The sequence below is a fragment of the Nyctibius grandis genome, chromosome 2, assembly GCF_013368605.1.
Source record: "Nyctibius grandis isolate bNycGra1 chromosome 2, bNycGra1.pri, whole genome shotgun sequence".
NCBI classification, from domain to species: domain Eukaryota; kingdom Metazoa; phylum Chordata; class Aves; order Nyctibiiformes; family Nyctibiidae; genus Nyctibius; species Nyctibius grandis.
Genome location: NC_090659.1, coordinates 123,080,033 through 123,311,925, shown reverse-complemented (window position 1 = coordinate 123,311,925; position 231,893 = coordinate 123,080,033). Strand labels below are relative to the sequence as shown.

At 47.2% G+C, this 231,893-nt stretch overlaps 4 protein-coding genes across 5 annotated transcripts; 1 reads left to right on the top strand and 3 right to left on the bottom strand.

Annotated features, from left to right (window-relative positions):
* Positions 1 to 5,569: 5,569 nt before the first annotated feature.
* Positions 5,570 to 6,352, bottom strand: KCTD21 (potassium channel tetramerization domain containing 21). The gene has a single exon (XM_068395506.1). The coding sequence runs from the start codon at positions 6,350 to 6,352 to the stop codon at positions 5,570 to 5,572; it is 783 nt and encodes a 260-aa protein (XP_068251607.1).
* A 21,314-nt stretch (positions 6,353 to 27,666) lies between these two features.
* USP35 (ubiquitin specific peptidase 35) lies at positions 27,667 to 42,651 on the top strand. The gene is made up of 10 exons (XM_068395157.1): positions 27,667 to 28,348; positions 29,409 to 29,544; positions 33,803 to 33,932; positions 35,349 to 35,450; positions 37,511 to 37,669; positions 38,103 to 38,296; positions 38,418 to 38,511; positions 40,060 to 40,166; positions 40,711 to 41,926; positions 42,481 to 42,651. Exons 1-10 carry the CDS (start codon positions 27,667 to 27,669, stop codon positions 42,649 to 42,651), a joined length of 2,991 nt encoding a protein of 996 aa, XP_068251258.1.
* Positions 42,652 to 47,716: 5,065 nt separating this feature from the next.
* Positions 47,717 to 154,728, bottom strand: GAB2 (GRB2 associated binding protein 2). Its single transcript, XM_068420912.1, has 10 exons — positions 154,608 to 154,728; positions 97,032 to 97,332; positions 67,750 to 67,990; positions 63,647 to 64,233; positions 62,494 to 62,588; positions 61,470 to 61,752; positions 59,950 to 60,040; positions 58,002 to 58,104; positions 57,011 to 57,136; positions 47,717 to 55,172 (listed from the first exon to the last, which is right to left on the bottom strand). Exons 1-10 carry the CDS (start codon positions 154,677 to 154,679, stop codon positions 55,029 to 55,031), a joined length of 2,043 nt encoding a protein of 680 aa, XP_068277013.1. The 5' UTR covers positions 154,680 to 154,728; the 3' UTR covers positions 47,717 to 55,028.
* A 14,782-nt stretch (positions 154,729 to 169,510) lies between these two features.
* NARS2 (asparaginyl-tRNA synthetase 2, mitochondrial) lies at positions 169,511 to 226,995 on the bottom strand. 2 transcript variants are annotated; one of them, XM_068421273.1, is made up of 14 exons: positions 226,795 to 226,995; positions 223,088 to 223,197; positions 222,088 to 222,208; positions 221,259 to 221,399; positions 217,619 to 217,699; positions 208,387 to 208,487; positions 193,202 to 193,334; positions 185,827 to 185,925; positions 184,544 to 184,581; positions 182,671 to 182,737; positions 181,055 to 181,192; positions 179,802 to 179,899; positions 177,039 to 177,065; positions 169,511 to 170,316 (listed from the first exon to the last, which is right to left on the bottom strand). In XM_068421273.1, exons 1-14 carry the CDS (start codon positions 226,927 to 226,929, stop codon positions 170,172 to 170,174), a joined length of 1,434 nt encoding a protein of 477 aa, XP_068277374.1. In that variant the 5' UTR covers positions 226,930 to 226,995; the 3' UTR covers positions 169,511 to 170,171. The 2 variants fall into 2 exon arrangements, with proteins under 2 accessions (XP_068277374.1, XP_068277373.1); XM_068421272.1 differs by having other exon boundaries at positions 184,544 to 184,588; positions 185,828 to 185,925.
* Between the last annotated feature and the right edge of the window lie 4,898 nt (positions 226,996 to 231,893).

The following is a 231,893-nucleotide window of genomic DNA, read 5'->3' as shown; positions in this document are numbered from 1 at the left end:
AACAGGAAGAGGAGGAAAAGAAAAGGCATTATTCCATACAGCCCTCCCCTATAGCTCCTTTTTTTCTGAATTCATAGGGAAACCTGCCCTCATGTTATTCCCAAGTGAATCTGAGAGCATGATCTGCGTATTGATGCTCAATCTATCCCTTCTCACACAGAATATCTACATGACTCCTGTACTAATTCACATGTGAGACTTTTACAGGGAGGGCCACATGTTAGCACTGGTTGTACCCTGCAAGTTTGTGTCCATCAGTGTGCAGATGCGGGAGTCATTACAGAGCGGCAGTTAAATATTTCAAAATACATTGAAATTCTGAGCAGTGACACAATTCAAAGGGATGAGGTGAAAATAAAACTCCCCAAAGGAGTCTTCTTCATAACTTCTCCTTTTATCTGTGAAGTATCAGAAGATCCTAGATTTATTTGACACAGTCTATGGCATGGGCTGAAGGCAATATTTATCACTCCCGTCAACCTTATATACGGACCCCACAAGCCTTTCCTAGAGTAGGAATAAATCTGATTGATTGCAGGTATTTACTGCCATTGAACTCATGCAGCAATTTATATTCAGCAATCCAGTTAAAATATGAGTAACTACTGCACTGCATATGTTCGGTGATTTAAAGCACATGCAAATTGAAGCAAAGCTGTCTGCTCCTGACAAATTACTAGCATAACTCTTGGCATGACCAATATTTAAGTTGCATAATAGGAGATTAAAACTGGAAAGGACCAGTGAGTCTTTCTAATTGCAGCCTCCTTCCGCAGCAAAATCTTTGTCTCCATTGTTATCTTGCTGTTTTTTTTCCTGAACATATCAAGATTTTTTATTCTCAAGATTTTTTGTTCTCACCCTTCTCAATCCTGGATTTCTTGTTAACATGTGAATTCTTCAGGTCTAGTTTTTTATACCTATTTCTTTTATTTCCCTACCATTGCCTGCAGCAACAAACACTCTTCCCACTGACTCCTACCGACCCGTAACAGCTGCATGAACCAAAGATGTCTTAGTATTTATGTGTAGTTTCAGTCCCTTCATTAGAACTGGCCATTGTTAGATATTTAAGAGCTGCCAAGCCTAAAAACAGAGAGAAATCAATCCATGAGTGATTCTTTCTGGACTCCACTAAGATGCTTCATAATAATCTTTTTGTCATATAAGAAATCCCACTGCTATGCACATGCTTATGCCATTAGACTACAGCTAATCAGTTATTTATCATCTGCCCTAACTGGTATTTTTCTGCTCTAACACTATTGATTGCTTTATTCAGTGGCGCTCTCAGAATTCAGGCCATTTAAAAAAAGAAGTGCAGGACTTTTAGCATCATTTTGTAGTGGGAGGTGTTGAAGGAGACAGGCATGTGGCAGAATAAGAATCAGGAGTTAAGCACCAAGATGTGGAAGAAAGCGCCCTTCAAACTTTAAGAGGAAAAAACCTCACTGGATCCTTTCCTTGTTCTCAGGCCCTTACAGGAAAAAAAGTTTGTTCTGAGAGTGAATATCACAGAATCACAGAATCAACCAGGTTGGAAGAGCCCTCTGGGATCATCGAGTCCAACCGTTGCCCTGACACCACCATGTCAACTAGACCATGGCACTAAGTGCCATGTCCAGGCTTTTCTTAAACACATCCAGAGATGGTGACTCCACCACCTCCCTGGGCAGCCCCTTCCAATGTTTAATGACCCTTTCTGAGAAGAAATTCTTCCTAATGTCCAACCTGAACCTCCCCTGGCAAAGCTTGAGGCTGTGTCCTCTTGTCCTATCGCTAGTTGTCTGGGAGAAGAGGCCAACTCCCACTTCACTACAACCTCCCTTCAGGTAGTTGTAGGCTGCAGTAAGGTCACCTCTGAGCCTCCTCTTCTCCAGGCTAAACAACCCCAGCTCCCTCAGCCGTTCCTTGTAGGTCAGACCCTCCAGACCCTTCACCAGCTTGGTCGCCCTCCTCTGGACTCGCTCCAACACCTCAACATCTTTCTTGAAGTCCGGGGCCCAGAACTGGACACAGGATTCAAGGTGCGGCCTCACCAGTGCCGAGTACAGAGGGACGGTCACTTCCCTAGGCAACAGTTCCACGCAACAGTGAAATAATTTTTAGATGTTAACGCTAATAAGTGCCAAGTGCTTTTCATGACTAGCAATGGGGCTGCTCTGTACTTCATATGGCTTTGTTTATGTTCACTTTTCTTTAATTCAGGAAAATGCTTGAGAAGAAGAATCATCAGTGCTGTCGAGTGGTAAAAAAAACCAAGTTACACCTCTGGGGCTCAGAAAAAGAAGGTACACAAAAGCCAGCTACCTAGATAAAAAGGGAACAAATGTTTTGGAGAGAGAACATTCCTATAAACAGTCATTATAATGTAACTCACAGACTGCAAAATTAAGGAGCAGCTATAAATTTAGCTTAATGTGTAGTTTGAAATAGCAACTGCCTTTGTATAACATATGTTTGCAATCGCAAGTGATTCACTTACCACTATTTCACATACTCGATTAGCATGCAGAACTATTGTGGCACTATAAATAGTATCTCATGTTTAAAGATGTTTATTCTGCTTAGCAATTTAGAGGTATCTCCACTTTTTCTATTCCTCCCAAAGCCTGTCTTCACTCATGCCTTTATACTTCTTAGAAATTTTGCATCTCTCTGCATATTAATAAATGACAGAGATTTGTGGCCAGCTGAACCTTTGACTGATTTAGTTACCTGAGCACAGATAAATGTGTATTCAAGTCATCCATCTTCTGCATAATAGACTGATGGGTTAAGGCGCTCCAGGAGAAGACCTGGGTTCACTTCTCTCCTCAGTCTGTGGGGACTGAAACCTGTATTTCCATGTCAGCAGAATTACCCCAGTTACTGTCCAGGCCAGGCTGGGGCACTCTTAATTTTTTGTTTAAACTTTTAAGAAACTGTATAACTGCTTTTAGTGTGGGTGCTGCTACAGTCCAAAGAAAAGAAAAGGGGATGGAGGCAAAGGAGAAGAGTAAATGCTCTAGATTAAGCTACACATAGTGCTTCTGGGGACTCCTCTTAACGTGCCTTTCACCACAAAATGCAGTAATGATTCAACTCTCCCAGGGAATATTTTTATTTCGCTGAAACAGAACAGAGCAGTACTGATCCAGCGCTCTAAAGGGTGTAGATCAGACTTCTTCCCCCTTCCAAATGAGATTTAAGCCCACTGCTCTTACCTTTGGATCAACTCAGCTGACAGGAAACGAATTACTACAGATAAGTATTATTTTAGTCCTGACATACAAGAACTCCTGTTACAGATCATTTAAAATCTAATCTCAAGGGTGTGAGTTAAAAAGAAATACTGTCAACAGTCCCCAAAAGCTCTGTTAGCATAAATTCAGCACAGGCATATCCGTTTCAAGCCATAGATTTGATCAAAGAGGGTTTATGAATGGTATTTTACAGATCATAATCATATTACCTGCATAGATCATCACTGTGTATGTCCAACTGACTGGCAAACTCATGTCAGAAATAAGATTCACAGAGAAGTTGCTTTGCTTTGCCAGTGGCACGCAGCAACCCCTGAACAGATTACTCCTGCTTTGTAATTCAGGACGGGGATGGGGAAAAGACAGACTTCTTCCTAATACAACTAAAACTAGAAGAATATGGTGATTCAAGCTGGAATTTGGCCGCAAAATCCTGTTTACAAGCCTCGAAATTTACAAAACTTGCCAGATTCAAAGGTTCTGAGGGCTTCAAGCCCAGTCAGTGCTTCCTAACAACATGGTCCCACATATATCATGCTGGTTTAGCATGAAGTCGGACAGGGGCAGTGGTTTGTAACGGCTGCAAATAGCTGCATAATGTGCATTTTTACCACGAGCATGCTGATTTGTGTTGTTCATGCAGTTACAGCTTGGGACAGTAGAAATACATTTATCTCACTGTATTTTACAACAGTAACAAAATGCTTCTTTATGCTTGCTCACGCGTCAGCTTAATGTAACGACAGACTGGTTACTTTGGGAAACGAGTAATACTGAGCTTTGCAGCCCCGTGCTAAGAACTTTCGGAAGCACTAAAATTCTAAATGCAAAACTTGGTTATTGCATTTTCCCTTCTATCTCATTAGAGATAATGGGAAACGTTCCAGAGGGTCTCTCATGCACACGTAGCGTTCTGGTTAGGGAAAGACATCTAAGATACTTTTAATCATAACTAGCTGAGAATGAACCACCTGGAATGTGGCACAAATGATGTTTAGAGCCAACATGCAGCTCATGGATTATGATCTTCATTATAGCACAGACCGGGTGTGTAGGAAAGAGCTTGACCATTGTCATCACCTCTGGTTTCCCGCTGCCTTACCTCCGACAATCTGACACTGAAGCCAAGCAAGTGGGTAAAATGCTACCTTAGTGACCTGACCATTTCATAATGATGTAAAAAAAAAATGCCTTGACGTACTGGGATAGGAAAAATGAGCCTCTGTTTTTGTAATGAAAAATACTAGGCGTAACCTGATGGGAATGTTGTCTTTTCAGACGGAATCCATCCTACCCAGAGAGCATCCCATGCACTCCAGGCACTGCTGAAGGGAGACATGCCCAAAAGAAGGCCATGTCCAGGCAGAAGAGGCTGAAACTTTAGAAGATATTTGGGGGCCTCTTCCCCCAAATCTGTCTCTACCTCAGGAAGTTTTAGCAGCATCCTCCAGTTAAATATAACATTGTAAGAGAAAGAAAAGGAGTAGTTGTCTTGGATGCCTTTGGAATGTGAAAGTAAACGTTTAAGAGCATCCAAAGCAAAGTTCCCACACCAGCCACAATCTTCTCAGTTTGTAAGAACACCATTCTCTCTGCTATGGGTTCCTTGGTTGTTCCCTATGCCAGTCACATCACCCAAACATGGGTTCCCTGAAAGCAGAACAGAGCCGGGGCTTCCTCTCAGGGTTCAGAAAAAAACCCAGGCCAGCTTCAGATGGTGACATAAATCCTTTGTCGAACCCAAACAGACACAATCCCTTGCTCATTTGCAGTTTGCACCATCCTTTACAGCTATATTGAGTATGTGCATGTGGGGAGGCTTCTCTGCGGATCCAACCAAGCTTCTTGGATGCTCTTCATGGGTGATATGGCAAGACATGGGAAATGTGCCCCCAGGGCTGTGCGCTGCACTGCAGCTCCATGGCATCTTTCACTGCATCTGATCTCCAGATACTTTCCAAACCTTGATTACTGAACCCTCACATCTCCTTGCAATGTAGGTTAAGGATCACTCCCATTTTCCAACTGGAAAACGTAGGAAGGGCAGATATTAAGTGTTTTTCCCCACAATTGTACAGCAGGTCAGAGGTGGAGGCAGAGACAGAACCAATCCTTAATTCAGGCGCTAGGCAATATTCCTTCAGTCTAGAATATGGACATATTCTGAAAGGTCGTATTGGTAAATACATTAAAGGAAAACCATCTCCCTGTTAGTGACTCTTAATCCAGATAAGCATGATTCTGAATTAGGCTGTAAGTGTGTTTTAAAGGGAAACACTTAACCTGTGTTATTTCCATGCTGGCACCATAATAAACAGCCGTTCCTACTTGTACCGAATTAGGCGAATAATCTTATTATTCATGAAATCTGAAGTATGCGGATGAGAAGAATCTATGCAGAAACCATCACTCATGGCTATTTTTAGCACTTCTTCCACAAACACCTGGAAACTATTGATTTGCTTATTATCTGGCACCACCCAGAGTCTCTTTAAGTTCTGCCTGGTGTACTCCTCTTCGGGGAGGCCTTCCACACTTGCAACCCAGTCCAAGGTCAAATGGTTGGGGTCCTGCAGGTAGCTGGATATTGAAGAGAGGTTTCCATTGAAGCAATAGTAAAGTTTGGATCCGAGAAGCTTCAGGAACAGACATGACGTGGAGAAGATCCGAGCACTGAACACTTCCATGTTGGAGGAAGATAGGCTGTAGATCTGGGGTGCTTCTCGGACGGTGAAGTGAACAGTCTGGGTCTTCTGATCGAGGGTGATGTTGAGCATGGCATTCTTCTCCGCTTTAGAAAGCTCCACCTCCTTCTCCTGCAAGGCCTCAATCAGTGGCTGAATTTGATAAAAATCTACCTCCCGTCGAAGTAAGCCCATTTCCTGAAAGTCTTCGGGGAGGTCCAAGTGAGAAGTTCGTAAGAAGTTCAGGATATAGCGGAAGATTTTGCCATCTCTGTCGATAAAGCAGTTGCCTTGGCTGTCCTTCTTGGTTGGGATCTTCCCACTAAACATGGCCCCCAGCATGGAGTCTGGAAAGCTAGTCAGGGTGGACAGAGAGGTGGTATAGAGTTTTCCTCCAACATTGAGCGTGATGGGTTCTGACATGATGGAAAAGTCACGATGCTGGGACTAATTCTAAAAAAAAAGAAATAAAAAAAATAATCCACCACCACACATTTAGCTGCATTTACCTGTTTGAAAGGTTGAACTACAGAGATAAGGAGTCCTAAATATATAAGGGTAACTACATGGCAAGAATTCATCATGGAAATTAGAAGTGGAGAATTACTTTTTGAGGTTGCATCTTGAGAACAAGCGTAAGGATATTTTTTCTCCTAACAGACTTGAACAGAACTTTGTTTAGTCCAGTTTAGTGCCAGAAATCTTGAGTCTTCCAAAACTTTACGGTCATGCTAAAAGCAAAATCTCTCCCATGGATGCCTACAGCAAAACAACTGCTGACTTTAAAGCAAGAGTTGTGTCCTGGGCTCACCTGATCCCATCTCCCTTGTGAACACAGAATTTAGAAGGGGAAAAAAAGGACAGGACAAGAACTGGACACATCCCAACATCTCCCATGGTATCTGAAGATATAATTAAAGCAACAAAGCTGTTGCAGCAGGATCCCTTGACACACATTTGAGAGCAGACATCTTAGCAGGGAGCCAGTGAGCAGTGCTGCCATGAGCACGCAACAGTCTGAGGTTCCATTCAGTAAAAAAAATCATCAAGCTTTGTCCTTCCACCGTGCTTTACCTTAGAAAACATTTCCTAATTAATTAGGGCCATATCCCAGTTGATGCAGTTTCCACTCAACTCCTCTGCAATCAGTTGAGTTGAACAGAGGATGTGATTTTATGGTGCATCACTGCCTCTGGAAGGGACGTACCTCCCTTTGCCCTCCACCATACCTTCCTCCTCCCTTATGCCAGCTCTGGCACTTATCTGACCCCACAGTGAGCCAGTTTAGGGAGAAAAACCATAATTTTCTATTCAGGATATGTTTCTGCTACATCTTGGAACCAGATGAATGCCAGGGCTGGTGCAAGGGAAGAGGAAGGAACTACGTAGCTCTTTCCATTGCACATCAGCTCAGCTACCTTGAAAAGCTGGGCCCTCATTCCTGCTAGCTGAGGACCTGCAAATCTGTTTTCCCTTGTTTGCTGAATCCCAATCAATCAACAGTTCATTCCCAGTTTTACTGTTGACTTAATCACCAGAAAACCCATCAGTGGTTGTTTGCAGAGGTAGGGGGTAGCTCTTGCTGGAGTAACTATGACCATTCAACAGAAAGCTGCCAAGCAGCTCCCTTCAAATTAAACTGAAGTGCAGGCATTTTCCTAACTAGTTGTGCAATAATCATAGACACTATGACACTATTATCAGCTCTGGAGTCACAGCAAAATACAGATAGGAAGAATGTAATCTCATGCTGGAATATCAATTCTTTTATAGCTGCTAAAACCCAAATAATAGTGTTGATGGCACCCTAAAACAAATATGTCTCTAGATAGGATGCACATTTTGCTATGAAAAACTCGCCCAACCTAGGGCAGCTAATGAACAGGTCAAAGGAGAATCTGTATTTCACTTCTAGTTTAAGACTAACATTCCACTCTGTGCTTTAGCCCACTTTAGCCCTTAGCACTCAGTGTATACCTCACTGCACAATAATTAATGGAAAGAAGCAAATCTCAACCCACTGAGTGCTTTGCCGGTGTATCCCTTAGTCCCATGTATCCAACAAAACTGGCAAACAAAGATGCACGTGTAGACCAACACAACACCCCGTCTACACCCATGACCAAAGACCATCCTTGTGACTAACCTCAGCCAAATATACCCTAGAAAAAATTATTTATTCCAGTGCTAAACTCCCCTTAGCACTGTAGTCTCAGCATACTTCCTACTCTTGAAGGCTTCTACCCAATTTAGAGTCAAGAGCTGTTTAAAACTGATCATATAGAGGCTTCAACTGGTCTGATGCTGTACTACAAGTGTCTGCCATGTATTTTTTTCCCCTAAGGGCTTGCAATATATCTGTAAAAGCGTTGCTACAAGCACAATCTGACATTCACAAAAACAGCCTAAAATGGATTTTACTTTTTTTTCAAGTTCCATCAAACAGAAGCGTTCCCTACATCTCCCTGCAAATAACACAGCCTGTGGAAGCAGGACTGACAGTGACCCCAAAGGCCACGTTCGTTGCTTCCTATCTCTGCTGCGCCTCAGGCTGCTTTAGACTGAACAACCCAAATTTTTCCGTTCTTTCTCCATACGTCATGTTTTCAGATTTTTGAGCCCAAGCCTGCTTATCTGCACCACAGGAGTAGTTTTCTCATGCTTTCTGCCAGCGTTAGTCAGCTGCAGTGAGATGTTTCCCTCAATGTATATGTGACAGGCTTCACTTGGCAGACCCCATTGTCAAGACTCAAGACCTAAAGACCACTGTATGGTCCAAACATACAGATTTTCATTTCAAACTCAACATCCACCTTAGGTTTATTCTGATCCAAGGACTCACTGGGTGTGTAAGTCGAACGAAAGACAGACATCTCAGTCCAGCCTGAACAGATAATGTTAAAATATCTTGTAACTGTTTTTTTTTTTTTATCAGCAGGGTCAAAAGGGAGGCTCCCAACAAAAAATGGCAGTAACATGAGCTCTTTGAAGCAGAATACCACGTTTATGCTGCCAGCAACAGCATCAGAAATTTGACCAGGCTTTAGCTCTGGCATTGGAAGAGTTGTGGGTGTAGTAGCACAGAGCTCTGCAGACACGGCGTTACCCACACCCTGTGTGGGCTCTGCTCCTCTCCCACCTCTGGACACTGCTCAGACAGGTGCCCTGACCAGTCTATTCTGTTTATGGCTATTCTGCAGTCTATAGACCCATACAGGCGGGCTTTTCATCTCCCAGGACATCAGTTGCTTTTATTTTGGACCTCCCCACTGCCCCCGCACTGGATTAAATTTCAAACATTTAAATGATGCAAACATCTGGCCCACAGAGAAGGCTGCAGGATGACTATTCCACAGCTGTTGTTCATAAAGTGGTATCAACATATGACAAATTAATAATCTGCTTTTGCCTAATTCATCCCATTACTTGCAGGTTTATGTCTTCATAGTGTGAAAATGAATCTGATAGTCTGGCAACCTCGGAAGACCCAAAACTGCAGCACAAATGAGTATGCATATGTCTACTGGACTCATCATCAACCCGGACTTAATGCATTGACTAACCAACATACTTGACAGTAGCTGGGGAAAGAAAGTCAATCTTTGCTGCTTTTTTCTTAGAAACTTGTTTATGAAAAAAGTTTTTCATAAACTCATAAAAATTAAAACTAAATGGGTTGTCAGTTTCCTCTCTTTGCTCATCTAACCAGCATTTGCAGTCCCTACCATGGTTTCTCCCTTACCACAGGCCTGAGTACTTTGCTAATGCAATATAAATCACAGAATCACATAAGGTTCTCCAAGCATGGAAATCACTTCTGCTTGGTGGCATTTCTGCAAAGAGAAGGTACCAAGACAGCATCTGATCTTGGACATGGGTGGCTATAACCTGCAGGCACCAAGGACAAGTACGAATTGGCTTACGGTTCTTGGAAGCAGAGAATTAGAGCAAAGCCTTTCGTGTAGCAGCTCCCCATGGAGCACTTAAAATTCTAGTCCACCTAGAGATCTGATTTCAGAGTTGAAGATGCAAATTTGGCCGAAGAGCACAGGGCCACAAAGATGATCAGAGGGCTGGAGCACCTCTCCTATGAAGACAGGCTGAGAGAGTTGGGGCTGTTCAGCCTGGAGAAGAGAAGGCTCCAGGGAGACCTCCAGCACCTGAAGGGGCTACAGGAAAGCGTGAGAGGGACATTTTACAAGGGCATGTAGTGACAGGACGAGGGGTAATGGTATTAAACTGAAAGAGGGGAGATTTCACTTAGATCTTAGGAAGAAATTCTTGACTGTGAGGGTGGTGAGACACTGGCCCAGGCTGCCCAGAGAAGCTGTGGCTGCCCCTTCCCTGGCAGTGTTCAAGGCCAGGTTGGATGGGGCTTGGAGCAACCTGGTCTAGTGGAAGGTGTCCCTGCCTGTGGCAGGGGGTTGGAACTAGATGATCCTTAAGGTCCCTTCCAACCCAAACCATTCTGTGATTCTATGATTTATTTTGTGCTTTTAGAGTGACTTGTATTTAAATACATCTTTCTTTTTAAAACAGATGTCACAGAATCACTGAATCACAGAATCAGTCAGGTTGGAAGAGACCTCTGGGCTCATCGAGTCCAACCATTGCCCTGACACCACCATGTCAACTAGACCAGGGCACTAAGTGCCATGGCCAGTCTTTTCTTAAACACATCCAGAGATGGTGACTCCACCACCTCCCTGGGCCGTCCCTTCCAATGTCTAATGACCCCTTCTGAGAAGAAATGCTTCCTAATGTCCAACCTGAACCTCCCCTGGCGAAGCTTGAGGCTGTGTCCTCTTGCCCTGTCGCTAGTTGCCTGGGAGAAGAGGCTGACTCCCACTCCGCTACAACCTCCCTTCAGGTAGTTGTAGACTGCAATAAGGTCACCTCTGAGCCTCCTCTTCTCCAGGCTAGTGTTTAATATCAGGGAGAAAAAAATCTTCGGTTGATTTAAAGTCATAATCTTTTCAGGTGATGTAAATTGAGAGAAACAAGCAGTAGTAACCTTTTTGGAAAAGTCAAACTCCTGAGCAGAAGCTGCTGTCTGAGCATTTCAACTGATCAGGGCTGGTAAATTTGAACTTGGGTTTTACTCACAGGAGCATCCTCAACAGATGCATAGAGAACATTTCTGTGACGACCTTCTACCCAATGAGTTTAGCTCAGCAAATAACTGGTTCGAACCTGGAGAGTGATGGGAGTTGACACAGCAGGAAGGTATGAAAGAGCACGTGAAATGACAAAGTCTACCTGTTTTCACTTATTGATGCCTTCATGTATTTACAACCCTCAGCTCAGTTCCTTCATTATCCATAACACTTCCTGTGTTTAATCATTTTAAATGCAGAACAGCTTTGGATAAGGTTATTTCCACTCTTAAGTATTTATCACATTTAAGAGTGCTTTAATTAGCTAATAAATAAAATCCTGTATAAATAATTTAACTGAGTGCCTGTGTTGCCCAATTTGGCAAAAACCCTCAACTGTACAAGTAATCATAAAAAAAAAATGCATTAGTCGCAATTTGCCAACATAAGTAAAATGTAAAGGAATGGCACAAATATTACTACTTATTTAACCACTCTGAAAAGTGGGTACAGCTGCTGTCTATCCTTGTTAGCCAAAAAAATGCAGTTTAATGGAAAGTCTAAAGTTATAAATACACTTATATGGTTTTCAAAGAGACATGGATCTTTCCTTAAGAGATATATATAGAGAGAGATATATATATAGAGAGAGATACAGAAAAAGATATATATAAAGACCATTTTTAACAAGATTTTTCTGGTTGCTTATTCAAATAAAAAATGATAACTGAGATCATTTCGGTTAAAAATAATCTACCCTGAAACAGCAAGTTTATGAAACGCCAAAGAGATATGGTATACCTGGTTCTGTTTAACAGTCTCATTGAAGATTTGAAGAAAACTCTCTCTGCATTAACAATAATACTAGTTTAGCTATAAATACCAGCAGGGCAGAGAAAAGATACTAAACAGATCAGAAAACAAACCAAGAAATCTTTATTTGGGAAAATGTGTAGCAATGCCTTGATTTCCCTGACAAGTAAACCCAAATACAAGTATTTCTTGGGAAAATATTGCTTGGAAAAAGCAGCAGTAATCAATTGCAAACATGGATTTCACTTTACAAACGGTAGGGAAGGAAAATGAATCAATTCTTTGGGATTTCAGAGGCAACACCTTAGACACAGTTAACAGGCTGATCCTAGTGTCGTTCAGAGGAACTCATTAATGAAGTAAACACAGAGCAGCAAAGCAAGAATGATCTGTAATTTGGTAGGGGTGGATCACGATGAGCTGTTAAAACAGTTTCCACAGTCCATCCCACAGGTTGCTTATGGCCTCTGGAGCCTTTACGTGTGTCATTAAACGTTGTAGCATCCCCTGAAAAATGAGTTAATGGATGCTGTGACAGCAACAGGGTCTTTTGCTGCCAGACGTAGTGATACGTGGCCATTTACACAGCCATTGCCTCTGCTTTTAATTTTATACATAAGGTATTACACTGTTGGTTAATTTTATAGCGTAGCCTTCAATAGCCCACGCTTAAAACATCCTTCCCAAACCAAAAGTTTAGAAACCTGTATTAAAGACAGTGAAATATGCGCAGCTTCCTTAAGAAATAGTTGAGGAGTAACAATGAATTGCAAAGTACACACATAGAAAAAAAAATAAAGGAGATAGATATTAATTATTTAGGCTGGCACAATGAAGGATGCCTAAGTGGCAATAAAATTAAAGCAAGCCAGGGACCATTTCTACTAAGCATCAGGAAGAGCAGCCAGAATAAAAACCTCTCTGGCTTTTTGAGTATTGCCCAAGGGAGCTGGTGAAAGCCACATCAGCTGGATGAATGCTACGAGAGGCTGATCAGGTAATGCGTTATAGGAAATAATTCTGCATTGGGAGGGGCAGGATTGATTTCAGCAAAAAAGGAGGTATGAAAAAAGAAATATCTGGGCACCTGTATGGCAGCTGGGGACTTTAAACGTGGTTTGGCAGGAGGAGATGGTTGTTCGGAGGATGGGGCTCCAGGTTGCTTCATTAGAGTGCATTAATGGCAAACCCGTAATCAGGCAAAGACGCTTCTTTCTGCGCAACGCTTGTTCTGCTTTGGGTTTTGCCCCAGACTCGGCACATATCCCTTTGCTCCATCGCATCTGACTGAAACCCGCGTTTCAGTTTGGGGTAAAAATTCCCAGTTTCCACGAAAACATTCGAGTCCTGAGAAAAAAAACCTCCATGAAGTTGTGAACTCCAGATCCGGGCACACCCAGCCCCATGGCACTTGCTGCAACTGTACCTGCAGGCCAGTTTCATGCTTTGTCCCTTCTCGAGGAGACAATTTCACAGAGGAAATCCAGACCCTCGGCTACCAGTTTGTGCCCTGCTGTGTTACGGGGATGGCAGACAAGGCAGTCTGAAACCTAGAAGTCACCCCATGAAAGACAGGAGGAAAATAATAATCAAAGAACAACAAAGGGAGGGCAGGACCAAAAGAAATAGTAGTTAGGGGATAAAAAAAAAAGATAAAAAACTCAGTTGACCACTTACCTAGCCAGCAGCAGCCAGCAGGCATCTAGAGCTGGGTTTAAGGAAGAATTTGGGACAAAATCCGTCACAAGGATGGATTCACCCTCCCTTCACGTACTCCTGATGCACATTTATTTATCTCAGCTCATCCTCAGCTACAGATGGTTAAACATTTGCAGTACGGTTTCTACACCCTATATGCTTATTTATAATAATCTTAGAGAGGAAAACGCATGTTTTCCCATCGCTGCAGGATGGATCCATCTAATTTGGAACCCTCGGTTAATATCAGCCCCTCCAATAATTATAGCGCAGCACTTAACAGCTTAAAATTCAGGCAAAGCAGCAGAGCGTGGCGTGTCTGCCAGGAGCAATGTATCCCGAAACACAGCGCTGGCGGTGGGGGAAGCGACTGCTTTTTGTTTCGGGATTGCTGCGAGCCACTGGAAATTTCTAGCCGGCGTTTGGGCAAAGGCCGCTCAGCCCCGAGGCTGGCGCGGGTGGACACGGGTGACGAGCTCCAGGACGGGACTCCAACTCCCAGCAGGCGCGAGGCAGGAAACGACGGCTCACCCTTCCCTGATTGCTGCAAGATCGGATCGGTATTGATACCCCGGCGATGGACACACCGACTGTTCACCTTCGGAGAGCAGCTGCTCAGCCATCAGCTATTTATATTTCTATTTATTTCTATTTAATTTTCTAACCGTGCTTCGTGAGACGCGGAAACGCTTCTCTGCCAACGAGACGCACGAACAACGGGAAAGCGTGAACGGGAGTTCCGTAACGTCCCTGGTTCGTTGTGGGCACGATGCTGTGCGTCCATCCCTTCCCACGCCTGCACCTTGATGCTCTTGGGCATCTCCTGGGCTGCTTGCTTAGGGATTGCAGGGGAACGCAGGAGGCTGCATGTCCGGCTCTCTGCAGATGCTGAATTTAAGCAATAAAGAGAAGGGGGTAGGGAGATGGGGGCAGGAAAATAGAGCTGGTGCCCAGGTAGTAAGAGGAAGGAGCGATATAAAACAAAGGTCAGGTTCCTCCTGAGAGAAGAGGAATGAAAGCAGTGGTGCAGTGCGGGGAGGAGGAGAATGAAGGTTAACAGCTACTGAAGGAGAATGGCAGAAGACAAGATGGAGGGGGAGAGGGAGTGCAGAGCCAGAGAGCTGCGGCTGCAGTGAGGCTCGGAGAAGAAAAGCCCAAGTGCTGGGGTGCTCAGCGCTCTCCTGGCATGACCGCCGATACCTGCAGGCTCAGGGGCTGCTGTGTGGGCAATGCAGATTGCCAGGAGGGCACTGCCACGGGCTGCCAGGAGGGAGCCTGTTTGGGGGTCTCATGGCAGCCGGAGCAACGCTTTTACTTCCAAGCAGCTCATATAACCCTTTGGACAGTCCAAAATATCAATTTAATGCCAGCCCCGGCAGAGGTTTTCCCTGATTTCTAATGTCCTGTCACAGAATCCACAGGGGTATCACTTCGCACCCTTAGAGTTATCTCCCAGATACTCTTATTTCTTTCCTGGACCACTTCATCCGCACACGTGGCAGACCACCACCCGCGCACCGCTCGAAGCACGCACGGGGTGGTTCAGCAATCCAGCATCCGCCCCATCTCCCACTGACACCGTCGCTTCCAGGTCCCCCTCAATTAAGAGGGCAGCTAATCGCCAGCACGGATGCAGCTGCACGCTAGTGAAAAGCATTCAGAAATAACCCTAATGAGGTAGGTGCCATCCAGAATCAGACCCTCCACAGGGTATGGCTCATGCATGTCACCCAGCCAGCCCCACGCTGGTGTCCGGGGCTGGCTGGAGCTTGGCTGGATGCAGAGCCAAGGCATCATAGAATCACAGAATGGTTTGGGTTGCAAGGGACCTTAAAGACCATCTAGTTCCAACCCCCCTGCCATGGGCAGGGACACCTTCCACTAGACCAGGTTGCTCCAAGCCCCATCCAGCCTGGCCTTGAACACTGCCAGGGAGGGGGCAGCCACAGCTTCTCTGGGCAACCTGGGCCAGTGTCTCACCACCCTCACAGCAAAGAATTTCTTCCTCATATCTAATCTAAATCTCCCCTCTTTCAGTTCAAAACCGTTCCCCCTCGTCCTGTCACTCCATGCCCTTGTAAAAAGCCCCTCTCCCGCTTTCCTGTAGCCCCTTCAGGTACTGGAAGGCTGCTAGAAGGTCTCCCTGGAGCCTTCTCTTCCCCAGGCTGAACAGCCCCAACTCTCTCAAGGAATAAAGGCCTTGGATTTGCTAAACCTCTGTAAATCCTTTATTTTTGGAGATGTTTCATTGAAAGTGGGTGGTTGGGGGGATGCAAAGTTTGCAGAGCAGCGCTCAGCCCTCCCCTGTTAAGGGGAACCGTAGGTATGGTTCCTCCCTACACAGCCAGGCATTTGCACTATTAAATTCACTTAAAATAGTAATAAAAATAACCCCAAAGCCCCCTCCAGAGCGGTGGGTCCCACCTCCCTACCGCATCCCACAGGGGTTCTCCGCGGAGCAGCACCGCAGCTCCCCAGCCACCGGCCCGTTCCCCACCCCCCGCCGTGCCTCAGTTTCCCCATCTCGGAGAGCGGGGGGCGGTCACGATGGGGTGACCCCAGCCCTCCCCACGCCCCGCAGCCCGGTGGCTCCCCCCTCCCCTCCCCGGTACCCACCTGCGCCCCCTCCAGCCGCCCGGCCCCGCCGCTCGCCGGCTGCCGCGGGAGGAGGAAGCCGGCGGGGGGGGACGCGGCGCAGCTCAGCTCGGCCCGGCCCGGCCGCGCTGGGATTTGTAGTTCGCCACCGCCCTCGGCCCTGCCCCGGCGCTGCCCGCAGGATTGCGGCTCGGAGCCGGCCCCGCCGCAGCCTCACGGGCACGGCGGCGGCGGGAGGTAACGGCGCGGGGGGGGACTCGGAAAGGGTGCAGGAGGGGTGGTCTGGGGTCGGGATGCGGGAGGGGTGCTCGGGGTTAGGGGTGCAGGGGGGTTAGTTGGGGAAAGGGATGCGGGAGGGGTGCTCGGGGTAAGGGGTTCTCAGGGGAAAGGATGCAGGAGGGTTGCTCGGGATGAGGGATGCAGCAGGGATGCTTGGGGTGAGGGATGAAGGAGGGGTGCTCGGGATGAAGCATGCAGGAGGGGTGCTCAGGGTAAGGGGTGCTAGGGGTGAGGGGTGCAGGAGGGGTGCTTGGGGTGAGGGGTGCAGGAGGGGTGCTCAGGGGAAGGGATATGGGAGGGTTAGCTGGGAAAAGGGGTGCAGGAGGGATTCTTGGGGTGAGGGATGAAGGAGGGGCACTCAGGATAAGGGGTGCTCAGAGTGAGGGATGCAGGAGGCGTGCTTGGGATGAAGCATGTAGGAGGGGTGCTTGGGGTAAGGGGTGCAGGAGGGTTAGCTGCAGAAGGGGGGTGCAGGAGGGATGCTTGGGGTGAGGGATGAAGGAGGGGTGCTCAGGGGAAGGGGTGCAGGAGGGGTGCTTGGGGTAAGGGATGCTCAGGGGAAGGGGTGCAGGAGGGTTAGCTGGGGAAAGGGGTGCAGGAGGGATGCTTGGGGTGAGGGATGAAGGAGGGGTGCTCGGGGTGAGGGATGCAGGAGGGATGCTCAGGGTGAGGCGTGCTCAGGGTGAGGGATGCAGGAGGGGTACTTGGGATGAAGCATGTAGGAGGGGTGCTCGGGGTAAGGGGTGCAGGAGGGTTAGCTGCAGAAGGGGGTGCAGGAGGGATGCTTGGGGTGAGGGATGAAGGAGGGGTGCTCAGGGGAAGGGGTGCGGGAGGGGTGCTTGGGGTAAGGGATGCTCAGGGGAAGGGGTGCAGGAGGGTTAGCTGGGGAAAGGGGTGCAGGAGGGATGCTTGGGGTGAGGGATGAAGGAGGGGTGCTCGGGGTGAGGGATGCAGGAGGGATGCTCAGGGTAAGGGGTGCTCAGGGTGAGTGGTGCAGGAGGGGTGCTCAGGTTGAGGGGTGCAGGAGGGTTGCTCAGGGTGAGGGGTGCTCAGGTTGAGGGATGCAGGAGGGGTACTTGGGATGAAGCATGCAGGAGGGGTGCTCGGGGTAAGGGTGCAGGAGGGTTAGCTGCGGAAGGGGGTACAGGAGGGATGCTTGGGGTGAGGGATGAAGGAGGGGTGCTCAGGGGAAGGGGTGCGGGAGGGGTGCTTGGGGTAAGGGATGCTCAGGGGAAGGGGTGTAGGAGGGATACTTGGGGTGAGGGATGCAGGAGGGACAGTCAGGGGAAGGGGTGCAAGAGGGGTGCTCAGGGTGAGGGATGAAGGAGGGGTGCTCGGGATGAAGCATGCAGGAGGGGTGCTCGGGGTAAGGGGTGCTCAGGGTGAGGGGTGCAGGAGGGGTGCTCCGGGTAAGGGGTGCTCGGGGTGAGGGGTGCAGGAGGGATGCTCAGGGGAAGGGGTGCAGGAGGGATGCTCAGGGTGAGGGATGAAGGAGGGATGCTTGGGATGAAGCATGCAGGAGGGGTGCTCGGGGTAAGGGGTGTTCAGGGTGAGGGGTGCAGGAGGGGTGCTCGGGGTGAGGGGTGCAGGAGGGATGCTCAGGGGAAGGGGTGCAGGAGGGGTGCTCAGGTTGAGGGGTACAGGAGGGATGGTCAGGGTGAGGGATGCAGGAGGGGTGCTCGAGGGAAGGGGTACAGGAGGGGTGCTTGGGGAAGGGGTGCAGGAGGGATGCTCAGGGTGAGTGATGCAAGAGGGGTACTTGGGGTGAGGGCTGCAGGAGGGATGCTTGGGGTGAGGCGTGCAGGAGGTTTAGTCAGGGAAAGGGGTGCAGGAGGGGTGCTTGAGGTGAGAGGTGCAGGAGAGGTGTTCGGGATGAGGGATGAAGGAGGGGTGCTTGAGGTGAGGGATGCAGGAGGGGTGTTCAGAGGGAGGGATGCAGGAGGGATGTTCGGGGGGTCGGGCTGCTCAGAGGGAGTGGGAGAAAGGGTGCAGGAGGGATGCTGGGGAAAGGGGTGCAGGAGGAATGCTGAGGGAGGGATACGCAGATGGAGGGATGCAGGAGGGTGTTCAGGGGAAGGGATGCAGGAGGGATCCTCGGGGTCCCAATGCAGGGGGGATATTCAGTGGCTGGGATGCAAGAAGTATCCTGGGAGTACACCTGGGAGTAAGGGGTGCTTGGGGGTCACGACGGAGTCAGGGTTCTCAGGAACTGGGATGCTCAGAGGGAGGAATGCTTGGGGAAGGGGTGCAGGAGGGGTGCTTGGGGTTGTGATGCAGGAGGGATACTCGGAGGGATGCTTGGGGGTCAGGATGTAAGAGAGGGCTTGGAAGGGGATATGCAGGAGGGATGGTTGGAGGAAGGGCTGCTCGGAGGGTCAGGATGCAGGAAGGATGCTCGAGGGAGGGATGCTTGGAGGGAAGGATTCAGGAGGGATGCTCAGGAGTCGGGATTGCCAGAAGGAAGCTCAGAGAGAGGGATGTTCTGTGGTCAGGATGCAGGAGGGAACCCTGGAGGAGGGGTGCTTGAGGATTTGGATGTTTGAGGGTCAGGCTACAGCGTGTGTGCATTTCCCCGGTGCCTGCAGCGCTTTGCAAACCTATTTACAAGGCAGCACCTTGTTATGAGGAACTGGCCAAGATGGGTTGAGGTTTTCCCCACGGAAGATGACCCAGGGAGAAACACACAGGCATGTTCCCACCCCACAGGGAGCCAAAAAGCCCTAAAAGTGAGGGTCAAATTCAGAGCAGTTCAAATCCAAACCCCTTTCAGGTTAAATCTGCCCTGGCTTGGACTTTGCAGGTGTTAAAGGATAAAAGTAGACTTTGGCATCTTGCATATTTACCACTTTTATGAGGTTTTCAAAGTGCTTTGGGAATGAAACTCTACCCTGCTGTATTTGTACCACGGGACTCATGGCAGGGAAATTTCAAGTCCATGCCCTACCTCAGGCTGTGAGGGTGTAGCAAGGGGCTGAGCTTTCACCCGGGGAGGGGGTTCAACATGCCTTGGATGTTTTGTGATGGAGTCCGTAAAGTTTGCTGTGGTCTCACTTCACCTTCCTGGTTTCTGGATTGGCTGATACAAAGCCAAATATGTTTGGGGCTGGAGAGAAACTGAGGTCTCCAATGAGTGTCATATCCCATTTTTCCTGAAGGCACGACCAGAAAATTGCAGATCTCTGTATCTCCAAGCAGTGAGGCAGAGGCTGATGAATCCCAGCCAGTGTCGGCAGTGTTGGCCCTTGGTCCACTACGGTTTGGTGAACAGGAGGTGGTTTTTCCTTGGGTTATATCCAGGGATTTAATTTCTATACACAGACAAAAGCAGACAGAAATCTGAAGAAAGAAGAGTGATGTTAATGCTATAAATACCTCCAAGAAAACAACCAGCTTTCCAGAGGAGATATATTTATGGTCTCCGGATGATAATAGAAAGGACATTGGTCTGAAGGTCAGTGCAGGATCTGGGCGCTCCCAGTATAAAGCCCCGTGGAAGCAGGGTAGCACAGCCCTGGCTGAGAGCTCTGGCTAAGAAGGAAAGCAGAAGGCTTTTGGGGGAAGAAAAGGAAGATATGATCATCTGGGGGATGTGAGGAGGAGTGACTGTCCTGGGAAAAACTTACCTAGTGTGGCCAGGACGAAGCTTTTGGGTATCCGATGCCAAATTTATTCAGAAAATTAGAAAGCCACTGGGGTGGGGTTTTTTTGTCTGTGGTTCGTGCTGGGCTTAGCCACAGAGCCAGTGGTTTGTCACTGCTGGTCTAGTGGTTAGAGCAAGTCCTGCTTTATGTGCCTTTCTCTGCTGCTGGTTCTCAAGGCAACGGGAGAGAGGAATGTAGTTCCTTGTGCCTTGCTTTCTGCATCCCTACCGGGATGGCTGATAATACCCTAGTGATGCTTTTGACATGCTTTATTAGAAAAGGGTACCAGCAGAGATGTATGTATGTAGTTGTTGACTGGAGGGGAGGAACAGAGCTGGGAGGAGGAGTTTGGAGAACGAGAGGATGAAATGTTAGGGCTTTGGGCTTTATTTGGTATTATTGTGCTGATCGCTTTGACATCCAGCCAAAGCCTTTTTTTTTATTTGATGACTGAGTGCCTAACAGCAAAAAACCACAGAGCAGGAGAAGAGACTAGAGGATTTGTAAGCACTGAAGGAATCAAAGAAGAAGCTCTGGAGAAATAAGAGAGGAGGGTAGCTAAGACTGAATCATAGAATCACAGAATGGTTGGGGTTGGAAGGGACCTTAAAGATCATCTAGTTCCAACCCCTCTGCCGTGGGCAGGGACACCTTCCACTAGACCAGGTTGCTCCAAGCCCCATCCAACCTGGCCTTGAACACTGCCAGGGAGGGGGCAGCCACAGCTTCTCTGGGCAACCTGGGCCAGTGTCTCACCACCCTCACAGTAAAGAATTTCTTCCTCATATCTCATCTAAATCTCCCCTCTTGCAGTTTAAAACCATTCCCTCTCGTCCTATCACTCCATGCCCTTGTAAAAAGCCCCTTTCCAGCTTTCCTGTAGCCCCTTCAGGCACTGGAAGGTGCTAGAAGGTCTCCCTGGAGCCTTCTCTTCTCCAGGCTGAACAGCCCCAACTCTCTCAGCCTGTCTTCATAGGAGAGGTGCTCCAGCCCTCTGAGCATCTTCGTGGCCTCTTCTGGACTTGCTCCAACAGGTCCCTGTCCTTCTTATGTTGGGGGCCCCAGAGCTGGACGCAGCACTGCAGGGGGGGTCTCACGAGAGCAGAGTAGAGGGGCAGAATCCCCTCCCTCGCCCTGCTGGCCACGCTGCTTGTGATGCAGCCCATAGCAGATAGATAGGTTCAGGTAGGGCAGCCAGCCCAGCGCTGTTGTCCATGAATTAAGGCCATGGTAAGTCACTTGGAGATGGCTGATAGAATTGTATGGTGTGGTCAAACATATTTATAATGTTTTGGAGGAAAAAGGAATGTTGAAATACGTGGTACTTCAGAAGAAAGGAAAAGGGTCCGTGATGGTCTGTGGATCTAAAACATCAACAGATTTTAGTAAAGGTAGGGACCTTTTTTTTTACCTAAATGGTAAATTTAGGCTGATTGCAAATAGATATCATTTGGCTAGTTACTTTTTAGGGACCTCTTAGAAAAGTGTGTGGCCACAGGAGAGAAACTCACTCTTCCCAAGGTGGAGCTCCTCCTGATGTACAGCAAAGCCACGCAAAATGCCAACAGTCCAGTTGGGTGATGATACTCAAATAAATCTTTACTCTCTGGAGAGGACAGAAAGCTGCTGAGCAGGGTAGAAGGTCCTGCAGAGCGTGGGGACAATGTCCTGCTCCAAATCTGCTACTGCCTGTGGCTGAAGGGGAATCTCCATCGGTGCTGTACTCAGGGGTGGTTCTGACCCAGGGCAAGAGAGGACAGGAAAGCACGAAAGCAATTAGCTCTAGTGAGTAGGAGACACACAACACAAGTGCAATCTGTCACTGGAAAGCAGTTTGGGACAGGAATTGAAGAATAAGTGATCTCCTTGAAAAGAGAAGGTGAATTTAGAAAGGCAGATTATAATTACGTGCAAAACATTTGGCCAGGTTTCTGTGCTGGCAATTTTTCCCTGTTATGACTGTGGATGGGTAGAGTCTCACTTCTGTTTCTAAAGGGGTATTTAACTGGATTTTTCTGCAGTTATTAGCTCGGAGTTTCTGCCCAGATCTCATAAAAATGGACCTGATCCTCTGCTCTGCCATGATACTTTACTGGATGCAGCTCTGGCAGAAGCATTGCCGTTAATATTTTTGCGGATCTGGAGAGGTTTGGCTGCTGGCTCTGCCACAACCCATTGCATCTCCTTGAGCAAATGGCTTGATCTGGATGTGCCTCAATATTTTACGTTGCTACAACAGCATGAATGATATCTGCTGTGTTGCTTAAGCGAGATATATATTCCCTTGTGTATATTCCTATAGATATAGTTTGTAGGCCAGTGGGCTCTATTTCAGTTGAAGCCTCCAGGCATTATTACAGTGCAAATAGTACATGAGAGGCTGAGGCTTTAGAGAATAATGAGTAGCTGGATGTGAAATAATTAAGAAAGAAATAAAGAGAGAGGCAGCAATTGTGTCATTGGGAGGGCTCGAGAGAGATAACGCAGCATTAAGTTGCTGCAAGTGCTTGATCTATATACAGAAGATTTTTGAATTGGAATCGCATCACTTACATTAATTAAGGTTATTTAGTCTGAAAAACGAGATCCCAGCTAAATGAAGAGTACACTCAGATGTGTAAGTTATTCTAGATCATGTGGAGGTAGAAGGAGGAGGTGCAGTAGCATGGATGAGGGCCCAGCCGTGGCCTTTGCTTGACGATTTCCAACTCTGTAGGGAAATTGCAATTTCTTCCTACTTATTTAGAGGGGTTTTTAGCCTTTTAGAAAAACAGTCATAGCGAAGTGACAAGAATGACTGTCTGTGACTGTTCCGTACGTGCTGGTCAGGCTGTATCTGTTGGGTGTGGTAAAGATGAATTGCAGGCTGTGGTTTCCCTTCCTTGGCTGAACAGGCAGGTACTTTGGACCAAAAAAATCCCCTTTGCCTGTGAATTAGGGGAACATTTGTTCCTGGAAAAAAAAAAATCGTTAGCACACAATTGCTTTGATGTTCCTGGAAAACAGACCCAGAGCAGTGTGTGACAACGGAGGCTGCTTTTAAGAAATTGTATACAGAGTCAGGGCAAATTTTGTAGACATGTTAGAGAATACAGTCTTTTTTTTTTTGTGCAGTATTTTACTCTCTAGCAAGGCAGTGTGTGCGCTCCCTTCCATCGTGCAGCAGCTCAGCATGCTGCAGGATTGAGCCCTAATTGCCTAGCTGCCTGGAGGGTGCAGCAAGAATAACAGTAATGTCTTGGCTGACATAAAATAAACCATTTCAGCAGGAGTTAAGGACAATAAAAGGTGAGTCTCATTTCTGTACTTGCAGGCCTCCAGAGAATTCAGGGAAGTAGATCATGATTTCTTCTTCTTCTTTGTAAATAAGAAGCAGATCACTTTATTTATCAGTGATTTTTTTCCTCCTTTAGTGGTATTTATCAGACTATATGGGATGCCATTGTAGGAAATGGGCTGAATTTATTACCAAGATTTCCTAAAGGTAAAGTATATCTCAGGTCTATGTTTTCAGACCTTTGTAAGATCTGAGACGTGGGAACTGATCCTTTACTGCAAATCTGCTGGCAGGGATAGGGGAAAGAATTGATTTAGAAGTAATTGGATAGACTTCAATTGAAATGAATCCTAATTAAAGAAAGAACACAAGCAGAAGAGAAATATAAGGACACCTCTGAACAGTACAGTTTATGAAGATTAGACCCAAGCAAAGCCCAAGGTGACTTTTCATCCTGAGGCTGGGTTTTGGTTTCTTTTTTTTTTCAGTTTACTCAGTTTGGAGAGTGAAGCTAAGCTGGTCGTTGCTGCTCTTTGCTTAAATTCCTTTCCCCTCTCTGGTTTCTAGAGCATGGTTGGGTGTCTCTCCTTGGAGGGACACATCTCATAGTGAGCAGCACCTGTTGCAAATGTTGATGAAATACTTAATTTTATTTGTGGCTTTAGATGGAATTTAAGTCTGGAGCCAGGACTGCTCTCTTTTATTTTGAGAGGTCATGGGAGAAAGCACTGTGGGCCCTAGTGTGTATTTGTGAATGCAGTGTGTGGTACCTAATGCCATCAACACTCGTTGATCTGCCAGGTGGAGCGGCAAGTGTCTTCAGGACAGTTTTGTAGGTCTAAGCTTCTGCATGACAAGGATGAGATAGGAAGACATCCCTCTCTCTTCTAAAGCACATGTTCCTCTCTAGCACATCTTCAAAAAATCAAGAAGGATTATCTGAGAACCTTGTTTTGTCAACCTCCCTTCTGTTCTTGGGAAGAACATACAGCACATCCTCTTGGAAGCTGTGTCTAGGCACATGAAAGAGGAAGTGACTGAGAATGACCAGCATTCATCCTTGACCTACTTGATGTCCATTAAGGATGGACTGGTAGATCTGTGTATAAGGGGAGAGTAGTGGATGTTGTCTTCTTTGACTTCAGTAAGGCTTTTGAGATGATATCCTGCAGCATCCTTTTATCAAAGATACAAGGAAAACTGCAGTCTAGATGGGTGAACTGCTAATTGGGTAGAAAACTGGCTGGAACTATCCTGGGACCTTTGCTTTTTAATATTTTTTATCAACGACCTGGAGGAGGAGACGAAATTCACCTCGTCAAGTTTGTGAGTGACAACAAACTTGGGGGAATAGTCGATATGCTTGAGGGCAGGGCTGCCATATGGGGGGATCAGGACAGGCTGAGGCTGACAAGAACCTGGTGGAATTCAGCAAGGACAAATGCAAAGTCCTGCACCCAGGATGGACTCACCCAGCATGGACTAACCCAGCATGGACTCACCTGGGATGGACTAACACCTTGCATTGGTGAAGGCTGGGGACTGACTGGTAGCAGCCCCCCAGTGCCTACAAGAAAGTTATCCAGGAGATGGATCCAAGCTCTTCACAGAAGTGCATGGCAGGAGAATGAGAAAAACCAGACATAAGCTGAAATAAGAGCTTCCGACTGGATATACGGAAAACCTTCCCACTATGAGCTAATTAGGCACTGGGTCAGGTTGCCCAGGATGGTTGTATGATCTCCATCCTGGGATGTTTTCAAGACCTGACTGGACAAAGCCCTGAGCAGCCTGGTTTGATTTCAGCTTTGTGCAGGGGTTGGACTAGAGACCTCCCAAGGTCCCTTCTCTCCTGATCCTGTGATTTTACCCATGTTGCTCCTGCCAGTCATTCACTGGGAGAGCAGAACAGTTTTGCCATTTCATGGGATTTCTTCATTTTCACTGCAAAGCTCATATTGTGTACTTTCTGCTTTATATGAGCTACATAACAGATGGGAGCCTCAAAGCAGCTCTTCAGATTAATAATTAACGCTTTGACCTTCTACAGCATCCTCATGTGCTCCAGGAACTCGGTTCTCTTTACAAGCAGCAATGAGCCCATCCTCCCAACTTTTTCTGTGAGTTGTTATTGCCAGTGAGGAAGCCGAAGTGCAGAAAGGTTGTCCCAGTTCAGGAGCACTCATTATAGAAGCCTGATTACCTGAATATTTAGTCTCTTTATTTCAGTATTAAACAGAGGAGAGCCAGTGACCAGAACTCCAAGGCAGCATTTGGCTGCCCAGCAATGAAACTGTTCTTCCCTCTCTTGCAGTTCCCTGGGTTATTTATGACACACTTCCAATTTCTACAACAAATGAGACAGTGATCTTACAGACAACAGTCTTCTTCACCACAAACTCTGATTCATTCTCCAGGCAGGTCCTGCATATGTCTTCTATCTTGTGAAAACAATGCAATGAGGAGCATTAGCTCTGCCATAGCTTGTTGCAGGGAAGGCAGCAGTGGTGCTTGATGGGGAAAAAAAAAAATCCAGCACATGAGAGGACTGTATGAGTCAGCACGGAAGGGACAGAAAGGCCAAGGTGGTGCCTGGAGGACCATTGCAGCGTAGGCTGCTGTCATTGCTGGATGGGAACGTGGCCATGCATATATCATGGGTTTTTTCATCCTGTGAGATTGTGGGGGAAGCAATGGTGGGAAGAGGTAATGTTTGGTTGAGTGGGAAGGCTTCCCAGGCAAGCAGCTGTGAGCCAGAGCTTGAGATTTGTATCTGGCATGGGTTTTTCTTCTCCACCAGCAAGCAGCTGTCTTCCAGGAGAGAAGATACTCTCTGACTCATATACAGGCTTACTCCAGGGACAGGATGGTCCTTGGATGGCATCCTCTAAGGTCCCTTGTGGATGTCATCTGTGGAAATCATACTTGGGGTACAAACCACCTGTGTGTATGTTTTTTATTAATATAACACTACCCACTTGAAAAGCTTCAAATGCTTTCCAAGTGCTAATGAAGGAAGTTTCAACCAGCCCCACTAGGAATTGCTGCGTGTTGTCCTCATTTCACAGATTAGGAAACTGAAGAACAGAAAGGTGGTGATTATTCTACTGGTCAGACACACCTGAGTGTGGATGGATCTGCCCTGCCTTGATCCCTCATTTAGGTAACGAAGATGATACATACCTTCCTCCTCCCTCCTCCATGCATTGTTTGAGGCTATAGGCAGGAAGGGACGTTCTCCACATGTGTATTTGTGCAGCACATCGAACTGGGGGCACTGCTTAGGGACATGGTTTAGTGGTGGACTTGTCAGTGCTGGGTTAACGGTTGGACTCGATGATCTTAAAGGTCCTTTCCAACCCAAACGATTTTGTGATTCTATGACTTGCTGTGGCTGAGCCTTTTATATAGTTGCTGTAATACATTTTAAGAAATCCTGACTGTCTAATTTTATCACTCTGTAATAGGGTTTCTTGTGCAGTAATGCATCCAACACCTGGTTATAAATGTTGCTCTGAGCTCTTCCAGGAAAATCCTTAGGGTTTTTTTTGAGCACTCTCTCCTCTAACACTTTATTGCTGATGAATTTGGGCCGTGACGAATGGGAAACTTTGCCTGACTCTGCAGTTTCTTTCCCCTGTCACTTTGGTTCTGCATACAAATGCGGCAGGTCCCTGGGGAGCAGCCAAGACTGCACCACTCAGCCGGAGTGGCTGGCAGCACGGTGTAAATGTCAAACGTACACCCCTGCTATTGCACAGAGAGGCTGCGATCCCATCTCTGCTTCCCAGGGCTTTTCTCTCCTTCCCTGAACGTGAAGACAATCATGGGGAGCATCTTTGCCTCTTGAGGACACCTGAGTTGGCAGACACCAGTGGAAGACCTTGGCTCCCCTAATTCCCCACTCAGCCCCTCTGTGGGTCTGTGGCAGGCTGTCTCCAGTGGGGATTGGATTTTGTGAAACGTGGGGCACAACCTTGAGTTGCTGAACCCATCGAGGAGAGGGAGCGCATCCATCCCTAGGGTCAAGTGTGAGGGGACGTTGGTTGTTTACAAGACAAAAATGCTCAAACGTGTGATTAGTCTGAAGAAGTTCTGTATTTTTGTGTATTCATTCAGTTTGGGGTCTTTAGTCTCAGTCAAACATCACCAGAGTGGAAACTTTTCTGAATGCCACCGTGAAAAGGGCACAAGAATTATCATCTTCATAGTGGTCCCAAAGAGCTCTCAAGCTCTGCTTCTTTGACCTCCCTTGCCAACCTGGGCTTGAGAGCTCAGCAGACCCTGCTTGAACTAATCTGCTGCTCTGTTCCTCTCTTTCAGCAGCTGGGAGCAGAGATGGATAAGATACTGGAAGCCGTGGTGATGTCCTCATACCCCAACAACGTGAAGCAAGGGCTTGTGAGGCGCGTCATTGAGGCAGCAAAGCAGCCCATGGACAGCGAGCAATGCTGGTCAATGCTGGAGCTGTCTACCAAGCTTTATCTCACGGGCGACACCAAGTATAAAAGGGAGATTGGGAAAGAGGTTTTGGAGGTCTATGGCCACTACCACCCGGAGGAATTTGAGGAGTTCTTCAACGTCCGCTTCCTGCTGAGTCTCCTCCAGGAAGGCTATGGACCTCTGGGAAAGAGAAGCCATTATGTACTCGATTATATCCAATTAGGACTGCAGTTCATCTTGGAAAGCCCGTCAGCAAACAGCATCTTCAGCTTATTGAGGATCGAGGTGCTCCGGAAAGTTTGTGAGAGGCCCAGCCCTAAACAGTGTGCGAAGATCAGCAAACTCTTAACCCAACATCCTCAGTGCATTCCCACGGGCAAACACCAGGTCTTGTTTTGTCAGCAGCTGATCCGGTGTATCGGGCAGTTCCAGTGCGTCTCTGAGGGGGAAGAGGACATCATGGAGTTTTTGGAGCAGGTGAACAAAGTGAGCGGTCTGCTGCAGAGGATCTGGAGGACTCAGACCTCAGCCATCCTGCCCTCTTTGAAGGAGCTGTTCACTATCATTTCTTCAACAGGTAATTTAAAAAAAAAAAGGCTGGAAATGTAAATGTTGTCTTTGATGAAGTCAAATTTGATTAGTTTGACATTTTGCATGGTTCTCATCCACGGCATAAATGCAGCCTCAGCTGAAATATAATAAACAAGCATCCCTAGAAGTTACCCGGGGCTTTCAGCTAGGAAAACAGTATCCCCTGAAACCACACAGAGTCTTTACATAGGAGTTGTTAACGGTTGAAATATTTGCAGTACAAGTTTCTGTGTTCAGCACTTCCCAGCATCATCTGGGCTTAATGGAAAGCATGTTACCTGCAGCTGGTTAGAGTGGGACTTGAAAGCTTTGAGAAATGTCGTGCTCTTATGGCTGACTTGATGGGACCCCACAGCCTGCTCCTTACCAGAAATTAGAGACAAAGCTAAGGAGTTATTTCTCACTGATCTAGAGGTAGGAAGCCCTACTATCTCTCTGGAGGGTGGTCGTATCTTAAGGTGGGACAGAAGATGTTTATCCAACTTCTTGGACCTTTAGGTTATTGCAGAGGGTCTCAGAAGATTTTTGGAGGTACCAGTGCCATGAAAGGGTGAACTCTGCCGGCAGGTGAGCTGCTGCTCCAGCTATTCCTAAGCCCACAAGGAGATGTGTTTTTCAGTGCCCTCTGTATGAAAGCCTCATCCTTTGGAAGGTGCTCCAGGCAGGCAAACCTGCAGTTGCATCCTATTGCAATTATTTGCAGTACTTAGTATAAAGAGAGCATGCAGAGGAAGTTTGGGACCCAGGGTTGCCCCAAGAACGTTCTTGTGCCTGTGATCTCTTCCTCCCTTTGGGCCGTGTATGGCTTCATGCAACAGCCCATCTGCTCTGTCCCAACCTCATTATGTGCTGCGCTGGGAGTTGGGGAATTGTCCTCCTAGCACAGCTGAGAGTGGACTCCACATTGCTCATTGACACCAGCTGACTATCCGCTCTATTTACATAGGCAGAAATGATTTGGCTTTTAGAGATGAGAAATCACCGCATGTGCCTGGTTTTCCAGGCAACTAACGTCTTCATTGCTGGCACTCATCCATGTCTTGCAGAGGAGCAGGAAGCGCCATCCAACGCCTTGGCCAGTGTGGTCCAGTTTGTCCCTCTGGAGCTCATGGATGGTGTCATAAGAAACCTGACCAACGATGACAGCATCACCGATGTGCAAATGATGACGGCCATCGGCAGGTAGGAGAAGCTGCGCTAATGAATGTCATTCTCAGTTTGGAGAAAAACCTGCCCCAAAGCTGCACTCAGTTCCTTTGTGTGGTTTTTATCCCAACCAGTTTGGCTGGTGCTGTCTAGTGAGGAGTGTGTGAGGAAAAAGGGAATTTCTGGATCCTCCCTTCCAGCCTTGAGGGTCTAGAGAACTAGAATAAAGACTTTTTATTTATTGATTTATTATTATTATTATTTTATTTGGTTGATTTATTTTTTCTTAGAAATAAGTCATGTTAAGGGATACTCAACATAAGATATCTTGAAGAGTTTTGATTTTTTTCCAGAAGCTGTTGAGGGCCTTTTCTTCACAAAAATCTTCTTCACAGAATTTCACGTTGATCCTCATCTCCCTTCAGAAGGACATCATCCTAAATCACCAGTCACAGCTAAAAATCTTGGAGAGGGAGTTATGCCCAACTGTTTCAATGATCCCACCTTGATCTTTCTCAGATGAATGTGGTGCTGCTAGTCTGGATCTTGGTCCCATACAATGTTTATCTCTGGACTCTGTGCAGGCAGAATCAATGGAGATGTCAAGGCATGATGAAGAGTAGTGGGTGAAATACTACTTGACATGCTAGACCTGGTCTTTGCAGAGCCAGTGCCCTCTTTGGCATCACCAGATCTTCCTTATGCTTCCTTATGTCCTACAGCTCCTCTATGCTTCAGTGCCTTGCTCCAGTTGGCTTAGGAGTATCTTCAACCCATCTTACCGTAGAGGTTTCCATTAAATGGGTGACGTTCACATGCAGTAGCACACGCACTTGACCCAAGGATGCTGCTGTGACTTGATCTCACTGGAAACATCTCTTTTCCTCTTCTTATTACAGGATTTGTGTCCCCCCTAATAAGGTTACATGACAGAAACACATATTCCTGATGGGAACTTTATGTATGCAGAAAGGGGCTGCTTCTTTTTGACTTGCTGGGGAAGGTCATGGTTTTCCCAGAGTCCAGAGCAACCCAAGGCAACAGATTAAGTTATCATCAGTTCAGTTCTTAACCCTCTCCTCCATCTTTTTCTCCTTCTGGGAACCTGCTGCTGCGAGCTCCAGGTGATAAAGCCTCTGAGAGCGCCAGTGTCTAAATATAGAGGTTGCAAAATCAATTGCATCGTTCCTTAAAAGTCTTTGTCACGCAGAAGGATGAGTAAATGATTGCTCAGAATTAGCCAAACATTAAGCAGAGCCTGCAAAATGTAATTAAGATCACTTAAGAGAAATGCGGAAGTTTTGGCAGCGTGTTTACAGCAGACGGGTGCCCCAGAAAACTGCACGAACATTGGCCTTTCGATGAGCGTGTGCTCCATGCCTAGAAAAACAAAGAAAAATGTACAAGTTGGAAGGATCTTTCAGCTTAAGATCCCTGACAAAGTGGCTGCATGCAGAAGTCTCTTCCTCCAAAGTTTGGGGGTTAGTAGCAGGGGAATAAACTGGATGTGGGGTGGAGCTTCTGATCAAGCGTTGAAAGAACAAATAGTGCTAAAAAAAAAGCAAGCCTGGCACCTGCTGGTATAAGTGTACACCACAATCTCCTTTAGAGAGTTTCTTTTAGAGTTTGTCTTTTTTCAGATAAACTCTATTAATGTGCATCCATGACTTCAGAAGTACTCACTGTTTTTTTTTTTTTCGTGGGGGTGTATCTGTTTCAAAGGTCCAGATGAAGAAGGCATATGCTGTCACACAGCGATGGTGGCACTTGCTACCTCTGGCAATCAGGATCTGAGATTTTAAAAGTGTAGCACAGCAAATCGATGGCTCCTTTAGAAAATTAGGGCCCTGGCTTCCAAAACATTTGTGGATCTTGCAATGTGGGAAGTGCAATGTGAATTTAAAATGTAATTTCTTCCTACTGTAGCAATGCAGGCAGGCAGCAGGCAGGAATGCAGCTTAGGCACTAGTGCTGATAAAAAATAGCTCAAAGCAGACAAGGTTATTTTATGCCTGTATAAAAGAAGATAGGGTGAAGAGGGACCTTTGGATCTCTGGAGCCATCTCCCTGCTTTATTGGCATTGACATTACAGACCCCTTTCATGGATGTTCAAATACACTCCTCAAAGCAGGAAGGGCTTTTGCTCCTGCTGCTCTTCTTTCACAGCTGTTCCACCTTTGGGTTGCTTTAACGGTTTGAATCTCTCTTTTAATAGCCAGCCTATATGTATTTCTGGCCATCTTGTAGTTAATTTGATCTTATGCCAACATAAATAGCTGGAATAGCTCCTTTCCCTCCCTGGTGTTTATTCCTTCAATGTATGGAGGCAGAGCAGTCCCCTCCCATCTCCGCTTTCCCATGGCTGTGCTAAACAAACCGAATTATTTTAAGCTTTTCTTGCAGGAAATGTTCTTCATTTCCCTGACCAACTCAATAGGCTTTTTCAACACCTGCTCCCACTTCAGTTCATTGTTCTTGGACACGGATGGTGCACAAACATCACTATCCGTGTCCAAGACCAATGAACTAGACAACACGATGCTACCATCATGTAGCATCCATTTCTTGTGCCTTGTATGCATTTTGAATTGATACATTTCCTCCCAGCTCTACATTTCTAATCCTCAGGGTCTTCCTTGTGATACCTTGATCCTCCTCTTGTGTTGATGATGCCTCCCAGCTTTGCATCATCACAAATTTCACAGCCACGTTCAGGACGTTTGTGCTAACATCATTCGATCCTGAAGGACATTGCTTGTAACCTCCTTTCAGATAGCCAGTCAGATATGATCTACTTCTGTCCTTTGACTAGGAATTCATATGACCTGACAAACCTGACTTTATCACCTATGGTAACCCTCTGTGGCACGCTATCTGTTCTTCCCAGTCATCCCCTCATTGCCTGTCTTCATTACAGGAACTATCCTCCTATTCTTCTCACATAAAGCACCACGCCAAAGTAAATAGAGTAATTAAAACTCACCAGAGTTGAATCTTACATGATGGAAATCACCAACTCGTCTTGTTTGGAGTCCATGAGCTCTTCATGTTTCACTTTCCTATCAGCTGTCATTGCTCTTGTTTCCATTCTCAATCTCTTATCTGCCTCCTCTTTGTCACCCTGATCAATTCCTTCCTCTTGCTGAAAATGGAGGGAGAGGATGTGTTTAGTTTGGAAGTCACATCTAGAGGCCATATCATATCTTTAATCACCATCACATCCTCTGAATGCAGTGATTGCATGGCTTTCCGTATTCTCCTCTGATGAAAACTTCTGTGGAAGCTTTTCTGATATTTGCTTAATTATCCAGCTTGGCTTGACTTTTCATATTTCTCAACATCCCAACATATTCTGCTCTTCAAGCTTTCTTTACTGGCTAGCTTTTTATTTTTTCAGTTCCTTGTAGACTTCACTTATTCCTGCTCTTTGCCTTGTGGTGGTTAGTTATCTGTGTTCCCTTCATATCTTTTGCACAAGATACAGGCTGATAAGCAGAAGGGACTGATTGGGTAAGATAGCTGGACTCAGGGAGGAGACTGAAGATCTGGGATATCTTCAAATTAAGGTACTGAAATGGTTAGCAAAGTTTGACCCTTGGACATCCCAAACCTTAGTTACTTCCCATTTTTGTTTAACATTAAATTTAAACAGAAAAAATGTGTCATCATTTAGTCTGAAGTTATTTTTTTATGAGTGACTTCTGTAAAGTAGTTATTACTCGCAGAAACATGACATGTTTGTTGAGTGGCTACAGATGAAATTTGTTAGCTGTGACTTTCAGGAATATCTGGCATCATTAGGGTTACCAGTATTTTTTTTTAATGTGTTTCTGGAAATCAATGTTTCCCACACAGAGAAATAAAAGATCTGAATCTGAGTGTTTTCTCCTTACCAGTAACAATGCAGAGATCATACCAGTATTACTTGTTTTCTAACGGCCACAATGCAGAGACCTCAATCAACACCTCACACAGGTGATATATAGAGCACCGTACCAGTGTTCAAAGCTTGAACTCAAGTTAACTGAAGTTAGTAGAAGAAATCCCCACTTTCTTCTGTGGACTTGGGTCTGGTCCTCTGATGAACCACAGCGTGATGATGACATTGGGGTAATTCCACTTCAGGCTCTGTTGTGCTTTGAATAACATGTGAAATGCCTTATGAAGAGCCCATCTCTTACTTGGTCATCCCACTGATTAGACACGAATTTGGAGGTTGTTTAACCCAGAGCAGAGCTTGGCTTTCACAATATGTGCATTAAATTTACTTTAAGAGTTTGTTTTTAATTTCAGGATGATCGACTGGGTGTCCTGGCCCCTGGGAAAGAACATAGACAAGTGGATCATTGCTCTGCTGAAGGGTTTGGCCGCGGTGAAAAAGTTCAGCATCTTGATTGAAGTTACTCTTTCGAAAATTGAAAAGGTCAGTGGGCTCTTTTAAACGTGAATGTGAACAACAGACTTCTCCTTGCACCTTCTTGCCTTTCAACTGAATGGGGAGGAGATGTGACTTGAGATGTATAGGAAACAGTATGTTGTCCCGAGGGGTTTTGAAGGGACCATTGTGTCCCCTGCACCCTGTGCGAATGCTGCATTGCTGTGTATGGGGTGGTGGGCTGATATTGCTTTTGCTGCTAGGAGTGATGTTCTCCAGAACAACCTGCAGTTCTTTAGGTCTTGGTATGTAGAGGTACCATTATATTGAAGGTTATGAAATAAAAGAAGCCAAGGCTTTTCAAGCCAACCAAACACTTTCCTTCCCAAACTACGGAGCTCTTGTACAACCTGCCTTTGGGAATGTGACACGCTCTCCTTCAGCCGTGCCTGGATCAGTGCTGGTTGGCACAAGTAAAATACATACCAGTGAGCGTATTAACAGTCCGCACAGTCACAGGTCAGTTTTAAAGCCTGTGCCCTGGCCTTAGTTCATTTACTAGTGCAGATAAAGCCCCCACTGCCATTGCTGCCACCTGTTTCAGCAGTGAGTACTTGCCGCCCTCTGAAAACCACGTGACCAAGCGCTGAAGTTGGTCGCCACTTCAAAAAAAATTTTCATGCTGCGGTCCTGCTGTTCCCTTCTTCATGGAATGGGGATAACACCTGGCTGAGCCTCTGGTGGAAGTCACCATAGAAATTATCAAGACCATAATTATCAGTATTGGAACATTATCAATAACTTCATTTGTCCTTGTGATCCCCTACGTACATCGAGCAGTGGGAGACGAGCCAAGCATCTCTGACTTTTCTTTATCTTTCCTTTCATTGTTAATGCATAGGAAAGGGACACAGCCCTTAAAATAACATCAGATTTTTAGAAGCTCTCAGAAGTACGATCTGAAAGGGGTAGAGGGCATTGTCAACTTACACCATTTTCTGTGAAGTAGGATAAATATCATTACTTAGCCTTTGAAAAAGGCCTTTGCTTTCTGTCTCTTTGCCAGAAAGGTTAGTGATAAAGTTCCAAATATCACAATAAAACAGAAGAGGCACGTTTTAGAAAATCTAGCATCCCTCTGTGCTTGCATGTCCTTGTCCATCAGGAGGTACAGAGATGCAGCGGTGTTACAGAGGTCTGCATCTCATTGTGCCAGGCATTGCACAAGCCTGGAAGAGTGAGGATAACCCACATGGTATTTTTAGGATGCTCTGAGGCCATGCTCTGGACAGGAGATGACTCTGGAGACACGTCTGCAGGCTGCTTGCTTTAACATCCAGTGTGGAGTAGGGACAAACCAGCAGCCATGGTGGATGCCCAGTACCTCTCTTTCCTGCTGGTCCCTTCTCCTGCATGTTGCAGTGCCATCCTGCCTTCTCATTTGCTTTTTTTCTCCCCCACCAGGTCTTCTCCAAGCTGCTGTATCCCATTGTGAGAGAGGGGGCTTTGTCTGTCCTGCAGTACATGCTGCTGAGCTTCCAGCACTCCCACGAAGCATTTCACTTGGTAAGGCTGTGTCTGGCACTCAGATGAGGGCATTGCCCTGAGTGTAACCATGCCGTGGGGCAACATGGATCAGAGGGAGCCTAAGGGGCTGAGATATGGGGGAATATTTCCCCCATCTGCTTGATTTCACCATGTGATGTAAACCCAACCCTGTCCGTCCACTTGCATCCTGTCCTGGCAGCTGCTTACCCTCTCCTGCAGCCCAAACAGCTATTTTTGGGCACCTCAGACCCAGTGCTGAGATGTGGAGTCAAGTCCTGAGCCTAAAAGGAGTTGGTTGCCACAGACACAGCAACCACGCTGTGTCAGAGAGCGAGGTGCAGAGGAGAAGTGAGGCTTTGCTTTCTCCTCTGGTGGTTTCTCCCATTTCTCTTGAGGTTTAGCAGTTGGAGGGCTCATCAGGGTTGTCAAGCACTGGAACAGGCTGCCCAGGGCAGTGGTGGAGTCCCCATCCCTGAAGGGATTTAAAAGGTGTGTAGATGTGGTGCTGAGGGACATGGTTTAGTGGTGGCCTTGGCAGTGCCGGGTTAACGGTTGGACTCAATGATCTTAAAGGTCCTTTCCAACCAAAACGATTCTATGATTCTATTCTATAATTCTATGATTTTATATTTTATTTTGCTGTTGACACTAAGGCACGGCTCTGCTTCTTGCTGGCGTTGCCCCTGTAATGCTGTAATTTAAAAGTAAGGCTGAAGGCAAAGGCATGCTTGCAGTGACTGAACTGATAAAAGAAGTAATGGAAAATTCCTCCTATACTTTCTCGTTAAAGCCCTTACATTTGGCTTTTCACCTAAAGTTCACAGAATAAACAGATAAGGCTGGAAAAAAGCAAAGCTAGCCAACATTTTCAACTGATGTTTTTTCATTCCTCAGCTGGAGACACTTTAAATGAGCCTGAATTTCTTGAGAAACTCTTTGGTTTCTAAAAATAGTGTCGTTCCAAAGGATTGTCTTCAGTTGGGTGTCCAAATTTTGAAACACTCCAAAAGCTGTCAGTTGCTCTTGGCTTGAAGTTTCCATCTGCAGCCCAGTGAGCACAAATTTCCTCCCCTATTTTTAAAAAACAGGGCACAAACCTGTCTTGCTTCTTATCTTTTTGTGTTTGCCCTGGCATTTTGGAAGGGTTTTGAGAATTGTTCCCATCACAGCTTGGCAAAATATTGATGTATGAAATGGTACTGGGATTCATTTGCTTTCTCAACAAAACTTTCTTGTTGGAAAGGAAATAGTTAAAATCTCCAACACTTTGAGGAGAAAGAAAAAGAGAGAGAGAAAGAAGAGAGGAAGATGAAGGGAGGAAGGGAGGACCACGAAATGGCCAGACTAGGGATCCTGAGACTTTACTTCAGGATTGTTCTGGGGTAAAAATAACAAAAAAATAAATATGAAAAAGGTTGCGTAAGTGCCCAGGGTCACTCTAGCACATCTGCAGGGTTGGAAATAGGTTATTAATTCTCTGTGCAGCTGTGGGGTCAGCAGAGGGTGCCCGTGAGCAACGTATCATTTGCGTTTGCGTCTGCTTGTTCATTTTTAAATTTTCTAGATGAAAGCAAAATAACAAACGTGCTGTTTATGTGCCTGTCACCACCCATCTGACTATACCAATTCCATATTAGATTATACAGTATAAAATGAAATATAGCACACCAGACAACACTTCTTGTAGGCTAATTCATCTGTCTTGTAGGTTTGAATCCCTGCACTTGGCAGTCAGCATGTAACACTCCTTTCCATCCTGGGTGTGTGATTTGGTAGAGATTGGTCTGCACAAAGAATGGTAATCACAGCACGGCAAAGCAGCAGCACAAACCTGCTCAGAGTATTTCATGTCATGCAACATGAAACCCTCTAAGGTCTATAGCATTTGCATTACTAAAGTCAACAGAAGAGTTGCTCTTGAGTTCATAGGGTGAAGGATGAAGTCCAGAATGAGACTGAAGTCGACTCCTGTTGACTGTCCTTTCTGCCTGGCGGTGAATTTCACTCCCTTGCATGTGTGTTAAAGCTCTGTGAGTAATTTGGAGCCATTTTTGATGTAGTGAATTTTCGTTTTCCAGCTACTCCCTCACATCCCCAGGCTGGTGGCCTCTCTGAAGAAGGAAGACTCCAACTCTGCCACCAGCTCCCTGGAGCACCTGGCTGAGCTCATCCACTGCATGTTCTTCCGCTTCTCAGGATTTCCAGATCTCTACGAACCAGTCCTAGAAGCGGTTAAAGTAAGATGCACACCTTTCAGCCATCGTTCTGTTTTCCGTATGGAAATGGCATCTTAGTTCACAGCCTAGTGCAGAGAGACTGTCCTACTGGTAGGGATGTCCTAACCTCAACACCTCAAATTGTAGTAGAAGAAAGGGTTTAAAATTCTGAGTTTGAGGTCCATGTGGGCAAGTTGAGGGAAGATACTTCTCTTATGGTGGGCCTGCAGAAGTCCTGATCACGCCTGTGGGTTTTAGCTATAACTTTAATCTTGAATGCCTCTAAAGGACTAATACTAGCAACTAAACACTTCCTTGAATGGATGCATATTCATGCGAAGAGCAGGGGAAATGAGTTGCGTGATCACCTCTAGCAGAGGAGTTTTGCAGTTGCCCCTTACTAATTCTTCATGTGGAAAGATAATGATTCGTAACACAGACCTCTCTTTCCAAGGCTCTTCCTATTCCAAATGAAGACAGGATTAAACATCTCTTGGGACAAAATGCTTGGACCTCCCAGAAGAATGAGCTGGCCTGCTTCTATCCACGGCTGGCATCCAAATCAGAGACGGGAAAGATTGGGTTAATGAACTTGGGAAACACCTGCTACATGAACAGCATCATACAGTCTCTTTTCATGGCTTCGGAGTGAGTTTTTGCTCCCTTGCTCCCACTCAAGACTGCTCCAGGGGTTGCTCATAGCGCTGGTGTTTCGTGTCCCGCGCTGATTTTCCATCTTATGGTTTTCATCTCTGCTTTTCTTTTGCAGCTTTCGGCATTCGGTGTTGAATTTAACCGAGGGCAACTCCCAGCCCCTGATGACAAAGCTCCAGTGGCTCTTTGCATTTTTGGAGCACAGTCAGGTAATTATTTCATGTTCTAGTTATTTGTTTGGACTGTCGGCTGCGGAAAGGCTCGTCTCCAAGTTGCTTCCTGCCGACTCCAACGTGCTGATAAGGAGCTGTGGATCTTGGTGGGTTTTTATAACGGGACGAATTTTGTTTACATGAAAGAGGCTAATTTTGGGGGTGGAGGAGGCAAGCTCCTATCACCCATGAAAGAGAGCTGTGTTCACACCAGGCTGCCTGTCTTCAGCCTGTGGTCTTCCTGGGTTGGACTGATGTAATAACTATATCATTTTGAGAACGAAGTCCGTTTGGTAATTGTTTACGTATGTGGCCAGCTGAAAAGGCTGTTGATATAAAGCAGAGGATTTTGTTTCTTGCTATACAGCAAGGAACAAGACTGGAGCAGCTCGCTTGTCCCCTTGCTTCACAGGAAAGCACAAGCAATCGATGAAAATTGCCTTAAAAGTGGTTTTGTTAAAAGAATAATAATAAAAAACCCTCCTTAGATTCCAGATGCTTTGAATCCTCTGTATGTGAGGGAAAGTGAAATAAAAATAACACCCTTAAATTAATTATGAATGCTTTCTTGACAAACATTAGATTCAATATGACTGACTCCTGGAGATACAGCTAGGTCATATCTAGCTCCTCTCTTGAAAATAGATCTTTCTGTCCCTAGAAAGACCTGATTTTGAAAGTCCAGTGAATTTTCCCTTGCTGTGAAACCAGTCATCTGGGCTTCTCCATTTTCCAAGTCTTGGCTGACAGAACGGGCTTGTTGCATTGTGGTATTATGTCATTACAGATGACTTTTAGGGGGAAAATATGGACAACCTGTCAAATTTAATATTTGGTCATAGAAGAGCCTAGTTTTTGATGGCAGGTTAGGACGTCTGTGATCTGTGATGCGCAAATACAGAAGCATATTTCCTTGTTGTGTAGTTTATGGTTAATAGTTTCCTGCTAATTTCCTAATAGCCTTCTAGTTATTTTTCTTCTTCATGCTGTTCTTAAAGTCCCTTCTTTGCCCAAGATAGGTCTTTTTCTGTGTTAATTAGACAGCAGCTTCCTAATGGCAGTGATTACATTATCCGGTAACGCAGATTACCTGCCTGCAGTGATCAGAATGACGGGTGGAAGTTTAGTGGATTTTTTGCTTTGTTTTTATGAAAGGATTTGGTGAGAGAGATCCTGATCAAATTAAATGGAGCATCAAATTAAATTTAGGCTCAATTAAGTAGAAGTCTCTGGGTCAGGCCAATAAACCATTTTAAAATTGTAGGAAAAAATAAACACAAGGATATTTTATAGAAGTATACAGAAAATAATGGCTGAAATTCATCCTTACAGTCCTGGCTTGCAGCAAACCAAGAAAGTCTTCCCGTGCACTGGGATTAGCCCTTGTAGGGGAAAAAAAGGGGACCTTATCAGGCACACAAGCGCACCCTGCTCCCAGTGAAGCAGCCAGAAAGACCCTCCTCTTCCCTCTCCATCCCCCTGTGTGAAATGAGAACCAGATCCCCCGGGTTAAAAGCATTTCTCCTTCTTCTGTGTTGCTGCCAGCGACCTGCTATCTCACCCGAGAGTTTCCTCTCTGCCTCCTGGCCACCCTGGTTCACCCCCGGTGCTCAGCAGGACTGCTCGGAGTATCTCAAGTACTTGCTGGACCGGTACGTGGAAGCACCGCGACCCTAGACCCAATGTAATGTTTAATGCTGACCCACGTGGGAACGTGGCAAGCAGCTGAGATCCAGAGGAGTTTGGAGAGTGGAGGCTTGGGGTGAAAGATGGTGAGACGGGTCCAGAGCTCCTTCATAAAACCTTGTTTGAGCTGGCTTAGGAGTAAGGTCAGAACTTAGTTCAGCTTGAAAGTTTCTGCCTTTGCTCTGAACGCAAAGGGAATTGTACCAAATTTAGAGATTTGCCTGACAAACCACTCAGCCTCCTCCGTCAAATGTTGTTTTTTGCCTTTCTCTCACCTAGAAATCCCAAACCTCTGGTGTCCCAGAAGGGGGGGTCAATGGCACATGGAGACCTCAGGTTCCCCAATCCTGCCCAACTCCTCCCCACCTTATTCCCACAGCACCAGACCCCTGGGCACAGGCAGGTTAACCAAGATTAACCCCTTGGAGTGAAGAACAGAAACCCTACTTTAGAAACTACCTCTTGGTGATGTATCAGTGCCTAACGCAGCCTTTTTTTTCCCTGCCAAAGATTACACGAAGAAGAAAAAACCGGAAAAAGGATCTACCAGAAACTCAAGGAATCCAGCTTGATGTCTCAGGCGATGGAGCATCATTACTTAAACAAGACATTGATTGAGAAGATGTTTGGGGGTAAAATGATGACAAAGATACGCTGCTTGAAGTGTCTGAACGTCTCCTCCCGAGAAGAAGCCTTCACAGACCTGTCCCTGGCCTTTCCCCCACCGGACAGGTATGTGCGTGGGAGCGCGTCTGTTTTACCGGTGGAAGAAATCGGCCCACAGTTTATTGAGCCTCCTGAAAACCCAAGCCAGCTTACGGGGTCTCCCTGGATCCAGAGGAAGGCCCCCATAGCCAGAGATCCTCCAGCTCTGCTGATGCCGGTGGAAATGTTGGGTTCCCAGGAGCCAGGAGAAGCAGGAAATCCCTTAAGTGGTGATGCTGTTGGCGTGGATGCAGCCAAAGACCCTCTCTCAGCTTTTGGGGAGCAGGCATGTGCTCCCAAGGACTCCAGATCTGTCCCAGATTTAATCAACTATTTTCTGTCCCCAGAGAGACTGACAGCAGAGAATAAATACCACTGTGAGAAATGCGCGTCCTTGCAGGACGCTGAAAAGGTGGCAGAGCTGACGGAGGGTCCCCACTACCTCATCCTCACGCTACTGCGGTTCTCCTTTGACCCACGGACTATGAAGAGGAAGAAGATCTTGGACAACGTCTCCATCCCCGTTGTGCTCAAGCTGCCTGTCCTTGTCGCCCCGGAGGAAACCGAGGAGGTTTGCCAGCGTGGGAAGGACAGGGCTGCCCCGGAAAGTGGCTTCGTGTCTGTCATGTACGACCTCTGCAGCGTGGTGGTGCATTCAGGCATCTCCTCCGAGAGCGGCCACTACTACTGCTACTCCAGGGAGTGCACCGACACTGTCCCCCATGGGCAGCCCCAGGACGGGGTGCCAAAACCAGCCTCCGACAAGCAGCTGGACTTTGAAATCCAGTGGTACCTCTTCAATGACACCAGAGTTTCCTTCTCCTCCTTTGAATCGGTCAGCAATGTCACCTCTTTCTTCCCCAAGGACACTGCCTACGTCCTTTTCTACAGGCAGCGGCCGGGCAGGCAGACTTGCCTGCTGCACGAGGCTCTGGCCGAGGTCAGCCGCCTGCACGGCGAACCCTCCCTCCATAAGGACTTGATGGAAGCCATTTCCAAAGATAACATCCTCTACTTGCAGGTAATTCCCGCTGCCGTGCACAACAGGCCTTTCTTGTAGTGAGGGGCCCAAAACTGGACACAGGATTCGAGGTGCGGCCTCACCAGTGCCGAGTACAGGGGGATGATCCCTGCCCTGGTCCTGCTGGCCACACTAGTGCTGATACAAGCCAGGATGCTGGTGGCCTTCTTGGCCACCTGGGCACACTGCTGGCTCATATTCAGCCAGCTATTGACCAGCACCCCCAGGTCCTTTTCCACCAGGCAGCTTTCCAGCCACTCTTCCCCCAGCCTGTAGCGGTGCATGGGGTTGTTGTGCCCCAAGTGCAGGACCCATGCATGACGTGGAAGGGCTATTTTTTGATCGCTGGAGAGTTGCAATGCTTTGCTGCATCCCTCCCGCCAAACTCTAGAGATGAGCACATGGTCTTCTCACCCTGGTTTAATTTGGAGAGGGCTCCCAGGGGCAACCAAACAGGCTCTGAGCTCCTCGGGGACAGTGGGAGCATCCCCCCCCACCCAGGTCATTTAGCCGCAGATATCTTTGTGTTATTTCTCCCCCCTTCCTTCTCCCAGGAGCAGGAAAAAGAAGCGAGGAACAGAGCTGCCTACATTTCTGCCTTGCCGAAATCCCCGCTGTGGTGGAGAGACTTTGACAGGGACAAGGACGATGACAGCTCGTCGGGGGGCTGCAGCCCGGCAGCGGGTGGCGGCGGATCTGGCTCCTTTCACGGACTCGTCTTCTAGCCAATGGGTTAAACCGGGTAGTCAATGTCCACAGGGCTAACCCGAAGCCAGAGGCTCCTCTTCCTCACCCTGATGATAGCAAACATCTTGAAGGAGGATTTGGGGAACATTTCAATGGAAAAGGACTCAGGGTCTGGTGCCCGGAAGGTCCCACTGCTTCCTATGCACTTGGTCTTCACGCCTTAATGTAACTAAGCTAACGCAGAGATGAGCAGCTGCTGACAGCTCAGAGAAGTGCCCTTTTGCTTCAGCATAGCCGTGTCTTGCCTGCTGTGAGCCATGCCACCAGCCTGGGGAGGGGACGGGGACAGGGACGGGGATGAAGACAGACCCAGTGGGGCCCAAGGGATGGAGATGTCCCATGCACATCCTGTCTGCAGCCCTTCCCATGGCGCTGAGTTTTATTTGGGGGGATCTTTGCTTGGTTGTTGTTATTTTTTTAATGTGGTTTTGAGAACCCACCTCGACACAATTCTAAAGGTAGAAAAAGGCTGAAAAGGCCAAAAGATGCCAAACAGCCAATGTGGCAATGCTGATCTGATGGAGTGGTGAGCTTGCAAGCCTGCTTGGTCACAGTGAGCAGTGGCAGGTTGACCAGAGGGGTTTTATGCAGAGCACCCAAAAAGAGACCGAGAAGCACAAGCCCCTCCAGCCAAGAGAGACTGATCTGGTCCAGTCGGTGTTTCTTGGGCTCCAGAGGAGCCCTGTTGTGTTACTGGTGAGCGCTGGATGCTGTTAGTGTACACGGCAGGCCCAGACACACAGCTGTTTTTCCAGACGTGTCTTTAGGACTCAGTTAGCCTTTTTCTGCTGCTGTCATCTCATGGCTTGTCCCCGAGTCTAGGCAATCCTGCTCCAGCAGGGGGATTGGACTAGATGATCTTTTGAGGTCCCTTCCAATCCCTAACATTCTGTGATTCTGTGATTCTATGGCTTTCTGGGCTGGATCTGCCCTTTAAAACTTGGGCTTTCCTTTGGGATGCCTTGAACTGAGCAGCAAATAACAGCCCCCCCCCCCGCTAAAACCACTAGCTATTTTTTTTTAATGCTGAATTGCAAGGAGAGTAGCCCAAGCAGATATATTATATCAACCTAATATAAATACATACTATGTAAACCAATGTATCATATAAATCAGTAATGGGACAGGGGCTGATTTTCGTGGCCAGAGGCCAACCCAAGCCCTGGGCAGTGCATCTACAGGACCACGGCTCCCTCCCATGTCCCTCCCCAGCCATTGTCCCTGCCTGCTCCTCCCTCGTGCCTGTAGTAGAGATTTCTCTAGCTCAAGTGGCAGAGACTTGTGCCTTTGGTCCTGGGTGCAGGGCCTAATCCTGCCCGTGGGGTGTTGGGGTGGGAATATTATCTTGCTGTGGAGGAAAAGGCAAAGCATGGACATTGCTACGGATAATGTGAGCAGAAAGTCTGCTAGAGAGGACACTTGGGATCAAATCTCTGGCGTATACTATCATATTCTTTTATTGCCTTTCCTGTATATAAATAAAGGAAATTAATTAATTCAGCATAGAGGCTTAGTGTCTTATTGCAATACTCATAGCTATTGGGCTGATGGGTCAAAAAAGAGATGGGGAAGCTGACGGGAGATGAGCATCCAACCTCACAAACGCGCGACAACCCTGCAGAGTGGTGGCTTGGAAGAGGGGAGCGGGCAGAGATGGGCTGGGGACCCGCAGCCTGGAGCTGGGTGCCTTCCGAATGCAGATCACAATCCTATTAGTGGCGTTTCGTGGATGAGCAGTGGAGCGTGTTCATTGTGCTTAAGTCTGCTAGACTTAAAGTGGTGCTAAGAAGAAATAAATACGGACCCAAAGCTGAAGTTGTACAAAAAGCACAGTGTTTCCTGGTATTATTAATAGACTTCCATGAACATCCTGTCCAGAAAGGTTGCCGAAAACTTTCATGCTGCTGTTGTGCCAGCTCCCTGCTTTGTGCTGGAGTCTCACCTGGAGGCATTTTCTGGGCCACGTGTTGGAAGGTGCTTTTGCAGGAGACTGTCTCTGCCTTGATGAGATCCTAATCTAAATAATCAAGGCAGATGATAATTAACCCAACATGGAAAATGGAGAGGCTGTATCATAGCTACGCTCTTCCCTGAATATGTCTTGTTTTTCCCCCAAGATTTTCTGAGATGAGCAGAGGCAAACTGCACGCAGTGCTCAGCACGGATGGCAGCCTGGATAGTTTCAACAGCATAACGAGGTGATCTGGTTTGGTCCCTGTTCATTTCCTATAATTCTCGGCATTGGACTTCCCTTTCGGACTCAGCCCTGAGCCTCTGTTTTCACAGAATCACAGTCACAGAATGGTTGGGGTTGGAAGGGACCTCTGGAGATCATCTAGTCCAACCCCCTGCCAAAGCAGGGTCACCCAGAGCACGTTGCACAGGGTTGCATCCAGGCGGGTTTTGAATATCTCCAGAGAAGGAGACTCCCCACCCTCCCTGGGCAGCCTGTGCCAGGGCTCTGGCACCCTCAAAGTAAAGAAGTTCCTCCTCATATTCAGATGGAACTTCCCATGTTTCAGCTTGTGTCCGTTGCCCCTTGTCCTGTCTCTGGGCACCACTGAGAAGACTCTGGTCCCCTCCTCTTGACACCCACCCCTAAGGTATTTGTAAGTGTTGATAAGATCCCCTCTCAGTCTTCTCTTCTCCAGGCTGAACAGACCAAGCTCTCTCAGCCTCTCACAGAATTAATCATCTTTTCACAGTGTTATCTACAGTTGCTCCACGATCGTCTCCCCAAAGTAATTACTATATATATGTATATAGTATAAATATGTGCCATGGTCTAGTTGACAGGGTGGTGTCAGGGCAACGGTTGGACTCGATGATCCCTGAGGTCTCTTCCAACCTGGTTGATTCTGTGATTCTGTGATATATAATATACACAGATGTATAAAATTATCAGATAAATAAGATATGAGTACTATACTAAATATTTAGCACACACTAAAGTTTGCATTAATATACATTATTAATACTATTTATTATTATTACTATGAATACTATTAATATAATCACATGTTATAATATTATAACAATATTATACTATTAGTAGTATACTATAAGTATACTACATGATGAGTATTAGTAATACACTATTAATATTATAGAATCATAGATCCATGGTGGAAGGGACCTTTGAAGATAATCTCATCCAACCTCCCTGCCATGGGCAGGGACATCTTTCACTAGACCAGGTTGCTCCCAGCCCCATCCAACCTGGCCTTGAACACTGCCAATGATGAGACATCCACAAATTCTCTGGGCAACCTGTGCCAGCATTTCACCACCCTCATTATAAAAAAATTCTTCCTTATTCCCAATCTAAATCTACCCTCTTTTAGTTTAAAACCATTGCCCCTTGTCCTGTCCCTACAGGCCTTGGTAAAAAGTCTATTCCCCATCTTTCTTATAAGCCCCTTTAAGTATTGAAAGGCTGCAATAAGTTGTCCCTGGAGCCTTCTCTTCTCCAGGCTGAACAGCCCCAACTCTCTCAGCCTGTCTCCATAGCAGAGGTGCTCCAGCCTTCTGATCATCTTCGTGGCCTCCTCTGGACTTGCTCTAACAGCTCCATGTCCTTTTTCTGTTGAGGGCCCCAGAGCTGGACGCAGCACTGCAGGTGGGGTCTCACGAGAGTGGAGTAGAGGGGCAGAATCCCTGCTGGCCACGACGCTTTTGATGCAGCCCAGGACATAGTTGGCTTTCTGGGCTGCAAGCGCACATTGCCGGCTCATGTTGAGCTTCTCATCAACCATCACCCCCAAGTCCTTCTCCTCAGGGCTGCTCTCAATCCCTTCATCCCCCAATTTGTACTGATACCAGGGATTGCCTGAACCCACATGCAGGACCTTGCACTTGGCCTTGTTGAACTTCATGAGATTCACTTGGACCCACACCTGAAGCCTATCACGGTCCCTCTGGATGGCATCCCTTCTCTGTAGAGTATCAACCGCACCACTCAGCTTGGTGTCATTGGCAAACTTGCTGAGGGTGCACTCAATCCCACTGTCTATGTCATTAATGAAGACTTTAAATAGTATTGGTTGCAGTATGGACCCTTGAGGGACACCACTCATTACTGATTTCCACTTGGACACTGAGCCGTTGACTGTAGCTCTTTTGACACGGCCATCCAGACAATTCCTTATCCATCTAACGGTCCCTGCATCAAACATGTATCTCTCCAATTTAGAGGTAAGAATGTTACGGGTGACTGTACCAAAGGCCTTACAGAAGTCTAGTATAACTTTACTATAGTATGTTACTATCCATGCTATACCAATTATAGTATATAAGATATTAATATTAGTGTTAATAATGACAGTAAGATTTGTATTTGGTATATTGGTAAAGTATATACTACAGTACACACGATAGTACGGTCCATAGTGTCACACATGCCTCTAGCTGAAAAGAGCCCGCAGCAGAGTCCTCAGCTCCAGATTCAGGATCCCAGATGTGCTGCAGATGTGAGGTGATGCTACTCTTGCCTAAAAAAGGGGTTTACGGGGCTGTGCTGTAGAGATGTGTGTTTCCCCAGTTGTCTTTTTTTTTTTTTAAGTAGATATAAGTGTCTTGAAGGAGGGGTTTGAACTTTTGACTCGGGGGGGAAAAGATTTGTTCTTGTACTTAGGTTTTATGGGTGATTTGGTGTCCTGAGCTGGGGCTCACAGGTGCCGAGCTGATGATGGGCGAGGAAGGCAGCATTTGTCCTCACCTTGTACACATCAAAGTGTATTTACCTCTGGAGCAGATATATAGTATGAAATTCACTTTAGCAGCTGAAAAACACATGGTTTGGGTTCCGGTATCAGGAAAAACCCTAACTGCATCCTAAAGGCCCTCATTGCACAGACAGGACACTTGAAGCTGTAGGAGATACTTGGTGACATGCTGGGAAGATGCTCTGAAAGCTTTAAAGGTGCTGTGTAGTTCAACTTGATCCGGTCATTAATTCCCCCTTTCTCTCCCCACTCCGAATCCATGCTGGGAGTCACCAGTGAGAGATGCCTTTTTATTATCATTCTTTTATTTTCCCGTTGCTTTCCCGCTGCTTATACAGTACTTAAAAATGAGATCACCTTCACATCAGGCATGTACCATGTTTATTAACAGCAAAAAAAGTATTATCTAGGCTTCACTCAAGACCAATTTACAGGATAAATAATTGTTTCAAATTACTTAAAAAAAACAAACAAAACCCCAAAAGAATAAATTAATAACTTAAGTGATTAGCTGTCCACAGTGATTTGAAAACTTAATAACCATTCAAACAGTGACACCACAAGAAGACACGTACTGTACAGTTTGCCACAGATTACTCTTGTCCTTCCTTCTACAAATGGAAAAAAAATTTAAAAATACTCCTTTTTAAGAACAGTCATAGGCTTTGAAACACACAAAACATCCCTGTGAATCGACTGCCAACACGATGGCTTCAAAGCCAGGGCTCCGACCCCCCGTCACAGCAGGTTAAGAAACAAATGGAGAAAACTACCCTAATTTGGCTGGGTCCATTCCCACGCAATGATGCCCAAAGTCAATGGGGACCCCTTGACTTTGCCATGGGCTGGGTTGAGTGGGACGTAACTACTCTAAAGGTTTGGTCCTAATCCTACGGGATTCATTGGCAGGCTCCCAGTGGAGCCCAGGGTCTTGCTCCCTTCCCCTCTCCGCAGCACGCTTCAGCCACCACATCCAAAGGGCTCTCAAACAAAATGTGGTATTTTCAGGGGCAACGTGGCAGCAGAACGCTGGAACTGTGCAAATGGCTTTTCCTCCACCCCGCCTCGCTCACGAGAAAATCCTGCCAAGTTTTTTTCCATCTTGGTAATTAAGGATGAGGGGTTTTTAATGAGTTTTGCAGAGCGGGATGTGCAGTGTCGTGTGTGATGCTGGGCACGGCAACGGGGTAGCACCACATGCTGCCCGGCCATTGCATGCAGACTCAAAACAGCTCTTTGCATTATTAGATGTCAATTAATCACACCTCACAACGCTTCTGTGAGGTGGGGAAATAAGTACTAAAAATCTTCATTTCACAAGCCGGAGAAAAAGCAAGATACAGAGTTCAAATGAAACCCTTGTCCCACCTGAAGATAAAGTGTGGTGTTACCCAAAGAACGACAATAAATACAATCGTTTCTTATCTCCTGGTCTTGGGGCAAACCTCTCCCATATAGTCAAGCCACTGGCCTACAAATGAACCTATTATATATTAGCAATGGGCTGCATAAAAAATTAAGAGCCTGCTGATTGGAAGTAAGTTCATTGAGAAGCTCTTTTAGCTCAAGAGATGGAGCCATGTGGCCCAGCTTCTGCTCCAGATGTTGCTGGCTGGTGTTAAAATTTGGACACTGTGTGCCAGGACTGGCTGTCTGTGGGTTGATGGGGGGAGAGCTGTTTGGTGACACCTTGCTACATATTAACTTTTCTCAAGAGCAGCCACTGAAGTAGCAACCTGATTAATAGTATAACTCTAGGAGCTGTGAACAAGTAGATAAAATTGTGACTACAAGGATGAGACACCAAGGACAAGCTGATGGAGGGATGAACTACTCCAGGCCAAGGAGGAATCATGACCAAAAGCTGCATGTCTCTACCTGCAAAAGCCTCATTAACAGTTACAAGATCATTGCATATATGTGGGCAGGTTGGTGCTTTCTGGGCAGAGAAGAGAGGTACATGAACTTTAGGGGCCCTAAACTGGTTTATTGGCACTTCTGATTTGATGCTGGACTGGTCCCTCTGATTTTCTTGACAGGTCTTTGATGGCCATGCATGTCCTCTGGCTGGGGTTGGGGTTAGGCTCTGCTCTTCACCCTTCTTGTTGCATGTAGGGCTTCTCCATAGGCACAGCCCCACTACACCCATCTCATCCAGACAACATCCCTCCAGTGGGACACACAATGTGGGTGAGTGTCAACTTTTACGTGGAATAGCAACATCACCAGGTGGGAAAACATCAACACAATGCAAGCATGACTTAAGAAAACCATCCTCTTATTCACCTCCCAGGCCAGGAAGATCAGACAGGGCCTGGGAGCTATTTAAACGTCTTCCTACCAAAGTCCACCACCACGTAAGAGAGCCATGCTCAATGGGTGGCCAAAGTGAGTCAGCTCTTCCTGCTATGCTCAAGGACTGGGGGCATTGGGGCTGGCATGGGGCTGCAGAGAGCTCTGGGTCAATGGCTATCTTAACAAACGTACAGGTTCAAGCTGTCCTGCAGTTGCTCGGACTGTGTGTCCATGTCCTGCATGTCTTGATCTGGGCCAGCCAGCCCTCTCCCAGGGTGCAAGGGATGGCCTCAGTGTGGATTGAGGCCCCTCGCTGTGGGGTATGGCCTTAGAGGTTTAGCTGTGCCTTGCCACTTGGCTTCAGGGCCAGAGAAGAGGCCCTGGCCCTGTTTTGAATGCTATAGGTCTCTAGGCAATACCTTTGGTCCCTTCCCTCACATGGAGGAGTCTCCGCTCAGCCCCAGCAGCACAGGGTCTCAGGGTAAACTGTGGGGATGAGATGTCCCTATCCCACCCCCTGCTCCAAACAGGGTCAGCTATGGGGTTGATCCAATCTGGTCTTCATAATCTCCAAGGATGGAGGTGGCACCTCATGGGACAACCCTGTGAAGCCATGGCATTGCTGTCCCATGACCAGCTCGTGGGAGCCCCAGAGCAAGGTGTCTCCCAGCACGTCCAGATCCTTACAACATTTCTGGTAGGGCTTCTCCTGCCCAGCTCAGAGCTGGGTGCATGGACCACGGCTCCCTGAAAGCCAGAGTGCTGAGGCATCATGTTGTCAGGCAGGATGACCCCCTCGAGAGTGAAGTGCTCTGGGTAAGTCCTAAGAGCGGTAGGAGCTCCTCCCACCAGTGCATTGCTTTTACTGAGCAAAACCCTGCTCCACAACCCACAAATCTTCACTATATATCTGACTTGAGACTCATGCCAAACGACCAAGACTCAAATCTTGCTGACAAACTCCCCTGCCTCCTCTCCTCCCAACCTCATGTTCCCCCATATATAACCCTTGTCAATGGCTGGTGGCCCTGGGTCCAAATCCATCCCAGTTCATCCTCAGTCAACCCAAGCCTTAGCTATCTCTTGGTTCCGGCTCCAGATTTGGCTCTATCTGCCAGACACTCAGCTTTGCCCTGGCACAATCTGCACTCAAACATATTTTCTTTCTCCAACCTGAGACTAAACCTAAGCCTGGCATCCATTTAGAGCTGGAAATGTATTTCTCACCAAACACTCAAATGTCAGTTCAGAGCAAATCAGCTCCAAGGCACTCACACATCTCACCAGACAGAGGAACCATGAGCAGCAGTTGCACGCTCACAGCAAGGGATACTCACTTTTGGAGACTTCTGCCTTTAAAACCACCAGCTTAGTCACTTTAAATCTTGGGGAGAGCTTTGAGCCATGGCCCTGGTACTTGATAAAACTAAATATTGAGGTCATGATGCTTGTCCCACAGACAACCCTTCTCCATGAGCTCACACAGAATCACAGACTGGTTGGGGTTGGAAGGGACCTCTGGATATCATCTAGTCCAGCCTCCTGCCAAAACACACACACATAGAAGCACACCCCTTTTCTTAAATGGAACCATAGAGCTGAAGAGCAGGCTCTGATGTGAAGACTCAAGCCATTTTAATTGCAATTAAAATGAATCATTTGCAATGTTCTCAGCTTCCTAAAATACCTATTTCTCACAAAAGAGTCAGTCATACTTGAGCATCCAAGTATAGAGTGGATGTGATAAACTCAGTGCCTTCAGGACAAAGTTCTTGGCAGTACATGTAATTAAACCAGCTGCTTTTCAATATGGTTTAAGACTAAATACTGCACAAACACTAATCATCAGGGACTGCTGTAATCAGCTCAGCAACCGTCAGGAATGACTATTTCCACTGCAGCCATTGATTACTTAACGGATTTCAGGAGGGGTTGATATAGTCATGTCTATAGGGCAATGCATAGAGTCTATGGGCTGCTACTTAGTTTGGAGGGGCCATTTAGGAAGTGGTTGAGTCAACATGTGTAGATGTGGTGCTTAGGGACATGGTTTAGTGGTAGGCTTAGCAGTGCTGGGTTAACGGTTGGACTTGGTGATCTTAAAGGTCCTTTCTAACCAAAACCATTCTATGATTCTATGATTTGCTTGGTTCTTAGCAGGGAAAAAATGGATGAATATATCTAGTTTTGGGAAAACATACGCCTTGCTGCAAAGCAGAGAGGGACCAGCAACCAGCAGCTGCGGAATAGCTGCTTTTGGGCTGGTTTGGTCCTTGGTCTGCCAAACGCAAAGGGCCAGTTACTGGGGATGCTCATGAAAGCAAATCATCTAAACAGGGCGGCTGAGCTGGGGAAAAGTGCTATCCCATGCCAGTGCCTGCACGATGAACAAATACAGACATTTGTGGGATGTGGAGAAAAAGGACTAGTTTCTCCAGTACCACGAAGGGCTTTTCCAATCTTAATTAACACTTTGGATTTAATGTGGGAGTGGGCACTGGATGCACCTAGTCCCAGCGCAGAAGCACTGGGCACAAATTCAGCAAGACACATCCCAACCCATTGTGTTGTCTCTCAAGCCACTGCGCCATCAGAAATGACTACTGCTGCTGCCTCCCCCTCACCTGCTCACTTTCAGGGTACTTTTGGAGCTTGTTGAGCTCCCCATCTCCCAGGTGGAGAAAAAGATTCAATCCAAGCATTGTTTATCACTTGATTTCTCCAGGCTTTTGGTCCTGTTCTAGATTTTTTTGGCTTGGAGCTGGGCTCAATTTCATCTTGAGAATAGTTGCACTGTTTTACTGAGAGAGACCCAAAGCAGCATAAAGGGATATTCCCAAAATTGCTGCTGCAATCCACCCTACAGGTGCCTGCATTTTAGTGTGAGAGGAGGAGAACAGAACAATTTGGGCAGGGAAATACATCCAGCGTGCACCATAACCCTTCTCCCCCATGCCATCTTCCTTTGTGTCTGCCTAACAGCTTAGAGGATGAAATAGGAAAAAATCAGCTTCGCACTGGAGTCACATTTGCTTTTTGGTGGGGATGGGGAGCTTGCTCCCAGCTGGGTGAACACACACTTCAGTGGGCTCTGGATCAGGCCCAATGTTTAGTATCCCCTGAGATGCAGTGATGAAAGGGGCTATAGAAATACGAAGCACTGTACTCTGGTCGTCATTTCATTACCTCACCATACAAGCGTGCAAGCCCCCAATGAGAGGCAAAGGCTCTTGCAGGCTGTAACACACTCCCTGACCTTCAGAAAGCATCTGGCTGTGCTAAATCTTCCCCTTTGGGTCTTTTTTTTTTTTTTTTTTTCTCCCAGATGATTATTAGTTTTACCATGAGCATTAGGATTTTTGCTTCATTATTCCTGTAAAAGGCCAACACTTCAATGTCTTAATAGGGTCGTCAGAGCTTTTCCATTAATATCCTTCCTTTCATGGCATGTGAGAAGAAAATATAAACTGGTGTTGGAAGTTCAACACTTATTTTACCAGCATGCAGCCCTTAAGGGACTGGTGTCCTATCTCCATGTGGGTCATGTCTGGTCCTTTCCAAAGTCAGACTAAGATTAAACAAATGTGTTAACACTTAAGCATCACTAATCAATACAACTTGGTGGTGTTGGTGGAACATAGAGCCCGTGGCGCTGGGAGGGGTTCAGCTTGCAGAAAGAATAGCTCCAGCTATTTAATAAATATTGTTACCTAATCTTTCTAATGTCTCCTTCGTTTGGCTCTCGGTTTGCGGTCGGCCTGTTTATTCGTGTCAGCGCTTGCTGTCTGGCAATCAGGCTGCTCCATGGCAATCATTAGTCCTTCCTGTTTTCATGAGATCATGAATTATTATCTCTGCAATAAACTCTCTCTTCCTTCTCATCTCTCTGCACCCGGCAGCTGCCTGGGGAGCGATCCCAAAGCCTGGATGTGTCAAAGATGCTGGCAAGGGGCAACACCAGTCTCCCACCCGTAATTAGAGCCTAGGGTTGTTAATGTCAACAAGCCCCATTTCTGTGTTGAAGAAACATTGCTGAAGATGGGGAGAAATATCTAGTCCAGCCTTTCGCACTCACCACAAACCAACCGTAATGCTACATTAAAGCTAATATTGAAACACCTTGCCCTGACTCTCCTGCTCACCCTCTTCCCAAGCCTAAGGCCTCACCATCAAACAACATGTCAATTACTCTACTCCTTTCCTCCAAGATACACTCCACTGGACCTCCTCACCCAAGACCAACCTCTGCAGTACAGCATCTGCCTTCTCCCAGTCCTTGCAACAGCCTCCCACTCCCTCCTTGTCACTCATCCTCACACCAGTCCAGATATACAGGGTCTCCAGAGCATCCCTGCGCTCCTCATACTCAACCACAGAGCTTCTCATGATGGCCATGGATGAGGGACGCTCACTCTATGGGCTTCTTTTGGTGCCACAAAGGACAGATTTTGATTCTTAGGGCCAGATTCACAGGCAATTGGCTTCAGATAGGCAGCAGGTCAGGGCTTAAATTATGCCATCCAAAGCCAGTCTCTCCAGCCCATTGACTTTGAGAGGTGCTGGAGAGCATCAACAGCAGAAGACACCCTAACAAACTTGTCTGTTTCATGTATGCATGTGTGCGAGCATGTGCTGGCATATGTGTGTGTGTATGATGGGGCAAGTCCTGGGCTTCAAAGTTAGTTCAATGGGAAAGTCTGGATGCTTTTCAAGCTCCTGAAGGTTAACAACCACAACTAAAACCATGGGGGCTGTCCCGCCAGGAGAATAGCCCTCAGAGGTTTTGGACATATTATTTACAAGAGATGGGACAACAAAAGTGATTTCAAAAGGAATGATCCTTGCTCAATTTTGGGATTGGGAGGAGGCAAAGAAGAGGGCAACCATGAGGAGTGGGGAATCAGAGCTGTGCAATGATGTCCTACGAGAGATGCTGCAAACCTGCATGGCACGGTTTGGGGGTATGGCATGGAAGAATACGGGGAGAGATGATGCAGTGTTAGCACAGACAAGGTGGCTTTAATAGCTGTAAGTAAAAGATGTGTAGGGTGAAACCTGGTATTGCTAAGTCAAAGTTCCTGGATAGTGCATCCAGCAGCTAAAGCACAAACCCAGCCACTGAACACAGTTGGTCTTTATCACTGGCAAACTATCTGCCAAGTCTTCCCCTGAAATTGTTTCTTTTTGTCTTAAAACAAAAAAAAAAATAATGAAGACCCCCTCCCCTCCACAGACAAGTCTTAGAAATCCAGCCCAAGTGCAGCTGGCAGCCCAGCGGGGTCCCAGCTGGGGAAAACCACCGGGACATTTGCCTGTTTTGCTGCCTGCCCCAGGCGCTACTGCTTTGTGCTCTTGGCAGGCTCCGAGGACTGCCGCACATCAGTCCACTCCTGCATGGTGCTCTGCAGCGCCTGTGTCTTCTCCTTGTCCACTTGTACGTAGTCAACCTTCTCATCCGAGGCGACCGATGAGGTGGAGGGCTGTGGGGAGGAGAAACATGGCCACCGCCTGGTCACTCACCAGCTCCCTGCTCTTCCCTCTTGCACCTTCCCGCAGCAGCACCGTGGGTGCTGCAAGTCCACTGGCACCTCCCCTGCTTTCTTGCAGACTCCATAGCACATCACCCTCCCTCTAACTTCCCAAAGGGTCTTGAATGAAAGATTTCAGTCTGCTCTGCATCTTGCTTGCATGAGACTGCGGTGCAATGTGAGGATAGAAACGGCACTTGGGTCTCTACCTTCATGTCAGCTCTGGGACACGAATGTTTGGTTGCAAATGGATTATCTAATTGCTGATATTGCAAATTCAGCATTGCATCTTGCTCATTTTCTTGTAAAGAACTCAAGAACTCCTATAGATACGCATAAAAATCCCAGCTCCATCCCTCTTAGCTGTGCTGACTCTACACTGTTACAGCACTAGATCATTTTCATCCCCAAAACAACAGATGTGTCTGTGGGTTCACCAAGGAGACCTGTTGAGGGAGGAGGAGACACTGTTTCCTGTAGTTTCTTGAGTCCTGGAACTTTGCCTGCCTCTATAGGTATTTCAGAGGACCCCCAGCTTCTTGCAACTGGAGCCAGATGATATTTTTTAATGGTCTAAAATCGCCTTTCCAGATTGGGATAGAATTTCAATTGGTAATACCTGCAGAAATACTGCTGGGCAGAAAGAAATAATCAAGGGACAAATATCAAATAATAAAAAGACCTAACCAGTGGAATGCTTTGCCTAGGAAACAAGGTGGTGTTTGAGAAAGTTGAGGCCAACTCACAGGTGGTTCCCACAAAGGTTTATACAATGCCTTGTCCTTCACCATCCCCTTGCTCAGGTACTGCTTTGCTTGAGCCAGTCTCTCCTTCCCTCTCCCAGTTTGCTCAGGGTGGCACCCAGCAGGACCTGCCTTTGGTCCCTCCCCAACCCACCCTGTCACCCCTGGGTGTCCTCTTCATCTTGGCCTTGCTGGGGAGGTTGTGAAATCTCCATCATCTGAGACTTTTTAAGCCTCATCTGTTACCTCTGGAGAGATGGTTTCCTTTGGATGTGGGGATGCTGTGAGGTCCTCCCTTGCCCTATTTTCCTATGATTTGCTTTAAGATGGTGCTTGTTTCCCTCATGTATGAACCTGGAGAAAAGTAACCAACATCTCCATCTTTAGGATCTTCCCCTTCCACATTTCCACATGACACTGGGCATAGGCATCCCGTTCCCGACCCATCTTCTCCCCACAGCTCTTTCTCACCAGACAATGGCTTGATCAGCTCAACGTAAGCTGGCTTTTAAACATCATCTTCACTTTTTGAAAGCCATTTGGGCTCTTCCTGCCCAAATGGCACCCTTTAAAAGCACCTGACTGGCAGGAGACAGGTGCTCAGTATTTTCTGAATGAGCTCCTGAAAGTATCTCAGCTGGAAAATCCAGGTCTGGTTTTGGAGGACCTGTTCTAAATGAGGAAAAAAAAAAAAAATCTTCTGATATTTCTTGGGATACCCCCTGAATATATAATCTCCAGCTGAATTTCTGGTGCAGCACAAAATTTACACTCTCCATCTGAATTTTTGGTCTCATCAGCATCCCTGAACCCCTGCACATCCATGCTTCTGGTGACACTTCCAGCAAGGCTGCAGACATGGCATAGAGACTGAGTCTGACCTAGAATAAATAGAGCAGTGGATCTGCAGGAAAATTCACACCTCTGAGGTTACTGTGCCATTTCCCCACCCTGGCCAGGGCTTTGGACCATGCTGTTGCCTATGTGCATAAAAACCCTTAAAAAAATGAATCACTTTTAATCAGAAGTTTGTAAAATTCCCCGTACCTTTCTGTGTGGCCCTGGTGAGCTTGGCTGGAAGTCCAGGGCCAGATAATCCACACTCCCCGAACTCTTTTTAGGTGCTGGGCTGTTGGTGCCACTAGGAACAGGAGAAGCAGAAATGGGGTTTTGCTAATGCAGGGAAGAGACAGGAGAGATAACGAGGATTAAAATGGGAAGAAGGTAAAAAAAAAAAAAAGGAATTAACACAAATCTGGAAGCGAAATGCCTCGGTGGCACTTTTAAAAGAGGTCCCAACCTGGATATGTGCTCACCTGCCTCTGGGACCAGGGTGTGCAGAACCACTGGGGGACTATATATATTGCATATTGTGCTTACAAATATTTCAAGCTCATGCTCTTGGTTTTATGTATCTGAGCAGTTCTGCTGCCTTTGTGCTGATGTTATTCACATGCCTGACATCAGATGTGGGCTTCAGCAGGAACCACACCTCAGTGAGGCCAGACCAGCTCTGGGATCTTCATTAATCACAACCACGCTACACAGAGCACAGATTTCCTCTATCCTCCTGGTTACACAGCCTCAGAAATATGCTTCAAGTCAGCAGCTTCGTGAAGGCAGACAAAACCCCCTCCCTAAAAGCAGTGCCACTCCCTGCTGCTGCTCTGATAGCCCCTGCCCTCCACACAAACATGATGTCAGCAGCTATTAGGGGAAAAAAACCCTCAAAAAAATCAACTTAAATCAGGAAAATACACCCTGACAGTTCAGAGACATTTTTATCCCCTCAATTCCTGGCAAAGGAGGTGATATATATTCCTACTCTTATATACAGTTAAACCCCCAATGAGACGTGTCATATTAGGAACAAAAGCCACTGCTTTGTGCATGGAGGGATGTACGTAAGGACGTACACCACATTCATCATAGTGCTATCATCTGACTGCTTCCCTGCCATGAGCTAGGAATGTGTTTGTAGAGCTGGGGAACGTATACGTCCTGCCAGGACCATATATCTTAGCTGTGGGGCCCTTACCATTGCCACGTAGTTCTCCTCGCTGTCTCCTGAATCAGTGCTGGTGATGCTCTGGGAGGAGACAGGGCGACAGTACTGCAAAGAGCCGGCATTGAAGGTCTGGCTGTAAGGACAAGGGTCAATGTGTTAATGATGGTTGGAGGTGCTGCTTGTCCATCACTGGGGAGGGATGGGAGAGGGCAGCACCTGATGTCTCCAAACACCACCATGCTTGGATCTGGGGACTGAGCATGAAGAAGAGCTGGTGGCATTGATGTTCTCCTAACCCAACCTTCTCACGGGTCAGAAGTCACTGGGTTTGGTCTTCTCATTTTCTTCTTTCTAGAACTTTTTAATAACACCATTCTTGCTATGTACCCGTAACTCTCCTGCTATCAGCTGCATAAATCAGGCTCCATGAACTCTTTTATCTCACAGGAAATATTTAATCCTGGAGGATGCAGGGCCAGCCTCAGTGGAGATTCTCACCTCCAGCCTTACCGCAGCTCCAGGATTTGTTTACCACGCAGGGCCCTATCTGAATATTTTGCTGGAAAACAAAACCTCTGAGGCATCGTCTTGCTTTCAATTGGCCAAATCTAATTATACAGAATAACATAATGCAATCAGGGTCTGGCATTAAAGCTCGTGTCTTAAAAAGCTATTTGTTGCCTTGCAGTAAAGGCAGGGTCATATGATTAGCTGATAAGGGAAAAATCCATTAGCTTCTCTGGGGTCGGACGTCTTGTCAATCAAACCCCTCTCGCTGTGTCCTGATGCAGTGATTTCAGCACGCAGTGCTCATGCCCTGCAGTCAGTCTCCACACAATCCAATTTATTAGAGGAGTGATAGCAGCCAAGCTTTGCTTCTGCCTTTCATTGGACAACATCAGATCACGAATTAGCAGCAGAACTGGAATTGTGTGAGTCCTGTTATTTTTGGCCAGGCAGACTTTGCTCTGAAGTGCTTTGGTTTCATTTTGCAGACTTCCCTCAGGCTAGGCTTTGCTTTCAAGGCAATCAAAACACAGCTCGGTCGGACCCTGCGAGTGTCATCCTGCATTTTGAGACTACAGCGGGGGTTTTTGGGGAAGAGCTGGATGTGGAATTGTGCCCTGCGCCCCCAGCATGGCCGAGTTGGAGTGGCTTAGCTGGGTCACGAGTCACAGTGGACCTCAAGCCCTGTGTCAGAGCCACAGCTCTCCAGGAGCTGTCAGATCCCAGAAATAGGAAATGTCTTCAAGGGATCTTAATTAGCTGCTTGGCCACATGCTGGACTTCCATGTGAAATCCTGACCTAGACGAATTTATCATCCTGCCACCAGCTGTGATGTGGGGAATAGGACTCTGGCTCTTACAACACTTGACTAAGCTCATGAGAGGTCCAAGAGAAGAGCCCCTCTGCTTTGACAGCATCTGACACAGGTTGTAAGTCTGGCCATGATGTGACCAAGGAAACCCCTGATCCCCGAATCGCCATGGTGTGGCAGGATATTTTAGGAAAGAATTACTCCATAAATGCCATTCTTCCCAGATAGCTCCTGCTGGTCCCTGACAGGGGTAGGGTGTTGGGCAAGGTGGACTTTCACCCCAGTGCAGATGTTTGTGTAGCATGACCCAGCTCTGCATCTCCTGTTTCTAGAATTGACAAAGAACACAATGAGGGCTGAAGGGATCATCCAGCTTTCGGGGAAATTTGGCTCTGCATCCGAAGTCTGGGCTCACTTCTAGCTTGATTCAAGATGGCCCACAAGAAATGTGCCCCTTCAACAAAAAGAGATGGTGGGCCAGAAGAAACCTCTGCAGCAAGCAGAGGCAGCAGGGCAGACGACATCAGCTTTACACTCAGCCAGAGATGTTTAATCCATGACAGAGGTGACAGTGTGGCTACATGTGGACACCAGCAAGGATGAGACCAGAGATCTGCTGCCGGAGCAAAGCAAGAGTTCATACCCCAACCATTACTCACGTTGGCCTGGACCAGGATTTCGTGACTGGTGATTTGAAGGGAAGCTCATCAATGATAGTGTTGTTCCTCAGATCCAGCGGAGATGGCTTTGCTGGGGAGGGGAAAAACCTTTATTCAGAGGCAGCACGTTCCTACAATTCAGTGTCCACAACTGGCATGAGAGGGGACAGTCCCCAGCAACTTGCTATTTTCTTCCCGTTCTGCTAATCAGCCCCCTGCCCTCCTTGCTGATAACAAACACCCCCAACCAAAATCCCTGCACTCATTTATGCCAGGATTGGGGGAAAACAGTGAATCTCTCCCTCTGACCCACAGCCCCAAAGTGGATGGGTGGCCCCAAAAGGGCAATGTACCTCCCAGGGAACAGAGATCTGCTAAAAATGCCCAAACCCAGAGTATAATAAACCCATTCATTAGTGAGCTGTGACAACCCGTTAGACAGCGAAAAGCCTGCCTCAGCTTGCGGCCAGGCAGGGCTGGACAAGAGCAGGCTCTGCCAGGCCTGAGCTGCCTCCAGCCAGTGCCAGAGGGACTGGGAAGGACATCTGCAGGGTAATATGAAATCTCTTCTCATCATGAGTAGTTCATTAGGTAGAAGAGAAGAGCGCTCCAGCCCCAGCCCTCGCCTAGCACATTGATGGGGTTAGGTGCTGACACCCTAATGATGAGAGTCCTCCTCCTCAGCATCTCCTTGGTGACCTGTCAGGCTGTGGTTTGGGGAGGGATTTGCAGGATGTAGGCAAAGCCCTGAGGGAAAAGCTGTCTAGATCCAGCCAGTAGGAGAAATTTGGGTCATCTGAATACAACACAGAGATTTTGGGGTGGAGTGTAGGCAGGGGTGAAGGCAGAGGGAGTGAGATCCTGCCTGTGACACGCATCTCCTGTAAAGGTCAGGAAGGTCTTAAGGCAGGCTCTTCAAGCATTGTGAACATCATAGTCTTCCTGGAGAAAAGGAGGCTGAGAGGAGACCTTATCACTCTCTACAACTATCTGAAAGGAGATTGTAGTGAGGTGGGTGTTGGTCCCTTCTCCCAAGTAACAAGTGGTAGGATGAGAGGAAACAGCCTCAGGTTGCACCAGGGGAGGATTAGATTGGATATCAGGAAAAATTTCTTCACCAAAAGGGTTGTCAAACATCAGAACAGGCTTCCCAGGGCAGTGGTGGAGTCACCATCCCTGGAGGTATTTAAAAGCCGTGTAGATGTGGTGCTTAGGGACATGGTTGAGTGATGGACTTGGCAGTGCTGGTTAACAGTTGGACTTGATGTTCTTAAAGGTTGTTTCCAATCAAAACGATTCTATGATTCTATAAGATTGAGGGGGTTCAACCCCTTTAAATGTCCCTTCCAACCAGTACTATTCTATGATTCTAAGATCTTTAGGTTTGACTGTGCTGGCGGTAACAAATCACACCCCACATACGACTCTACTGAGTGTGCACAAGATGACAGATGTAATCCAAAGTATTACAAGAATAGAAGGGTTCTTGGAAAGATTTGTCCACAAACAACCATTCTTACCTTTCCGGTCGGGTTTGAGGTTGCGGTTGACTGGCGGGGGCTGGATTTCACTCAACCGTCTGTGGCACTGCGCCATGGCTCCTCCTTTATGCACAGGGAGGGTGGCCGAGGACAACCCCACCAGGTCAAAGTGATGCGGCCCAGGGCTCATGGGGATGTAGAGATTTTGAGCGTTGTCGTTGGCTTTCTCGGTGTGGATCAGGGGTGAGGAACCAGGGTTCATGGGGACATAGTTGTCCTCAGAGTCGGTGCTGTGGGAGCGGGCCACCGCTGCCTTGGCTTGCTGGGGGATAAGTGGAAGGATGCGCTGTGAACATCAGACACTGCTCAGCCTCATCCCACTATAAATCCCTTCCTCTCATCATCACCAAACACACCCCTGAGGTGGGATGAGCTCTAAAATCTCAGCACAGAGGGAAGGGATGGTCTGTCCTCTCCTTGGACAACAGTTTGCACTGAGAGGGTCTGCCTCCACTGTTTCCAAGACATTGCAACATCCTGAGTTCAGGGAAAGGTCTTAATCACCCAGACCTGAGCCTCTTCTCATGACCAGAGTGAGCTGCAAAAGCATGCTTAACCTGGAAAGTAATTTTTCCCTGGGCTCTGGCCATGACTAAAATGCAATATGAAAGGCTGCTTTAATGTCATTTCCAGCTCAGGAAGTCTTAGAAAGTGCACAAAAGAGGCTGTTCTGGCAACATATCAAAATTTAGCTCAGCAGCATCCCAGACTTTCAGGAAGAAGCCAAACTCTTGGGCACTTTTTTTGGGTCAAAGCTTCAGGCAGATTCACTCAGTGGAAGCACCCAAAGCAAAGCTCTGCATGCGATGCTGGGTTAGGTGGTTGTCCCTCCATCTCTACCCTGCAGGCCACTATGGTTTTAACCAAAATCAGTAATAAACCCCTTCTTGACTCAGCTCTGCAGGACTGGGCTGTGAGGTCCAGCCTGGAACCAACTTGTCTCTCGATCTGTAAGGTGCAAATGGTGCCTATAGTGTGGTGGCCGCCACCAAGGAGAACTCACCAGGTAGGAGCTGTACCCATCGTTCATCGACTCGACTGACTGCACAGCGCTGCCACTCCCATGCTGGGGGTATTCGTACGTCTCGCAAGAAGAAGCTGCAACACAACCACAAATGCACAACGTGTCCCAGTGCAACTGCTAATAAAACAAAATCCAGGTACTGCGAGGGCAGTATCTATTCTGTATGATTGAGACACTGGTGGGAAGACATGGTTTGTAGCCTGTCACAGCCTCCCTGCTATGCTCCCTCCCAATTAGCATCCCTCTGATGTGTCAATGCAATGGCACGAGCCACGCGGACCTAACCTGGTTCTGTCAAAGGGCTGCAAAATCCCAGGGGTAAAGATGTCAGATAAGGTAGATCATGGTGACAAAACTGGGTTAAGGAAGAGCTCTCTTACAGCTTGCTCAGCAGATGTAAGGGCTGGCAGCCTCCAGTAAGAGGAGGACGGGGTGAGGAGAAAGATGGGGTGCTAAGCTCCTAGACTGCTCTGTCTACTGCTGAACATGGATTTGATCTCAGTCTAAATGTTGGTATTTAGGTAGGAGGAGATGGAAGAAGCATTTCAGGGAGCTGTGTGTATCATTTACAGTATGTTTTCTCTCCAGCTGCTCCTTCTAAGTTACTTTCCAGCTATCTCATCCTAGGCCCAAGGTTTGGAAAGGGCACGCTCATCCACGGCCCATCCATGGCCAATGGGAAGGGTGGCTCTGCTGCACTGGGGATGTTCAGTCTTGGAGATGTGCAAAATTATGTCCCTCTCTGGTGAGCAAAACCAAGGCAGCTTCAGGCTGAAGTATGTTCTGACAAATCTGGTTACAAATTAAAATAAAAGCAAGCTAAAAAATGGCCGAAACCATCAAAATCTGGTGAAGGGCTGCATGGGCAAGCAGGTTTGGGGTTTTGGTTTGAGGCACAACAAAGCCAGGAGCCAGCTGAGCAGATCCAGTGGGCAGAGCCCTGGGGATGCTTCTCCTTGCCTGTTGCATACAAAAAAAAGGGCCAGATCCTGACCAGGGAGAGTTTCTTTGCGTTCAACCCCCTGGTTGATGCCAACAGCCACCCCAGCCCTACCACAGCCCAGTGGTACTGACCAATCCAAGGCTACTAGATAGGACAAAACCACCCCCAGCTCCCCACCGCCAAGTTTACCTCGGTGCAGCCTGCTGTTCTCCACTGCCGGCAGAGTGTTTCTCCGGGGAATGGTGGCTGCCATGGGGGCCAGCCCTAAGGTTTCACCGGGGTGGGGCTGCTGAGGTGGGCTACCCCACCGCGGCTCCATCTGCCCGGGTTTTGGAGGCCGTGGGGGTGGCGCGGCGGGCGAGTCGCTGGCGGCCACAGCCAGAGCATTGTGGTTCTTGTCCAGTGTAAATGTCCTGGGGATCTGGTAGACGGAGAGCGGGGTGGCAGGGATGTCATAAGAGTCTGTGGAGAGCTCCCCAAACTCCTTGCACAGGGTGTTGTTGGGAGTCTTGTAGGTGTAGACCTCCTCGTTATCTGTTTCGGAACTGGTGAGGCTCGACTTGGGGTGGGTGTAGGAACCAAAGGTGCGCGGGAGGTCGTACGCACTGTCCCTGAACTCTGAGTTATGCCGGCTGGGTTTCGGCAGGCTGTAAAAGCCGTGGAGCTGCCCGCCAACCCCGTTCATGCAGTGCCCATTGCCCTGTGAGAGCTTCTGGACCGCCGTGTCACTCCGCATGAAGAAGGCGGACCTTGTGGCTTGGGAGAAGCTGGCGCTCCTGTGAAGGAAGGGGAGAAGGATGCTGAGATATGGGGAAAGCCAGTCCTGGGGTGCACCGAGCTCTGCTCCCTCCATTTGTCACCTTCCCGACCCATGTGCCCAACGCCAGGGCAATGGGAACATCTCAGACCCCTCCAAATGTTCCCACAATCCATTTTATCCTGAAAACACCTTCAAAATGACCCCGTCACAGATGGGAGCGCTGAGCTCCATGGCTATGGGCAGGAGTGAGCCTTTTGTTCAGACATAAATTGCTCCAAAAGAGCAATTTTCTCATCAGCTGACAGCAACCCAAGACATGGCTGCAAAGCACTACCCCATCAGCATCGCCATCACGCGTCAGCTGCCCATCTGCAGTGCAGGAGGGAACTTACTCTCACCTCTGCCTTGCAAATGTGTTTGAGAGGAAAAATTCCTGATGGGGATTATTTCAAAGCCTCCAGCCATGCTGCCAACCTTCCCTCTTGCAGGGCAAGCCCTGGGGAGGTGAGGACACTCCCTAGCTGGGTTTTTGGATTTGCAGCCCTGATCCACAGGGCAGGAGGAGCGAACCTCAGGGTTCAATTCATATTTATAAAAGCTATTGAGTGCCCTGGGTTCAGTGGGGCAGCGTGGTCATTAGGTCCATGTCTTGCTAATGACTCCTTGATTTGTACTTGGTCATGCCCAGGGACACTAGCAAGGACAGAGGGTGAGCACTGGGGAGACCTCGGTCTTCTAACAACTGCTCGTTAGCCATCGCTCCTCTGCCATTTCCCTCCGAGGGGTTTCAGCTCCTGTTTTATCCCTCTTGCTACTTCCTCTTTCAATGCTCTAATGTTGCAAAAGATGATGAGCCCCATGGGATTGGCTTTCTGCACCCCTAACCCCAGCGACGACATTTTCTCAAGTCAAGGAATGCTTGAATTGGCCACTTGGACTTTTCTCTCCCCTCGCCTCAACCCCCATCCCCCAAGACTGTGGAAGTGCTGGGACACAAGGGTGAGGTGCAGCAGAGCTGGGCATGGGTGATGATGATGCCTTCCCCTGAGCTGGCTGAAGCAGCCTGGAAGAAGAAAACACAGCAAAGCTCCAAAAAAGGGTTACCCTGCCATGAAGAGCTAATCCATACACACCAGGAGAAGGTGACAGGTAGCCTTGAGCTGGGTCTTTTTGCTCGCAGAGGTAAAACCATGCATAGATCAGGCTTTTGGGGCCCATGTGCTCATAGCCAGAAAGGACTCAGCCAGCCCTGTTTAACCCTCTCCCCGCGGAGGAGAGTCCTGTCCTGTATTGATCACCGCACTGGGAAAAACTGAGATGGTTACGGGGGCTGTTTCCAGTTGTGGCAAATCACTGCGGAAGTGCCAGCTGTATGGGAAAATCTGGGAGATGCTGGTTTACCCTGCTCTGGCAGGGCTGGTGCTCTGCAGGGACTCTTGTTTCATGGAGCCAGCACAAGATGGCGCTCAGAAATAGGGCTTATTTGGGGAAAAAAGAAGTGATGCTGCGATAGGAGAAATGAATCTCTTTGGAGATCGGTCTGCCTGGGAGATGTTTGGGCTCTGGCAGGGTCCTTTTGGCCAAGGACTTGAAGCATCTCATGGGTTAATTATTCAGCATCACCCACCAATTAGCTACTATTACCCTCATTTTATGGATGAGTAAAGTAAGAGCTCCGGAGCTGAAAGGGCAGGGATTCCCAGCAGTCCTGCAGCCTGGCCCTGTGCACTGGGAATTGATCGAGGCGATTCTTTCTGGCCCAGTTGCAGAAGCTGCCGCTGGCCAGTTTGTCTGTGCCCACTAAAGCATCAGAACTTGCTCCCTCCTCCTCCTCAGTGTCCCAGCCATGGCTGGGCTCTCAGAAGGTGGCTTTTAGGTATCCTCACAGCTGGAGCGTCAGAGGGCCTTTTTTTAAACACTGTTCCATTAACTCCATCTGAAGTTAATTTTTCTGAGCCTTTTTCTGTTGTTGTTTTTCGAGTAGGGAAAGGCAGCTGCAGCAGGAAAGCCCAGTGGAGGCTGCAGCCCAGGCTCTGCTCTCACCTCATGCCAGCTGGGCTCCAACTGCCTCCCTCCCTCCCTCCCTCCCTCTCTCCCTCCCTCCTTGTCTCTCTCAGAAGCCAAAACTCTTCACGCCAAAAAAACTCCTCACTATTTAAGGCAACCGGCTGGGTCTGGAGGTGGAGAGCTGCCGCTCGCTCAGAAATACCACACCGTGCACCACAGGCTGCTGTGAAGTCCAGCGAGCTCTGGGCTACAGCACGGATAAACAGCAGAGCAGTGCAAGCCCTGCCCATCCCTCTGGTTGTGTTTTTTCTGGTTAAAGGAAGGACTTAGGTCCCTGTCTGCAGGATCACAGAGTGGTTGAGGTTGGAAGGGATGTCTGGAGCTCATCAGGTCCAACACCCCACAGCCAGCTGCCCAGGACTCCAAGAATGGAGACTCCACAACCTCTCTGGACAACCTGTGCTAGTGCTTGGTCACATTGAAAAAGTGTTTCCTGATGTTCAGAAGTGCCTTCCTGTTTTTCAGTTAGTGCCCGTTGCCTCTGGTCCTGGCACTGGGCACCACTGACAAGAGCCTGGCTCCATCTTCTTTGCACCCTCCCTGCAGGTATTTATATACATTGATGAGATCCCCCTTGAGCCTTCTCTTCTCTAGGCTGAACAGTCTCAGATCTCTTAGCTTTTCCTCTTAGGAGAGATGCTCCAGTCCTCTCAGCATCTTCATGGCCCTTTGCTGGACTCTCTCCAGTATGTCCATGTCTCTTTTATACTGGGGAGCCCAGCACTGGACCCAGCACTCCAGGTGTGTCCTCACCAGGGCAGTGTAGAGGGGAAGGATCCCTCCCTTGACCTGCTGGCAATATTTTGTCTAATGTAGCTCAGGATACAATTTACCTTCTTGGCTGAAAGGACCCATTGCTGTCTTGTGTTCAACTTGGTGTCCACCAGGACCCCCAAATCTGCCAAGATGCTTTCCAGCTGGGTGGCCCCCAGCGTATATAGGTGCCTGGGGTTGTTCCTGCCCCGGTGCAGGACTTTACACTTCTTGATGAACCTCATGAGATTCCTGCTGGCCCATTTCTCCAGCCTGTTGAGGTCCCTCTGGTGTACCAGCACGACCCTCTGGTGTATCAGCCACTCCTCCCAGCTTGGTGTCATCTGCAAACTGGCTGAGGGTACACTGCCCCATCATCCAGATCACTAATGAAGATGTTAAACAGGACTGAACCCAGTATTGACCCCTGGGGTACACCGCTAGTGACTGGCTTCCAACTAGACTTTGTGACACTGATCACCACCCTCTGGGTCTGGCCATTCAGCCAGTTTTTAATACAACCCAGAAAGCCAGGAACTTGGGAGGTCACTGCTCCAACCTCCTCCTCCCAACTGCGATGAGATGAGACCATTGCTCAGGGCTTTCACCTGCTGGGTTTTGCAGATCTCCAAGGATGGAGGTGGGTTGAGTCACTCACTCCCACCCCTCCCTCAGCTGTCCCTAAGGTTTGCTCCCAGGTTGGCTACAATACCTTGCGTTTTCTGACTTTCTGCTCATACACTGGTGGAGGAAAAGGTAGTCCTGGGGGGCACTGGCGGACAGGGTGCTCTGGAGGTGGCCGGCGGGTGAGTCAAAGGTGAACAGGGTGGGCTGGCTAGAGTGGGATGGTGCCGAGGACTTGCGCTCTCGCAGTAGGTGGTGGCTGGCACTGCTGAGCTCTGCCGGGGAGGACCGTGGTGCGTGGTTCATGGAGGCGATGCTCCTCAGGGTGTCTGTGCGGGGAAAAAACACTGGTGAGCAGCTGAACACAGCGACCCCACAGCCTGTGTTCCTGGGATTTTCCCTACTTAAATGCTCTGGCATTTATGGAGGTTGATGGGGTTTGCTTATGGCTCTGACTGATGCACTCAGCAGCAGGCTCCTCTGCTTGGAGTGCATGCAACTATAGATACCATGTAGGGAAAGAAATATTTTACCATATTTTATAATTTTATCGTATTTTATAATTTTATCATATTTTATCACAGGCTTAGCAGCTTGCAGGGCTGTCTGGGGGATGCCAGCCCAATTCACGGGGAGCTCAGTGGGTTACTAAAACCTGGTTAAAAGGAAAAGGAAGAGAAGAGCTTTCACACTGGAGTTTCTGCTTCTGTCTTTTCTTAGAGACCTTTTGTAGGTGGCTTTAGAGATGTGATTTATGTCATCCCCCATCCCTCTGTGTATGGTCATCGCTGCCATCCCTTTACAATGGGGTAAACTGGAGTGGAAATGTGGATGCACATAATGACAGCAGAGATGAAAAATATTCCCACTTTCCCCAGTTCTCTATTAATTCTGTTCCTGGTGTTTTCTGCTAGTAAAATGGGATGCAGACCCAAGGTGTGACTCCCTTTCCCCTGCCCCCTCCATTGCTCAAGGAGAAATAACCTTTAAAATGTTAAATTAGTTTCAACCGCGAATATCCCAGAGATCAAGAACAACCCAGTTACTCCAGCTCTCTGACAAATGTGCTCCAGGAATTTGAACCAGGAAAGAATTTTTACAGCCAAGCTGTAAACCCCTATTAAAAAAAAAACCAAACTTAAAACCCCAGAAAACCCACAAGCTGCAGAATATTTTAGGAAAGCTGATCCATCTCTGGCTGCAGAAGACCATGCAGAAAACCATGCATGATCTCCCTGCCACGCATGCACTCCTGGAGTGTGAAAATCAGTCATCGTGGTTCACTGGAGTCACCCTCTATAATAGCTGTGATTTACATTTATTTGGTGTTGATGCAAAATGCATAAAAAACCCAAACCATAACAAAAAGGAGGACTTTCCCTGGGTAAATCCACCCACTTTTTGGCCACCACTGATTTAACGATTGCTCCCAGGTTTCCCCCAACACGATGTCCATCTGCTCCTCAAATCCGACTTCAGACACCCCCAAGGGAACCTGCTCCAACACAGGGGCAAGGGGGATTTTACAGATTTCCAACCTTTTTTCCATTCCTTCCCTCAAATCCCAGATCCTACCAGAAATTTTGGGCCTGACTCTCTTACGCTGCAGAGAAGCACGTTCTCTGTAAAACGGCTGTCATGGCTTGGACAAGGAGATGCTCCACATGGGGTGATTTTTCACCGCCTTCTGAATTGTGTCAAGATACAAAATCGATCTGTCTGCTGCTCGTTCACCGCCACTACATTTTTTTTCCTGGCATTACTGCAAACTTCACCTGATGCAGAAAAAGTACATTAATAAAAGTCAAAGAGCGTGGCTCGACTCTGTTGTTTGGTTTGTGCTAAACACAGAAAGGATCAATATTTAACATTGACATTAATGGTGGAGGATGAGAGCTTAAAACTCTGATTCCTGTCTTCTTTGCATGGGCATGAAAGACCCCTTGGTGCTTTTCACGGGAGCAAATGGCCGTCTTGGTGTCCTTGGACAAAACAGTGCCTTGACCCTCATTCTTATTAAATATTTATCCTGTAGCAGTGCAGACTGATCACCATTGGAAAAGGAGTCTTGAGAGCTCTGCGAGATCTTAGTCCCAGATCAAGTTCTTTGAGGTCAGCCTGCGTGGTAGAGCCCATACCCATGTTGCTATCAAAAAGAGGTGGGGGCTGCACCCAAAGTGCCTCTCAGAAACAGCCCTCCAGTCTTGCTCCTTCCTGAACCATGGCCAGGAATTGCCCATGACATTGGGCTTTGGCCAAGACTCTTCCAAGGATGGTGCGAGGATGGTAGGTTGGTGTTGCATCCCCATCCCAGGATGAAGGTTGCCTCTGGGGACAACTGTGAGCTGCGCTGGGTTGGAGTCCCTCTACCCTGAGCAGTACTCCAACACTATCCCTGCAGGCTCTGCACTTGCCATTGCATGGAAAAGCCATGGCAAGCCAAAACACAGCTGGGAGCTAGAAATTACACTGATTTATTTGTGCCAACACAGCCTAAGGGGAGAAATGGGGCTTCACAGAGGAGATGGTCCCCAACATCACCCCGGGGCAGAGCAGATCCAAATCACAACATTGAGGAGCCCAGTGAATCCCACACTGACAGAAGACCCTAACCTTTTCCAAAAAGTCAATCTGATTTGAGGAAACTGGAGAGCGCAGCGCAAAAGACATGCTCAGTGAAAGCAGGATGAATTACTCTGTGATTACTCTGACCGCATGAAAGAAAACGGGGGACGAAGGGGAGCAGGCGGCAACGCCTGGTAAAAAGCATGTTGCTTCCCTGGGGGAAGCCGCTCCATCGATGTCCGTATCGATTTTCAAAATGAATTCCCAGCTCACTTCCCGCAGCGACCCAGCCACCGAGAGCATTAGCGGGAGCGAATTCAGGACTCACGTACTCCATTAGGTCTGCAAGATGAACTCTGTAATAGCAGGTGAGAGATGGATTGCTTTGTGGGCCTGGGAGGGTATTGCAAGGGCTGGGAAGATAAATCCTGCGTCTGTAGAAGGGGACTGCCAAGATTGCTCTGTATTTTTTTTGTTTGTGTTTTTTTTTTTTTCACTAGATAAAAAGGGCAACTCATGCACTCAGATCACACACTGACAACAGGTCCTGCTGGGGGGGCAGAAAAGGACACAAGAAAGGAAATCGAGGCAGAAAAATAGTATTTGATGACTAGTAAGTGCTAAAGGGAAAAGTCAAGACGTTTGTGCTCTCATATTGGCCTGAAATGGAGAGAGGTTGCCATGAGGGTAAGGCATACAAGGTGAATTACGAGTCAGAGGTCCCAAAGCCATTTCAACTTGCCATGTAGGGTAGCTGGGGTTGTTTACCCTGGAGAAGAGGAGGCTCATAGGTGACCTTATTGCAGTCTACAACTACCTGAAGGGAGGTTGTAGCAGAGTGGGAGTCGGCCTCTTCTCCCAGGCAACTAGCGATAGGACAAGAGGACATAGCCCCAAGCTTTGCCAGGGGAGGTTCAGGTTAGATATTAGGAAGCATTTCTTCTCAGAAAGGGTCATTAGACATTGGAAGGGGCTGCCCAGGGAGGTGGTGGAGTCACCATCTCTGGATGTGTTTAAGAAAAGACTGGACATGGCACTTAGTGCCATGGTCTAGTTGCCATGGTGGTGTCAGGGCAATGGTTGGACTCGATGATCCCAGAGGTCTCTTCCAACCTGATTGATTCTGTGATTCTGTGATGTCACAGCACCTGGCTCCCAAGTGATGAGGACCGAGGCTCCTTTCCCATGTCCGTGTGGGGCACTTAGTGAAAACCTCCTGGGGGTCCTATCCAGACGCCTCCAGGCATTGTCCCCACCTGCATCATGACCAAAGATGCTCAACTCAATCCGGTCATGAACCAAAAAGAATGATACTTCTCCATCCCTCATGGCCATTCGTCTCCAGGCCATGGATAAACCCGTGGCCCTCCTTTATTTAACAGTGTAGACGTAGCCTCCAAATCTCTTGGCTTTATATCGAGATCTTGAGTTTACGTTGAGGGAATGTATCAAATACAGCCAAGGAGGGATAAGATCCTGTTCCAGTTCCTATTGCCATTCCCAGGGGTGTAGAGTTAAGGTTATGTAGCAGGGCCATGTGGGAAGTGTCATCTTAACCCCACGTTTCCTGGCCGGTTCTCCTCCGAGTTTGGGGAATTGGACTCTCACGGTCATGTCTGGTTGGACGCCCACAACTTAAAATTTGATGTCAGCAGCACGGCTTGCATGCATACATCTCGCTGGGCTTGTGCTACAGCTGTTGCTCTGGTCCCTGTGAGAAAGTGAGCCAGAGGCTCGATGGGGATGAGCCAGCAGAGCCCTGCAAAACCCCATGGTGCTAGGTGAGCTTCGGTTGGCCAAAGGCTCGGCACTTACTAGTCCAGGTTAAGATGTGTCTTTTTGACCATGTGTTGCAGCAAAAGGGGAAAAAAACTCCTTGTGACTCCATCCCCAAAGCAAAAATAGGCATCTGCGAGGACAGCCAGCAATGGGATGGACTAGGCTGGGAGCCAGGAATATTTTATGAATGTTTTCAGTCCCCCAAAGTGGTATTTCCCTCCTTGCTGACAGCTCTGAATTCCCTTGCTCAGAGCGCTCGACTATTGCTGTGTGCACATAACTTCACACAATGTTCCTGGGCTTATCTGAGCAAAATAATTACTCAGCCTCCTTCAGAAATTGTCGCTCAGAAAGGCCTTTTTCACCAGAGCCGTGACATCTTTCCCCACCTGAAGGCAGAGACTGGGACTACAACTCCCTCTATCCCATGGACTTGAAATGATGCCCTAGGAAGGTGGCGGATTTTTGGGCGTAGCTAAATTCCTATGTTCCCTGTCAATGGTTGCAGCAAAGGTGCCAGGTTTGCTTGGCATCCCTGAGCGGTACAAAATTCCCCGTAATGCCCACACTGCACTGGCAAGGGCAAACTGGTCCAAGGGGCCTCGCAGATAAGGGATCCTCAGATCTGCCCTGGCAAATAAGGCCACAAAGCTCCTCAGAGCACACTGCTGACTTCATGCCAGTTAATATTTATGGCTGGTGAGGTTATTTTCAGGAGAGAATAGCAGAAATCTACTAGAAATAATCCCTAGGAGGTCACAGGGCATAGCATGCTCATGCACTATCGTCTTTGGAGCAGCTCCATCATTTATTAGCAAAGAAAGGAGGAACCTTCTCCCATGGGAATCTGCCTGCACCTCCACTTGCGCTGCCAGCTCACTCCTTGAGCACAAATACAAAATATAATGAAAAAAAAGACAAACCACCCTACCAAAACAAGCCCTCTGTGTGCTTCTCCTGGCAGGGAGAGAACAAACATGTCCGATGGATGAGTCACCATGCCACCGCGCTGCCAGAAGGCCCTGGGATGCCACGAGGATGAGCATGGCACCCCAGGAAGGCTTATTTACTGAGCTTTCCCTGTCGCCTCTGAGTTGGATGGCATTTGGAAAAGCTGTTGTCAGTCTGAGGACACCTTGGCAGGTCGCCCACTAAAGGTTTCCTCCGGCAGGTTAGTGGGAAAAGGCGTCCTATTGGGATAATTTCCCCTCTCTGGTTTCCATCAGGGTGGGGAGCTGCACGCTAGGACACAGGTACCCTAATATTCGGCGTTGCCCAAATTTTGGGTGCCAAGCAGGGGGAGTGGAAGTCCCCAAGAGTGAGGATGGGGCACAGCTGCATCCTCCGCTGCAGAGGAGCTGAAGGGTGGGGACAAATGTGACATTGGGCTTTTGAGCTTCTCCTTCCCAGTTTTTGCTGCTTATTTCCATTTGCTTTGAGGAACCGGTCAGGACAGACTGGCCAAGTGAAAGGAGGAGCATCACTGCTTTACAGACAGGGACCTGCTGCACAGAGGGCTAAGGGCATGGTTTATCTTACCCAATTTCAGCCATGTAAATGGTACTTAGCCTAAGCTGGTCCCCTTAGGTTTCCTCTGTGGACAACAGTGAAATCCCCCAATTATTTAAGCATCCAACAAGGGATGGGGAGAATTACCTGAGAAAGAGTTGATGGGCGAGACAGTGAGACAAAGATGAGTGGTAATAAACAGCATCATTTCTGCCCATTAGCGTCAGTGCTCAGCTTGCATTTGTATGACACAACTAAAAAATAATGGTAACGCAGGAGTGTTTGCCTCAGAGGAGCATGGGAACCAGGGGAAAAAAATCACAGCTCTGGAGAGTGAGTGAGCAAGAAGAGAGGGAAAGGAGCCAAGTCAGATCATCCTGACCTCAAAGCATTATATATCTCAGTTATTTTAACAGCAATCAATTTTTTGAAGGACGAAGGGGCAGAAGGGAGAGAGACTGCAATAGAAAGGATGTGATGCTTCTCCCTGAAGAACACAGATTTGCTTCTGTGAGATGAAGCTGTGCCCAAAATCCCATCCCTGCCCTGGGAAACACCACTTGGTGGCAGTGACCCAGCTCTGTATCATATCAGCACGCCCTGCACAGGATGGCTACCCTTTAAAGAGCAAATTTGCCGCTCGATGGTGGAGCTCAGCCTTTCATGTCAATATTTGGAGGTCTAACATTTAGCCAGACAAGGCTGCCTGGTGTGCACCTATTTATTTTTTTGTTATAAGGGCTTCAGTGCTGGAGATAAAAGCAGATGAATGTGGATGCTCTCAGCCCTGGCTTACGCATGACCTTGAGCATCCCACCTGGGCCACCCTTGTCTGGGAGTCCTGGAGCAGGACAACGACCTGCAGCCAGGGACTAAGGACAATCCCAGGGCAGCAGCATGGGCTGGGACAGGCTTCATTTGTTCTGCAGAACCAAACTCGTCTCCGACCCTCTGCTTCATGAATCATCATCTCTGACATTCAAAACCAATTTGATGAGGGATTAAATGGGAAAAAAACAGAAAAAGGAAAAGAAAAAGAAAAAAAGAAAAAGAAAAAGAAAAAGAAAAAGAAAAAGAAAAAGAAAAAGAAAAAGAAAAAGAAAAAGAAAAAGAAAAAGAAAAAGAAAAAGAAAAAGAAAAAGAAAAAGAAAAAGAAAAAGAAAAAGAAAGAAAAAAAAGGCTGGAACAGAGGGAAAGGGCAAAGATGGTGAGTTGTAATGTCTAAAACACAACGTGGTCTCAAGGAGTGGTATTTTCGCCTTTTTCAGGGTAGGGATAAGGTGGCAAAGACAAGACACTGGGGGTGTTCAGAATTATCAGCTTGCTGTCTATGGTAGCACAGGTGATTCCCACAGATGCCAGGGGCATCCTTAGCAAATATGGCTGGAGGTACGAGTGGTCTGTGGAGTACAGTGCTGCAGGATAGGGCTGAAGCTGTTGAAAGCTAAGAGCTATCAAGAGATGACACATTTATATGAGAAAAGGGTTTTTTTTCCCCCTCCAGAGGCAGCCTCATGACGGCCCAGCATCAAACCAGTTTTCTCACTGTATGAAATGAAGCTCTGGCATCCTGTTTTGGAGGATCGCATCGGCTGTTATTTGATACACCAGAAGGCCGTGCTGCCATTCAGTGAGACCTGGACAGGCTGGAGAGCTGGGCGGAGAGGAACTTAATGAAGCTCAACAAAGGTAAGTGTAGAGTCCTGCATCTTGGGAGGAATAACCCCATGCACCAGTACAGGCTGGGGTCTGACCTGCTGGAAAGCAGCTCTGCAGAGAAGGACCTGGGTGTTCTGGTGGACAAGAAGCTCACCATGAGCCAACAACGTGCCTTTGTGGCCAAGAAGGCCAATGGTGTCCTGGGGTGCATTAGGAAGAGCGTGGCCAGGAGGTCAAGGGAGGTTCTCCTCCCCCTCTACACTGGCCTAGTGAGGCCACACCTGGAGCACTGTGTGCAGTTCTGGGCCCCCCAGTTCAAGAAAGACCAGGAACGACTGGAGAGAGTCCAGCCAAGGGCTACAGAGATGATCAGAGGACTGGAGCATCTCTCTTATGAGGAGAGGCTGAGAGAGCTGGGTCTGTTTAGTCTGGAGAAGAGAAGACTGAGGGGGGATCTTATCAATGCTTATCAATGCTAAATACCTTAGGTGCGGATATCAAGAGGGTGGAGCCAGACTCTTTTCAGTGGTGCCCAGAGACAGGACAAGGGGCAACGGGCACAAACTGAAACATGGGAAGTTCCATCTGAATATGAGGAAAAACTTCTTTCCTTTGAGGGTGCCAGAGCACTTGCACAGGCTGCCCAGGGAGGTTGGGGAGTCTCCTGCTCTGGAGATATTCAAAACCTGCCTTGACACGACCGTGTGCAACGTGCTCTGGGTGACCCTGCTTTGGCAGGGGGTTGGACTAGATGACCTCCAGAGGTCCCTTCCAACCCCAACCATTCTGTGACTCTGTGATTCTGTGATTCATGATGATGATGATTAGTGATTTTGGAGCTTCCTAAACGAGCTTTCCCTTGGACATCACACAAACGCAGTCTTGTCCAGTGCTCTGGTTCAACATGCCACCAATGGGCAGGGTGAAAGCCCAGAGCTGGTGCACCATTGACTTTGCATCCCCTAGCCCAGGAAAAACTTGCTTTTAGATCCTGAACAAATTTATTCTCACCCTCCTTATTGTTCACTGAGAGCAGGATGCGGGCACCTTTCCGTGATGAAGCAAACACGGGTGCACGCTTCGCTTAGCAGGGATGGAGAAGGAGAAAGGGTGAATCTCAGCCTAATCCCAGCTGGGGCTTCCTCCGGCTGCCTAACAGCCCGCCTTAAATTTTATAGCCCTTTTTATGGTGATGGGAGCATAGGTCTTTAATGCTCCAGGAGAGCAAAGGAAAACTTTCGCTAGGAGGAAATGTGAACTCGTTTTACTTAGGCATGATTTAGTGCCATTTCTATTCAAGGGAGCGCACGAGAGGCCCAAATATTTGCACTTTGTATTATAGAAGAACTGCCATTCCTGGCTCTTCACAGAAGTAATTTATTTCGATCTCTCCTTACGTTGGGGGAGAAACATTATAACTCCTGGTTTGTTGGGGAGTCAATAAAACAGCAGCGCTGTTAAGGGTCTGCTTTGCCATTGCTCAGCAAGGCAGCAATGAGGAAAGAAAGGGGATCCCCAAATTACTCCTCTCAGAGCCCCCTTCTTCATGGGTGCATTTGCACCCATGCGTGGGACCAAACTGCAGGAGTTTGGCCCAGTTTTTCTCAGCTCTATCTGGGATTAATGTTATTTTTGCTCCCCGGGTGGTATTTTAGCCAATGGGTTAAAAGGAAAGGGAGGTGGGTGCTGTGCAGGGGGTAGGGGGGAAGAAGGGGGCGGGGGTTGCAGTACAGCCCCAAATTTCTCGCACAGCTTCAGGTGAGCCCAGCATGCTCAGATGGGGCAGTATTGGCTGCATCGACTGAAAAAGCTGGAAGAGGAGACAAAAGAAGTCATTAACCCTCACAGCTGCAATACCCGTGTCCCTGAACCAGCAAGTAAAGCGGCTCAGGGGTCAATGCGAGCAAGGGTCAGTTCATCCCCAGAAAACGTGCCCTTAGGGATGGAGACTCAAAAAAAGAAAATAGTTTGGCTTGGTTTCTTTTCTTGCTGGAAGTTCAGCTCTCCCTTTTCCATCTCTGCAGCCTTTACTCTCAAAACAATCCTCTCTGCAAAGGTTTTCTATGCAATTTTTTTTTTCATTTTGGGGTGTGGGCATATCCTGTCCACATACTAGAATCATCTAAAGAAGTCCTGAACACTAAAGAAGTCCTGAACAACATTCCTGAGATGTTGAGGGTAAAATGCAAGAAGAAAAATCTCTGCAAGCGAAAGGAGGATTGTGCCTTCCACAGCTGCTCTCTAGCTGGGCTTTACCACACCAGCGCTCCAGCAAAAGCTCAAACAGCTCAAAAAGCCATCCTGGATCTCTCTATTCATCATTAAAAACCTGAGTCCTGCCCATTAGGCAGTCTATTAACAGTGCTCAGTGGAAGCAGAGAAAGAAAAGGTCCCTTCCAGGGACCTATTCTCACTGCCGTGAGGTTAAAAATGCCTGTGACCCCGAAAGCTTTATGCATTCAGAAATCATGAGTTCATTCGCAGTAAAGGTCTTCAGTACCAGCTAAAACCTGGATGTTTTTCTCTTCCTCTTCATTTAAGATGCAGTGATGGTAAAAAGGACTTGGAATTTATTCCCTACACATCGCCATAATCAAATAATATGCTAATGCTATTAGCATGGGACCTTGCATCACAAATGACTTAAAATCATATTCTCTTTCGAAATGCTAGATTTTCATTTAAATTGGTCTCCACAGCAACCGGAAACGAACTGGAATAATGTTGGATGAAAATATTCATGGCTGGGCATGGCCAACGAGGAATTTCACAGGAGGGATTGAGGGGAGAGACATGAAGATGGCTTGAGCCCACCATGCCTGGCGGACTTGTGCCAGTTATCTTCTACCCAACCAGTTATCAGCTCTGATAACAAACATAAGGACAGAATGAACCTGCATGTCCAGGAGGACCTCAAAGCATGCTGATGGAAAAGGGGTGAGTAGACACAAGGCTCATGTAGATGTGAAGCCTGAGGAGGCTTTCTTGGTCCTCCTCCTCACACATACTTTCTAAGTGGCCCCAGGGGAGAACCATATGACAACTGGTTTCATTCATGCTAAATCAGTTCTCATCTGTTAAGCTCATACCTGGCTATTTGCAAATGGCCCAAGGGAACATAGCTCCTGATCATGGGCCAGACTCCCATATCTTAAGGTTGTACAAGCACAGACCAGGAAGAAGATGTTTGCTGCTGGCTTCCCTCCATTAAAACAGGTGATGCTGCTCCTTCCTTCATCTCATCTGCTCTGCTCACAAGCTCACCATGATGGGCACTGTCTCCCATGAGGATCTAGGATAGGAAGGACCTGCAGCTTCCTCTGGCCAGTGCCCACCAGCTGATTGCATGGTTTCATCCCATTGAAAACACTCCCCAAACCCATTTGAAAATGAACTGAGCTTTGCAATGCCATGACTGGAAAGCTACTGGTTAGAAATGAGCTCTAATTTCCCATGAAAATGTTTTCCCAGCTGCTGCACTCGTCTTCCCTGCACTTGTTTCGCTCTGCGGTCACTGTTACAGCAGTGGGCATGTTGCGATCCTCATCCTGGTTGGGGCTTCTCAGCGTTCCCCTAATAAAATGAGTATTAGCAATGTGGCCCACAAAAATGTCTTTGAAAGCAATGTCAGAAAGCGGGAGGCGTCTCGCTTGAGAATGGCTGAGAGCTCAGGCAATGAAAACAGCCCCGACCAGTCTCTCAGTTCTGTTTGTAATTATCTGGGCTCTGGTGGGTGTTAAAACATCTGTACTGGTTTGGCAGGGACTGGGGAGCACAGCTTGTGCCAAAGGCAAGAACTGGCGTGGGCTGAAAGCAGTGCAGCAATACGTTAGCGTGATATTCGCGCTCAGAAACGTGGGGCTGGCAGCCTCTCCCGCATGTGCTCTTGGGATAGGGTCAGCCCCAGCCCTGTCCCCATGTTCCCTGCCCACCATGGCTTGTACCCTTCTGGGACCATCCCAAGGAAGAGCTGAAGGTGGTTAAAGGAGATGCAGGGTTGGCTGGAGTCCTGAATCCTGCTAGGTTTAACATCCCATTGGACTTTGGCCGCCATCGGTTCAGCTCCACGTTATGCTCTTGCATTTCTTATCTCTGTGCACGACCGTTTCCACATGGACACCCTCCATCTCCCCATGACGTCTGGCCGCGGACAAGTAAATCTCTCCCCACTGGATATTTCTTCACTGAGCAGCAGGGCAAGCTCCCAGCATGGATGTTGCTGTTTGAACCTTGTGCACTAAAGCACGGGCTGGTTTTGTGGTTATTTTTAACACACAGCAGCAGGAGCAGAGCTGGGTTTAGTGGGGCAATGGAGCATAACGGAGTCCTCAGGAGATTTGGGCAAGGCAGATTTATCACAATCATCTCCTTGAGGGTAATATATTTGGATTTTGGCAATCCTCTTCCCCTGACTCAGGAACAAAACATCCTGAAGCAAACCCTCTCTCCCCTGATGCTCTCTCATGGGTTGGGGACCATCCCATGGGCTTATTCAGCAGCTCCTCACCCTCCTCTTCCTCACTCCGACATGGCTCACCAAGTGTGGTGAGCCTATGCTTAAAACCCAGAAGAGCCAGATTACATTATCACCCTTGTGGCTGCGCCCATCCTTGCCCACACCACAGATGGTACCAGCACCCAGACCAAAATCGGCATCTTCTTGCCCAGTGCATCGTGCGTGCTTCACGCTTGGCTTAGGGCCAGCTGAAGACGTTCTGACATCCTCCAGCTGGAAAATGCCATTTAATCAAAATAGGAGCTTGCCAAGGTATTACTTGCAGCCAGAAATTACAAGAAACCTTTAGAGGATGAAAGTGAATTTTAAGTAAAAGAGAAGGTCAAGGTGTTTCAGTTTGTTCTCATCAGAGTGGATCAGTTTTTGGGGGTGGATTGCCCTGCTTTGACCAAAGATCATAATCACGTGCTCTTTAGATGTGAAAGCAGTTCTGAGCAAAACCCTTGATTTTTTTCTGAAATTCATTCAAATTCAGAATGAAAAGGTGTGAATCAAATTCGACGCTGAAAGCGGATGAAAATGGATTCCAGTGAGAGTGAAAAGGAACACGCTGAATTTTTACCACCTCTGAAGTGGAGTTTGTGATGAGGTTTGTCACCTGCTCCGCTCACTGCAAGGGCAGTGCTCCCCCAGCATCAGCTTGCTCAGACTCCATACGTGCCACTTCTGAGAACTCTTCCTTCCTCATGGGAATGGGATTTTTTTTTTTAATTACCTAGATGACCCATGTTTGAACTTGGTGTATTTGGCTGCTGAAACAGATCTGGATGAGATCCAGCACTTGGTGCCCCTCTCGTCGCTATCAGAGTCCTTCACCCATGGGATGACAAGTGGTTTCCAACAAATACATAGTGCATTGGATCCGTTTCTCTTCACAGATGCTGGGAGGAATAAGCCATGATATAACGGATTTTTGGCAACGACCACAGGAATGCAGAAATTACCAGGACCAGACCAGACCAGGAGCCAGCCTGCTCCAGCTTTCCATCTCCAAACACTTTGGAGACAGCTGAGAACTTCACAGGGATCACTCACGCAGCAATGGACCAGCAGGGAAAACTGATTGGTGCCTCACTTAATCATTTATAAATCTTATTAAAGCAAATATTTTAACTTATCTAGTACAACTCATGGCAGTACTAATTCTTTAAGCCACTTTATCTGTAAAACAAATTGCTCTGTGTCATACAGGTCTGTGAACACAGGGTTGGTCTTGCCTTCAGACTGCACCAAGAGACACCAGACAGCAGCATGTGTTCTCGTTACTGAGATATGTCAGTGGATTTTTTTTACTGCAAGAAGCACTGTTTGTCCAGGGCTAGGACATCACGGACTTATCTGCATAAAAATATTAGTGTCAGGCAGAGGACAGGGTGGTCCTTCCAGCAACATGCCAAAGAAGTTCAAAGCATTTGCAAATCTGTACTCTGAGTTCTTCTTAAAGGTAGCAGAAACGGTGGAGTTGAGTTTCTGGAGCATCACAGAAAAGCCAGCAGGATCTCAGACCCTCAGAAGGAATTATGTTGATGCCAAAGAACAGATATAATGGTATTTAAAACCTGTAATAAAGCTGTAAAAGCATGAATGAGCTTCAAGTGAAAAATCACGAATCCATCCCTTTCTTAGACTTATGGAACAAAATTTGGGGATGAGGAAAAGCCATGGGAGACAAGAAACTGGGATTAAGATGCTTAAAAAAAAATTAAAATGTAAAGACTGAAAAGACACCGCAGTGCTCCCCAGGGAAGACAAAGTCTTCTGCTCTATGAGGATTTTTTTTTCAGACAAATCTCAAGAGAGGAAGGCAGGATATTCACCTGGAAGACCAGTGTTGACCAGGTTTTGACCCTAACACTAATCATCAAAGCAACCACCAACTAGCAAAAAGACTCATCACAGAATTTACGGATTTCAAGAATTTCAAGTGGGTATTTGAAAGACTTCATCATGACTCATTTGAGAGCAATGTGAACTGCTATGGTAAGCCAGCAAAAATAATTACCATCATAAAGGCTTTCTATCAAGGTTGAGCCTGTGCAAAGTATACGCAGGCTCGAGGGAATGGTTTACACAGAGAGCAATATCAAACAAGGTGGTGCTCGGCAGGTGGGTGATCTGCCGTGAGATAAAGGCGAGGATGGAGCCATGGGCAGTGCAATAGCCATTCACTACACTTTTACACGTGATGAAGTATTTGCAAGTGCCCGAGTGCCCAGACGCCTGTCCAATACTTCAAAAAGAGGATTCGTTGTCAGTTATGAAAAAAAAAATAGCAAATGCAATGAGTCACTCAACTCCAGCTTACTTTCAAAAGCAACGGCATACAAGAACAGGGGCAGTTTATATATTTGGCAGTAAAATGATGGAAGGCAATCATACCAAAAATTGGCAAGGACCAGCTGTGTTGGCCAGGATGGGATTTGGTCATGTGGAGTTCAAAGAACACAGGATGAAATTTTTGAGGTGAAGTGTTATTTTCCATCCTAATAAACAGATATACAGGGTGACAATCAATCAAAGGTGCAAACGAGTCAGACACATTCCTCGGCATGTAAAAACGACCCAGTAAGTATGAAAGGAAACCCAGTAAGAGCTGAGACGTGCCAGAGCTTCACCACTCGCCATGGAGCAGCTGGAGGACTACAAGGGACATCACACAGAGCAAAAAGGGTAAGAAAACATGAGTCTGGACTTACCCAGAGCCAAGGGGTGTCAGATGATATGCTGTGATATGAACTCAGACGAGGCAATGTCTCATCTCATGGTCTGCTCTCCCACCTTCCTGGTGGTGCTAACAGGGAACAACTCCAGTTTCACCTGCTGGGATTGCTGAGGCATCTCAGCTCCTCACCGTACTCTGAAGCCTGGTATTTCCTTGCAGTGTAAGTTCATAAAAATCATAGAATATTTGGGTTGGAAAGAATCTCTGGAGATGGTCTAGTCCAACCCCCTGCTCAAAGCAGGGGCAGATACAGCAGCTCAGGACTGTGTCCAGTTGGGTTTTGAGTATCTCCAAGGATGAAGACTCAAGTTGGGGTGTTTTTTCATGCTTAACTACAAGTATTTGCTTCATCCTCTATGGCTTAAAGTGATCGTAAGCATGGACCAACAGTTAAGCTTCTCCTTGAATGCCTACTGGAAACTGTAACCCCATCCTAGGTCTGACTCCCAGAGAGAGAAGAAGCAGGCTGAGAGCAAGGGGGGGAAAGGAGAGACAAATGACATCTCATTTTCCTGGACAGTCTCATTTTTCATCAAGTTTTTCAGGAGCTGTGGCCAAGTGTCACTTTTAAGACCATTCCCAGCTTCGAGGGAGCAGGTACCATCACCCAGCTGCCTCTGGCAGCAAACGGCTACAGGCAGAAGAAAAGATGCACCAGCATGTCCATGCTGTGCCTCAATGATGAATCCCTTCAAGCAGAAGCTGCCTTTATTCCTCTATCCGTGCAGCACCTCACATAGCAGAAGACTGGTTTCTTCGCTACCTCTACACCATGAAGGACCCTGAGAGATGTTCTCAGCCTTCCCAGAGGGAGCCAGAATGTGGCCAGGGCACACATGTGGACACGGGCATCCCCGGATCAGGTGTAACCCCACAATCCAAGTAATAAATTGCCAACACTACAGCTCTGACATTGTACCCCACTAAATAATGCAGAAGTATGCTTGAGAGGCAGGCAGTAATTATAACTGAAGCATGGAAACCATCTAGGGAAGAAGTGTTATCTTTACAGATAAAATCAGTAATAAATGCTACTGCATTCATAAATAAAAATCAGCCTGGAAACAAACCCTGAGCGGTGTCATGGAAAGTTCACAGCAATCGACAGCTTCATGGCTCCTTCCTGCTCCGTGTGCCTTCACTCAGAAGCTTTAAAGGCTTTAGAAAGCTTTCCCATCACTCAGGCTCGGTTTTGATTGGAAATATAAAGCAATACAAACCAGTAAACAAACAGGCATTGGGGTCTGGGAAATGAGAGTCTAAATCTGTCCTGGCTTTTATCAGGTTGTACTGCTCAGGGCGTACAAACCATGGTCCCTAGCAAAGGTTTGGAAGGAACAATGTGAAATATATGGAGGGAAGAAAAGAGGAAATACGTTGGCTTGGGGGGAAAAAAGAGTCACGCTGTGAAAAAGTGCCTGAAATTATCCGCTGCAAAGGTCACTGTGATTTTCTCCCTTGTCCTCCAACTTGCTCACACGCACGTTTTGGGGTCCTGTGTCCATCACATTTCCCAGCCCTGCCCCCACACATTGGGCATCGCCTGCAGATCTGCACCCCATCCCGACGCCCGAGCAGCTTTGCAGCCACGGGGTACAGCTCCATGAACCCCAACGCGGCACGGCTGGGGCACACGGGCTAAAACAGTCCCAGGACCCCTCTGGGAAATATAAATGCAGGTGAATCTGGCTGGCCAATACCCAAAAATGCCTCCCTCCCTCCTTCCCTCTCTTGGTTTTGCTCAGACAGAGCCGAAGGCCATCAGCTGTTTTTGTTTCCAAAGGCTTTGCGTGGTTTTGCTCTTTGATGCGATGCTGATAGCGTCTGCCGCGCTCATTTTTCCACGGTCAGTAAGTCGTCCTAAAAATTCCTCAGCGCCCATTAAACTAATGGGGCTGACCTGACGTGCACAGGGCTCGTAGCAATAAAAGCCAATTATAAAACGGAGGATTATTTTAAATGGGTTTCTGATTCTGGGTACCTGGCCCAGCAGAGAGCCCCGGGCAGGGCTGAGAGCTATGAACTCAGCTTGCCAATCTCCACTGGGAAACCTGTGCTGGAAAGGCTGGGCAATGCTTTCTGCTCTAAAAAAACTCCGAACCTCTTGAACTTCATATTTCTTCCTTCCCTTCCAGCTCAAATCCCAGCCCCAGCTCAGCAAACCCAGTGGGACTTTGGCCAGGAAAGGGCAGGATTTTCCCCAAAGGCCCCAGTCCTCCAACTCCATATTTATCTTCAGAAGAGGCCAGTCAGATACCCTTGTGCTGGGCGCCTGCTGGGAAACAGTCACGAAGAACTGGAATATTTGGCTGTTGGTCATTTTCAAAAGCTGAGCATAAATTTTCTTTTTTGATGGTTGATGGTTTTATTATTTGCAGCGAGATAAGAGCATTCTTTGCCTGTAAACCTGGTGCTCCCACAAACAGCTGCATCTTCTGCCAGTTCCCATCAATGATGGATATGGTTAAAGGGGGCTCAACTAACATGTATCTCCCAGGGGTCTCTCTGGGATGGCAGAGTTATGGGTTTGCAAACACAAGGCTGACATATCTTCTGGATTTTTCCAGCCCCACCTCTCCAAAATGTCCACAGACACATCATAACATATAAATAATAAAATCCTAAAAATTCCTAAATTCCCAAATCCCAAACTCCGAAGAAAATGTTGATCCAGCATTGAAAACCTCAGATGTTCAATTGCATCAGACCCCCTGAAGCCAGAAGGTTGGCTTTCTAATCATGCAGATACCTTAAGACCTTTTATCTTGCTTTCTGGTTTCTAAAGCTCTCTGTATCTCTGCTTCAGTCCTTTTCTTGGCACCTACATGGGCTGGAAATCTGCTTTTGATATTGACAGTGACCATCACAGCAGTGCAGTGTTGATTCTGGTCCTGCAATGCCTCTGGTAACACAACATGATGAAGAGCGGAGTACAGTAATAAGAATAAGGTATGGAAGAATAGTAGGGGTTGATCCTCATCTGGTGTAAACAAAATGATGACAAGTGACACCATTTGAAGACCTAAATATCTCAAAGGTCTTGACATCTATCCCAAGATGGGTGGGATTCATCTCAGCAGAGTTTTAGGAGTCTACAAAGTGGATGTGTCCACCTGAGCTCATCAGTCCTGGTTCCCCGTAGAGCCAAGTGGACAGATTATAGCCACCAGCACACATCTCACTCTCAACAGCATTGGTTCCCTCTGCACAATGCCAGAGGAAGCACAGCAAGGAGACCCTGACCAGTTAGTAGAGATCAGCAATGATCTCTCCCTGTTTCTATCTTCAGGGAAGCAAATTCCAGGTCGTTAGCAGCTCTCTGCTCTTCAGCAGACTCCTTAGTTCCTGAACTAGCTCATCTCCAAAGGGAAAGAGGGGAAAAAAATGGGGGGAAAAGGCAGGAGGCACTTAACTGCTCTCAAGCTGCTCTTTGTGCCAAGACCACTCCATCTCTGGTATTGTTTACACTGAAATAAAAGCTGAGCAGTGTCAGATCTTAAAATAACTTGCTGTTTGTGGAGCAGGAAAACCAGGGTCAGGGAAGTCTGGAACAAATTTAAAGAGGCAGGATGACTAAGGGATGAACTGGGACTCAAGCAAGGAGGTGTTTGAATGCACCTGAAGATCAACCATGAGCCTGGTGTAAAGTGAGTTGGGGTCATTGGGTCACCCCCACGCATTCTAGCAAGACTAGGTCGAGCCTGGGGCTATGTGACATCCACATTTGTCCACCCAGAGCGAATCTGCAACCACTTTTGTTAGGAAAACTCAGCACATGGTAGAGAAGGATAGGTGGGACTGATCCAAGTGCCCTTGAGATGTGCAACAGTGGGTCTAGACATGACTTATGGTTTTTTAAAAGAAGGAGCTCCATGACGCTGAGTGCAGAAAGTATTGATGGGAACACTGAGGAAAAGGCTACATGTCTATGGATGGTAGGACACAGGGTGAGAGGAAAGGGTTCAAAGACTCCACATTGCTATCCCAACACAGGCCACCTCCAAGTCCCAAATGGGGTAGAGGACATTAGATCTTTGGGTAGGCGAATGAGACATGGGAAGGTGGGATACACGGAGAGAACCCAACCAGATCTGCCCCATCTACCCCACGGGTCAAGCCCAACTCAACCATAACCTTGCTCATCGCTTGTTGTAGAGTGCCACGCTGTCTATTAGGGGACAGACTGCCCCTCAAGCGAGCTAATATCCAGGTACAGAATCACAGAATCACAGAATCGACTAGGTTGGAAGAGACCTTTGGGATCATCGAGTCCAACCGTTGCCCTGACACCACCCTGTCAACTAGACCATGGCACTAAGTGCCACATCCAGTGTTTTCTTAAACACCTTCAGGGATGGTGACTCCACCACCTCCCTGGGCAGCCCGTTCCAAGGTCTAATAACCCTTTCTGTGAAGAAAATTTTCCTAATGTCTAACTTGAACCTCCCCTGGTGCAGCTTGAGGCTATGTCCGCTTGTCCTATCGCTAGTTGCCTGGGAAAAGAGGCCGACACCCACCCCACTACAACCTCTTTTCAGGTAGCTGTAGAGAGCAATAAGGTCTTCCCCAGCATGCACTGCTGGCTCATGGTGAGCTTCTCATCAACCATCACCCCCAAGTCCTTCTCCTCAGGGCTGCTCTCAATCCATTCTCCGCCCAGCCTGTATTTGTGCTTGGGATTGCCCCGACCCACATGCAGGACCTTGCACTTGGCCTTGTTGAACTTCATGTGGTTTGCACAGGCCCAGCTCTCAAGCCTGTCAAGGTCCCTCTGGATGTCATCCCTTCCCTCCAGCATGGTGACCGCACCACACAGCTTGGTGTCGTCGGCAAACTTGCTGAGGGCGCGCTCAATCCCACTGTCCATGTCACCGACAAAGATGTTAAACAGGACCAGTCCCAATCCCGACCCCTGAGGAACGCCACTCGTCACTGGTGTCCACTTGGACATTGAGCCATTGACCGCAACTCTTTGAATGCGACCATCCAGACAATTCTTTATCCACCGAGTGGTCCATCTGTCAAGTCCATGTCTCTCCTGTTTTGAGACAAGGATGTCGTGCAGGACAGTGTCAAATGCTTTGCACAAGTCCAGGTAGATGACATCAGTTGCTCTTCCCCTATCCACCAGTGCTGTAACCCCGTCATAGAAGGCCACCAAATTTGTCAGGCACGATTTGCCCTTGGTGAAGCCATGCTGACTGTCACCAATCACCTCCTTGATTTCCGTGTGCCCCAGTATAGTTTCCAGCAGGATCTGCTCCATGATCTTGCCAGGCACAGAGGTGAGACTGGCCTGTAGTTCCCGGGGTCTTCCTTTTTCCCCTTCTTGAAGATGGGGGTTATATTTCCCCTTTTCCAGTCAGTGGGAACTTCCCCAGACTGCCACAACTTCTCAAAAATGATGGATAGTGGCTTAGCAACTTCATCCGCCAGTGCCCTCAGGACCCATGGACGCACCTCATCAGGTCCCATGGACTTGTGCACCTTCAGGTTCCTTAGATGGTCTCGAACCTGATCTTCTCCTACAGTGGGCGGTTCATCATCCTTCCAGTCCCTGTCTCTGCCTTCTGCAACTTGGATGGTGAGGCTAGAGCTCTTGCCGGTGAAGACTGAGGCAAAAATGTTAGTGAGTACCTCAGCCTTCTCCATATCTTGGATAACCAGGTCTCCCGTTTCCTTCCGGAGAGGGCCCACATTTTCCCTAGTCTTCCTTTTATCACTGACATACCTATAGAAGCATTTCTTGTTGTCCTTGACACCCCTGGCCAGATTTAATTCTATCAGGGCTTTAGCTTTCCTAACCTGGTCCCTGGCTGCTCAGAGAATTTCCCTGTATTCCTCCCAGGCTACCTGCCCTTGCTTCCACCCTCTGTAGGCTTCCTTCTTGTGCCTGAGTTTATCCAGAAGCTCCTTGTTCATCCGTTCAGGCCTCCTGGCGTCTTTGCCTGCCTTCCTCTTTGTCGGGATGCATCACTCCTGAGCCTGGAGGAGGTGATCCTTGAATACTAACCAGCTTTCTTGGGCCCCTCTTCCCTCCAGGGCTTTATCCCAAGGGACTTTCCCAAGCAGGTCCCTCAAGAGGCCAAAGTCTTCTCTCCTGAAGTCCAGGGTGGTGAGCTGGCTGCACGCCCTCCTTGCTGCCCTATGGATCTTGAACTCCACCATTTCCTGGTTGCTGCAGCTGAGGCTACCCTTGAGCTTCACGTCCCCTGCCAGCCCCTCCTTGTTGGTGAGAACAAAGTCCAGCATGGCACCTTTCCTCATTGGCTCCTCTATCACTTGAAGAAGGAAGTTGTCATCCACGCATTCCAGGAACCTCCTGGATTGCTTGTGCCCAGCTGTGTTGTCCTTCCAACAGATGTCAGGGTGGTTGAAGTCCCTCATGAGGACCAGGGCCTGTGAACGTGAGGCTACATCTATCTGTCTGTGGAGGGCCTCATCCGCTTGGCCATCCTGGTCAGGTGGCCTGTAGCAGACGCCCACTATAACGTCTCCCGTACCTGCCCGCCTTTTAATCCTGACCCATAAGCTCTCCGTCAGCTCCTCCTCCATCCCCAGGCAGAGCTCCACGCACTCAAACTGGTCACTGACACAGAGCACAACACCCCCTCCTCGTCTCCCCTGCCTGTCCTTCCTAAAAAGCCTGTATCCCTCCATTCCAATGCTCCAGACATCAGAGTCATCCCACCATGTCTCTGTGATGCCAATAAGGTCGTAGTCTTGCAGGTATGCGCCCGTCTCTAGTTCCTCTTGTTTGTTCCCCATGCTCCGTGCATTTACATAGAGGCATTTCAGCTGGGCCCCCGACGAAGCTGCCTTGCAGCCTGAAATTCCTATCCGTGGCTCTTCTGGCGCTCTCCTGCCGACCTGCCATCCTTCTCCAGTCTCTGGGCACCTATTATTGGCCCTGGCATGGGACTGGCTGAATTGGGATGGACAGAGGATCCCCTCCCCTGGCAAATCTAGTTTAAAGCCCTCTTTACCAGCTTGGCTAGCCTATGACCTAAGATGGTCTTCCCCTTCTCTGATAGATGGACCCCGTCAGCTGCCAGAAGACCAGGTTTCTCAAAATGAGTCCCATGGTCTAAGTAGCCAAACCCCTGGCTGTGGCACCAGTCCTGTAGCCCTGTGTTGATTTCCCTAATATGACTGTCCCTTTTAGTCCCCTTCCCTCTGACTGGAAGGATCGATGAGAAAATTACCTGGGCCCCAGAGTCCTTTACCACTGCTCCCAGGGCTCTGTAGTCCTCCTTGATAGGTCTCAGACTGCTTCTGGCTGTATCACTGGTGCCCACATGAAACAGCAGCAGTGGGTAATAGTCTGAGGGCTGTACCAGGCTCGGTAGTCTGTGTGTGCCGTCCCTGATGCGAGCCCCGGTAGGCAGCACACCTCTCTAGAGAGGGCATCAGGTCGGCAGATGGGCGCCTCTGTGCCCCTCAGTAGAGAGTCACCTACCACTATCACCCATCGCCTTTTCTTGGTAGGACTGGTCTTTATACGGGGGGGCACACTGGGCTGCCTTACTGGGCTCCAGCGTCTCTCCCGATGCGGCGGGTCTTTCCTCCTCAGACCGCAGAGGACCGAAGCGGTTCTGCAAGGGCACCTCAGATTAAAGATGAAGTCAAGACCAATTGACTTGCATTGACAGAAGCTGAAGATTCAAATCTTGACCCAGCTTGAGGGCACAAGGCTCCGCAAGGAGCTGCCTGCTCGGCTGTCCTTAGGTGGCAGTGCTGCCTGCAGACACCGAAACACAGCACATCAGGGCCTGGGTGCTTTCAGGGACACAAGGACACCCCCACATCTCCCTCCTTGCCCCCATTTCTCAGCCCCCGGCATGCTCCCCGGCACAGTGCTGGGCTTATAACTCATCCAGGGCGCGAGCAAGGAAGGAAGGAGGCGTGTGCCAGGCACAATAGCAAGGAAGTACCTGGTCTTGTGGCCGTCATTAGTGTTTCCCCTCTGCCTTGGTTCTGCCTGGCCATGGGAGAGGCAGCGGCAGCAGGAATTCAGGGGCTGCCCAGGGCTTAAACCTTGCGTGGGCAACCTGGTGCCCTGCTCCTGTGTGCAGGGATGATGAACACCAGTGATTCGGGGGTGTTTGGGGGAGGTGGGTGGTATATGGCATGCCAACGTATGTTTTTACTCTAGTCTTGCTACCTGCAGCCTCTTCATTGAGCTTTTGGGCAGCTCCTGTCCTCCTAATAAGTCTTCAGGGGTAGCTTAGTGCTGGTTTTTCTCCAGCCCACTTCGAGCTCCCTTTGCTCAGCAAACACCCATGTAAACTTGGCTGCAAGGAACTGACGAGGCAAGCGACTTTGCTGGTCTGATGCTAGGACCAACATATTTTTGGGGGAGAAGTGAGGAGGAAGAAAGAGCAGCCATACTGCTCATTGCACAGAGCTGCAGGCAGCCCGTGTGAGCAGGCAGCAGGTTGGGGGGCAACCAGCCAGCGACCTATATGGGACCCCCAGCCAAAGCAAGTCAGGTGGGCATTAAAGTAATAAATTTGTTCTCAATAGGCTGGAGAGAGGTAACCTGTGGAGGGTCGGGGGCAGCATCAAGCCAAAAAGACCCACACTGGAGATTGCACACATGGGATGTAGGAGATCTCATTGATGTGAGCAGAAAGTCACTGGTGTCTGGGGGCTGATCTGTCAAACTGTGCTGGAGTGAGCGTGGCTGAGTTGAAGGAGGAAGGAGAGACACTCAGCTCTCCATTAAACATTAATGCTCAGCCCTGACTTGCATTCAGTGAGATGGTAAAAGCCTCAGGATTGCTGGGGATCGATCCCAGCCATGATGCAAAATGCCAGCACTGATCCTTGGAGATGGAGCAAGGAGTGAGCTGGAACCCGGGACCGCCCTGGCACAGTCCCCTGGCAGAAGGCAGAGAAATAAATAATAGAAATAAAGTCCTAGATGAAAAAAAAAGAAGATGACATGCCTGGGCTGGGTGGGGGAGGCCACTGCTGCCAGATGCAACCCATAGGGGCAGCAGCCCAGCGCCATCCTTTTCCCACGCCCTGCTCACCCTCTCTGAGCAACAGGAGCCTTCATCTCAGAGCAAGGACATTTACTCACCCACAAATACTCCCTTCCCTGCTTCCATGGCTGGGTTAAACCTCTAGCACAGGGGCTTTAATGCAGTGCATGAATAAGCTCTTAAACTGCCCTGGGTATTTGCTCAGCAGCCACAAATCCAAGCCCTCGAGAGAGATCCTGCCCCATGGAGGAGGTGGAAGAGGGGCCGCAGGAGGTGCTGGGGGTGGCACAGCAAATTGAGATGGAGTTAATAAAGGTATTGACCCCTCCGAAATAACTAACCTGTGCATGGGACCCCTGCAAGGACACACACACTGCAAGGTCACATGGTGGCTCATAAGAAATCATATTATACACTGCCGTAGCTGTGCCTCTGAGTTCACAGAATCACAGAATCAGTCAGGTTGGAAGAGACCTCTGGGATCATCGAGTTCAGCCGTTGCCCTGACACCACCCTGTCAACAAGACCATGGCACTAATTGCCATGTCCAGGCTTTTCTTAAACGCCTCCAGAGATGGTGACTCCACCACCTCCCTGGGCAGCCCCTTCCAATGGCTAATGACCCTTTCTGAGAAGAAACACTTCCTAATGTCCAACCTGAACCTCCCCTGGCGAAACTTGAGGCTGTGTCCTCTTGTCCTATCGCTAGTTGCCTGGGAGAAGAGGCCGACTCCCACTTCACTACAACCTCCCTTCAGGTAGTTGTAGACTGCAATAAGGTCACCTCTGAGCCTCTCTTCTCCAGGCTAAACAACCCCAGCTCCCTCAGCCGTTCCTCGTAGGTCAGAAAAGAGTTGTAGCAGGAATGGGACACGGCAGGGTTCTGGCCAAAGCACCAGCTCCAGAACGGGTTAATGGCACACGGGATATGTTTAGTGGGATTTGGTATTTTTTTTTTTAACTCCAACAAACAAACTACATGAGAAAATCCAGTTCACAGCTGAGCCCTGGCTGCCTGCCCACTAGGGCAGGGAAAACGCAGATGGTTCGAAATACCCACGCGCCTGCGTTAGTCCCGCAGCCCTGGCTCAGGGTCCCCGGCAGGTATCCCCACATTGTATTCGAGCCGGCTGAGGTGGCAGCAGGGCAAACTGCAGCGTGAAAGCAGCACTGAGCCAGGAGCAAATCTACTTTCCTTGAGCCCTTCCCTGGACCCGCACAGGAGCAGGGATCCTGCGAGGCTCCACTTGTTCAAAAATAGCAATTAGCTCTCAAAGCACATAGGTGTTAACAGAAACAAAAAGCTTTGCCGCAGTCTGGGTAAACACCTTAGAGTCAATTTAATTTCCCTTCTCCCAGCAGATGGAATCACACTGCTCTGCAATTATTTTCAGGCCGGGGCGGGAAACGAAGCCACCGCAGCAGCTTTGCGGAGCAGCTGCTCCTCGGCGGTGTCGGGGCAGCCGGTGGTACCCGCCACTTCGCTGACATTTAGATCCCTGAGGCTGAAACGAGCTTCCTTTCGACGGACCAGATGTGAAATGCAGCTGGCGATCAGCTAAACCAGCAGCTAACCGTAGCACGATGTTAAACCGCCCTAAACTCCAGCCTATTACTTAATCCTTAGAGTCCCCCAGTCTAGACAGGACATGAAGGACTAATGTGAAAACCACGCAACAGAAAATTTATACTCTCCCGTCAAGCTGCAAACAGAAAGAAGCATCAAAGGATACAAATTTGTTTGTCCTTTTAATTTTTTTGCCTTTTGGGAGTGTGGGCAGCACCCAAGCACGGTCCTGCGCCAGTGCAGAGGGTTTGAAGCCAGTTTGCTTCACCACATGCAGCTGCTTTCGGGTTGCCTGTTTTCTCACTAAATCATGCTAAAGAGAAACCAAAAACGCGTCTTTTCCCTGCCATCATGGCGAGCTGGTGAAATAGGCTTTTAACTAAACTGCCCCCAAAGCTAATGAGTTTTTTCCCCATCGCTGGTGGGTTAAAAGCAAACCCATGACTGGTGGCTGGGGATCAGCTGATGCGGGGTAACCCTTCAAGCAGGAGGTAATTGAGCATGTGATGGCAGCTATAGTAAACACCTTCACAGAATCACAGAATCAATCAGGTTGGAAGAGACCTCTGGGATCATCGAGTCCAACCATTGCCCTGACACCACCCTGTCAACTAGACCATGGCACTAAGTGCCATGTCCAGTCTTTTCTTAAAAACATCCAGAGATGGTGACTCCACCACCTCCCTGGACAGCCCGTTCCAGTGTCTAATGACCCTTTCTGAGAAGAAATGCTTCCTAATGTCTAACCTGAACCTCCCCTGGCGAAGCTTGAGGCTGTGTCCTCTTGTCCTATCGCTAGTTGCCTGGGAGAAGAGGCCGACTCCCACTCTGCTACAACCTCCCTTCAGGTAGTTGTAGACTACAATAAGGTCACCTCTGAGCCTCCTCTTTGCTCCTTTGCTCCTTTGCTCTTTGCTCCTCCTCCTCCATCACCTTTGCTGGTGATGGAAAGTTTCCCCAGCCAGGACGCGAATATAATCCAGCCAGGAACAGCCTGGCTTTGGGACTGGACCCAGCAAGGCTTTCAGGTCAGCATAAAGCATTCACGCACCCAGGAATGAGAACAACCAGAAAAATGTGCACAGCGGCTTCCCTGGCAGTTTCTGATCTTGTTCCACCATGCTGCCTGTCTGTTGGGAGAGGGAGGTTTAGTTAATTAATTGCTACAATTAGCATGGAGCTATTCCTACCCATGATGGTTACGTTTTCCTCCCCTTTTTGGTGCATCCATCCAATTACTGACTCATTGACTCTCCAAGGCAGAGGCTACAAGGCACAGAGAGGCTCAAGAAAGAGGGGTTGAAGGTCTAAGAAAGAAATGCAAGAAGTCCCAAGCTCTATTTCTACTCAGGAACTGGCTTATTCTCATGAAAACCTCCCATCCTCTCCCACCCATTAACCCATAGCTTCAAGGAGGTGATGAAGAGGGAGCACAAATATTGCTACGACTGTTATATCTCTCCCTCCAGCTGACCCATCAGGAAGGATGGGTTAGAGGCTTAAGCACCCTAAGATGGACGAGACTCCCAGTCACGCTGCAATGACTGGGGCAATCCCAAGCATAAATACAGGCTGGGCAGAGAATGGATTGAAAACAGACCTGAGGAGAAGGACTTGGGGGTGATGGTTGATGAGAAGCTCACCATGAGCCAGCAATGTGCGCTTGCAGCCCAGAAAGCCAACCGTGGTCCTGGGCTGCATCCCCAGCAGCGTGGCCAGCAGGTCAAGGGAGGGGATTCTGCCCCTCTGCTCTGCTCTCGTGAGACCCCACCTACAGTGCTGCATCCAGCTCTGGGGCCCCCAACAGAAGAAGGACATGGAGCTGTTGGAGCGAGTCCAGAGGAGGCCACGAAGATGATCAGAGGGTTGGAGCACCTCTGCTCTGGAGACAGGCTGAGAGAGGTGGGGCTGTTCAGCCTGGAGAAGAGAAGGCTCCAGGGAGACCTTCTAGCAGCCTTCCAGTACCTGAAGGGGCTACAGGAAAGCTGGAGAGGGACTTTTTACAAGGGCATGTAGTGACAGGACGAGGGGGAACGGTTTTAAACTGAAAGAGGGGAGATTTAGATGAGATATTAGGAAGAAATTCTTGACTGTGAGGGTGGTGAGACACTGGAACAGGTTGCCCAGAGAAGCTGTGGCTGCCCCTTCCCTGACAGTGTTCAAGGCCAGGTTGGATGGGGCTTGGAGCAACCTGGTCTAGTGGAAGGTGTCCCTGCCCGTGGCAGGGGATGGAACTAGATGATCTTTAAGGTTCCTTCCAACCCAAACCATTCTGTGATTCTATGATTCTATGATCTCATAACCTCTCCGCCCAGTCTCAGGCTATGGGTCCTTCATACAAACATTATCTACTTTGGGAAATCGATGATTTATTCACCATTACTTAGCAGCAACGGTGAAGGAAAGGTGAGTGTGGGGTCACCGCTTTGGTGAGCACCAAAGCAAAGCACCAGCCCTGAATAATTCATGCTCCCTCTTTCCTGCAGCCTCTGGATACACCGGCTGCATTTGCCATTGCAGGCTTTTTCTCGTCTGACTCAGAACATCATGCTTTGGCAGCCGGGTAGTGTTTCGAGTGGGTACTTTCCCTACAGCATTAATGAGCTGTGATTTTGTTACAAATAGGGATTTTTGTTCCTCTTTTGCTGACGTCACTCCGTGATCCTGCAGGGAGTAGTGCTTGGATCTCTGCAGCCTGACGAGCCCTGTGTGCCCTTTGGGATAGATGTACTCGCAAGCGGGAGATTGTTTTCCCTTTCGCTGCCCAGATTTATATTTCACTGAAGTCCAGTATCGATCCTGCTGCCGCTGGGCTGAAAGCTCATTTTACTAAATGGGAAGAAAAACAGTTCCCCCGGCTGAACGCACGCAAAATGGAAAATCCTGCAACAAAAGAGCTCTTAAAAAAGGGGCCTGAACGATCTCACTGAACCTCGAGGACTGTGCTGCTGACATCGGGACGGGATGTAATTTATTTAGCCTGACCTTTCCCTGCAAGATCGTGCTGGCGGCATTATCAAGGATCCCTTCTACCACTTGTACACCCATTGCCAAGGTGACGTCCCGTTTCATGCGTCAGTCGGTGGAGATCGCATCCGCGCTGCTGTGATGCTTTGTTTGCTGTCCTGCCTGACAAGCTCTTGGCAGGGTTTCAAGCTCCTGCTGATGGCAGCTGCTCCGCAAGGGACCAAAACAGATTCAAGCTGGACGTTATTATGGGGAGTTTCATGTAGACAGAGCATGGGACTGGGGTCCCTTGGATGAGACTGGACCGTGGATGAGATAAAGCAAAGATGCCCAGAGGAGCTACCAGGTCTAACGGGACTGGCAGGCGACCACAGCGCTACACCCCATACTTATCCTCATTCCATCTCACTTGGGATTTATGTGAGCCCTCATGGTGCTCAGAAAATGGAGGCAGCTCACTGGTGCTCACCGCAGCAGCTTGCCAAAGCACAGCCAGGTTTGGATGGTGGAGCATGACTGGTGGAACAGGTCCTGCTGCTGCACAAAACCACCTGGGGTTTTCCTCTCCCCTCCCAGCGCTTTGCCAGAGGGTCCCAGGAGGAGATGGGGAGGATGCATCTGCCCTTCACAAGAGATCCTGTTGGTGGTGGGGACAGCCACAGTGGGGAGGGACACGGTCCCAGTAAAGCTTCTCCCCCACCCCACCAAGGGATTGAAACCACTGAACAAGGGGGATTTTCACTGCTGGTTCCCACAACTCTCAAGGGGACTTTGGTGATGGATGAGGACAAAGGCTGCAGCTAAAAAAGTCCCCAAAACCCACCAACTTCTTATAAGAGATTCAAAGGTCTACAGTTATGGGGAGAAAAATGAATATGGGGTCTCACAAGGGCAAAGCCTGCTCTGCTTCAGATGTCAAAGGTAGGAAAGCCTCATGGAAGTTTCCCACACGTCCATCCATTTCCCGCTCCAGCCCTGTCAGCCTTGTGGTGGGCTGCACCCCCCTCCCACAGGTCTGATCTGAAAGAGGAGCTGGGCCCGGTGGGGAGGCCAGGACAGGAGATGCTTTTGGCCACAGATACGGCTCTCACAGTACCTGTGTTCTCATCGGACTGGTTGAAGCCACAGATCTGGCAGATGCTGCGAACCCACTTGTTCATGTCGTCCTCGGTCTCAGCCACCAGGTAGAAGGTTCTGTCACTGGTCTTGATGTCGAAGATGTAGCTGTCTTGAAGCTCCTTCTTGTTGAAGGTCAGGCCTGCGTCCACTTGCTCGCAGAAATTGAGGTTGATCACACGCAAAGGTTTCTTGGAGTGGTCATTTTTGTAGTACTCCAGGACATCAGGGTCGCCACTCATCCGACCGCTGCGCAGGACGAACCAACGTTTCTTCCATGCCTGAAACCAAGAAGAGTGGAAGCATGAGCCCCAACGCTCAAGTTGTGAGGGCCAAGAAACCACTGCCAGGCACAGGGTGACACAGATGGACGCGACTCCTCTCCGCCCTGGGATGCTCTGGGATGCTGCTCAGGACATCCCTGCAAGAGGTGCACAGACTCAGCTCAGTTCATCAGTTCAATACTCAAATCCCACTGGTTATCCGGGAGAATTAATTACCAAAATACCATTGCAGCATAAGATGACCCCAAGAAGTGCTAGTCTTGAGGCTTAGGGCAACCTCACTCCTACCGTACAGCCCAGCTGCACTCCCACAACCCAAATACCCTTCACTCCTTGATGTGAGATAATCTGCAGGGTGGCATTACCAGCAATTGCAGTGCCGAAATCGAAGAGCCAGCAGCTCAGAGGAGCTCAGGCTCTTCGGACACAGCACCCTGGGTATCCTGCCCTTCAGAGAAGCCCCTGAGAGCATCACAGCACGCATCTGCAGATACCGACCATGCCAATCCCATCTCTGTTTAAATGCCAGGATAGAAAGGCTAATAAAACCAATGGGGAACTGGTTTGGGTTTTTAAATATCAGGAATAATGCCAGGGAGACCCGTGGAGAATCCAAGCTTCATTTGTTTTTCAGCATCTTCTGCTCCCCGCTACATCGGAAACTCCTTAGCAAAGGAAAAGGTTATCATTGATTCTTCCGAGCGCTGCCGACAGCAGCCCCCAGCCAAATCACCTGGGGAACAGACTCAGAGGGTTGCGGTGTTTGAAGCAAACTGGCAAAATAAATGTCAGCCATCAGCCCTGGCACTGGGAGCTGCGGTCCCTCTGCTCTCCCCACACCAAATGCAGCTGGGAGCCCACAGGAGGGGGAATAGCCACAATGCTAACGTGCTGAATGCTACAACTTACATCACACAGAGGATTGTGCAGGTGTAACTCCCCAGCCCATGGGCTGGAGGGGTTTTTTGGGGATGGGCTCTGCACAAGCATCCTGGTGCCTGCGGGAGGGATGCACGGGTGAGAGACCGCCTTGAGCTGTTCCCCATCACAGAGCTACGCTGCCTTGTAAAGGGCCCAGCTCCCATGGTATGTGGAAGGGAAGGATTACATCCAAGTGTAGTCCTTAAAACATCTGAGTTTGTTCAGGCTGCCTTTGAAGGCAGTGAAGGTTCGAGAGGTGCATGAACAACATGGGCTGGATACAGCCCACATGGATGAGCAGGTGATGGGGGTTATTACCAGTGCTCCTGCATTACCGGACACAGACCTCGGTTTGCACCAAAGGATGCCGAGGGAGACAATGTGATCCCTACCATCCTGCCCTGGCTGTGGACATTTGGGTGTTTCTATGACATTTACCTCATTGTTTTTTTCTAAAATCACCATTTTTGGGGTTCATATGATTATGAGAGGTTGGGTCATGAGGAAGCACATGATGTCCCTAAGAAGGAAGAACCAACAGCCACAAACATCTTTAGTAACCCAAGAGAGGCAGCAAGGTGAGCAGTGTGCTGGGACCTTGATGATGCTCCCTGGCAGGTGACCACAACCCCGTGAGGCCTTGCATATTGGTGGTGGGCACATGCTAGATCTCAGCCAGCCAATTGCACCAGGATCCCACAATTTCAGAGAATTTGGTGGCTGAAATAAGGGTAAGAAACCCCTGCAATGTTTTCTCTGAATGGTCTGATTCACACCATACTTTTCAAAGGCTTAAAATAAGCTTTTGTTGGTGTCTTTGAGATTTGTAACCAAATTAGTTTTGCACTAATTCTGAAACTGGCTCCCAGCGCCAGGAAAGCAACTTCAGTGCAATCTTCCAAATGCAGTGGAGCAGCAAATTGCTTAGCAAGAGGACGTGCAAGGCTGGCAGATTTTGGTTTCATCCAGGAGACCAGCTCACCCACTTCTCATCAAAACGGCTGCTTTTAGATGAAAAAAACCTGCACACGGCAGAGGTGCATCCATCAGGGAGGGAAAAAAACGATTTCATCAGGCAGCAGCAACAATTTGCTAGTTCATCTCCTCAAAATGGATCACCCAAATCATTGAGAAACAAACTCATTAATATTTTTTCTAGCTCTAGGTGGAAAATGTCCCATTAGCTTTTTCCTATTAACACTGAGCCGTTTCTTTGCAGCCACTTGGCAGGACTAAGACATGGGCACACATCGGTGAGGGGGGGTCTGAAAGAAGATGAAGTTGTGCAACTACATGAACCAGACCTGAATGAAGACACATCCAACACCAGTTCTTGCCACTTGGCTCATTGCTTTCCAACCATTCCAAGTCAAGCCTTGCAGCACCCCTTCATGGCTGAGAAGCTGCATTAAAAAACCACAAAGTACAGAAAATGGACTCCAGAATTTAAAGCTTTCATGGAAAAAATAGGAGGAAATGCTGCAAGCAAGGCCAATGATGCTACCACAGCTTCCCTTTTTATCGCCAGAGTGAGAGCCACAACTTCTCTAGTTCTCTTTGGTCTGTCTGGTAGCAATGGAAAGCCCCATACAGTCAATATTTGGCAGAGAAAACAGTATAACACATGCAGTCTGGTGGTATTGGGTAAGTCCTAACATGAGCTGGTTGCAAAGGAACTGCTCTTGCCAGGACAAAATATCTAGGAAAGCTTCAGGAGTTGGAGTATCACTGGAGGGTGGGACCCTGGGACAGAGCAACAGCCCCACCAACTCGGATGACCACCCTGTCCACCTCTGCCCAGTGCCCTCTTGATGATAAAGAGTCACTGGTGTTCTTCTAAGACAGCTTCTGACCCAGAAAAACCGCTCACAGCAGCAGCCTCTGGACTTGCCTGTCCCAGACAGGCAGCTGCAGACAGCACAGCTGGACACATCTCCCACTGCACGTTCCTGCAGCAGGACCGGCCATTCCTGCCTTCTAAGATCATCTTCTGAGCCAGAGGATAAGCACTGACCATTAGAAGAGAACAGAAGGAAATAATAAAGAAATAGCCAGGAATCTTCTTATTTATGTGGGGATTTTCCCCATTTCTTTGAATTTTTGAGCACTGAGTTCAGCAAGCATATTTTAGTTCTTCCTATGGATTTGCTATGTTAGGTAAAGGGCTCAGCTTGTGTTTGCCAGGCTGGGGCTGCTCTTGGAGCATCTTGTGGCACTGACGGAGCTTGCTTCAACATATAGAGATACGTGGCAAAGGATACGCAGCCTGCAGCACATGGCCCGTCCTCCTGGGACACCTATTTCTCCATTCAAAGATATCAATATCATCCAAATCCTCCATGTTTAGGCTTCCCTAGAATATCACCTTCCTGCAAGAGGATGATTTAAGGCTCTACTGACCACCAGCTGCAACAGCAGTAGGATGCATAGGATCCATATGTGCATGGCAATTGCAGCCCATGCTAAACCAGAGGACGATGCAGCTCCACATGAACATACACACTCTGTTTCCCAGACCACCTTCTCCCACCACAGGGCTGCGATGGCCAACATGCATCTCCTCCTCCTCCACCTGAATTTTTGTTCCCTCCTTATTTTTATTTCTTCCTGGCTCCTTTGAAGCCCCTGTTGCTGTCAGCCTGCTCCTGCCAAAACACTGTGCCTCACCGACACGTGGTGTGAGCCAAGGGCTGTTTGTTTAACAGCTTTACAACAGCTTAATGGCCATAAAATGGTGCCTTTGCGGCACAAATTTCCAGTTGTGTGGTCCTTTGCATGCATCAGGTTGCTTCACAGTTAAATTCAGCTGCTCAAGGCGCTTAATATCACTGAGAAATATTTTGACGCTTGGCAAGTACTTCTTTTGAAGACTTGTTTGTTAAAAAAAATACTCATCGTGCTTCCAGTGCAACGAAAATCCTCCCCGGGTGCTGAGAACTGCGACTGCTGCTTGATTGCTTTCATAGAATCATAGAATAGTTTGGAAGGGACCTTTAAAGGTCCTCTAGTCCAGCCCCCCTGCAGTGAGCAGGGACATCTTCAACTAGACTAGGTTGCTCAGAGCCCCGTCCAACCTGACCTTGAATGTTTCCAGGGATGTTTCCCAGGGATGGGGCATCTACCACCTCCCTGGACAACCTGTCCCAGTGTTTCACCACCATTGCTTTCCACCTCAACAGTGCTATGCCAAGTTAAAGTTTACAAAACTGACCCCTTTCCAGCTGGATGCTACCTGGAATTGGTTGTTTCATGGGTTTGAGAGTTGGGTTGGCAGAGGCGAGGCGATGGTGCTGGGTTCATTGACTGAGTGCACTTAGCAGGGATGCTCTGGGGAACTCAGGTGTGGTTGGGACCCTTCCCATCCGCTCTGCTGGGTGAGGAACCAGGAGAGCCCAACCAGAGATGTGGCTGCTCTTGAGTAACTGAGATAGATACCATCAAGGGAGATCTTCTGACCACACCATGAGTGAGGACCCTCATGTCCTCTGTGGCTGTCCTGACGGCGCAATGCTATGGCAGTGCTGGTGGCATCAGTGCAGAGGACTCAGACTGTCCCTTGTTAGAGAATCTGGGGACTCCAACTGTAAATTACCCAAGTGCAATTAAGGACAGGTCAGACAGAAGCTTTATTAACAATGATCATAGTGAGAGGACATTTGGACAGCACCTCCCCCTCAGCTCCCCTGTTCTCTGCCAAGTGATTGAAGAGACTCAGGCTATAAATTGTTGCAGAAAAAAAGAGGTGAGAAAAATAATAATTTCAATGTTAGCAAAGCCAGATATCCACCCCTGGGGAGCTTGCTAACTGCCACAATCCTAAGAAGGAATCAAGTAGTAAACATAGTGACAAAAAATATGGAGAGATGGCTCTTGGTGGGGCCTATAGGAGTGGCCCACCCAGTATTATCTTATCTCAGAAGTGAAGAACTGCAAATAGTCAGAGACCGTTAGCTTTCAGTTGAAAGGACTGTTCTTTCAATTAGGATAAACTTCTGAGCCAGACCTCTCAAATCTTAAATATTAATAGTTTTACCACTACACCCTTATAGGATATATAGGAATAGGAGATGAGATGAGATGAGATGAGATGAAAGAAGAGAAGAGAAGAGAAGAGAAGAGAAGAGAAGAGAAGAGAAGAGAAGAGAAGAGAAGAGAAGAGAAAAAAGAAGTGGAGAGGAGAGGAGAGGAGAGGAGAGGAGAGGAGAGGAGAGGAGAGGAGAGGAGAGGAGAGGAGAGAGAAACAGATATATATTTCCCAGGAAATCTCTCTGCCCTGCTCCTTTCCCCCTGCTGCCACCTTTGTCCCCGTGAGCGCAGCACACTACCAGTGTGAAATAAACCTTCCCAAATCTGATCTGACACAAATCACAGGATCTAATCCGAGCTGGCAGGTGGGACAAGTGACCTAGCCATGACATCAGGCAAATTTCTTGCACCGGGATGAAGCCAGGGACTGAGCGATTCGAGCAGGAAACCCCACAATGGGGCAAGCAGGCACTTTTGTCCCGGATTTGCCCAGAGCCAGAGAAGTCCTGGGTGCAGGACAGCTCCTGTCATTGCCCCCATGGCCACCAGCCACCATCTGGGATGCCACCATGCTCACAGAAAGCCCCAAGCCTGTCCCAGCCCCACATGCCCCCAGTTTTCACTCTGCAGTTCAGAGTGGTCTTGCACCCCATCAAGCACGTTCTACCTCCAGCTCCTGGCGCATCTGGTGTGGCAGAGAGGAGCTCATGCTCCAGGAGCAGTGAGAAGGACCATGATGCCTGGAAAGGTCACACTGTTCTTCCCAGCCACTGTGTCCCCTTGCTGTCCCCTCCCAGCTGCCACCGCTTTAGCCATCCTGGCAAGGTCATCCCTGGGAAAGGGGGATAGACACAATGAGGGTATCCTGAGAGCACATTTTGAGTGGTTTGGTTTGCTCAGTGGCGTTATTGTTTTTGCCATGCACAATGACACCGACTGTAGCCAATGGACTGCGTTACCCCACACCAGGGCTGACCCTGCCCTGACCACCCCATTCCTGCAGCCCTGCACAAGGAACACAGTCCCCTACTGTGGCTGGTGCTACCAGCATCGGGGAGCGAAGCCCCGTACAGGAGGATTGTAGAATAACCTATTGGTGACCTGTATAATAATGTTGTCTTCCTCTGTGTCCCTGGGGGCTTTTTATCTCATCTGATGGACAGAAGGATGCTGGTTTTATTATTCATGCAAGAACACCTCTCCCCTCCCTGTGTTAGCGCTAGCTCAAAGGAAATGCAGCTTGGAAGATTTCCAAGCAGCGAGGAAGCCCTCCGTGTCTGCTCAGGTAACGGTTCTGCTGGCTGATTGCCCCCACAAGCCCCTATGCCCCTGAGCCCAAGAGCAAACAGGAGCTCCCTGAGTCCCCTCCTGCCCTTCCAGACCCCACCATGGCTCTCCAAGCACCTTCTCCTTGCCCGCTGCCCGCTCACAGCACCTTTTGACATGATGCTGGGAACAGACAGGTCCCAACCCTGCTCCTCTCACCCTTCAAAGGGATGGAGACTGATCCTCGCTAATCACGCGTCTGCCGTGGCCAAGTTCACGGCGAGTTCGTTAGCAGCATCGCTTTGGGGAAGGCTTGATTGGCAGCGTTAATAATGCCGTGCTGCAGCAGCGAGACCCTGTAGGGCACAGGGAACCTTGCTGGGGTAGAAGGCGGCTCTTCCTCAGCTTGCTGGGGGATCAGGGGAAGCAAAAAAAACCCCAACCCAGTGTGTATCTTGGGCTGTCAAACCGAGCTTCCCTCCTGGGATTTTTTTTTTCACACAGTCAGAGGTGTAATTAGGCTTCAGAGCACACGCTGAATCGCTAGGAGCAAAATCCATCCCAGGGCAGCACAGCCAGCGTGAGACCTCCTGCACCGAGCATCACTCATGGCTGGCTGAGATTGGGTTTTAAGGAGGTGAGGCTCAAGCACAGACTAAAACCAAGATAATTTAAAAACCTGTAAGCTTAAAAATCAGGTCCTGCCATCAGAGATCTGCTACCCGGGAAGGAAGAGGTTAGGATGTCTCAGAGCTAAAGGGATGCTGGTGTGAGCTGAAGGACCTGCGCCTCACCGCCATGCTCTGCAAACGCAATGAGTGACAAAGCAGTGACACAATGTGGAAAACATTTCCCTCCGTATTTATTTTATGGGAGTTCTCTGGTTGGAAAGATTTCAGTAGCTCAGTGCTGCATGGTCAGTCTTAGGAAAATAAAGATGTCTCTCCAGGACGTGAGGGCGCCGACCACATTTCTGCTGGGATACTGGAGCGCCTGATTAAGGATGGGGTGGAAAAACAAAATACCAAGTAGTGAGGTTGTACTCACACCACCAGACAAGCTGTGACTGTCTGAGAAAGAAGGATGCAGGGGAAACCCTGGGGTGGGTCAGGAGTGCTTCTGCCTGGAGGATGTAGAGAGGATGGAGCCAAACTCTACTGGGAGATGCATGGGGACAGCGTAAGAGGCAATGGGAAGGTCCGTTAGATGTAAGGAAAAGGCTTCCCAATGAGTGGTAGGACAAAAAAAACGCAGATGGGGTGATGTGCATCCATGGAGATATTCAAAACCTCCCTGGACAAGACCAGGAGCAATGTGATTTACCTCCAGAGTTGGCTCTAACTTCAAGCTGGCCTCTCTTTGAGCAGGAGGTTGGTCTGGAGACCTTCAAAGGTCCATTCTGACCTCAGTTATCTCCAAATATAAACTACCTTTCCATAATTAGATCCAGCTCCCAGTGAGGAGTGTTGAACTTCTTGTACGGACACCTGATGAGACTTCTCAGACCCCGAGCCCCAATGGGGGACAGGCACAGCTGCCTGCCGTGCACCCATCTCCTGCATTTCACATGGGAAAGGGCAGCATTGGCATTTTTTCACTCTCCTTGAGTAAAACAGCCTTTTCTGAGTAATTTCTTCCGCATAAAGCTGCAAGGAGCCTTTGCAAGGAGGAAGGTGTTGGGAAAGTATGGGGATGGAAGGAGTGAGCCGGAGGCAAGCTCCTGCCCCGGGGCTGGCTGCGAACGGTCCACATGCGGGGCCTCCACTGTGTCCCTGCTGCTGTGCCATGGATTTCATTATCTGGAAGTATTTCCTGCTATTCAGCCCTGTTCTGTATTCCACTCTGTTATTCCTAGCTGATATCTCTCCCCCCACCCCACCCCACCACAGCACACCCTTTGCGGGGGAACCAGAGCAGCACCCAAAGGAGGTGCAGGCAGGTGAGGCATGGGCATGGGCAGAGTTGGCAGCTCCCCGGGGATCTGCAGGACACCCGGCGAAGGGGTGAGATGACACCGCTTTCGCCTCTGCCCCAAGCCCCCATCGGCCAGCCTGAGAAAAGCAGCACGGCAAAAGGGACCATGTCCTACAAAAGCAATGCTGCAGGTGAAACCCCCGGGGCCCTGAAGAGATTGCAGCGAGTCTCCAGCCAGCTGTTTAGTCTGGGTCTGATCCAGAAGACAGGGCCACTAAAGGGATTTTTCATTCTCAGCCTCGAAGCGCTTTGTTTTCGGCAATGCTGGTCCCAAGGGTGATTCCCAGCCCTTGCATCTGCCCTGGCCGCATCCTGACTCGACGCTGGAGCAAGCTGTGGGGTGATGGCACTACCGTATCGCCTCACTGGAAACAAGCCTGCGGCTCTGCCACGTGAGTGATGAACGGAGCACAAAGCTGCATCGTCCTCATCACCAGTGCCGGTGCAGCGCTGCGGGGGCTGGCTTGCACCTCGCTGCCTCTTTGAGGGCTGACACAGACAAGGGACTGCAACAGCCAAACAGGATGTCCCAGCGGCTTATTATATGATATTAGATTTATCATATATGGAACAGGCTGCCCAGGGAAGTGGTGGAGTCACCACCCCTGGAGGGATTTCAAAGATGTGTAGATGTGGTGCTGAGGGACATGGGTTAGTGGTGGCCTTGGCAGTGCTGGGTTAACGGTTGGACTCGATGATCTTAAAGATCCTTTCCAAGCAAAACGATTCTATGATTCTATATATATTTTATATGATGTATATCAACACTAGTGCTTCTCAAGTCTGCTTGCAAAACCCAGCCACCACCATTGACTACACTCAACCCTACGGAGGTGAGCAAGAGCCAACCAACCCGCTGGGGTAAGTCAGCCCACGCCATGCGAGCACGCCAACAGGGAGAGCGGAGTTTACTTTGCTTTTTCAACTTTGGGTTTCTGGAAGAAAAAGCAAACTGCTTGGAGATTTTTTTTCCCTCCTGAGACTTTGGTATCAGGCCTTGATAAGCGCTTTCCCGGCCATTACACAAGCAGGGCTGGACATGGGAACGCGGCATGAACAAATGACTCCGAGCACAGCGCTTTGATAACTGAGTTTTTCTAGCTTTCTGGCCTCTGCAAGAGCAAAATAAATCCCACAGCACTGTCAGTGGTTTCCCTTCCCTCGCCCCTAGCTTTGGGCTACCTCAAATTGCTACCCCAAGAATAGAGATCTACCCCAAAAAAGCCACTCACCGTGTGGCCGCGGATCCTGTCGCAGACTTCCTTGGCGAACGTATGCCAGTCTCTGCCCACACAAAACTCATTGCAGGGATGCTTCACCCCATGAGCGCCCAGTGATGGGCTTCATGAAAAAAAATGCATTGCTGCCCGTGTCCCCTCTACCTTCTCCTGGAGGCTGTGGCTGCTATCCCACGCTGTGCCACCTCTTGCCACCAGGCAATGGTGACAACAGCTGATTCCTGGGACTTGGCACAGACCACACATTTCAGTATGGGCTTTACAAGACAGCTGGGAACTTTTTGGGGGGACTGTGGGGTGGATGAGAGAAGGAAATGGGAACACTTTTAGTTCAAAGAGTGAGCAAATATCTCATGAGTGTGTCAGGGGCAACCATACCCAGAGACCGAAGTGTGTCCAACTCGGTGGCTCGGTGCTTCTCCTGTAGCATTAGAAGATATTTTAGATGAAGGGGGAAGAGAAGCAGCCCTGTTGCATCTGTAAACTCTGTAAAAATGGAGGAATTGGCCTGATTTGGCTCGTGATGAACTCACAGTCTCTTGGAAAACGTGTTTCATCTCGTGGTAGCTAGCTGAGCAGCATGGCCAGCATCACAGTTGCTAGCACAAAGGGGGAACAAGGATCGTCAAAGGTCTGGAACAGCTTCTCTGCAAGGAACTATTAACTGAGACAGGACTCCTCAGTCTGGAAAAGAGTCAGGATAGAGAGATGCTGAGAAAATCATCAACAGTAGGGAGAAGGTTGTGGAGATGACCTACTCACTCTCGCCTAACAAAAGAATAATGGGACAGCACAGGAAGGTAGCAGGAGTCAGGCTCAGGGCACACAAAAGGAGACTTTTCTTTGGGCAACACAGAAATGACCCATGAGACTCCTTGCTGAAAGATGTTCTGGAGGCTTCAAGTCTAGCTGGCCCCAAGTGGAGACTGAACAAGATCATGGAAACAAAATCACCCAAAGGTTGGTGGGTGCCATCATGTGTAGCAATGAAAGTCCGCACTGAAAACTGTTGACAATAGGGAAAATATTAGGAGGAGGAGAGAGTCTTCCCTAGATGCCTGCTTACTGACCACTGTGCAACATTCAACACTAGATGGACTTGGGTTTGACCCTCTGTGGATGTTCAAATGTGCCAGGCTTGGAAGGAGCAAGGGAGGCAGCACTGTCCACATCAACCCTTGTGGCAGAGCCCATCCATCATGGCTTCACATGCTGTGTTGGCTTTGCTCCAGAAAATGTGGGTGTGGTTGGTATTTTGGTAAGACAGAGAGGCAGGAGGCTGTGAGGCCAAACACACCAAATGTGGGCAAAAGTGAGAAATGGAGTTGAAAGCCCCTACGAGAAAGACAGCTCTATGGAGACCAGCACCAATGGCACTCACCTATCTGTGGGCTGGCTTCTCATGGCTCAGTTGATTTTGGGACCTGGGTTTTATTCCTGCAGCTTAGAAGGGCACCCTAATGAGTGGATTCCCTAGTGCTTCACAATGTATAAGCTCATACAAAAGCCTTTCCTTAGTTAAAAGAGGGATTCTCTCCTCTTCCAGCTCACCCTTTTAGATGAAGCGCATAGAGACCTAATTATCTCATCCTGCTGTCAGGCCCCTCTGAAACCTGCTGAGGGCTTTACCGGTTTCCAGGAGACACTCACAGAAGGCACATGCACGTGCAGACACTCCCCGAGGCTCTCCATCAGCCGTGCTGAGATCACAGCCCCGACCACCGCTCTCCTGGCAGACACCATGCTCAAGCAGTTTGGCTCATGGGCTGGAGGGCAGTGGAGGATAACTCAGGGTGTACATGGGGACAACCCCAGATTGGCACAAACACAAGGGTCTAAAGCTCACTTGTTGCACAGCTGGGTTGAGGGTGGCCAGCTAAAATATGCAGATTTCTGGTTTCAAGCCTGCCACAGCGATGTACATCCCTCCAGATGTCCCCAACAGCCAAAACATCTGTCAGTGACAGCAGCTGGTTGGGGTCCACCTTGGGTCCTCATAGCACTTCCAGTCCCTCAACCCTGTGCCTACAGAAGGTGATTTTCTCCAGGTTCCCCCCTTACCTGTGTGAGTCACAGATTCAGGCAGTCCAGATCTCCTGAGGTCCCTTCTAACCTGAATTATTCAATGGTCCTATGACCGTAAACTGATTTCTTCTGTATTGCAGGCTCTTAATTAAATGCACATTTATGCCCATATGGACCCCAGTAACCACTCCTTTGTCCTCCTATTTAGCCACCATCTCCAGAAAAAAAAAAAGCAAGGAGGGGGTTGCTTCCAATCTGTCACTTTGTGGCTTTGGCATCTTGCAAAGGGCTCTTGTGATGCCCTTCTCCACTAGACTGGAGCGTCCTTAGCACCTTCGCAGGGAGAAAATAGCACAATCATCTGTCTACTCCAACCTCTCAGCTCTTCCAAAAAACTAACCAGCTGTCAGCCTAAGCGTTTTCTGTGCTAAACACTATTACTGCAATACTTCCATGTTCCCTTTCTTCCTCTTCAGCACTGACATTAGTAGCCAGCTACTCTAATACATTTTGCCATTGTTGTACATAAGGAGAAATAGACGCACCTCCTACCCCTTCATTTAGACATCAAAGATTGCAGTAGCTGTTTCTGCCTCAGCCTCAACTCACACCAGGCGTTGCTCGTGCAGTTTCTTTCCACTAAACCCAGAAAACCCTGCGTTTGGTGATTCACTGCCCCTTTCTGTAGGAACAATCTTAATTTCTTCTCCTGTGATGTACGGTTTTGCATTGGGCTGTCTTTTAACATATTTTTTTCAAATGGGCTCTGCTTGCCAACTGCCCCGTCTGATGAATTTGCTTCAACATTTACTGTTTCATTACCCTTTGTGCCATGGGCAGCTTCTCCCAGCAGGAGCCATCAGATCTGCTTCACTCAGAGAAATGTTGAGACTACTAATCCCTGAAAAATGGCATGAAGAAAAGACACATTTGAGGGTGATATCTTTCTGGGATCTGTCAGGTTTTAATTCCCTTGCCACGTGCTCGGGGCTGTATGGGTTGCCCTCACTACCCTATAGCTGACCTGCCATTAATGGAACCGTGGGCTCCACTATTTGGCCCAGGATTGATCTGGGCATCGACCTTTTTCTGCCTAGGGAGTCTCTTCTGAACATTTCTTCTACCTTCTGGACTGGAAGTAATGCCCTCATTCAGGATTAATCTAATCCCTTTCTTCCTATATCTGGAAAGCTGTTATCTTCTTTTCCCATGTTTTCGTGGAAAGGCAAGACGACTGCTGCTTCCAGGACCTCCACAAGCTTCCTTGAAGGAACTTTGTACACTGCTCTGCTCACCTCTTCCTCAAATACCAGATTTTCAAATCTCTCCATGATCCTTCAGTGATGGGACCCCTTCTGAAAATCAAGAGGAAGTGGCCATTGAGAGTTTTGGTTGGGGCAGAAGGCTTTAGGAGAGGCAGTCTCCAGAGACCATCCACACAGAATTTGGAAGAGAGCAACAAAAGTCCTGGTCTTCCTCGCAGGAAGAAAGAGACCTTCTCCAGAAGGTAGCACCTCAAAGACAGATGACTAGGGTCTGATGGATGCTGTGATAGTGTACAACTGTGCATTGGCAGAGTCCATCACGGCCTTCAGGAACAGCAGTGAAAATAGTGCTGAGGCACTTCATCAGTATGTGTCTGCCCCAGCCTTTGCCTTCTTCCTGCAAGCAAAGCCTGAGAAAGATATTCCTGAGCACAAATAGCCTATTTGGCTTTGGGAACTCAAGTGCATAATAAGTCACTTGATAAACAGTAGTATGGTTTAGCCAACATAGATGAGGTCAAATGGGTGTGAAGATGGTCTATTCAAAGACAACCTACTCCTAATGCATATCCATGTCACTATTGTCTTCTAAAAAATAGACCCTATAGAAGCCCTTGCAATAGTACATTCAGGATGCTGCAGGGTTTCTGGTCATTCCTATTTCCTGCCCGACCAACAACACACTGAGAACATCAAATATTCTGACTCTGACCTGAAGAATGCCCACAAATCTGGCTGAACCGGGCAGAAAAGTAACCTGGGGTCATGGTAATAGATTGCCTTGTTTAAATACTTCTTTAAAATCAAGGAAGCCGAAGGGGAATAAACCAGCTGAGGTGCTGAAAACCACTTTACAACAGCCAATAAGCTACCAGATCAACAGGACTGTTTAGTGTGACCTCTGTGGATTAGCCTTTTCTCCTTAAATTTAAATTATTCCATTAAAAGTGGCTGCAGCCAGACACAACTGAGGTAATGTACTGCTCCCCTCGACTGATCACACAAGCCTCATCTTTTTGGAAACCCAGCTGGAAGCCCAGCTTGAAGCCCATGTGCTTCAGGCTTCAGAGGAGTGGACAGGAAGGTGGGTGCTAACTCCACCCCACCATCACTCTACAGCAGCTCCTCCATCTGCCTGTTAATGTGTGTTGAAAAGCTGTTAACAACACTTACATCAGTGGGTTAAAACAGGGGTAGCTCTATTTTGGCCTGATGATGCAGATACGCTCATCGGAGGAGGATGATGCCCACCGCCTCTCCCTCCGCTGGAATCCCAATGGCCACCGACCCCGCTGCTGACCCCATCAATAGCTGAAAAGCCCTTCCAAAAGCACTGAACCTCTCTCCTTTCATGTATTATTAAAATCCTCACTGGTTAATTTATTAGGGTACTATGTGCTGGTAAAAATGACCTCTTTGTTGACCCACTTAAACATGTTCCACTCCAACACAAAACCATCAGAAGGGCTAAGGGGAGAGCTGGGGAAGTGGTGCGCAGACTGATGCCCTTTGTCCCAGCGAGACAGCTCCAGGATGGAAGTGCTGGGACTCCCTGGCACGAGAGCAAAGGGCTAGACACAAGCCTTCACAGACTAAACCACAAAGGAAACATTCAGCCCATACGCCACATGGACACAGCCAGAGAAACAAGACTCTCCAGTCCTCCTTCCTACTCAATGCTTATCCCTCCCCCAAACCGGTGGGTTTGGGGAAGAAACCTTGAGCCAGCCTATGTTGGCTCCTCTAAAAATGCAAACAGAAACAGGATGATAGGTGGTGGATGAGTCCATCCACACATGCTGGGAATCACAGTGCTCATGAGACAGCAAAGGTGCAGCCTGGACATCCTCCAGCCAAAGCTGTGTCATTCTTTGAGGGTGCCAGAGCCCTGGAACAGGCTGCCCAGGGAGGTTGTGGAGTCTCCTTCTCTGCAGATATTCAAAACCCACCTGGACGCAACCCTGTGCAACGTGCTCTGGGTGACCCTGCTTTGGCAGGGGCTTGGACTGGATGATCTCCAGAGGTCCCTTCCAACCCCAACCACTCTGTGATTCCGTGATTCTGTGTCCAGACCGCACCTGGACTGTCCTCTTCTCTGCTCCTGGGTTTCTAAGCAAGGGAATCACTAGATTTGCTCCACAGCAATCCCTGATTCAAACTAACACATATAAGGTGTGGAGGAGCAAGGGCACTGCAGGGCAAAACTGGATAAGCCAAACTGACAGCGTAAACACCACTTGGCACCAAAAGTAGCCCTGTAAGTGGAATGAGCAGGATTAGCTGTCATTAGGTCTTGTTTTTCCACTAGTGCCATAAAGATAAAGCCTCTCTCCTCCCATAAAGGTGGCCTGCAAAGTGCTCAGACTCTACAGGACTCTCAGGCTATTAGAGAGGACACAAAAAGCTTCATTTGCTTCATCACCGAGAAAGTGCCTGGAAAGTGCAGTGAGGACAAAAGGCTGCTGCAAGGTGCCTTCATACCTCGGGGGGGTTGGGAGCTCCATCCTGTGCCCTGCTCATTGCCCTGACTATCACACCACGTTCATGCTGGAGAGTGTTTTAAAGCCCAAATGCTTTGTTGGGGCTCGGTCTCACATTATGCTCTTTATTTCAAGCAAATGAGCTGCTGATTAACTTTGATACTAAGGGTGGATGTAAAGAAAGGCTCATGAGGGCACCTAAATGGTGTGCTGAATTTCACCGCTTAAGAGAAGACCTGGAGGGAGACCTTGGAGATAGATAGACATGAAACACATTAATCCCTGCTTATTCTTAGCTTCATAAAGCTCATCTATTCTGGGTGTTAGATGAGATAAAATACACAGAACGGAACTAAACAGAATAAACTGCAGCAGAAAGATGATCAGGAGGTAGGAGTTTGTGAGATCCAGTGCTGCAGCTGCCATTAATCTGTCAAAAACCCTCGGAGAAAGGGGTTTTACCCTGTTGTGCTTCAGTTTTCCAAGCGCCAAATCAAGACCTAATCTGAGATGGACGTTACAAAAAAAAACGACGGAGCTGTTATCTGCAAAAATACTTTGGGGGTGGAAAGTGTAGTTATATGATGGGTGGGGCATCATTTTTCTGCCTGCAACAGTTCTGCAAACCGAGAGGTAGAAAACAGTGCGTGGGAACCTGAACCTGCAGCAAAGAAGGGTGGAAAGAGCAGTAACTGATGAGTTTTATTGCAGCATGTGTTAATCATCCCTCTAGAAGAGGGACTGGGGATGGGGGTGGAGGACTTGGCAGCTGGGGGAAAAGAGGGTTTTGAGATGTATTTGTAATGCTAACTCACATCTGGGATCAATCCTGGAATGGGAACACAGTGTCTGGTCCAGCAGGCCAGAAGGAAATGTTCTTTGTGGCCAACCTGCATAAAGGACCTGATCTGCTGAGCCAAGCATGGCCTTCGGAGGTGCCCCTCAAGCGACCTGTGGTCGTGGACTACAGCAGATGCTTTCCAAAGGGAGCGGGGAGTTTCTCAGCGTGATTTGTTCTGATGCTGTGAGGACTGCCCCTACTGAGGCTCCAGTAGGTGTATAGCAAAGTCAAAAGATGTCTTCCCCTCCACTTTTGCATCCTGCAACTCCATCCCAGCATTTCTATATTCAGATTTTCCTGCTTATCTGATCCCACTTGCATGTCTCTTCCATCAGTATAACCCTCTGTATTTCAGTGCAGTTATCCCTGGCTCACAGCAGCGAGCGGGGGACCAAGGTGTGGGCATGGGCATGCACCATGATCAGGGATTGCACCTACAGGCACCGTGATAAAAAAGTCACCGTATTCCCACCCAGGACCTCATTTGCAAAACTCCTTTGGAGGCAGTTAATCTTTGGAAACCAACATTTCTAAAATGAGGGAACTTTCTGGCCGTGCTGGAGGATGCACAGGGTACGAGGCTTTCGTGCCATGACTCGATGTTGGGTCTGGGGGAAATGAGGAGTCTGCACTGGGCTAAAATACCCCAGATTCCTTGGCTGTGTGTTTCCAAGGAGAGAGATATATATGTATATATCTGTTGCCCAGCGAAGTTGTGGCTGCCCCCTCCCTGGCAGTGTTCAAGGCCAGGCTGGACAAGGCTTTGAGCAACCTGGTCTAATGGAAGGTGTCCCTGCCTGTGGTAGGGGGGATTGGAACTAGATGATCTTTAAGGTCCCTTCCAAATGAAACCATTCTGTGATTCTATGATTCTATACCCCGTATTCTGCAAAAGTTTGAGGGAAGCCACTCCTTATTACATTACCTCCTGATGTGCAGGGGATCCTGGGCTTTGCTTTTGCTGTGAGCTTCCAAAACCTACCCTGCAGCCCCACGCTCCTTGTCTAGCTCCGTGGTGGTCTGATGCTGACCCATCATGCTGCTGCAGCTTGCTGTAGGCAGTTTGTGTTGAATCTATGGGTGCCCTTTGCAAGCTCAAGTGGTTTCTACAGCTGAGTAAACAGGAGCGAAGCCCGGTATAGATTCTGCACTGTCTAAATGTGGCCTCCTTGCCCTCTCACCCGCAAGGATGAGCAACAGGGACCCTGCCGGGTTCTCCACCCTGAGCAAACACTGGAGAACGGCTCTCCTTCCTGGCGAGGGTGGGCTCCATGTGCAGCCCAGGCACTCCTGATGACTGCTCTTAGCGTCCAGGGATGCAGAAGAAAGGAAGTCCTCTGCCAAGCCAAGGATATCTCCTTGCTTCAGCCAGCAAGATCAAGTGAGAGATTATAGCAGCAGGGGCATGGAAGAATGAAGGCTGGGGAGACAGCAGGAGGACCAGGCTGAGCTTCAAAAGCTATATCATTATGTCTAGAGATAAGGCTTATTAGTGTTTTTTTCTACTGGGGAAACCACCCCGCACACATAGGTGAGTTGGGAGAGAAGTTTTGAAGACCCCTTTGGCACTGTAGGTCTGCAGAGGGGTTTGAGCCTAGCAAAGCTTGGCTTCCATCTTCACTAAGGAGACAGGAGGGATGAGCCCAGGGAAGGGCCCACTGACCTCCATAGAGAGTGGTCCTATATTAGCCGATCCCTGGGTTCAGCCAAGGGGCCATGGGGCCACTTCCAGTCTGCACTTACTTACTGAAACAAGGCAAGGAGGCATCTAGACCCCACAAAACCCAGCACTCCTTCTGGCTTCATATGCTGTAGGCACCTGGATTTTCTACCCACTGCTCAGTTTTCTGCACCTCCCATATCACCACTGGGGCCAGGTGCCACGATCCCAGAAAAATATCAATAAACTGGAGGAAATTCAGAGAAGAACAAAGCAAAATATTATTACGGAGTCAGAGAGACTGACTTTCTGAGCTAATGTGTTTAGCTTGGCTTAACGGCAGCATAGCAGGGGCTCGGCAACTCAACTGCCTGCAAATATTTGAAGGGTGTAAACACCAAGGACAAGAGGGAAATCACCGAGGGGGTTTTAAGGAGTAGGATGAGCAGGAATGAGGTGAAGGCACTAACCCACCACGACTGCTAACTGGGGCTTAGGTCTCTCCATGTACAATTTGCTCAAGCTCCCTCATCTTATAGCTGCTCTGTAGGTCTCTGTAGCATCCACTGTGGCATGATGGGACTCAGAGAAACACAGATAACCCTTACATCAGGCGTCATCTCTGCGGATGCCAACAAGGAGAAGGTTTCTAGATGTTAGTGCGCTTTTAAGCTCACCAGGGCAAGGGCAAGTGGTATCTTAACACCACACAGCCCTGCTTCCAGCAGGTCTTCAGGCTGCTCATAACAAGCACATTTCCTCACCTACACCCTGTTTTTCTCTTCTGTCACCACCAGCCTCAAGTCTAAAGCATAGGGTTGGGTGATGATTTTTAGCTGAAACCTTAGAAGGACAGATGTGGCCAGAAATATTTTGCTAATCCGTATCAATTCTGCAAAATTATTTACTTGGAGAAAACGTTCTTTAAACCCCCCTCCAAGCCCATTAAACAATTAATTTTAGCATTTCATAACTCTGGATTTTTCAGTTTGAAGTAACACTTAGTTTCAAGTTGGAAGGGTTAAAACAATAGCTCCAAATCAAAATATTTAATGTACAGTCAAGGGAAATATTTATTCATTTTGCAAGAAAAGTTCTCCTCCAGCTTCACAGAACTGCCAGAGAAACCCCCTAAAACAAGTCATTATGTCTTATAGGGTGACTCCAAACTGTTTTGACTTCCCGTAGTGATGTCGCTAAACCCCAGACGAGAAGGATATATCCCAGTAGGCACCAAAAAATTGCTTACGGAAGGGAAGATTCAAATTTAGAGTGGCTGCCTATCTATAAATAGTCTGCAGAACTAAAATACATTCCACTTTGGCTGGAAATGCCTTTGGCCTCATAGTCATAAACACTCCTGCCTTTTATAGTTGAACCAAATATTTGGTTTCTATAGTTATAACAGTGAGTACCCAGGGGTCTTTATTTTTAATCTGCACAGTGTTTGCATGACAAGCAGGGCAGCGGTTTGTGGGGACCTCGGTGGAGTCTGGACCACAGGTGCATCATTAAAAATAAACCTGCAAACAGCACAAAAAGCTCTCCCCGAAGCATCCAAACGCACCAAGGTTTGCTTGTAAACAGCACTTGGCTTTTAGATGCTGTACTAAGCGTGCCGAGTGATAAAGGCCAAGGAACCGGTGATGGCTAATGTAACAACGAGGCTCTGTCCTACTAATCTGATGTTCTCAAAGCACTTTGCAAGCATTAATCATCGTCCCAGCGGGGCAGGTTGGGGATGGTCGCTCCGAGCACGTAACATGGCATAGGGCAGCTGGGGGAGAGCCATGGTCGACCTGAAATATTGTGGATGTCCAAGGAGGGGGATTTGTATTGCTTTATATATATTAAAAAAAGTAGCAGCCATCTCCCAGAAGCTTGCCTTCAGAGAGGCCTGTTTATCTCTCTGACAGCCATACGCATGAAAGTCCTATTATTCAGCACTTAATAAATCAACTACCTGTCCACTAGCATTATTGATGGAAGGAAAAGGAAATTAAAGGTGACCTGCTTGGCTTGGAGATCATAGGGTGTTTCCCCATCCATTTACAATAATTTAAGGTGGTTAAATCCTGCCTGTAAGAAATAAACAGGTCTCAGTTATTTTCATGTCCCACCTTAGGGAGGATCCTGGGGAGGGAGATGGGGCTTCCCAAGGGATACCTGGAGGTGATGGTACTGACCCGACATCTCTGTCCCCCCAGGCAGCGAGCCTGCAAACCCAGCCCTGCACACAGGCAGTGCTTTCCCTGGAAAACACCTAAATTCTGCTTCTTAGCAAAGCCACGGCTGTTTCACTTAACAGATCTGAATTTATTATCATGCTGGACATGCCAAGAGGATGACGGGGCAGGAAGAGTGAAAGATAAATCACCGTGGCCTCAGTTTTGGCAGGGCTGGGCTCTTGCTGGTCAGCAAAGAACCTGTTCCCCTTGCTCATGTCCAGGATTGAGGGACATCCTAATGCCACATCCTATATTGTCTTCTGGCAGGAGAAGTGGCTCACGGTTGCTGATGTATGTGTGGCACACTGTGCCTGTTCCTGATGGGCTGATGGACATCAGTATGCCAGCCAGTTACGTGAAGATGCTTCCACCTGGGACAAATTCCCATTTCAGCTGCTCTACACAGCTACAGAAAACCAAGGGAAAGCTGCATTGGGCAAAAAGCACCTGGAAATCACAGGGATTTATTACGAGAGGGAGAATCTTTCAAATTGCCCCAAAGGGGTGAGTTTCTGCGTGACTTATGCTGTCTCGACCTCTTGCTCTCCTGAGGCAAAAAGCTCTTGAATTATCCCAGGCCGGGGCTGTCTGCACAGTGCTGGATGTGAAAAATGTATAATTATGGGAGAAAAGAGCTGGTACAAGATGTAGCTTGTGGAAGGGGACCTGAAGACATCCAAGCGCATCCACTCACAGCAGGACAGTAGCCACCGCTCCCTCCCTTCAATTCATCCAGGAGTGAACAGGGATGTCCCGGGTGAGATGAAAATCCTTTTCCCCAGCTTTTTCTTACTCACAGAGTGCTCTGGGCAGAATTCAAGCAGCACTTTTTGCTCAGCAAAGGGAATTTAGGCATCCCCACCACTCTGAACTCCCCCAGACCTGGCTCTTAGCTCTTGCTTCAACTGCTGGAAGAACCTCATTGCCCTGCTGTGGGCAGGCTGCCTGTTGGCCAAAGTGGGACATCCCTGAAGGACATGTGACAACGGTGCATGGACCTGTTGGATGCCTGGAGCCAGGCTTTCAACTCTTAGCAGTTGTTTCTGCCTTAATTTGCCAAAATTAAGGTGCCACAGAGATGCTCTCCTAAAAGGCAGAGGTAGCACCGGGTTGACCAGGGTGTTGTTGTGCAGCCTGGAGCACTTGTGCTCCCCAAGTAACTGTAGAGATGCCACCCCCCTCCACGATGGCACAGACCTTTAAAACCCTGTGAGCATCATGCATTTACCTCGGGAGCTAATGAGCCTCCGACATATCGCTCGTTAGCGTGTTGCTACCTGCAAACGGCACATCTTTGGCTTCTGGTGTCCCTCACAGAATCACACAGAATCACAGAATGTTAGGGATTGGAAGGGACCTCGAAAGATCATCCAGTCCAATCCCCCTGCTGGGGCAGGATTGCCTAGACCATATCACACAGGAATGCGTCCAGGCGGGTTTTGAATGTCTCCAGAGAAGGAGACTCCACAACCTCTCTGGGCAGCCCGTTCCAGTGTCCAGTCACCCTCACCGTAAAGAAGTTTTTCCTCAAATTTAAGTGGAACCCCCTGTGTTCCAGCTTGCACCCATTGCCCCTTGTCCTGTCAAGGGATGTCACTGAGAAGAGCCTGGCTCCATCCTCTTGACACTTGCCCTTTACATATTTATAAACATTAATGAGGTCACCCCTCAGTCTCCTCTTCTCTAAGCTAAAGAGACCCAGCTCCCTCAGCCTCTCCTCAGAAGGGAGATGTTCCACTCCCTTAATCATCTTTGTGGCTCTGCGCTGGACTCTCTCTAGTAGTTCCCTGTCCTTCTTGAACTGAGGGGCCCAGAACTGGACACAATATTCCAGATGCGGCCTCACCAGGGCAGAGTAGAGGGGGAGGAGAACCTCTCTCGACCTGCTGACCACACCCCTTCTAATACACCCCAGGATGCCATTGGCCTTCTTGGCCACAAGGGCACACTGCTGGCTCATGGTCATCCTGTTGTCCACTAGGACCCCCAGGTCCCTTTCCCCTACGCTGCTCTCCAACAGCTCTGTCCCCAACTTGTACTGGTACATGGGGTTGTTCTTGCCCAGATGCAGGACTCTACACTTGCCCTTGTTATATTTCATTAAATTTCTCCCCGCCCAACTCTCCAGCCTGTCCAGGTCTCTCTGAATGGCTGCGCAGCCTTCCGGCACATCAGCCACTCCTCCCAGTTTTGTGTCATCAGCGAACTTGCTGACAGTGCACTCTAATCCCTCATCCAAGTCATTAATGAATATATTGAATAGAACCGGTCCCAGAACCGATCCTTGAGGGACTCCGCTAGACACAGACCTCCAACTGGACTCTCCCTCCTCTCCTCCATGGCATTAAAATGCCTTGCGCTTGCTGCGTCACTGATTTCCAAACCTGTGGTCACTCCACAACATTGAAATTATATTTACCATCAGCCATCTCACAGATGAGTGGAAGAGGCCTACAGTAAATTGCTCCTGTGATTTAATTACCCCCTTGGATTCCTGATACATTTGCAAGCAGTGGTGAGGAAGCTGAACATCACTGCATCAACCCAGCGCTGACATTTTGGAGCTGAACCCCTCACTCTGTCCCTGGCTGGGACAACCTCAGCTTGCGTTGGCTGTAATATCTGATGTGTTTTGGGGTGCTTGGGGGCATAGGATGGCTGTGTGCTTGGCCCAGCGGCCACGAGAGGCTCCAGGAACTCATGTCCATGGCTTTAGGAGCAATTCTTATGTAGTGGTGGAAGGGATTTTTGTGTCTGCAGGTTCACAGAAAGGCAGCGTGGTTCTAGGATGGGACACCAATCCCCTTAGGGACCATAAAGCAAGACACACGCCCAGTGTTTGCTACATGCAACAAACCCCATTTCAAACTTACTTCTTGCAAAAACTGCCCTATTCACCTTCTTTCACCTCCCACAGTATCACTTTGCTTGTACAAAGCCATCTTCTCCCACCCCACACATCTCGGCACCCATGTATGCTCACCAAGCAGGGTTCCTACAGCAGCTGGGAAGCTTCTCCAGGGAGCCCTGAGGTTTATTTGAGCAAGAATGTGAAAATATTGATGATTACAATCATTACTTCATTACGTGGCACCATGCAGAGCATCCGGGAATCGTCTAAGGCTATATAAGAGAAGCATATAAGAACCGCACCCCAGGAAGGATTTGTTTGTATTTCCTATGCACAGCCTCATAGGATGAATAAAATGTCCTTTGCTTGCAACTTTGTTGATCAAGGTTGCATGAAAAGCTTGTCCAGGATGCCACACATGAGCATGAATTGATAGCTATTCTCAGAATAAGACTCTTGTACCCGGGCTGTAGCTCAAGTTGGGTCCAGCAACCTACTCCCTGCGTATCCCGGTCTCTCATCCATCCGAATGCTTTATGCAATTCAGAAAAAATCAAGGAAATGGGATTTTTATTTTTTTTTTAATTTTTCAAGACAGGAATCATTTAACTAGAGAAGTCTAAAGTGAAGCTAGGAGGATGTGACTGCTCTCAGGGAGCTCTGGGATGGGACAAGGGACAGGGAGTGGAATAGTGATGCCTTCATGGGAGGGTCCCAGCACCAGGGAGAAGCAGCAGGTTTTATATGGAACAAGATGTGATTTCAACAGTCAAATCTGCTCCAGCCTGGCCTAAGTCACTACTGCAGCAGAAATACAGATTTAGGGCCAGATTCTCATCTCAGACACCCAGGCTAACACCCAGACAACCTCCACTGGTTTTAAGCTCTCCTGGATTTATGTCTCCATCAAAGAGAGGTTGTAAGGACCACCATGGCCATCAAAAGCTGAAACCCCCCAGCACTCTTCCAGGTGATGCAATAATTTCCCTGTCACTCGCCTCGGCCATAAGTGCTGCAACAAGAAAGCTGTGGCTCAACAGCAGCGATTTCCCATCTGCTGACTGGGTGATGCCCTCCAGTTTTCTAGAGGAAGATCTGAAAACCTGCTCCAGTCTGGGAGGTTTTGGCTTGGGGATGCTGAACACCCAATGCTCAGTACATCCTCCCATGGACCACCCGAGATCCACTAGCCTGGGTCATGGCCAAACGTCTTCCAGCCTCTATTCAGTCCCTGAAGTGTGGCCAGTATCGTATGTCCCAGGGAAAGGCGGAGGAATCCCCAAAACAGTGAAATTACTTTGTTTTGGGAAAAGCATCCCCCTAATCCAGGCAGCGGAGGACACGTTCAGCACATGGGGTGTAACAACGCCCTGACTGCAGCTGCAGCCGATGCAGGGAAGCGGATCAGATAACAACGCTCCCAAAGCTTTTTCTCTATATTTTAACATCATTAAAAAGTGGATAATCTCCTCCTCCATAAAACCACCAGCTCCCTCTGGGAGCCTCTTTGTCTGCTGTGTTGAGCCAGAGCAATCCTGAGGCCGGCTCTGTACCTAACCAGGAGATGGCAATGAAACGTGGCATTTCGGAAACTCAACGCGGGGTCTGCAGGGGTGGGGCTGAGCTGGAGCCATGGAACCGTGCTCCTAAAAAGCTGTCAGTGATTTATTGAATGTGCAGTGACCTCTCTGGTTGCAGGGTCACACAATCCCAAGCAGGAAGGACTGACACGTTGTTTTCATCTCTCCTTGTTTTTCTCCTTTATCACAAGTGTTTTGGAAACTTAACGGTGAAATTTTTATTATTATTACTATTTTTTAATTTGGCAAGAAATGCCCACTGCAGCAGCCGAGGCTGGGAACCATCCTTAGCTCTTTGCCTGGTGTTATTTTGCCTTTTGTGCTTTTTTCTCTGAGGACATGAAGAGTGTGGTTATACGAAGCGCCGTTTTGGATGAGCATCGGGCACGGCAGGGAGAGAAGGTGAGAGAAGCTCACCTCTTGCCTTCTGCATCCAGACCTCACCTTGCTCCCCTTTCCATCGATGGATAAAGCAGGAGTAAGACGAGCAGGTAGCCAGGCGCTTCCACATACTCCCACTTACCCATGCTAAGCGTCAACACCCTCAAAATTGCAGTTATCAACCGTACCACCTACCAGTTGTGTTGCCCAAGGCGCTGCTCTGTTGCTAACCCACCCTCACAGCATCGACACCCATGCAGTCACATTTTGCCCTCCGGCTCTGCGAGACAACCCATCTCACAGCCTTTATTTCTAGCCCTTCACCTGGGGTGTGCGGTGAGAGACCTGCACATATTTTTGGTGTGCGGAGACGGGGGAAAAAATGGGGGGAGGGAGGGGAGAGGAAGAGTCGGTTCTGCTTTGGATCAATGCATCGCCATCGAACGAGAAAGGAGAGGGCTACAGTGGACGTGCCCTCGGGAGCCAGCTGATCCATCCCCCGCCAAACTCGAGGGTCCCTGTGGAGGAGTTGTCTAGTGAGGCCAGGCAGCTCCTGGTTATTTTTAGGAAGAGCTTCCCTCCCCTGTTGTCCCTCTCGTGCAGCAGGAAATCTTTTCTTGGACATTTTATTACAAAAAAGAGCACAAAACAACCAAAAAAACACCTAATTTCCTGGAGTCTTCCTCTCTGCCTCGCTTCTTTCTTCCCATTTTCCCTGTTTTTGGATTTTTTTTAGGGCATGACACTCAGCAGCTTTCACTCTACCTCCAGCTCCAATCCTTCCACGCCAGCATGGATCTCTGTTGCATTCATAGCTGCTGCATGGGAGGAATCAAATGCCCTGAGCACCCTCCAGGACCTGGAAAGCATCCCCAGGAAGCATCCTGGGGTCCTACCCCAAATGCCACTCAGTATGTGAAGCCATCCCATTGACTTTGGCCAGCGGTGGAGCCAGCCCTTGGGGCGCAGCAGGAGCATGCACGGGCTCCTCTTCCACATCCATATGCTCCATCCGGAAACATCAATTCTCTTTCTATAGGAAGGCAGGTTATCCTGGGGCAGAGGAAATGTTTCCTCTTCCCGGCAGGATGTTTGCAGTGAGCCCAGAGCGAGGTATGTATAGAAACCTCCCAACGCGGCTGCACCTCTGCGGAGATTTCAGCAAATACCTCCCAGCAAACAGCTTTAATCAATGGTAGTGCCCTCAGAGCAGACTAGAGCCAGCCCCAGGGAAACATCCGAAGACAGATGTGAAAAATAACATCCTACTCTTGCCAAAATTAGGCAGAAGGTCCCCTACTAGCCACAGTGTTCAATAAAGTTGGGGGAGGGGTATTCCTGTGGGGAGATCTCCACACCTGGGATGCCCTGAATCCAGGGAGAAGGTGCCCAGGTCTGGCCAGAAAGGAGTTTTTATTCCCCTCTTCCACTGAATTTCCCTCTTGAGTGAGGAAAATCAAAGCTTCTCAGTAAGTTGGTTTTTTTTTTTTAAATTTTAAATTTTTCTGACACCAAAAAATGATTTATCAAAAAATTCCCACCTCAGTCTGTTAAAACAATTGAGATTTCAGCCCTTCACCTAGTTTAAAGCGTAACCCCTGATGCACAGCTCCCCAGGGTTCAAGACAAGGCTCTCTTCTAGGCTCTTGGTGAAGTACCTGACTTCGAGGTTTGCAGACAAAACTTTTAAGAAAATCATCCCTTTAGCAGCCAGAAACTTCCCTCAGCTGCACAAAGAGGTTTAGAGAGCTCTTTGACAAGAGCTTTGATCCCTCTTCTTGTACTACACACTGAAGATTTACTGGAGTGCTCTGGAGTACGGTGTTTGGAATAGAGAAAATAAACGCCAAAGAAATTCAGTGCTCAGGAAGGAGTTTTTCCCGTGCAGCTACAATTTAGGGATTTGGGAACTTCAACTCCAAATATTGCATGGGGTCATTAGATAAATCAGAGCTTCACCCTTGTGGTCATCAAATCACATAAACACCACTTGCACCAAGTGATAAAGCGGTGGCTGAGCAATAACCTCTTTTGGATGTTGCAAAAGAAAAAACCCTTTAGGTGCTCTCTTCTAGTCCCTGTGTGGTTCTAATTATTTTATTTGCCCCTATTTCCCTCTCAACATCAATCTAGTCCCTGTAAGATCCAGCACGGTGCAGCCCTGCCACTCTTTCTGGCTTGTAAACTTCAGAGATGAAAACCAGGGAGTCAGAGGGGTAGGATGGGGAAACATGAGCTGTCCATACCCTTCAAAGGGTTTTGATGCTTCAGGCAAAAGGAAGTAAATTAGATATTTTAGAAGTTTTCTGCAACACAAATAAAAATAAATGGTTTTGGAAAAGATCTCTTTTTTTTGCCTCTTTTTTTTTTTTTTTTGAGTAAATCATTCTTACCTCCTGTTACCCTGCTGTGGGATGTGCCCGTAGTGGTGCATAGCTGGTTTTACCACTAATGATGGGTCAGTCCGTCGAAGTCTATTTTAATTTTACGACCTTTACGAGAAGCTCTTGTGTAGCGATGATTAAAATAGCAGCCGTCTCCTGTTTGTGCTGTGGCAAAACCGTCTGACACCGACACAGACACGCCACCAAGATGAAAACCATTGCCCTTTCTAATTTATTACATAAACACCGTTTGCCTAAATGCATCAACCCAAGCAGGTGTTGGACTGACCCTGTGCTCCTGGATCTCCCACCAAGCCCTGCCCATCCCTGCAGGGGACCCAGCAGCATATTTTCCCACAGGGATTTGCAGAGGGCAGGGATGGGGAGGATGTCTTCATTCATGCCAGGTGGCCAGAAGCCTCCAAGACATGATGCAATTATTAACTGTATCTCCATTTTCTGCTGTACCCATCCCCAGGGCTGATCTTCACATGCCCTCATAGTTGTCAGTGTGGAAACTCAGACCCACCAAACATCAGCAAAGCCATTTTTCCTGCATGAATATTGTACCAGTCCCATGCGAACATGGAGCACAGCACATGGAAATACGAGTGAATGGTGAGGCTGTGGGAAGGGATGGAGTCTTGCTTTGCTAGCCAAAATTTTCAAAACCCTATAATAATAATAATTTTCAGGCACCTGATATTCAGAAAGGACCAACCACCTCCATAAGAAAAAACAGGTACCTCCTAGCACCAGTTTGGGACCTGCTCCTCCTTCCAGCCGTTGGTAGCTAAAAGCTGTAGTTGCCCTGCTTGCATTTCTTTTTTTCTTTGGAAACATTCATGTGAATGAAGTTCTGCTTGTGGAAAATTACATCACTTGGGCTGAAGGAGACTTCCTGCTTCTCTTTGCCCAATTATCTCATGACTGTTGTCTCTCTGCAACACACTTGCTTCGGTATTTTGTTTTTTGCTACGTTGGTGGAATCAGCGGTCGAGGGGGTGTGCAGGCACGTGTCTGAGGGCACGAGGACAACGATGCCTTCTTGGCTAAACTTCTCCCTTCTCGTGGCTTCCCCCCAGCCTACTGCTTTTGCCAAAAGGCACAAAATTAAGGGGGCAGGTTGATGGGGACATTTCAAAGACCTCAGCCCAGGTCCTACCCCAAATGCCACCCAACACAGGAAGCCACCTCGTTAACTCTCAGGTCCTGAAAACTTATAGAAAAATGTGGAAAATGCACATCCTCTCAGCAAATCAAGCAATCATCTCCTCTTTCCAAAGGCTTGCGCTAAAATCCCGGATTTGAAGTCCTCCCAACTTCACACACACAACCATCAGCTCCATCATGAAGATGCGCAGGTACCTGGCTCTGAAGGCAGATGAGCTGTTGAACCAGAGGGCTTGAAAAGGTAACTGGGGACAGATTTAAACCTCAGAAAGGCTTCGGATGCTTACGCAGCGCTAATGATAAGATAATTCAGAAATACTTCAAGCCTGACAATATAACATACTAGCTCCGGCTGCAATTTAGTGCGTGTTATCAGGTTTTTCATTGCTTTTCCCTCGCTGTGATGGATTCCAAGCTTGCCGTTATTACAGCCATTACATGCTTGATTTTAATGGGGGGTGCGTGCAGCTGTCACAACGGGCTGAAAATATATTCTTTATGTCAAACTGCACAGGAGACATTTCCTCCTTGAGTCACTGACAGGTCACCTCCCCGAACCAATTAGCTAATTGTCTCATATCACTCCCTGAAGAGCAAGAGAAATGAGTGACTTGCGAATGAACTCTGCCCATAGAAAACGCTTGTTCTCTCTCTCCCTCTCTAATATTTTTTTTTTAAACCTTAGTTTAATCTGTTGGCCATTCCAACAAACGAGGCAGTGTGCCTGCCCATTCCTTGCATGCTGACTCTCTGCCAGGCTGGTTTATTTTTTTTTTTTAATAAAGGGGAATAAAATTAATAGTGTTTCTTTCCTGGGATATCTAGACAACTTGCATCAGGAAAGGGGGTCATCAGCAACCATTAGCTCATGCCTGGGTCCTACTCCCATATCTGCCATCAGCTCTCCCCGGCTTCAACCTGACCCTCAGGAGCTGGCGAGGCTCTTGCTTAATGTAAGGACACGCTTGTGCCTGCTTTGGCTTCAATCAGCCAGGGTAGAAAGTGTTACTTTACTTGGCAGAACTGCTCCTCGGGCAAAGCCCCTCTTGGCTGTGGCCTCACAAGCGTTCCGAGCTGTCACTCTTATTTCTACTTCTCTTAGCCCTGCGAAAGTAATGCAAGGAGGGGAACAGAAAGAAAAACAAAATAAATTGGTCCTTGCTGCATATTGACTGAGTTGCATGTTGTACTGCACAGAGGACAGAGGGAAGATGTGGCTTCATGTACAGCAGCAAGGGGAGAGGAGCCTCATTTTCCTGGCACAGACAGGGATGTGAGTGGACCAGGAGATATGTGCTGGCATCAGCACACCCGTTATAGGGGCAGCCGTGGGGGAAAATCCTGAATGACAAATCCCTGCGTGCTGCTGAGCTTCACAAAGAAGCCCTGTGACTGCTCAGGGACACCTCCCCTGCTGCTAGATGTTACTAGAGCATGAATATCGTGGCTGAAATGCTCCAACAAAACTGAAATATCTGTTGCAGCTATCACCGTGTCACCTCAGCCTTCTGCAACACCCTCTGACCCCATGCGCCTCTGTAGTAAGATGCCTGAATCACCCTTGACCAACCTGATATCCCTCTATGGAGAGATGACTGGCTTGGTGAGAGCAGTGGGTGCTTCTTATTGGGACATTAGTAATGCTTTCTTTCAAAATATCTCCCATAAAGTCCTCATAGACAAACTGGTCGAAGTATGGGCTAGATAAGTAGACAGTAAGGTGGGTCTCACTGGGCCTTGACTGTCTGGAAAGCAGCTTTATCCACCAGACTGGGAGGTCCTGGTGGAGACCAAGTTGACCATGAGCCAGCAACGTGTCCTCACAGCAGAGAAAGTCACCAGCCTCCTGGGCTGTGTTAGCTGAGCGTTGCCAGCAGGTTGAGTGAGGGGATCCAGGTGCTGGGTCCAGGTCTGGGATCCCCAGTACAAGAGAGAGATGGACATACTGGAGTGAGTCCAGCAAAGGGCCACAAAGATGATTAAGGGACTGGAGCATCTGACATGAGGAGAGGTTGAGAGAGCTGGGACTGTTCAGCCTGGAGAAGAGAAGGCTCAGGGGGATCTTATCTATGGGCATAAATACCTGATGGGGGGGAATTAAAGAAGACTGAGCCAGATTCTTCTCGGTGGTGCCCAATAACAGGACAAGACGCAACAGGCAGAAATTAAAAATACAGGAAATTCCTTTTAAACATAACAATAAACTTTTTTTTAACCGTGAGGATGGTCAAACACTAGCACAGGCAGCACAAAGAGGCTGTGGAATCTCCATCCCTGGAGATACCCAAAGTCCTAAGCAATCTGCACTTGGTGATCCTGCTTTAGGAAAGGGGGTTGAACTAGGTGATTGCCAGAGGTCCCTTCCAGTCTCACTGATTCTGGGGTCCAGTGGATGATACCCACCATGTCATTTCCTACATCTTCCTTCCAAGCTGCTTGTCTTTCCCTACAGTCACGTCTCAAAAGACAACACCCTCCCATCCACCAACCTCCCAGCTCAATGGAGGAGTTGAGATCCTTGATGGAGGAGGAACCGAATGAAAACAGCAGGCCAGGAGTCAGCATGTCCCGTGTTAGAGCTGGGTACCCTGAAGGTACAAATTCAGTCTGATGCTTTGGCTCTGGCTTCTCCATAATAATAACCTGGGAAAATGATGATTCACCTGAAGCTTTGCCTTATGGGGATGCGAAAAGGATAAATACAGTAAAGATCTTGATTTATTGAGGTACAGCTCTAATGGAGGTAGTAAGAATATACCCAGAGAAGTTGTGGCTGCCCCCTCCCTGGCAGTGTTCAAGGCCAGGATGGATGGTGCTTTGAGCAATCTGGTCTAGTGGAAGGTGTCCCTGCCTGTGGCAGGGGGTTGGAACTAGATGATCTTTAAGGTCCCTTCCAACCGTAACCATTCTATGATTCTATGATTCTATGAATATATCTCAGATGGACAGGGATGTGGCCTGCCAATTCACTTTTCAGGCTAGACATTGATGGATTTGAAATAAAACCAGTAGTTACCACAGCAGAAACACCCTATAAAATGACATTGGTTGACTTTACTGGACTTTTGAAGGGATGAGATGAAATAAGCTGACAGCAGACAGTAAAATGTCTTAAGGTCAGGAGGAAAATGAAAGCAGTGAGAAGCAATAAGGAAAAAGCCAGTCCTTGTGATCCTAACAGCTATAGATTTTAACCCTTATTTGAGTTCCCCCCAGATGGGCTGAACTTGGTTTCTCGAAGCACCCCGGCCCTCTTAGCACTGACCCAGCTGGCCAATGCTCGGTGGATGCTCGTTAAATTGGCATCCGGAGTGTTAAGCACACTAGAAGAACCTGCCTTGACACATTGCTATCCACAGTCTCTTTTTTCCTTCGGAAAATGCTAAGTCACTCTTTAGCAAGAGGCCAGGCGAGAGGTTGCTTAGGAACTAAATTACTTCTCATTCTTAGACAGTGATGCTAGCTGGCATCTGGGGTGGCGTGGAAGCGTTCAGAGAGGGCTGGAGCGCTGGGAAAGCTGTGAGCAACAGGCTGCAGGGTCACCCCAAAGACCAAGATCAGCAGCAATCACTGCTCCCTGCTCCTCTAGACAACCGCCCTGGGCTCTTGCAGGAAACCCTTGGGTTTGATATGGACAAGCAACCCTAAAAGGCAAGAGAAGTCTAAATTAGAAAGGTTTTGACATAGCACAAGAGGTGGTGCACGAGCCCGTGTACAGTGTCAGGGTTTCTGCTGGCACCGTGTCCAACGGGAGGAAGGAAGGACTTTTCAGGATGAGTGACCTTTCATCTGGGATTTCAAAACACTTCAGAGACCCAGACGACATGCAGTACACAACGTTGTCAGCTGTATCTTCAAGTCACTCACAAGACTTGTCCTCCTTTAGGTAAGAACACCGCTGAAGAAGATTTTCCTCTAAATGCCTTTAGGAAAAGTTAAAAACCTTTTAGAGACCGGAATTGCCCTGGAGTAACCAGCTGCTACTGCAGCTTCTCAGAGAGAAGTTGTGCCGACGAGGCTGCCCGGTCCTCATGCCGTCTGCCCAAGGGAAGCTATTTCAAGGGAATCACGTGAAGAAAGACCGATGAGTCAACACTTTGGACCCGATGAAGCAACGAAAGCTGCAGGAAGAAGTCAAATCATCAGATTTCCACTGTGTGTGCTCTTGGGGAAAGGACTGGTTTGACTGAGCCAGGCAGGAACACTTCGCAAGTGGCAAGGTAAGGATACGAGAAGTGAAAGTCCCTTTTTCCTTCTCTGCTGAGATATTCCAGCAGCTCTCTTTGACAGCCCTAGTCAAGATTTTACACCATTAACACTTGATGTAAAACAAGCCCAGCTTCCAGGTTTTGTAAGAAAGGAAATCCCCCGTTTTACCCAGCAATTTTCTGGGACGTGCAGTCTCTGGAGGCTTGGGGCAGGAGGTGAGGCTGATCCAAAGGATGAGCAGTTGATAAGGACCTGATCAGCAGGGAGCTGCCGGAGATTAACTTGTTCCTGTATGATTTTCTAGATGAGCATAAGGGAGTTGGATGCCCATCTTCCACTGCATTTCCCACCCAACTTCAGAGATCCATTTGAAAAGCCAGTCTAAACCTATTATACTCTAAGATGACATCTTGCAGCCCCTGAGATTGCACTGGACCATGTCCTGCTAGATCTTCATGCTAATGTCCAAGTTGGTCCCTTTTACCCCAGATCAGCTTTGCACTCTAGCAGATGGAGTTTCTCCAGAAACACTTAAAACAAACAAGCAAATTAATAAAAAACCCCAAGGACAAAGCTAGACATCTAACGATGCATTCTGAGAAGCACCTTCAGAAGTGGTGCTTCTCAGCACCTTCAAAAGTGGGGGAGAGGATGAAAACAAAATGAAAATTACAATACAAAAACAAATAATTAGTTTTCTAAAGACTTAGCACCCTTGTCTGTGTATCCCTGAGCCCAGCAGACCATAGAATAGAATCATAGAATCATAGAATCATTTTGGTTGGAAAAGACTCTTAAGGTCATCACTGTTAAGTCCAACCATTAACCCAGCACTGCCAAGGCCACCAGTAAACCATGTCCTCAGCACCACACCTACATGGCTTTTAAATACCTCCAGGGATGGTGACTCCACCACTGCCGTAGGCAGTGAGACCGACCCCACCTCGCTACAACCTCCTTGCAGGTAGTTGTAGAGAGCGATAAGGTCTCCCCTCAGCCTCCTTTTCTCCAGGCTAAACAACCCCAGGTCCCTCAGCCGCTTCTCATCACACTTGTTCTCCAGACCCTTCACCAGCTTTGTTGCCTTTCTTTGGACTTGCTCCAGCACCTCAATGTCTTTCTTGGACTGAGGGGCCCAAAACTGAACACAGGATTCAAGGTGCGGTCTCACCAGTGCCAAGTACAGGGGGACGATCACTTCCCTAGTCAAGGGAGAGCAGCGCAGAGATCTACTGTCTGGAGGGGATAAACTGGAAACTCTTCATTGCAGGGACCAAATGTGTGCGGAGATTATCACAAGAAGGTCAGGGCACTCAACTAGGTCCTTTCACATGTCAATCCTTTACTGTTTTGTGGAGTATCGTGGCTGTGTTCAGGACCCAGTGGAGTTTGGGATTAAACACAGTATCTCCTGTAAGTATCCTCTCCCATCCAGCAGGACTCAGATGGGAGGAGAAGCACACACCGAAGGAAAATTATTCCCTAATGGACAAAACCGCAGCTCACCAACACTAACGAGAAAGGGATGGGGCCAGTAAGCTGGTCCTCTCCCTAGTAACACCCACTGCCTCCCTCCTGAGTTCCTGAAGACGATGGATTCACATGGGAATATCGTCTCTTACCTCAACGTAACCCAACAACCTCAAGCCAATTCCACAGCATGCATAAGAGAAACTGTAAAGTCCCCAGGACAACCAACTGGAGCAGCTAGAAACCAGCTCATGGAAGGTCCTGTCCTGGGCACAGCTCATGCAGGGAAAGGCCATAGCTCTTCTCACGCATGAGTGGGCATCACAGCAGTCTCACGTGCACAGCCACCCAGACTGTATTTTCACTTGCATGCCTGTAGCATGATGAAGTCAAGATGATTCAGTTCACTATTAAATCCTCATTTAGTGTCCTTGTATCAGCCAGAAAACAAAATAACTGTCTAGAGAAAGAGCCCATGGAGAATTCAGCTGGCTACAGCAGGTGCTTGAAACTCAGTGGAATAAGCCAGCTTGCAAACCCTCGTCTCTGTCTTTATCTGGGTCAGGGATTTTTTGGCCAAGGAAGCACAGATGTCAAGGACTAGCAGATGCAGCAGTGGTTCTGCATCACTACCTCTCCGCCTTCCGGAGCAATACCCTCTGGCTCACTTCACTTGGGTCCATCGCACCAGCTGGAGACGTAAACTGGAGCCCTCCAGACTCCTGGGTGGTGTGAGTTTAACTTCACAAGGTGGTTTGATCAGCGCATGGTCTTCACCTTATAGGGAAAAGGACAAAGCCAAAAGGCAAACACCTTCCACTCTGCTAACCCTCTGCCCCATGCCAGATGCACCCATAATATTCTGTTTTTCTCTCCAAAATTGCTAAAATCCTGTGGTTCCCTCTTTTCCTAACACTCCTCCTTCCTAGCAGCTGTCTCAGCATGCTCGGGGTTTTCACCTAATATATTTTTACATCCCCCACCTTGCTACCAGCCACGCTTCACAGCTCCTCCTCGGGACGCACCATCCCGGGGTAGACAAAACCACGTACGTCGCTCCTTGTCCGCATCCTCGTGGGGTTAGAGGGGATTTATTTCTCACCCCGTTGCCATCACACAAACCCAAGAAAGGGTTTAGCACGGATTTGATTTGGGCTTCAGCACCTGCAACCGGCTTCACCGAACGGCGCCGCGTTTTCCCTTCGAGAACAACTCTGCCAACCCCAGCTCATGGCAAAGGGTGGAAACCATCTGCCCAGGCTTTCAAGCCGTTCCCCAAACACTGTTCGCTGTGCTGACAGCCGGCGTACCAGCCCTGCTCCCACCAAAGGGCATGGTAAAAGGCAACGGGGATGGTGAACAAAAATGAGCGGATGGGAACGTGGCGGGGGAAAGAGTGGGAGAGATTGACCTGCGATTTGTTTGCTCAGCATCTCCTCTCTGGATGAAGCAATGTTTCACTTGTGGAGGGCAGGAGAGAGGAGCTTGTGTGTGAGAATAAATTGGGGATAGAGGGAGGGGGGCAGCTCTTTGCTCCCCAGTTTTAAAGTCTAGAAGCCAACTTTTCTTGCATCTTGCCCCTTTTTCCCCTCACAGTGACCAGGTCATGGGGCAAGAAAAGAGGACTCGGCATGACACTCCAGCCCGTTTCCTCATGCAGGGACTTCTGGGGGTCACAGGAAGAGGGTGGGTGGTCATCCTGGAGACAATGGTAACCTACGGTAGGGGTTTTAGGTGAGACTTAAAGGCTGCCTTAGACTCTGCCATCTCCATACTCATTCATCCAAAGGAGTAGTACGAAAAAGAGAAAAACCAGGCTGGGAGAACTTGCATCAGGCAGAAAAGATTTCCTTTCCTTGTATTTACACAGCCTTGCATCCATCTGAAAGACATCACCCCCACCCTCCTCACATGATTCCCAAGCTCTCAGATACACTTTAAAAAAAAAAAGGAAGGGAAAAAAATGAAAAAAAGCCCAAACCACCACTCTACAAGCAATATGCTACCAGGACACATGTTTTTGTGCTCACTTGAGCTAAACCTCCTCCACAATTTTTCCTTTAGCCAAATGTTTCTGAGTAGGAGCGCTGGAAAAATAAACTCCCCCGGCGCAGCGGGACGCGGGCGGGCGGCCGGGCTGAGCCGAGCCCTGGGGGCTCGCGGCTGTGGTCGAACCCCCGGGAGCCCCTTCCCAGTCCCCTCCACAGCACAGGCTGTCTGCTGGGGGATGTTGACTGGGAACAAGTGCCTATTGTCCCCTGTCAAGACTGAGAGGCAGCTCAGTAGGGTAAAAATATAATAAAAAAGAGGACTTTCGCCTTCCTTTTTGCCTTTACTTTCACCTTCCAAGTCCACATAAAGACCCAGCTTTGGTTCTTCTGCTTGCATTGCTTTTAAACCTAGATAAGTAGCTCTGAAATGACACGTCGAGAAAATTATTATCATTACCATCTCCAGAACATGTCTCTCCTGTTATTATTTTTCCTTTTTTCACCTTGCAGCACCGCTCCAGCCCACCGCAGGCTGGGGCGGTTTTGGGTGGCACAAGGAGCAGTGAGTGACGCACGTTGCAGGGTTGAAGGTGGCACAAAAGCTGGCAAGTTTGCTGGAATAAAGACCTGGTTTCCAGGGCACGGCTGAAGTAGTTCAAGGCAAACGTGTGCCAACGATTGCAAGGTCCAAACTGCCTTTTAGGAAGAAATCATGGTCAGCTCCGTCAGGGCATGGCTGCAGCTGATGCCCATCTGGTTTCTTCGGTGCCTCTGATTCCCCATGTGGGATAAATACACTGATTTCTCCAAGGCAACGGCTTCTGTGATCCTTGCGTGACATTTGTTGCACATATGCCAATTAATACTAATAAATATGCTAGCACTATTGCTGAAAGGATACACAGAGCGATAAAAAACAAACAGCACTTAGGAAGGACAAGGAGAATAAAAGATGACAAGGGAAAGCAGCAGCGTGGAGTTAATGATCTGAGATCAAACTGAAGGAACTAATGGCCTTTTTTTCACGACGTAGTTAAGTCTATGAATATTGAAAACCTTGTCCAGAAATCCTCCAGCAGGGAGGCCCATGGCAAGTCTAACAAGTGAAGAAAAGAATTAGCAGCCGCTTCCCCTGGGGAAACAGGGACACTGTCAGAGCCTGGCTCATAAAACGACCATGAGGATGAGAAAACCCTATTATTTTCAATATCCTGCTGCAGGATGAAAGACAGCCCTGAGCGCGCATGAAACGCCGGCATCCCTGGGGCAAAAGACCCCAGAGGCCAAATTCCACTCAGGCTCAGCAGCATCCGCCCATCCTCATCCCCCCAAGCTCCCTCCCCGAGCGTCCGTGGAGGGTGACAGTCAAGGGCTCTGCAATGCAAATCCATCACGGAGCCATTTCAAGTCAGACGAGGACCCCGAGCACATATTGATCAATTTTATTTCCAGCAGACAAGGCCTTCCCCCATGTTAAAAATAAACCCCTAAAGGCTAATTCAGCATGTCGCAACAAGTCGGATGAATCCACCCAAGCGGTCTGGTACTGCTTGGTGTTTTATCCTCTATATCCCTTGGTCATGAACCTGGACAAGGTGCGTTAAGGACCGGCTGCTTGTCCCCCTGACCCTGCTCCAAGGCATCGGCATTTGCAATCAGTTCTTTTTATGGCTGGTTCCTTTTATTTCTAAGGCATCTGCCATTAAACAAGACTAATTAACGCAACAGGAAGACGAGGTTCACCTCAATGTTGCTGGGTACCAGCAAGTCTTAATCTGCACAGGAGGAGGTGAGGTCTTTGGGAGCATCCTTGGGCAGATGCTGCCCAAAGTGTGTCCCAAGCAATCCCTGGGAGCGGGCACAGACTCCAGTTCATTTGGGGGATGATATTAAGAAGCTCATTTTGCCTTAGAGCAAGTATTGCTCTGGCATCGCTACTCATCTGTTGATGATATTCCTCCAGTGCTGGAGAGAAGCGCAGCCATTTCTTCGCAAAATAGAAAGACAGAGCGAGGTGAAGGCTGGTCTCTGGGAAAGCTGATGCAGAAACCAGATTCACTGGACAGAAATGTGCCCCTGCTGCTTGGCTGGAAGCAATCAGAGTCGCGGGGTCTCTGGAGGGATCTCTGCTTTCCTGGGAAGGCCAACGTTTAAAGAATCAAAAAGCAGACACAGCAGTTCTGAGCTCCCTGGGACTTTCCAAGCTTTTTTGGGTAGTTTTGGCTACGTAAATGATTTTTGGTTGCAAACCCTTACAGTTACAGACCCAAATTCTGATCCTAATGGCAAAGACCAAAGATTTTCCCACACGTTGAGCAAATGACCACGACTGTGGGTTGCATTTGTACAGGACCACAGGTGTAGAGGAGGGGTTCAGCAGCACCCTCACTTGATCAAAGGATCCTTCACAGGTCACAGCAACCAAAGATTTGGTCCAGAAGCTTTACTGAAATACAGGCTGAACTGACCCAAAGCAAATCAGCCTCATCTCTACTCCTGGCTTGTTGAAGCCACGTGGCACTTGCTAGATTTACCCTTCTGGCTTAGGAATGAAGTTAAGATTCGGTCCAGTTTAATAAATATAAGCCTGATGGAGATCTGTGCGATCTGCCCTCTGTGTCTTCCTCACGCCTAGGCCAAGAAGATGACTTGGAGCACCTGCTCCTCGTGGTGCAAGGGCTGATGGTTCCAGTGAGGTGCACGAGAGCCTACGCCACCGCGAGCCCCATCCTCCTGCAGCTGGATGCTCACAGGACTCTTCTGCCCATTTAAAAAATGCTTTTTGGATGTAAACCCCCATGAAACACCATCGCTGTGGACTCAGATTGCAATTTCTCACACCACCACGTGCTTCATGGGCTGGTATGGTACAACTGAAAGTATTTTTAAAAAGCAACTAAGTACCTTTGAATTCCTACAGTGGGATTTATGTCAGCCAGGAACTGAACACAGGTCTCCAAAAGGTATCGTTTGATTTATTTCAAGGAGAACAAAGGAGGTTTTAGAGAAGGACATGTAGGTTATGGAGAGCAGCATGCTACGGGCAGAGCTGAACCACAGTCCCAATATTGCCCTGGCACTGATACTCATCTGTTGATGATATTTGTCCAGCACTGGAAGAAAGTGTGGTGATTTCCATGCAAAGTGGAAAGACGGAGCAACATGAAGGCTGGTCCAGCCACCTTCAGCTTAGAAGCAAACTCACACTTGCATGCAACAGGCAAAAAAACCCTCAGTCTGCTAAGAAAAGCAGAGACAGGCTGGGTAAACTGAAAATGTCACCAGCAAACTCAAGCCCTGAGTCCCTTCTTGCTGGTCTTCCTTAAGCAAGTTAAAAAAAAAGGCGATTGATTTTTAAAAACTCATTTGCTTCAGCACTCCAGGACATGGCCTTTTTATTACGAAATGGTAGAAAAGGATAGAAAAAATAATTAGCCTTTCTTTTTGTTTAATAAGAGCCCTTAAACCACTCAAAGGACTTGCAACTGCTGAGATAACTGTCCTGATTTCAGAGAGGACGGGTGTGGGTGGCACCTCCCGGCACCGAGGGGACGTTTGTATTGGCAGCCGAGGCAGAAAGCCTCCACACAACCTAGGGAAAAGGGGAAAAAAAAAAGAAAGAAAGAAAAAAAACCCACCCTGCAAATAAACAAAAGCATTCCTAATAAACTGGAAATGTCATACTACATCAGGGATCACAAGATCGAGCCCAGAAAGGTCCAAGTGGCAAGAACACGCTGTTAAAAACAGATGGGAAAAACAAGCCGGGAAAAGTTGAGACTGTTTCTGAACTTCTGTTCCTGACATGGGTTTTAGAGCTGGTGCTGGTGTGGCTGAGGAGACCGTGGGGTGAAATACCAGCCACCTGCATTGTCCCAGTAATCCCTGTGGAAACCTTAAAGCAGGAAGACAGAGGAAAGAGTTTGACACTAAAATCCCTAATCAACCACTTCAGAAATGTAGATTTTTTCCACCTTCCCAAGCCCAGGCCCACCACATGTGGAGTCAGGTTAACAATACTGCTTTTTTGTATCTTGGCCTTGGTTTTGTGGAGTCCTGCTTGGAACAGGGGGTTGCTCCTCACGGCATGGCTGTGTCAAGGTAGAGGTTCAGGGTGGGTTCCTGGGATGCTCTGCAGCACGGAGATGGCCATGTTAACCTTTCTGTGCTCATTCCTGCTCATCTTAAGATGGACTTGCAGAGGTGGCTCTACTCAGTGTCATAAAACCAGGTCCTCAGCGAGCAAAATGCAAGTAACACGCTGGGAAAAGCGGGTTCCTGCTGACAACCCCCTAAATGTTGGGAATTAGATGAAAAGGAGAAAGAAAGACTAAAATAAAATGGAAAGATGAGTGTAACAAAACGTGCAGCCTGCAGAGAGCTGTGGAGAGGAATCCTCCGAGCCTGCCACCTCCCGGCTCAGCCCATCATCCCGAAGGAGAGTGGAGATAAAGCTGCTGATGACAAACTCTTAAGATACACCAGATGGTATCAGCTATTCCTTGAGACTGTCAGAGACTGGCCAACATAATAAAATAACAGAAGTTTGCTGTGTTTTTTTTTTTTATTTTTTTATTTTTTTAATGCCTTCCCCCACTTCTGAGCACATGAAGACAGAGCTGGAGCCAACACAGCTCTGGATGCAAGGAGCCCTGTTTGGGGTCCACACTTTCCAGGAGCTCAGACGCATTCAAGCCAAGATCTATTATTTAGAGAAAGGGGGTCTAGCCTGGAAGAGCTGAAAAACTTTTGAGCTCCAAAACCTGGAAGATCTCAAAAATATTTGTAAATATTGGGGTTTGGCTCAGGTGCCTTTCCAAACAGGAGGAGCGTGTGTGTGGGGGACACTTTCCAAAGCTCAAACCAAATGCTCTTCTGAAATTTAACAAGTTCAACTGATTTCCTCTATTATTTTGCATTCCTTCATGCTCTAGGTTCCAAGAGATGCTTAAATATCCAAGCGCAAAGGCTGTCAGCACAGCTTTTCCAGCCCAGCAGGAAGTAGGAGATATCTCCAGGGAGAGCCTATTTTTGGAGAGCTATCCAATTCCAAACTAAGCCTTCAAACTTTTTGTTGTTGTTATTTGGATTAAGACGGCAGAGTAGGAGAGCCGAGGCATTCCCACAGCAGATCACATTGCTTCTCACACTGCCTGCGTCTCAGTGGTGGGAGGAAGGTCTTTGTATGGATGTAGGACATGGCTGGAAATCCACAGCTAAGGTCCTGGAGGTTTTTGAGGTCCCAAGCTGATATGTGGGCAACCTGAGATTTGGATACAGTTACATTTAAATTTCAAAAATTGGTTCTTAATTCTGCACATCTTATCTTGCCTGAGGCCAGGATGGATGGAGAAGGCTATTTTCCCTTTTACCCATAATATTCCAAGTGAAAAACATGTATATGACAAAGAATTGCATTACAACAGCTTTGCACATCACCCAACACACCTGTAGTATCAGAAGCCAAGAGGAGGACACCCCAGAGCCCCACTGCTGAGCAACTGGATTACACTAAATTAATTGCATCATCCAGTGTTGGTTTTTTTCTTTTACAACTCCTATTTTACATGTTAAAAAACATTTAATAGCCATCCCTCAGCTTATTCTTTAAGATTAATAAGTCAAACCAGAAACACTAGGGAGTATGTAATAAAAGAAAATAAAAGACTAAAAAACCTTTGGCTGAATTTAATATCTACTAGAATCCTTAGTCACGATGGAAACGTATTTATAACCACAAACCTCCACTAAATTATCTTAACAGCCTCTAGCTGTTGCGCTGATGGCCAAAACAGCACACTAAATTACCCTCTCACCGTACAAAATTATACGCATAGCTATTATACCATGTTTTAGTCCCAGCCTCTCAAAAGCAGAGCAAGATTTACTCTTATTACCCAACCAAGTTCACCCACCAGCACACACGTGTGCACTGCCACGTGTTTACTCCCAAAACAGAGTAAATCCACTGATTTCTGCAATGTGGCACAAACCCACTGCCAAGCCCACAGCGAATGCAGCGCTGGCAACAACCGCTCGCCTTTTCCTCCTCCTTTCCCACGTCTGATTGACTTTCCACTCCTCAGATTTTCCTGTCTGGCAGTTGGACTGAGTTTTTAAGCAGACTGAATTCACTCCTAACCTCATCCAATTGACTTCAAGGCAAGGCACACGCGAGGTGAACTTGGCTCAGAAAACTTGGACTTTCTCAACACGAGAGTCCAGGGACAGAGCATGCCGGGATGCAGCCTAGAAATAAGTAAGATGAAGATGAGACTGAAGGATGTTGGTGACTGGTACCCAGCTCTGCGATGGACTTGGTGCAGACCCTGAAAGATTCACTTAATTGTTGTACACTTTAATTTCCTATTTATAAAGCAGCGGCAGCGAAGACCCAGGAGTCCAGCAAGGGTGGAAAGGTTGGAAACCCACTGAGTGTCCGACCCCTTGCATCAACTCTTTGCTCTGTTGGGGTGTGCAAGGCTAAAATCATTTGTGTTTGCAACCCACCTCAGTGCTATAATGCCAAGACCCTGTAATATTCAGGATAGGTGGATGAATATTAGTGACAGAGTTGAAAATGCAAGGAGCAAAGCTTTGAGGAAATAAAATGAACCCAAGCCCAGCCCACACCACTGGGCTCTGGATACAAAAGGATAAAGGTGGGAAAATGGGAGAAGCAGATGTGATAATATCCAGGAATATACACCAACCGGGAATGGAAGTCTGAGATACAACTTGGAGAGCACTGCAGCTGCATTTCTGATTGTGCTTTGGTGTCCGGTTTTCTAGCAAACTGATAGTTTATTTTTTTAAAATATCTATAATTAGTCAAAACTCTTCCATGCTTTGAAGGAAACAAATCCAAGGTTTTGACCAGGCTCTTCCACACTTTATAAAAGAAGTTTAAATCTTGCCTAAATTACAGCTGATTCAGCAGTCATGCATGCAGCACGGGGGAGCATGTAAACCCCAAACACGTCGTTCTGGCTTCTCACCTTCCTCCACAGCCCGAGCTATGGTTGATTAGTGGGAGACTTCAGGTACAAAGAAATGCAAAGAATAGGCTTTAAAAGCTCATTTTCTTAATTACAAATGCAAATCTTGAAGTTTCTCATCCCCAAGTGGTACTCAACAACTCGATCCTATCTGAAATAACAAGCACGTCAGAGCACCAGGTCCACGCTTCACCCCACCTAGCCTTAATGACAGCATTTTACAGCATCGAGTGGGTCGGGGCAGACTCTCCCAAGAAGTAGGATGGACAGTGAAACATTACGAACAGAATATTTTCATCAAACACTCTAGTTAACTAAAAACTCATACAAAAAGCCTCATGAACATCCTACGCGTAACACAGGACAGAATTTGCTTTACGTCCCTTTTTCAGTTCCAACCCAGATCAATGCATGAGGCCCAGTTTCCATCTGTCCCAAGACAAATACTCATTTTTAGCTACACTGTGAACATCTAACACATACTATTGAGCATAGAGTATTTTGTGAAGCACCATCCACAACACCAGCTTGTAAGATGCCCCACCTTCTGCTGCACGTGAAGTGCCTTCAGTATTAACACTTGCAGACAACCTTCTTCTCTACACATGACTCTGTCTTCAAACCTCGTTCCTCGGTACACCTCCCTGTGACAGCACATGATACATCAGCCCGTCTGCATGCCAGCTGGCTGTACTGATTTGATGCTAAAAAGAGAGTATTGATTGATTCCCAGTCGAAGCCTCAGCCAACGTGTTTTGCAAGTGTTTGAGACAATGGCCTGATCCTTTCAGGCCCTCCCTCGGGTTGACTTTGAAGGCAGTGCAAGGCAGGACTCAAAACATGGCTCTGGGAGCAACTCCATGGGTATGGTGCTGGATCTAGCTAGTCTCTGACCAAAGCACATCCTGTTGCAGGTGGAAACACTCTGAAAAGGCAGGTGAAGGGAGCCCCATCACTAGGAAAGACCTGTCCTCAACTGCTTGACTGGTTTAAACCTCAGAACACCAATTTTGCTCCTTTCTAGTGTCTTCTTCATGGTATCAACTTCTATTGTTGCAGATATTTGCATTACTCACATCTCTTCTCCTTTAAAAGGTGTCAATTCAGATTTAGTAGGAGGAGGCATGTCTCTCATCGCACATCTACAGCGGAGGCAGAACTTGCTGAAGGATGCAGAAACAAAAAGACCTTACAAGCTTTAACACCTGTGACCGGCTCCTCTTCTACGTTTGATGCTGAGGGATCAGAAGTGTCTGATCACCTCTCCTGGGTGCAAATCTCACCTCTCCAAGGGGGGGTTCAGGTGATGGGGTGGGACACCCCCTCTCTTTGGTGATGTGCCAAGAACTCTGGGCCACCTCCTGGGAGAAGGACCCTGGAGTGCTCCCATAAGAAGTCCCACAAGCTAAGCTAAAAATGCTGGCCCCCTCCTCTGCCTGGACAGCAGCCCTGTGGGCTTTTATCAGGGCACATTCTCATTCAGTTTCTTTGGAAGGTGGCTGTTCCTCACCGTTTCGGAGGCCTGTCCTGTAAAGCTTTCCCAGGCTCCTAATCACTCTCGTCACCCTTCTCCAAAGACTCTGGTGTCAGGGGTCCACCCACACACACATTGCTGCAGGATAAAGTCCTGATCACTAGCAGGAAAAGTCCCTGCTCCCTGCCTTGCCTCACTCTGTGCATGCAGAGTGGGCTCAGAGAGGGATCCATACAGTCAGGGCTAGGCTCAAACCTCAATCCCCAATTTCTAGTCTCCTGCAGGGACCAGCCTGAATAATTTTTTTGATCGATGGCCAGCTGAATACGAGCCACCAGTGTGCCCAGGTGCCCAAGGCGGCCACCAGCATCCTGGCTTGTATCAGAACTAGTGTGGCCAGCAGGACTAGGGCAGGGATCGTCCCCCTGTACTCAGCACTAGTGAGGCTGCACCTCGAATCCTGTGTTCAGTTTTGGGCCCCTCACTACAAGAAAGACATTGAGGTGCTGGAGAGAGTCCAGAGAAGGGCAATGAAGGTGGTGAAGGGTCTGGAGCACAAGTGTGATGAGGAGCAGCTGAGGGAACCGGGGGTGTTTAGCCTGGAGAAAAGGAGGCTGAGGGGAGACCTTATCGCTCTCTACAACTGCCTGAAAGGAGGGTGTAGTGAGGTGGGGTTGGTCTCTTCTCCCAAGTAACAAGTGATAGGATGAGAGGAAACGGCCTCAAGTTGTGCCAGGGGAGGTTTAGATTGGATATCAGGGGAAATGTCTTCACCAAAAGGGTTGTCAAGCACTGGAACAGGCTGCCCAGGGCAGTGGTGAAGTCCCCATCCCTGGAGGGATTTAAAAGCCGTGTAGATGTGGTGCTGAGGGACATGGGTTAGTGGTGGACTTGGCAGTGCTGGGTTAACAGTTGGACATGATGATCTTAAAGGTCCTTTCCAATCAAAATGGTTTTATGATTCTATGATTTCTCAGCATCTTCCTCTTGGCACAGCCAGGAGGATCCCATACACTCCTTGTCCTTCCTTACATCCCATCTCTTCTGCTTTTCTTCTTTTTCTTTCACTTATTTATTCCCTCTCTCAAAGGCTTCAAGCCTGCCACAATCACAGACCGCTCACTGTCTGCATGGCTGCCACTATGGATAAGACCAGGCTGGAGGTAGAAGCAGGGCTCAGCTGCCAGCTCCGCTCGCCTCTCTCCTGCCACCCTGGCCCTGCGCCCTGACCTCCGAAACAATGAGCCCTTCTATTCCCCATCGCCCCGCTGGAAACTCCAGTCTGACATTGTGCGGTGGACAGCGGGTGAGGGAGGCAGGGAAGGCGAGAGGGAGGGAGGGAGAGCACAAGCTGTGAGTTATCAGTTCTTCTTGGCTCAAAGCAACCGAGGTTTTCCTGGGAGCTTCCTATATGGAGGGAGTCATTGAGGAACAACACAGAGACCCGGAATCAAAGGAGCTGTGTGCGGTGTTGATGGCATGGAAGCAGAGAAAGGGCATTGATTGTGTTTGCCCCTTCCTGTGCTGGATGGCTCTCAAGCACAGCACCCATGTGAAAGCAGCGTGAGAAGGGAGGAGATCTGGAGGTGCCGAGGTGGCCTCTATAGGGGTGGTGAGTGGGACTTTGCAAGGGAGAGGCAACTAAGGAGTACAGAAACCCTGCGCTGGATGACACAATCTTCCCTTCTCCATGGGGCACTGTTTCAAGCCAAGAGCATCCAGGGAACCGTCAAAACCCATGTATCCCCCCTACAAATAAACAACAAAAAACCCAAAAGATGTTTAGATAAGTATGTGGATGAAGATCTGCAGGAAAGATCAATAGCAATGACTAACAACCCCATTTAACATGATTACTGACATTACTATGAGATAAAAAAATGCAGACAAATATAAGCATTGCCCAGTTCAACAGCAGCACACAACGTACGTGTGGCACAGCTCTGTGAAGCTGAAAATTTAGAAAACACCTCAAAGTCACCAGAAAAGGGAAAGGAAGGTTTATTCATCAGTTTTGGAAACGAGACATAATCCCCATTTGGGTATTACATGAGGTGGCCAAGGAGTTTGTTTAGCAAGTCAACTTTGGCAGCCACACGTTAAGTACACAAGGATGTTCAGAAGGTCAACGAGGAACCTGAATGGGCGAGGAAGCAGCTGTGATCATCAGCAAAACTTAATCACTGAAAATCTACAAAATTCAAAAGACTGCAAATCTTTGACTCAAAATGTTATTTCCATCTCACCATATGGATGCAGGAGCTGGAACTCCACCAAAGAGATGTCTAAATGCCTTCCAAAGCAAACGCCTTTGGAAAATACCAGGTTTAAATGGAATAAGACGCATAACAAGTACTGAGATGCTATTAGGACAGCATCTTAGATCCAGGAGACATGATGGAAATATTTTGGACATGTCCAAAAGGCATTGGGAAGCAAAAGAAATAATAAATAATAAAAGAAAAACAACCAGAAGATATTTCTGTCAATAGATTACAGGAAAAAGAGAGACCGAACATCCAGGATTTAAAAATTCAGAGGCCACGTGTAGAAGAGTCCAGAGCAGGCAGAGATGGAAAAGCTTTCCAAGCAACGGAAAGGAAGAAGCAATTCGAATGCTTAATACAGAAATGTCTAAGAGCTGTTCTCAACTGCTCCTGCCTCAAAGCCAGATTTAAAGTATAAATAAAGATGTCCCATTTCTGGCCCAAGAGTGAACCTCCCTTCCCGAACAGGCATCATTTTGGGGTGAGAATATTTACATTTGGACGGAGAAGTTCATTTCTAGGTATTAGTGTAATGCAGACAACCAGACTGATGCAAGATTTCCCAGATCCTAAACTTCTCCAGGAAAACTGTGCAAGAGCTCAGGAAAAAAAAAAAAGGAACCGAATACGAAAAGAGAAATCCAGAGATGAGATCGGCCCCCCCAGGTTGTTGGCATCGAATTATTCCAGATTCATTGGAGAAACAGGCACTGCTGGCTATCTTGCACACCAAGAAACATACCCTTCCAGCAATCATATTTTCCTCACGTTCTTTAAAGGCACAGCTTGCAAGCTACAGACGACCATGAGCTTTGTTTTAGACTGAGGCTGATTTTTATTTATTCATTTTTTAAAATTTATTTATTATTAAATTTAAACTCAGCACATATTTAAATTGCTGTACAATCGATGACATCTGTAGGACTGCACTGTGCAGGTTTGCACGCTGACCTTGAGGAATCCCTCTTCGTGTATTGTAAAACCAGGTGGTTGCAGGCATACCTTAGGTGCAAGCGTGTTTGCCTGGAGGCATGCACATGGTCTGGATCGCTTCTTGAGGCCTCAGGTCTGTTCTCTGCCATTTCACATGCTGAATATTTGCCTTTTCTGTTGTGAATCATGAATAAGAAAGAAAAGAGATGCTCTACAGTGACTGCAGCTATGCAGCCTCCCGTGTTCACTACCAATTTGCTGCTGGTTTAATCTGTGATAATCACAAAGCTGGTTTCACGGGGCAGCAAAGTGTTGATCCAGTTTCTCCAGATTTAGAGTGAAAAAGCCTAAGGAGAAGCAAACCCACCCATCCCTCTGCAAGAGTCAGACCTAGACTGCTTTGCACCAGCATTTCCAGGCCAGCAACTCTGAAAGCTTCTGCCTAAAAACTCTTCCCTCTGTACCCAGCACTGGTGAGGCCACACCTCGAATCCTGTGTTCAGTTTTGGGCCCCTCACTACAAGAAAGACATTGAGGTGCTGGAGAGAGTCCAGAGAAGGGCAATGAAGGTGGTGAAGGGTCTGGAGAACAAGTGTGATGAGGAGCGGCTGAGGGACCTGGGAGTGTTTAGTCTGGAGAAAAGAAGGCTGAGGGGAGACCTTCTCGCTGTCTACAACTACCTGAAAGGAGGGTGTAGAGAGGTGGGGGTCAGTCTCTTCTCCCAAGTAGCAAGTGATAGGACGAGAGGAAATGGCCTCAAGTTGTGCCAGGGGAGGTTTAGATTGGAGATCAGGGAAAATGTCTTCACCAAAAGTGTTGTCAAGAATTGGAAGAGGCTGCCCAGGGCAGTGGTGGAGTCCCCATCCCTGAAGGGATTTAAAAGCCATGTAGATGTGGTGCTGAGGGACATGGGTTGGTGGTGGCCTTGGCAGTGCTGGGTTAACGGTTGGAATTGGTGATCTTAAAGGTCCTTTCCAAACTAAACGATTCTAAAAGCATCCAGTCATGGTGGGATATTAACACAGTGGTGTGTAAGGGTGTAAACAAGTCATTTCTAACACCCATGACTTCTCAGCTGGGATGAGAGACTGGAAAAGGCAAACAAAAACCCAACCCAGCCTTTCACTGCTCGGCTCCTTTCGAGCCCACAGCACTGCATGCTGGGGAAGGACCAGAGATGAGGCACAGATATCATCTGATGTGCAAACAAGAATGAGTTTTTTCTTTCTCCAGCTATTTTTACTATTTGAACAGAATTACAGGAACCATTGCTGGGCTGTGGAGACACCAAATGAAACGCTGGAGGGTCGGTCTGCTCCTGGCTTATGGATTTGCACTGCCCAACACAAGGAGTGCTACTGTAGGTGCTGCTCAGTGACCCATAGCAGAGGTCCAGGATGCTCCAGGAGGCTTTCTGGATGCTCAGCAGCTTTGGGAGCCTCTCCAGAGCCAGGTGCCCTGGCTGGTGGCATGGCCCAGGCTCTCAACAGCCCCATGGCAGAGCCAGGCTTCCCACTTGCAGCTCCAGATGAGGAAATCACAACAGCCTGTATTCACACAACGCCTCTCGGCCAAACGATATGCCTAGGTGTGCCACAATTAAAATTCCATAAAATTACCCAGCCAAAGGACAGTGTGGGATAATAAGCATTTGCATATTGTTGATCCTGGGCTTAACCTCTTTTTGCCCAAATCCTTGGCAGGATGGGTCTATCCCGTGGAGAAGGGCTGAGAGGTGAAGGGGAGGCAAAACAGCAGCGACAGCGGTTCAGAAACCTCCTTTCAGCTCTATTGCTGCTCTCCGTGCACCTCAAAGTAAATCAAAGTCTCTCTTCCTCATTTCTCCCACCTCTTGAGACAGGGATAAATACATCAGAACAGGTTGCCCAGAGAAGCTGTGGCTGCCCCCTCCCTGGCAGTGTTCAAGGCCAGGTTGGATGGGGCTTGGAGCAACCTGGTATAGTGGAAGGTGTCCCTGCCCATGGCAGGTGGGTTGGAACTAGATGATCTTTAAGGTCCCTTCCAACCCAAACCAGTCTGTGATTCTATGATTTAGTCACCACTGTCAGGTGCTGTAAGATCCACCTAAGCATTACGATAGGGAAGTGAGACTTTACAGACTTGAAAGGGCTACCAAAAGGGAGGGCAGTTTCAATTATTCAGAATTTCAAAATATTTTGGATCAACTCATCTCAGAGAGCCCCCAGACCACCCGGGCAACTTCCCCATCTAAACCTTCTCTGCACCAGTTGCAATCCCTTTTCGTAGCTTCCCACATCCCCAGCAGCCTGCGAGCAGCTCGGAAATCCCTGGCTGAGGTAGAAGCGATAAAGCCAAGTTGAGTTCCCAGCAGTGGGAATGACCTGAACACAAGCGCAGCCAAAGCACTGCCTTGCTCCTTGCCTCAATTTCCCCATCTGACCAGACCCTTTAGGGCAGATGTAGTCTCACAAAACACCCATCGCATCGAGCCCAATCCCAGCCGCGTCAGCTGCTACTGTAATCCAAATAAATAATATTTGCTCTGCCTTTGAGTCACTACTATAAATTATGTGCTTCGGTCTGGTAAACACTGTTACATCACCTTTTGCATCTGACACTTGCTAAAAGAAAAAGAGAGGGGAAAAAAAAGGGTTTCAGTATCACTTCTGCTCTCTTCCAAAGAGAAACGAAGCCAGCTTCCTCTTACGGTTTCCTTAAGTATTGTTTGTCTTTCTTAAGTTCAACCTGTGCTTTACCACCATCAATCTTTTACATCCACTGTGGACTTTGCCAGGACCATCGGCCAGCTCTGAAGTCATGACAAACAGCTGAAGATTCACTCAAGCTGTATTAGCAAAGCCAAAGCACCAGGAAAATACACCGGTTTCACTCCCCGCACAACACGTGGACTCCTTACCTCTACGGACACGTGCACCTCGGCCGATGCAATGCCTCGGGACGACATGCAGGTTAGCCCTGACCAAACCAGTTTGAGTTTCAGCAGCTGAAGAGCTGCCCTAACACAGCACATCCTCCAGGTTGCTCGTGTTGGTAGAAAACAAAACAAGGACTATCCACCTGCGAGGGGAGCTGAGCTAAAGCAGCTATATTGCTTCCTCGATTGGTGGCTCCACGTTGCGCTATACCACTCAGAAATGTTGGGTTGGGGGAACCTCAGAACGTCTCTAGTCCAATCTTGCATTTGAGGTGGGACTAGATCAGGTCAGCTGGGATTTTCTCTAACCAAGTCTTGAAAACCTCCAAAGACTGAGACCCTGCAGCCTGTGAGAACCTGTTCCTCTACACCACGACCCTCCTACTGGAGGAGCTTCCCCAAGACCCAACTCGAACCTCCAAAGCTGGTTTGTGGTTGTTGCCCCTTTTTTTTTGTCACCTGCTACAACTGAGAAGAGTTTGATTCCATCATCCAAGTATCTGTGAGTTATTGGCGCAAGAGTGTTATGATGACAATATACCCCCATCTGACTGTCCCTGGAAGATGTTACAGTGGGAAAAGGAATGCACCCCCACACCCAAACAAAATGACCCCGAGAGAAGGTTGCTGGGAAGAGGTTGTGCATTTTGACTCATCAGCAATGATGCAGCAGAGAAACAAGTTATGGGGCATGACCTTCGTGCAGCGTTGCACAAGAGAGGTGGTGCCACAGGAGCGCTGGCGAGCACTGCCCTTGCAAGAGAAATGCACCCTCTGACCTGCAAAACCTTCTCCGGTGGAGCAAGTGTCCATCCCTCCTCTGAATCATGGGGCAGATGGCAACAGCTAAAACGTCTGATGGTCTTTTTGAATCAAGCCTGGAGATTACATGGGAGGAGCAGGGTGCAGCAAGGCAGCTTGACAGCTGGAATAAGATGCAAAGTCGTGGAGTTCAGTGCTGTCAAAACTTTCTACAAATAACTTGTCTGTACTGGGTCAGAGGACTTCCTGGAGTCCCACCAGCTGATCCGGGTGACGTGATTTGTGCCCTAAAGCCCAGGCTCAAAATCCATAAATTCACCTAAACCAGCACTGGAAGGGACTTTTGGAGAATTTGTCACATATTTTCCATTGCCTCAAACCAGGATCAGCTCTCCTGAAGCACTGTTTGGCCAACCTGCTCTTCGAAACTTCCACCGATGGAGACTCTGAGCCTGTCCCAAGCCATCTGTTCCACTGCTCCCTTCCTCTGGCAATCAGAGGTTAGGAAGTTTTTTTCCTAACACTTGTTTCCCTTACTGCAGCTTGAGCTCAGCATTTCTTGGCCTCTCACCACTGGCCATGGAGAACAGTTTGCTCCCTTCCCCTTTGCAGCCACCTTTGAGATACTCGAGGACTGTTATTTCTCCTCTCAGCCCTCTCATCCCTAGACTAAACATTTCCTTCAGTTTTCCCATGTTTTCTAGGTTTCTGCTCATTTTTTGGTGTTTTTTTCTCTGGAGTCTCTGCAACAGTTTCCTACTTTCGGTAGAGGTGAGCATCCTGAATCAGGCATGGCACAGCTGAACATGAGAGCGATCCATTAAAACTCCTTAGAGAAAAGAGGGGGAAAAAAAATCACTGCTCTGCTTAATACCCATTTTTTGTATTTTGCTGCAAAGTTAAAGGGATGTCCTTTCTTCTTCCCCTGCTCTAAAATTTCATCCTGATTAGCACCGTGCCAAACTTCACCTCGTACCTCCACCATCTGAGCAGTGTAAGACTTCTCTGCTCCAGTGGTACTACTTCAGCCCACATCCTCATTTAATGAGGACATCCTTATCACAGAATCATAGAATCATTTAGGTTGGAAAGGACCTTTAAGATCATCAAGTTCAACCATTAACCCAGCACTGCCAAGCCAACCACTAAACCATGTCCCTCAGCACCACATCTACTCATCTTTTAAATCCTTCCAGGGATGGGGACTCTACCACTGCCCTGGGCAGCCTGTTCCAATGCTTGACAATCCTTTCAGGGAAGACATTTTCCCTGATCTCCAATCTAAACCTCCCCTGGCACAACTTGAGGCCGTTTCCTCTCATCCTATCCTTGCTATGCATCTTCAAGCGGGATATGAAGGGTCTACTTCAGGGCCCAGAAAAAGCTCTTCATCAGGGAGTTACCCCTACGAATCTGGCTGTGATCAGTAAATCAGCTCATTAAATCCCCCTTAACCTGTTCTGCTCACCCCATCGGAGAGGAGCAGGTCTTCCGATGACCTTGATTAAATTGCTTCTGCATGATGTAAAAATGACCGTTGATGCCCAAAGCCACACTCTCCCCCCAGTTAAACCAGTGGGAGGAAAGAAAAAAGCAGTAAAGGATTATAAAGCCAGTGCAAGACGAGAAGCTTTTGTTTGAGTCAGAACTGCAGACATACATCTCAGCCAGACAGAAAATACTCTGACTTCACGGTATATAAATGAGCAGGCAAAGCGCTCTGATTTAACGATAGGAAGCAAAGAGCTCCGCCACAGCGACAGCAGTTATTTTTCACATTGCTTTTTTTGCCAGAGACCCCACCCCTGAAGCCCATCCTGCTGGGCAGCGGACAGACACAAAACACCACTCTAAACCCACGTCTACCTCGGGAGACAACAGACAGGCACGTCCAGAGGGGGAGCACCAGGAGACAGTGAGTCAGTACAGACCAGCACAACGTGCGCTGGTCTCGGCTCATCAGTCACACAACTAAAGCCAATGGTTTTGTTTAGGTTTGGGTTTTTTTTATTATTTTTTTTAATGGGTGTTTTAAGGAGGATCCAGGAGGAGAATTAAAGGACAGTTCTGTCCTTTAATTCTGTCCAGCTTTGTGGCTGTGTACAAGGAGACCCTTCCATGCATGAAAGTTGGAAGGGGAGAAGGTGGGGACAGACTTTTTAGTAGGGGCCTGTTGTGATAGGACAAGAGGTGATGGTTTTAAACTAAAAGAGGGGAGATTCAGACCAGTTATGAGGAAGAAAGGTTTTACCACGAGGGTGGTGAAACACTGGCACAGGTTGCCCAGAAAGGTGGGAGATGCCCCATCTCTGGAAACATTCAAGGTCAGGTTGGAGTGGGCTCTGAGCAACATAGTCTAGTTGAAGATGTCCCTGCTCATTGCAGAGTGGCTGGACTAGATGACTTTTAAAGGTCACTTCCAACCCAAACTACTCCGTGATTCTATGAAGATGTAAAAGTGTTTGACTGAAAAAAAAAATCAAGCAAGTGGATGATGGAGCTTGGTGTCCCAAGCAGAATGGAGATGGAAGGTGGTATTTTGGTTTCTCCGTTACTTTTGACCTTCAATTGTTTGGTTACCTCTTATTATCAATACTACAGTAGCATCTATAGGACTCATCTGAGATCATGGCTAAACTGCCTAGGGGCTACATGGACCCCTGACCCCAGTTACAAGGTCAAAAAGAGGCACAATTCGTCTCAACCTTGAAGCAGTCATCGTCTGATCAGATGAATGACCCCCAATGGAAGAGAAACTCCCAACCCCGGTATTTCCCAGAGCATGGTACAAAGAGGTCCTACATAAAATATCCCACAATCTCACATACACGCAATCCTCTGAAGTGAAACCGAGCAGGTACTGCTGTAAATGCAGATTAATGCTGTGTGGATCAGGTGTGGAGAAGAGTCCCCTTCCCCACCCACTCTGTCTGGCAGTTAGAAAGACAATTTAGCACCTTCCCCTCTTGCCAAGGATCTCCTTGAAAAGTAAAACGAAAACAAAACCAGGCTTACAAAAGCACAGCATTTCAAGGACAGCGTCAGCAACACACCCATGGGCAGACACGTACATTTGAAATGCCCTTGTCAAAGAAAAAATAAATCTATCATCTTCCCTGTGTCCATGCAGCCAGAGCAGGAACTTCAAACCCGATTAGCAGCATCCTGCAGCCCGAGATTCCTCCTTTGAGGTCTCAAAGCAGAATGTAAACTGAAGGCGTAAGGAAAGCGGCAGAGCCAGCAATTCAGCGCCTTCCCTTTGAGTCCGTACAAAAGCCGTGGTGGCTGAAAACTCGCCTTTTGTGCATGAAAACCCAAGTCCAGCCGTGTGAGTTCGTTGCAGATGAAGGCAGGTTTTAGGGGAACAAAGCCATCAGCCTCGGGCTCTACCACATCTACCTGCTCTGAACTACTATCGAAGGCAGAAGGCTCTGGGGAGACCTTCTAGCAGCCTTCCAGTACCTGAAGGGGGCCTACAGGAAAGCTGGAGAGGGGCGTTTTAGAAGGGCAAGTAGTGACAGGACGAGGGGGAATGGTTTTAAACTGAAAGAGGGGAGATTTAGATGAGATATTAGGAAGAAATTCTTGACTGTGAGGGTGGTGAGACACTGGAACAGGTTGCCCAGAGAAACTGTGGCTGCCCCCTCCCTGGCAGTGTTTAAGGCCAGGTTGGATGAGGCTTGGAGCAATCTGGTCTAGTGGAAGGTGTCCCTTCCACTAGATATATGATCATAGTCTCATATCTTAGAATCATATCATAGAATCATAGAATCATAGAATGGTTTGGGTTGGAAGAGACCTTAAAGATCATCTAGTTCCAACCCCCTGCCATGGGCAGGGACACCTTTCCACTGGACCAGGTTGCTCCAAGCCCCATCCAACCTGGCCTTGAACACTGCCAGGGAGGGGGCAGCCACAGCTTCTCTGGGCAACCTGAGATCAACACATCAACGCCCTGAAAGCACAATGCAGTTATAGAAATACTATTATATTAATAATAACGCATTAAAAATCAAAGGGATGGGGCACCAGCAAGCGAAATACAGTCCAAGCTAAGGCCAACATTTTCAAATGCAGCCACCAATGCAGGAAGCCAGCGCAACTGGCGTGACTGGAAGGGAAGTCCCACTGACCGCAGCGCCGGGAGCGCTCCGGCACAGAGATCCCCCTCGAGTGACATCTGCCCAGCATTGCTTCCTGCCCCGCGGAGGCTGCGTGGGACGGCCGGGCACATCTCAGCGCGGCCGCGTTTCCTCTTGGGGGGGAACGGGGATGTTTTGAAAACATAGGTGGCTTGCAAAGCACTTTGGGATGTATCTGGATGAAAAGCACTCTTATGCACATCGATAATTAGCACTAACCGCTGGCGTGTCACACCCTCGCGTAGAGCATTTAGCAGATTTATTCAGCTCTCGCTGGAATGCCGGAGCACAGGCTGGATATTCAGCAGGCGATGTGAGTGCCCTTTCACGGGGCAGATGCTGGGGAGCTAACGATGTTTGATGAGTTAAGGCCACTGGTGACTCAGGATCAGCAATTAGTTGATTTCTGCAGGAGGAAGGTGCTTTGCTCCATTAAGCTAAAAGCATCCTCCACAGTTCAGCATGCACAAAGTCATTCTGTCCAGCTCCCACAAAGCCTGCTGCATACGTTAGTGGGTTGATATCTCTCACGTAAACACCCGTTTTTACCTTTGTCTCAGTACATTTGGGGGGAAAGGGCGCGAAAGAACTGCATTCCCTCGCAACTCCATCCCGCAGCCACCGTGATCCTCCCTCGAAGGGGATCGGGCACACAAGGGAAGGATTGCCAAGAGCGACTGGGAACGCTATCTAATGTGAGGAGATGCAGCCTGTGGGCTGTGCCCATTTTGGACAAGGCTAATAACACCAGCTCATGAACTGGATACCCCTCCAGCCCTACCCTAGCCTGTGATATGGGATTACAGGCATCCACCTCCCTCTCAAGGGTAGGCAGCAATGCTTCCATCAATCAATAACAGGCACTGGGAGGACACCAGCTGCACTTGTTCTGCCTGCTGTTCCCAAAATCCACGCAGGCAAAAGCCACGGGACCACAGGACAATCCGGCTGGTGCCCCCCTGGGAAGTGAGAGCATCCAGCTCTCTCCGGGAGGCTGCGTCCCAGCCAAGCAAAGCCAGAGGCTGGGCACTGGAGTCAGGGAGCAGGACCCCGGCTTCATCGCGGGGAGCGAAGTGCCGAGTCATAGGATGGCAGCTGGACGTAGCCGCGTTCCTGAGCTCTAACGCTCGTGGTGCGCGGCGAGCCCGTCACGGCGGGCGCAAAGAACAGTTATTTCTTTCAACGAGCGGGGAGTGTGACGGAGCTGGCATTTGGACCCTCTTTTTTACAACTTCTTTGAAGTGTTTGATCTCAGCCGCTAAGGACACAAAGGGCTATCGAAGCGCTACTGGTGCTATCTTCAAAGGGTCTGAACGTTCAATGATTAATAGGAACCGCGCTGGGGAGGGGGGAAGCGACCGTTATGGGGGGTGTTGGAGGGGGGGATTCAAGATATATTATGACCTTTACTCTTTGGGCCAAAGGTATTCCCAACCTCCCCTAAAAAACACGCCTTCAAAGGTCCCGGGTGTGCCCGGCCACCGCGGGGCGCAGCAGGAGCTGCCCCAAACCGGGCGCCGGGTCCAGCCCCGGCCATCACCGCGCTGCCACCGCAGAGCCCGGGGATGGGGCTGGGGCTCGGGGATGCTCCGAGATGCTCCCATCCGCCTTCCCCGAGCAGCGGGGAGCCACGACCATCCACCCCCTTCCCACCCCACACCCCGGGCAAGGGGCACCCGGAGCCTCCGCGGCGGCAGGTGCAGCGGGGCGGGCGGCGGCTACCGGAGGAAGAGGGATGGGATGGGGAGGGAAGGAGCGAAGAGCCCGGCTTTCCCGGAGCCGAGACAGAGATGAGATGGGGTGATGTGAGACTTACGTATCTCCGTAACTTCTTCTCCGGCGGTGACTTTCGGAGCCAGCCCGAACAAACCACCTCCCCGCCGCTCATCGCGGCGATCGGGGAGCTGCCTCCGGGCGCTCAGCGCCGGCAGCGCCGGCCCGGGGAGGGCGGAGGGTGGGTGGAGGGATGGAGGGATGGGTGGGTGGAGGGAGGGATGGAGGGATGGGGGGGGGCGGCGAGCGCCTCCCCCCGCCGCCGCCGCCGGGCTGCGAGCGGGGAAGCAGGAAACCGGCTCCTTCCCCGGCTCACCCCGCCCCCCGCCCGGCCCGGCACGGCCCGGCCCGGCCCCGCCAGCCCGCGTTAAAGGTACAAACCCCGCGGGGAAACGGGGCTGCCCGCCCCCCCCCAGCCCAGGAGGGGTTACCTCTCATTCCTGCTCCCCGCCCCCCGCACTCTTATAGTACCTATAGAATCACAGAATGGTTTGGGTTGGAACGGACCTTAAAGATCACCTAGTTCCAACCCCCTGCCATGGGCAGGGACACCTTCCACTAGACCAGGTTGCTCCAAGCCTCATCCAGCATGGCCTTGGACACTGCCAGAGAGGGGGCAGCCACAGCTTCTCTGGGCAACCTGGGCCAGTGTCTCACCACCCTCACAGGCAAGAATTTCTTCCTAAGATCTCATCTAAATCTCCCCTCTTTCAGTTTAAAACCATTCCCCCTTGTCCTATCACTCCATGCCCTTGTAAAAAGTCCCTCCCCAGCTTTCCTGTAGCCCCTTCAGGTACTGGAAGGTGCTAGAAGGTCTCCCCGGAGCCTTCTCTTCTCCAGGCTGAAGAACCCCAACTCTCTCAGCCTGTCTTCATAGGAGACGTGCTCCATATAGAAACTTTATACATACATAACATAGACAATGTATGTCATGAACATGCTCTATATAGAAGCTTTATATATACCGCAGCAGGTGATCTCCTGCAGCGCAGCCCAGCGCTGCCTTAAGTCAGTCACCCCCCCAAAAAAAACCCTCCACTGTAAGGTTTAATCACCCCAGGACCCTTCCCCTCTCTGTATGGAAAAGGTCCTCCTCACCCCAGAAAGGAGAGGCTGTCTGTCGCCCCGCTGCGCTGAGGGGCTCGTCCATGAGATGAAGGTGCCATAGGAAAACAAAGAGGTCAAGCAAGAAACAGCCAACACCAGCGATAGCAAAAACCCTCCTGGAGGGGAAAAAAAAAAAAAAGGAAAAATAAAAAAATTGAGGGGGATCAATAAAAGCTTCATATTTTATTATTGATTTTTAAATAATGGAGCTGTGCCCACTGAAAGGGGATTGGACTGCCACTGGAGTCTCATGCAGACAAGCCGGGTCTCGTATTACAGCATCTTATACCCTGGCTGAGATTAACTATCGTCTTCCAGATCTAGAAACACCATACATTTAAAATTCTGATCTTCTCCCCAGCTGAGGCAGCAATAAAACTTCCCTCCACAGCCCTGGGAGTAGGATTATGCTCTAACCCTCCTTTTGCTCTGTCTCCAAAAACAAAAACCTGGGCATGGTACCCATAAAAGCCGAGTCCTCCCAGCCCACGACATGCTCCCACTCCCCACTTCACTAGGAAAATACAACTTGGGGTTGTTTTCTGGGGCTGGATTTCTAAGATCTGTCTTTATAGGGCAGCTCTGCCCCAAACCTGCTCGGGCACATTCAGCCATCCCTGCCTCAATTTCCCTGCCTGCCCAACCTCCGTGGGCAGGGACGGTCCCTCCTGTGTTTGTGCCGTAGCTGGTGCAATAACAACTCCATGCTGGCTGGATGCTCTCCTCTGTGTCAAACAACAACAATCTTTTACGTAACGCTGCTCGCACGGGGATCTTGCATCACTTGGGAGCGGTGATTACAACTGGCGGTGCCTCTGGGAGGCAGGCAGGACACCTCTTTTCAAGATGGGGACAGCACAGTTAAGCCATATGTTGTTTATCATCTTTGTGAATATGTAAAGGCGGGGAATAACCCCTTAAAGAACAAGGATGTCATCTGTTAGGAATGCATTTTCCCCAACAGCTTTGTTTTTCTTTTTCTGCCAGGGAAATGCAAAGGCTACAAAAAGATTTTTCTACCTTTTCACTGCCCAAAGGAAGGGCTTGGTCCTATTCAAGCGCTGGGCAATCTCTGCGCAGACACCTGCTATGGGCAGATCAGCTCGCCCACACCTGCCAGCGCGGCGTGCGGATGGAGCCGAGAGGAGGGCAGGACAGAGGCCAGCTCTCCGCTGGCCCCGGCCAGCATCGCCTCATTCAGGGCACTGGAGTTGTATCAATTTACGCTGTGCGAGAGTGAGAGCCTGGCCCGCAAACCCTCCTGGGTTAGAGGCACTTTGCGCAGTCGCAGGGAGAACGACGTCCTGGCGACCTGTGCTTGAGGGATCTTCCCAAAACCCAGAGCAACACCAGGGAGGCTGGTGACCTACCGAGGATTTATAAAGACGTAATCGAGAGCAGTTGTTCGCGGTTAACACGCAAGTATCGTGCAAAGCCATTCCGAGGTGTATGTTAATGATTCACGGGTTAGGAATTCGCTCACACTGACACCAGTGCAAAGTGGTATCACTGTGAAAACCAGTCACAGAGAACCCCGTCCGCATTTTTATGTTAACAACTTTCACCACGCGGAGCTGAAGCACTTCATTTGGGCGACGGGTGTTTAAAGAAACGCTCCATAATTATCATCGTGTGAACTGGAATGAATTATTCGACATATTCTGTGACAGCCCTTGGTTTATTACCCCGCTCCCTTGCTGGACTAGTCTTTCTCTCTGCTCATCCCCTATTTTGGATCACATTTACTGACTTGGTTACATCACAGGATATATCTGAACAGTGTCCAAAACATGAAGTACCCCCGTGAATTCTTTTTTTTCACGCCTTTGGCGATGCCTATTGCAAAAACCTGACGCATGTACCTCAGATTGCTGGGACTTGTGGCTGGCAAACGGGTTGATTTTCTATATTCTTAAGTATGTTGCCATCTGAAATGTGAAATATAAGCTCTGTGCAGAAAAACACTTGAAACAAAGACGCTCCATGTGAACATGCCTCCCTAATTCCACCGTGGCTGTACTCAGAGTGGGAACAGTGAGTTAATTCTGGCATCGGGCTGCCAGATTACATATGATCCAATGCATGTAATGTTACGATGCCTTATAATGCTGGCCCCACTTCAAGCATGTGGCCAGGAATACAAATATTATCCCCGATGCCTCTAGGAGTTAAAGACGATGCATGTCATGAACGCAGCTCTGATTTGGCAGCGCTCGCGCGTTCGTAACAGTTTTACCAACTTCAAGCTGTTCTTCCAACCGGCGGCGGAGACTGAACTCAGGCTGGCCCCAGCTGACTGCGTAAATCTCCGGAGTCTGAGCTATCAGCCAGCAGCCTGGGCGGAAAACTGTGAAAACTACATCCCCGTGTTGGAAAAACGCGACGAGGGAGTTATACGAAGCCATCAAGAATCCGTCTCTGCCAGCAGAAGCAACTGAAGGGGGAACAGCAGAATTAGCAGGCGTAGCAAGGGAGAAATTAAGAGATGCCATGTGAGAAACCATATTGCTCACACAAGGGTAAAAAAAACATTTTTCCAAGAAAAAGCCCTTGTGCCGCGTGTTTCATGTGCCGGGGTGCACGGAAAAGTTACCCTTTCTCCTGCAGAAACCTCTGGGGTTTTTAATCATAACCTTCAAGTGTGGTTCCTTGTTCTTGGCTGAAACTGAAATCTGTGAAAAATCAGAACTTCTAAGAAAGAAACCACAATGCCCACCGCTTCTCCTGCCTCCTCCAAATTTATTTAAATGGCCTGTGCCATCTACTGGCAGCTGGGAAAGCTGCAGGCAGAGCAATGCCCCTCCTCGCCCCGGGTCGGTGGTGGAAGCAGCAGGGATGGATGGAGACACGGGGCATTTCCTGGGGATTAGGGACCAGCTGGCTGACATGCTTTGGGCTACTTGCCCCAGCCAGGCACTAATCCCTTGGAAATGCCCTATACTGAGGTTAATATAAACCGAACCATGCTGGGGAGGGGAAAAGGCTTTAAAAACCTGCTGTGCTGCTCGGTGCTACGCGCCTGCTTTTCAATTCCGAGCGAATGCTCAATCTCATGAGATCCAGCTCCACAACAGCACGACCTGACTTTATCTTCACGAAACAGTTCCTGCAGCAGAGCTAGATGGGAGCAGCTTTTTTTTTTTTTTTATTTCATCAAGAATTTTCAAGGTTAAAAAAAAATATAATCATCTCTTTCAAAAACTTGAGTCTTTTCAAGCTTTCCACCCTCTGTAAAAAAGCACAGCAAGCCCCCCCAGAACAACCACAATCAAAGCCAAACCACAAGACAGTCCTTCCCTTCGCATGGTAGGCAGCAGCCCCAGCAGCACTGGCTGTTTGCCGTGAGCGGGGGGGAATAGTATCACAGGATGCTTTGATCAGATAATGAGAAAGTTTGAAGCATCTTCACTACAGCGTTCTGGCAAAGACGGGGGCATCTGAGCTCTGCTGCCTTAATAGAGACTCAAAAAAGAGAGAAGGGAAGAGATGACTCGTGGGTCAGCAGCGTTCAAGGCACACACGCTCCCTTGGACATGGTCCATTTACTAGTGGTGGTGATGGGAAAACGATGGGAAAACGATGGATTAAACCTGCTTTGTCCCCTCTCTCTGTTGGAGATCCTGGCAAAAACCAGCACATCCCATCAAGAATGGATGCAGGCCGCCGGGTAGCACAGGGAAGAGGGCTGAGGTGCTGAGCTGGACAGTGTCCATGGATGCAGCCAGAGGACACTTCCAGTCCTTGCACTTGAAGATAATTAAATTAGTTTCCCTATTTGGGAACCACAGTCCAAGCTGAAGCCCAGTCCCACTTCCCTCACTAAAATGGACACTTAGAAATAATTTTGCCTGGAGCTAAGGGTCTGAAGCACAAATCTGATGAGGAGCAGCTGAGGGACCTGGGGGTGTTTAGCCTGGAGAAAAGGAGGCTCAGGGGAGACCTTCTCGCTCTCTACAACTACCTGAAAGGAGGGTGTAGCGAGGTGGGGGTCAGTCTCTTCTCCCAGGTAACAAGCGGTAGGATGAGAGGAAACGGCCTCAAGTTGTGCCAGGGGAGGTTTAGATTGGAGATCAGGGAAAATGTCTTCACCCAAAGGGTTGTCAAGCACTGGAACAGGCTGCCCAGGGAAGTGGTGGAGTCACCATCCCTGGAGGGATTTAAAAGCCGTGCAGATGTGCTGCTTAGGGACATGGTTTAGTGGTGGGCTTGGCAGTGCTGGGTTAACAGTTGGACTCGATGATCTTAAAGGCCCTTTCCAACCAAAACGATTCTGTGATTCTAAGCTGGGACAGAACACTACTGAAATATTTCTCAGTTTTGGGTTCAGATGGATGAGTTCCTCATGCAAACTCTCCTTCCAGTACCTGAAGGGCCTACAGGAAAGCTGGAAAGGGACTTTTTACGTGGGCATGGAGTGATAGGACGAGGGGGAACAGTTTTAAACTGAAAGAGGGGAGATTTAGATTAGCTATTAGGAAGAAATTCTTGACTGTGAGGGTGGTGGGACACTGGCCCAGGTTGCCCAGAGAAGCTGTGTCTGCCCCCTCCCTGGCAGTGTTCAAGGCCAGGTTGGATGGGGCTGTGAGCAGCCTGGTCTAGTGGAAGGTGTCCCTGCCTGTGGCAGGGGGTTGGAACTAGGTGATCTTTAAGGTCCCTTCCAACCCAAACCATTCTGTGATTCTATGGATCCAGATACATTTTTGGCAGCTACATTTACCCCTTTTTTTTTTTCCCCCACTTACGCTGTTTCCACCATGGAAGAGAAGGAAACTGGGAGTTTTTCTATTCTTTTTTCACCTTCTCGAAACAGAAAACCATTGTCGCATTGCTCGGTGGAAAGAGCATCAGGCTGTGCTCCAGACACGGGCACTATTCTGATTTAAGCATAAAGGCCACTTCATCTTTGTTTTTTCCTGATGAGACCAGAAGCTCTGTACGGAAGGGACTCCCTCTACGGACACTATTTGGCACAATGGGGCTTTGACCGCAGCTGGGCCCAGGGCAAGCAACCATAAAACAAATGATACTAAAACAAGCAGGGAGAAATCTTCCCTGGGCTCCCCTGCCCGTTTCCCCGACCCTGGTATCCTCTCACATCCTTAGGCATTACTTCAAGAGCAGATGGTGCTCTGCGGTAGAGCAAACGAGCAATTATCCTCCTGACACCCCGCAAGGCCTCCCCGCATGCGATCGGCAAGAAGTTACTTCACCCTAAGCTAAGAGCTGTTGTCTGGCTTTTCAGCATAATTGGATGTAATCAAGTTTAATTTGGTTGGTGCAGTAACTCTGAAGACTTTTGTAACTGGATTACTGTCGGCTTAACGGTCATGTGCCATTATATTTGCTGGTCAAAACAGAAGCCAGAATAAAAACAGATGCTTTCCCCCTACTCCTCCTTCCAGCGACACCCCTTCAGGATATGAGCTTGCTCTGTACGGTCAATATAATGAACTAAAAATCCTATTAGAAGAAGGAAGTCATTGCTGTCATATTACGTTCAGGCCTCTCCTAGAAAGTGTAAATTATTTATAGTATGTATCTCTACGTTTGTTTACAAGCGTACGCTATACACAGCTTAGAGCTAAAACTACTGGAGCATAGACCGACCTATGATGCACATGAGCTTTGAGACATATAAATCTTATTATCCTTATTCTACAGGGAGGGAAGCTGAGACCACGGCAGGAATGGATGGCTGATGAGGAAGGCGTCCCTCAGGTCCCATTTTCCACTGTACATCACCAGCTGAGAATAAGGAATATACAGAATGCTGTGTTTATAGCAGACTTATAGTGCACCTACAGGTGATCTATAGGTGAGAGAGCGGCACCTGGCAAACATAACAAAGCCAGCAGCACACAGACCTTATTTTCAGAGCCCCCAGCTCCTACCAGTATTAAGTCACTGAAGTAGCACGTGAAAGCCGGTTCCCATCATACTGTAGGCAAAATTTTGCAAATTCAAGAGCCTGCGGTCTTTTCTAGTGCCCCTGAAATGCTGAGAGTTAAGACACACTGATATCCTCCTGAGAGATGCTGAGGCCAGGCAAATGGAGACTGAAATGGGGGTGATGGCTGACGAGAAGCTCACCATGAGCCAGCAATGTGCGCTGGCAGCCCAGAAAGCCAACCATGTCCTGGGCTGCATCCCCAGCAGTGTGGCCAGCAGGTCAAGGGAGGTGGTTCTCCCCCTCCGCTCTCGTGAGACCCCACCTGCAGTGCTGCATGCAGCTCTGGGGCCCCCAACAGAAGAAGGACTTGGAGCTGTTGAAGCGAGTCCAGAGGAGGCCACAAAGATGATCAGAGGGCTGGAGCACCTCTGCTATGGAGACAGGCTGAGAGAGTTGGGGCTGTTCAGGCTGGAGAAGAGAAGGCTCCGAGGAGACATTCCAGCAGCCTTCCAGTACTTGAAGGGGGCCTACAGGAAAGCTGGAGAGGGGCTTTTTACAAGGGCGTGGAGTGATAGGATGAGGGGGAACGATTTTCAGCTGAAAGAGGGGAGATTTAGATGAGATCTTAGGAAGAAATTCTTGACTGTGCGGGGTTGAGACACTGGCCCAGGTTGCCCAGAGAAGCTGTGGCTGCCCCCTCCGTGGCAGTGTTCAAGGCCAGGTTGGATGGGGCTGTGAGCAACCTGGTCTAGTGGAAGGTGTCGCTGCCCATGGCAGGGGGGTTGGAACTAGATGATCTTTGAGGTCCCTTCCAACCCAAACCGTTCTGTGATTCTATGATTCGACGAAATATGGCATTTTTTTAACAGTGAAAATATTCACTGGCATAACGCATGGAGGTGATACGCTCCTATGGTTTCAAAGCATTTTGGGCCATTTGGAGGCAAAGGAAGCGTATTATAGTCCTGGTTGAAATGCATTTCAGACAGATACCTCCTAAAAGTCAACTCAATTTTGAGTTGAAGATCAACAGTAAAAAGACCAAAGTGCGAAGAGACTTCCCTAAGATCAGCAGCAAAGGATGCTCTCCAGCTCCCAGTCCCAAATGCTACAGAGCTGTAGATGCAGGCATGTGCATCTCTGGTTTTGGCCAGATGGCTACTTTGAGTTTCTAATGATCTGGGAAATGAACACTTCGTAATGTTCGATCTCAGAGCGTTTAGCACAAACTTTCTTCCTTTTTTCCATACCAGCACTGTTACACATGGTACCAAATCTCAGTCAGGGTCTGGAGTAACACGGTGCTAAAACCGCCGTGGTTTAGCACGTACTCCAAGGACATGGCAATGTAATCCTGCCCGGCAAGTCATCCACGAAGTTCCTTAACAAACAGGCTCACGATATTTGTTAAATAGTTGAATCCTATACTTCCTAAATCACCACAAATTATAATTATTTATTAATGAGATTAATAATAATGGCATTTGAAAGACTGTTTGAAGCTATTGTATAAACTAGGCCCTTGGATTTGATTTGCATGGTTATTCGTGTGTTGAGGTGGCAAAATTCAGACGTGTAGGGTGATATGGAAAAGCACCAGGTGCATGTTTACAGAGAGGCACCTGAAGCACACCCTTCCCAGCCCTTCAGCTGCGGCGCAGAGCCCCTTCTCGGCAGCTATGACGCTGTGTACACGCTGTTGGGCAAGCCTGAACGCACATGGTGATTTATTTACACGAAACAATTGCAGAGGTCATTTCAAGTGCTTCACGGAGTTGCCATCGTGTGACTCCAACCTGCCAGAATGTGGCCTCATTGGTTACAGAGATGCCAGAACTTCTGCAGTAGGTAAGTGCTCGCAGCTGGATCTCCTGGAGCTGCAAACTGGCTACCGGCTAAGCACTGATTTTCCATAACTTTGTGCAGAAATGGGATAAACCTGTTCTCGACTCAGGCAGGGGAGCCTGGAAATCTAACCCTGATCCTAACTCTTGCTTCCCTCCATAGCCTCTGGCAAGTCCCTTCATCTGTCCCTGACTTTTCTGTGCTCATCTGGAGCATCAGGTTTCTCACAGCAGTGACGCAGAGAGGTTAGTAAGCCCTGAAGTTGTCTAGGGTGGGTGTCTAGCTGTCTCCTGCTTGGATGGGCAGCCTATGGCCGTGCATTCATCAACAGAGCAGCAGCAAAGCTGAGGGAAACGCAGAAAACGGGAGACCTGTGTCTCAGAAAAATATGGATCACAAGCCTGCTTCACAAGGCTTCATCATAGTACTGAGTGCTCGGAGCCCAGGATCTTCAAAGGGCGACAAAGATAGCACTGAATTAATACTCAAAAATCACTTTGGAGGTAAAGACACCACAGAAGTATTATTTCAAACTCATTGTGTCCATGAAATATAATTATTTTCCCCTGTGGCTGGAAATCTAGCAACTTTTGGAAGTCATGGCAGATAGTACAGAATAGTCCAACACAGAAACAGTTATGTGCTTACGTGATTTATCAAGGCCACCTTCCAGACCACACTAAGATTTTTTTTCTGAGGAATTTGTGTATTCTTTTGCCAGCAACCCACATGATCGGTGACTTCTGAAAATTCAGACCTCCGTTTGTACAGCACATACAAGTGTCAGTCCATTAACCTGCTGAAGACAGTAAGATATACAGCTATTGGTGAAGAGCAAAAAGCAAGATCAAGCTTTGCAAAGAAAATTCAAACTGTACTCTGTTGGCTGCCTCAAATTACTCAGAAAAAAATCAATTGTAAGAGTAATAAAAATAAACAGCAGGATTGCTATCTCTGAAAGGCCCTGGGACATACAGGGATAGATAAAAATCACTGAAGCACAGTCTAGGATCTTAGAAATGCCAAAAATGTGTCTGAAACCGGATCAGCCACAAACATCCTGCCTTGCTTCTGGTGTGGCAGCGCACCCACCCCAAGGCAAACGGAGGGAAGTCTCGTGGGGAGGCACTGAGCAAGGGCTCGGTTGATCTGGGTCAGTTCCATGGTTCTGCCGCACATCTTCCATAACCTTGGGCAAGCAGCTTAATTGCTCCGTGCCTCAATTTCCCACAGTAAAATAGTGTCAGCAGTAAGAGCAAGGATTCTGAAGTCATTTCATCCACGTTTCACCCATAATCAAGCCTACAATTTCTGATGGAGCTAGTATATGTCTTTTAAATGGCCACAGTCTTGCCCCTCTCCTGCCCTTTATGTGAAAGCTCTCCCTTTACACCATCTTTGCCGAGCAACTTGTGCAGCAGGCACCGAGACACAGCTGTAGGACAGATAATAATACATTTCAGAGCAGCAATAAAACAACGGGAGCCATAATTTCTTTGAACTCTGGGTCAAACTTGTTGTTAGCCAAGTCTGTAAGAACTCGTATAGTAAATTACATACGTCTCTTTACCAGCAGGATCATAAAGTAAAACTTTACAACCCTTCCGAAGGTCACAGCTCTGCAACAAACAGTAGGACAAAACAATAAATTCACCCCCGAGACGGCCATTTCTGTGGCTTCGGCAGCTTTGGTTAGATGTGAGGAAATTAGAACTCTGACAATCTTTATACAAAGTCTTTCTTATTTCTCCCTTGGACCCATCTCCCAAATCTCCCTAAGCGTAAGGCAGAGGCTAAAACAACAGTAATAACGACTGTTAGTGGTTTCAACAGCAGCAAAGCCACATTTATCTCTATACACACATTTAATGGAAACAATGACCAAAGTGTTTCTTGGCAAATTAGTCCCCTTCTCCCCCTGAAGAAAAACACATCTATAAGCTATTTCCAAAACAATCAATATTAGTCCAGCAAGCAAAACTGTACGTTACATTTCCCATCAAAGTCTTGGCATTCCCTCAAACAAGTGATGCTTTATAAATTACAACTGCTACCAAATAAACTGAAGAGAAGACTGCTGGGCTGGGTGGGCACCTTGCTGCTTTCCCCAAGGTCTGGGGGCCTGAATGCAGGTAATTCAGCTAAAATCCCTGCGCTGGTCTGCTGACTTTTAAACATTTGGCCCAGCGATGTATCTTTTCATCTATGCTTGTACAACAGTCCAAGATCTAGACACTGCCATGGTATCATAACATAAATCCTAAGGGGGGAGGAACAGCAATCTCTACTACCAGCTTCAGAGCATGCATTTGCTCCTCTGGGGATTTAAAACCAAACAGACTGAGACATGGTGTTAGTTCCGCGGGTATTATTTTTTTAATTAAAAATAGAGTATATACTTTGATGCTGCACATAAAAAAATCTTAAGTAAAGGGATTATCTGATATTCTTGAAGTGAAAACAAAGGTTTTCCTCTAAACACCCTTCTGAGAGGCTGACATTTGGTTATGCAAAGTTTATGGCATCGCTCTTTTATTCCCAGCAGTGTTGCTCTCCCATCGCTCTGTCCTAACATTGCAAAGCCACAGACGCAGTAATCAATGACACTGATTCCTTCCTCTGAAGCTCAAAGTGAGGACAAACCTGAAAAGAGGCAGTGCTAGCTGTCGAGGAACTGAAGCTTCAATAAATACTTACCGAAAGGATGCTAGCAGAGACCGTGCTGGTCACCTGGGCTTGAGAGCTGACCGCTTACTGCACTGAAAACACCCCAATGTAAGATACTGCACTGCACGTTCAGGCTAAGAGATGATTCCTGTGTGCAAAGAACAACAGCTTTTTATTTCAAGAAGTGTCAGAAGTTTTATCTGGCTTCAGCCATTGCCAGAGCACGGACTCTAAGCAAAGACGTAGCAAGGAAAACTGCTTAAATCTAAGAAATTCTCGGTGCGTTTCCCTGCCTGTCCGAGAGGAATGACCTCCCCTGTCCTCCCGATTAACTTCCGTTTCATTCTGGGAGAGGAGATTCAAAGGAAATACATGACATTCCACATGGAAATCCCAGGGAAAACACGTCGCATTCCTTGGCAATACCAGCCGATGTTATATATACATAATGTGAGGCGAACAATGCCAGCCTGGAGGGAAAGAGCGGCTCCCACCCTTACTGGGTACCATAAATCAAGCTTCTCACAAGAACGCCAGTCTCTGTATTAACCCTAAGCAGTATCATCACGCACATGGATGGTATTTAAAAGACGAGTAGTACTTGCCTTATGAGGAAAGGTTGAGAGACCTGGGGCTTTTTAGTCTGGAGAAGACTGAGAGGGGATCTGATTAATGTGTATAAATATATGAGGGCTGGGTGTCAAGAGGAAAGGGGCAACCTCTTGTCACTTGTGCCCTGTGATAGGCCAAGGGGCAATGGATGCAAGCTAGAGCACAGGCAGTTCAACCTCAACATGAGGAAGAACTTCTTTACTGTAAGGGTTACAGAGCACTGGAACAGGCTCCCCAGAGAGGTTGTGGAGTCTCCTTCTCTGGAGACTTTCAAGACCCGTCTGGATGCGTTCCTGTGTAACCTGTCCTAGATTGGTCCTGCTGTGGCAGGGGGGTTGGACTCGATGATCTCCAGAGGTCCCTTCCAGCCCCTAACATTCTATGATTCTGTGTGGTTCTTAGAGATATGGTTTAGTGGTGGACTTGGTAGTGTTAGGTTAAACGCTGGACTTGGTGATCTTAAAGGTCCTTTCCAACCAAAACAATTCTATGATTCTACGATTCTATGATTCTCCTCTCCCCCGCTAGGAAAAACAACGCATGCTAAAGGCTGTTTCCAAGACTGGACAACCCTTTCTTCTCCCTTCTGAGCCTGAATGTTCACCTGGTTAGTTCTGTTGGGAGCAACCCTGCTCTCCTGCTTATTCTGCCAGATTATTGGAGGTAGTTTTTTTGGATGAGCTTTTAGACCCAAGGGCAATGCTCCCTTAGCTCAATTGTGCCCATCAGACTGCCAGCTCACCAAGTACCTTGAATGAAATAGAAATATATGTAGAAGACTGGGGAGACCCCTCCTCTTCGATGCGTAGTCAGAAATGCACTAAGAATCACTCATGGTGCATCCTTGCTACATCTTCCTTAAAAATCTGCCTTTCTGCCACGGCTACAACCAGAAACAACAAAAACAAACCCCAACCCCAAAACAAAAAAACCCCACCCCTAAAACCCCAAACTTCTGACATTCCCTCAAATACCTACCTATCTACAAATCAAAGGTTCAACCTTTTCCTTCTGCCCTGCAAAAACCTCTTATCAAGGCGAAGAATGAAGGGTGGATCACACTAGTCCTTGGTTCTTGCAAGCTGTCACCTCATATAAAGCCCTGACAACCACCCTGCAAGCCTGTTTGAAACGGTCCTGCTATCCTTCCCTGTAACTTGGGACTCATGCCACACTTTTTGGCACCTTCCATTGTCTTCTTCTTGACACCTTGCTTTTCACCTGTCGCTGTTTAGCCCCACCCTGCCCATCAGATCTGGCATCTCACAGGGTGATTAACAACCTCCTGGTGACAACAGCCTGCTGATGCCAAAATCAACACAGCCAGCCCAGAGCCGCTGCGGGGATGAGAGCAGAGTGGATGGGAATGGTTTTGCCATCCACCCACTCTGCTTTTAGCAGATGGGCTTCCAGTTCAAGGACTCTCATTTACAGCATCTGCGACAGAACCAGTGACTAAGGATCTCAATAAGGACATTTGCTGATCATAAGTTATTTAGGAACATGGTATGGATGGGGCTGTTTGGCAGCTGTACTCTTTCCACATCTTTCTGCTGAGAGAAGTAATTCCAAAACATAAAGGCCAGCAATAACATTTAAGACAATGCATTAAAAGGAGAAATAGTCCAAATGCAAGAAGATACTCGGGTGTTTGATATAGGAACTTCTCAGTGGTTTCAAAATGAAGGCAGGTGCTTGAACCTTTTTGTGAAAGCAGACTTACCAACTCAGGCTGTACTGGGAAATGCAAACCAGCAAATGCACAGTTAACACCTGCTTAATCAAGCGGATCAAGGGGATATGAAAAAAACCTTGACAGGCAGATGATGTCTCAGTGCGTGTAACAAACACCCCAAAACAATGACTTCGTGGTTATGTTGTTTGCATGATCATAACACCTAAAAGCCCCAGCCGTGGACCAAACTGAAACATTGCAGGTGCCCCATGACAAATATGTATTTCAGATACTGCAGGTGCAGTATTATACAGCCCTACCAGAGAGAACCGTGACTGCAATAATACCAGCGCAATGCTATTTGATTACTATTTTTCAATCCCTTTCATCTACTTGGAAAAGAAGTCTCCAGTGCTGTTCTGCAGCCACTTCACGTTGTATGTGGCAATTTACATGGGGTTCATTAGCAATAAGGCTGTTACCTTGCTTTTTCTCTTTATATATATTGTTTATACTGCAGCCGTCTGGGGCTGCAGAGTAGTAAGCACTATGCAAATGACCATTTGCTGGATTGTGATAATATGGAAAGGAAGAAGGATGCTGGAAACCCTCAGTTCAAGTCCCAAATAAGGCACTGGTTTCCAATTGCCTTGGGCAAGTCACTTGATCTTCCCATAATCCTGTTTTCAAAACAGAAATGAATATTTCTTTACCTGGCAGGGAAGCTGAGAGCATAAACCCATTAAAGACTGCAAGGAGTTCAGATCCTATAGTGATAAGCAATTACTTAATACATATGCAATGCTTGGGAGCATATGTTGGTTGTTTCAAAACATAGACAAAACTGCTTGGTCCGATGAGCGTGTGAGATATTTTCTCAATAACAACAACAAAAAAAGCAAAGCAACAACAAAAAAATCACCAATAAGCTGCAAGTTGGCTCTGGAGAGATGAATGAACTCTCATCTTACTGAACATTTCTTTCTGCTATGAACACGCGCTCTCTTGGAGACAGAGAACAGTTATCTCCTGCAGAAGCTGTGCAACTCATTTGGTTATACAGAAAAGGAAACATCTACCAAAGACACTGAAGGAAACACTGTGATGCTGAGCGCTACGGTTTTATAACAGAAGAAGAAACCATACGGAGTTACAAAACAACCCAGTGCACATCTTTATTGATGATTCACAAAATCAGCATCGTTCACCTAATTCACTCCAGCAGTTCCAATATGAAATTCTTCCTCGCTAGGTTTGGCTCATTTTTCCAAGGTAAACAATATTTGCTTTTAACTCAGGGTGGGGAGAATAATGCTTTACAGTAGCCATTTCGTAAGAGCAAGTGCATCACAGCCATGACAATACTTCACAATTTTATAACACTCAATCTTCAAAGCACTGTGCAGGCATTTAATTAAAGCCTATTAAAGCCTCACAGCAGTCCATTTTAGGTCACACCTCCTTATTAATATTTCACATAAAACCCCCACTACCTCCCAACAACGCTTATTCAGTACCTCCATGGCTTGTACTAGGTCTCACGAGAATCTTAACCCTTTAGTTAAGTGGGATTTATTAATACTCCTGAAGCACACTGCAGACACGTACTGCTATCAAATTAACTGCAAGTGTGCTTCCATAATCTCCCCAGAACATACATTATTTTCAATAAGCCAATATTACATTTACCAAGAGCTTCACTGATACAAAAATTACCTTGATTTCCTACTAAAACACACTTAGTCATATCCTATTGTGTTATATACATATTGTCCCACCAGCAGTTTTCTCCACGTGAGTCAACTGCTGAGCTAGAGGAGACAGGAGTGAGAAAACCTGGGGAAAGGGATAACATCTTTGATATTGTCAACTCCCAAGATGTACTGCAGGTAGCGTTCAAACCCCATTCCGAAGCCTCCATGAGGAACTGAGCCGAATTTTCGGAGGTCTAGATACCTGTAATTTAAACAGACAGTTACATTTGCAGCACGGTTATGCTGATGTAATTAGAGCGAGCTTTTTATCTAGGGTTTTGCTTTCCATCTTAATTACTTCCCTTTGACCCTAACCACTGTGGATTTCTGCCAACACAGCCGGCATTGGGCAGGGGTGTGAAGAGGTGCGGCTCCCTGACAGGCAGAATTGTTTTAGCAGAAGCCCCAACTGCAAACACATTTAAACCAGCATAGCTGTGCTTTGCCAGTGCGCTAGAGCCTGGTTTGTTTAGGAACAAGAACTCATCTGGGTATGAAGAACAGCTTTAACATCATAGCTCTGGGCATACTGAGAGTATCTTTGTAAGTTTTAGTATCTACAGTCTTTCTACAGTCTACCCATGAGATAGTGATAGGATGAGGGGGAACAGTTTTAAACTGAAAGAGGGGAGATTTAGATGAGATATCAGGAAGAAATTCTTTCCTGTGAGGGCAGTGAGACACTGGCACAGGTTGCCCAGAGAAGCTGTGGCTGCCCCCTCCCTGGCAGTGGTTCAAGGCCAGGTTGGATGGGGCTTGGAGCAACCTGGTCTAGTGGAAGGTGTCCCTGCCTGTGGCAGGGGGTTGGAACTAGATGGTCTTTAAGGTCCCTCCCAACCCAAACCAGTCTGTGATGACTGATTTCTAGCAGAGGCACAAACCCAGGTTCCTACAGAAGTACAAAACATTTCCACTGTCGGAGGTGGAGTTGCCTGCTTGGGTTTGTTTAGCCCTTGCCACGCTGGTGCTGAAATCTGCCCTACAATAAATTCTTTCATTATCTGTCTTCTTTTCAACAGTCTAAGTAATTTCATTTCCAGTAATTTCTTCAGAAGCCTAAACAGGTCTTGCTGTCTGCTGAATATTCCTTCAGATTTTTTTTTTATTTTAAGGTAATTATGGTGGCTTTTTGTTACTTTTTCCCCAATTGCTCTTACAGACTAATTCATTTATTTCCACAGTAAGTCAGCAAAAAAATCTTGGATGCATCTTCTCCAAAAACGAGGTCTGGAACAAGACATTTCATTTTGGAGAACAGCACCTGTTGTGCACAGAAAACTCAGAAAACATTTGAAAGCAGATGTGCCCAGATATTATGTGTGTCAACAAGATTATGATGGTTCATCTTTAGAGTTCCCCATTTCCCAGCTGGACTGTAGCTGAAATGATAACAGGAACTATTATTTGCAGCTATAAACTGTCACCAACAGTTTTATTTTAATAGGAGTGATAAACATCTCAGTGGTTCTATTGATTTATGGGGCCACTTCTGAGCTTGCTGAGGCCACAAAGTTATTCTTCTTTATATGAATGCACTAGTAAGGGATTGAGTGACTCCAGATGTATTACACGCTTCTAATCTTTGTGTATGAATATTTTATCATCCCAGCTTAAAAAAAAATCAAGTACACTTAAACGCATATATATGTTTTACTACTTAGGCAGTTGAGTAGAGGGGGAAAAACACTGTGAAAAAAAAAGGAGATTGGATTGGTTGTAATAAACGGTTTCCCAAATTTTAACTACTGTTAATGAACTGCAAGAAAAAGTATATTTGTGTGTGTATATATATATTTTTTTTTTTGCTCTTCTCAGTGACATCCCTTGACAGGACAAGGGGTAATGGGTGCAAGCTGGAACACAGGAGGTTCCACATAAATATGAGGAAAAACTTCTTTACGGTGAGGGTGACTGAACACTGGAACAGGCTGCCCAGAGAGGTTGTGGAGTCTCCTTCTTTGGAGACATTCAAAACCCGCCTGGACGCGTTCCTGTGTGATATGGTCTAGGCAATCCTGCCCCGGCAGGGGGATTGGACTAGATGATCTTTCGAGGTCCCTTCCAATCCCTAACATTCTGTGATTCTGTGTGATTAATAGTAAAATATAGATTATATATTTAAATATACTTGCTTAAATATAAATATATTTAAGTGTACTTGCTCGGACTTCAGAATCTTATTGGCTTGAAGACAACATTTTAACAGAGTCAAGCCAAAGTGATGCCACTGATTGCCTCTACCTGCAAAATACAAATACTCTCCAACAAATTCTACAGCTGCAAGAGATCGCCCTGGCAGACTCGGTTTGACAGTATGCCTTTTATACCATGAAACATTATTTTTTCCTTGCAGTTCATTAACAGTAGTTAAAATTTGGGAAGCCATTTATTACACTCAGTCCAATCTTCAGGGTTTCTCCCCCAGTGTTTTCTTCTCCTTCCATTCCACTGCCCAAGCAGTAAAACCAGAAGCAGAACTTCACAGAATGACAGAATCATAGAACTTCTTACCTCTTCCTACTAGCACTGACCCACAAAGCGCAGTTATACCTATACTACAGGGTGAACAGCAGGCTCAAGAGTGGGACATACGTTTTCTGATCTCTGGAACCCACGTGCTTTCTGTCTGTGCTGCTGGGTGTTAGCTTGGCTTGCTAAGGCTCAGTTGTATCCACCCCACACCTTGTGATGAAGATTATGCTTAGGATATGAACATGTAGGCTGTGCAACAGCATGGTGGTCTTCTTCTCTATCCACTTCATACCAACTGCATTAAGAAGAACTTGAATTTTCACTAATGCACTAGGAACTGCCCCTGGGGAGCTCCACTTAGCAGCTTTTCAAGGGTTTGAAAGGAAGATGATGGGCAGATCTGATGCTGAGGACAGCGACTTGTGAAATAGGAAAGACCTCGTAAATGTGAGGGCTATGGGTGCTGGCAGTGGCAGATCAATCTGCACCAGCTCAGTAGTTCTGAGCAGAACCAGCAAACCAGCTGGTGACAACTCTTAGCTGCAACTAGTAATATAAATCACAGCACAACCATTTCTGATGATGTCTATGAGCGTATCTCAGCCTGGGCAGAGACAGTTGAGACTAAGCCCAGCATCTTTTCTCCCCTTTTGCTGGCAACAGAGTTTACAAACTCATTGTAAGGAGATGAAATAACTCAGCTTCTTCCAGATGAACAATAATAATAAATTCTACCCTTGCTTATTCAGAGCTTTCATCTGTATATCTCAAAGCACCTTGAGAAGCCGTTTTGGCAAAAGGAGTGAAATAAAATGCATTAAAGTTATTGGAAAAAGTCCATTGAACTACACGTGCTGAGGATCAAGCCTGTGAATCCTTTCTGATGACTGTGCTTAGAAGCAGCAAAGGAATTGAGAAATTTTCCATTCTTCCCAGATGAAAGAAAAAGTAACCGCCTGCAGATGAAGAGAAAACTCCCTTTAGGCTGGAAAATGCTCCCTGAGGTTTTCCTTCATTGAATAGTCTCCAGACATTGGATGTTTCTCACCTCAAAAACACTCATGAACTAGTCTAGCTATTTCTCCTAGTAGCTCATACTTAAGAGGAGAGCTGAGCCCTCCATTGGCAACTGGAGGACTGTGCAATATCATTCCACCAGAGAAATAAGTTTCTGTGACCCCAGCTAGCTCCAGAGTTCATGTTCTGGACCTGGAGGACTTGCAGTTCTTCAGAGATTTGAATCTTACTAAAGTATGTACTGCAACAACATCCCCCGGCAATGAATTCCAGGAGCTTGTTATGTGCCAGGTTAGAAGAGCATTTCCTTTTATCCTTTTAAAAATCTATACCCTTTTATCATCGCGAGCTCCTGCGTTGCACGGTGAGGCATTATGAAGATCAGTGCTCTCTTAGTGACCATTCACAAACAGAATGTATTCTTTTCAGTCTCCTTTCAAAACAAATATAATCTTGATCTTTTATGTAACCCTCTTGTTATACTTGAAGCCTCCCCAGCCAGTTTGAAAAAAGGAAAGCTGAAAGAACAAAGATATTGCCGTGGATGAAGTTGAATATTCTATTGGAAAAAAAAGGAAAAAAAATGAGGGTAATGAAAAACTACTAGTGAAATGACATTTGAAAGACCATTTTGTTGAATGTTTCAGGAAATAAACATGTAAAGCACCGCCAGGTTCTGATGCTGGCTAAAACGCTGTCTTTGGTTTCACACAGTTTCTGCTCTGCTACAACTTTGCGGGAATCCACAAAAAAAGCACTCAGGGAGGTCAATCTAAGACAATACCCTGACAGGAGTGGGGTTTGGGCACATTTTGGCTGGCTTTAGCACTGACTTTCTGCCTGCCTCCATACGGCCCAGCACAGCACTCTGGTTTCTCGCCAAAGCAGGAGTAATAGGACCAGATGCCTGCCAAGGAGAGCGATGGGCTACCTGTTTTCACTGGGCTCTGAAGGAGGTTGAAGGATGATATGAAAGCCGTCACTGGCTGTGGATTGCAAGTGGCTCACCAGTGCTGTTCCTTAAGTCTGACTCCTCCTTTCTACCTTGCCACGCAAAGACCCAACACAACACTCCAGCATTCAAGCTTCAAAAAATCAGAAACTAAAGAGCCCAGCACAGCTCAATCTTCTCCATCTAGAGCAGGAGCAAGGCCAAGACACAGTAATATCCATTCTAAGAGAACAGATAACACTGCTCTGCCACTGCGTACTTTCACCAGCATTACACCAGAAGATCAGAAAGGTACCTGGGCTGTAAAGGGTTCAGTGTGAGGCATCTTCTCCATTGACACACGATGATAATCAGAGTGAGGAAGAGGGTGCCTTACACATAGAAAGACTGTCTGAAATGCTGCTCAAGCTGATGGTAGTGGGGACACATTGTTCATTACAAAGTACCTGCTTTGTTATTGTTCGTGCTAAGCCGGCACATGGAGGCTGCAAAGAGGATCAGGCCCCCTGTTTACAAGGCAAGATAGTTAATACTCCCCAGTCACAGAGAAAGCAAGTGACTTCCCAGAGTAAACTCTGATTACCCATCTTTCCCACCTCACTTCCACAGACTTCTCTCAGTCCAGCCAAGATCATCATCTACAGCACTGAGCTCTTTTCGGTCTACAGTTCAAAGGAAGGAGTGTGAAAATAAGATAAAATAACTGCAAAATCAAGCCAAATACTTCTCCAACTCATACTCTTAACGGAAAGAAACCTGCACAACAGGAAAGATGTAGTGAACTGAAGAAGATTCAGAGGACTTTGACCATGTCCCTTTATCTACTTTTTTGGAAAAGTTTTCTAAAAGACAGGAATGGGAAGAAGCACAACAGTATTTCAGATCATCAGTTGCCTCTTTGCCCAATGATTCTCCCACAAACCAGGCACTCCTGAAGCTGTCCTAGAAGTAGTCAGCCCCCACGATATCCCCATGCTTAGTGGGAAAAGAAAACAGGTAGAAACAGAGATATGGCAATATATAAGGGATTTCAAAAGGGATCACATCTCATACAGCTGCCCATTCTAAAGTCAGCATATATTGTTTTTAAAAAGTAATGACTCAACTGTTCTTCAAGGAGTTTATGAGCCAGCTTTGGAGACTAAATTCAATCACTAAATTGGAGGAGATTAATTTCAGTCTCTTCTGCCACCTCCACTGAAAAGATGGATGCTGGCAAACCACTTATCTGTTTTCTGGCAGATTCTGGACTGTAGTCCAGAAGCATCCAGGATTACTCCTATCCTGCACCTTCCTAGGACACCAGACCCTGCTATGGCAGGGGGTAACAATAGTTCTAATCTTCTCTGGGAAGTTACATCATCTGTGATGGAGTGGAGGGAATAGAGCAGGAGAGAGTCTCGAAAACGAAGATCACAGTAGGAAAGAATTTCCGGAATGTGATTGCTACTTATCACATGAAAATACGAATGGCCGATGGGCAATGCCTTAGACTTCTCTCTTGAGCAAAGCACGAGGCAGGGCTGAGCTTATCTTAGTAGTGCTGGAAGGCTCTGCCACTGAACACCACACTTCCTCAGGCTATATCTCAGCATCTAACCACACAGCTGATCATCCTCGGTTAGGATAATCCTTCCCTCAGATGAAGTGATATGGTGTATTCTGGCCCATAAACACAAACAATAAAGGAAGACATTTCATTCACCCTGTTTGCAAATGGATGATGTAAAGGTCTGCCACGCACTGGGCTGTTCCTAAGTGATTTCACATTGTGGGAAGAGGAGAGTGAAGAATGCTATCCTTACTCTGCTTTTTTTCAAGGCAGCCTCCCTAATGATCTTTCCAAGTACTGCAGAGTATTTGAATATACTCTTCTAAATTTAAAATTCTCCACACTATCAGCACCTCTCAGTAGCTGTAACAAAGTATATACTAAGAAACACTTGTGAAGAGGAAGACTAAGATCCTTCTGTCGTTTTAATAGGCTAAACTGTTAATTCAAAGGTTGTTCTGTCTCCTTAGCAGGGCAGTTTTAATTGCTTCAACTGCTTTGTTAGGGAAAATTTTTCAACCCAATTGCTCTATCAATTGCAAAGGGAGTTATTCATAGAGCTGTTAAAGGTCACAAATTGCTTGTGGTTCTGTAACCTGTTTATCTCATGTGATGGCGGTCAGAATCTATTCAATATGGAACACAGCTTAATGATTTAATATCAAAAATCACTGATGGGTTGTAAATTAATCCACTTCATGCAATCCTGAAAGGAATGACCTGTGCTGTGAGTGGACAAATTGGGAAGATAAACTAAGTAGCATTAGATTAAACTTTGTTTAAATGAACTGGCTGTTCCATTTAGGCTGGCAGTGACAGCAGGGCAACTGGGCCAAGAAACATCCCCTCAAGAACAGGATCAAAAAAATGGAACAGTTGTTTAAAGTCTCAAAAGAAGAAGTATAGCTTGCAGACAAAGATAGTGTCTTACCATTGGTAGGCATCTGCGAGTCCTAATCTGTGGAACAAAAAGAAAACCCCTTGTAAGTAAAGGAACAGAGGAGATCCACACAAGCAGCACTTGCCTGGAAGAGAATGCTACAAGAAAAGGGAGGGTCTGATAACTAAACTCAGTCCAAAAAGGAAAGGCAGGAAATTAAGGAAAGACACAATCAGTGGCTGTCAGTTCTGGTAACGGGTAGACAATCTTGAACAGATTCTCAACGTGCTTCTTCAAATGTAAAGTTTGTTTTGTCAACATACAGGGTTGATCCCAGCTTCATGCAAAGACTTGTGCATATTCTTAACTTTAAGCATATCATTAAATTACTTGTGAGTGTTTGGAGAGTACAGGCCAGAGTATTAAGTTTACAATGACATGCAGCCAACCTCATTTATGAGTGCGTCAAAATCTCTTCACATGTGGCTATGTGGCTCCCCTTCTGTAGTGCATAAAATCACTGAACTCCCACGGCTTTACTACTGCGTGTCAACTTCTGTGAAACGACTAAACAGAATCACAGAATGGTTTGGGTTGGAAGGGACCTTAAAGATCATCTAATTCCAACCCCTCTGTCAGGAGCAGGGACACTAGACCAGGTTGCTCCAAGCCCCATCCAACCTGGCCTTGAACACTGCCAGGGAGGGGGCAGCCACAGCTTCTCTGGGCAACATGGGCCAGTGTGTCACCACCCTCACAGTCAAGAATTTCTTCCTAAGATCTCATCTAAATCTCCCCTCTTTCAGATTAAAACCATTCCCCCTCGTCCTGTCACTCCATGCCCTTGTAAAAAGTCCCTCTCCAGCTTTCCCGTAGCCCCTTCAGGTACTGAAAGGCTGCTAGAAGGTCTCCCCAGAGACTTCTCCATGCCGAATAATTGGGGCAATCCCAAGCACAAATACAGGCTGGGCAGAGAATGGATTGAGAGCAGCCCTGAGGAGAAGGACTTGGAGGGGTGGTGGTTGATGAGAAGCTCAACGTGAGCCGGCAATGTGCGCTTGCAGCCCAGAAAGCCAACCATATCCTGGGCTGCATCCCCAGCAGCGTGGCCAGCAGGTCGAGGGAGGGGATTCTGCCCCTCTACTCTGCTCTTGTGAGACCCCACCTGCAGTGCTGCGTCCAGCTCTGGGGCCCCCAACAGAAGAAGGGCATGGAGCTGTTGGAGCGAGTCCAGAGGAGGCCACGAAGATGATCAGAGAGCTGGAACACTTCTCCTATGAAGACAGGCTGAGAGAGCAGGGCTTGTCCAGCCTGGAAAAGCGAAAGCTCCAGGGAGACCTTCTAGTAGCCTTCTAGTACCTGAAGGGGGCCTACAGGAAAGCAACCCCATGGCAGGGGGGTTGGAACTAGATGATCTTTAAGGTCCTTTCCAACCCAAACTATTCTATGATTCTATGATTGCCCTGACCCACATGCAGGACCTTGCACTTGGCCTTGTTGAAATTCATGTGGTTCGCACTGGCCCACTTCTCAAGCCTGTCAAGGTCCCTCTTGATGGCACTTGAAGGTCACTGAAGACACACCCCATTTGTAGCTTGAAATACTTCCTTTGACTTTCCTGACAAACAAGAAAGTCTGGCTTCAGCCTCCACAAGGACCACTCCTGCAGCCCCACAACTTGAGGGCTGTGGACTCTAGAACTCACTAGCAAAAATTCCAAGTGAAAAAGTGCAGCAGGGAGCACTGTACTTTGCTTCAGCTGAAGCATGCCTGCTTCGGGAGAGATCGCAGGGAGAGTAAGATGAAGCACAGGGAATAATATCATCCTACATCACAAATTGAGAACCAATGTTCTGGTGATTTTAATTGCCCTGCGCCTTTTGGATTCATTATGCTGAAATGGATTTTGCTCTTCTCCACTGACTAGATATATCTCTGTGAGCATGCGGCTGATTTAAACAACAAATTCATTCCTAATGTGCAAATGATGTTACTCTGGGATTAATCCTCCTCCAAAATTGCTTTGCACAATTGTATGACTGGTCCAAATGGACTCGTCTGAGTTATGAAAGGTTCTTTTGAACAATCAGACAGGATCCAGGGAGTAATTATCTATGGAGAATTACCCCATCTATAACATCAATTATTGTTAACTAAACAGCAGCTTCGATATTCTGACACCGAATTTAGCCTAAAATTACTCAAAGTCACATGATCCAGAACAAAGCAGCAGGGAAAGAGCCATATGACTCAAGAGAGGTCCCAGGCACTTCCAATGAAGCTTCCTACCAAACTGTTAGCAAAGAACTGTATTCTCTTAAATGATGCCACTGAGGCCAGTTGCATCATTCCAGCAAAGCTTCCGACCAGAACTGCAGCTCCTCAGTTACACAATGTGATGACAAATATATCTAAGGTCTGTCTACGTGACAACTGCCACCTTCGCAATCCACTATCATCCACAAAAGCTGCAAAGAAAAGGCTCAAGGATGAAGCATCTCACACAAGACCCTATTCCAGGCAGTCCCAGCAGAGCCGAGGAGTTCTGCTGCCCTGGCCTCCTAGCATAAAATTAACTCTTCTTCTCTGATGAGCTAAAACAGAGAGGCAGTTTCCATATCTACAACAGAAGCACAAGAACTTCTTCACCACTTTGCAGTCACCTACTCAGATAAATAGATATCTCAAAGACAAAACCAGGCTTTTTAAATAGCATTAGTTGTCCTTCCACTCCTCCGTCTTGTCAACCACTGAGAGCTGCTGAAATGCTCTCTTGGTCAGGCTAGTCTGCTGACACCTGTGGGTTTTCCGTACCTCTGTAAGCGTGATTCGAGGAAGGGCAGTCGCTCCTCTCTCAGGCTGCCTCCACACAACTCCCCTATTCCTGGTACAAGGAGATCAACAGCTGCAACCTTAAAAGAAAGAAACCTAACATAAGTCATGCCACATAGCCATACAGTCCACAGAAGTACAGTTGACACTGGACAGCTGTTTGTAAAAAGCCACTGTAATTCTTTTATTGAGTCCAGAACACTTAGGTTAAGTATTTGCAAATGCTTGAAAAGTCCCTTGTTGACAGGAGAAGGCTGGGAGAGGACTTTACAATAATAAAAATCAGTAAGCCTACAGAAAACCTAAACAAATGATGTTCCAGCCTGAGGACATCTACAGCAGGTGGCATGAAGTAAATCCTACCAGGTTCCTCTGGTGACAACCTGTCCATATAGGTAAGCCTGTGCAAGGTATAGAGAACCCAACAGCAGCTCACAAGGAGGCAAAGACACACAGGCAAGTTTCCTGAAGCCCTGATTGCCTTAGAGTTTAAGCTGTTCTGATTCTTGTAACTTGTGTTTACCCCATCTGCCCCATTCCTTGAGTCAGCTCTAGTGGCAATGATACCAATGGATCAATGGCATTGATGTGCTGATCCATGTGTTAGGATCCCAGTGTTATCATCTATGCTGTTAGGTTTGGGCTGCTTTCCTTCTCTGTTTTGTTTTGTAGAGTTACTTCTCTTATTCCACGGCTGAACTGTTGCTAGAATTAAAGCCAGTGAAGCGACAGTGGCACATGGTGGGGTAGTCACTCTTTTTAGCAGAAGCAATGTTTCAGGTTGTCTCAGTTCAATTGGGAAATTACACCTTCAAAGCATAAGACTTGCAGAGGAAGAGTTTACGTCTTGTGTTCACCTGCTATTTGAGGATTACACGGATGGTAGATTTGGATGACAAGAGAATCACAGGCTGCTTGGAGCCATGCAATTCTAGGCATTTCACCTAGTAGTACAGAAGTCTACCAGGAAAAGAAATAAACTATGGCAAATCTGTCTTAAAGGACTTAAGCAAAAACTTAATGCTACACAACTCCTGAATTCTCCTCCTGTTGTTCCTGATTTGAGGATTTCTTCTACAGCAGGAAAACAACTGAACAGGATCACCTGATGGTCACGTCTTATCTTGGACTTCTTGACCGGAGGCCCAGCAGATTATCCTCATCTGTCTACCTATCAGTAGGCTAAGACACACACCTAGCCAAAAATGAGGTGGAAGTGTGACCTATGGACTCACTGTGTGTTGAGGTCCATCTTCATTGTCCCGCATGTAGAAAGGTTTGAGGTCGTACGGGTAGTTAATCACAAACACAGGAACCTCACCACAGTGCTTCACCAGGTACTTTTCATGTTCTGTTTGGAGGTCACAGCCCCACTGTAAAGACAATAAAAGGGACCTGGGATCCTGCTTTGGTGTGTCTTGCCTGTGGCAAGAGACACAGCAAAATCCCTGCGTAGGAGAGACGTGCAGCTTTGAACCACACAAAACCAAGCACAGCAACTTCTCACACAGGCCACTGGGAAAATATGCTAAGCAGAGTTTCAGGAGTTTTAAGACAGAGCAAAACAATGAAAAGAACATGGTTTAACTTCCATAGAAAAGGGCTAGATCATCCCTGCATCAAGCCCAAGCATTTGCTATCAAATCAGAAAAAAACCCAAACAAACAAACAAAAACCCCCCAAACACACTGCATAGCTTAAGGGAAACAGGCACCCATCCAAAACCAGCTCACTCAACCCAGCAAACCCGCCTCATTTCAGTATTACCTTCAGTATACAGAAAGCAGCTCTACTAGGCTGACTGCTCTCTTCCCTGCTGTGTCCTGTTACACGCTACATTAATTCTCATTTAAGAAAACTCAGTATCCTTTCAATCAGCTCTTAGTTATCAGAAACCTTGGACATTTGCAATGTCCTTCACTTCTCCTTTCTTCCAGTGATAGAAACTGTGGCTTTTGAGTAGAGACATCCAGTCCATTATGGGATATGCAAATAATATCGGGGGAGTGGAGGGGATGAGGGGAACAGATATTCTGCAGACTCTCCTAATCTGAAAATATCCTGAGTTTGCTGTCTCAGATCAAGGTAGTATAGATACAGGATCTGAGGTTCTACACCCACTTGTACACTGAGATGAGACAGCTACCCAGCTGGCTATGAAGGTGGCTTCAGCCAGAGGGTTATTTTCCTCAAAGCATCAGAACAAGATAAAGATTAACCAGTATAGATGAGATGAGCACCACCACGAACGCTCTCCCTACTGGTGTGTGTGTTTTAAACTGGGCAAAATACGATTTTCAGAAAGCCATAATCTAACAGTGTTAGAAAGACTGGCACGTGATTCTTTTTCCCAGTCAACATCTATACTTTGGAAAGACAAGGGATTCCCTTTATCTACATGTACATTACATGGTATTTTGACATGGTTTTGGCTTATTAGTCCTTGTCAAATTTTTGGTGCTGTCCTAATATCATTCCATTATTTGAGGACTATTACAGCAACCCTCCTTAGATGACTGCTACTGAATCCACAACACACTCGGCACTACTCGCACACAGGAAAGAGAAGCGCTTTTGCCAAAGCCTTGGTCCTTCAACAGCAAACTCATCACTTCCTTCTCTGCAAACGTTACATGTTCTTCTGCTCCAGAACTCACTCCTTATATTGCTCCCATTTCACCCCCAAAGGGCAAAAGTTGTACCTGGGTTACAACTGAGCAAACACCCCAGGAGGCAGACAACCTCTGAAAAAAACAAGCTTCGTGGTATTAGAGAGAAATGAGATCTACAAAGTTCAGGCTGGCTGTGTGCATGAATAGGCACAGGGGGAAGCCACTAGGCAACTACCTACCTCTGGCTTGAAAGTGAAAGTTTGAGAAGCTTGCTTCAAAATTTCCACTGCTTCATTGTAGGAAATTCTGCAAGAAAAAAAAAAAGTCTTTAAGATAACTATGAAAGGAATAACAAGAAAGTTTTCTGGCTAAGTGCCGCACTGGAAAATTAAGGAGGCATTTCCCCACCACCATGCCAGCTTGTGCTGTGATGTCAGATTTCCCAGTAATGCTTCTTTGGACAGAAACCAAAACCCATTTTATATGGCAAGAATCCTATGTTTTCCTGTGCTTCAGCTACCTGCAGGGCAGGAAGCACTAAGCTCTCAAGACACTTTTGCATTATTGCAATGTTGCATTTCAGCCAGAAGTGAGCTCTGCAGAGAATTGCTTCATAGGAATTTGTGGATTTTTTTTTTAAGAAAACAACATGCCCTCATTGGCACAGCTCCAACAACACAGCTCCACTGTTCAACATGGTGTTAGGCAAAAATACCAGCCCAGAGTGCAAAGGGCTTGTAACTCAAACATTTTCATTTTACTTTGTAAAAATTGCGACATTTATTTGCAGCAATGTTTCTCCACTCCTTGACAGATCTGAGAGCAGATTATCCACTGACTTCCACCAGCACAAAAGAACAGCATCATGGCAGAGCAAACAGAAAAATGCAGTGAAAAATGCTGCAGGTTTGATAACTGGAAATCAAGATTCAATGGAAGATACTTTTGCTGACAAGTTTTCCACATACCACGCAAACGTTGTGGACAGAGAGAAGAAAGAATAACCCAACCACAATAATTTAATCTCCCTGCATCATTGGCTAAATCCAATTATAAACCAAATTCCCTAAAGAGCACGAGCTCTTCACACCCAGCTACAAGATTTCACTAATACAGGGAAAGCTTCTGGAGGAAATACCTCAGGAAGGAATATATTGCTCCACGTGTTTGTGTTATGTGAGGCCATGGTCCAAATGAGGTATATCACTGGCACATGTTCAATGCATGTAACTGATGTGTGTAAGCCAGGAATGCCCCAGATCTGCCAGCAGTTAACAAAGAGAAAGACAGAAAGGGAGAGAGAGATGGGCTGATTCATTCTCTTTTACCTTTGACCACGGGAGAAGTTGAGTGCAACTCTGCCCTCTCAGGAATATCAGTTAGGTGCAAAGAGAGAAGGACTGAAATGGGGAGATAGTGACTTCACTGAGGTCTCCCATGGTGCTTATGCAGCCACAAGGCACAGGAAGGATCTAGATCTATCATAATCCTGTTGCCCAAGCGTGGCTGTAGCTGCTCCACAGGAACACCACTGCCAGGATGAGCAGCCCTACAATGTTCTGTGGGATAAACGGAGAGCACTGCTGTTTGAAGAGGCAGGCAAGAGTAGGGAAGAGGAGGTATTCTTAGGGGCCAAGGAGAGAAATCAAAACCCTTCAGTTCTTTAGCACACAGAGAACTGGGAAAAGGAGTTGCACAAGCAATCAGGAATAGAAAAACCAATTGGGATTTTCAAATATCAAAAAAACAGTTTCATAAAAAGGGAGTCATTGGAGAGGAAGTGTGAAGGAAGGCAGAGCACCAAAGCCAAAACCAAGCAAGACAGTGAGCAAACCACTGTGCAGGTACATGCTGGAAGGAGGATACCCTGATGGAAAGAGGATCTTGTCCAGGGAAGCAAAAGCCAAAGGCCAGCAGATTCAGACACCAGACTCATGCAGCGATGAAGGTGAAACTGTCAAATGGTACAAAGGCAACTGCAATCCATGCTCTTTTGGAGACATTATGCTAACCCAGAAGTCATTGAGTTGGGAAAGAAAAAGAACACATACAAAACAGGAACCCTTTCCCCAAAAGCCCTCTTCCAGATCATTTTGAAATAGAAGTACTTACGTCACAAATTTGTTCTTCAGCATTTGTTCCAACCTGTCCTTGGTCAAAACAAGAAAAAAAATAAAAATGTAAAGCTACTCTTAAGGGTTCAGGGGCCCAGAGGAAACTCACAAAAGCTACCTCCCTCTAAGTTTTGATTTGTAGGTCTGCACTGTGCTCTAGGTAGAATCACAGAATCATTTAGGTTGCAAAAGACCTTTAAGATCATCAAGTCCAACCGTTAACCCAGCACTGCCAAGTCCACCACTAACCCATGTCCCTCAGCACCACATCTACATGGCTTTTAAATCCCTCCAGGGATGGGGACTCCACCACTTCCCTGGGCAGCCTGTTCCAATGCTTGACAACCCTTTCCGTGAAGACATTTTTCCTGATCTCCAATCTAAACCTCCCCTGGTGCAACTTGAGGCCGTTTCCTCTCATCCTATCGCTTGACACCTGGGAGAAGAGACCGACCCCCACCTCGCTACACCCTCCTTGCAGGTAGTTGTAGAGAGTTGTAGATAAGGTCTCCCCTCAGCCTCCTTTTCTCCAGGCTAAACACCCCTAGGTCCCTCAGCTGCTCCTCATCACACTTGTGCTCCAGACCCTTCACCAGCTTCGTTGCCCTTCTCTGGACTCGCTCCAGCACCTCAACGTCTTTCTTGTAGTGAGGGGCCCAGAACTGAACACGGGATTCGAGGTGCAGCCTCACCAGTGCCGAGTACAGGGGGATGATCCCTGCCCTAGTCCTGCTGGCCACACTAGTGCTGATACAAGCCAGGATGCTGGTGGCCTTCTTGGCCACCTGGGCACACTGCTGGCTCATATACAGCCGGCCATCGACCAACACCCCCAGGTCCTTTTCCACCAGGCAGCTTTCCAGCCACTCTTCCAGCCTGTAGCGGTGCATGAGGTGCAAGTGCAGGACCTGACACTTGGCCTTGCTAAACCTCATACAGTTGGCCTCGGCCCATTGATCCAGCCTGTCCAGATCCTTCTGTAGAGATATGGATCAAAATCCACTCCTGGTCACTCACTGATAAAAGGTATCTGATTTTTGGAGCTGAGGATTCAGAGGCTGCTAGATGATGTGACAGCTACAGCTCTACCACACTTGCTAACAGCTGTGTGTCCTCTGTGTGTTGGCCTGAACACTCACTTAAGCTCAGGCTGACTTTTGGCTCTTCATAGTTTGTTAACACAGGTCAACACAGTAAAAAAAAAAAAATTAAGCCTCCCTATTGACAAGAGCCCCCAAAATGCATAAAAGGATTGCAGCTCTTTCCTGTCACATTTATTACCTTCTGGGCAGGAGCTATGTATTTATGAAAAAGCTCAACATCACGAGGACATTTGGAGAGGACAGTGTTTGTCGCTGTCTTGAAAAGATCTTCCATAACCTAACAGAGAAAACAGGAGTCCATGAAAAATTAACACTGCTTAGATGTCCCAGACTATAAATAAAACGCGGTACACATCAGCCAAAAGGTACAGAAGGAGCTTCTGTCCTGCATGGTCAGACTGCATAAGAGGGTACCAGCTTGCTAGGGCTCCTAATTAGCAGGCTTGCTCCGTAGCTGAACAGGAATGGAATCTGTGTTTCTGCTATGGGTTTAGGGCTCCACTGTCTGCTGATGGCCTCAGTACCTTCAGCCAGGTATCTCCAGTGAAAAAAGAACAGGTAAAATATTCAAGCAGCAGCCCTGGTCAGCCACAAACACAAACGTTACAACCGTTTGCGGTGACTGGTCTCAGATTAACTATTAGTGAGGTGCCTTTCCTGTAACGAGCAATTCAGGTTTTCTGCTTTGTTGCTACAAGAGGCAGAACTAAAGGAGAGGAGAATAAACGTGTCCTGTGTAGAGCCAGCCCATCAAACAGATCCCAGCTAGAGAGACTGTGCAGTAAGAGCAAAGAAAAGAGAACGTGTACAGAGACGAGTATGGAGATAAAGCGGAGAACACATCAATGCAGGGATGGCTGAGAAACTAAAAAAAGATGTGGTTTCATTTCCCTCAACTAATGTGGATTATCTAAATAATATTAACATCCAATTTGGATGTACTTATCCAGTAAAATGGGCTTCAACCATGAAGAAATTAAAATGCCATTTTGGTTCTAAACAAACAAACAAAAAACCCCACATGGGATGCCACTGCATTTTGATCAAACTATTTTAAAAGTAATTTTCTCTTTTGGTTAAGCAAAGCAGACGATCCAAGACACTTGCTGTCATGCAGATTAAGAGTTCCCATGACTCCTTGTAGTCCCATGCCTGCACAAAGCAGTAGTTGATACCCGTGTAGCACTGACGATCCCAACTCTTCTTCAAAATCACCCTCCTTATTCTCATCTCCTTTGTAAGCAACAGAGCAATGCAGCTGGGCTACACGTCATCTCATCCTGGGATGGGACCATTTTTTTCCCAACAAAAAGCACCTCTGGAAGTCCTGGCACATTCCTGCTTTTTTTTTTTTCTTCCCTATGAGCATAACAACTGCTTCATTAACTTCAGAGTTGAAAGAAGCATCCACCAACGATACCCCAGTGAGTAGCAGTTCCTTGACACTGCAAAGCCCAGGGGAGACTGACTGCAAAAAGATGAACCTGACGTTCAGTCAGGGGATCTGAGGAAGAAGCAGGTCTCTGCCTTGCAAGGAACCAGATCTTACAGGACAAGAGGAACAAAAGGCACAGAAAAGACGCTGGGCTACTACTGGGCTACTACTCTACAAGACGAGATTTCAGGCATGTTGTTCAAACTCTCACGTTTAGACCATCCTTCATGGCCTGTCCCAAACTGCTGAAACACTGCTCTGCGCTGATGAACAGCCTCTGCATCCCACCAGCCTAGAGAGGCCGGTAAATCAGCCCATTTTGACTCCTCTGGAGCCAAACTCAGCTTTCAGACTCCTGCATCAATCTGGGTCCTCCGTTTAAAAATGGAAGATCCAAATAAAGGAACAGCATTATCATACGCAGATGAACAGTTTTACCCCCACTGGTACGCAAACACGGAGGAAATGAAAAGCTAGCACTCCTGCTGCTGAGTGGCAAATAACCAAACAGGCAGCTTTGAACTTTCTTCAAAGTAGCTAGAAAAAGGCTTATGCAAATGAAATTAGAAAACTTCTTGGCAGTTCATCTGGTTTCACCAGGCAGAGACGAAGGGATTTTACATTAAGCTTCCTCTTTCTAGAAAATGAAAGTATCATCTGGTTTCAGAGAAGCATGTTGTTTAATTAGCACTTTTTTTTTTCCTCCCTGTGCGATAAAGTAACAATTAGGTTCCCACAGCATTCAACACAAGCAGCTTCCTCTTGTGGAAAAAAGATGTGGGTGGTATGGGAAAAACAATCTGAGAAATATTTCCAGGTTTGAGACTGAGGTTTTATCCTGGCAAGACAGACAGACACATGGGTCATGCATTAGCCTCCTCACTGCTCTTATTTATGCCAAATGTGTACTAGGCACAAACAGTGGAGGGGAAAAGGGGAGGGGGGGGAAGCTCTCCAACTCAGAAGTTATGGTTTTAAGCAGATAATATAATGAAGGACTAGAAAGTAGCTATATGAAAAATGAGTGGGGAAGCATAGCCACTGGCTTGCTGGTTTGAGGGAACACGTGAGCTAGAGATACAGGCCAAGTGATTGGTTTGAATGTATCCAGTAAGAAACATGTTTGATAAGAGACTTATACAGGGAAAAAGCCACGTGAATCACAGCAAGTAGCTCATCTCAGAGGTGGGACTCTTGGTGCCCAGAAGCCCGTTAGTTTGGTTGCTTCCTAATGGAAATGTAGATAATTGTGCTGGTAGGAGGGCAGGTGAGGAGGACAGAAATAAAAGTTTTCCCTTCTCCCTCATCCCTCCCAGCCTTTATCTCTTGATTTTTGCCTTTCAGAGAAGTTCAGCAGTATCATCCCTTGCCTTCACCAATGCTGCTGTGGAACTGAATGGTTAACTCTCCGATTTTGATTAGCAGCTCCCAACTGTATTGTTTAATTTTAACTTGAATCTTTTGATACTGCAACTTATCCTCTTCCCAAATGAAATTATAAACAGAGTTGAAACAGAGGAAATAATCAACAAAACAGCACTAAATATCAGCAGCAGCAATTGAAGGTGCTGTGCACTACAAGGGTTCAAATCATCATCTTTATTTCTTAAGACACTTTCAGAAAAAAATCACAAGAACTGCCAGTAGGATTTTTGTTTATGCCTTTACCTGAGGCATGCATATGGATGCAGTGTAGATCACAGGGTATTTACATATGAAACATTCACCAAGTGGACCATTATTTCTTGCCTTCATGCACGCTCACAGACATCCCACCTTGTGTGCACATACCCAGACACACAGAGGGGAGATTCGCATCTGATCTTGGTCACAAACTCTCCTCTCTCAGCTGTATAACCAACAGCTCAGGACTCACTCTGGGGAGAGACACTGTTGTTATGAAAGGAAGGAGACTCTTGTCTGTCAGATCGCTGCTTCACTGACCATCGAAGCTGAACAATAAACGCTGATGGAAGTTAGGAAATGGAAGGAGCCTCAGCTATGGCAGCTGGATGGCACTTTGGAAAAGGAACCTATAGCCCTGCCGATACCCCAATGTCCCTACAGAGCGCTGCGAAAGGCACTTGGAATAAACCTGTGTGATTACCAGTGTTCATTCCCTTGAGATTGCAGTCAGATTTGCCCAACTGCCTCAGCCTTGGCACTGAAGACAAAAAGTACTCTGAGTACAAACTATTCTGGAAATCAAATCACGCCCACATTTCAGATCTAAGGTCCCTGAAACTGGCACCCAAAATCAGTGCTACTGCTGATTCCATTTCATGCCTGAATTCCCTTCTGTAAAACAGAGGTAATAATGCTCCATGTCACTGGCCTGTAATGACAGCAAATTAATTTTGATGAAGTACATAACCAGTGGAAGACAATACTTCTGCTCTCAGGACAGAGCTCAAATACTGTGTGTTAAATTGTATTCTCCATCTTAGAGAGACGTGTTCTTCATCTCTTAAAGAGACAGTGGTGCTAGGATGTGATCTTGTTAAAGAAGACTAACACTATGCATAAACTCACAAAAGTGCCCTCAGGAAAACTTCCTTCGGGCATTTCCTAACTTTACAACCTAAATAATGTGTTTTTTTAGCATGGTTTTCTATGTGTGTTTGATGAAATTCAATAATGACTGCATCATATGGCCTCTTTGAGACCCCATTAGTGTCATGAGTGAAGTGGGATACTTTAAATCTGTTGTGCTGCCAAGACAGTGGAATGAAAAATAGAAGATAATAACCTACAAATATGGCTACATGACAGCACTGAAGGGAGAGGGTGGCAACAGGCATCTCAGAGGACAGACGAGACTGGAGACCTTGGATCTCCAATTCAGGGACTGGACAGGCAATGGGTCTAGTGAGTCCAGACACTCCATACAAGTTGGACCCCTTCCACTGTCTTACCTGACCTTCTAATTCCCTCTCTTTCTCATCCAGTTTGGAGGAAGAGTGCCTTGGGGCAACTTGACTCAAGCTCTTGACTAGACTCTTCTGGAAAGAGGCCACAGAGGCCTCTCCTTAGATACACTTACATACACCCTGTACACTAAAGTAGCAGTACTATCACCCAGCAACACAGCGTAGACTACGGCACTGAGCACATGGGACTTTCCACAGAAAGTATTGTGAAACCAGCATTGTGAGAAGTTTAAGCTTCTCTGTAGCACTAAAACACATTTTGGCATAGAAAAGAAATTCAGATTGCATGATCAAGACACAAGAGACTTCACAAGAACTGTGCTACTAATTTAGGAATAACTGAGCACTACTCTGTGCAATTACAGGGAGGGGAAAGGCTGTTGCTCTGCGATTTCAGGCCCTTTGCTCCCAATTACGTGTAACTTTGTTATTAAATCTTCTTTTGCCTTTTCTTTTGTAAGGAAAACTATGTTTCTTTTGGAGCTTTGGCTGAGAGAAAGATCTCAAGCCTCATCAGGGAATGGGAAACACGTACATCTTTGTAGGAAGGCTCTTCTTTAATGGTGTACAAGCAAATACTTCAAGATGTCCCTGAAGAAGCTGAGCATTCCCAGCACACTAACTTGCTCAAGTTAGAGGTATTCAGTCCAAATGTTGAATACCAATTTTAAAAATAAATCTTAAACAATCCAGCTCTTTATGTGAGGACAAAGTTCAGATGCTAACCCTGCCCAAGAGCCCCCAAGGCTTTCAACTGGGCGTTTTGCACCAAACAAAGAACTTGCAGATGACGACAAATAGATAAATTGCCCAATGGGCAGATACATGAGAGAACACTGAATTTAGGTCAGTTATGTGGGGAAAAAGAAACTTAACTTAGGCTTTAGAGCAGCTGTCGGGTTTGGTTTGTTTGTGTTTTTTTTTTTTTAAAAGAGAGATTGCCCAAGGATTTAAAAATAAACAAAACGGGAACTCCACTTCTGCAAATGAGAACATCACAAAAGTCAGCATGTTGCAATGTAGATTCACTATGAGGAATGAAAAAGGAAGGCTGCTGGGAGACTTTCTGCTATAGGGAAAGATGCTTGTCAAGGACTTTAGGACAGAGGGAAGAAGTGAAAGAGGAGAGCGCAAGCTGAGACTTCACAAGATGTTTAGCAACAACAAAAGCCAAGCCAAAGGGGGGAAGTTCCTCCTTTCCTTACAAATAAAAGCCCTACACGTTCCAGAACAGTTCTCAAATCTAATTCTCTGAATTGTCTGAATCACAGAATCATGGAATCACAGAATCAATCAGGTTGGAAGAGACCTCAGGGATCATCAAGTCCAACCGTTGCCCTGACACCACCCTGTCAACTAGACCATGGCACTAAGTGCCATGTCCAGTCTTTTCTTAAACACATCCAGAGATGGTGACTCCACCACCTCCCTGAGCAGCCCATTCCAATGTCTAATAACCCTTTCTGGGAAGAAATTCTTCCTAATGTCCAACCTGAACCTCCCCTGGCAAAGCTTGAGGCTGTGTCCTCTTGTCCTATCGCTAGCTGCCTGGGAGAAGAGGCCCACTCCCACTTCACTACAACCTCCCTTCAGGTAATTGTAGACTGCACTAAGGTCACCTCTGAGCCTCCTCTTCTCCAGGCTAAACAACCACAGCTCCCTCAGCCGTTCCTTGTAGGTCAGACCCTCCAGACCCTTCACCAGCTTGGTCGCCCTCTTCTGGACTCGCTCCAACACCTCAACATCTTTCTTGAAGTGCGGGGCCCAGAACTGGACACAGTACTCAAGGTGCGGCCTCACCAGTGCCGAGTACAGAGGGACGATCACTTCCCTAGACCGGCTGGCTGCACTATTCCTAATAGAGGCCAGGATGCCATTGGTCTTCTTGGCCACCTGGGCACACTGCTGGCTCATGCTTAGCCGGCTGTCGATCAGCACCCCCAGGTCTCTTTCCGCCGGGCCGCTTTCTAACCACTCTTCCCGCAGCCTGTAGCACTGCAGGGGGTTGCTGTGGCCCAAGTGTAAGACCCGGCACTTGTTCTTGTTGCCGGGTCTTGAACTGGCTGTCTATACTTCAGAAACCAAGAAATTAGGGTTCTCAGCACAAGAGTACAGTTATGTTCATGCTGTGTTCAAGGGCTCAAACACCACTTAACAGAAGACTCTGCTCATTATACTAGATAAAAGCAGTGAAGATTTCAATCAGCTCCTGATTGCCTAGACAAACAGGGGGCTCAGGAAGCAAGGCATAACATCTACATATGCTGTGCTCTAAGAATATACAAAGTTGTTCTGGACAAAAGGAGAGAGAAGAGTGGGATGCTATTAGGGATGGAGCACAGAGATTCCCACACTGCCCAGTGCCATCCAGACATGCAAGATGCAGAAGCAGCACACAGGACAGAGTATGTCAGCTCTGCTGTCAGACCATACTGACTCAGCAGATTGTATATGATCCAGGCTGAAGAAACCACCACCTGGATGTTATTTTATACATCTGTAGCCAGTGCCTCAGGTCTTTTTCTTTTTAAGGCTATTTCTCCAATAGCTTTCCAAGGAGCTTATCTGATATATGAGAGCGCGTGTGGATGTTTGCTCAGAAGTCCTACTGGGCATAAGCTGGCTTATGCTGAGACTAGTAAAATGCATTAGCATCCATCACGTGGTTAAACTGCAACCGAGAGGTCAAGCCTGAAAAATCAAAAGCTAGCTGACTCTAAGGATTTCAATCTTCTGCCAAAACCACAGTGAATAGTGTATGCCAGGAACTGTTGTTTCTACTTGAGATTTCAATGCAGGTTTCAAGGAGCTCTTTACAGAGCACACCAAGGGACACGCTGCATAAATACTGCTCAGATTCACTGGAGAGATGCTGAAGGTTTTGAAGGGAGAGTGTCACTTTCATTAACACCAGTCAAGCACATTTACACATTTCCTGGCAATACAGCAACTGTGCAGCCTCCCATTCAGTTGGGGGCTGTGTTCACACCTATATCTTCCCTTCCAAATCCCCCCTGTGGCCTTGCCTCTGCTGAGCAAACCCTGATTCTTGGGAAGTCCCTGTACAACCTCTACCCAGCTCACACAGGGTGAGAGGAGCTGCAACCTCAGTTGAGGGCAGGGAGCACAGCTCAGGGAGGAGGAGGAAGTTCTGGCACCAGTCCAGCATAGACATTTGGAGTGCCCACCTGCATGATGTCTTGGAGGCTTTCAGTGAAGGACAGCTCAGCCTCCACCATATAGAACTCCGCCAGGTGCCGGCGACTCTGCGAGTTTTCCGCTCGAAACGTTGGGCCGAAGGTGAACACGTGGGTAAAAGCCCTGCAAGGTAACAAGAAAGAGGTAGGTCAGGCCCAGCACACAAGCGAGTCTGTTGTATTGAAAGCCCCATCCAGAAGCTCACTTTTCTCCCAGGATCTAGACACACTCAGGTTTCCATTTCATCTTTAACCAGCTTAACGGCACTGTTGGGTACGCTGCTATTACACTGCTTCAGCCAGGCACTGAGAAGGGTTATTCACACCCCTCCATGACTCAGCGAGGTTGCATAAACCCTGTTCAGCTTTCACTGAACACCATCCATATTCAGGACACTTTCTGTAGCTGTGTGCGAATAAAGAATGACATTCTGCAGAACCAGACCCCTGGAGAAGCACCCGGACATTGCACCCATCAGGCTCCCCTTGTCCACATCTCTTCACATTTGTTTGGCTGCAAGGTCCGACCTTTATGGGTGCTGTGACTCTCCAGAGCCCACCAGAGCAGAGAGGGTCCTGCTGCTGGAGTTGCTGGGCTGGTGACAGCAGTGAGAGGGGACTGGTGAAGGCCAGCGGGATGGATGCACGGCGTACAGCTTGCAGTCCCCCTCTAGTGGCAAGACCAAAGTTTATCGCCGAAGGAGCCTTCGAGATAATGAACTGGGCTCCTTCCACACAGCTAAAAAAGGTTCAGGTAAAAGGGGTCCCTACTGCAGAGGACACTTCTGGGATATCATTTTATGCTGAAGCATCCAATGCATTTCCCATTATGAAGCTATTTCTCCAGCAACCTTCTGTGCAGTCTATTTAAATACATCCTCTTGTTCTGCAGTCACATCACGCTGTGTTACACAGGATACAAAAGCCTTCTTGATTCTCCACTTCCTTCATAAGAAACCTTCCCATCAAACAGCAACACACCTTTAAAAATTTTATTTTTACTGTGGGGAAGCTGCACTCCAAGCGATACCTTTTACACTGTGGGCTATGAGCACTTGGGCTCCTGGACATCCTCAAGCCAGCGAGAGCTTCCCAAACAGATGCCGTGATAGCTGTGTTTCCTCCCACGCTGCATGGGAAGCAAACCATGACTGGGGAGAGAGCAAGCTGCTTCACAAAAACCATGGACTGGGCAGCTGCTGTCTTTGGTACATCTTTAACGACATTATTTTTATCTGTAGACAGCACGTAGGAAAAAAAGAACCTGATCAGTAGAGATAAAGCACAGTTTAACACTCATGAAAGGATGCGTGCTAATTGCTGGGACTGGCATTTGACTTGCATCTTGCTCTGCAAGCTTTCAACTTAAAGAGGATGTTCGCTGACGTTTCTGCACAGGCTAATTTTGTTAAACTGAAGTTTAAATAAACAACGCTACAAAAAGTAGCTTTTTTCCTTTGCCTCTTACGGAGGCATCTGCACTGCACAGAAAGGAACACACACATTCTGCTTCACTCATCTATTCCCTCATGCCACATGATGGTTAAAGGTTAAGATTCAAAGAACAGCACTTTCTTTTTCCTTGAGTTGCTAGTAGCAAACACACCAGAAGAAAGTTCCAGGACAAGACTTTGAATACGTAGCCTGCCTGTAGGCTTCTTTTCCCCACTGGCTCTTTCCCTGCCCAAACAAATACACTTTCTGTCTCTACTTTGCTCTCGTACCTGTACTCTCTCATACATGACCACAGCAGATTTTGCAGCAAACATCTGTCCTCAAGCATCACTTTCATGCCTCTTTTCCCTATGCTGCCTTTCTCAATGCGATGTTACTGTAAACTTGCTGTCACTGGATCACCCTCCTTCAAACTGCCCTTTGCTACAGTGTCTATAAAACCTCAGCAATGTTTAGATAAGTGATGTACCAAGACTATTACTCACTGCACAGGTCAGTATTATCTCATCAGCTCCTTGTGCTCCCCCATCTGTAGCCATCTGTTGTCTTGGGTTATAGAGAAATGCATGTTCTTCCTCACAAGGCCTTTTTGTTTTTTCTTTTTTTTTCCATGTTCCTACAGCACCTGGCACAACAAGGTCTTGGATCCAAAGCTTAAGAGCCTCATCTGCTATAGCAATACAAACAACAAATATGAAACAATGAGTCACTCGGCCAAAATTGTTCAATGTTTAAGGCAGAACTGGTCAAAAGCTTTTGCTTGCCAGGCCACGGAGGTTGGTCTGCAGTGGGAAACAGGAGATGCAGGTTCTTGTGCTACCTGTGCCCATGTTTCAGGCTTTTGCTAATATATTGCAATTTGGGGCCCTTCAGTTAAAGAATAAATTTTCCCTAAATACATCAGTTCAGTCACAAGTTCAGATTGTGACTGGGCCAGGACTGGACACAAGACAAAAATATTTTGAAAAGCTTGCAATTGCTGAAGCTTATGTTGAGGTGTTAGAGCGAGTCCAGAGGAGGGCGACCAAGCTGGTGAAGGGTCTGGAGGGTCTGACCTACGAGGAACGGCTGAGGGAGATGGGGTTGTTTAGCCTGGAGAAGAGGAGACTCAGAGGTGACCTTATTGCAGTCTACAACTACCTGAAGCGAGGTTGTAGTGAAGTGGGAGTCAGTCTCTTCTCCCGGGCAACTAGCGATAGGACAAGAGGACACAGCCTCAAGTTTTGCCAGGGGAGGTTCAGGTTGGACATTAGGAAGAATTTCTTTTCAGAAAGGGTTATTAGACATTGGAATGGGCTGCCCAGAGAGGTGGTGGAGTCACCATCTCTGGATGTGTTTAAGAAAAGACTGGACATGGCACTTAGTGCCATGGTCTAGTTGACAGGGTGGTGCAAGGGCAACGGTTGGACTCGATGATCCCTGAGGTCTCTTCCAACCTGGTTGATTCTGTGATTCTGTGTGATTCTGTGATTCTGTGAAGTACCCACCCAGGACTGCTGGGTTTGATGTGCAGGTCTCTGATTTCTCCCTGGTGTGAAGTCTTCAAAAATTAACACTTGAAACTAAAGCGTGCTACCAGCTGGCTAGCAGGAGATCCTGCCCCACAGAGCAGCAGCCTGGCTTCAGCGAGACACCCATTTCTCAGCTGCTGCCCAGGCACGGGCACAGACACTTCACTTAGTGTAGGTTACTGTGGCACGTTAGAGTCTTCAGCAATGCAGGCTACTATGAGCACTTTGTGCTTATCTCCTACTGAAGAGCAGCCCAAGTGTGACGACTAGATACTTATCTTCCAAGGGGCTCGCTGGCTGAAAGACACCTAAAAATAATACAAAAATTTAAAAAATCCTTATTCCTCCAAGATATCAACCGTGGTCAAACACTTCACAGTCACATATCGATTCTGTGCTGCAAGAATAAAGCCTTTCTGTGCCTGAGATGAAGCTTTTGGGGAGGACAAGTGCAGAACAACTCCCACAGGAACCAATTTCAGTCTTTTCTCAGCTCTTGCATCCCGTCAGCCCAATCTTCTTCTCTAACTTGTACACCCAGCACCTCCTATGTTTACAAAATGAACCACTAGCACTGTGACTTTATAGACTATCCCAAGGTGCTCAACAACAGCAGGGATAAGGGCTTTGTGACAGCCCAAAGAGAATGTAACATCAGTGGTGTGGAGCTAAATTTGCCTGCCTGCCCCTTGGAAGAAGGAAAAAAAAAAACCCAAACCCCAAAATAAACCCACATCTGCAGGGAGGGAAGGAATCATTCATTTCTCAGGCTAATTGTAAAAGGAAAAAGATAGATACAATAACTCTGAGAACTTCACCACGATGGCGGGACCCTGGCAAAGGGAAACCAGCCAGATGTCACGTTGGCAAAGGCATCAAAGGAGCACAGTAAATGCAAGTCATCTGGTAATGGCAATGCAGCACTGACCAGAGGCCTGGACATGACAGAGAAACACAGCTAAAAATACATAAAGTCACTGTTATCAATTCCAAGCGTGAACAATTATTTTTCATCCAGGCATTCATATAGTGTTTACTGTGCTTTTTGCCATTCAAGACATGAAGCAAATACAGGCTACACAAATCTGACCTTCATTTGTACTTCATCTGCTGTTAAAAAACATATCTGTGATTTGATACACTGCTGTATCACACTGAGCATGTATAAATATATCAGAAAAGAGGGATGGGAGATGACTCTGCTCTGATTTCATGGCACCCAGGGCAAAACCAGTCATTTTGTTCTATATGCATTCAGCACCTAGCACAATGGAGCCTCAGTCCAGGGCTGTGACTCCTATGCTCTACGATGCAAATAATCAATCATTTAACATTCCCAGACCTCTGCAAGACTTCCAGTGTTTAAAAATAACTTGAAAATTCTGGCTAAGTCTCCAAAAGTGCCTAGGTCAGTTGGGGCTGTGGGCACTCAAGAGTCTTTCAAAAAAGAAAAAAAAAAAAAAAATCAGTAGTGCTCATTCCTCATCTCCAACAAAAGCATACACACAGGAGGTGGGGGGAAAAAAGCAAGCCCAATAATCTGTGGAGCCCTTTTCCTTAGCCATTACAGGCAGAGCAGTAATGTCTGTAACGCTGTCCTTGTACGTGCTACCAAAGAACACAAGAGAGGCTTTGAAACGAGTCCCTTTGCAGTCAGCTTCACCCAGATCAGAGCTCTGGACAGCAATCCCCAGCGCATTTATGCAGTTCACAGGCGCTGCCGGGGTCGACACCAGAAGGAGGCACAGAGATGCTTAATTAATTGCTCCCTTTCTGGGACTGTATTTTGCTCTTCCCAGTTCTCTGGGAAAATTTGAGAGCTTAATGTGGAGGCCAAGAGAATACCCACAGTGCTCCCTCCGACACACTGAAAAGCTGCAAAAGCCAGGGCCTCATTCTGCAAAATGCTGAGCTTGCTTGCCCCAGCCCAGCAAACACCTTGGCCACCTTCTAGGTACAGGCTCGCAGGAGTCCCCTGGGAAGCAAACAGCAGCGTGGGGATGCGTTGGGGGAGCACAGCCGTCCCCAGCACGGATGATCACTTGACGGAGGCTCATTCTTGCACAGGCTGCATTTGTGATCTCCACCCTGTGAGCACCCAGGAAGGGAGAAACTTTTCCCTTTTCACCCTTATTTTACACACTACTAAAATCCTCTTCAGAAGCAGCCACCTCTCCAGCTTTGAGAGCTTCACACCACGCAGAATGAAAGCGCATTTCATCTGAACTCGTTGACAATTCATTATTGAGGCAGTGATAGAAACCAATCGAGAAGTATAAAGTGTCTGTGCCCAATGCTGCTTAAACCCATCCTTTTAATTAAACTCACGCAATGTTTGTAGGTCTGAGCATCTCCGCCTTACTGGCAATTTTTACAACGCAATACAAATATAATTAATTGTGCAATGGTTCCCAAGCCAGGAATGGATTGTGTTCCTTTTCTGAGCCAGGACTCCATGCTGCTACCGGGGTAATAAAGACTTATTTGTGCTGTCAAACCAAGGGGATATAACTCTGAGCAAGGCTATTAATCAAGAAGATGCAAGCCCTGCACAGTCAGCGTGCCAAGGTCACACCACACGGTAGTGACACAGCTGGAGGCAGGAGCTGGTTGTTGTGACTCAGGGCTACGCATTAAACCACATCAGTACGCACAGCTATTCATTTTAGGGTGCCCCCGTTCTCACCCCAAAATACTACAGGTGTCTGCATAAACACAAACACAGTGATTACTCTGACAAGGTCTGCAGGGAAGAGTGAAGCTGAAAGGTGATTTGTGCCAGATCTTATCTTCGGCCACGCTAAATAAACACAACATGTGACCCTTCAACACAGTATGTTCCCCCACACAACCGTTTACCAACACCGTTCCCCCCTAAAATCTAGATTGCAAGAAAAATCTAGAAACAATAGCTTCTAACCCAAGGACAAAACAACACATGATGTCAGCAGAGCAGCAAAGGAGAGCAAGGTGACCCTAAAGCCCAGGAGCTTAGCTTTGTCAGCCACCTTGTCCTTTCCCTTAAATAAAGTGAGCCATCCAATTTAATTCCACTCTTTTCTGGCATGACCACATTCATTTTGAGCATGGAGGACCTGCCTGCTCCATCGATATAAGCAGATGACTTTGCTCAGCTGCCAGTAGACACCAGTTGGCTGCAGTGCTTGACCCAAGCACAACCAGGATTGTTCAGGGATGCTGAAATTTATATGTTGAAAGATGTTCTGTCCCGACAGCAAGAAACCACACACACACAATTACCCAAACATACCGATCCAATGCCTCCGGGGTCTAGTTTTTAGAGGAGCCAGAAATCCAGGTGTCCTAATGATGCTAGTGAGGTGCAGGTGCCCAGCAGTTTGGGGAAGAGGGAGAATATTTTACATCCTTGAGCTGAGTAGACTGTGTTAAAATAAAACCTCAGAGTTGGACAGAAATACCTGTTTTTTAACCTCAATGTAAAAATAATACTCCCATCACTACTGTTTTGTGGTTTGGATTTTGCACAATGAAAATGCACATGTTTCTGTTGAAAAGGTGGTGTGGAGGACTGAATTTTATCCAGAAAAAAGCAGAAAAAGAAGCTTTAAAAGATTCCTATAGAACATGCCACTTCTGTCTGCCCTCTGAGGAAGCGTGGACAAGAAAAGCTGCACCTTGACAAGGGCTTTTACAGCAGTATCCGAGGCTCAGGCCTGGGCAGCAGAGCTGCTGTGCTGAGTGCTAAGGTTTCAATTCACACTGCGACAAGATGGGACTGTACTTCCTTTTGTAAGCAGCCAAAAATAAATACATAAATTAAAAAAAAAATGCTGTCTAAGTTCCCAGACAGGGACTAGGAAGTGCCAAACTTCCCTCCCAGCCAGTCAGACTGAAGCAATGCATCAGTTTCCCTCGCTGCAACCTCCAAAGGGCAGAGTCCTGCCATGCCCGCAGGGTCGCGTGCGCAGCAGCACCCTCCTGCCATGCTCCAGGACCAGCTCTCCCCCTGCCACGCTCCAGGACCAGCTCTCCCCCTGCCGCGTCCTCTGCTCCGGCTTCAGCAGCAAGGGAAGAATAAGATGGGACAAGGATCCTCCTCAGGTCACCCATCTCTGCTTGAAAACAATCCAGGCACACTTGAGTAATTAACAACAACGTGACCCATATACCCTAATTACCTGGCAAAGCGCCCCGTATGTTGTTTATTAAACCTCACAGCACACCTAGACGCTGTATTGTTAGTTACAGATGGCAGGAGAATAGGGGAAGATCGAGACACAAAGGAAAGAGTTACTCAGAGCCACACAATGTCTTCTGCTCCAGGCTCAAAGATCTCATCAGCTTGGATCCTCCGCCCTTTTATGTGGCTCTGTTGTACTTTATTCTCAGCAGAGTCTTGTTTTGTCCTAGTTTTGATATTATTTCTAATTAAAGTCAATAAAATGACTGATTAGCAATGATAACTCAAGCTGGGCTGATGAAAGCCACCAGAGTAGTTAAGCATTTATTCAAATAAGCATTTCCCATGCTCTAGCTAACAGAGATGTTCTACAAAGGAGTGATATAAAATGTTTCAAAGATTTAAATAAAACAGGGAGCAAAGAAAGATCTCTTTCAAAACTTAATCATCCCCGTGACTCCTACTCTAAGCCTTAAAAATACATTACCAACATGGGGTGGGGGGAGCAATTGTGTTACATCTTTTTCCTTTCAGAATGGAAAAACCACATGTTCTCTACAAACTGCATTATAATAGCTTTGAAGAGGGATTTTTTTTTAATTCAATTTTTTTCAGATGGACACTGGTTCTACCAACTCCACAAATATGAATCACAGCAAGAAACTGCATTGGTGGGTGCATTACTGCACAAAGGCAGTCATAGAATCATTGAATCATGTTGGTTGGAAAGGACCTTTGAGATCACCAAGTCCAACCATTAACCCAGCACTGCCAAGGCCACCACTAAACCATGTCCCTCAGCACCACATCTACTTGTCTTTTAAATCCCTTCAGGGTTGGTGACTCCACCACTGCCCTGGGCAGCCTGTTCCAATGCTTGACAACCCTTTCGGGGAAGACATTTTTCCTAATATCCAATCTAAACCTCCCCTGGCGCAACCTGAGGCCGTTTCAGGCCACATTTCAAAGTTGGGGTGTAGCTATTTAAAATCTTCAAGGCCTCAGATTCTACAGCAACTAAAGAAAGTAAATAACTGTACTAAAAAAAAATACTAAAAGCTGTATTAAATGCAACACATTCCAGCTGACTATGACATGCATCTATATCCATATTCTACTCCAGTGCCATGACAGCAAACCCTTGAAGAAATTGAGGGTGCACACCATTGGATTTCATGTCTATTTTAAGGAAACCTATGAGAGAGCAAGCAGGGATGAGGCTCCCTGCCTTAACATCTCATACTGAAGCCAATTCTTGGGGTACAGAGGCACCCCAAGAAGCAGGAGCTGCAGTGTGAACAGAAGGCACATTCATGCTCTCGTAAGCAATCAAGTTTGGCATGGCATCGTAAGCCACTGGTGGTCAGCTGAGCTGCAGCAACAGACTGCCCACGGGCTTTTTGGTTGCCTCACTCAAAGTGAAACAAGTTCGCAGAAGCCACCATGAATGTGGCTACTATGGTACGGGGGAAACAGGCAGGCAGAGGGTTATAACAGCCCTATAGTAACTCACAACGCCACAGTTTCTTAAGCCCCTGCAGCTCTCACGGTTTTGTCTGGGCACACGCGTGAAGCTGAGCTGCAAGGCCCTACACAAACCTGGATGCTGCGATCTTCTGACACGGATCCTACTACTGTTTTGAACAGGGATGACAAGACATTCAGAGAAGGAAAAGGGACAATGCACTAGATTCCAGATAGAAAGAGAATGGTTTATCTTAGCTTACTTGTAAAAGGAGGACCGTGAATTTCAGCTGATGACACCTTTGGGGTTGGAAGGGACCTCTGGAGATCATCTAGTCCACCCCCTGCCAAAGCAGGGTCACCCAGAGCACGTTGCACACGGTCACATCCAGATGGGTTTTGAATACCTCCAGAGAAGGAGACTCCCCACCCTCCCTGGGCAGCCTCAAAGGAAAGAAGTTTTTCCTCATATTCAGATGGAACTTCCCATGTTTCAGTTTGTGTTCGTTGCCCCTTGTCCTGTCACTGGGCACCACTGAGAAGAGTCTGGCCCCATCCCCTTGGCACCCGCCCCTAAGGTATTTGTAAGCATTGATAAGATCCCCCCTCAGTCTTCTCTTCTCCAGGCTAAACAGCCCCAGCTCCCCCAGTCTTTCCTCGTAAGAGAGATGCTCCAGCCCTCTGACCGTCTCTGTACACCTCCGCTGGACTCTCCCCAGTAGTTCCTTGTCTTTCTTGAACTGGGGGGCCCAGAACTGCACACAGTACTCCATGTGTGACCTCACTAGGGCAGTGTAGAAGGGGAGGATAACCTCCCTTGACCTGCTGGCCACACTCTTCCTAATGCACCCCAGGACACCACTGGCCTTCTTGGCCCCAAGGGCACATTGTTGCCTCATGGTGAGCTTCTTGTCCACCAGAACTCCCAGGTCCTTCTCTGCAGAGGTGCTTTCACCAGATGAGCATAAAACCTGTTCTTCTGTTGCTACATGCACTTGATTTTTACAGTCAGGAGATAAAAGAAAGAGCACATAGTCCAAGACACTGCTGGGATGTACTCAGGCCTTCATGCGTGGATCCCAGGAACGTGGCTGAACTGCAGCTACTCTCAGCACACTCGCCATGCTTCCTGCAAGGGAATTCCCTGCTTCCCCTCCCAAAAAAGTGGAGAGGAGAAAGGACCATCAGCATGTCCATTTGGACTGTAAAGCTCCAACCGGCCAAGCGACTCGAGGCTCACTGTCATACCTACAAGTTCATGCATTGAGCCTTCCAGTAATACGAAGTCATTAACAATCACTGCAGCAGTCATGAACCAGACTGAAGCATGTGGTAATTGATTAAAACCAGACATGTCACAGTTGCTTTTTATAGCTCCAATTAAATGTCAGCCTAATTAATGGAAGTTAGCGTGCTAATTATAAGAGTCTGCGCTGTGAGTCAGACTCAAACAAATGTTGTGCAAGAAATGTCAGAGATTTTTTTCAGGCATCCAAGATAAATAATTACACTTATTTTTGTTAATTCTTAGCAACAGGAATGTTATACAACTGGCCATCATTCCTGCAGCTGCATTCACAAGTATTTAAAATTGTACAATGTAGGGCAAATATTTGCTTGAAGACAATGCAATCTGTTACATCATTAGCAAGTCATTTTGGAATCAAATTTTAAGGCTGCATTTGCCAGACTGCTGAAAACGAAGCCTCTTTTATGGAAGGCGGCCTCAAACACATCTCCTTTCAGCTCTGCAGTGTTTTCTTGAACACCAACCTGAAATGACAGCTTTCTCTCTCCATCTCTTCCATGCTTTGAAGTACTGGCATTTTAAAAGTGAAATCAGTGTGATTTCAGTATCTTCTGAAACCAACAGGAAATTCACTGCATTCAGCTCTCCTCAGACTCAGGCAGACACAGCTAAAATGGTCTGGGTGACTGAGAATTTTTTTTAGAGCCTCTCTGAAACCAGAAAGAGCAGTTGCAGGATTGCAGAGAATATCTGGAATAGGCAGAACAGCAGCAAAATCCATGATGGTTTAGAAATGAAGGGGACGTACTTGAGGAGAGGGGAGCGGGATTAATTATGTTTCAACTAACCCAAGTTTGATAGCTAGACATTAGCAGGCAGACGTCAGCATGAAAGGTTGAAATTTTAAGTTAGGCAGAAAAATACAGGTCTTGGGGAGAGATGTTGAACTGAAAGTGAACTAGAGAAAGAATTCACCAAGACGGTCTTGTGGATGAGATTGGTGGAGAGGAAAATGAGAATGAAGCCAAGAATAAACTCACGACAGAATAATTCAGGCTGGAAGGGACCTCAGGAGGTCGCTGGTCCAGTCTTCTGCTCAAAGCAGGGTCAGCAAGAAGGCCAGATGAGGTTGATCAAGGCTCTATCTAGCTGGGTCTTGAAAACCTCTAAGGATGAAGAGTGCACAGCCTCTCTCAGCAATCTTTTCCAATGCCTGACTGATCTCTTAGTGCTTTTTCCCTCCTATATCCACTCAGAGCTTCTCTTGTTGCAACTTATCCCCATTGTCTCTTGTCCTCCTGTCATTCACCATTGCAAAGAGTGGGCTTGTCTTCTTGATAACCTCCTTGCAGGTACTAGGAAGCTGCTATTAGGTTGCCCCTGAGCCTTTTACCCATTTTCAGGCAACTTCAAGAAAACGTGAGACAAACAAGAGAGGAAAAACCTACTGAAGGCCTGATAAGAGAAAAGAAACAGAGCTAGGGAGGGCAAGGAACGAGGAGAGAACTTATTCTGTGATTTAGGGAGGGCATAGCCCCCAGAGCTTTTAGGAAGAGCAGTTTTAGTTAAGCGCGTGATGCAAAGGGCAGAACAGACAGTGCCTGGGATGAAATGTGGCACAACGAAAATCCCTGCAAAACAATGATGTAAACTATTATCAAGAGAGGCTAAAAGGAGAGGAGCAGGTAGAGCTTGTGGGAAGCGCAGATGGGTGAAAAGAGAAAGAAAATATGAGTAAATACAGCCAGTGAGCTGTACTTCTTGGCAACGATTAGTTTTGGCTGTCCCCAGTATGCCTCTGAATCATCTTCAGCTGTCACAGACCCTCCAGTCTGGTTCAGGTCCCCAGAGGGGCCTTTATCCTCACTGAAGGATCATGGGGCGAGGAAATACCACAAGGACTTCAGAGCAAACCAATGACATTTAAAATCAGTTATCAGGACACACACAGTCCTACAAACTTCTACCATGTACATCGGTTACTGACTCATCTGAGACTGAGAAGACTAAAAGGGAGAGTTGTACTTCTGAATAAAGACTTTTCTGGAGACCTTAAAGAACCTACAGATTTATAGCAGCTGACAATGATTCAGACACCCTGAGCAGTCAACCTAGATGCCGTCACCAAGAAGATGAAGTACAATGAAATGAGAAGTTGTGCCAACTAGGATGGTCATGTCATAGCGAGAGACAAGATGAACTTTTCTGACCTTGCCTTCAATAACAAGCATACACAGCACAGCAGACAGTCAATAAACGCAGGAACACCTCTCTTCCCACTTTTCCTCAAAGAAAAAAGTTAAAAACTCACAGATTATAAATGGCTTGCTGTTCTCTCCTGTAATCAGGAGAATAGCACCAAGCAGCCCTGCTGTAAAATGGAGCCCTGAGCTCAGGACAACACACAGGCACGAGTACTCAGATGATACCCTCTGGGCTGCAGATGAACTCTCCACAAGGACAGCAAGAGTTGGTTCCAGACACATCTGGTAAGTCTTCTCCATACCTCCCCTGCCCAGACTTTTCCAACCACAGCTTGGAGGTTGCTCATGAGCTCTGTAAAGCTAAAAGCTAACTCTAAACAGACACATCTGCCTAGCTAGCTTTCTCTTCCCTACTACATAAACCCCATGGATAAATTCCTCCCTGCCTCTCCTATCTATCCTGCTCCACCCCTGGTTTCTAATGGACTTCTGCAGGATCTGTCTCTGCACTCCCTCATCCCACAGCAAGCGACAACAGGATATGGGCCAAGACTGGATGGGGAAGGGTCTCCCAAGCATTTCTACCTTGGTCTCCTCTCACAAATTCTCAGGGACCAGTTGTTTCTGAAAGCCTTAAAACTGCAGCAAGTCAACATTTTATTTAAGTTGAAGGGAATTTTTGAAGAATAGTTCATTTTCTGGGCATGAAAAATTCAGTCTGGCTAAAACAGAAGGCAGCAAAAGGGTAAATTTCATAGGATCAAATCCAAAACACATAAATCTTTACAATTTTTGTTGCTTTGTTTATTGGAAAGACCAGAACATTTCTGTTTTGGAGGGAGGGAGAGACTCTCACTTTTTAATACTCTGAAAGCATCACCAGAACACATTCGTTTGCCAAGCCGCTCTGGTTACTAACATGCACTTACGTTCTTTGATCATGTAGGAGTCTCATTCACAGAGTAAGACTCAACTTGGTAACCACAAATAAAAACTTCACAGTATCTAAAGGGCTTCACAGTATGTAGAGGGTTAATACTGTGATGCATCACTATGGTGCTTCTGCATCTAGAAGAGCTTGATCTATTTTTGAAGACTGAAGGGATTCAATACCACTTAGAGCTGTAGGTCTCAAAAACTCAATGTGCTTAAAGAAAACACAAATAAAAGGAGCAGGTTCGCAGAACAGCTATGCCCCATTACAAATAAACAGCTTATCTAAATTTAGATGGCACTGGATCCATTTAAAATGCCTGTAAGAACAACGCGCTACTGTAAAATAGGAACATGAAGCTGTAATGTAATGTATTGCACGCTGAAGAGCATAGATTTTTTTACCCACCCATCCTTAGAGAGCAAGGTGCACCTGAGTCATATCAATGGAAAAAATATCTAGAGAAAGGTCTTGCATCTGCCCAGTTTAGTCTTCTGCTCAATCCCAGAGCAGGCTGTGCACTATTTAAAGGGAACAGGCTGATGTAAGAGAGTGAGATTGTATTTCAAGTTAATCATTACAATCCATACATTTTATTTGGACTTATTTGATTTGTGAAATTACATCTTTCAATAAAGGTCACAACGCATGACCGTCAATTAAGTCTAACACATACAAACGCATGTCATCCCATCTTCTTTCAGGGATGCAAAAACTCCACCACCTCTACAGTTCAACAAACCTCTTCATTAACTTTCCCCAGCTAATGTCGCAGATGACGCATCAGCCTTTGGCTGCCAAGTGACCTGTGCTTCTGTCACAGCAGCCAGGGCACCACATGAGAAACATCCTGTCCATTGAGAATGTTTAGCTCGAGTATTTCAGCAGACCACAGCCATCTAGGTGGTCTGAGAAGAGACATTGTCTCTCAGAGAGAACAAGCCAGGCAGAAAACAGCTTTCCGAAGAAATTTACACCTTTTGATTTATATGCAAAACTTGCCCTTCAAACAATTTCACTGCAGCTATTTACCAGCAGCCAATTAAACTGTGCAACAGCAATTAAATAAAAAACAGTTAAACATTTATTATTTGGCAACACTGGATATGAGGCATGGGCAGCAAACACTAAGACTACTAGAAATACTCGTTAGAACCTCCACATGAAGAAGGCAAATCTTCCAAGTTCAAATTTTCTAAAGCTAGGGTTTTATCACTCTCATCTTCGGGAGATTTGCACTGGACAGTAACTAATCACTTCAAAAGTGATTTTAAAGTCACTATAAGTGCATAACAAACCTCCTTGGCAAGTGGCAAACTGCAGTGCTACCTGCCTCAGACAGCCTCTGACAGGCTTTATCAGCCATTCAGCTGGCAAGCAGTGATTGGGCTGAAGCACCACATCTGAGGAGAACCCACATTGCAAGAGCCCAGAAAGCTGTGCCTTCAAATAAAGGATTGTGCTGATTTGACTCCATCTGTTTAATGTACTAATTTAGTTAATTTGTTGGGAAAATTCAGTGTAGATGAGGACCAAACCTCCTAATCAAAGGGAACTGTCTCTCTGACAGACTGACATTTTCACCCCTAACAATCTCAGTGAAATATTAACATTAAAAGCTTAAGGACAATTTTTTTTTAATCAAAGTCAGTATTAACTATTTGACTGTGATCACTTTAGTGGCTATAATGAACAAAGCATCAAGTGTGAAAGCCATGAAGCAGGAGGAGTGAGAACTGGCAGAAGGAAGAAATACAACAGGAAGACTGAAGGAGACAGAAGAAGGAAGCTTGGGAAAAAAAGGAGAAAAGAAGAAAGGAATGTGACAGCTAAAATGAAAAAGATTTTCTTGCCGAGACGTGCCGCATGTGAACAACAAAAAAAAGACGCTTAAGATATTACAGTTATTAGCAATGATCCTACAGTCATTCCCATAAAGATTATGTCTCCATCCAATATTCCCAATCCATGGCAAGTAGAAGGAGACTCCTAGTATTTAAAACTAGTTCATAGACCAGAAATACAAAGCAATCTAATTTTCCCCTGCCTAAGCTGGCCTCTCACACCATCATCCAGCCACTGCTGCTTAATTCATTTCTGGCATACATGGGGCAGATATCTAATGGATACCAACGAGGCAAAATTACCAACTGAGAAGATCCCACAGATCAAGCCAAAAACTTCTCATTTTGCTCACCCCGCCATCACTTCCAAATGGAGCTGGCCAGAAACTGTCAGGAAGGCAGGAACATTGAAGAAATGGGTCTTTTCTGCAGATTCCTTTGCCTCATTTGACGTCTGTAAGTCAAAAAATGAGCAAGAAGTCAGACTACCGGTATTTAAATGAAAAGCACAGCTCCCAGCTTATTTTCCCTTTTTTTTTTCCTCTTAAGAAATTCCATGAGATTCAACCCAAACACTGCTGAGATGGAATCCGACAGCGTAGTAAGTCATAATACAACACTCCCCATCTTTGCTCAGACTGCTAATGGGCTCTAAAACCTATTCAAGCAAAACAGATTAAGAAAAAACCCCACAAGACAAAGTATTCTTGGGGACTTCTCCTTCTAGGGGTCCAATGCAAATAATGTGTCTGTGTAGTGAAAAGCCGTACTTGAAGTGGGAAACACCATAGCTCTCGCCTCCACTTTCAGAGATCTATGAGGATATGGGCTGTAGGTATCACAACTTGTAGAACAAGTTGGCATGTGGCACATACCCTCGGTGTCACCAGAAAGTTTGGACATGTCAGCACAGAGGAAGGACAGACAGTTCTTTCAGACATTTCTCAAACTAACAGGGACAGTAAATTGGATCTGCAGTAACTAGTTGTATCAGTTCAGCTGAGTGGGAACTAACTTGTTAAGATGACACAGCTTCATGGAGTTTGACTGTTTGCCTTAAACTGTGTGGGCAGCACAGAATTCATACAAAGCTAAAAGAATACACGGCTCTTCACTTCTCACCTCTTGCCTTTGTATGTGGGTATGTCAAGAGCTCTAAATTTTTACTCAAAGAAAAGAATTGTGTAACTTATGTGTTTAAACATCCATGAGCTGAATTATGAATCACATTGTAGAAAGGAAGGAGGTAACAAAATGTAAAATAAAATGCCAGGAAGGACATATTCACCATTTTACAAGCAAGTCTGAGACCAAGAGTGGTAGAAATGCAGATTTTCCAGAGTAGCCTGTGATTTTTGGCTTCTTGGTAAAGTAGCACATAAAGGCTCTGTCTACCTAGGAGTTTGGTAGCAGGTGGAGAAACCACATCTCATGTTTCTAGGAAATGCAGACATACAAAATGAAAATCCCTTTGGAACATCTTTTGAAGAACATTTTGCCCAGCAACATACGAAAGAAAAATGTCAGCCTATCAACCCAGTCTCCAAATCTAAGTATTGATTTTTCACTCTTTCCTACCAAGATGAACAGTGCGGGGGAAGGGAAGAATCTGTACCAGTTGGAAGTTTGACGCTTCACACAGCATTGCCTTCAAAATTCAATTTCAAGTCTGATGAGAAAATGGAGGCGTATTTTCCATGTCAGGTGCACTGACTTTTAGCAAAGACTTTTAACACCAGTGTTGTTTCCTTTTCATGAGCAAATGAATTTGTTTCCGTTGCAAAAAGTCAAACAGTAATCAGAAAAAAAAAAAAAAAAAGGAATGCAATATCCTCTTAAGACTTGTTATTCAGTCTTCAAAAAAAGCAGAACTGAAACAAGACGGAGTTGGAAATATCACAGCTCACACATTATATAGGCACTGAAAAACAAACTGTATTTCATTTCAGCTTTTGCATGTTTTTTCAGGTCACCAGATATTTTAAGCATAAAAAACTATGAGTAATGGAAAATTTAGCAAGTTCAGCGTTTCATTATGAAAAATGGACTAAAAAAAGTCCCATTTAAGTGATGATATATTTTTGTTTTTTAATTTAGAGGCACAAAAGAAAAATTAGAAGACCTCTGTGTTGAGCACTTTAAAAGTCATTCGAGCATAAGGACTGTGCTTCACCAGTTCCCTGCCAGAAACCAAGTTGACCATAAGGCAGCAAGGAGCCCTCATGGCAAGAAAAGTCACCAGCCTCCTGGGCTGCGTAAGGCAGAGCACTGCTGGCAGGTCGAGGGAGGGGATCCCTCCCCTCTGCACAGCCCTGGTGACTCACCAAGATCGCTGGGTGAAGTGCTCACTTCCACAGTACGAGAGAGACATGGACATATTGGAGTGAGTCCAGCAAAGGGCCACAAAGATGATTAATGGACTGGTGCATCTTTCATATGAGGAGAAGCTGAGAGAGCTGGGACTGTTCAGCCTGGAGAAGAGAAGGCTCGAGGCGGATCTTATCCATGTGTATAAAGACCTGATGGAAGGGAATGAAGAAGAAACAACCAGACTCATCTCAGTGGTGCTCACTGACAGGACAAGAGGCAACGGGCAGAGATTTAAAAAAAGACACATGAAATTTCATCTGAAAAAAAGAATAAATTTTTTTTTTTCAACCTGGGAGGGTGGTCATACACTAGAACAGGTTACCTAGAGAGGCTGTGAAGTCTTCATCTGGGGAGATACTCAAAACGCAGCAGGACAGAGTCCTGGGCAACTTGCTCTAGCTGATTCTGTTTGAGCACGGTGAGATGGATTACATGATCTCTAGAGGTCACAGTTCTGTGACTTTTAAAAAAACATAAAGATAAATGAGATTTTTGTTTCAGCATTTTCTATATTTCAATGTCATCCCAAAGCTTTGGAGGAGTCAAAGGTTCAGAAGACAGAAACTTCGAAGCTAATCTGAAGTTTGGCTGATCTACATTCACTTCCAGATGAATATTTTCGTCTGAGGTAAGTCTGAAACACACACTTTTCCACGTGTAGTTCCTAGGAGTTATGCTAAGTGTTGCTAGCTCAGCTAAGTGTGCCACCACCTCCAACCACCCTACTCCCCAACCTGCTTTGTCACAGGGAGGTTGCTAGGCTCAGGCTTGTTTGTCAGCCTTTGATATTCTACAACCTGCCATTTTTCTCAATGAGTCGGAAGATGTTGCTTTTGTTCTCAAAAAGGTCTGCTGCTCATCGCAAAGATAAAACAGAGACTGCCAAAGACCTCAGATCACAAGGCAGTTTTATCTCTTCACAACATCACACTACAGAGCAAGCTTGCCTTGCTCCACAGAGATCAATGGAAATATGACAATTTGTGACTGTAACCCCAGGACTGCTTCCTTTGTTTCATGGTTTTTGCTGTTCTAAAAAACCAAACACCACCACCCAAGGATGTAGAAGCAGGCCCCTATTGTTTTCTTCAAATAAACCCAAAGTATTTGCTCAAAAACAATAAGGATATTAATAAACATACAAACATCCACATACCACAGCCCCAGAGCCACGTCCAAAACACTAAAGAGAAGAGCCATGTACCACTTCAGCTTCTCCTACTGCAAGCTACATTCCTTGTTCCACCAGTGAAAAATCCCACCTAATCCTGTAGGATGCAACTTCTAAACAACAAGAAAGAGACAGACTGGAAGCAGGAAAAGAACAGAAGAAATCAGCCATGAAATCTCAACACTTCCCCCCCAAATCCACAAACAGGATACAGCTGTCTCCAGGAGCTGGTGCTTGGTTTATTTATAATGACTTTGTGTCATTTTTCATTCTCCAAATCAGATGTAATCTCAGGGAGGCAAAGAGAAAATAGACACAACAGTAAGTGACTGGAGGAAGAGTGTGAGAAAGTCTACAGCTCAACTGGTCTTATAAAAACCTGCAGCCAGTTTGAGAGGCCACTTAGAGATCTGAGATGTGTGTCAGCTCCTGGATGGCTTCCAACAGAAGGTGAAGAGTGAACATAGCAATACTTAAGTAAAATTTAAATAGCCTCGCCTCTCCACAGCTGCCCACTTCCTCTCCCTTATTTTCATAGAACCATAGAATGGTTTGGGTTGGAAAGGACCTTGAAGATCATCTAGTTCCAACCATTTTGAGACACAAAGCTTCATGAACAGGTGTTGTGAGCTGCAAAAGTCAATCCACCTGCCACGCAGCGAAAGTGAAATGCCTCCCTCTTCCTTCAGAAGAGATCCTTTCAGCAAGGAGGTATCCCATAATTAGCAACACCACATTTCACATGTGCAAACATCGACTAACCCACTTGAGGTGGTTCCTCCACTTCACACATTCAAGTACAGGATTAGGCCAATATTTTCAAGTGCCCTTGCCCCACATTTATGCTCAGTCTTTTAGATCAAGCTTGCTTCTTTGTTGTGAACAACCACAGTCACTGGAGAAGACAAATAAGAAACAGTAGGTGATGCTATCCTTTCACTGCTGACACTGAGCGAGATGATTGTTTTTCATGTCCATGACTAGCAAAATGAAGCAACAACATTGTGGTGATTTTATTTCAATTAGATGGACTTTTCTCCCACTTCTCAACCCCAAAATACCTACTTGATAAAAGAGTATGGGGGAATAATGTGTTTACTTTCAAGTTCCCTCCATTCCCTAGCTGAAAACTACCCAAATTACAATGGAGAAAGAGGGAGGGGGAATCTGTATGAAACATCTTCACGTCTCAGAGTAAACGTGCTACAAACATACTAGGATCCGGCGTCAACATCAAAGGCTTCTTATTCTCATTCTAAATACGAGAACAACTGGATTTAGTACCTGTTTTGTTCTGCATCTCCTCAAATGTCTAATGATTTAATTTAAAATTATCCCCTTTGATGTCAGTCTTGTATTAACTTTTACTCGAGGCACTTAGCTTCAGGAGAGTATAAACCGTTTGATTCCGTCTTTCACTCTATGCAAGCCAAATGCATGAAGGGATCAGAGACAACTTGAAAAGCTCATAGAAATCACTGCTGTAGCTCTAGCCCAGGCCCACACCACCATGCTGCTGAAGCTTCACAGCACCACATCTTTAATCCAGACCTGCCCTCTGTGATGTCCCATGATAAACATGACTGAGTTTTCCTTTTTAGACAACTACTGCAAAAATCATAACTTCCAAGAAGTCCTCCTTGCAATTCCAGTCCTAATTCTGATCAGCTGGACTTGCATTGGGCAATAGCAGCTGGTTCTGCCGAGACAAACATCTCATAAATATGGACTGGAATTACAGTCAGAGATGAACCAGGTAGAAATGAGCAGAAACTGGGAGAGCTAGAAAATGCAAGAGCAAGCCCTCCCTCGGCTCAGTTCCAGCTTGTCCTGATCCCTGCTGAGCACCTCTCTGAAGTCCCAGTCTCCCAGGGACTGGCTGCCTCCCAGACTGTGACACATCTCTAAAGGGGAAAATACCTGACAGACTAATATGGTTGCATTCAACTGTGTTTCTCCCCAGCAGATCCCAGCCTTCCTTGGTGCTGACAAGGCTATTTTTTAGCAGTACCGAAGGAAGAGTAGGAGTAAATTTCTGCATCTTCAACAGCAGGCACATATTTCTTATGCCACAGTAGGCACAGCCATGCACTTGCACCCTTCAGGGATCTAGAAACTTTTTACATTCACTCCTGTGAGCAGGTGGCAAAAAAACCAAACACCATACCATCTCTGATCACTGGATACATTTTAGACAACAACATCTGGATGGTTCTTAGGGTTTACAGTTAAGTATCCTTTCAAATAATGAAACAGCCTGATCCAGACCCTGGGTTCAGTCAAACAACACCCAGATGCAACAAGGTATGTGGGTGGGAAGAGACAAGCCTGATACAGAGCACACACTACCTCTGCTGGAGCCAACAGGTAGAGCGCAGCGCTCCATGCACAGAGAGAATGGTCCCCGGGAAGGAATAAAGCCACAGGCAATACAAAACACATGTGAGATCTACTTTAATGAGCTCTGAATGCCAATATCGCTGTCGTGCATTGTAACTCCCTGCATGCTGAGTTCTTTTAAAAGGCTGTGGCTAGGCAGGAGGGAAAGTGGCTGTCCAGGGCCTCATCATAGCAGCCAGAGTGTCCTGGGCCAGAAAGACTCCTCCAGAGCGTAAGGCAGCCTGCACCTTCCCCACAGCAGCTGAGGACAGTCAAACAAGGAAACTTTCCAGGGAGCAAAGTGGAAAAGACAGAGTAAGAGACCCAGAAAGCAGAGAGTCTTCAACACTGCAGACAGAGTGGGAGGCTACTGAAAATAGCTGGGAACAGACATGCAGCCGGGTCACAAAGACAAAAGAAAAGCAGATTTCATAGGAAGCAGTACCAGAGGGGGACTGGGTAAAGTTTCTTGCAAAGTACAAAGCTGCTAAGAATTTTAGACTTCAGAAGGGGAAAAAAAAGAAAAAATATGAGGAAAGGATCTGCCCTGAGATGCTGAGAACCCCGGTACAGAGGAACTATTCTCAGATTAAATTAAAATAAAATGCGCTGTCTCACCTTGCTGATCCGAGTTCTCCTTATTTCAAAAATTACCTCATCCTACTTTGCATTCTACTAAAACTCAGCTTTCAATATTCAAAGCTCTTTTGGCGTTTTCAGTAAATTTACTTTAAAGAAGGCAGCACAAGCAAGCGGCTTCCCCCCTCCAGGGTTCCACCAAAGGCAGGCACCACCAAAGGTGCAGAAATCCACAAGCTGGTGTTGATGATGATCTCCATGTGGGTTAGGGTCTGCCTGGCTGTTTTCACACTTCTGGCAGTTTCTCCTCAAACCTATACTTTTCAGGTGTAGAAAGTCTCAAGTGCAGAAGATTTCTCTGGAGTTCTTACTGTCTTGTGATTTATTTATTTTTTTAAAATCCCTGCTTACCGCTCTCTTTTCACTGTTACAGTACTTCATTTTAAAAGTATTTAGCCAAACTGATTTGCCCAGCAGAAAGGGAAGGGATTCTCCCCCATTCCAAGTCCTAGTATGGGAACATCCCAACCAAAGCTATGTACAGACTAATCAGTACGCCCAAAACCAAGCAAAGATAATGAGGAAGCTGAACATATAAACAAACACAAATCCTACAGGATTAAGAGGTCTAGGAATCAAAGATCATATGCCTTCAAAAAGCATTTTCCTTCTAACTCAAGATACATTTCTTCAAGTCTCATTTAAAAACAGATTCCTACTCTCTTCCCTTCCACCATTTCCAAAGAATGTGTGGGCCTGAGCAGCCACCAGACATTAGTCAGAGGATTAAAATTGTGCCAGTCAGGAGAAGACAGCTAGTAAAAGGCAATGGTTCACAGTGGGTGCAAAAGCAGCCTCTACTTGGGTCCTAAAGGCTACTCAACCAAAGTTTTTAACTAATTCCACCCACAGCAGGACAGCAGGATAATCAACTGGCGAGACTATCAGTTCTATACACTGCCAAAGGAGCTACAAAAAAAAAAAAGGCAGAAGAAACAACCTGTACGCAGCAGGTGTATTGTAACTACTACAAATTCAGGAGCAATAGGACACCAATTTATGTTCTGGTTGCAACTGGAGGATAAGTCTTAAAACTTAAAGTACAGGATTTAAACATTTTTTTAAATTGAAGAATCTAGTTTGCAGGTTGCTTTCACTGATTCCCATCACCGTAATTCTTGGCTACTGCTCAAATACAAAAGGAACAGGAATTTATTTTCTCCCTTGGCCTGTGCAAGCAGGGAATTAAGGGCTAGTTTAAAAGTGACTAAATACAGCAGATGGGGAATGTGTTGATGCTTGGTTTGATTAAAAGCCTACAGAGGTTCTGGGTTTGCTGCAAATACCACACCCTTATTTTTATGTTTGACACCCTTATGTCACCCTTATTTTTATGTCTGACAGCCTCACACACATGGCCCAAGGAAGGCTTAATCTTCCCCAGATTTCTACTGGAACAGTGACACTGTTTCTTGACAGTGAGTGAAGTGGTGACAGTGGGATAGCAAGTGGTCTTGGATCTCTGCTAGCCAAGACCAATTCTGAACAGAGCTTTGCAGAAACAAAACCAAGTCCTAAATTAGGCCGGACAACGAAGTGGTGCTCAAAGGAGAAACACGAAATCAGGGAGAACTTCCCACTTCCCAGCAGCAAGTGGGTTTCTGAAGCCCTTTCTTTGTGGCACAGGATCTGACTCAGCACTTCCTCCATGCCTTTCAAGCAGAGCTGTCACTACATTTCTCCAAGATAGGTATTATTTACACCTAAGCAATTACACTGGAGAGAGAGCAAGAGGTTTGCTTTGAACTGTGCATTTAGTTAAGATCCACTTTATACAAGTTTCAGGCTCACAGTTTAGCACCTCAATCAACATTTGCATCAGTGCTTCTGTTACTACCAGCCACCTACGCTGTAGTCCTGCATCCTCTACAGCTTTCAAGTGGAGACAATTTGTACCAAAGACGTAATACACCGTACAGCTGCAAACCGTATAATGTTCTCATCATTAAGTGTCACTTGTTTTCACATCTTAATTTGCATGTAACAGCCTGGAATGAACCTTTGATAGCATTAAGGGATCTCAATTAAACAGGAACAATTTAGTTCAGTTAATCAACTCTATTGTCCCAGCAAGCAAAACGCTGAGCCACATGTACTGGTCTGGAAGGAATCACTAGCAGCACAGGTTAGACCTTGAGATCCTGAAGAACCTGTACACGGAGACTTTTTGTCATGAGGCTGTGCAAAGAGTAGAAGATGCGATCCTGCAGCAAGCAACTGCTACCTCAACAATTTTTCTTTTGCTTACAGATGATTCACCAGCAAGGCTGGAGCCAATAAGCATAAGTGGCAATGGATGTAATTGTTTGAAACAGACGAGTTAATTTCAACTACAGAAGTATAAAAAGCAGATGGAATTTCTTGTGATTCATGGATGTGGGGGTTAGGAATCATGAGAAATCTGTGGGGAAGATCTTAGTGGTTATAGCTATATTTAAGTTTCATATGAGATTTAGGCCCAAGACGTGAAGTACTTTATATAGTGATAGATTGTGGCAGTAATTTGGTGGATGGATGGGTAGACTTGGCAACATTGGGGGAGAATTCCGACATACAACAGGAGTAGCTTGTAGGGAGGAATATAAAGACAGGTGAAAAGGAGTTTTAGGTATTGCTGACTTTCTCTAAGGAGTTATCTCATGGTGAATTATATTCTTTGTTTCAAAGCTAAGAAATAATTGCGTGTAGTAGGCTGTCCTGAATGTCCCGTCCCTTCTCTGGGGCTCTTATGATCACATCTTTCTGTTTACCAAGATGTTCCACCTCCCTCTGTTGTTCTTTGTAAACTTTTCCACAGCACCGGAGATAGAAAAATCTCATCAGTACAAAAGGTGCTGATTGATACACAAAACAGCAATTTAAAAAAAAAATATTAGTTGAAGCAAAGGACTGCTATATTAAAAAAATAATCACAGAAGTACGTAAAGGAAAGATTTTGTAAAGACAAACATTTCCTCTAACCTTCAATGACTCCAGAACTGCTCTGCAAGCAAAAACCAAAACAAACTTTATGCAACCCAACTTACCTCAATTTGAAAGAGTTCCCCGGCACCTTCACAGTCATTTGAGGTAATTATGGGAGTATGAATATGCACGTAGCCGTTCTCCTGGAACAGACAGAACACTAAAAGTTAACTAGCTAAAGATATCAAACATCAGCTTCAAGGATGACATCAACCAGCACACATCATAACTCAGCGATTAGCCCCCAACCAAGACAGCATATGTACTCTTTTAGGCAACTTCTGCCTTACATGGACAAAGACAGAGGACTAACTAAATGCTAGCATGATTTACAAATCAAGGTTTACTACTTGTGCTTTTTCCTCCATGTTTCATAAAGAAATGAGACTTATGCCATTATAATGGGTTTTTGCAACTGCCCATCTCCACACCATTGCCCTTTCTTCTCACCTCATCCAGTATTTTTATACTTTTGGGCAGTTTCAATCAAATTCATCCCTATGGCCTCAACATTTTAGTTTCTTCCAACTTCTTGGAAGCTGGTGGTTAGGCAGAGGACACTCTCTTAGTGTTCTTCACTAAGAAATTATCAAGTGTGTCAGATGACAGAAATCACACATTGCATGGGAGAGAGACCTTAAAAACATCCACCCACTATGGAAGTGACAGTCCCACCTCACATCTTCTGAGATATCGAAGTCAAACTGATTTTTTAAGAGATAGGGTATAACCTGGCTTGGTCATGGAGAATTAGCCATTCATGTAATAGTTCATAGATCCAGCAGAGGCTTCTGAAACCAGGAAGGCTGTATGAAGAAAGAGTCTCTGTTCTGTGGGTTTCTCTGCAGTGCAGTCATAGGCTTTTAAACCAGCTGCGACCAAATTTTCAGTGGATGGGTACATCAAGCAGATCTTAAGACAATCACATACAGGATTTTAGAGGCAAAACTGGGAACAGAACTCTAGTAACCATCAGCTTCATAACTTTAGTCTCAGTACAGAGATCACTGGCGGAGCAGAGAGATGCCTGTGCATGTCAAGGCAAACAAGAACCTGGAACTAGCTGATTTCAGCTGTGAGCAAAGGAGTTCTTTTCTCTTGCATCACTGTAATGTCTAGGACAAAGGGAACCCCCTTAAAATCAGGGTGTGCCAGCATTACCGTGATACAGGCAATGATGTAGCATAACCCATTATCTATTTACACAAAACACTAATAAAAAAAAGATAAAAAAGCAAAGGAGCAAATGTTTCTAAAAGCTTAGCTTTACGGCTTTTACTAGGATAACACAAATCGACCATTCATACGACAGGTCCCGGTCCTTATCACCAGCTAGTTTAAAGGCTAAGAAGACAGGAGCAGTATTTACTGCCCATCCTGAGACTCAAACTAACATTAGTTTGGACCAAAGAGCTCGTATGGACATGCAATGCATTTTGCGGAATTACTCTACCATGACCAAGAGGAAGTAAAGTCCCTGCAGTCAGCTCTAGGCTACCTTGGTTACAGGTGGAAAGACCAAGTGCCCAGCAGGAGCTCCTCACGGAGATCCAGTTACTACGCAGAAAGATGTTTTGGAGCCAGAACTACTTGCTTTGCCCAGGGAAGGCAGTTTTAGCCTATCAATACAAAATGCAGGTCTCCCACAATCTCATGCATACTCCAGAGACTTGCTGGTCTCCCAACCCTACATGAGATTTTGGAATATTTCCCAAACTACAGCAACCATTACCACTGTAGGAGGAAGGAGGCACATTTCATACAGAAGACCCCTTATGTGCTTTGGAAAGGAATGTGAACTGCACAGGTCTGAAAACTGGTGTCCATGATGAGGATCCCATAAAAACCTCTTGTATAGTTACCCTTATTAAAGTTCCTAAAATACTTCAAGTCACATTACTGGCCCTGACAAACCTGGAAGTTGAGGTTGCCATTCACATTGCAACCATTTCACTGTGCCTAGGAACAATGTTCTTATCCCACTTGGACCACAATACTCAGGAGAAGATTTAAAGATGGCATTTTAGCTTTCAATACCCAAATCAAAGACATTTGGCATTAGTCATTCACTGCTGGAAACGAATAGGCTAAAAAAAAAAAAGAAGTTTTTAAAGTTACAGGAATCTAGATAATTTCAAGTGTGTACTCAAAAATCCCCACTTATTTTCTTTCACCATTAAGCTCTTTACAGCTTTGCACAGTGAAAACATTCCAATTATACTTTCTAGTTATTGTATGTTCTGACACTGCCTAGTTGGAAATTGCAACACTCCTGGGATGATGTAGGTGGCAATTTAAAAAGACTACTTTCCTTTCATCAGAAATGGAGCAAATCACAGACGTTCCTGGTGCTAGGAGAGTCATAAGTATTCACAAATATCAGGTCTAGGACCAAATTTTCCTTATCCCTTTAAAAATAACTTTAGTGTAGCTGCTGCTGCTAAATTAATGATACTTTATATTTTTTAATACTGCTCAGCTCTCGAGCATTTTAAACAGCAAGGTATGTCAGAGTCTGAGTCGGAGTTAATCTGGAGAAGTAAAGCCTCTGTCAGAATAAGACGCTTTTTTGCATCTCAGCTGGCTTCCTTGCGCAAGTCTGAAGTCCCAAATTGTTGTAGGCAATGCCATCTAGTGGTACGACATCAGACACCAGTGAAGACCATTCCCAGCAGAGCTGGGTTCTGTTGTAGTAGCTGGCACAATGCTGACACCACCAGCAGCTTTACCTGACACACCTGACACAGGATTTCTATGAGGCTCTTAAAAAAAATAATCTTCTAAATACCACGCAATTCCATACCGATAACTCTTAGAGCAAGAAAAACTTTGCCACTGCAAGCGACAAATACCAGCGTACTCAGGACCAGAAATTCAATCTCAAAAATTCTGACCTGTTCTTTGGGCCACATTAACTACTACATATGAATTTTGTAACCAGAATGCTCTGAATAAGATTCTACTCAAACTAAAGCCAGTTGATCTAAACTAAAACATGTTTATTTCAATTAACAGCTTTAAAATAAAGGGCTCAGGTGCGCTTGAGCGCCACCTACTCATGCAAAGAATTGCATGGTCTCTATATGGCACCTGCAATCAGAGTTAATTCATTGCCCCGATCACCAGCACAAACCCTGTACCATGCCCAGAGCTTAAGAGGGATACATTCATAAAGTGCAGGTGTCTCCTACCCATCAGTTTGAAATGCATCAAAACAGGAGTCTCCTAATGGTAGCTAACAGCATCCACACAGACTTGGAACGCAGTAACAGAAAGGTAGAACTGAGAAGAATAACACGAAGCTCTGAGTCAGTCTGTCAGTTCTTTCCCTGTGGGAGGAGGCTTCTGTCAAGGACCGTAAGGTCACTGCCAAGGGTGGGTTTAATGACTCCTTATTATGTTGTGTTCCACAGACCACACACACTCGCAGGAAATTATATTGCAACTTAGTGAAAGGGATAAAATAACTAACAGGACATGGGTGGAAAGATGGTAACGAGACCACAGATGTGCTAATCTGATCATGAGCAACAATCTGGCCGAGGCCTTGGTCAGGCTCATGCCTAGACCTAAGCCTAGGACAGAAAACCACCATGTCCAAAATCCATACCCTACAGTCAAGACATCGCACTCCCTCCCTCCTAACGTGAAGCCAAACTGGGGGAGTGTTTTACACATACGGCTTGGTACAGAAGGGACTACCTGGAAGAATGAGTGGATGGCTGCAGTGGCTTCACTGCGGATTCTCAAGAGGGAGCCAAGCGTGTTGCTTCTGCATCGCAGGTGAGGGAACTGTCGGACATACTCCAGCGGGTGCCTCTTCTTCAATTTCAAGGGGAACGACTGAAAACAACAGAAGAAAACCAAGAGGATGAGAACTTGGAGTCAACAGTTTTATTGCTATTCATGGAATACCATCTCTGCTTACTAAAACTCCTCCGTCATTACAGAACAGAGAAGAACTAGATGCTTTTGCCTATTTTCTCTAGTTATTTTGTGGATTTTATAATGCTTGCAGCAGAGCGAGAGCCATGAACACAGGAGAGAGTATTAGTGCTCTGAAATACTCCACCTTTTGGATGTTGAGTGCCCTTGAAAGCCAGCTGTTTATCTCACTGCTGCAACAGCAAGCTTGTTCCAAATGTGCCTGTGGCAGATACGGTTCTTCCACCTGCACAATCTTCAGTTTTCAGTCAGTCCCACTGCTTCTCCAATTCATATCCCAGCCTGACTTACCAGGTGAACCACCTGGCACAGGTAACTGCTTCAGGGTGGGACAAATGCATGCTCTTAGCTGCCAGCATGTGTGCCAGTTTCCACGTAGAAACAGCTCTGCCACTGAGAGCTTTCATGGCGATTCCATATTTCTCCTTTGACATACCCTATAGACCCCGCTGAGAAATCAAAGCCTGCCGGAGCACTCAGGCTTAAAGAAGATACAGTTTGAAGTATGCTTTGCTGGATACTCAGACCTTTTGAAATTCATTTCCAAAGCAGTCCTACTGGTTGGAGTCCTGCTGCAGTAACATACCCAAGTATCACAAGGTCCCACCACACGGATGGTTTCGGCTTTCAGCTCCGTGTTTTGCATCCTGTGAGGACTTTTGACCAGTTTCCCTTGCACTTCCACTGCACTTCCAAAAGTCAGGTCTCTAATAAACCAAGAAAAAACAACAGCTAATTAGGTGGTGATACAAAGTCAACTACATTCAGAAGAGAGATTCCTGTTAATTTAGCTGGACCACTTGAGATCACAAGAGATACTGTAGCCATAGGGCTTAACTGATGAAATGAAAAATTATGAAATGCATAGTTGGGAATGTGAATAGATTCACAAAGCTATAGAAGAATTTCGGACAAGGTAAGGGTGTTGGACCAGTCAGGGGAAAAGAGACAGGCTTTTATTAGAAGGGGCTATTGGTGGGGACAAACCAGGCTTATAAAAAAAAAATAATTTAAAAAAATTTAAAAAAAATCCAGTTACATGCAGAAGGCTCCCAGACCTCTCAAAACTCCCAACCCTAGCCCAAAGAACAACTGAGAGTAACAAACAAAATGAAGCTGTAAAACAAGTGCATTATTTTATTACACTAGAACAGGCATGCCTGTCTAGGGGGTACGCCTACTGACCCAGCTCTGAAGTTGTTATAGGATGAGCAACAGGCTCTCCAAAACCTGGGGGACAGTCATCCCTGGCTACGTTGTGTGATTTCCAAGCAAGTCTAAGAGTAGTCCAGAACGCTTACACTGCTACAGCTATTGAGAAAATTAGGTCCAAATTAATCTCCCAGGACAAGCAACTGAACCACAAGGCCTCAGCTAAGTGGAGACAGAGTAGTCAAACTCTCCCATCCTAAAAACACATCCAGAGACCCCAGACTGCGGTAGTGCCTTTCCTGTGGTCAGGTGACAGCTGCTAGAGGCTCCTCCAGCAGCCTGGTGAGTCACTGGGACAGGAAAGGAGGCCTCAGCAGACCCCTCCAAGCACTGATCGACACAGATATTTCTGCAGGTATCTCAAATCGACCAACCTATTTTCCAGACTGGGGTCAGCAACCACCTGGAGGTTTTCCAGACAACTCCCATCGTTTATATGCAGGAACAAAACTTCCTTCTGGGATCGGACAGAGCGGACCCAGCCCTAGAGGGAAAAGAAAAATAAATCTTATTTCTTCGCATGGACTCTGTGTAGTCATGCTCTTCTTCCAGCTGAGCTGGACATGCTACTTCAGGCCTATTTTAACTTCTTATTGAAATCAAAGGAAATATTTCTTTAGGGGTAACAAAAATAAAAAATAATTAAAAAAAAGTCAGTGTAAGTTTTTCTATTGACTTCAAAGCAAAGAGGAACAAATCCTTAGGCAAAGACATCAATTCTCCTCCTGAGTACAGCAGGCATAATTAAATCTACCTGCGTCTCTGGGGAGCTGAGAATATGGAAAACAGCAAAGTGGTCTGAAGATGAAAAGCATTTTAGCAAAGTACATATTCTTATTAACGATGTCCCTTCAAAACACTTCTTACTGCAACAGGAGAGACCAGTAATGCACAGTTCTTTATGATAACAACACACTCAAGACTGTTTTGATGATTTTTAGTACCAATTTTTGTTGCTGTACCACCTGTAGGAAGGTTCCAACTGAAATTTGTTCACTAGTTGTTTACATGCCCGAAGCCATTGGACTGCTAAAACAATGATGCTGCAGCCAATAGATTCAGGTGAAAAATTACATATTCATGCAAAACAAAAATAAAAATTAATGCCCTGACAATTTTGGATGTTTCTCACCTCAAAAGCAAGACTGCTACACTGTTCCCACGGGGAAAAAAAACTAAGAAAAAAATCTAGAAGCGCTCTTGTCCAGTTTGACCAGAAGAATTAAAACAGTAACACAGTAGCTTTTTGTAACAGCAAAACAGCAGAACTGACCACGTACATGTCGGACTAGTCTTAATTTGAGTTTTTCAATGCGAAACAACATTTCCTTTATAGAGAAATTACAAATTTAAGTCAGTACCAAGGCATCAAGCAAAAGTAATAGCGTCCAAAATACAACTCCTTTAGTTGCTCACCAGCCCACAAGAGTTGAGAAAAAGTTCCCCTTAAAAGCAAAACTATCCGCTGGGCAGCTTCCAGCTCATCTTATAATAATACTGTAGAGAACAACAAAAAGCAGCGCTGATTAAACAACCAAACTGCCTCTTTTCCAACCAGTTTTGTCTTTTGCTTAACTATAAGTGTCCAAGTAGTTCCAATGACTTCAAACTGTGCAAGTGCTTTAGGGATTTTATACCAGGCAAACCAATGCGAATCCATCTACTTCTGTTGTCTAGACCGAACAAACTCCAAGAATTAAACAGTACCAAAAGTAAAGCATTCTTAAAATTACAACATGATTACTAACACAGACAAGGCATTAGACAAGCTTGTATAACGAGGGGAGGACAACTGCATACAAAAACTATGGAAGATTTTAAAGTCATAAACCTAATGATTAACAAAACTTCTGCTTTTGCTCCAGCCTCACAATTTCAGACGGGCATTTACCTAAACGCCTTCTGCAGCGTGTTCCACCCAAGGCAAGCACTAACACAAGAACCAAGAGTCTAAAGCCTGATAATATGAGGATGCCCAAATGCTTATGGCTAAAGCAACAGGTGTTTAAAAGGTATTTCACACAGTAACATGCCTGACGCTGTTGTGTTTATCCTCTGTATTCCAGTAAATCCCCAGAACGTCACATACATTATACTTGATGAACGACGTTTAAGGTATAATGGCAAATGTTGTTCTTAGTTTCTTTCCTCCTAAGCGCTCCTTAACAAAACACACAAAACCCCTGAAGAGAGAAACATTCTCAGGAGCATTTTTTCTACCTCATCAGGCTGTTCTGGGATCTGTTAAAGGAGATAAGTCTTGCATCCTGCAATAGGAAATAAAAGCATACCCACAGGCGTGTATTGGAGCAGCAGAGGCTGTGGCAGTCATGTTTTGACCACTTCACACCTCACCAGCAGCAGTGTGTAGTGATGATCCTGACTCAGACCAGACTGCACATTCCAATAACCTGGCCATAATAAGGTTGGTTTTAAGTCAGCCAATACCCCAACACAGTTTAATACAAAAAAAAAACCATTTTTGCCAGCACAGGGGAAGAGCAACAAAGCAGCAAAGACCTGGAGCAAAATAAACCAAAATAAACCCCGCAGTATTGCCAATTTTAGCATCAGTTTATTCCAGCTTGCATTATTTATAAAACTATAGCTGACAAGCACCTATATTGGATGAGCTTCTTCCTACCCTACTGGGTTTCATCTATGTGTGTGCAGGAATACCAGCGTGCTACAAAATGGTTTTTGGGTCAACAGAATCACAGAATGGTTTGGGTTGGAAGGGACCTTCAAAGATCATCTAGTCCAACCCCCCTGCAATGGTCAGGGACACCTTTCACTTTATCAGGTTGCTCAAAGCCCCATCCAACTCAACCTTGAATACTTCCAAGGACGGGGCATCCACAGCTTCTCTGGGAAATGTATGTCAGAGTCTCACCACTCTCATTGCAAAGAAATTCTTCCTTATAAATCTAAATCTACCCTCTTTCAGTTTAATTTAAAACTGTTACCAAGTACCCCAGTCCTTTACAGATTCCTCCAGAAATACTGACAACTGCTCACTTCTAGCCAAGGGCCTTGCACTAAAGCAGGGACTATGCATCTGCAACCACTGCTCTGTCAGTGGGGAATACCAAAAAACAGGACACACAGCCCTGTGCTGAAGAAAGGTAAAGAGCTCCATTGCTAAGAAGTTAATTTATCCCAGTCTACCTTGGTTCACAATAGGAGCTGGACATGAGTCCAGCGGAGGGCCATGAAGATGCTCAGAGGGCTGGAGCACCTCTGCTATGGAGACAGGCTGAGAGAGTTGGGGCTGTTCAGCCTGGAGAAGGGAAGGCTCCGGGGAGACCTTCTAGCACCTTCCAGTACCTGAAGGGGCTACAGGAAAGTGGGAGAGGGACTTTTGACAAGGGCATGGAGTGATAGGACGAGGGGGGACAGTTTTAAACTGAAAGAGGGGAGATTTAGATTAGATACTAGGAAGAAATTCTTTACTGTGAGGGTGGTGAGACACTGGCACATGCTGCCCAGAGAAGCTGTGGCTGCCCTCTCCCTGGCAGGTTGGATGGGGCTTGGAGCAGCCTGGTCTAGTGGAAGGTGTCCCAGCCCATGGCAGGGGGGTTGGAACTAGATGGTCTTTAAGGTCATTTCCAACCCAAACCATTGTATGATTCTATGAACACCAAAGAAACTCTTATTCTTAGCTCTACTCGACACTGCTATAAACCTAGATGTGGAACAAGACCTAAAGCAAAACTTTAAAAACATCAGCACAGAGGCAATGGTTTGTTCTCCCAAACCAAGCAGGTGATAAAACCAAAACTGGACAGAGCATGTTTCAGTACAACCCACCACAGTAACAGCCTTTCCCTGTATGTGCCCTGAGTAACTTCAAAGCTTCACATCTGATACAACACCGGCGAACTGAACAAACCCAGCGAGAGCGGGCTTTAGAGACAGTAAAGGAGATCTATACGTTTAGTAAAACGTGCTGCAGAGGTTCCAGCTTTTCTCCCTGAAGCACAGGCAGTGACGCTAGCACAGGCAGTGACACCGGCGCTCCCTTCCGTGAAGGCTCCGGGTCGCTTCACGACCACGCACACCCCGACCTCCCGCCACACACCTGCACTTTAACATCGCCAGCCGGCTCCCGAGCCCCCAGCGCCTCTCGGACCCGCAGCCGCACCGCTCGCTGTGCCCGAGGCAGGGAGGAGGAGCAGCGGCGCAGGGCCTGCCACCCGCCCCGGGCCCCCAGCATGGCGGAGGCCTAGCGGGCCTGCTCCCGCCGGCGGCGCGGCCTCATCCCGCTCCCACACGGCCCCCGTGAGGGGACGCACCTCCCGCCGCCTCACGTGACCGCCTCATCCAATGGCTGCTGGGGGCTGCCCCGGAGAGCCAATGGGAACGGCGGAAGGGCCGCCTCTTCCGCCGCGTCGGCGCAAGGGCCTCTGGGAAATGTAGTTCATGGTGGGTGGGGCGGGGTTATGGCGCCGAGCAGGGCGCGGGGGGACGGGATCCGCATGACGGGAGGAGGGGGAGCCCCATGGCCACGGGGGGGATCTGCGTGTTGGTGATAGCAGACAGTTTAGTAAAAGCAAGCCTCAAAATAAGCCCTAAAATGCCTACTCTGTGTAACCTTAAGACAGAATAAACTTCTCTTTCAACAATTTTTCTTTCAGCTAAAATAACAGTACGCTCTGAAGATAACGGCATGTTTTGAAGACAGGGTCTGCTTCTGGGACTGATAACACTTAGAGTTATAGTCGTCACTGATTCTTGCTTGTGCTTAGTCTTAGAGAATCCAAGGTCTCTGTTAAATTCCTCACTAATTACAAAGAAGGGCCAGAGATAAGCAAGGCTGTGAACAACAGCTTTGTAGTGTCTTAAATGACTCGATTCATACCTCTGGTGCCAGGAGTAGAGATAAATCCTGTAAGAACCAGAACAGGATCTTCTCCTTGGAGCTACCTGCATGCGTCAACAAAAAGGCCTCAACCACGCTTGCGTGGAAGTGGGGTTATAGAGCGGACAGCATCACTATGGGGGGGTTACGACCAGTAGAGACCACCAGAGCCCACCCAAGACCCCTTCCCCAATTTAGTAAGCATGTGCAAAGACAATTACATAATATATTAGCATATGCATAAGGTTTCTTGGAATAGGTGGGCTTTACTCAGAATTGTATGAATATTCATTTTTCTATAGTGCATATAATGAGTGTGCTTTTGTCCCTCGGTGTGCATGCTAGGAGGAGAAATCCCCCATGCACCCAGCGCTGAAATAAACCAATGTCGGCTTTCTAAACTATCACTTGGTTTAGAGAGTTTTCTTGGTTACTATTTTCCGGTAACATTGGGAGGCACGGGATCCCCATGGCGGGGGTAAGGGATCCTGCCACTTTCTGGGGCCTGGGAAGTGCTGTCGCTGCCTTCTCTGCCTCAGGAGCCCCAGCTGGGCTCCCACCACCGCCATTGCATGAAGGGGCTGGGGACGGGCCAGGATAAAGCCTCTGGGGAAGAACCCAATGCTCAGCCAGGCCAGGCTGCAGTTGTGCGCCTCACCCGGTCCTGTGAGCGCTTGTGGAACGGGCTGAAGGGAGAGGCCATGCTCCTCAGCGGCAGCACGGTCTGGGGACAGCATGGTGTGGATTTCAGGGACCATCTGCCACTCTCCTATCCTCCTGGGTCCCTCTCCAGGGGGCTAAGCCCCGTGTCAGCCTGTGCTTTTCCTAATCAGGGATGCAGGACTCGGTTCTGCTCTGCAAGCCTTGTTGGGGGACAAGACCCTTCTCCTGTCCCTTTTTAAGCCTCATGACCCTCTGCCTTTTCCAGCTTCTCCGAGTGTCAGGTGAGAAGCAGCTGTCAAGAAGGTGAGAGTCTCTAGCCCTGTGGAGAGGGACTTAGAGATACTGATGGGCAAAAAACTGGATGTCAGCTGGCAATGTGCACTCGCAGCCCAGAAAGCCAACCGTATCCTGGGCTGCATCACAAGCAGCATGGCCAGCAGGGCGAGGGAGGGGATTCTTCCCCCCTACTCCGCTCTCGTGAGACCCCACCTGCAGTGCTGCGTCCTGCTCTGGGGTCCTTAGCACAGGAAAGACATGGAGCTGTTGGAGCGGGTCCAGAGGAGGCCATGAAATGATCAGAGGGCTGGAGCACCTCTGCTATGAAGACAGACTGAGAGAGTTGGGGCTGTTCAGCCTGGAGAAGAGAAGGCACCAGGGGGACGTTATTGCAGCCTTTCAATACTTAAAGAAGGCCTATAAGAAAGCGGGAGAGAGATTTTTTTACCAGGGCCTGTAGTGACAGGACAAGGGGCAATGGTTTTAAACTGAAAGAGTGTAGATTTAGATTGGGCATAAGGAAGAAATTCTTGACTGTGAGGGTGGTGAGACACTGGCCCAGGTTGCCCACAGAAGCTGTGATGCCCCCTCCCTGGCAGTGTTCAAGGTCAGGTTAGAAAGAGCTCTGAGCAACCTGATATAGTGGAAGATGTCCCTGCCCATGGCAAGGGGGTGGGATTAGATGACCTTTAAAGGTCCCTTCCAACCCAAACCATTCTATGATTCTATGAAAAAGGGGTAAAGTCAGTGCCACTTCCCCATGCAGCTCTGACTTTGCCACTCTGCCCTGCCCTTTGCCTGGTCCGTGCGCGTCCCTCTTCTGCACAGTCACGCTGCAGGAAGGCAGCAGCCGAACTGTGTGCTTGTGGTCAGAGGCTGCCTCATTCCTGTGCATTGATCTTTAGAGTATGGTGGGTGAAAGAAGAGACAGCAGCAGTGTGATGCCGCAGGGCCAGGAGGTGCTGGCAGGCAGCTTTGCAACGACACTGCTCATAAGGAGACAAATCCCTGCCTCACTGCTATGTCTCAGGTAAGAAAAGAAATGCTGGCCAGAGACCTCATTTAAAAGAAACAAGCTGGGCTCGTGCGAAAGAGAAGAGGAAAGCTTTGTAGATGCCTGGTTTTGACTTTCTCCTGTGGTGCTTTTCATCTGTGAGTGAAAAGCTTCTTGTCCTCGAAGTCCCCACGCTGCTTGCCAGGGCCTTCCTTCACCTCTGCCTTTGCTCCCAGTAAGCCGGTGTCCCCACCCGTGGCTCTCAGTCTAGACCTGAGCTCCGAGCTGCCTTGAAAGTCCGTCCCGAGGAATTAGAGCTGCAGAGCAGGGTCATGGATATAACCGGGTGGATGAGAAAGACATTCAGAGGAAGGATAGGAGACCACAGGGAGGGGTGCAAGGAATCACAGAATCACAGACTGGTTGGGGTTGGAAGGGACCTCTGGAGATCATCTAGTCCAACCCCCTGCCAAAGCAGGGTCACCCAGAGCATGTTGCACAGGGTTGCGTCCAGGCGGGTTTTGAATATCTCCAGAGAAGGAGACTCCCCACCCTCCCTGGGCAGCCTGTGCCAGTGCTCTGCCACCCTCAAAGGAAAGAAGTTTTTCCTCATACTGAGATGGAACTTCCCATGTTTTAGTTTGTGCCCGTTGCCCCTTGTCCTGTCACTGGGCACCAGAGAAGAGTCTGGCCCCATCCTCTTGACACCCACCCCTAAGGTATTTGTGAGCATTGATAAGATCCCCCTCAGTCTTTTCTTCTCCAGGTTAAACAGACCCAGCTCCCTCAGCCTCTCCTCTTAAGAGAGACGCTCCAGTCCTCTGACCATCTCTGTAGCCCTCTGCTGGACTCTCTCCAATAGTTCCTTGTCTTTCTTGAACTGGGGTAGTGAGAACTGGGCTAGAAGTGCATCCTCAGCCAACGAGGACACAACTTGTCCAATGTCCATCCTCCGTGCTGCTGCAAGGAATCGGGCAGACCGCCTGGACATACGCAGGTTACTGCCTCAGTGCTGGATGGAAACACAGGGGCACATGTGTCTTGGTGCTCCTGAGTGAGCAAAATTAGTTTTGTTTTAATGCCAATCACCGTCTCTTCCTGTAAGGGCCAGCACTGACCTTTGCTGCGTGTTGGTACGGGGTTGTGATGTGGTTTCTTACAGAATCACAGCACAGGAAGGAGCTGGTACTGCTGCAGTGGCAGGCAGAGACATAGGATGTAAATTGGTGGGAAATTAGGGCTCTATCATTCAGGGAACTCCTGGCTTAATGTGAGAATTAGACGAGTGTGTAATGACTGTTCAGCGCATGTTACGTGTTCTCTCTGCCCAGTCATAAATGGTGCATTTATTACTGCTCTCCATTACAGGTTTTTCCTCTCTTGTTCGGCCCATACTGTCCTAGAATATTTTTTCCAGGGTTATTTGACTCATAAAACCCTCTCCAGGCCAGATAAACAATTAATTTAGGGGGTAATTAGGGAGCAACAACAATGACAGTGTCTAAATACACCAGGAAAGGGGTAAGGTCCTTCCCCTCAGACCCATCTGCCCCAGGGCCTGCTATGGGTCTTTTGAGGGAAGAGGGTAACACAGGAAAGTCCAGCCTCAAATTTCTAGGGTTGGACTTGAGCTTTTCCCATCACGCTGAACATCCTTCCTTCTAAAGACCAAATGGTATCACTGGAGAGGGCAGGAATTTGGTCCATCAGTCCCCAAAAGAAAATGAGGATGAAGCACTAGCAAGAGTGCAAAGCTGACAGTCTCCCAGATGGCTTTTCTGCCCTCAGAGCTCAGCTCTACATCAGCTGCTGCTCCATACACCCTGATCTGCTCCACACTCCCTTTTGCTGAGTTCCTCACCTGGGGCTGATGCTGCAGGGACTTAGTCACGTTGCTGTGAGCCGTTCCAGGCTCCGGGACTGCAGACAGTGCTGACAGGCACAGGCTCCAGCAATTTTTTTTTAGATGGCAGGGGGGCAGACAGGGGTTGTCGTGTTCCCAGAGCTCTCCAACAAACATCGATTTGTTCCCAACAGAGGTGACCATCCTCTTTTCACTGCTGGATGCTGTCCTTGCTGGCCAGCAGTTTGTCAACGTCACTTCCGTGAACCATTTGTGACCCCAGGTCTCAGGTTCTTTCAGTAGGTTCATATGTGTCCATACAGTGCTGTAGTTAGCTCCTAGCTCTGTTCCCTCTCTGGCACACGAACTGGGTGTTTTGGACCTGGTTTGGGTGTCTGCAAAGAGCACAACAGTGTCTGAATGTATATTTTGTTTCTTTCCCTGCAGAGCAGAGCTCTTCTAAAAGCTCTCCAGAGGGCACTGGTGCTGTTTGTGGATCAGATTAGTCATGTAAGTCTGGGCTGGGAGGCAGGAAGCTGGTTG

What these genes read in the sequence shown, in the direction of transcription:
- KCTD21 (XM_068395506.1), bottom strand. Translation starts at nt 6,352, where the DNA reads ATGTCAGAACCCATCACGCTCAATGTTGGAGGAAAACTCTATACCACC.
- USP35 (XM_068395157.1), top strand. Translation starts at nt 27,667, where the DNA reads ATGGATAAGATACTGGAAGCCGTGGTGATGTCCTCATACCCCAACAAC. An exon ending in CACTATCATTTCTTCAACAG is followed by an intron (nt 28,349 to 29,408) that starts GTAATTTAAAAA and finishes CATGTCTTGCAG; the next exon opens with AGGAGCAGGAAGCGCCATCC. An exon ending in CTCAAGTACTTGCTGGACCG is followed by an intron (nt 40,167 to 40,710) that starts GTACGTGGAAGC and finishes TCCCTGCCAAAG; the next exon opens with ATTACACGAAGAAGAAAAAA.
- GAB2 (XM_068420912.1), bottom strand. Translation starts at nt 154,679, where the DNA reads ATGAGCGGCGGGGAGGTGGTTTGTTCGGGCTGGCTCCGAAAGTCACCG. An exon ending in AGAAAGTCAGAAAACGCAAG is followed by an intron (nt 64,234 to 67,749) that starts GTATTGTAGCCA and finishes CTTCCTTCACAG; the next exon opens with GAGCGCCAGCTTCTCCCAAG. An exon ending in CCTCAAACCCGACCGGAAAG is followed by an intron (nt 60,041 to 61,469) that starts GTAAGAATGGTT and finishes TCCCCTCCCCAG; the next exon opens with CAAAGCCATCTCCGCTGGAT.
- NARS2 (XM_068421272.1), bottom strand. Translation starts at nt 226,929, where the DNA reads ATGCTGGGGGCCCGGGGCGGGTGGCAGGCCCTGCGCCGCTGCTCCTCC. An exon ending in TGGGACCTTGTGATACTTGG is followed by an intron (nt 221,400 to 222,087) that starts GTATGTTACTGC and finishes TGTTGTTTTCAG; the next exon opens with TCGTTCCCCTTGAAATTGAA. An exon ending in GCCTCCAAGACATCATGCAG is followed by an intron (nt 185,926 to 193,201) that starts GTGGGCACTCCA and finishes TTTCTCTGTTAG; the next exon opens with GTTATGGAAGATCTTTTCAA.